General features: G+C 33.0%; 11 protein-coding genes, 2 long non-coding RNA genes and 1 other non-coding gene across 33 annotated transcripts; 8 read left to right on the forward strand and 6 right to left on the reverse strand.

Moving 5' to 3' along the window:
- Nucleotides 1–316: 316 nt before the first annotated feature.
- Nucleotides 317–97,201, reverse strand: Oatp74D (Organic anion transporting polypeptide 74D). 2 transcript variants are annotated; one of them, XM_029312107.2, is made up of 14 exons: nt 95,491–97,201; nt 94,766–95,081; nt 94,267–94,539; nt 19,874–20,303; nt 19,096–19,472; nt 17,235–17,455; nt 16,704–16,844; nt 14,359–14,481; nt 7,901–8,065; nt 6,016–6,211; nt 4,990–5,140; nt 4,119–4,359; nt 3,331–3,459; nt 317–2,855 (listed from the first exon to the last, which is right to left on the reverse strand). In XM_029312107.2, exons 4-14 carry the CDS (start codon nt 20,189–20,191, stop codon nt 2,686–2,688), a joined length of 2,232 nt encoding a protein of 743 aa, XP_029167940.1. In that variant the 5' UTR covers nt 20,192–20,303; nt 94,267–94,539; nt 94,766–95,081; nt 95,491–97,201; the 3' UTR covers nt 317–2,685. The 2 variants fall into 2 exon arrangements, with proteins under 2 accessions (XP_029167940.1, XP_029167939.1); XM_029312106.2 differs by lacking the exons at nt 94,267–94,539; nt 94,766–95,081; nt 95,491–97,201 and adding an exon at nt 66,230–68,038.
- Nucleotides 95,794–97,961, forward strand: LOC114938249 (uncharacterized). Of its 2 annotated transcripts, XR_014924366.1 has the most exons (5): nt 95,794–95,921; nt 95,992–96,141; nt 96,312–96,537; nt 96,707–97,271; nt 97,635–97,961. It is a non-coding gene; the product is annotated as an uncharacterized LOC114938249 (long non-coding RNA). The 2 variants fall into 2 exon arrangements; XR_003821038.2 differs by lacking the exon at nt 96,312–96,537 and having other exon boundaries at nt 97,635–97,956.
- Sf3b6 (splicing factor 3B subunit 6) lies at nt 97,929–98,988 on the reverse strand. The gene is made up of 3 exons (XM_029312169.2): nt 98,830–98,988; nt 98,496–98,614; nt 97,929–98,402 (listed from the first exon to the last, which is right to left on the reverse strand). Exons 1-3 carry the CDS (start codon nt 98,860–98,862, stop codon nt 98,177–98,179), a joined length of 378 nt encoding a protein of 125 aa, XP_029168002.1. The 5' UTR covers nt 98,863–98,988; the 3' UTR covers nt 97,929–98,176.
- Nucleotides 98,989–99,047: 59 nt separating this feature from the next.
- LOC114938205 (S-methyl-5'-thioadenosine phosphorylase) lies at nt 99,048–101,402 on the forward strand. The gene is made up of 6 exons (XM_029312050.2): nt 99,048–99,275; nt 99,731–99,891; nt 100,148–100,368; nt 100,453–100,655; nt 100,754–100,963; nt 101,076–101,402. The coding sequence occupies exons 1-6, from the start codon at nt 99,258–99,260 to the stop codon at nt 101,112–101,114; spliced, it is 852 nt and encodes a 283-aa protein (XP_029167883.2). The 5' UTR covers nt 99,048–99,257; the 3' UTR covers nt 101,115–101,402.
- A 324-nt stretch (nt 101,403–101,726) lies between these two features.
- On the reverse strand, nt 101,727–103,953 carry LOC114938211 (golgin-45). Its single transcript, XM_029312057.2, has 6 exons — nt 103,725–103,953; nt 102,957–103,501; nt 102,664–102,863; nt 102,384–102,512; nt 102,076–102,298; nt 101,727–101,996 (listed from the first exon to the last, which is right to left on the reverse strand). Exons 1-6 carry the CDS (start codon nt 103,771–103,773, stop codon nt 101,832–101,834), a joined length of 1,311 nt encoding a protein of 436 aa, XP_029167890.2. The 5' UTR covers nt 103,774–103,953; the 3' UTR covers nt 101,727–101,831.
- On the forward strand, nt 103,952–106,467 carry LOC146723749 (uncharacterized). Of its 5 annotated transcripts, none has more exons than XR_014924369.1 (4): nt 103,952–104,072; nt 104,230–104,359; nt 105,007–105,381; nt 106,398–106,467. XR_014924369.1 is itself a non-coding variant. In XM_085481094.1 (4 exons), the coding sequence occupies exons 1-4, from the start codon at nt 104,064–104,066 to the stop codon at nt 106,426–106,428; spliced, it is 414 nt and encodes a 137-aa protein (XP_085337220.1). In that variant the 5' UTR covers nt 103,952–104,063; the 3' UTR covers nt 106,429–106,467. The 5 variants fall into 5 exon arrangements, 1 of the variants encoding a protein (XP_085337220.1); XM_085481094.1 differs by having other exon boundaries at nt 104,230–104,306; nt 105,007–105,303; XR_014924368.1 differs by lacking the exon at nt 106,398–106,467 and having other exon boundaries at nt 105,007–105,574.
- A 299-nt stretch (nt 106,468–106,766) lies between these two features.
- LOC114938212 (uncharacterized) lies at nt 106,767–122,746 on the forward strand. Of its 3 annotated transcripts, XR_014924367.1 has the most exons (10): nt 106,767–106,831; nt 109,118–109,293; nt 111,088–111,490; nt 112,373–112,550; nt 114,009–114,265; nt 115,308–115,515; nt 115,706–116,426; nt 117,967–118,303; nt 119,017–119,366; nt 121,830–122,746. XR_014924367.1 is itself a non-coding variant. In XM_029312062.2 (9 exons), the coding sequence occupies exons 7-9, from the start codon at nt 116,063–116,065 to the stop codon at nt 119,285–119,287; spliced, it is 972 nt and encodes a 323-aa protein (XP_029167895.1). In that variant the 5' UTR covers nt 106,767–106,831; nt 109,118–109,293; nt 111,088–111,490; nt 112,373–112,550; nt 114,009–114,265; nt 115,308–115,515; nt 115,706–116,062; the 3' UTR covers nt 119,288–120,891. The 3 variants fall into 3 exon arrangements, 2 of the variants coding, with proteins under 2 accessions (XP_029167895.1, XP_029167897.1); XM_029312062.2 differs by lacking the exon at nt 121,830–122,746 and having other exon boundaries at nt 119,017–120,891; XM_029312064.2 differs by lacking the exon at nt 121,830–122,746 and having other exon boundaries at nt 116,301–116,426; nt 119,017–120,891.
- Nucleotides 122,747–123,632: 886 nt separating this feature from the next.
- TRNAM-CAU (transfer RNA methionine (anticodon CAU)) lies at nt 123,633–123,705 on the reverse strand. The gene has a single exon. It is a non-coding gene; the product is annotated as a tRNA-Met (tRNA).
- Nucleotides 123,706–123,924: 219 nt separating this feature from the next.
- Nucleotides 123,925–127,093, forward strand: LOC114938231 (zinc finger CCCH-type with G patch domain-containing protein). 3 transcript variants are annotated; one of them, XM_085481098.1, is made up of 10 exons: nt 123,925–124,120; nt 124,252–124,464; nt 124,774–124,854; nt 124,922–125,062; nt 125,179–125,321; nt 125,398–125,576; nt 125,663–125,947; nt 126,029–126,208; nt 126,326–126,487; nt 127,012–127,093. In XM_085481098.1, exons 1-10 carry the CDS (start codon nt 124,070–124,072, stop codon nt 127,083–127,085), a joined length of 1,509 nt encoding a protein of 502 aa, XP_085337224.1. In that variant the 5' UTR covers nt 123,925–124,069; the 3' UTR covers nt 127,086–127,093. The 3 variants fall into 3 exon arrangements, with proteins under 3 accessions (XP_085337224.1, XP_085337223.1, XP_085337225.1); XM_085481097.1 differs by lacking the exon at nt 127,012–127,093 and having other exon boundaries at nt 126,326–126,705; XM_085481099.1 differs by lacking the exons at nt 123,925–124,120; nt 127,012–127,093 and having other exon boundaries at nt 124,338–124,464; nt 124,774–124,843; nt 126,326–126,705.
- Nucleotides 127,094–127,101: 8 nt separating this feature from the next.
- Tap42 (immunoglobulin binding protein Tap42) lies at nt 127,102–129,435 on the forward strand. Of its 3 annotated transcripts, XM_029312080.2 has the most exons (6): nt 127,102–127,187; nt 127,363–127,538; nt 127,732–128,076; nt 128,225–128,622; nt 128,709–128,958; nt 129,098–129,435. In XM_029312080.2, the coding sequence occupies exons 2-5, from the start codon at nt 127,380–127,382 to the stop codon at nt 128,914–128,916; spliced, it is 1,110 nt and encodes a 369-aa protein (XP_029167913.2). In that variant the 5' UTR covers nt 127,102–127,187; nt 127,363–127,379; the 3' UTR covers nt 128,917–128,958; nt 129,098–129,435. The 3 variants fall into 3 exon arrangements, with proteins under 3 accessions (XP_029167913.2, XP_029167912.2, XP_029167914.2); XM_029312079.2 differs by having other exon boundaries at nt 128,709–129,435; XM_029312081.2 differs by lacking the exon at nt 127,102–127,187 and having other exon boundaries at nt 127,473–127,538; nt 127,736–128,076; nt 128,709–129,435.
- Nucleotides 129,436–130,665: 1,230 nt separating this feature from the next.
- Nucleotides 130,666–136,585, forward strand: conu (Rho GTPase-activating protein conundrum). Of its 6 annotated transcripts, none has more exons than XM_029312114.2 (10): nt 130,666–131,167; nt 132,230–132,472; nt 132,649–132,890; nt 133,022–133,152; nt 133,234–133,427; nt 133,512–133,668; nt 133,758–134,098; nt 134,210–134,376; nt 134,457–134,634; nt 134,732–136,585. In XM_029312114.2, the coding sequence occupies exons 2-10, from the start codon at nt 132,331–132,333 to the stop codon at nt 135,106–135,108; spliced, it is 1,929 nt and encodes a 642-aa protein (XP_029167947.1). In that variant the 5' UTR covers nt 130,666–131,167; nt 132,230–132,330; the 3' UTR covers nt 135,109–136,585. The 6 variants fall into 6 exon arrangements, with proteins under 6 accessions (XP_029167947.1, XP_029167949.1, XP_085337221.1 ...); XM_029312116.2 differs by having other exon boundaries at nt 132,278–132,472; XM_085481095.1 differs by lacking the exon at nt 130,666–131,167 and adding an exon at nt 131,268–131,497 and having other exon boundaries at nt 132,278–132,472.
- Nucleotides 136,586–139,142: 2,557 nt separating this feature from the next.
- On the reverse strand, nt 139,143–144,163 carry Hr83 (nuclear hormone receptor 83). The gene is made up of 5 exons (XM_029312066.2): nt 144,004–144,163; nt 143,553–143,648; nt 140,314–140,577; nt 139,784–140,092; nt 139,143–139,388 (listed from the first exon to the last, which is right to left on the reverse strand). The coding sequence occupies exons 1-5, from the start codon at nt 144,161–144,163 to the stop codon at nt 139,156–139,158; spliced, it is 1,062 nt and encodes a 353-aa protein (XP_029167899.2). The 3' UTR covers nt 139,143–139,155.
- Nucleotides 144,164–144,377: 214 nt separating this feature from the next.
- On the forward strand, nt 144,378–189,975 carry LOC146723750 (uncharacterized). Its single transcript, XR_014924372.1, has 6 exons — nt 144,378–144,582; nt 147,999–148,338; nt 151,492–151,730; nt 189,049–189,136; nt 189,455–189,638; nt 189,918–189,975. It is a non-coding gene; the product is annotated as an uncharacterized LOC146723750 (long non-coding RNA).
- On the reverse strand, nt 145,005–200,409 carry LOC114938204 (uncharacterized). 3 transcript variants are annotated; one of them, XM_029312047.2, is made up of 7 exons: nt 199,214–200,409; nt 171,670–171,687; nt 151,485–151,705; nt 150,611–150,864; nt 148,659–148,831; nt 148,020–148,299; nt 145,005–147,511 (listed from the first exon to the last, which is right to left on the reverse strand). In XM_029312047.2, the coding sequence occupies exons 3-7, from the start codon at nt 151,673–151,675 to the stop codon at nt 147,192–147,194; spliced, it is 1,218 nt and encodes a 405-aa protein (XP_029167880.1). In that variant the 5' UTR covers nt 151,676–151,705; nt 171,670–171,687; nt 199,214–200,409; the 3' UTR covers nt 145,005–147,191. The 3 variants fall into 3 exon arrangements, with proteins under 3 accessions (XP_029167880.1, XP_029167882.1, XP_029167879.1); XM_029312049.2 differs by lacking the exon at nt 171,670–171,687 and having other exon boundaries at nt 148,020–148,284; XM_029312046.2 differs by lacking the exon at nt 171,670–171,687.
- Nucleotides 200,410–216,072: the final 15,663 nt, after the last annotated feature.

The raw sequence follows: 216,072 nt of genomic DNA on the forward strand, positions 1-216,072 counted from the left end.
AATATACATCAAATTTAAATCATTATGTGTCTATAGTTAAAATGTATTTTTAGATAAAAATATATTTGATATCAAAGTATGAATCAATATGTTATTTTACAGTAAAATCATTTGTACAAAAATTATATTCAATAAATAAAAGTGCGTCCTCAAATTTGTTTATAAAATAATTAATAAAATAATCTACGTTATACTGTATCAACAAAAACTATTTTTTTCACGTCCATTGTTCAATGCCAATTCTATTTTTAAAAAATGAATTATTAAACCTTCTAACTCTTTATTGCAACATTGAATTATGATGTCAGAATTAAAAAATTATATAAGTTTGTTTTCTCATACTATATGTCAAAATAAATTAAATTTTTCTTATATTATTCGTATTCGATAATAGAGATTAATAAAACACATAACAAATTTTTCTCCTATTATCCTGCATTAACTTAATCTGTATATATTTAATAATAATTAAACTCTATATTTCATATTTTATATATCAATATTCTATGTAATAAATATAGTTAATCGAGATTAATATATAAACCAAAAAGTGTTGCTACAGACATCATAATTAAATATAGCTGCAACAAGTGATTAGGAGTCTTAATTAACACTATATCTATTGAATTTCAGAGTAGTGAAATCCAACAATTGGATTCTCACTAGCAATTTTTTTTATATTTATAATTTATATATATATATATATATATATGTGTGTGTCGCAGGCAAATGATCACTTTAAGCAAATAGCTTTTGACTAGTCAAATGCCGTCTGACTTGCCGCAACCATCCCGTCTATCAAGGGTGACTACGAAAGGGCACACAAGTAACCATTTGCCTACGACATATATACATACACATTATACGTTAATATTTAAGAATTTGAATATATCCCAATATATTCAAAATTTTATATTTTATTATCAAAAATTTTTAATTGAAATTTTATAATAATCAAAATTTATTGAAAAATTGTATAGTTGCTTTGCACAATCAATAAATGTTTTATTATTGCCGTTGCAGTTTCGAAATATTAAAAAATTTTGAGCTGTCGTTTCATTCGATTCCTTTGTAACAACATCTATATGAAATTAAAAAATCTTGCATTTATACAGAACTGTCAGATTTTAACAACTGGGACGAGAAACTGTTATTTTGTAAATAAAACTAAAAAAAAATGGTAAAAACGATATTGCATTACTAACTTCCTATAACATCACTTTTGCTGCAGATGCACTAATGCCCCTGCACTTATTTAATGCAGCAATATACTTTGTTGCTTAAATTAATTTTTTTTCATTATTTTGTAAATATAAAAGTATTCGAAAGGTCAATTTTTTTCAAGATATTCGACGTCTTTTCGTAATTACTTGAAAGAGTTTGAATGATTCGAAAGAGCGAATCCATATGCATCGTTCAAAAATAAATTGCAATCAGCTTCAAAATATTATGAAAAATGAAAATGTATAAAGTGTAATGGTAAAACATTAGAACATGATGTAAGAATAACATTAAAACAAATATTGAGAAATGCTGAAATAAAATGTCGAATATCTCGGAAAAAAAAAATTGACTTTACTTAATACCTTTATCCGCAGAATAATAAAAAAAAATTCATGCAAAAAATATTTCACAATTTTTTTTATCTTCATTTACAAAACCCAACACTATCCCGTTTGTCAGAATCAGTCCTGTATTAAGGCAAGTGTCCCGCGTTTCCTTTCGCGTTTCCTTTCATAGTAAACGTTACCGTTAGATAACGTGAGAAGCGACGAGAACGCCGTCGTATATATAATCAACTAATCAACACCGGTGCGCAAACTCACGATGCAATCCCTCACTGTCGCGAATCGTGTTCGTCCGCGAGGCCGCCCGTGTGGTTTGATTCGATTCGATTCTCTGGATTCCGTCGAAGCGGATTCCCCACGTACTCGCCGCAAGCACCGTTTCATTTCGTAGGCACGGAAGTATTACTTTTTTTTATATTGCGTGTACTTACTAACAGCCTCCCTGAGAGAGAAACCTTACTATAACTTCTTTTTCTCCGAGGTGCTCTCGGGAGAGACTTATCATAGACAGAGAGAGATTCCTCTCTTCTCCGTACGGTTCTCCTGCGTTCTTAATAAGAATATCCTCGCGACGCAATAGTCAGCATCTCATCGTCTTCATGTAATGCGCTCGCTCCGCGAAAGTCATCCTTCTTCCTGCACGTCGTAATTGAGTCGTAATGATCTTCCGAGAGCCTAACTCTTCTGACTTAACAATCGTATCTGCTTCTTCCTTGTTCAACGATCGCGATTCTCTCGTAACTCGAGAAAGAGAGCCAGTCTTCTTATGATCTTCAGCCAGTCTTCTTATGATCTTCGCGTCCGCGCGCGAAACATTGAAGATAATTCGCATCACACGACCAACGTTGATTGTTCTGAGAGGCGTCTCCTACCGGAGGAGAGAAAAGAGAAAGAGACTAGACTTTCCGAGTCGACACGAGCTCATTCGAGAGAGGATCCCTCTCGCGACCGTCAGGTCGTTTTCGGGAAGACAGAGCGGTCTATGCCGATGTACCTTTCGCGAAGAAGAACGACACCGTTCCCGAGTATCCTACGACACTGCACTTGCGTCCTTAGACGATGATGACGACGACACATCGGCCGCGACCCGTTCACCGCAAAGAGTAATACGAAACCTTCACAAATAGTCATTCTCAACTGTCTGAGCGTCCTGCGACTGTAACGTCGCCATTTCCTCTGCGGTACCTTCCTCGCCCTCTTGCTCCTCCACGAAGCTTATGCTCCCGGCCTTGTACCAGACGACTATATCCATCATGAAGGCCAACACGAGGATACCGCCAGTTGTACCTGAGAATATTTCGTGGAGTCATTATCATGCGAAACTTTGTGCTTTCGTACGCAATCTGATATGTGTGACACTATTTTTTGCGTTTTGAGTGCTTCACGTCCCAGGTAGCAAGCTGACGTCATTAAACGTCAAAATGACGTCATTCGACATCAAAATAATGCCACTTTTATTAAACGTCATTAAACGTCAAAGTGCCACTTTGACGTCGAATGACGTCATTTTGACGTTTAATGACGTCGGCTTGCTACCTGGGGTATTACAAGTATACACTCTTCGTTCCCTAATCTCTATTGAATTTATTTCTTATTAATTTTTCAGGTCATAAATAAAATAGATCGAAAATGTATCATTGCGTGTATTAATTAAAGTTTGACTCAAGAATTGCGTTTCAATGAACTAATGCAACTATTGGAATTTCTTTTTTGGTCTATATTTTTTTCAGTAAATAGAGAATTCTTTTATACATGCACTTACCATGATAGAACATTCTAAATACATTCGAATCGTAAAGCCAGCAGGCGCCTCGCTCACCGCAAGAGTATTCCCATACAAGACAAGCGGAATCCACCACAGCACCATAAACGATAGGACACGGGACATTACCTGAAGATAAGAAATGAATATATTAAGCTTACCATATTGTGTTAAAAAGACAATTTTAGAATATTTTTTTAACATTTGAAAACTCTAGATTTTTCAAATTTATTATTTTTTAATTTTACTGATATCCAGAATCAATTTATGATTTATTTTATTCTACCTCAAAAAAGATCTATCGATATAAACATAATAAACTTCTGAAACTCTCTTCAGAAATTAGATCACTGATCCAAAATCAATTCATTGTAGTTTACGTCAAAAAAAATCCATCTATACAAACAATATTATAAACTTCTGAAACTCTCTTCAAAAACTAGATTTTATCATTTCACTGACCCAAAATCAATTTGTGATTCACTACATTTTACGTCAAAATAGATCCATCTGTTACAAACATTATAAACTTTTGAAACTCTCTTGGAAAACGAGATTTCATCATTTCACTGACCTAAAAATCAATTTGTGATTCACTGTATTTTATATCAAAAAGGATACATCTATAGAAACATTATTACAAACTTGTGAAACTCTCTTTGAAAATGAGATTTCATCAACCGGGCTTTGCCCGTTCACTTTCTCGTTTTATTCGGACCGAAAAAGTTCTTGTGTAAAGACACGCCGCGATGTCTACCTCGTTGAAAAGATATGTCTCAAGTAATTACCGAACAAACCGATGGCGAACTGTATCAGGCCGAGCGCCATGGCCTTGTCCCTGGGATCCACGCATCGCAGAATGAGCAACATGGACCCTACCTCGCTAGTCGAGTGAATAAAAACGAAGACCGAGAACAGGATCATATAAACCCAAAAGTTGCTGCACTCCAACTTGCAGTAACCGATCGTCGCCGTGCTCATTGCTTCCGGTATCGTGACGTTTTGTTCGACGCATTGACAGTTATGGTACTGCGAAAGACCAAATGCAATATCATCAGAGGAGGAAAGAAAAATATATATGTATTTTATATATAATATAAATAATTTTGCAATTATTCGCATCAAAAACATAATTGCTAAATATTGTTCTGCCTCGAATAAAAATTGCCCGTAGTGACGTTTTAGAAAAATTAATATACGATACTCAGAATATTCAATATTCAGAAATTCATTCGATATTGAAAAAATTAATCTCAACAATAATACCTGATAATAATATAAATAGATAATAAACAAAAGTACAATATGTTGCTACATTTTATTTTATTTTATTCGAGAGCAAAAAGAACTCCTACATTTTGCATTATTTTCCGAAATAATTCGGTAACAGCTGAGCGTTTCAAAATTACTACTTAATTAAAAATGAAAAAAATTAATCTTGATAATAATATCTAATATAAATATGAATGACAAAAATATTTTATTTTATTCGAGAGCAAGAGACTAAATTCTGTATTGTTCTCCGAAATGACTCGGCAACAGCTGATGACCGTTTCAATTACCCATATTCGCGTAGCCCGCATAATTTCCGCTCGAATGGACGTGTCATCGCAGAGCATGTCCTGTCGAGTGTTGGTTTTACACGAGCTTAACACTTACCGATGCCACTTTCCCGTCGACAACCGTATAATTCGGGCAGCCTGCATGACACGCGGAGAAATAGGTTCTACCGTCCACACCGCAGATTGGACTGAATTTATTTCGGTCGCAGTCGCAGGCAACCTCGCAGGTCGGCTCGAAGCTGGAAAGTCTGCGGAAACGTCGATTTCGCTTTTTAAATTGAATACAACAGGCAAAATTTCTTCAGAAAGCGAATAAATAAGGCGCCAAATCGGGAGAGTACAAAATATATATGTATCTGGAGGAACCAGAAGATATCGTTGACTTGTAAATAAGACAGGAAACGAAGAGAGAGAAAAATAGAAAATTTCCACGCGTTTCCAATACATATATTTACGATGCGCATTTTAATGGAACACGCATTCGCACACATTATTTTATGTTAAACACCAATCATCAGTCTCGCCGTTTACATACATGAAGCGAGAGTTTTGTAACAATATTGCAAACAACCTGAGCCGAATGTTTTCGAAAATATCGTTAACGATACTGCATGAAAATGCAATATAGATTTGTGTCATTTAACGCGAAAGACTTAGCGAACTTTAATATTATTTCATCTAATAATACGAATTAACATTACAATTTATATTAAGATAACTTAATATAATATTAATAAAATGTCTTCCGTTGAGTTTTATTGATAATTAATTATCTTAATAAAATACTAGATTATAATTTTTATAATTTATGCGATATACTCGAATAGTTTTCGCTTTATTAATATTTGCTATAATATTTAATGATTGCTTTAATTTTTGCTATTACAAATTTTATAATTAATGTGATATATATATATATATATATATATATATATATTCTTTACTTTTACATTATAATATTTATAATTGCTTTAATATTTGCTATTTGTGACTGATGACACTTCTTTCAACTAATTTATAATTTAAAGCGCTTGAATATTTTCTTCTTTAAGAGATTTCACATCAAGTTTAATATTTATCGACATTTTAAAAGTTTTATTAGATATGATAAAATTTTGCTTACCCGTCCGGATGTGACACGAGTCCTGCGAAATCATCCATCGGACAACCAATAAACATCAATACACCCATGCCGATCGCGTAAACGATCGCGGTGAAGGCGATCCAAGCCGCGACGAACCTCGCGTTAGGCTTCGCTCTCAAGATAAATACTCCACTAATTATTATACCCAATCCCATAACTAGGATGCCGCCAACACCTGCGCAAAAAAAAGTCACGCTCATTATACGATCGTTCAAAGCCATTCACCTGGTAATTCATGATATGCGTCATAATCTAGCCGTGAGAATCCAAGGATGAGATCACTATCACTTTATTCGAGCAGATTTCATTAATTAAAAATACTTGTTAGATAAAAATATTGTTCTCTAATTAGGTATAATTCAAGAAATATGCTTTTACGTACAGATATTTATATAAAAATAAAGGAAGATATTTTACGTAATAATAATTCCATTTTATTTAATTTTGTTCGTTCTATCTTAAACGCACAATAACAAAATATTTATCTTTAATATTTAATATAAATTATGAAGTACACAAACATCAAATTGGATGTAATATATATATATATATATATATATACTATAAGCTCATCACGTAAAATGGTTTCGAGCGATCATTGATTTTGCTTATACTTTCATTATAGCTTTGCGTAACTCGATCAACTATGAAATAATTCAAAATCAATACGACATTGCATAACAATACGGCGTACAGCTGCGTACTTCCACCAAATTATTCGTTGAATAATACGGCTATAGATTAATATTCGGGTGCAGAATGACGAGGAGTATAGAATAGAGAAGCAAGGCGCAGCCTTGTTCTACGACCGGCGCCAATTCTCGACGAACAATCATTATAAATTAGCGCGTGCGCGCGTACACACGCACGTGGAATAAGGCACAATTAATACCGAGCTACACACGCGAATTCCTTCTATCGGATTATATCGAATTAAATACATTAACTTGCATGCGTTTTAAATTACTTATTAATTATAAATAAGTGACGTTGTTAAATATATGAAAGAAAAAAGAAAACTAGGAATATATATGTGTGAAATGTTTACGGAAATTATTATAATATATAAAATAATCTCGGGTTGTTGAAACGAAATGTTAATAGTAATTAAGTTAGTAAAAGTAAGGTAGAGGCAATTCAGTAAATTTAGCGTCGCAATTTTCTGCATACAAAAAACAAAGTGAGAGAACAATTCTTTTCGGAGAATGGAATAACACACCCATTCTGTCATTTACGTCAAATTATCCACTTTACATCGTAATCGCGACGGAAATCCGGCGGCAAAATCTTGCGACGTTGCCCGGTACATATATATCATTAGTAACAACACAATTTAATAAAAAAAGAACTTTTCCTAAACTCAAACAAAAATTATTTAATACCAAATACAATTTTAACTTTTAAAATGTTCATATTTTTGAGAAATTTGATTTTAAAATTGTGACAAAAGAGAGATGATTTGAAAGAGAGATTATTTTAACGTTACTTTTTTATTATACTACAGCTATGGTATGTGGCATATTGATAAAACTTTATTCATTCAAAATCAAGTGCATTGTTAAAATTTTCAATTCTCAAATGAAATATGTTACAAATATTACAATTAATAAATATTGCAAATTTTTAAATCAAGTTATTGGAAATCACATGAATATTTTTCGACACACTATTCAAATTTGAAAATTTAATTTATCAATAAATTTAATTTATTTTTCAAATAAAGCATTTCTAAGACGAAAATCGTATAGAAAAACTGTAAAGGAATAATTCTTTTTTTCTTGAATTCCTTGCTGAAACTGTGTAATAGAGTATACGTTCGAGATCCAAGCGGGCCCCCGCTTGCATGTTCATTCGCGATAATTACCTGAGATCAAGTTTGCATCATGAGCCGGCAGACGAAATTGGCTCTCGAGGTACTTCGGCAAAAAGGTGTAAAGACCGGCGATCGGCAAGATGTGCAGCACGCTACTTGCTGTCCTGAACATCAGGATGTCATTCTTCAGAAGGCGTTTCACTGCAGCCGGAAAATCTGTAACAACGACCGAAGTGTTACAGCATCAAACACGCGTGTAAACGTGCACATTAATATAATTATCACGTCAATCCATATAATTTCTCGTGTATTCAATACATTTGCCATTATTAATTTTATATAGATAAAGAATAAAAAAAATAGCGAGAAATGTCAAGTGACAATTATCATTAAACAAAAAAATGAATAAACAAAAAAATTTGATCATTATATAAATTATTATGTACTATTATACTTTATATATAAATTATTCGATATTGTTATATAGAATGATCGATAATAGATGCGTTTGGTGAATATGTTTCTTCCACCCTGTAATTTTCGCCACATCCTTCCTTTGAAATTTTGACGTCAAGTATCTTGATGTAACCATATATGCCTCTTTAATTGTAATCATCTTATTTAAATAAATGAGTCTCGTATTATATGTGCAACAAATATACGAGTCATCGACTCAAGATATTACATGTTTCATAGGCAAAGATTACTTAGCGATACTCTAATCCAGACTCAGCATCACGGTTATCTCTTATTAGTCTCGGTCTTGCCTGATCTCTCTGTCTCTACTCGAGCCTTGCATATACTTATTCCCTACGAATCTCTGACGGAGTCTACCGCAATTCTCTATATATTTACGAGCTCGATTACGAGGAACGAGCTAATTAGCTTCGGCAATCTTTTCTCTCTCTTCTCGCATTATCCTTCTTCAAACATGCGAGAGGATCCTTCAACAGCGAGGCTGAAGAGGAGAAAAGAGTCGCAAAAGGAAAAAAAGAAAAAAACTCGTGTGCAATTCTGTTCTAGAGTGCCTTTTGCTCAAATCATTCGGTTGACACGAACGATTTTCTAAACGATTGCAATGACGGTACAGGACATTTACAGGCAGTTTTGCCTGACGTATCGCTGGAAATCGATTCGCATAGACTTTTATAGGAGCCCCTGCCAGACGAAGGTATACCTCTGGAAAGCTGACCGTAGTATTGACCCATTGAAACTATATGTAGACCTGGCATCGAGAGACCCCCGTCTGTTTATAGTCCGCCAACAGTCCAGGTTCGACGATTAAAGAAACATTCGAAATTATTATCAAGAGACTCGCGCTAAACATTTGCCATCTTATAGCAATTTACGGTCCAACTAAACGAGAGAGCATTCACGACTGTCTCTCTTTCTTTCATTCACTTTCGATGAGCTGGATAAATAGTAAAGGTTATTCAGATAAGAAACTCGGGTCCATTTAAATATCTGATAGAATGCAAATGTATTGATAGAAATAGCGCTTTGAAATTAACTCCAGATTGATTTAATTCTAATTTGAAAAAGACTTCGAATAAAAAATTCAGATTATTAAAATTTTCATATATCATGCATTTTTATTCCGCCGAATCGGATTTATTGATGTAATTGAAGAAAGTTTATCTACTCCAAATTCATTTATTCATTTTTACAATTTACTCATTTAAAAGAAAAGCTGAAGCAATATTCTCACCATTCCTTTGTTGAAGATTATTTTAATCTATCAGTTAACCGTTCAGGTGATTCGATCGTCTTTTTAATAATTAATCTAAAATCTTGAAAAATGTATTGCGCTTCGAAATAAAATTGAAAGAAAAACAAGTTCAAATAAAAAAATAAATATACTTAATAATTGATTCGGCCAAAAAGGAGCTAAATAAATGAATTTTCGATTTCTCTTTCTGTTGAACGCTATGTTAATTTATCTACTCGCGGACCAGTCGAGCACCTTTTTCGCATGATACTATAGCGAGTGTACAGTATATGCGTAACCTTGTGCGTGCAAACGAAGCTACATGCCTAGGACTGCCTAGAAGTCTTCTTCTAGGCATTCAAGCCCAGCTAGAAGCTGTGGCAACCCCGCATATAGGGACGTCCCACAGACCATGAGTAGACAAACGTGACTAACATTGCGCTTCGAGTATTATCGTATAGAATGCCCTTTAAAGGTCCGAACGCGTATGTTGTGCCGATCACATGTGGCATACATCGTTTATTTCAGACAGATGTGTTTCGGCCTATCGATTTTGCAATTTGTCTCGCAAACTTCATAATTAATTAATATGAAAGATATATATGCATAAATTGGCACACTCAATATGCAAGTACATGTATGTTTACGTATTGGAATGTACATACACGTTGTACACACATATTATTAATTGCGTTCATCAAATTTCATAATTGTATAATACTGTCGCGCAGCATTAAATCTGTCTACGATCATATAGACTCAATCAGTAAATATATTATTATATATACATACGTATTATATATTACAATAATATTACATGTTATGTTTAATATTTATATTTATATTATGTGTTATATATCATGTATTAAAATGTACAAGATGATATCTTTTAAACTTTGGCCGTTGTATAAATTCGAGATATATTTTTTTTTGTTTATCAGACATCCCTAGAAACCAATTAATCACTTATTTCGAGTACTTAATATACTGATACACAATTTAAGTACTCGAAATAAGTGATAAATTGGCGTTACTAGCGATAAATTTCTATATTATAGGGATGAACGCGATAATTATAATTTAGCACTGTGTGATTTATTTGAAAACTATGCCTATGTGCGAAATATTCGGATTCGCGAAAATACGCCGCTGTCCTTTTAAAACGCGACATTCAAATATTCGTCATAAATATGCAAATGAAAAACCTCGCTTGAAACAAGATATAATAATATGTCCGATAATAAATAAAAGAGGGACTAGATGCGGGTTAAAAAAGGCTTTTGCGTAGGCGATTCGCCAAATTAAGCGCGACAGTATGTAAATAATACGGCTCGTAGCAAACGCATATATATATGTATATAAGATACATAGAGACAAAAAGAGAGAAAGGAAATAAATAGAGAAAGAAAAGAGAGAAGGGGTCGACGGAACTGAAAAAACTGAAAAAAAGGAGCAGAATGAGAGACACGCACGTTAGTCCGTGTACACGCGCAAAACTTACGCGCGTGCGTGTCCACCACCGCCTCTATGCACGACGCGTGACCGTGAACTTGCCCCACCTTGGTGCACGAGTCGGTCAGTCATTATTATTAACGCACACACGCGAGAGAGCGGCGGCGTGCGCGCTCACGCGCGTACACACGCACGCGATGCACACGCGCGTGCAACGCACACGGGTGAACGCGCCATCCCTCCCGTGAGCGAAGGGTCCGTTTAAAGGAGCATCCGATGATTTCAGAGGCTTTCGGAACGAGCCGGCAAGTTGTTGCGAGTTGCACGCTGATTTCTGCGACTGATGAGGAATTTCACAAATTTCGCGAAAGAGAAGAGAGTTATTTTTATATAGAAAAATATAAATCATCCTTTTGTTTCTTTATTAATAATAAAGTAGTCAAAATTGTCATATATGCCTGCGCTTCTATCTTTTTTTTCTCTCTCTGCCTTTTATATTAAAATATCGTATGGAATTTTGAAATATTTTTGATCAATTTTGTACAGATAAAAAATATGTAAACAAATTCTTCTGTGCGCAGAGGGTCCGTTTAAAGGAACATCCGATGATTTCAGAGGCTTTCGGAACGAGCCGGCAAGTTGTTGCGAGTTGCACGCTGATTTCTGCGACTGATGAGGAATTTCACAAATTTCGCGAAAGAGGAGAGAGTTATTTTTATATAGAAAAATATAAATCACCCTTTTGTTTCTTTATTAATAATAAAGTAGTCAAAATTGTCATATATGCCTGCGCTTCTATTTTTTTTTCTCTCTGCCTTTTATTATAAAATATCGTATGGAATTTTAAAATATTTGATCAATTTTGTAAAAAATGTGTAAATATAGAGTTAGGAAAATTACTGCGGCTGTGCGTACACGTGTATGTATATTTTTATTCGCGAAAAATTTTGTATTTTAATATCAAAGTAACATTATCACAAAAAGTGTCTTTAAAAAATACCTTTGAGAGATTTTATTCAGTCTTTGAATATTATATTCTTTAAATTATATATATTAAATTTGAATTACGTTCAAGATAAATAGCTTTAAATTACCTTTCAAGGAATAAAAAAATTAAGTCGACACATTAATAAAAAAATCATATATGTTTTTCCTTTCAGGATATAGTGTTTCAGGATTAATTGGTAATATTTCTAAATCAATACAGCACTTTAATATAAACGCGCGTTTTTTGACTCCCGTTAACTCACCTTGAGCAGTTTAGGAGAAATCAGAGGGTAAACAGGTCAAGGTGATTGGATCACAAACGAGGCATGAAGAACCGTCTTCAAAAAGCCATTTCTGACCGCGGAAATTTAGCAGCGCTGAAAACTGCGCAGCGAAATAAAAAAAAAAAAAAAAAAAGAAAAACGTCAAGCACGCGTAAAAATCTAATCGGGGACGAGGTCGATTATTCACGGTCGCCGAATTCTGCAAGAGATTTGCTCGAGGTGGAGACGATTCTCCATCCGTAGAGAGGCTAATCGCGCGTGTCTAACTTTTTTTCCTTTTTACAGGTGTGCCGAAAGCTGTAAATCGCTCGGCTGTATTTTCCCGGTTGTGAATGGCGAGTATTATATTATATGGATAGGCAAAGGAGCGACATCGAGGCATCCTCCGCTCGCACCTAAATTCGCTATTAACCTTGGACCGAGTCGGGGACTCACGCTTGAGAGATCATCTCCGTTCGGGTTTATTCCTCCTTTTATGCGCACGTATGCGATAAAGCCGACCGAATCGCATTATGTGACAGAGATATCGCTGCAGCTGCAAATGTGGCATAATGATTCATCTTGTTGCGCGAATTAACAAACAAAGCGATTTGTTATCGCAGATCGAACATATGTGTGTTCTAATTCTCTAATAACGAAGATTTCTCGCGATGATTTTATGGGTACAATTTTCTGTCCGCAAACAGTGCGCTATAGAGATATTTCACATGATTAAAATTAAAAAAGTGATATTATAAATAAACTTATAATGATAAAAATGAAGGATGTTTGCTTATTGAAGAAATTTAGTTTCAAATAAAATTGACAAATAAAATTTAATTAAATAAAATTGAATTGAATAAAATTAAATCAAATTAAAAAATTATTAAATTGACGTAATTAAGCACTAATGAATTTAATGAGTCAACGGACGTATAAAAAAGAACGTTATATATATATATCATTGTTTTAGTGCACAATAGAAAAATGTGCAAGCAAAATCGCTCGTCGTGAATTCCCGATTAACTTACGAAGAGCACATTGTCTCCGGCTTTTATTTGCATTCTCGTTAACCTTCGATCTGCAACACTATGGCAAGTAGCAAGTGTGCAAAATTTCACCTTTCCATGCAAACCTTTCAGCAAAAATACTTGCTGTTAACGGCAATAATGTGCTCCGCGCCTGTTTTCTCCAACGTAATTATTTCTCAATATCCTTATATATAATTTAAAACGCATAATCATTTCCCTCTATAAAAATATACAGAGTGTCTCGGATTTCTATCAACGCGTCAAAAAGATTTTGGACTTACTTGACACCATAATTATATGTCTTAATAATTAAGCGTTTAAAAAATTATATTTATATAAAATTAGAAAAAAATTGAATTTTTCGTTCTCAAAGTACTTATGCACTTTTAAAGTAATTATTTCAATATCTTTTATATATAAGTGTCTTGGATCAAGCCATTATTTAAAAAATTTTGAGCTTCTTCGACAACGTAATTATATGTCTTAATAATTAAACATTAAAGATTATTATAAATACAATAATTAGAAAAAGAATACAATTTTTCGTTCTCTAAGTACTTGCGTATTTTTTCAAGCTTCATTCATAAAATTCTCTAATTTGTTAATATTCTTCTTATTCAGAAATCTTCTAATTCCATACAATTTATGCGATTTTTCGCGATGATGCAATATTATCGCGAGTGATACATCATAAATATTGGCGCGAGTATAAATTACCATCAAATATCAAGATATCGCAATCGAATCGTGAATCACGAGTTGCAATCGCAAAAAGATCAAAAAAGCAATGACGTATATGGGCCATATATTTACTGGAGCAACGAGAATAAATCCGATATCGTAGCCGAACTGCGACCCGTTATCCATTTTCTCGAGGACTTTTAGACGTTTTTCGCGCAGGAAATCGCGCGAACGATAGAGAGAAATGGAGAAAGAGAGACGAAACTTGTCACAAAACAGCTTACGGCGAGTCATAAAAACAGATTAAGCTAATGCCACACGGTCGAAACGACTAGTCGGACGAGAGAGCGATCGCGAACCCTTTAAGAAAGATATATCAGGACTTACCTCGGAGACTTGGCTTTTTAGAATCCGCTCGTCGAGACGGAGTCCTGCTCTTTGGCAAACGTGTCGGGAACGCGAACATTGCGATGCTTACTACCGCCAACATCGCGGAAATTATGACCAAACCTGAAACACGTAAGTTTAAAAAAAACAGTGTTCTCAATCATTCTTTCAAAAAGTAAAATAACATCGTCTCACGATGTAATTGCGGATTATAGCGAAACACCGATTATCCGGATAAATTAAACGACAGTAATGCACCCCCTTATAAAATTATTTGCAAAAAGTATTTTTTGAGAAACAAATATTAACTTTAAGAGATAAAACAAGATAAAAGTATTCGTACGATTAGACTGACTCAATTTGAAAAAAATACTATATAATCTTACTTATCATAATAATCATAATTTATTATAATTTAAATAATATACATATATGCAATATATATATATATATATATATATATATATATATTCTTAGACGTCCTTAGATAAGAAATTGGCATACGTTCTCTGTAGATTTTAATATTTAATATGAAATATTAAAAGAAAGGAAATATTACAGATTTTTATGCATAAAATGAGATAAATAAGTATTCGTATAATAATCTATTTGAAATCTGTTTTAACATACATATATGTATAACTTACATTAAAGATCATTTAAAAATGACTCGACTGTGTTCAATATTGCATTATATAAAAATGATATGCCATCTTGTAATGTACGAATGTCTCGTTCATATTTTTCGATCTCTACATCTAAGAGTATGGATATCTTCTCCAAATTTTTCTGTATCGCTTCTTGAATAATTGTTCTTATCTCATTCTCGTTGAGTGATGGTCTAGATACTTTAGTACGTTCTCGTAACGCTTTTTGCTTCTCGCATTTATAAATCATAATTCTAATTCTTGATACTGGTATACCAAATTTGTGAGATATTTTGTACAATGAGTTATCTTTCTCATAACAAGCATAAATGCGTTGTTTTTGTTCGGAGTAAAGGCGTCTGTCCATTTTTCTTATTTTTCTTATTTTTATTCTTAATAATTTTGTTATTTATACCTTTGAATTGTTATATTGTATGCGTTGTATCGCGTGTATGAATTTCGAAATCCACTTATATTAAGTTTCTTATTAAGAACTGCAATTTTATTCGCACTTATCCTGCAATATATAATTATTTTGCTTCGCTTTTCGAAATATATATAATTGATCATATAACAACGTATAATTATTGTTGATTTTTCGCATGCGGAATCAATTCCTTTTTGCACCGTATTGCATTCGTCAATTATATCTCCAATTGTCGTTCTTGATTTCTTTATAATACAAAAAATGTCGTACACTAATTTACATTTATTATGTCACGTAATAACTTCTTTTTCGTCATCCTCCAAAATCGTTAAACCGTTATATCTTTACTTATAACACTTGTTACTGTAATACTACCTTTGAAACGACTTGTTATTATCCATATTATACTGTGTGAAAAATTTTCGTGTTTATATACTTTCGTATTTTAACCAAATCTATCAAAAGGACATCTAGCCATTGAATATTATTAACAACATCGACAAATATACGTACACCGATAATAAATAAAATTTTATAAACAGAATTTTATGTAATATTTAAATTGTAGTTAATTATTATTGTATAAATAGGTAATTATTATTCGGATAATCGTTGTTCGGCTAAATTGGGTTTCTACTCTTTCTCAGCAAATATATATAATTATAATGATTGGCAATTGCTAGGGAACGATTCTGTTCCCTAATATTTGCCAATCAATATATAATGTAATAATAAAGAGACTTATGCTTATATAAATGTTATATTTCTATATAAAATTGATTTTCCTCGCAATAAATGAAAACATTTCAATGCAAAGTGCTTGACAATAATTCTATTCGACGACAAAAATAAAATATTTTCTGACTGTGAGATTAACTTGCTCGCGTTCGTTGTCACATTCCAAAAACTATTTTTTTACGTCAATGAACATCTCTTAATATGACAACAAGCAGACGAGAGACAACTAATGGTTGAACGCAGATAGATTTGTTGTGCAGTCTAGCTACGCAATTCAAACGACGAAGGCCGAGGGATTTTTAGCTCAAGTTTTTTTAAAACTCTCTACTTGATGAAATCCAAGGTTAAATATTTTATTAAAAATCATTAAAGATCAATTCCATGAGCTAAAATGAAAGTTTTTGCAAACAATATTTTTCCTCTCAATACAATCAATTTAGAAAAAGAAACATTATTGTTCCTTGAATTTTAAGTTAATCACTTCATCACTTTCGATCTTATTACGATACTATTACGATTTATCGTAAACTTACCAAGCCACCAAGCACCAACCCATCTTGGATCAGTCGGCGTGATTTGTGGAGTCCTCGACAAGTCCGCGTAAACCCTCGTGCAAAAGGAACCCAGAATAAAGCCTAATGCTGGACCGAGAATCCGCACTCCAATTGTGATCGCTATTGTACATAAGCAAATTATTTTTTTTTTATTTTAAATCTATATCCACATCACAAACAATATTTGAGCAAAAGATAAATGAATTTTAATATAGCGTGCATATTTAAAAAAAATAGATAATAATTTACATATTAAAAACTTACTAAGTGTTTTTCCATTAAAAATATTTTATATGTAAATATAATAAATAAATATTAATAGATAAATTTAATGAATAAATATAAATAAATATAATAATAAAATAAGTATTCGAAATAGCTTAAGCAGAAACTTGATTCTTATTAAAAAATTAAAATTAATGTTTGTATATACGATTTATTATAATAAAAAATATAGATAGAAAAAGGTGGATAAGAATGATAATTCTTGCAAATTGATGAGGTATTTACCGAAATACAAAGGGCTCTCTCTGCTAGCCACGTTATCGTCGATGTACGGTATACCGAGGGTGTACACCGCCGTTTGGCCCATTCCAACGCCGAGCAATGACACGAAAAATATCGCGAGCACCACCGTGTTTATCTTGCCCTGTATTCTCTGTTCCGTGAGAAAATCGCCCTTGCAATATTCCGCCGAATCGGTTTGCGAGAGGGGCGTCGAGATATTCCAGCTTTAAGAAAAAGTCGAACAAGAATATAATAAAAATCAATGATAAAACGTTATATTTTTTTTTAGTTTTTTCTTTATATAGATATCACTTCTATCGTGTCTCTTGATTAAGTATTATTAGTGTGTGATATGTAGACATCGTATATGTATGCATGTCAGAAGTATAAAAAAATAAAACTAATTACAAGAGAATTAAAAGAGGGAAAGCAAGAAGAAAAGATGAAAAATTGACACTTTAAAGAAATTTCTGGTCTTTGCAAATTCTATATAATTATCATATTTATATAAGAGTAGTAATTTTAAAATATCCGAATTTTTAGTGATCTTAAAAAAATCGATCTTCTCTCGGTCTGTAAATCTTTTTATATGTACACGTATATATATTATATGTGTATTATCTTATAATAGATATATAAATTAATATGCATAACGCATATTATATGCCATACCATTACCTAAATCTACCACTGATAACTATATCTTATTTCGTATTAAAATATGTAATCAACTATTTCCGGAAATTATATCAGAAAGCTAACACCCACGACTGAGACGACCCAAATTGCGCGGATACGCGATCATTTTTCTCTGTATGTCGATAAGTGCAGCTGCATTGATATCAAAAAAACGTAATCGACATTGTTCCATTATAGTAGCGCGTTATGATATAGATTAGTTTTCTCTTTTCTTATATATATGTATAAATAAATATTCTAATTTTCCGTTCTCGATCTCACTTTCAACGGCAGCATTTAAAAAATACCTTCGTGGTAATGCAAAATGTGCGATTCGTTTCATTAGTTGCCTTCGGGTCATAAACCATCGGCGCATCTCAGTCACGCAGAAATGCAACACAAACCGGTTTTTGTACAATACGATTTTAAGGTAAAACTACGTATCTATTACTTCGGCGTATTCCACCTTATATCGCGTGTTTACAGCAAACGTACATATACCTTTACTTAAGACGATAACACAACTGACCGTTTACACGCCGCCTTATTCTTCCGTAGGATACATTGTAATCGACGACGATCGTAAATTTTCTTCAATCGTGTCATAAACGTTTCTCCATTGACTAATAAACGAATATAAATAAATGGACAAGTTCTTTCATGGTTTGTTAAACAAAGAATATAAATATAGTTATAAGGATTATATAATGAGAGAATAGACATTTCACAGATAGATATATTAAAGTGATTTATGACTTGAAACTCGCTTGTTTATATTTTCTATGATTTAAAATTTAAAAAAATGGTCTATCCAACTTCAAATTAATATATAACAATAAATCGGTTAGAAATAACTTATAAACTCACCGATAAACAAATTATCATCATTTTTAAAAATGTCATTTTAATAGCAATTAATGTAACAATTGTTGATAATGCTGTAAAATTTAATTTTTAGATAACTACGATTAATAAAAGTTTGATTTCTCCATTTCTTGACAATTTACTACTGTGAAGTTAGCTACTATTTAATCACAAAGGTCAAAGCTAATGAAGACATCTTTCTTCATTGTGATGAATCACCGGTCTTTGTCAAATTTAGCCGGGAGGCGTGTGCGGTCGCTCATTAAGAATCTAGGAATAGAAGAAGCTATATCCCGAAAAGAAGAATTATAATAACACTCACCCGTCCAGTGTGCTGTTCCTTTCCGGGAACTTGCAGAGATTTGCCGGTACGGGGTCAGTATTGTTGAGACCTCGGCCGTTACCGCCGGGCTCGACGCCGCTCAGCAGCATCTCGTTCTGAAGGATCAGCTGTTCACCGAAGATAAAGTGAGGTATCGAACAGGTGAACGAGCTCAGGGAGAAGAGGATCATGCCCCAGGCTATCCACTTGGGCCTGTGACCTTGGCCGCCGTAGTACGTCAGTAACAGGGACGATCCGATCTGACCGATCTCCGTGGCCGACATGATGATGCCTGTCGTCTTCGACTGGATCTGGAAGAGCTTTTCTATTGTCGTGATGACGGAGACGAAGTACGTGTAGTACATGCCTTGAAGCACCTGCACATTGATAGAAAAAAAAAGGAGAATAAAATAGATAGGTACGTCAAAGAAGTTTAACAAATATTATTAATTTGTTTTCTTGCTGTAAAAAAATACAATTAACTTCTTAGAGAATATAATGTTTTAAAATTTATATGCACACACACACACACACATACAGATATTACTTATTTATTTTTCATTTAATCTGTTTAATCTAAATCTATGCATCAGGATTTTGAGGCATTTATAATAATTTGGCAAAAACATGAACAGAAATTTAATAATAAAAATGATCAAAGTAATTGATATAATCAAAATGATGAAATGATAATAATGATGAAAATAATCAGAACGATCAATTTGATCGAAATAATCAATATGATCAAAATAATCAAGTGGTTGTTTAACATACTGACCCAGGTGAGGCAGAAAAACACGAGGAAGGTTTGCTTCGTAGCGAAGTATTGCAGCCAGTGTGGTCTGAAAGGACCCCATCCGCAGGAAATATCGGCGTCATCAAACTCCGTATGAAGGCTGCTCGATCTCTCATCGGGCACGATCAGTTTGCCATTTTCCGCGGCTCCGATCCCACCATGCAACTTCCCGTTGGGTATCGAACCGTTGTTGTTGTGCTGCTTGCATATCAGCCCGTTTCCGTTCGCCATCGTCGGCGGAATGATCGTCAGGGCCTCCACGTTACCGTTCGACAAGATCTGTGTATCTTCGCCCGCCATTTTTATTCTCTTCTCTGCGCGATATGTGATGATCTCGTTCCTTTTAACTCTAACGGAGATTCTTCTTCGAAATCTTTGGGCCGCTCAAAAGGCTGGTATTCGAATGGTCAATCTGTAACCAGAAGAGAAAAATTCGTCAGACATATATGGTAGACGTTAGATGAATTTTATTTTCTATACATATTATGTATAATATATCTGCAATTTTTTCACAGATATACTTTTAAAACACTTATATAAACATAATTTAAAACGTTACTTAAAAAAATTACTTTTCTTCAATTTTATTTATCATGAACAAAATTACATTTACTCTGAACACTACTAAATTTCATTCAGGTCTATCATTACGTCTTTTTCATCAATTGGTCTGACTAGTCGCACCATTAAGTTGCATTACAAATGAACATAGAATTTTTTAAAAATAATTTTGTGCACAAATGAGTAAAATAATGTTTTTCAATAATGATTAGTTATACGACACTTTTTTTGCTGATATTTTGCTTTAGAGGTGAACCCCTTTCTCTCGCGATCGACTGCGGAATAATCCGCCTGAGAGACACCCTGTAGCCGGCGTCCTCTCACTTTCATCGGTGCCCGACTTTCCTCATTTCCCTCGCGTTCCATTCTACGGGCTATCGCATCGGTGCGGTTTTCACTGACAGCAGCGTGAGTAGGAGTTTGTGCGCTAGAACGTCGCGCTACAGCTGGATACGTATGACGGCGAAGACGCGTTCTCACTTTCGCTTCGGGATTTCTTCGTAGTTACACGCCAACTTACGCATTCGAAAACATGTATGCTCGCGACGCGCAAATCCGCTCCCCAAATTATCAAATATATATGCAAGTGCGAGTGTAATTGATATACGCTACACAAATCTCGAAAGAAATTTTCTTGTATATATTCTATCCTTTTAAAAATACGAAAAGACTGCCTATGAACGTAATTCTATCCGCAATTTCTATAAAAATAATTGTTTATTTTTCTCAAGCAACACGCCATGATTACCGCCTTCCATGAAGGTAAATTTGATGCTTCTTTCAGCTGTTCTGATAATCTTCTCTAGTATCCTCGCAATCACCACAAGATCCTTTTGCTCCAAGTGCATGTGTCTTTCAATCTTCGTGCTAAGCCGGCGATCCTGGCTAATCAGTCATCTTTTTTTCCTCATTCATCCTAGAGTTAATGAACCTATCTAACAATACTTGCACAGATTGATCTCTTCTCTGCTTGCACTGCCCACATCTGCGCCGAGGTTGTGCAGTCTGTCGTATACAATATTTTAGTTGCTCCAATTCGAGACCTCACATTAAAACGGCTTGTGCCGCGTGATCTTTTTCTAACCAGGTCTCAGGATTTGTTACCAGACATGCTATCTAACCGAGAATGACATGAGCTTATTATTTGCTATGCATATCTCCATCTGTCTCTTCCTAGTTTATAGTTGATAATTTTGTCCATTAAATTTGTGAATACTAAACGCCTTGAGATCTGTCATTTCACAAAACTTTTATCACAGAGTATACAAAAGAAATTTCAACACGCGATCAAATAAATTTCGCTTAACACGTGCTTTGAGTCCATACCTGTTGAGATTGGCCGTATGAATTAATAAAGACGTTCAAAACCGTGAATGGAAATCAACGAGTTTTATTTACTGTAATGCGTTTTAATAAAAAATAGACATCACCTGAGTATCGAAAGCGCAAGAAAGAAAATATATTTTTGTAGACGTGTTCACCACGAGGTCTCGCGGCAGAAGAGAAAGAAATTTTTGTTTTGTTCGCTGCTGGACAAAATGCCAACCCTGATCTGATTACTAACATAGTCAACATTGACTCATTAAAAGCGACAACTCGCTCTCGATGCCATAAGACGCCAAAATTTAAACTCGATATAAACTCAACACTATCTATCTATAAAAATAATTTTTATCCTAAGTATTTAATATTTCTATAAAAATAATTTCTATAGATAATTTTGAATTTGAAGAACCTCAGACTTTTTTATTATTTTGAATAGTTTTAAAACTGAATTTGTTTGAAATAGACTTTTCGTTAAATGAAAGTTTCATATATGTATGTATATTATCTGCATTGTGTAATCTTAAATTTTTAATTTACACAATCTTGCATTTTCGAATAATTATACCTATTTATGTCAAAAGAATTAAAACAGACTTTATGATCAGACATAAAGTAGCTCTTTCTATATAATGTGACTTTAATTGCTTTCCAATAATAACATGTTTTCGCATATATTACAGGAAATTACTTTTCATTATCAATCATTTATTATCATAAATTATCATAAATATAATTTTACAAAATATAATTCTAAAATAGTAATATTATACATTATCTTAAATTCGAGATAACATATTTTTGGAAAGTATTATTTATCTATATTTATCCTCTCGAGGGTTTAATAAAAACTTAATAAACATAATATATACTTTCAAAAGCACTAAAAAATAGGAAAAACTAGAACTTAGTTAAAGTCACATTGTTACAAGTAGAAAAAAACATTTGATATCCATAACATCTCTCTTTGCCATCGAATATTCCGTCGCCTCAATTTTAAGTTATTAATTTCCCAATAATAACGAGAGAACAACGAATCGAACGAAATGGAAATGCTCGCGAAATTAATCGCTATTTTCCATCGCAGATTCTTCCTCAAAGCAGATACTCGCCGTTTGATCAAGCAGAAATGCTAAATAAGCAGCATGGAAATTGCGGAACATCATCGCGTGCGTTAGCGAGCGGATTTTATATCATCGTTAATGGCTTAACGACGTATGGTGGCTGACCCCTAAAATCCTGTCTAAGAATACAAATCTCTTTCTCTCTTTCTCTCTCTCTCTATCTCTCTCCCTCTGTTTACGGTGCTACGGCGCCGTTTCTACGCGCCATTGACCCTATAACATTCGCCATTCACTAGCAGGCACCGTGTGAGCATGAAAATTAGGATGAAGTTCGCGGCCGTCTTGAAAACAGATATAGATCTAACGCCTGCGAGTTAATCAACGAGCATATCTTATCATCTTACGTAACGTTAGAAAATTCACGATCTCCCGTTTCCATATATCTTTGAATTTCAATTAGATTTTATTTAATCGTTCAACCCTATATTAAGTGCAATTGCAATTAATTGCGAGTCGTGAAAGAAGCTTTGGTAAATCATTTGACACATCTTGAATCTGAAAAAAAAAAAAAAAAAATTATATCGCCGTTGAATTGATTTCTCTCTCGGAACGCAGAGACTTAGGCACTTTCTTTTTTCGACGGCCAAGGAGGTCATCGAAAATTGTTATTTTTATCTTCGTGCACCGTGTGCTTTTCTCACACAGCGAGAGCCGGGAGCATCGAGAGAGAGAGAGAGAAGTTGTAATCTCTCGCAACGAGAACGAAATCGAAAGGACCCGACTCTCTCGTCGCTCGGCTGGTCGCGATGGCGAAATTCTGCGAGAACGCGTTTTTGTCGATCGTAAATCCTTTTCGGACAAGTCGCAGACTCTCGCCCTCTCACCGCCTCCGCGTCCAGAGTGAAAATCTCTTCTGTGCACAGACAGAACCAGCTCCGACCCACAAATATCTCGCGAGTGAATCAGTCGCAGAAATCAGGCGCGGAGTCGCGCATATCAGCCATTCTGTTCGCTTAAAACGATCCTCAATTTTTTGCAGTTTAATTAAAAATACAAAAAAATTTATTTAATCAATAAAAAATAATTAATTTAATTAATAATTAATTTAATTAATTGTTTCGAACTTTCAAATCGCTACATTAAAATTTATTACGCAAAATACTATACGTATATGTAAAAAGGAAGACAGAATCGAATAAAATTCAGGTTCAAACATAATGATATACACACATGATGTTATTTTTTTACTTTCCAATAACTGGTTAATTTCAAATACGAACGCATGTGTCCTCCGGAACATCGTCGACGGTCACTACCAATATGTATTTACATAGTACACATAGCCTTTCATATGAAAACGTGACTTCGTCTACCACCTATATTCCTGCGTGCGGCGTATAACCAGGTGCGATGACGCAACTACAGGGAAGAAATTTCCGGTAATAAATTATCCCTGGTATGTCGCCTGTAGGCTTGAATGGAGAGACTCTAACATTTTGTAATCTTTTCCCAGGAAAACCCACGTATACCCGCACGCGGCCGGGAAAGATAAAAAGAAATTTCGCGGACGATATATCGGTGGATCAATCTTGGGGAAACCAACATGCATCGTGGAATGCGATGCATTCTTATTCATAGCCGCGAAAAAAATCGAGATGAATGAAATAATTAATTAAAAGATGAAGGAAAAGGGAGACAAATTAATGAATTAATTAATAAATCACGAGAGAACGGACAACGCCCGCTCGAGTTATTTAACACGCTGATGGAAATAAGGTCTCCGCTCTCGCGGTCGTGAAAGGTCTGTAGAATAATTTAACGTTAAAATCGTAAATCGACTTAAGCTTTAAACTCTCCTACTTCCGACAGCAGGGCGAGATTTAAAATATCCCCGTGAGAGAGCGAAAACCTCGGCCGACTCCCGCTGCAACTCTATTTTTCTCTACGCAGCAAAAGCGAGGGATGCACCATGTGCATGAGATGCTGACACGCGCCGCACACACGCTGCTAAACACACGCGCGCAGGACACGTGCGTCTGTTTCTCTGTCTCCCTTTATCTTTTCTCTCTCTCTCTTTGTATCTCTTTATCTTTTTCTCTCTTTCTCTTTCTCTCTCTCTCTCTCTCTCTCTGGTAAGTTTCAGCGTTGTGTTGCGAGCGGCTGGAGAGATACTTGGTCTAGGTCGCCTTTCACTGTCCTACTGATGTAGTATCGTGGTTAGTTGGTTAGCCTATTCTGCTTAGGTTACACCTCAATGCCAGCGTGTAACACGTTGTCATACAGAGCGATTCAAAAGAGATTCCCTCCTGTCAGCCACGTGACCGAGTGTCTCTTGACAATTCGATCGTGACAATATCGTTGGATCGCTTTTAGATTAACGTTGAAAAATGAATCCGACTTCGAAACTCAAGAAGCTCGCTTGATGTTGTGTCTAAAGGACATATTACGAGCCTTAACTGAATTTTATAAACGCTAAATTAGACATTTAATATTTTTTATTACATACTATAATGGATTAAATAATAAAATTTCCATTTTTTTCTAGACAATTATCAATTTTATTATTAATTAATTTTTATTAAAATTTTAGAAGTGTGTTGTGCAATTTGAAACATGATGATGAGATCATGCACGTGGCGAAAAATTATCATCAGAGATAATTTGGATGAGTCAATATTTTAAAGCGAATCAACGTCAAGGTTTATGTGTGTGTGATTTCCGTCTTTAGTATAATCTCACTTTCAGAACTATGTAGTATATCTTTGCTGGAAAGAGAAGTATAATCGCTATTAATGACCAATAATGATAAACTCGACATTCTCTATCGAAGATAAAAATTGCTGTTTTAAAACGTCAATGCGCAGTTACGTGGCACCGTTCTCTTCCAGCTGCCAGCCATAATCGTTTATTGAAAGAAAAACCATTTAAACGTTCTCATATTCATACGTTATTCATTTCGTAATTTTGTTAATCGCGCTTTCAGTTCGCGTACGATCAAATAAGCCGTACATGGTAATGTCGGTAATTGAATTTGTCGAACAATTTAATTCGAAACAGAAATTGAGATCCATCTGCGTCGAATCAAATTAGTATTTTATCACTTACAACGCGCGAATGATAATCAATCTCTCATTAAAACATGTTGGAGAAAGATTTTCAGAGATCACGTAATATTTTGACTTAATCGTTAATTTCTAATTTTTGCTATTTTTATTTATTGAAAAGCTCTCATTATATCTGTGAATTTTCGCTCTCGATAAAAAATAATTTGTTCCGTTTTAATCGCTGATTTACAGATTTTTGTCAAAAATTCTCTTTTTATTTATATTCTTATTTTACAGTCCATAAATTTCTCTAATCAAAACTTTTATTTAAATTTTTTTAAATAAAATTTAGATTTATAATATCGCTCTTCCTTTGTTAATAGCCATAATTTATTGTTTGAATGTATCTTAAATTTTGTTATCAAGTAAAAGTGGAAGAATCACCTGCTGGCACCGCGCTCTGTCTTTCTCTCTCAAATGAGTTATGCATAAACGCGCAATGATGCGTTATATTGATAAACTTGTACATAAACAGACCCCTACATCATGCGCCTCCGCGATAAGAAGTGAAGAACCATCTGTCAAGTTCACTCCTGATGCACTCGCGTAGATGTCTGCGTAAATTTTCAAAAAATGTACACTGTTCCCTAGACTATACCATATATTTTATTGTTACACACGCTGTTACAAACGCAAAAAAAAGAACAATTTATTTCTTTTATTTATTTTTTAATAAAAAATTTCGATATAATAGAATAATAGGATAGTACTGGATATATGGCTACACAGTGAAGTTTCTAAATTATAAATTATTTTACAATAAATATACAAAACATTAATATATAAAAGCAGTACATATATTATAAAAAATTTTTTTTAAGTAATCCATTATTTAATAAAGGCTATACATATATACTCTACGATATTCTGATAAAATGTCATCTACACGTAAATTATCTACATATATAATAGTAATATGCATATCTACTATTATATACATCAATAATAATTGATATAATAGTATATATGTACATATATGTATATACTATTTTGTATGTATATAATTTAAAAATATTGAAACGTGATTTTTTGTATTTAAATTTAAAAAAGCAAGAGAGAGAGAGAGATTATCCTTCATTAAACTTCATTTAATTTCAGATACGAATCTTAATTTGCAAGTTAAGTGTGGCAACATTTAAAAAATTAATATGCATTAAAAAATACTGTAATGAGATTACGCAAATAATTATTAAATTGTTAACGATTTAATTAATATATAATAATAATTTAAATAAGTATTAATTTAATAATTATTAAATAATAATTAAATATAAATTGAATCGTTACCAAAAATCGTGTAAAATTAATGCGCAGAATTATTTCTTCCAACTTTTGACACATTTACATGTTTTTTGCTATGTTTTATTTCACGTTTTTTTTTTTTAATTCCGTGCACCGTGCGATACCTCTTTCGCAAATTATAATGCATCCACTCATTATCCGCATGTATTTTCGCTTTATTTCCACGGATAAACTTTTCGTCTGATACAGCATTAATTGTGGCACCGGATTTCAACATCGCGCGCAGATGTTTGCAACCTAGATGAATTCAACGTCCGCGACATTAATCATGAGCAAACGACGAATCTGCCCGCAACACTCCGAAGTTTAGGGGCTAGAAATCGAAAATCCCGCTTTTCACTAATGTCCATAAAAGAACACGCACAAAACATGCATTAACTCGCGATTTTTCCTCACCGATAAACAAAGTTTTATACGAGTATTCGCGAGAAAAAAGGCGAATTTTTGTGACACGTAGTATGAATAAATTTTGACTTCTTTTTTTCTAAAGCGACCAAGACGAGATATGTGTGTGAACAGACAAAGTTCGGCACAAAGGACGGACAGGAATAACACCTAAATATCTCAATATTGCGTTTTAGTCGCCGTCATTATCGCGTAAATGTACGGCTCGTTGAAATTTTGACAGACAGACTGAAAGATGCGCCGCGTCGAACAAGACGAAAATAGCACAGCATCGCGAAAATCATCTTCACACGTGTATTCGATCGGTTCATATGCGAAAATTCCGCGGAGAGACATCACATGATCAACGTGAACTCTCTCTAATTTCTAAATAATTTTATTTTATATAAATTTAACTACTTATATTCTAATTGAAAATTCTAATTTAAACATTACATATCATCGATTTCTAGAATTATATATTATTAACTTGTAAACTACAAAGTCATTCATTGAAATCGATTATTAATAAAATCGTCACCAAAAAAAATGTATTTTGCATATTATCACAATTTTGGAAAATTATGATAAAATTTAATATGACATAATATTAAATATTATTACATATAATATTCAATATTACTTTTTATAATATGCTCATGATTATTATAATATATTAATGATTCCTTCATGAGCACAATTGACTCGCAGAAAATTAAACATTTATTTATTATATCTGTTGCGTTATTATATGTACAGAAAACGACTTATATCCTAATTAAAAATTCTAATTTAAACATTACGTATCATCGATTTCTAGAATTACCATATATATTATTAACTTGTAAACTACAAAGTCATTCATTGAAATTGATTATTAATAAAATCGTCACCAAAAAAAAATGTAAATTGCATATTATCGCAATTTTGGAAAATTATGATAAAATTTAATATGACATAATATTAAATATTATTACATATAATATTCAATATTTTTATAATATGCTGATGATTATTATAATATATTAATGATTCCTTCATGAGCACAATTGACTCGCAGAAAATTAAACATTTATTTATTATATGTACAGAAAACGAACGATGACAAGAAAAGTCGTAATCGAGCGAAGAAAGATGAAAGTAGCTCGCGCTCGCGCGAGCGTGCCCACAATCTCTATTAAATCACGGCATTGTTGGGAGAGCTGAAAGTAGCGAAAGTAATTCCCGCGGAGCAAACAGCGGAGAATCTCCAGCCCCGGTCTATTGTAGAAAGCGACGCGAAAGAAAGGGAACGCGTATTTTCCTCTCGCATCTCGTGCCGCATCGTGAATATCGTTCGCTCGCTTCTTCCCGGGAGCTGTAGAATGCGGAGAATATTAATCATTCAATATCTCCGTCCAACGCGAACGCTGCAACGTAGAATTTTCAGATTCTCTTGAATTTAGGACGACAATTTATTTCGAAGAAATAATATTTTTCAAAAAGATATTTACTACTGATATCACACGATATTTTTATCGTGTTATTTGAGGAATCCTACGCGAGAGCTACAGTGAATCTATGTATTATTTTAGATTATAAACACGTATATTATTTAGATTAAATGAATATTCTTACGCATTAGTATTATTTACAATCTTCTTTTCTTATATACATACATATATACAAATATTTAGCACTTTATATAATTTTTTTAAATTTTATCCTTTTATACATTCTATAGAGATTAGAAACGGCATTTTTTAAATTAATATTTTTCTTTAGCTTTTCTATATTTTTTACTTGTTTTATTACTTATTATTTATTTTTATAATATACATCTATTATCTTGATTCTCATGAAATATGCACCGCACATACATAGTTCTTCAAGAACGTAATATTAAAATTATTGTGAAACCCATTCTCACATTACTCTGCCTGTAATAAATAATATATTCACTCTAATCATTTGATTATAAATAAATAATAAAGACATCGAAAATATAAAAAAAATACTTTAAATCAAAACACACACATAGCGTGCGCTATAAAAAATTATTAACATAAAAAATTAATTAACACGATATATTCTCGAAGAAAATAATTACACGGGCAAAAAATATTTTCGATATCCCCCATTAAAAAGGTTTGCATGCAAAATCTGCGGACGCGAAATGCGTCTACTGCTCTCGTTTATTGCATAAAGTAGAAACGTGCGAACGTGTATCACAATGGCCGACACGCCGCGTTCGTTGCTCTCCCACGAGCGATAAAACTACGAGAAATTGACGACGTTAGTTACACGTGCATTACGCAAGGCGTTGCCCGAGGTACATCGCGTTGTTCCTCGCATAATACGCATTTTGCTGATGTTTTACGAGTTTTACACAGCAGGAGAGTTTTTTCAGAGTTCTTCCCTCCCGTTCTGTTTCATCGATGTCAAAAGACGCAAACTTGGCTGTTTCCATGATATATTTGTCTGACGAAGTCACTGCACTCTCTCGTGCATTGCATATTACGGTTGCATCAAGATAGAAAGATGCCCATTGATATAATTTATGTCATTAAGCAACGCGTTATTTTCTATTGTTATTTTATACAACTAATAACTCCTTTATCAATTATCTGTGTATCTTTTGCATGCTTATGTCAAAATAATATAAGTCTGTATAATTTTGTAATCTGGACAAGACAAGTAACAAGTAGTTTCCTATAATCTTATTTGTGCGTTAAATCCAAATTCGCGCGCAAGCGAAAATGCTCCAGAGATTTTTGAGAAAAATGGGATTGAAACAATTTGACTTGCGACTTTGAATTTAATATATAGAAAAAATATTTTAGAAAACTATTCTTCTTCTCCAGACCGCAAAATGTAAAATTATGCATATCTGTGTAATCAATGCATTCTGCAATATATAATTTAGATATTACAAAAGACAGCATTAATTAAAATTTTGTCGTTGATTACGTTAATAATCTGTTTTAACTAATTTCGTGCTGGAACACGATAATAATACCAGATAAATTGCATTTAGAGTATATATATGTATATGGTATACATAATCCTGCCGCTCCAGATGCGATATTTCCATAATAATAAATGATTACGCTTCGAAATACGAAACATTTGGGTCGCTCTCTCATTATTCAACTAACGATGGAAGGTGGATAGAACAATATAGAAAACGTATGAATGAAACACGGGGAACCGGAAAAGTTCTATGAAGCCCGCAAGGATCATTGAGGGTTGAAACAAATGGGCGCGGAAGAAGCGTCAGGGGTTGGCGTAAAAGTTGGCTGGCAACGGAGCAGTGACATGAAACATAATGCGCAAGCTCGCAATAAACGATCTCGCGTGCGTATGGAAAGAAAGCACAAAGGATTAAAGGAACGGGAAATGTATGAAATATTACTCCGCGCCTCTCCAAAAAAAGGGAGCATTTTGTCAGTGGAAAATATATCGCGAAAGTAGGACGATGTGCTCGACCTACTTCCTTACAAACAATGCAATCTTACTCGGAAGTCTCTCCGTCAATCGAGTTTCGCATTAAATGTCTAAAATTTAACATACCTATTCAAAGCTCAGGGGACAATGGAAATTTTTAATCAATTATTTGAATTTCATAAAGTTTCTCCGTAATGATATTTATGATCATAAATTAGAAATTTCTTGATACTGATATATTATACATTATATACACATATTTTCTTTTCCTTTTCTAATAATCTCACTCGTTCTTAGGAATTTTTACTTTTTAAATTTTTTATGATGGTATTTATAAAATATTATTATAAATTAACAAAAAATTAAATTGTATCTTTAAAATTAAATTCTTCAAAAAAATTAATCATGGAAAATGTAGACATTTTTTCTGATACTGATATATTATACATATACACATATTTTCTTTTCCTTTTCTAATAATCTCACTCGTTCTTAAGAATTTTTACTTTTTAAATTATAATGGTATTTATAAAATATTATTATAAATTAACAAAAAATTAAATTGTATCTTTAAAATTAAATTCTTCAAAAAAATTAATCATGGAAAATGTAGACATTTTTTCTGATACTGATATATTATACATATACACATATTTTCTTTTCCTTTTCTAATAATCTCACTCGTTCTTAGGAATTTTTACTTTTTAAATTTTTTATGATAATATTTATAAAATATTATTATAAATTAACAAAAAATTAAATTGTATCTTTAAAATTAAATTCTTCAAAAAAATTAATCATGGAAAATGTAGACATTTTTTCCGATATTCGAATGGCGAGCGAGAACTTTGCGTATCGCATATATTGCAATAATAATCTCTCTTTCTTTTCTCTTTCATTGATGCATCAAGCCCCCCAATAATTTCGCACTTACCTCGCAATCGCGGCACAAAGACATCTCGAGTTCGCCCGCCGGCCATCTGCTCAATTCGAGCGCGTACGTAAGCTTAATAAGGGTTTGTAAATCAATTGCGCGACGGGAGAGTGAGGGAGAACGAACAAGGATGGAGAATTGCGTGTGGTCAGGTCGTAGGTGTCCGTGAGCTGTGGACTGTACGGTGTAATAAAGAATAGTCCCTTCCTCGATACTTCGATACCACGCTAGTCACGACGAAGGGCTTTTACAGGGTGGTCAGATTGGAATGGACGCGTTTCGAACTTTATCATAATTTTTTCAAGGAATATAGATACATAAATATTTAAAGAAATTATGCGACAACGGATTATTAAATGCGAATCCGATATTAAAATTGACGAGTGCAATATAAATATGAAATATTTAATTTTTCGAAGATATAATAAACCCAATATCTGATAATGCTAATTTGATTAAGTTTCATATTCACGATATATCCTTTTTAAAAGTCAAATGTTTTAATAATATATTCAATTTTGGATGGGAATAAATAAACTTCTTTAATGTTCCACGTATTCGAACTGTAGCACAGTCAAATATGTTAAAATTATCTTATTTTATGACGTTAAACTTCTCAAAATTGCAATGTAATAAAGGAATTTAAAATACATCATACTGAGATTACTCCTTTTCTGGACTGTTTTGTTGAATTGTTATAAATATGTATAATCTGACAAGCACATTTCTGTTTCTGTCTCTCTCAAGTATAATTTCATCATTTTGATTTACTATCCGATTTTGACCAAAATAGATAAAAATTCTTTTGATTACAAGAAGATGATTTTCCAACTTTATTCAACTTTATCGAAAATGAATCTTGAAATGTGCATTTAATATCAGTTTATATCCGAGACTCACAAAGCAAATCCGCATCGTTCGTCTATGAACGCCCTGTAGATACGCGCAGCGTGTTATTTGCCGAAAAAAGGATGATACGGATAGCGCGCGCGGCAGGGATGATTGTTCGTAATTTGCGGTGGGAGCCGCGTGCACCGCAGCATATACTAGAGGGTGTAGTGAAAAAAGGGAACCGTGAATACAATCTATTATTACATCGCCTATGCGCCCGCGTGCTCCATAATGTGTATTAGTTTGTGGCAGTAATACCCTAGCATGGGTACATATTGTGAGTTTTCTGAGGGTGAATGTGTGCATGTGTGCGTATTTGTGTGTGTGTGTCGGGTTTATTGTGATGCGCGCAACAATGTGCACTTTTGCAACAAAAGTCGCGGGAATTAGACGTGGCCGAGCACGATAGCCAGTTATCTACTCTCAATTTGAAGCCAGTCCACGAACTGGACGTGGACCTGGATGAACACGCGAGATGACTAGCACATATATATATATATATATATATATATATATATATATGTACACACACACACAATCTCTTTTACGACCGAACCTATGCTGTATAGCAGTCGCCTTTTCTCCCGAGATCTGCGCTATAGTCGTCTTCTCCAGAGCTAGTCTTTCTTCTTATTTCTTTGCCATCAATGAAGGTCGCGCCTGTTCGATTCGTCGTGCTTCGTTGTAACCAGCTCGGGAATCTACGCCCCGATCAACGAACAATAATAGTTCTTTATCACTGATCAAGAAACAATTTATACCACTTAAATTAAATTCTTAAAAAAAGAACAAAAGAATAAAGTTTTTAGAAAATGCATGAGTGATAAAAATAAAAGCTTTAAGGAACCAGAAAAATTATTTTTCCGAAAATGAATTATTAATTTGGATATTTGTCATATCGGAAAACATTAAAAATCTCCAGTGAAATAATTCCGATACGTTCGTTAAGATGTGTCATGACGCTCTCATTAATTTATAGCGATATAGATCTCGCGGATTCATTACAAAGTAATTTTAAGAGAACTTGTACGGTATAATGTACTAGTTTACGGGGTACTAAAACCTATACTGCTATCGTCGCTGTTCATATGCATATATACTGCATCCTACGTTCTAGAATTGCACCAAGAGGATCCTCGCGAGAATAATTTGCAGATGCATCAGCATCAAGGTCTCTGTTGATTCAGTTTCCTACGATTTCATAGCTCGCACGGCAATAATCATCCGCGTGCTTTGCAATCTGATCACATAAATGCGCACACATATACACACAACTATTCGACTTTTACGTGAAAAAGCCGATTCATTGAATGAAAAATTTAATTTATTAATCTATTATACTTTTCAACTTAATTTTGCGGTTTATTTTTCAATTTTACTCATGGTATTGTTAATGCACACGCCTGTATTAAAAAATAAAAATATTTTTTGAATTATATATAAAACGCAAAAAAATACATTTTTTAATTTTAATAAATTTTTGACAGAATTTGTGTTTCATATTTTAAATAATCAAACGTGGATTTTAAAGCAACTGCATACAAATCAGAAAATATTAAAAAGGAAAGAACAAAAGCAAAATATTAAATATTGACTCAAGTTTCATTCTGATTACATCAGCCTCTATTCGAGAGTGGACAGAATGTATCTCTGCACACACATAATTGCTGCTCACATTGCTTCATACTAGATAGAATTCCTTCTTATAATAAGTTTTAAAGTCTCATTTCTCTTTCAATTTAAATAAACTTAAATGTAGAATTAATATGCAGTAAACAAAAACTCAAAATATGTATGTAAATAGTTACGAAATTCAAGATATCGATTTTTCCCTTTCTCTTCCCTATATTTAATTATATATTATTGGAAATTTAAATTATATATACATATAAAAATTAATAAACATGTAAATAGATATAAAATGTAATTAATAAGTATATTTTTTCGGTCGTTTTGTTAATATGATGTTCGTAAAGCAATGGCGACTAGGGTGATTGTCTAGTTCATAATCCGAAACCCGTTCGTTGTCATCGTCTTGACGCGTGCATGCGTGCACTCACGTGCGTACACGTGTAAATCGCCCGACTCGAGCTCATGCACCATGCATTTATTTCAAGCGTTCAGCAACTATGTGGCTGCACCCCATGGGAGTTTACACCGTACGCCAGTCTTAATGAATTCGCGGAAACGACATTCGCGCGCCGCGGATTCTTCGTTATGTTGTTAAGGGGGCACTCGAAATGAATCGTTTGAGAAGTCGTAATGGATGGGAGAGAATGTTCCTGGAAGAGATGGAAACTCACGGACGAAGCTGTAAACTGGAGAAGCCCTTTCTGAGCGACCTCGACCTTTATTGCCGCTTTTGCGCATTATTTCGCGTTTATTACACTACTTTAGCCTCATGCAGAATCTTCTAATCTATTTCATTTTTTTTATATACATCTTTAAAAAATTACAAAAAAGATATCTTTAAAAAATTACAAAAAAGATATTCTCAGTAACCTTAAAAAGTATGTAATTAGCATGTATCACAAAGTGCAATAAATCTTTATTGTTAGATATCACACTCTTTTCTACATACAAATTATATATACATACATGCATATCTGGAAATCGATTTATTAATTTTTAATTGTTTTATATACTTCTCAGATTTATTATGTTATTAGTTAATTTATTAATATTAGAGATAGTGTATATATTAAATATAATATTTAAAACATCATATATATATATATATATATATATAATTTCTAATCATATATAATATAATATTTTACTTACTAATTTACATACTTTATATAATTTAACTTTCATAATTAAAAAAAATTGATATTTTCTAATTTTAGAATACATGATTCTCAAGTTGCATACGATTAATGAAAAATAGACTGCTCGTAGTGGACAATAAAGAAATAAATATTTTCAATTAAGATTGCATTCTAAAATTCCACGAAGTTTGTGTGTCAGAGACTCTCTTTTCATGCATATTCATAAACCGCAATTTTGACTTGAATACAGCTTTAATTTAGACTTCTCCGAAGGATCAACTAAGCCACTTCGAAAACCGCGAACGAAGGGACAGAAAAGACCGAGAGAGCTGCTGAAACTCGCGATCGGTCGATGACGATGCGACGACGAGTAAAAGAGAGGAGTAAAAGAAAGTGAAAAAGCCGACACGATTATGCGGAACGACTAGACGGTTCGAGCGGGAAAAACAAGGATGATAAGAAACAGAGGCGTTTGAATGGATGAAAGACCTCGGTCACGGTGCGGCCCAGGTATATAAGTATGCAGAGACCGCAACCGGTCCACCCGACTCGCTCCGTGCGACCGTAGTTGTAGGTTTCGCCGACCCGGTGACATGCGCGCGATATGTGTGCACATGTCTTCGTTTTCGTTTGACGAAAAAATTCGCGCTTGCAGTTGGCGTGTGCGAATTGGCTCGAATGGGCGAAAATCCAAAGGTGAGAGAGCGTATTCGAAAATACAAGCGGCGTTAATATTCCGAATGAAGGCTTCGCTTCCATATACCTCTGAAATCAAAAGCTTGAAAGGCTTTAAATTAATCATGTATGACGAATGTACATCTCTAACATAAAATTGGGCTATTTCATCTATGTATGCTATCTGCGCGGAAAGAGAATCTCTGATATACACATAAATTTCAGGAAATTTTAAAATGCAGTCTTGTTAATTAAAAATATGTATCTACATTCATTATCCATTATGTGTAAGTAATATCTTCCATAATTTGTATGTAACTTGAGAATTAAATCATATAAAATAAATATTTATATATACAATGTTAGAAATAAATATATATATATATATATATATAAAATTTTAAATATTACGTTATAATAAACCATCTGTAATAATAATAAATTAATTAATAATATGAGATGAATCTAACAAATCTGTAAAACATTCTTTTGTTAAAAAGAAAATGAATAAATCAATGATGAAAATCGTTTTATATGTGCTGCGTATAGGTTTATATTTATCTTCACATTCATGTGAGAAAGCGAGAGCTTCGTATCAGTTGAAAATGTGTTATATAGTTGCGCGCCCGCATTAAATTGAGCAAAAGTAGCGTCATATATAATAAGTGTTCTCGTCGTAGCCGCATAGTCGTCAGTCTCGCAAAGTACGATAAATTAAATAATAATCCGTCGCGCGCATTATACAAGTGCCGAGCACTTGCGGCGCAGCAGGTACACAGCTGCGACCTGCTCCACATCATAAGTCTCTCGCGTAGGTGTAAGTGCGAGAGAGGTTGGCTGTATCACCTCGTAACCAAATGACACGTACGTGTGATGCATTGCACACGCTCCGCTTAATGAAACAAATTGATTTGACCCGGACTAGTGCCTATCGCGACAATAATTTCACGAAATAAGTCCACTGACCAGAGTTGCGGCACGTGCAACGCTTAGAGAATGCTCCAAGATGCATCTATCGTAAACAACATGGCAGTTCACAAGTGGCGATTCACATGGTAGCAAAATTTTCCACGAGCTTTTATTTTTTTTATTTTTTTTTCTACAAGATCAGAACTATATTATATTTTTATCCTTTTGAAAGTAATAAGAATTTTTTATTGAATAGATTCAATATGAAATAAATATTCTTTAAATGTTTTGTATTTTATATTAAAATATTTTTTTAAATATAATAAATAAATGAATCTAAAATAGAAATTAATATCTCTCTAAATAATAAATATAATAAATATAAATATATATATATATATATATATATATATATATATCCCTACATAATAAAGAATTGAACAAGCACGCACACAAATGCATGGTATTTATACATTTTGTTTTAAATGAAAGACTATTTAGCTACAAGTCAATGTTCCAAAGCGAGATAATAAAGAAACAAAAGACTCTTTTCTCTGTCGAGAAGAAACGCGATGATCAGCATCAATGATCTATAATCGCAACTTGTGCATCGTATTTTTCTTTCACGAAATGAGACTCGACAACGTCGGAGCAGTAGTCCGGGTCAGTCCAATTGTTTCATTAAGCAAAGTGTACGTAATGCGTAACACGTACGTACACACACAGAGGCTGCAAGCCGGTTCACTCGCCTCTCTGTACCTACGTCACGTCTCGATATCTCGGTTATCGAGCGTCCGAGCTCTCTATGAGAATATGGGACAGGCTGCAGTTGCGTACCTGCAGCTCCTCCGAAGCTCACTGCAACTCTGAGGTCATCCGGGCATGATTCTCGCTTTCTTTCAAACGCGCTCAGATCAATTAAAAACCGGCTTTTATACCTTAAGCGCTCGAAAATTCATCATACGAAGAATTTTTATAGTCTGCTGCTATAATAAAAATAAAATTTACTTGATTATCACTCTGGAAAAATGCAATTAAATTAATCTCGATAGTATCAAGATTTTATTTTGTCAGTGCAATAAGCAATAATCATTTTATCGATTTATATAAAAATTTTATTTAAAGATTAATATATAAACACGATTAAATTAAGCTGGAACGTAGGATACATATATATCTATATGTCTGTAATTATTACATGTATATATTATATTTATATTATAATATTACATAATGTAGAATATTTTATATTATTAGAACACTCCATTGTGCAAGATTGAATTCCAAACTTCTCTTTATCAAGCCATAGACTCGGTATCCTAGTTTCACTTTCCTAGATATTATCGACGCACTACAAAATAGAATTTCCTACGTATCTCCACCCTTCCGTTTAATTCTCTATGTTCTCGATATCGATGACCCAGTTTGATACAATAGAAAATCAGAACACCTTTCAACGTGTATATTGGGCCATTCTATAATCAGTCCATTACTTATAAGACACATTATATATGCGGACCATAATCGACTCGATCACAATTAATAATCAATAGTAAAATCAGAGAAAAAATAATAATAAATCTACCTGTAATTAAATCTAATTAAATAATGACGTTCGATCGAAAGAGCTGTCATCGATCGGTCAGTAAATCCCGAAGAAACCTAGATCCGCCAAACTGGACGGAACTCGACGATGCATCGGCACCTTGGGTCCGTCTAAGTCGAAGAAGACGGGGGTTGAGCGCCGGAAAAACGAGGAAAGAGAAAGGGAGAAGAATCTTGACGGAGTTTCTCGCGGGAAGTTTCTCAGCGCGAACGTAGCGTGTTTCAAAGCAGAAGTGTGCACCGAGCGAGCGGCTGCATGTGCATACACATGCGCGCGCTCGTCTCTCCTCGCTGGAACGCTCCATTGAGATCTGACCTAGTTCGTCAAGCACACGGTTCGCCGACACCGGCGTGCTTTGCCCGTGCAAAAGCGCCGACCGAGATGCACCGATCGACATACGGGGTGCATCGTCGGGCGCAGGCGCGCTCGCCTCAGCCGGGGATGGCCGCTTTACGGGGCACGCGATGCACCAGTTTTCGGTGCACCCGTAATATATCGGGCGGGGATTTGGAGCGCATCGGCCTAAATATCCGTTAAGGGATTGACGTCGGTTTTAACGTAGACGGGAGGGCGAATTTCGCGCGGTCACGATTAATCCTACCCCTGTTACTAATTATAACTTTATTTCTTATTCACAGTATATCTGTCTTCGATAGGGAGAGAGAAGGATAATCGCTGAAATATTCATTAATGAATCAAATTTTTTATTTTAAATCAATAAATTTTTATTTTTTTCTAAACCCAGTCGGTCATGATTAATTCTTCCTGCACTAATTATAAGTTTATTTCGTATTTTCTGCCCGAAAAAAATTATAGTATTTAAATGTTTTATAACAAAATCAAATGTTTCTTTAATAAGAAGAGTTCTCTTAAATAAAAGACATTTTCTTTAGAGAATTTAATTTTGATTTACGAATATCCTGAGCGAAATAAATCTCAATAATAAATAAGTGGAGCGAAATGTAAATTGAGTCAACAGCATTCCAAAATGTGTCATGGCGCGTATTTTTATATTTTTCGGTTGCATATGTGTTACAAGTACAAATACAGGTTACAGTAATGCAAATTGCAAATACGTGTTCCAGATTTTGTATGAGATATTTATTTCCAGCTTTATTTCAAGCGTCGCGAAATACGACGAGAGAAATAGGTGGAAAAAATGCATGATTCAAAAGAAAGCGATCGAAGACAAAATGCATTACGAAGTAGAAGAGTAATCTCTGTATTTATAAATAAATAAAAAATTTTGAAATATTTATTATTGACTTGTAAAAAGAAACACTTTTCTCGTACAATATTCTCATATTTTCATTATTTTTAAAAAATGCCTTCACTCTTGACGTCTCTTTTTATAGATGAATCTAAATGCGCGTGTTTTAACGATCGTATAATTCTTTCGACGAATAAAATATTTAAATTTCGTCGCTTTATAGAGCCCAAAAGTAAAAAGAGAAATCAAGAGAGAGAAAGTCGCGAGAATCTTATGACTCGCGTTTTGTATCTTTTCAAGCGCGTTCGAATTATACGATCTCTATCAATTTTGTCGTCGAGTTTCGCGCAAAATTTCGGCAACAACTCTCTGCTCGAAAAATTCGAGATGCATTACAAAGAGGTCACCGTTCACTGTTAATGCATTCGACGCAATTCTGAGCCGAAGAGAGCACACTCGATGTATCCTTGCGCTAAATATAGAAATCTTGACGCGTATCATGAAAATAAATTTCTACGCTTGTCGTGCGATGTACAATTTTTTATGGAATTCTAATTTAATTGCGCGAAAGAGCGTAATGCAATAATTGTATAAATCGCTAAAATTAATTTTTAAATTAATTTTCACAGCCGTTGTAAAATGTTCCTAAATTAAATTTATTATTACTAATTATATAACAGTTATTAATTAGAATACCTTGACCTGTAATTATCTTTCAATTAAGATTACATTATAGGACATTTATATTTGATAGTTATTAAGGTTGTAACATATATTCATGCGCGTAGAATAATTATTTTTTTTAATATTATTATTTATATCGATATGTCAACGTTTTCTCGAATTTCCACCAGGCAGTAAGTCGTTTTTTGCGAGTAATTTTGTGAAACCCAACGAATCCACACAAAATTAATGCGATTATTTTTATCGTACGCCGACTTTCCATCCTTGGAAGTCGTTAGATGCGACGAAGTCGCACTCGATCTGGTCGAGAATACTTGAACAAGTCGGTCTGGAATTGAGTGCCGTCTGGTCATCCAACTTACTCGAGACTCGAGGGTTTACATTGCACGAGGTGTCCGCGACGCGTTATTGGCCGTAATATCATGTGCGTAAACGCATAATACGCATGCCACGCAGCAAGGTGACGTGACACAATGCGTCTATTCGCAATCGGCTATCGAGATATATCGAGAATGAACACGAGTATCTCTTATCTGCGAATGTGCATGCGAGAGAACAAAAGGGGTTTGCCAATCAAATTTTCCCGTAACGCAAAATTCTCGAGCATGTTAACGTTAGATTTCTTGGTCGGTTCCGATAACAGTGATCTATGAGAAAAATAGCTAATTATAATCAAATAAATAGATAAAATAATTTTATAAACAATCAAAATTATTTTACGTTGCTATACATATTTATATTACGTTTCTTTTTTTTTTTTGCAATACCTATAGTGCAAAAGTTCTTCATAAACAAACTATATATATGAATCGATATCAAAAGTGTTAAGAGATTAATGATGATAAAGTAATGTATAGGTACACAAAATTCTCGACACTGATAAAACCGAGGTATTTATAATCAGATTAACCTATTGCAATTAAGATAAAAGAAATCGAATCCAACTTCTTACAAACTTAAATATCTTACAAATGAAAGAAAGTATTAATCATCGAGAGACTGATACAGAAGATATGCGGCGTCATAATTGAATGATAATACAGGCAAACAATCTGAAATATTCATCAGGATAATTTCGCGTTAGTTCTCACGGAATATCATGAATAATTATTAGAAGAACGAACAAAGTCCTTCGAAAATCCAAAGAGAATTTCCCGACACGCGCACATCACATTTCGCGTCTGAAACTCAAACAGAAATTTATACGCGACCTCCATCAGAGAATCCGCAAATAATCCGCGCGGCCGTACTTCTATAAATTTACCTTGAAGCAAACGGCCGGCCTTCTGCGAGCCTTCGCTGAATTGCGCGCGAATAAGTGCACTGGAAGTGCATCGGGTCATTTGCGTATATTCTTAGCGGCGCTTATTGATTTTCAAATAATTCGGAACACGAACGCAAACGCAAGCGCGAAAATGTAATGCATTCCCGGCCACCTGTAATTCAGGGGTATATTCGCGAGTCTGTAAGATTATATCCCGAAGATCTCTTATATTTCTTCATCTCATTCTTATATGCATTTGCGCGAACATATTTTTTTCGTACGAGATTAAGCCAGTGATTGGCGAAAGATAATGTGAAAAATTTCATCTCTTGCGTACGATAAATCATCTAAAAATACGATTAAAGCATCAATTTTGCATGTACTCTTTTATATGTTTATATTATTCAATAAGGAATATTTGATAAAATCGATAAATAATTAATGAAATCAATCTACTATATAATCTAATTAATAGATTATAGATTATATATTAGAATTTATAATATATTATAATATATATATATATATATATATATATATATATATAATATATTGTATAATTATGACAATATAATATTATATGAGAAATATTACAATATATAATAGCACATAATATATTACAATATATAATAAAAGACTTAATTAGCGAAATAATTGAACATGCGTAAGTCATTTTTTAAATCACAATAAAAAAGATGACGTCCGAGCGTTTTTCCGTAAGATAAGAAAGAGATTTATACTGGAATTAAAAATAGAATGGGAAGAGAATGATATATATCTCTTGGAAATAATCAGATGATAGTCGCTTACATAGATATTCGAGTTATCAGGGCGAGTTCCGGACGCGATAGGGATTTTCTTGACGCACGTGCATTCGCACATGCAAGCACGAAGCTGGACGATGGATGGCGGGCGTTGCTCGCAGCTTGCAGCGGAATCGTCAAACTAGGTCAACGAGAGACACCGTCGCTCCTGACGCACGTTCGAACACACACACATACACATGTTGCATCGTTGCGCGCGTATGCGCAAATGTCCTATATGCGCGACGAGAGTGTCGCCTGAATCCCTATTCTCTCCGGCAAATACTGGACGTATTGACATTTTACTTTAAGGCGAGCCGCAAGTTTTCCCCGACGCGATTGCACTCGGTTATTTTTGCATCCGATTTAATTCCGGCGGATTTATCAATATTCGACGGCTGTGACGCTTATCGACCCTATCTGTCATCCGCGTTGCCTTTATCGGACACGTTTTCACGCGTAATATTACTTGAATTGTGAAACAATATTTCCACATATTTCTTATTCATTCGTCGGTGACCGCGTTAGTGCGCAACTACTAACTCGCTGTGTACTAGCTAACAAGCGACTGTATAGTCACTCATTAAAATTCTTATGCATATAGACGCATCTGAACATTTTTGCAGAAATTATCTCATCATTTCCACAACACAAATTATTTAATTATTATGATTTTAGTTTAATAGGGAATTAGTTAAAGATATTAGTTATAGAACTAAAATTTAGACATAGTAATTAAATTTCAGGTGTATAGGGACACATTTAGCTATGACAGCTAATATTTTATTCCGTGTATTAACGTTTTATTAATATAGCATGAATGCTTTTTGCTTAGACGTTATATCGTAGTGACGGAGGATTAAATTAGTCACATATAAATATAAGTATATTGCAAAATTATGCAATCACCGCATACTGCATACATACTGCTTTTATGAAATATTAATTATTTTCATAATGCGCCTGAATTAAAATAATTTCCTATTAATATTATTTTTCTCTCGCCTCATCGGCAAAGAGATCGCAGAGAGATCGATGTTGCACTCGCTTATTTAAAATGTCGACAGAATTTTGTCGATTCTCGAAGGAAAGCGAACAAAGTGAAAGTATGGCCCGTCTCGAATTCGTGATTAGAGGGGCCTCACTTCCAGGGAACTTCCAGGCCCCCGAAAGGCGCCGAAAAAGGCGAATCACCTCGACGAAAGCCGCTCCTCGACGAACGAGAATCGCGGAGGAAAGACGGGAAAAAAAGCCGAGAAGAAACAGAGAGAGGATGTACGAAATAAGAGGTGGTTGTTCGAGCAATATAAGAATGTTTGCCAAATGACGTCAAGCATCATGGAGGCCAGGCTCTTTTCGAACCGACCGGTTAATACTCGCGTACGACGTTGATTAATCTCGAGTCAAAAATCTTTTTCACGAAATATAATCTGATTTTACATAGAAAAAAGACTGGAGAATTTACATAGTAAAATCTAACACAACGAGCGATGAAAAGACATAACATACGTACGTGGGATATAAATATTCAAATATAACAAATGATGAAAGAACCGAATAGATTAACGCGTTTATGGAAATTTTTCTTTCAACCCAGGTAATTTGTTTCTCGACTCCTCGATCAACGCTTAATTTCAAACTTATGAGAAAAGAGATAGACCAACAATATCAGTTTACAGGAAGCCTGCACAAGAAATGATGCTCGCTTATACTCGAACACATTATAGTAATTTTAATCCCGAGGCAATGATGCCATCAACGAGAATCAGCATTCTTCGGAACGTAAAACGCTCCGACAACGGACGTATGCACGCATTTCTGTTTACATCGCAGCTTCCTATGATGCGCCACGCAACGTTCGCATGCCGAGGAAACGAAAACCAAAAAAAAAAAACGAAGGGAAAAAGGATTCGAGCACGCAAGACAGAAAGAGAAGAAGAAAAAGAAGAGGCAAAAAAAAAAAGGGAGGAGAGATGAATCTCTCTCGAGTGCATAATAGCCGCGCTGAAGGCGCTTCGTACTCGTGTCTCGAGACCGAGAAAGAGAGGGACCTTCCATGCGTGCAGTCTTAAACACGAGCGCGTCTCATTATGTAATAAACGTGCGCGAGCTGCACGAACGATATGTGTCATGTATGCGCACAATGCAATAATAACGAGCGACGAGAGGGAAAAAAAGGAGACGAAGGAACGGAAGGAGAAAGGAACAGGCGTTCAATACGTAAGGATGTCCGATGTGCGTGCGCTCAATGCATATGCAGGTATGTATGCTGTTGTTGTTTGCCACGTTTGCGAATATCAAATGTATGTATAATAAGTAAAAGCGAATTTTTCATTTCGAAAATTACAGCGAGTTAAAATGATTAAAATAGATATAAATAAATTAATAAACTGCGAAAGTATATTCTCTCCTTTACGCAGTTTTAATATGTCTATGTGTGCATTGAATAGAAAATACAATAATAATAATAATAATAATGCGGCATACCTCATATCAAGACAAGTTAGAAATATTACAAAATTTTAAAATATAAAATAAAGTACATTATTTATAAATTATTTCAATAACTTTATTAAATATACTAAAATATTTATTGTGTATTAAAAAATAGTTTAGCCTATTTAATAAATTTATACAAAAAGAAGTCATACTTTTATTTAATATTTTTAAACTTCGTTGTATAATATTATTTATAAATTCATGAAATATGCTAAAGTGTTTAAATTCACAGAATACACAGACGTATACGGAATGTTTCGTTAACAAAGGTGTTAAAATTGGACCTGGAATTATAATGGTATCTCATGTACGTGTGAATATACGGAGTGCGGAACGTAAAAAAAGCAAATAGGAAGCTGCGATGGGCGGAAAAGCTCAACAATAGGCGCATGTATGTAGATGCGAGACGTCTGTCTACGCACGCGCGCGCGCGTATGCACATGCAGCGAGATGCATTTTCTATCCCTTGTATTCATCCGCGTACGGCGACTCCGTGACCCACTTTCATCTCTGGGAATAACAGGCACACGAGTGCACACCTTCTCGTCCACCCACGTGCGGAATCCCTCCCGTTGGTCGTCGTCCCATTGCCATCGCCCGTTTACGGTGCGCTATGCACCTGCACGTGCACGCCACACGCGTTGCAATCTGCGTGCTGGCAGCTCCGTATTACCAATGAGTCCGACGAGTCCGTCGTTTCCTTCTCGTTTCGTTTTCACGTGTAATTATACGCGCGTCGAGATATATTTATGCTGCCCGCGTAGAGCTTATTGTGAGTATTCGCGAGCGAGCGAAATTGTGTGCAAGTTTATATGCAATATATAAAGTATCCGTTCGTCACGTGTGTGCGAGAAGCGGATTGAATAGTATCTCTGTTCGAAAACTGAAATGTCTTTTACATAAAACTGTAATATATTTAAATGGGACAGAAGCACAATTTTATTATATTCTAACTTTTCTTCATATAAGATATACGAATGTTGCATTTTATCATTATTATTTTTATATTTCCCTTGTTCGATGCACAAAAATATTAAAGGTGCGCTAGGGAGAAAATATACTCGCAATGAGGTTTTCCCAAATTATTTACTATATTACATGCACAGAAATTTGTATTATATGATAAATTCGGAATTTAACAGACACTTGCTTTTTGAATAGAGATTACGATTTTGAAAATGAAAATACACATTCTGGGATTCCTCAGCAAAGATTTGTTCACCAGAGCACTGGTCTTATTCTAATCGAGAGTTCAGATGCCAGGCTCGTCTCCCGCATCGACATGCACGCGTGGAAGTCGTTTACCTCACGGAGTTATTTGGCCTCTTCGTAGTTATTTGGTTCATCAACACGCACGCTTCATCCACCATACATGCAGGCGAGAAAAATAAAAAGGCTGCCGCAGATAAAGAGATACAGAGAAAAGAGAGAAGGAACCAAAAATTTAGTACAAAGGAATTGAAAAAAAATATTGTATCAAAAAAAAAGAGAAAGATAAAAATACACAGAGGGACATAAAATTATTCATTCACTGGTACTTAACCAAATATGTGCCACACAAATGCACATATATATATATATATATATGCGTACGAAAGGGAAGTTAAAGTAAGTAGAGATGAGCAGAAAAGAGAAGGAGAGTGAAACGTAAATGGTCAGACACACGTGCCAAGAAAACGCACACGTGAACGTTTGCTTGCTTGTGTTTGAAGTAAGCATCGACAGCTGATTCCTGGCAAATCTTGGCTACTCTTGTTCTATATGCGACTATGACGGTTCAATGCACTTGCATAAAATATTAGTCTCTTTGATATCACGCTAACTATGTAAATGTATCAAGCTTATTGCATTCGTTTCTGTACTTTTGTTTTTGCAAGTATAATTCTGCATTATAATGCAACCTATAAATTATATTGAGCTCACAGATTTCACGTACACAGATATTATTTAAAATTGTCTCTGTAAGTGCAGTTTCAATTTTTGATTGTCAATAAACTTGCTTCTAGCAAGGGTTTAAAAATAGATTAATAAAATGTAAAGATCTATTGATAACGACTCACAAACGACATCCGATAATAATGGAATATTATATAATAAAGTCTTATAATGTAACTGTAATAAAATAACAATAGCACTCTAATTATGCCCTTAATTTATTGCGCGATCAAGATCGCGCGTCGTATATAAGTTTCATATGATATATTTTTTCTGTCATAATGAGAAATGACCGACTTTGGCGGATGTGTGATACTCTATGACATCTATCTCCACAGACGCATCGTCCATTGGATATTTACGATCTTTTAATATACTATTCTCAGATACTGCCACCGCAAGAAGCTCACAGCACGATATCTACGCCAACGACCGCGTTCAATTACTACGAAGTAATAAAACGAAGCAACATTGTCACGCAAAACGTGCCTTTACGACGCAAAGGGTCAATAAACGGTGTCTATTGTGCCAACACTTAAATTCACGTCATACGGTATTTCTAATAAAACCGCGGTGTCGATAGGACGCAGCTATTGGCGCAATGAAGATTACGGCAAATTTTTCTAAAGTCTGACAACCGCGTAACAGAATCAAGTACGCGAATTTTACGATAGTGGTTCAAAACGCTTAAGACTATGCAAATGTTATAGCTCCCTGTCATTTTATTTACTTCATATCACTTTCTGAAAACTCATTCACAATTATTTACAAAATTTGAAAAAAACTTTATCACTCAATAAATTTATTTCATAAAAAACTCTTGTAAAGTACGTAAAAAAATTCTTGTTAAAGATATTGTTATCATAGTTTAATTATAACATTGTTATATATAACAATGTAGTTATAAGTAGTATATCTAGAGTATACATATTTATTTGATTTTTTTAATTATTTGTATATATATTCTATTTTTTATCTTCTATTTTTATAATCATTCTTCCGTTTTATAATAGATATTATTTAATTAATCGATGTGTAAATATTCAAATTCCTGCCTCGAAATACTAAAAAAAGACCGTGAAAAATTAGCTCAATATCGACGACGAGAAACGCACACGCGTTTTATTTATCTTTTGAAGCCGCTGCACCCAAGAGTGTCTTTCTCTTTCTTTTCTTGTAAGTCTCATCGTTTCTTTTTCTCTCTCTCTCTCTCTCTCTTTTGCATATGCGTTAGCAAGAGCATGTTTTACGAGTGTGCACAAGTGTACGCTTTTAGGCGTCACGTTCTCCCTTTTCCCCACTATCCTTTCGTATATACATTGAAACGAACATCGCGGAGGCCTCCGTATGGCAACTCACCGTGCTCGGCAGAAAACGCATCCCGCATACGAAAACGCACGCGTCTCCCTCGCATCGACGAATCTCGTCGCGTGTCACGAAATTTCGGGAAGCCGCCGAACCCTTAGACATGATACGTGCTCCGAAAGGATTTGACGTTTCTTCGAAAGAGATCGTAGCTTTTTTGTCCGCTCTTTGTGAAAACATAAATAAATGTTAATTAATTAAATTATTGTTTGAGTAATATTAATTAAAATGCGTGTTGCAAACGGTGAGTTTGAAAATATTGGAAAATTTAAATATCAGTTCATTACAAAAAATTATTTAACATTAATTAATAAATTAATTACTTGCTTGGTACAAAATTAAGTTTTTTTTTAATTTATTAAAAATAAAATAAAGATTGAAAATGAAATTAATTAATAAATTAATTATTAATTAAAATAAAAGAAAATATAGTAATAATTTAATTTCATATATTAAAAATTTTAATTTAATCACACAGTTTGCGCGTTATCAATATATGTATTATATAGACGTTTGTTAATACAAAAAAAATTTGTTTTTTCTAATTCGTATAAGTAAAATTGTTGCATGAATTTATTACACAAGTCTTAAAATGAACATTCTAAGAATAATCTATGTTAAAAATAAAATGAATAAAAGAATAAAATTCTGGAATATTAATAATAACGTGACGGCTATTGTTTGATGATTGGCAAACAGACGGTTTCGCGTTGCAAACAGGCAGGAACTTTGTAACCGAAGGCGCGCGCACGCGGTACGATAAGCGCCTAGATCAGAGCCAAGTATTTAACTTGTTCGCATCCACGCCAGCAGGCAACTCTGATGACCATGGCCTTAATCACAACGAGCGTACACCGATATGAGCGACGCGCATCGCCTTTTACTGCGCTCGCCCTGCACGCTCGTCTACAAAAACGAACCTCTAACTCTGGAAAACTCGTTACTAGCTGCATCAAGAATTAAAGCCTACCGTAAACGTCGCGTTAATTCGAAGGAAATTATTATTATACATTTATTTGTGTCATATTTAGAGTTAAAAAGAAAATAATACAATTTTTTTTCATATATTATAATACGCTTAACTCGTTAAATTTTATTATCGCACATTTCTATATTTTGTTATACTTCCCAGGTAGCAAGCTGACGTCAAAATGACGTCATTCGGCGTGAAAATGACGTCGTTTGACGTCAAAATAACGTCGTTTTGACGTTTAATGACGTCAGCTTGCTACCTGGGAAGTATAACAAAATATAGAAATGTGCGATAATAAAATTTAACGAGTTAAGCGTATTATAATATATGGAAAAGAATTGTATTATTTTCTTTTATTATTTTTTTTATATATGACATACTGCAAAACATTTTTGTATTTATTCTTTATGCTAAAACGAGGCATTACTATTGAAAGTATGACTTATATTGAACATATGTAAATAATTTCTAACTATGTTCGTTTTGAAGAAGAAACCTTATTAATAGTTCAGGCTCAGCACATGTTATTCTCTGTTATATTTGTTTGTTGTGTAAAATTCCTATCTCATTTTGAAGATAAGTATATTTATATATTTATTATTTATTTATATATTTATTACTCTCTTTGTGAGATATATTTATTTTTAGATTGACCTTAACCCTATCGCGGGCTTGTTGTATCTTCGAAACACAGATAATTAGTGATAAAGTTTCCTGTGCGCGAAACTAACGAAGGAGTGCACAAATATGCGCTTGACCTTAGGTAATCATCCCTCCGCGGGGTCGACGGATAAAGTCATCGACATAAAAAACAAGAAACGACGTACTACGTTTTCGCTTCGAATTGCGTTTAAATAATTTATTGACATATTATTTCGAATTGAAAAATATATAACTTTCTTCTATAAAATTGGTATTAAATGGTAATTCGAATCGATAAATTGACGATATAAATAATCATTAAATCATTCCATGAATCATATAATTTTTGCATACCTGACACGTTTAAATTTTTAGATAAAAAATAAAACAAAAATACAAGACATCTTATACTGTATCTACAATTAGTTATATATTTTTGTCGCGAAATATAATTCTCTGCACACATATCTATTTTTATTTATATTTGTCCTACAATTTACGGTGTTTGTGGCTGCAAAAAGGTATCGCCTAAAGTTTGTCACGTCTTTTTTTATCCCGGCTCGTTCCGCCGAAATATCGATTCGGGCTGTTCCCGATATAAAGACTCTCTGAAATAAAACGCTTTTGCATTTTGCACAAAGTCCATCGTTAAGGAAAAAAATTGTAAGCGCGTTCAATGGTGCACTCTAGGCTCAATAAATTTATCACGAGGAAAAGCGCTATCTTATCGAGGCCGGCATATGGCGACACCTGATTGGAAAATACGCGACAGGTGCACTTTTTTATGCACGAATCCGCGAATCCGTAATATTCAGCGCTAAAGTATTGACCTCAATCAAATCACCTGACGACCGCGATATCGTTATCTTGTATCGCGCGCATTGCACTTGCACAGCATCGCGCAGTCTGGGAGATAATCAACACGGTAATATATATATACATATCAACACGATAACGCTACGAAAATGCATTCCTACTTACGACTCAACTTCCAAATCAACTTTCTCGATAAGATAAAAAAAGAATGTGTATATTTTTTTGCATATAAAAGTGTCTTGCATATGAATTTCTGTGTACATTTTTTTCTTGTGTTCTTATACAAAAAGATCTTTATAAGATATAAATTTACAATATTTATATACAATATATAATTTATATAATATATATAACATAATAACATATAATATTATATAATTATCAATATATATATATATATATTTTTTTTTGCATGATATTCTTCTTAAGCTGTTAATAGCAAATCTTAATGTGCTTTATATAAGTCACTGATAAATATGACCATTATATATCTTAAAATATAATTATGCTATAAAAGCAAATAATACCGTTCACTGTTATTTATGTCTTATAAAAATAAATGACATTACTGCAACTAAAAATCGAGCAGTCATATTTAGTGTTATATCTTCAAAAATGTTGATTGTCACAAATGGATATAATTGAAAATTTTAAACCACAAGAAACGTCAATGCCGAATAATCATTACAAAGTAGGTCATTGCCCTTATTTCGGTCGGATGGTGGATCACGTGGATATATATGTACAATCTCAGAGATAACCACGATAAAACATGACAAGTATCTGGAGTACCGTGTACTGGCAGCACGTGTTATGTATTCGTTTAGATACAAATAGACTAAGAGCCCGCGGGAGAGACCGGATACGAGATGACGAACAACTATGATGGTTTTACGACTAAAGGACACGACGGACGGCACCACCGTGTATAAATGTGGATGTAACGTTGCCTGTCGGAGTACTTTCATTGGTGTTATACAACCACGAGTCGACCGACCGCTGAAAAGAGAAATGGGAACACAGCGACTCTCATGCGAACCTTGCCGATCGCTACTGATTTGTAATTTAATGGTATCTAATCGATAAATCTAAAAAATAAGTGAGAACAATTAAGTTAATTGTAAACATTAGATTACTTTGTAATAATAAATTCTATATTATATATATATATATATATATATATATATATATAAAATTAATGCTCAATTCATTAGATTCATTATTATTACAAAGATTTACACATAAAAGATCTTTTAATATTATTAAATTTATTATTAAATAATTAAATTTTTAATATAAAAATAAAAACCTTTATATAATTTATATTATATATATATAATTATATATTATATTTTCTATTACATATTATATAAATTGTATTTTATAGTTTTTTTGTATAAGAACGCAAGGAAAAAATGTTTGTACATAAAAATTTCAACTTAATTTTAATTTTTATATGCAAGAAAGATAATGTGCAGTGTACATATGTTACTTAATGCTTGAAATTTAACAATAGCGAATAATAATGAGATTATTTGTATGCCAATCTTGACTTTGATCATTCAGAGTTTTAGAACGAGCTTTTCGCAATTTTATTCAACTACAATTTTCTGGAGTGAATAATGCGATTAAATGTATGTGTTGTGTCACGAAATAATGGAAGATGGCATAAACATGTGAAAGCACCGACCAGATCAACAACTTCGATGATATGTTGACAGATTTGCGACGCAACTCGCGTTGGTGCATAACGTCATGTTGGCCGACGACCAATATCTCGACAATTATTCGCGTTATCGTGATTTTTGTTATCGGACATAAAATTATTGACAGTACCTTAACTTTAACTATCAAGAATGATTCATTGAGAAATCCAATTACTGTCATCATTCAATATTATGGCACACTTTTAATATATTGTCATTTTTTTCAATACTTTTGATCTTGCTTTTTTACAAGCAAAAATTAATTCTATAGTTTAATCTTTTTAACCAACGTAATTATATTTGCGGTTTATTTGCAATAAATCAATAATAATGTATATGTATTAAAATCATCGTTAATTGAATAATTAGTTAGATTTATATTAACATATTTACATGATTGACTTTTACACGAGAAAAAAATCTGAAAGTCTATGACAGAAAGGGCTTTTGAACAACAAATACAAATAATTACAAATAAATTACAAAATATGAGATATAATAAAAATCAAAAAGAAGAAAAACAATTAATTAGCAATTTTAAAACCTTGATATATTTTAGCACCATGTATAAGCAGAACGAAGGAGAGTTTCGTCTCGTTAAATGCACAAGGTTCGTGCAATCTCGGTCGCGGAGAAAGTGCAAAAGTGTATCACTCACTTTATGTATCATTCACTCTACATACCGGGTGATGCCAAATATAGTAATTTAACAACATGTATGTAAGGTTTTCGAAATCTGTTGTAATATAAGAAACGTTAACTTTAACCGGCCAATTAATAAATAATTCCTAATTACAATTAAAGATTTTATAATTTTGTATAACAATAAGAAAGAAAGTAAAAGAGAAAACGTTTATCGACATTATACATAAGTTTTTGTAATATAATATCGCTAAACTAAATCTATTATAACTGAGTATAAGAAGTATTAGAGATGAACGTTTTAAGTAGATATTGAAACAATTTACGATTCAAAATACTTATTTCTTTCCTATGATTTATTTAAAGAAAATATTTATCCCTCCCCAAATTTCTTATGTAGTAAGAAAATTATTGTATATATATATATAATGGTTTCTTTAACAAACAATACCCACATTTCATCGTTTCTGCGTAAAGATCTTCACATGTGTTGCTCCAATTTTAAAAAAGGGCCGCCTCTGCGGTTTACTTTTCTCGATCTTTCGATGAAGGACGTAGTAAAATGTTCTTTTAAAAAATTGAAACTTGATCGCATGCAGTTTTCAATTTTTGAGACCAAAGCGAATTTTAAGATAAAAGAACATTTTGTTACGTTCTTCACTGAAAGATCGAGAAAAGTAAACCGCAGAGGGCTCTTTTTTGAAATTGGAGCAACACGTGTGAAGATTGTTACGCAGAAACGATGAAATGCGGGTATATTGTGTGTTAAAGAAACCATTATAACTATTAAAATCATCGAATATTGTTATTTTGGCAATAATAACGATGCTGATCGTAAACACGTTTATTCGCTGATAGATCTATTCATTTACGTTAAGTTTGAAATAATGATGTAGCTACATGACAACCATTTACGATTAATGCAACATCGTGATAATGTCACTGCTTATACTTTAAGCGCGATGGATTATTGCATATTAATAAGTACAAATGTGAAATTAGAGTGAAAAAAATTTACTCGAATAATTTAATACAAATTTAATATATTCTAGTTTATACATCTTTTGTGTTTCTTTAATATTATAATCCTATTCAAATTTATTATTTCTATAAAGCTAAGAATATTATAATTATAATAAAATTTTGAGTTTCCTATAAAAAGTACTAGAGCTTTTGATATGTTTCAAAAACAACCTTGCTAAAATTTAAGTGTAAAATATAAAGGTCCGGAAATATACATATAGAGTGCTGACTTTACATTTTATAAGATAAATTAATAATAATTTTGCCAATTAATTTATATATATGTAACAATATTTGGTGAGATATAAAATAATTACCAATAACGGTGAATTACATCTGAACACAAGTCTGGACCGACTCTGGATTTGAGCTCGCATAAACGAAACGAACTATCCGAATAAAGACAGAACCGAAATGATTTAGTGCTAATAATAGATCTTGATCGCTCTAGCTTCTTATATACCAGAGGGTTTTCTTCCTCTTTTGGTAGGATGAACGTTAGGGAAGATATGAAGACGATAGGTTGCTTCCGGAAACATCTCCCGAGTGCATTCTCTCTTTTTCTAGGAAGAGATGTTTCCAAATACAGCCTTATTCGAATTATCTCGTCTACGTGAATAAACAAATCGAAATATAGCAAACGCGATTGAAAAAGCTAGAATGAAAAGAGAGAAGGCGACTTTTTGGTATCTTGCCCTGGCGCCATAATTCTTTAATGTTGATCACGTATTGATACGTAGCTCATTGTTGACATTTTTCAATATTAAAGCTTCTAAAAGTTTTCACTGCTCTAATCACAATTTAAACTTTTATCTCTATTTTTTTAATGGAGCAAAAAACAGATTATCGCAAACTATATTGCAGTAAATATAACAGTAAATTATATTATTATAAATATTAAATAAATATTAAATTATAAGTATTATAGTATTAAATTATATAATTTAATAATTAATTAATAATCGACTGTAATATTTAATATAATATATATATTATAGTAAATATTACAGTCGATTATTGCAAATATGACACATTTTGAAGCAAAATTTAGATTTCGTGAAAGAATTCTGCGGTGCGGAAAGAGAAAGAGACAGAGAAAAATGAAGGATTAAGAGAATGGCAGTAAGGGTAACAATGTTGGCGTCAATTTGTCATTCCAGTCTTGGCGTTCGCCTTGTTAATCCAGCATATCGCTTCGCACGAGGGCGCGAGGCCTTTAATTCTCATTCATGGGTATCACGCGCCATACCATGTGGCATCGCGTATAGTGCAATATCATTCGGCTAGATTGCACTCTCGCGAGCCAACGATGGCGATGCAACGGCACGACGCGAAGGAAACGCGTGCTGGAAAATAAATTACGCACGTTAACTCCCGAAGGTGAGGTTGATTTCGTAAAATGACGCCGTAAATATTTTCCACTGCAATACGTTATTTCGCAATGTGTGACAGCGGGAAAATTTATTTATTCCATTTCGATTTATTACGTATTATTGTGCAGAGAGAATGTACTATTTTAAATGCAGGGAAATATAAGATATATAATCGTATATTTATGAGTAAAAAAAAAAAAAAATATTTGTTCAGGGAATCCAAAATGGAAGATAATAATTAATTATATAATAATAAATGTTTAACATTACGTGTCAATATTGGTATTATTATCTAAATCTAAACATAAAATGTATGCAATATGATTAGATATTTCTTTTTCTGACTTAGATATCTCTCGATCAAATAGAGATTATTCTATATTAAACATTTCTTAACCAAATAGAGCATCTAGTCCCTCTTAAATATATGTTTATCAGATAAAATACTTTTTTATCGTAATAAATATGATATATTTTCTTTTCCTCATACGAGATATTTTTGTATTTTTCCATCTTGTGTATTTTCTTCTTGAGATCCTTAAATCGGAGCGCCATGTGTAAACTAGAGGTGATAACAAAAAACTCTTATCTACTGCACGCAAACTTTGGCATCGCGAAGTTAACGAACCGCCGGATGTAGATTAATTGTTTAAGCGCCGTTCTGTAACAGGGCGTTTATGGTAAAGATAACGAACCGAGTTTTACAATGTTTGTTGAAAAAAACTTAACAATGGTAACAAATGAGTCTACAACCTCGGATCTTCAAGATTATTAAAAAAAAGCACGATTTTTCAAGATTATTTAAAGAAACAGTGTTGTTTCATTTGTCTAATACTTTTTATATTCGCACGCACACACATTAAATTTCAATATTATATATATATTTCAATTAAAAAATACTAAATACATTTAATACTTTAAAATAGATTTATTTGTAATGGGTCATGCATTTTTTCGATATAATCTTTTTCTTCAATTTCTTGGAATTTTCGGAATAGCTTTCCAAATTGGTATCGATTTTCAAAATGTGACCAATAATAGATTAATATACTCTATATTGGTATCTGTATTTTTTTAGGATCATAGTTCGCCATAAAATTATCGAGATCTCTGAAATATAACTTTGCGATTGTAACAGTTTCCTTTGAAGAAAAATAAACTATTAATATAAATACGTAGTTCATGTTGACAATCGTACGAAATACACTACTTGTCACATGATATCAATACTTTTATTTATATAAGCATTATATAAATGAAAGTACTGATATCGCGATATCGTTCCGAAAATAGACAGATCACAACAAAATCGTATATCAGAGAAGTGTTATTTTAAGAAGAAAAAAATCATATTCTTTGCCTATGCAAGAGAAAATCTATGTGCGTATTCTATATGTTTGAACTTTAAATTTATCTCTTCGTATATGTACATGTATAATCTATAATTTATCTTTTAATATATATAGTCTTATATAGACTTATAATTTACCAAAGGCATCACATTTTTCATAAGAAAGCTTTCTCATCGTCCCATTCTTACGCCTTCAATTAGCCATAATAGCGACGATTACCACCTGTATATAAGTAAAATGTTGCTCTTTAGAGGCGCGACGTTTGTCGTCCAAGAAGAGTTATTCCGATGTTGGAAGCTGAGAAAAAAGACAGAATAAGGGGTCTGTTAACGGGCGCGAAGGGTGCCGTAAATGCACTTCTCCGTCAAGTACGCCCTCGAAGAGTGTAGCCCTTTTAAACCTGTTTTCATTGCGATCCTTGTAACACCAGCCTACGCCTTCCTACTTGTACATACAACGATGGAGAGCGTCCCTTTTCCACGGTGCATTCTTAGTTAGTTTCCTTCTTATCGTAATGGACCGGCTCTCTCGACCTCTTTATTCCACCTCTCTTCTCGCTTTTCTACGAACCTCATCGGAAGCATACTTACTTATTTGCCTATTCTCTCCCAGCAGTTCGAAACCGATCGGAATAAGTACGATCAGTTTAAGAAAATTGAGTAAATATTTGCGCGCAAATTACCTGCCGCAAACCTGATGTGAATATCAAAATTACAGGAAGAAAGAAGATAATTATAATTAAATGAAAAAAAAGAGACAAAATTTTTTAAATGAAAACCATGAAATCTATGTACTAATTTTGAAAAAAGTTTTGCCTTACAACTTATATATTCGATCAAAATTACAGGAAGAAAGAAGATAATTATAATTAAATGAAAAAAAGAGACAAAATTTTTTAAATAAAAACCATGAAATCTATGTACTAAATTTTAAAAAAGTTTTGTCTTACAACTTACTAGTATATATTCGATCAAAATTACAGGAAGAAAGAAGATAATTATAATTAAATGAAAAAAAGAGACAAAATTTTTTAAATGAAAACCATGAAATCTATGTACTAATTTTGAAAAAAGTTTTGCCTTACAACTTATATATTCGATCAAAATTACAGGAAGAAAGAAGATAATTATAATTAAATGAAAAAAAGAGACAAAATTTTTTAAATAAAAACCATGAAATCTATATACTGATTTTGAAAAAAGTTTTGCCTTACAACTTATATATTCGATCAAAATTACAGGAAGAAAGAAGATAATTATAATTAAATGAAAAAAGAGACAAAATTTTTTAAATAAAAACCATGAAATCTATATACTAAATTTGAAAAAAGTTTTGCCTTACAACTTATATATTCGATCAAAATTACAGGAAGAAAGAAGATAATTATAATTAAATGAAAAAAAGAGACAAAATTTTTTAAATAAAAACCATGAAATCTATGTACTAAATTTTAAAAAAGTTTTGCCTTACAACTTATATATTCGATCAAAATTACAGGAAGAAAGAAGATAATTATAATTAAATGAAAAAAAGAGACAAAATTTTTTAAATAAAAACTATGAAATCTATATACTAATTTTGAAAAAAGTTTTGCCTTACAACTTATATATTCGATCAAAATTACAGGAAGAAAGAAGATAATTATAATTAAATGAAAAAAAGAGACAAAATTTTTTAAATAAAAACTATGAAATCTATATACTAATTTTGAAAAAAGTTTTGCCTTACAACTTATATATTCGATCAAAATTACAGGAAGAAAGAAGATAATTATAATTAAATGAAAAAAAGAGACAAAATTTTTTAAATAAAAACTATGAAATCTATATACTAATTTTGAAAAAAGTTTTGCCTTACAACTTATATATTCGATCAAAATTACAGGAAGAAAGAAGATAATTATAATTAAATGAAAAAAAGAGACAAAATTTTTTAAATAAAAACCATGAAATCTATGTATTAAATTTTAAAAAAGTTTTGCCTTACAACTTATATATTCGTTCAGAAGAAAAAAATTAAACTGCTGGAAAAGTCATTTTAAATCGTATAATTGAAAAATCCATAATCTACATCAACGCAATTTATTTAAACCTGATTTATGTATATCATGAAATATATACATCGTTTCAAGTACTGATAACGAAATAGAAACGACTAAATATGTTACTGAGATATGAATACTAATCAGATATAATTTATAGGCCAGATACGTCATATTAAAGCAAATCACGACGCAAATAGTTTTCATAACAGCAGAATGTTTGATAATAGTGAAGAAAATATACATTGAAAAATTCTATTTTTCCGAAAAAAATGCTTTTATATAAATATTAATATCGTTATACTCTTACACTGACTTATTCACTCGAATTCCTTTCTCTTTCTCTTTCCCTCCCTTCTTTCTGTCTTCTCCTCTTTTTCTACCCCCATCTCTATCTCTTCTCTTTCTTCTCTTCCTCTTTTCGTTCCCTTTTCGTTTTTTTTTCTCCTTCTCTTCTTTCCTTTCTCTTCCTCTTCTGCTTTTCTCTCCTTTCCCTTTCCTTCTTTCCTTTTTGCACTCACCCTCCTATTTCTCTTTCCGTCTTCCTCTTTCCTTCTCTTTCTTTCTCCGTCTACTTCTCCTCCTTCCTTTCTCTTTTTCTCTTCTTTTCTCCTACTCTTACTCTTTCTTTCATTTCTCGGCGTGCAATATCATCACTGCGTGCTCCACCACATACCATCTCAAAGACGTTATAAATAACCGCGTTCAACCCCGCGTGCATCCGTGATTACGATCGCGGAAGATAGCAGAATGCACGGCGGTCATGTTGTTGCACTCCACGTCCGGACCCTTCGGGACCATGCACGAGAACTTTTCCTTAGCCATGTCATTATGGGACTCGTTCCGTTCTACCACGACACCGTCGCGTAGATCTGCGTTCCACGCCTTCCTTCTTTTTCGAATCACAAGCATAAAATCTCTTGTACGTGTTTTCTATATTAATAACCAAAAATTGGAAAAATAATCTTACGAAGAGATGCTCTACTATAATATTTTCGAAACAAATTAGATATATATGATACAAATTATAATGTTTTTTTTTTTTTCAATAAAATTTATTTATGAGCATATATATTTATATAAATGATTAAAATTGAGATTGAGATTTGTTATTCACTCATTACATCTAAAAATGAAATCGTCCTTCTTGTAGCTTCGAGTATACTTTGTGCAAATTAATTCATTCGTGATAATCTACGTCTCATTGTATCATTTAATCAATTTTTATTTAATTACAATCTTTAAATAAATGATTTCAAATTAAATATAATTCGCGGTAAAATCGGAAGACGAAGTGAGGTTGCATATATGATTGATGGAATCCTCTATAAGGCGTATCGATTCTCAGGATTGTTCTGTTACTCGTCTAATTTTAAACATGAGACTGCGACTGTCCCCCTCATAGAAGCACTTAGTGTATCACACGCAAATCAATCACAGAATCGCGCTTGATGACAATCTCGGGTCAAAGTTCGTTCTCAAGTCATCAATGTTCATCATAGACTACATGACGCGCCCTACCAATGTAATAAGCACATGCGGAAATGGAGGGATCGAGATAATAAGTTTTAATCCACATCCATCATAGCACGCGCTAATTAACCTATTAGATAAATTATCAAGTCTTTTCTTAAAATAAACAGCGGTTAAGTCATTAGATATGAAGCACATATATAATCACTTTGTCATCATTGTAATGAATAGTTTTTGAATGCAAATATATATTCTCAATTCTTCAATATAAAATTTTATTTATGTAGGATATACTATAAAAGATTATAGGATATACTATAAAAGATTTCTTCAGAACTGACTCAGAGTTAGTTGTTCGAATTTTAAATTGAAATCTGATTTTTATTACATTTATGATTTGTACGAAATAAAAAATATCACAAAAATTAAATAAAATATGACAAAACAAATACTGTCTGTATCAATAAAGTATTATTGCCTTAAAAATATGAGAAATGAATATTTGTGTCATTCTTTTCTCGTCTTGGCAACGAGTCAATTTAGTTTTGTGGCAGTCTGGTTTAGAACTATAGATTATCTCGACACCGAATATATCGAGAAATTCGCGCAAAGGATGCTCCGTCTAACAAATAAAAAGTATTTATCGATTCGCAATTATTATACGCTGAAAATTGACAGCTATTGACAATTGATCGTTCCTTTGTTCAATAATGTTTTTTTCACTGACACCGACAGTAAAATTACGGAACTAAACGGATACGACACTGATATGTCACGGATATGTGTAAAGATAGATCTTAAATGTGATAAAGGAAATTTGACTAGCTTAAAAGCAGAAATAAGAGGACGATAAGGGACTTAATAAGACATGACTCATTCGAATTATTTCATTTGATGATAATTTTGATAATGAAGTAACAGGTTGTGCACGGCTCGAATCCATCAATCGATAAACGAGCGGGCATCAAAGCAAAATCACCGCCCATCAGCTGTTCTTATACCATATGAAGAGCTGGATGGCGAATTCGGCTTCGATATTGGCAACTCGTTATTTTATCGCGATCGATGGATCGTGTAATGGGCGCGAGGCGTGTCGCTCGGACTCTCCTCTGCGACTGCAGATCGTGACCGTATGTCTTCCTGTGTGTGCCGGCCCGTATAGAGGATATTAAACCTTCTGCTCTGTGAATCCGCTTGTATTATCACTTCCTCTTGTGTAACCATTTCAACCGATCCTTTCATTATTTATTTGATAATCATCTGATTATTCTTGTACAGTTAACTCATTTACGCCATATTTTATATAAAGTATATACTTATAAGATGTAACATTCTCTTATATTTTTTTTTTTCTATATTTTTTATGCCTCTTTTTTATTTTTCAATATGGAATTTTTGAAGAAGAAAAGAGATTAAATTTTTAATGACATTTTATAACATCATTTCCAAATATTTGATAGATACGATTTATCCCTGCTCTTTAACGATAGTAAAAGTATCAGCTTGACTCTCTGACGTCTCTTTCTGCTCGGGCGGAATCGGAACGCGATAGATAACCTTCGTGTTCAGATTAAAGCTTCGCAGTAGAGAGAAAACATACTTATACGTTGTATGTCTATACGAAAATGTACTCGGGAATTGAGTATGGACGTAATCGCGCGCGTGTTCTCGGAATTAGAGTTATTCAAAGGTTGCTCGGATACCGGGACGCGAATGATAATAAACGCAGCGTGCACCGATATCGATAACCGGTTTAATGAGAGTATTTATAAAATTACAACGTTAATTTAACGAAAGCGAAAGTGTGCAGTCACGTCAATTTTTTTCGATGGAATTCGCACCACCGACGAATCGAAACGACAGATGGATTTTCACGGCAGAAATCGCACTCGCGGAATGCATCGCATTTTACTGCAGAAACTTATTCTATATCAGTATCCCCGATAAGACAAAATTATATACAATTTAAATCAAAGTCAACTTACGTCACTCGGATGATTACCGATATTTTAATGTAATTAATTATTTATTTATCATGACCCTATTATCAAAGTGTCGCAACGGTAATCAAAGACCCAGTCATGATGTAATGTATTGCACAATTCTTCAACTCTTAAAAAAAAAAGAAAATAACAAAATTAAAGAGGATAAAAAATATAATACAGCATTTTTATCGTTATTGTAAATATATGAAAAAATATCAGCATAAAAATATAATGACGTAAAACGCCGTTTTTTTTTTCTTTTTATGATTTTGACAGAGTTATTTGCTACTCTAAGAAACCCGTTTTAGAACTGTATTTTATCCACGAAACGTGGAGGCATAATTAGCGACGCATTTTCGCGGGCACATTGATCCGTTAGTATAATGTAGTTAATATCTACTTGTTTCTACAACTAATATTTGCTCAACTAACGCTCGGACTCTAACACACTGCTCAAGCACGATATTACGAGTAAGATAAGCAAAGAGGCACGTACGTAGAGGATGGTGTTTCGTAGGCTTCTCGGGTACGATAAAAATTTGCGAGGGAGGTCAAGGTTATTACTCCAATGAGAGGATATTCTAGAATACAATAGAAGAATACAGCACCGGTATGTTTTATACGCGAGTGCGTCTAAAACAAATATATGCGTACGAATAAAATCTATCCCGTCAAAATGAATTTCTGGATATAGAGAATAAAAATTAGAATAAAAATCTACATGTAACATTCTCACATATAACTTATATACACGCATAATATCAAAAACGTGCTCGTATTATGACCATAAGCGTTACATGTGAGAGGAGTTTGAAAACTCAAGTACTTATATGAATATTTATGAGATTTACATATACATATATAATACTCTGGTTGTACTTTAATTAACAAACTACATAAACGTAATATATTTATGATAAATATAATTTTTATAATATTTTTGAAAAATCCAAATCAAACTTATGCGAGAAGCGAGCAAATTAAACATCTAAATTTATAATCAGGGATACAGAACTATTTGAGCGTTAATCTACTAATGGTTAAAAGCAATCACGAAATTTGTCGGTCATTGAAATGTTCGCGTTTCTATGTCGCGTGACTATGCAAATATAGTATATAGTATACCTATACAAGTGACAGCGTAATGATGCGAGTTATTACTTTGCCGCATGACTATGATTATGTATATCCATCAATCATACTCGATACTTGAACCAGAACAAAAAAAATTCATCAATCTATTCACCATAATAGTCGTGTTCACTAACTTTTGCAAATGTCGAAATATTCGATATTTTCATTATTTTCATTATTAAAAAATTTAAATATTATATTATCATACATGTATTTTTAAATGTATTTAAATTTTTTCTTTTTTTATGATAATGTGTTCACATTATATTCATACTAAAAATTGAATTTCATATTAGAGTTTATACATAATTTAAAATAACTATAACGTAAATATATATGAATAAATTTTAAAAATATATTAACTTTAATGAAACTATAAATTTAATAAAAATATAATAGTAATTAAAAATGTAATGAATAAATAATAGAATGTTTATAATTTAACAGATGCTTAAGTTGTCTCAGAAAACATAAAAGAACAAACGTAAAGTTAATTACCTGAAAAAAAGATTCTAAACTGTTTTGATATATATCCTCTTATAGATGGATTTCTTTCATCAAAATCATTGAGTGGAGAAAACCAAGGAGGAAACTGAAAAGTGAATGTTTCTCCTTCACGATCAGTGCCAATTATATACAAAGTCGAAGCCAACTTTTTGTTGCTTCTCACCGCGAGACTCGTGGAATATCATTAGTCGGCTCTTCCTCGTTTAAAGTGGTCACAATCGAGATCTAAATTATAATCTTTCGAGGAAAAAAAATCCTTGTATCATATTTTAACTTTTCTTCCGCTCCTATAATTCGATTACAAATTCGCCAAAGCAATTTCCCTTGCCGGATCTTTGCAAATAGCAAAGGTATTTCGCGCAAATGAATTCGAGTGAGGGACTCTCTTCTCTCTCGTATTTATTCAATCGATCAGGTAGACATACCTATAACTTTATTCGCTAATCGGCGCTCATCAATGTGACGGCTCACGTTCCTAAGAATTTTCGAAGGTCCTTCCCAAGCGAGGCTGTCGCGTCGCGTCGCGCAGTCTCGAATTTTATCCCCCTCGTGTATAATTCAGCCCAAGTGGGAGATATGGCAAGCGACGTCCGGTCCATGCGCCATGACAATGCGCGAGAGAAAACACGAATTTCTGCGGACTGAGCTTGACTAACCGATGAAAAAAAATCACGGATATGCTATCGTATCGTTATATCAATAGAGAAGAGATTTCGCTTTATTCATATCGAAGATAAAAAATATTTTAAAACTGAAATTAGTGAGTCAAAGTTGACAAATTAAAAAGCTTTAGTAAATTTTTACAATATTTTATCAATCATATTTTTTTTTGTAAATATTTATTGCATATATTCTTATATAATCAGTTTTTCCATTTTCTTTTTTATACTTTATTCCCCAGCACTGTCAATTATTCACTTTCTTAATATAATAGAATCATTTGCAGTGTTTTAACACAATTTATTAGAGATGTTGCATACTTTTCAGACCAGGTGTTACTAATTTTCAAAAAATATTAAATATTAAAACGATAAAATAAAGAATTTTTAAACGAAAATGAAGCGCAAAAGCTGGAATGTTGAAATGCAATTCATGCTACGCATTTCATGATAAATTAGTAATATTGCACGACGTTGACCCACTGACGTTATTATTAAAGATAGTCGATATTACTGAAAATATTATGCTTCAATGCATCATTGCGATAGAATGACGTATCTGTCACGAACGCAGATATCAATGATTGATGAGAAACTTTCAACATACAAGACATTGCTTTTTCAATTGTTTTTTGAAGTAACAATAATGCAGCATTTTTCATCTAATTATAACAAATAATAATTTCTGACATAAATATGCTTCTCTCGCTGCACAAAAAATTTAATATATGAGATAGAATTCACGATGTTATGCTGAAAAGCACCAATGACGCAGGATGCAAAACACGTGTAAAAATATCTCGATATACGTCGAAATTAGCATGCGAACTCGAAGTTTGCTCCGAAACGCACGCGGTATCAGACATGTTACTTTCAGCGATTGATTGAGTTACAAAAAATTGAGAAGAAAAAGTTAGTTTTACGGAATTACATCCCTACAACTATTATAAATATAACACACTATAAAAAGAGATAAATATGTAGAACCACAATTCTTTTCATAATAACTTTTTGAAAGTTTTTAGGAGCAAAATATAATGAGATTATTGATTATCAAATATAATTATTATTAATTAAAAATATGGAATCAAGTTACATTGTTTTCATGTTTTCATGCGGAATGTTTTAGTTTCTCACGATCAAGTCTCGATCAACCCCTCAAAAGACCGACGCATCCCCAATTCGCAATAACCCTCGTTGCTGTGGAGCCTCATGAGTCACTGCTCTTAGGGTCACCACGCGATCAAGGTCGCGAGAGGAAAAAAAAAAAATAAAACTGAAAAAAAGAAATGTGACTCCTACCTGTCACAGGTCACACTTTTGGCTGATGTTATGCGTCATCCGTGCAGAATCGGTCGCTCGTCCATGAGGGAGAATCAGCCGGGGAAGAGAGACGAGAGAGAGAAAGAGGAGAACACTCGTGGGAAGCACGAAAGAGATGGCAGGATGGGAGAAGAAAAGGACCGAGAGAACACATATACAGTCAACGCAGTACCACCAGCGGCAAGATATTTGGCGGGCTCTAAAATAGCAATAGCTCCGCGTCCTCCGTCGACGTTTTGCTGCTTCCTCGACGCAGTGACGACGCACACGCACATAGATACACACACATACACATTGCGTGCTATTCGTCCTATTCGTTTCTTCCCTCTCGTTGTCGTCGTCGTCGTCTCCTTGGTCTGCCTCGCTTTATAAAGAATATAGAAACCAACTTTGTTTCTGCTCTTCTCACTCGGTCATCAATCGTGCGTATCTCAAGATGCACTGCTTCGCGCTCTGCAAAATTAATGTCGTCGTCGTATAGCCGAGAAAGATAGATAGAGAGAGCTTGCCCAGACGTTTCTCTCAAACAGATAATCTCGAAAAATACTCATTCGTTCTCCATCCCACTCCGGACCCGGTCTCCGTCGAGGACCTCTCTTTCGCCTCCTCCGTCGTCTGCGACCCGATCTGCGATATCTGGGTATCCGTGTCGATCGCACTTTGCACACATTACAGATCCATTGATTCTTTGTCCCCTCGCCACCCTTGTCCTCCCACACCCGACACCCCTCGCAACCGCCACCGTCGTCGTCTTCGTCTTCGTCGTCGCCACCACGTCGATGCCAGCCTCTCCGTTTCGCGCGGACCGTCTTATCTCGGAGTGCACGGCACTCGACGCATCATGGTGGGATTATCGTGGCTCTCCGGAATCACACGTTCCAATTGGAGAATCGATGTCGAGCAACATAGACCGGGCGATTTTCACGAGATGTTTATTATCAGGGTGCTTCGCGTATCTTGAAAACCTTGAGCGCCAAGCTGTCAGCGAGAACCGAATGTCAGACCGACGACCGGGAAGCTGAGTCTGACACAATTGGAAGAATTGATCTTGGTGAATTAAATCGAAACTTAATGATAAGAGAAAATCAAGGTAAATGCTATCTGATGAATCTTGCTGATACTCTAGGGCGAAAGATTACGATTACTACAGAACTTGACGTGCTATCTTCCACATCGAATAAAGGAGAGATGACAACTCATTTTTCCTGAAGCCGATCAATAAATATCGAAAGTTTTCGCATCGAATTGTGTTTGCGCGATATATATTACCTCTCTCTCTCTCTGTGTCTTCTTAACACGAACAATTCTCTCGAGCAATCTCACAACGAATAATCATCCCACTGCGACCTGCTCCCCTCGCATTGATTGATAGCTTTCAGAGCAAGCTTCTCCCACGTGCCAATTCGTCAATCCTCGTGATGACCAGCTGAACGATTGCGACCGATTGCGAGCTCTTTGCCTAACAATTTTTCGACACGAATATTATTTCCTAGAGCGTCTTTGCAAACTGCTGCTATTTTCACTTGCTATTTCGTTCGGGTGAGAATTTCGTGAGTTCTACTTCAGAGCGAAGCTTTTCCCAAGCGAAAAGCTTAAAAGATTATCAAGAACCACCCTTTCGGACTGATTAAACACCCCTGCCGTACCGAATCACCCTCACTTTTTTCCTCTTCGTCCCGTTGCACGTGCCGGTTTAGCCCAGACATGCGGTTGATGGGCCGAAGCAAGCGCAGCAAACACTGAAGTCTCCCTTGGCAAAGCAAGAGAGACGAAGAGATGCTCGCGATTCCGCGGTACGCGCGCGACTGACCGAGGGCGACAGCGGAGCGCCTCAAGTCTATCCTTCTCTCTCTCTCCCTCTTTTTCTCTTTCTGTTGCACTCTCTCGCCGTCTCTATCTTACTCCGTCTCCCTCACGCCTGTTCTATCACATTCTCGCGTTGCTCTCTCTCTCTCTCTCTCTCTTTCTCTCTCTGCTCGCATACGAAAAATCATTCTCTCTCCCTCCCTCCATCACACCCTCATTCCTACCCTCCATCCCTCCTCCCCTTTCTCCCTCTCTTCTGCATCTCTCCCTCTCTCCCTTCCACTCTCCCTCTCTCTGTCACTTTCTCTCTCTCTTTCCCTCCCCGTTTTGCTATGCTCTTTACTCTTATGAAGAAACCTATCACTCTCTGTTGTTCCCACCGCTGATGCACTCGTGGCTGGGTATCGTCGATCTTTGTCATTCCTATTCTCGTTCCATCTCTTTCCACCTACCGTCTCATCTCTCGTCACTGAACAGGTTCACTCGTCGGCTCCCGTTCAACGTGGAGCAAGCGCGAACGAAACCGAAACTCAAACTCGGCGACCGCCTCCACCAGCGTTTCATCCTCGTTTTCTTCTTATTCTTCCTCTTGATGCTGTTCGTCTTCTTCGGCACGAAGCTGTTCTTTTTCCTCCTCAGCTACGTCAAGGTGGTTCCTTTTTGGTGTCTCCTCCATTTCTCGCTTCCATCTTTATCTTGGTCACCACAGATTTTCTACCTCGGTCACTTACATTTTCTTCTCGAGTCAACTTCTACTTCGTTTTACATCTTCTTCTTGTATGATTCGCGAAAAAAGAGATAGGACATGTCACAAATTTGTATATTTTGTTCTTTGATTCTTATATATCTTGATTTGATCATTTTTCTCCTTATGCTTTATTTTTTTCCATTTTTCTTGACTCTTTTCATCATTTTCCGTTTACATTTGTCCACATTATCTTCGCTTTCAGACTTTTCCTTTTATATGTATAATCATGTTTCTCTCTTATTTTCTTTCCTCTGACAATCCTCTTCAATTGTGCTGTTTTCCTCAACTTTCGCTTTCTCAGTTTCGTATAGACATACTTCCCTCATGATTCTGTCAAAACTCTCCATCCTTGTCTTTATAGCTACAAGCGAAGACACTGTCCAAAACTGGTTGGAAGACGTTCCAGCGCTCGTTTCGGCACCATAATCGACTGGCCAGACTGCCATGCCGAGAGACAGTCACCCGTCTTACTGCCCTCTCTTTATTTCATGATGATCATTTTTACTTTCCTTAAACATTTTTGCTCTTCTTCCGATTGCGTAAAAATAAAATTGAGGCGAAAAAAAGAAGAAAAAAAACTAATGACTAGAAAAGGATGTATCAAGTCGTCGACAAAATATAATCCTTCGAATACAAGTCTCTAATTTAATAGAAATTGATTTGTGGACTGAACACAATAATTCTACTTTCCCTCTAGTGCCTTCCTTTATAACTTTCTTTCTTTCTCTCTCAGTAGAAAAATCGATGATATCTTCCTCCGCCAATTCTTTAATCGCGCTTTATTTAATAATGTAACATTTAATAATATTTGTTGCTTGTTATATTTGCTTTTTTACTTATAAATATTATTTCTAAAACTTCATACTTTCACTATTACATTTTCGTTAGAGATTTAAAGTTTAAAAATTTAGTATTACAATCTCTACCTATTCCTCGCAAATCTTTGTCCTTGCTATGGTAAACATTGGATTTCTATCTAACATTGTTTAACAAAATCTAAACGTGACTGTTAAAACTCGAATCGACGAACCGAGATATAATAATGTGAATGTCATGGGACGCCGAAAGCATCAGCTCCGATTTGGCGATTAGGGACTAACAAGATTTAATCCTTCGTATCCTGTTTGGACTATGGTACGTGATTCGCTACACGTTTGCCAGTTGACAAAAATTTGCGTACCGATGAAATTAGCAAATCAAATGTTGAAAATGTTATTCTGCTTAACAACTCTGCTAAGAGAATATAAAAACTTCAGATTGCGCATAATAATTATTTTTGAATATACAAAGAGTTGTGTGTTAAAAACATTAATTATTGTTATTTATTGTCAGTTAATTATCAAAGCTTTTTGTGATTTTAAGTTGCTTAAAAACCTTACTTATCTTCATCTCATTATTATTTGAATAATTTAAATAGTACTCTTCCTTTTTATTGTTTAAAACTTTGGACGTTGAATATTTTTAAATTGATATTTTGTTGGCAGTACTTTTGTTTTTACTAAAAATAATTATAATTTGCTATAATATATTTATTTAAAAATTAAAACGAATTAAAAAAACTTTTTTAAGTATAATTTATTCATTGTTATCACAAATAGTCTAACTTTATTATATATTTGTAAGGGATAAAATGACTTACTTATACTTTAAAAATTTTTACTAAACATGACTGATTGGATTATTTGAAGAAATTGAGAGTGTTCATAGATATACTAATTGTAAGTGTAAACTACGCATATCTTCTTCCCCCAAATTAAAAAATTATTTTCGATAAAACAATGTAAAATTCAATTTTATTTTCCTTCTTAATCGGCCGCATAATTGTCATCTGATATTATGATAAATATCCTTTGCGATATTTCTCTTGGCTCACCGCAAAAAGTGCTCTCGCTATTTAAAGATCAAATTTTCATTTTACAGTCGAGAAATTTGATTAGAAACTCCAATATAAAGTAAATATGAAAAATTTAAAAACCTAATTAAATTAAACACTATTATAAATTATTGAACACGCTTTCAAACAAACATAATTATTTTTTTAGTTTGAATATATAATAATTAAAACTCTAATTATACTAACGAGAGAGAAGAAAGAGATCAAATTTGTACTATATTCCTCCCAACAAAAATATTGTTTATATTATATTTTTAATAATTAAAAATAGACCTCTATCTATATGTGTTACTCTTGTTTCTATTTAATTGTAATGAGTACTTATAATTATAATATACTCAGATTAAATATGAGAAGTAGCATGTATATAAAATACAATATAAATTTTATATATTTAAATATTTTCCAACAACAAATGGTGTACTCTTCATTGATACATTTTACAAATGCAATTTATGTTAACAAGTTTTGCAAGTAATTATAAAAGCTACACGAAGAGCGCGCAGTAATTAACTTCACGAACAAAGGTAGATGGTTCTACATCTTCAGTCGGCCCTTTATATCCGGCGGCCCCTAAAAAACTAGAAGATTTAAAAAAAAGTCACCGACGATTGGACATTTAAGAGGGATGGAAGTCAGGTCTGAACTCTTCGCAGCAACTTTGAAAGAATGGACACGCCCAAATTTAAGGATGCATCGAATTATAAAGGCTCAACATCACATCATTCTCAATGAAATCAAAAAGTTTTGCAAACTTTTCAATCAGCAAATATAAATATAATTTCAAATACAATTTTTGAAATAAAACAGCATGTTCTTTACGTCAAAGACAGAGAGAGAGCAAAAATTCTTTACTCAAAAATTATATTTGAACTATTTACATTTGATTTTGCTATTAACATAAAATGAAGTCTTTCCTATACTTTCTCCAGATTTTCCGCATCGACACAATTTTAAAAATTTATACCTTTTTTTTCATTTTCACCAATTATGTTCTCTCATCGGGACAAACGCGGAAGCCAGCTCGCAAATTCTTCGAGGCACCGTCAGGAAACGAAGACGGTCATCTGAGATGTCCCTTTTCGATTCCCACCCGTCAACGATCGATGCCCGACGTAGCGGGAAGAAATTCGCGCACATAATCCGCGCGTATCGAACCGTTTCGCGCGACGATTGACATTCAGCTCGCATCGCCGCGCGTCGAGATAGGTACATACAGGAACACACGGTGCATGTAATGCCCCGGCTACATCAATACGCCGACGTAACACACAGCCTACGTATCATCGTCACGTACGGCCGTCGATTGAATACGCGGAGGTACTCCGCGTGTATCCGCGAGTACCGGGCGAGGCGTCGCGACGCGATTGCGACAAGTCGGCTCGCCACGAGACCGCCCGTTATATACCGTTATGCGAACATCGCGGACGGGATTTTCTATTTACCGAACAACGGCACCCATGATGGATTAGAACGGACCAAGTTTTTCGGGTGCGGCCGCTGGATCATCGCGTCGAAAATTTCACGATGCTTCTTTACCGAGAGTTTCGTTTGCGAATTTTGACATATGACGCGAAATAGAATAATTGACAATGTCGAACGTTAGGATGACTCTTTGCCGCGATTATAACAAAATGAATACGTTTACGCTGATATCTATATATAAAGTGCGAAGATTAAGCGAGAGATTTTATTAGACTCGAAAGAAGTTTATTAGATTCCGACGAATGTAGATTGACTTTCGTCGGGACGTCGCGATCTTTTTCCAAGATCGCAAAATGGTAATAAGGGTGACTAAGTTCTCTCATAAATGAAAGGGTAACGAGGTTCTTTTTACATAGACGGCGTGATTCTTGCGACACTGTCTCGATAGCAGAGATTGATCGCCGCATGGATGACGTTACGTTCGAGCAATAGAATCTACTTGTCGACGAGCGATTGATCGATACCACTTATCAATAATCGAGATTTAGCATCGAGAAATCCTTGGCACCAAAAAGAATTTTTTGCTCAATGAAATTCTGAGTGAGATAATCAAAGGTGCATCGATGACGATAATTTTATAGTAATAATGTAGATCTGCTTTCAAGTTCTAATATAATATTCCTAATTAATATTTTCACATAAAAATTACAGGTGAAATATTGAAGTATTTTATTTTTCTAATAAAATCAATTTCTTTTTTAAATTTAATTTGAATGTTAATCTATATTTAAATAATATAACCGAAAAGATTAACCGTTCTATAAAGCTGAGATGTGTTTTATTTTTTCAGTAAAATCAATTTTGGTTTTTAAATTTAATCTGAATGTTAATTTCAGGAAAATAATATCTAAATAATGCATAACAAAAAAAAGATTAATTTGTCTCAAAGCTGAGATATTTGTTTCATTTTTCCTATAAAATTAATTTTTTTCAATTTAATTTGAATGTTAAATTAATAAAAATGAACATATTTGCATATTGTTATAAATAATATTGCTTTGTTCTAATGAGATGAATGACTTCAATTGTAAATGAAACGCAGAGCAAGAACTTCTGGGGATACTCTTACACGAAAGTACACCCGAATAAGTATGAGTACGCGGAGTCCTTGCTAAAGATAGCACGATGACAACGTCTGAATTAGCGGCGGCTTCTCTCTATCAATTAGATGGGGGTATAATATATACCAGGAAATGCTGAACAATTATTGTTGTCTGGCCCACATATTGCACCGGGCTAACTGCCGCGTCGCTTTCCTCATCCCGTCTTCCATTTGCTTTCATTGCATTCACTGACGGGATAATTTCTTTTTTTCCCTCCCTTTCTTTCTTTGTCTGTCACGCATCGTTCCACAAACAAAATGCACACTACAATCACGCGATAAAAAGTTTTGGGAAATTTATGCAATCGGAAAAATGCAAATCGTGCTAACAAAAGGTCAATCGATTGTGCAGCGTTTGGCAAAAAAAAATGCATTGATTGATTCGGCATCGACATCGATACTGCGAAAACAATTACTTTTCTTTAGTCTTAAAACACAAATTATTATGTGCAGAAAAATTAATTTTACACAATTAGATATTTACCGAAACATGTATTGTATACATGTAGTATTTTAAAAGTAAATTTATTGTGTGATGAGAGAGTTAAAATTTAAAATAAAGTGTAATATATAATATCCCCTTAACGTGAACCATATCAATATGTCAAGTACAGCTTACATGTACAGATGCTTTAAACTGGTATGCGCATCTAAGCTAGTTAAGTGTGGCATTACGAGTAATTAATTTGTTTATCGCTGCAACGACATGGTAGATCTAGTTAAATAGTATCGTATATTGACGTTCGTTCGTCAGCGTTGATCAAATAGCTTCGCAACAATAGAGTGTTGTATTATAGATGTTAACGTAATGAAGTTCGTGGACACATAACCGACTCTCTGTCCGGTATATATTAGTTCTACGATCACAAAATACTTAAGATATTATAAAATATTTATATTTTTATAATATTCTTATTTTTAATATATAATATCTCATTTATTTTTATCATATTTTTTAATATCATTTCGATTTACGATATTTAATTATTACTATAAGTGCATTTTGTATTGTGTATTGATTTTACAATTGTAAAAGTTGAATAACATGTAACGAACAAAGAGTCGATTGTGTGTCCATAAATTATTTTATTATGCTACTAGAATCTTATAAAACTTTTACAAAATATTAGAATCTATAAAATATTATAATTTATAAAATCACTTGTACTTATGTCATCTCACAGTATATTTAATTTAATTCTTTTTTTAATTATATTTCTGTATAATTATTTTATAATTCTATTTATAAAGATATAGAATGCTTCATAGACATATTATATATGTGCAGAGACAAGCTTTTAAACAGCCTAATAAACAATGTCTTCTACTTTGCTCGATTATTATTATTATTCGACGCGCTGCAACTCTAAATGAACGGCCGGCCGCGATAATATGGCTCAGATTCTTATCTACGATAGCCACAGCAGCAGAACGCAATGCGCATTCAATTCGGCACGCTTACGTCACCGAATAGAAGAAAGGAATTCAAACGAATTCAAACATTTGTCGTTCCCGGCACGTAATTCTTCTTTATAAATACGATTTATGCAACACTCGAATATAGAATCGCAAAAAGACTTTCGGATGCAAGATTACGCAATTCATTTTGTGTAATCCCTTATCGCTAATCACTTTATCGAACAATATTCTAAAAATTACAAGAGGTAAATAAAATACTTTAAGGAGGAAGAGAGACACATCTGTCTTTAAAAATAAAATTTTAAACTCAAGATTTCAATCAGATTATCAATGATTGCATATCACATTATCAATAATAATAATTAATGTCTACAAATTCTGACAAGTTGTATAGAACAAGAAAGAAAAATTCCTTACGTAAAAAAATTAATAATTACATGTAGTAAATATCTAATATTTATCTAATATTTTTTAGATTTAATAAGAAATTAATATGTTGCTAAATAATATTTTCTGCAAAATGATAATTATTGCATAATTGCATACTGTATCGAAAACGTGCGATAAACAAACGTTGTGACTGAAGATACAATTTTAATCGGCTCGCAATTTTGTCTCTCGTCAGAATAACTATACGCGTCTTAAATATCTTTTAATTCGTTACGAGATATTTTCTTATTAATAAAATAGCGGAAAGCCTGGATCGCGACAAGAACACCGTCGTCATTCTCGATTATTTGCGCGACCGAGAATCGGAGTGCAAGTGCATTGAACCAAACAGTCTGTGACGACGATTGTCATTAGGCGGATCGACTGGACTTCATTGAGAAATGAGACGCTGTAGCCCAGATATCGATGCAAATGCGTTTCACGCCTCTATTGGAACGTCGAGCCGCCGCCATCGCTTCGATATCAATCCGACGTGCATAAAGAGTTACATTGCATCAACACATTGGCAAAATAGAATTTTTTAAATTGAACGAAATAATTAGGAAAATTATATAATTTTACAAAAAAATAAGTGCATGTAATATACTACATAGATCTCTTTCTATTCTAGCACATCTCGTAAAATATATAAATGTAAAAAATAAAAAAAAGTTTAATCGAATTTAATTAAATTTAAAGAAAAAGAATTAAGCATGCATAAAACAAAATTGTAAAAAGTAGAAGTATAAACATATAAATTTTAAATAGATAAATAATTTGTATCTTGTATACGATATCTTGTACGATATGCTTATCTATTTCATAAGTACATTCTCCGTATTATTTGAGAAGCGAAATGGTTCAAACCTACGCGCCTAATAGGAAGATTAAGAATTTGGCGAATAAGCTAAGAGCGAAAGAGAGAGAGAGGGAGAATCTAAGTGTCGACGGTTTGCGAAGGAAAAAAAAATGTGAACGAGCGTGTTAGCCTCCATTGGAAAATTAGATTCAATCTAACGCGAGGCGGTAGTCTCTCACGCTTGCACGCGGCCAGACAGAAATTACGAAACCGACGATGACCGCGGATAATGTCGTAATGTTACAATGAGCGCGCACGCACATTCCACGCGTCGTACGACCACCGAGAAAGAACATTGACCACCGTACACACGCGGAAGTGATTAAGCCATTTTAAAGTTTAATGAAGCACATATGGATTAACCTGATTAACTTATTCATCAGGGAGAACATCAGGGAGATATTGATTGCCTGTCTAAACAACCGTTGCCGACAAACGTCGCCGATCGATTTTTTTCATAAGAGATCATACTTGCATGAACTAACAATAATAATCTTTATGTTCATTTTTCTTGCTTTAATTTTATTGTATCATCATATATCATCGGCGTAGAAACGAGAAATTATTAAGACAATATTTATTTATAACGAGAGAAGTATCATATGAATTTTTTTTTATTTGAAAGTCTAGAATAAGTTGAATTTTTATAGAGAATAAATAACAATTTAAGAAAATAATTTTATATGTAAAATATTATATAATATGTTACATATAAAATTAAATGTTATATTAAATGTTATATGTATATATAAAAATTAAATATATATTTACATAAATATATTTAATATATATTAATTTAAATAATTAATATAAAATTAATATAATTATTTATATAAATATATATATATATATATATAATGTAGAATTTTATATATAAAATATTATATCATATACGCGATCAGTGTTTAAAGAAAGTGTTAATGTATGTATATAGTGTCCAAAAATGTATACTTGGCATCTCGAATTAAATTTATAAATTGTGTCATAGATTTATAACTACAGCAAGTTATTCCTGTCAAGCAAAGTTATTTATTTTTATCGAATAAAATTATTTTTCTATCTTCATAATGCATACAAATGAATGATTCTAATGAATGAGAATAAATTGAAAAATATCAAGCTGCACTGCACATACATTTGTTCTTCGTGTGTTTTAATGTAACAACCACATGCTATTGCATATGTATTATTACGATGAAACTTTTCGCGAGGTAATTTGATGATGCACTTCAGGGATGTCCCCAAATTGTCCCGTAATTGTTACAATCTTTACATCTCTCTAATGCAGTACCGTTGACCCTGACTCGATATATATTTCGTCTGTCCCTTCCAAGAAGGCAATTATGCTTCAATTAGTAAATTAGTGCTGGTCTGCACTCCGCATTGTCAAAACTCAAATTGGAATCTCTACCTTCCACTCGTCTCGTTCCGCAGCTATAATGTCAGTTGTCTGCCTATCCACACACAACCATCGCAGTTATATACAGTAGCAACTCAAGCCATTTTGACCTTGAATATACGGCACGTGTCTTATTATATTGTATATGTAACAATTTATTTTTTATTACTAATTCACTCGTCGCGACTGTTTTAAATTGACGACGTTTCTCGACGTATCACAATTGATTTGTATGAAAATCTTTCAATGATAATGTATAAATACATTTTTTACATTATGTACCTATTTTTAAATTCTTTTATTCATCGATCAGTTATTTTTGTTGCTACTATATTAAACGTTTTTATACTTATCGATTCTACGCATCTTAAATAATTTTTTGTATAGAAATCAGTTTTCACACACAAATGAAGATCTTATTTTGAGACATTCAAATCCGTTTCTTTATAAAATATATAAGTTATGTGTAATTAAAGAAGCTATAAAAAACTTTTATAACGATCTTATATAAGCAAAATTTATTTAAAAAGATAATTTTTTAATAATTTTAAAAAATATAGACATTTATTCTTATTAGAAAAATTAATTGTTGCTGCAAAAATGTACAAATTAATTTTATCGCGAATTTTATTATTTTTCATCCATTTTTATCGATCTTTATTAGCAAAATCGTTGAATAAATTTCATTTTTAGATTTTCTAATACTGTTTCTACAAACGTTTCAATTTTGAAGTTCCTTGTTATTTTTGCGCTAGCGTATTCATTGAGACGAGTGTTATTGCTATCTCTCGAAAAATCGGAATTTAAATTATGCCGATATCTCTTACATAGATAATGCGTCTGCCACGGATGTATGGTAAAGGTATGACGCGATCGTTTCTGTTGTCGAATAAGAGCGTCGGCTCTCTTTTCGCCTTGTTTTCGAGTTTCTCGCTCGTGGACTCGCTGAATTATTGATGAGTATGCGATCGGCTACGCCAGGACGGCATGAATTCAGATATTATTCGTCTCGCGAACAGTCAAAAGCGTCGCGATAGCGATCAGGTGATCGATGGTCGGCCGTCTTGGCAGCCAGTGTTAGAGGTTAGCGATTTATGACAAAATAAAGAATAATACAATGTCCTAAAAACTGAAATTGCGCGGAGATCGATATGTATCGCGTATTCAATCGTATCTATATTTAGAAATAAATGTATTGTATGTATGTGTATACAGGTCACTGAAGACGCGAAGCATCGAAATCGCGACAAGCGAATGAATTAAAATTGACATCATTGACACAGTCTAACCAGACATGTGTCATTGAGATAATATATTTTAAATACCTTATGCACGCACACCTCTAATATGTATATGTATATATAAAATGAAAATATATTTCTTTAATCTCTCTTCAAAAACTACTTGCGCACTTGGCTCACACATATATTTACGCGCAATTAATTTAAACGTAACGAATATTGAAATCGATAGCACGATATGTCAAAATTGCGATTAGCTATAATTGTAGATTTCACTAGTAAGGGAGCATCTCTAGAAGAAAAAGACCGGCGGGATAGTATTTGATTTTATTCCTGGCTCGCACCGATTTTACGTAATCTCCTTTCCTTAGACGCATCCCTTCTCGCATCCCTAACATCCGCTATGGGTCCATTATAGTTCTCGACTGCGCTCGCCTTGTTTTATCGGAGCTGGTGAAACTTGTGCGGGACAGAGGAAGACCGGGCAAAATAGCCCGACTTATCGAGGGTGGTTTGACAGTTTCCATCCCTTCTTATGAAGGACGTGAGTTTTTTTGCCGGATATTTTGCGAGCCAAGAAGAAACTAACGGAAGATGAGGGAATGAAGGAGATCCCAGACTATAGAGAAAAAGAGAGAAAAAGGCGAGAGAAGAAAGAGAGTGACAGAAAAGGAAAGAAAGATGCCACGAGGGCGCATGTGTGTGCCACCATGAGCAGACGCAGACAACGGCCGACCTTGTGACGTCACCGGCCCGTCTAGACGGAATCCACCTCTTTGTACGTTCCCTGCTTGCCCCATTCGTGGATGAAATTCGAGAACGAGAAAGATAAAAAGAAAACAGCTGGGTGAACAAGCTATTGACACACAACCCAATACCCAATCCATACTGTCCGCTCTGTGGATTCCTATTAATTTCGGATATCTAGCTTGCCCTGACTAGCAGGAAAACGTAAAGAGTACCCTCTCTATCAGCGTTGCAGCGATTCAGTTTGATGCTGAGTGAAACTAATGATTCGATATCGTGTCATGTAAAAAAAAATCTCGCGTGAATAGCTTATTGAGAGCAGATGCTCGAGATTTGACCTTAGAAAGGGAAATCGATTTTCCAACCGGCACTTTAAGCTAATAAGATAGTTTCGATGGCTTATCGTCAATGCAAATGATAATAGAAGAGCTTAAGACAAAATTTATGTATTCTCATAAAGGAATATTATGTTATTTATTATTTATATGCAGAGTGTGTCTGTAAATATGTCGGTAAATTAAATATTTCAACATGACAAAACATCTAAAACCACAGTCATCTTATCTATCTATGCATGATCTCAATGAAAAAATATAAAATAAATATTTTGTTTGTTTAAATTTTAAAATAATTAAAATAACTATAAAAATGTTTAAAAACTATTTAAAATAACTGTAAAAATGTTAAACTACTGCTCGTTAGTTGGATAGATAAAAGATATTTTGTATAATATTTTTATAATCGAGCGTTATATTTTCTATGTTGAACATATTTATATTAAATTTATTTCAAATTTGCCCTAGCACTGTCTACTGCACGGAAGGGTGTGCTATCGCCGAGGCTAAAGTGCCGATCGATGTACACACTCCTCGACCACACCCGTCGATGTTCCCTCTTTTAGGTACTGTGCCGAACTTCGAGGAATCGATATTCATGTCGGATGTTCTAAGCTCTATGGGTATCTGACAAAAGATTTCTTATAATGTAATCTAATCTAATCTAATATATCTATACATAAATATAAATAGATATAATAATAAATATAAGCATTGAAAGAGAGAGAGAGAGATTTAGTGTATTATAAAAATAAAAAATAATTAAATACTTATGTTCTTCTATAAAATATTTTATTTATAATTTTCTCTTCATTATATTTTTCATGTCGGTGTTTTATCAATTTTTCCACATAAATATCGGGATTGTAATCTTTGATAAGCTGCTTTCTGAAGTTGATTCGATCGCATCGTATAAAAAATTCTTTTTGTGTATGACTTTTAATGCTTATGGATATTTTATTTTTCACTTAAAATTTGACGTGTGCGTGAACATGTCTCCCTAACTGTTTCCCTTCGGGAGGACTGACTTAATTAGACTTCTCTTGAAGGTTGTTCAATTGATGTATGTACATTCTTTTACACATGCATTCCGTTTTATTTATACTCTCTTTTTACCTTTCCTTCTTCGTCTACAAACAAATTCATGTTTCTAATTCTAAAATTATTATTCCTGTGTCGTATCGCAAATCGTATAGAAAATAATATACTGTTAATATAGAAAAATTAAAATTCCGTCTTATTTGTAAAGTTCCCTTTAAAGATCGTCAATATTGCCTCTTTTCAACGCATGTTACACCAATATTTGCTAAACCGGAAACCGCAAAGTGCAAACTACTTCATATTATTTAATTAAATCTCTTTTCCTTTCACTTTAAAGTTCTCTTCATTTTCGTGTTGTAATTAAATGCAATTGATACTATATGTACTATGTAAATCTAGTTAAATCAAAACTCGCGTACCCCTTACATCGCGTGTCTATATCTACTATAACTTTTAATTTATTATTTACTTTATCTATGTAATTATTTTCTTCGTTTATTTATTTTTGTTCTTTATCTATGTTATGAGAATGCGTCTGGCTCGGGCCTCCGGTGCATCAACCGCACCAGATTGGAGCGACGTGCAATCGATTCAACGAAGCGGAATCACGAGGCCCAGCCCCAGGGCCAAGGGCAAATCTCTTAAGAGACTGATTCACCTGCTTTGGTCGGACCATGGGTCGAACATTGACGACGTTGTTGTTGTAGGTCAAAGCCGGAGACATATCGAGCTCAGTGGGAAAGAGCTAGGAGTCGAAAGTCAATTATGTCGATTGATTGATATAAACGGTTTAACAATTTGGCCTCGACAAAGTCGCCACCCGACGAGTGAACAATCGATCGAGAGGTATCGGCAAACAAATTGCTAATTTTTTTTTGCCAAAAATTTGTTATTTTTCAATAGTATAAATTGCCTTACTTTTAGATGCATTTATTTCTATTTTTTATTATAATATTCAATATATATTTTAATTATAATATTTCATATGCGTTAATGTATTCATATATATTTATTTTCGCATACTTTATAGTATAGCGATATAAAGTATGCGTTTAAACATATAATTTAATCAATGATAAGAATATTAGATCTTTATTGCGAAATTAAGTAAGAAAATTGAGGAATCTGGAAATTTCGTATCCTGTGGTTGGGATCTTAAAAACTCTCCTTGTTCCTCTTTTAATTTCCTCTGTAAGAAATAGGCGAGAAAAATATTGGTCCGAAATTCCCAGATTCCTCAATTTTCTTACTTAATTTCGCAATAACATCGCGTTTGGCTCTATGGCCGAGAAGAAGGAGGTGTATATCGTGTTATATAATTTAATTTTGAATTATTTTCACAAAAATTGACAAAATATTATAAATTTTTGATATTAATTATATCATATTATTATATCAAAATTGTATCGAAATATTATATTCGCTATAAATTGTAATATTCAAAGAATATTCGAAAAATATTTAATTACAATATTTGAAATATTGAGATAATTAAATTTCTTAGATTAGTGACAAAATAATTTGTCAATTTTGGTGAAAATAATTCAAAATTACATTATGTATTTAAACGCATATTTTACATTGCTATACTATAAAGTAGTATAAAATATGCGAAAATAAATATATAAATACGTTAACGCGTATAATAAAGAATGTTAAAGTTCGCGAGTTAAAAAAGACAGCAGTGATCTAAGCCTGGAGCGGATGCGGCGGCCAAAATGTCAATCGACGTGAACATAACGTCGTTATTGTTTTTTTCACGTTTAGTTGCGGTTGGTGTATTTTTTCAGAATTCCAATTTTTTACCGTACAAAATATGTTCAACAGGAAAAAGACGGAGAAATGAGTATAAGCGATAAAGAAGCACTTGTCGGCAGTCGAAATTTATCTTTTATCCAATTAAATCGTTTCTCGTTAATATGAAGAATTTTTAGTGTTTCGATAAATAACGCCTACTAAGAACTCGAGTTTCTCTCGTGTTTTCCTCTTTTACATCAATTATACTGTACAAAAATGTCATATAAGCTGCAAATTAATTCATACCTTCATGAAATTAACAATATTTTGCAATAAATATGATCATTATAAGACAAAATCAATTATCGTTAATTTTCCTTTTATGCAAACATTATTATTATTAATAAATAATAATGTATTGATCACCATATATGAGTTGAGTGTGTGGTCATTAGTTGGTACAGTGTACATTAATATAAGACAATATAACTGTCAGATTAGAACCGCATTAAATATGTATTTATTCGCGATTTACTTTTTTTTGTTTTTTTTACATAAATACCGATGATGAAAACATCTAAATGAGTATACGAAATAGAAAAATCGACGTGTCATGATAAAATGTAAAAAGCCTTACAAAGTTGCCAATAAGTTGCACGATCAAAAAATCGCCGATACAGCGCCATATATTATCAAATTGATTAATATCGCGATAGTGTACACAAGTGTTAAATTATTCTTATCGTTTTGTATTAATCATGAATAAATGAGAAAAGTTTGTGACAAATAATCAAAATACATGTTACCTAAATATTCGTACAATAAAAAATAAGCAAACTGTAACTATTCATTTTAAAAAAATTATCAGCATTTTTGGAGCAGAATATATAGAAATTTAATAATATATTAACAAAAAATTGTATATTAATTAATATTAATATAAATAATATTAAAATAAATACATACGACTCGAAGTTTCTATTGTGGCAAATTTGCAATTGTATTTAAAAATTAAATTATTAATTAATATAATTAAATAAAAATAAATATCTCATGTCCACATATTCTCAAATATATATCTCAATAATACTGCTACAAATTTATTAACTCGATACAGGATAGAGTCAGTGTCATATTATTAATTGTTTTGAAAATCATTTACCTAATTAATCCCCCAAAATTCAGAACAATGCACTCAGAAGCTGATGCTTGTTCATTCACTCACGCAAACAGTTCACGACAACAGGAAAGCGTAAAGGCGTTCAGGACGGAAATACAATCCCTGGAAGCTCCATCTCGTGTTCGAGCTATGAGCCTGGAATACGCGAAGTAACCAACAATCAACTAGTAACCCAGACTTTAGTATTCCTACGATGTCGTCTCGTACGAGACTTCCTCATTCCAGAGTTGAGCTATTATAAAGCTCTCCCGTCTCTACGTTCCTTCGCCTCTTTCTACTCGTCGTCGCCATCGCTGTCGCTGGCATCGTCCACAAGCCTAATCGTATTACTTCAAGAGCGATTATGTACACTGTTCGTTAATTATGTATTCTCTCTATCATATTTAATATGCAAATTTCATCTTAGCCCTCTCCGTTTCTCTTTCTCTTTCTCATATACACATACTCATTAACTCATTATTTTTCTCTTATCTCCCTCACTCGAGTTTCTTTTATGATATCACCCCCGACAACTCCGCCTACTATTTTCTATTCATTTTTTATCTCATAATACTGCACAGTCATAAAGATTATTAAAAAAAAAAAAGGCTTGGAAAACTTGTTATCGTACATCCCAACAATAGAGATGTATTCGGAAGATTGAAAAAATCGTATGCCATTAACTGGGTGCCAAGCTACATCCAGGAAAAACCATCGAGAGACAATGGTAATGGTAGGTGTGCCATCAGGAGTTCCATGAAAATGCGTGATAACGTGCTGAGCACAGCTAATCGATTCTGTCCAGAGCGCCTTTGCCTCGACGAGCATCCCGGAAGAGTTTAAAAGGGAAAAGTTCGCCATATAACAGAGAAAGAAATGTATTTAAAAAAATTTGTTTTATTCAAATTTACAATCAAAATATTTTCTTCACAAAAATTTCATAATATTGTTATTAATATCATTATATTTATGCGTAATTACTTAAAAAATTATATTTAATTAAATTTTTGTTAGCATTAATTTTCTTATTATGACTATTCAGGCACTTCGAAATTATTTTTCTTTAATCAAGAATTATTTAATATGAAAATACCATTTACTTTCTCTGATAATGGCGTAAGAAAGATAAGATTTAAATAATTTCATCGGAGCATAAAGAAAGCTCCTAATGTATAAAATCCGCGAAACAATGTATATAAATCTTTTCACTCATTTAAAAAAACATTAAACTCTTAATCTATCTAATACGTTATCTCGATCAAGCCGAACAGAGCTCGAATATATATTTCGACGGAATCAAAGTTTCAAGTTACGCATTAATAAATTTACGCTAATTATCATGATTTAATTTACTAAGCAAGAACCTGATTGCAGCGCAAACTAGTTTGACAAATAGCACCAATAATCATCGGTGAAAGCGATATTAATTTAATCGTGAAAAGTTGACGAATTGCATTAATCCTTACATATCTTGTGTTGCCTACTATTATTACGTTATCAGCAAAAATAAACCGATTGTGATTAAAAAAATATATTTGAAAAAATTTCATTATTTTTTTTCTTTTTTTTTTTTACTTATAGATAAAATCAATTTTTTCATCAGATACTTTTAAAATATCTCTAAAACAATTTAAATTATCATATAAATAATATCCTCCAATTTTTTAAAAATATTTCCAACTGTCTCATTCTAATTTTTAAAAATAAGATAACATATTTAATTTTATTATTCTATAATTCTATATTTCATAGAAGATATTTGATTTTATATATCCTTGCTTTTCGCGAGATTCAGAAAGTCTATTGTTAACAATCCACAACACACACAATGTGATGATATTACAAGGTATTAAGCAGCAGATTTCCACTGCACAGTGTAAAAACAGTGCTATTTAATCTGCTTAATGCACCATTTAAATCATCATTCATGTGACCGCATACTTATCACGTGGCCTACAAGAGCAACGACTAAACATAAATATATATGAGAAACTCTTTTTCAATTAATTTTCTTGCCTACGTAATATTAATAAATGTATATTTAATTAATCATAATTTATTATTTTATTTTTCCTTCCCAAAAAACCGTTTGTCTGACATAACACGGATAATTCTCCTTGTTTACAACATTAAATCTGTACAAAATTTTGTATACAATTTTTAAACTTATTTTATTCTTGCGTTATTTCATATATAAAATGACAAATTAAGTGCTAAAAGAAATATATCATATATAATAATTAATGCAAGATTATACTGACTATATACATGTATGTAATATTAAATGCAAGCATAAAATTAATTTTAGATTTAATGTCATAAATTTATAATAAATTGAATAGATATATAATATGATTATTATATATAAAATATTATAATTAATATTATATATATATTTATACATGTATATACATTTAAAAAATTGTTAACTTTATTAAATCATTCGATTAAATTAAATTACTATTTTGTTAATTGAACTTATATTAGTATTTAAGTCAAATATACGTTTTGTTAGGTTCAATGTTATATTTAATTTAAATATTTTTGTATGTTCAATTAACAAAATAATATTTAGTTGAAAGATTTAGTAAAATTAATAATTTTTTCAGTGTATACATATATGTATATATTATATATAAAATTACAAGAGAGAAGTTACGAGTAAGATGTAGCAACACGTAAATAAATATTTGCATGATTAATTATTTTAATGCATAAAAGATGCATAAATTTTTAAACATAATTTGCAAAAGGCAATTGCACATTCGACAAAAATGTTGCATTGGCTAAATTGGCTAGATTCCATTTTCGATAGAGGAGATATAGATTATTCTGGCAGGATGCCTTAAAAAATAGTTTCTCTTTCTTTTTCTCATGCCAACACCCACGACATTTCATATTACGTCATTCGTGCATAACAGTTTCCTCTTAGCATCGCGAAACAGATTTCTCCGATCGAAACGTAACTTCATTGGATATCGCGCCAAGTTCAGCTTCCGTTTCAGTTTAACGCGACGTGACGAGAAAAAGGAAGCAACATGCTCGACATAGAAGTTATTTACGGAATGCTATACTGCTGTCAAAGAAAATATATGAGAAACTTTTCCTATTTGCGCTTGATGAAACAGTTAATCCAGACAAAGATATAAATTATGTTTTATTACGTTCTATTTTATCGCATATGGTATTCTTTTTTAATCATGTGTAATATATTCTATAGAATATATATTAAAAAAATAAAAATTGTATATTAAATTAAACAATATTTTCCATTTAATCTTCTGTAATTAAAATTATATATCATATATTTTAATTTCAAATTCTCTCTTAAATAAAAAGAGAACTTTTTCTTTAATTCTACCTCATAAATCTTACAATAAAATATCTACTACTATAATCAAAATTTTATTCTACGTGACTTTGTAGCTACGTTTAATGCTTTATTAATATAATTTATATAATTTATCTTGTTAAAGTTTAGTAGCAAAGAATGCAGAAAAACTATATAACGCGTTGATAAAACTTTACCGAGAGGAATAGTCCTCTGAAATAGCATCCACCTAGGCCATAAAAAATATTTTGTAAACAAACATATCAAATTTTAGATTGTCTGCAATGAGAGAGATGCGCAGTAATAAAATTTCAAACTCCAGGCAACATAAGATGCCTTAGCTATAGTTTACAAGGTAGAAATCTGCATGGAAATCGCATAGGCGCAATTAATGTAATTTTCTCGATTCCGCCGCTAATCCTTTTCTCACTAACTCATGCAAACTCTGCCAAGTTACAAAGGAGCCTGACACAGGAATTCTCATTATTAACAAGAGAGGAAAATATAAGTTGCCTTATAATTCTCTAATATTGCAAATATAATTCGTACACCGGCAAAAAGGCATAAAAATATTAAAAAATTTAATTACATTGTGACATTACAAATTCACTACACATTAAATGGGTTAATTTTTCATTGATTACTCTTTGTTGAATTATATGATTATCAATCAGATAATATATATTTAAGTTAATACTTGCTAATTTCACAGATAAATTAAAATCACAGATATCGATTGAGAATGGAAATTTTCATTTTTTATGAACTGTTTGAGTATCAAATTAATAATAGCAAACTTTACTTGAGCATAAGTGTATTAATTATGTACTTTTCTCGGGATAATTTGACGCGATTCTTTATAATGTGTACAAGAGTACAAAGCGACCGGCGCTTGAAGCTCCTCATATAAGCTCGTAATTAAGATTAAATTCAAGATTCTTTTTATCAATCATGTGCGCATCGGCACGTCTGAGCGTATTGCACTCACCAAGGTCACATATGCCGTACAGGACTGGTCTTTCGGGCGATAATAGAGATACATTATCATTGCTGGTTTATATCTCACAGCGTATATGTATATAAATGTTTGAGTACTGACAATAACAAATCCTCAGTCAATTAGCTGAATTATAAAAGTATTAGCGCACAGTTGTGCCGTATCAAATTTCTTTACATATCTATGTCGACAAGTCGTAAATGCTGTTCATGCCAATGAACTTGTAAAAGTAACATAACATCTACTTATGTATATGTTATATATTTGTTTATAAGAAATAGCAATGTGCGTCTGTGTCTTGGGGGATGCAGATACACCGATTCGACGATGTGCACGATGCGTTTGTTATTATTCCGTTCATTAATAACGTTCCTTATCTATATAATCTTTGAGCATAATTTTCGATCATTTTAATCCTCACGTCCAATTAAAATACTTTCACGTGTTATTATATACTATAGCTATATTCTATATTGATGCATTGTATGCTATGTATTTTGTATTGCATTTGAAGTAGCTTGCGAAATTATTATTATTAATCGCATGTAAAGTTATAGATATTTCTTCATAGTTTTCACATAACATCAGAAAACATTAAATGAATATATAGTATAAATTTTGCAAACACGTTAGCAGCGTATATTTTCAGCTAAAAAACTATTCATCTAAAAAATTTTTAATATGTGTACACATATACATAATATGTACGTTTTTTAGATGAATAAGTTTTTTAGATGAAAATGTACATTGAAAATATGTTTATAAAGTTTATATTATATTTACTTGAATATAATATAAGACTATATTATATTTATATTAGACAAAAATTATGAAGAAATATGCTTTACACGTGATTAATAATAATTTGTCAACTACTTTAATGCGTCAAATGCATACATCATATAATGCATCGATATAGTATAATAGTAACAGATAATACAGTAGATAGTAGACATATAAGTCGAATAAGGCATAAAAATATATTAATTGGACATGAGGACTTATATATATAGTTATATTTTTAATTTTTCTTAATTTTTCTTCGATAGATAACTACTTTCCTAAATGTCCTACGATGACCGATGACAAAGATGGAGTGGCGCCAAAAGCCGCGAATGCAATCCAAAGAGAGTCGAGTGAATAACAAGTAAATTAAGTATACATATAATTGAAATTCAATTCGCACAGTGGCACAGATACACAGTATTAGGATTCTGTTAGCAAGCTTCGCATTATACATGTGCGTGTAACGAACGAATGCATGTGCGTGCAAAGTTATCGAAATCACAGAAAAGTTGCACTACTCCCTTATTTCTTTTTCTTTAATTGTTCAGCATTTGAAAAGTCAGTGCAAAACTAACGTCAAAAATAAAAAAGTATTAATTATTTTCATTAATTAATCACAAAAAATATTATAACAAACATTGAATTAATGATTTTATTAATTGTTTTATTAATGATTTAATTGATGATGATGATGATGATAATGATGAAAAAGAGAATAACATTCCAATATTGCTTTTTTCAAATATTTTTAGATTTACAGTTTTTAAATTTAAAGTCAAATATATATATTATACGTTAAATGTGAACATTTTCTGTTACAAATAAATGAACTTCTAAATTAATCAAATTTATTGATAGAAAAAAATATAAATTTGAGATAACATATACTATCTTTGTCTTGTTGTGAATAATTTATTATACATATATTATTTATAGCTAAACAAATGCATCGTAATGTGAATAACGGAAGCAGAATAAAAAAAATGTGTTAATTTTATCATGTTGTTTGTAAATTAGTTCGTGAGTAAGAGTAAGAATGCGAGAGTGCCTCAATCGTAAATTACAATAAAATTACGAAACACTTAAACATTTAAACACAAAATGCATTCGCTTAATCGTGATAACATGAATATAGAAATGAAAACGAAAGTAGCGACTATACCAGGACTACGTCCAGTTTAATTAGTCGCATTTAAGATCTTTCATTTTAGATACTCGCCTTGTTACGTTTCATGCTACTATATTGTTTTCGATTAATATCACAAACTCGTTTTTTCAAGAACAGCATATTCATTTTCTGTTTTCACCAGATCAAAATCTCGAAAAAAATAATTCAATGTAAAAATATGAATTTAATGTATTGTTATTGAATAATAATGTTCCTTTACAAGACACCATTTATTTATACAAAATATATTGTATTAAGAAAAATATATAGACACTATTAAAAAAAAATAGAATAAATATAAATTAATTTTAATCAAAGCTAAATCTTATAAATATTTTTTTGTATTTATAAAAATATAGAATTGCACTGCTATATTATAATGATATTTTGTAAATCAGAATCATAGATTAATATTTTATTTAGCAAATTAGTTTTAATGAACCACTATTTCATCATCACTGGCACTTAAATCTTTTTAATACTCAATTTTAAATAAAAACAAAACATTTGAAATTTGTAATAAATTACTTTTATACGATTGTATATATGTATATAGTATTTATCTCTATATGTATATATATATGTATTTCAAGAACAATTGAGAATCTCTTAGATTCAATCGACAATATTTCCCAATTTATCTCAGCATTTTTCCTACCTATCAGAGAAATCGAAATTTCATCTCAAGAATCATTGTTGAGATAAGATAAAAAAACGCGAGGAACCTCTGCAAAACGCTGCGTAAGCCATGTGAAGATGTCGTCGCTCTCATTCAGAGGCAAGGGGGTTGAAGTAAAACGGAAGGGAGCCAGCCGCTAGAATCTAGAAGGTTAACAAAATCAATACCGAGATGGGTGGCATAGCAGCGAGAAGAGAGAAAGGGAAAGAGAGAGAAAGAAAGAGGGAGAACTGGTGGTGATCAACCCGCTCGCGCTGGGAGGGCTAGATCGGCTACCGACCTTTATTCAGGCCAACTGCATCATCCCCATTCCCGCACGCACATGCATTGCGCGGCTTTAGAGGGAGAAATGAGCATGGAAGGGGAAAATGAGAGGAGGAGGTCGTCTATTTTCATGAAGGGCCGTTTTCGTCGGATGAAAACAATCCTGGCATACATAATCCCGGCAAGAACGAGGTATGCATTATTGTCATTTCGATTAAACTTGTAATAACTATAAATCGTAAATGATTTATAAAGAAAGTATAATTGCTAATCACGAAAATTACCCATATTCTTAGGAAACTATTTTATAAGAATTATTCAATTTTAATTGTAAAAGTTGTTTCGATAATTCGAATACCTTTGGAATGCTTTTACCATACAAAGCAGTTTTTCTATACACAAAGTAATTTTTACATTTCCGATAATTTTCTATATAATTCTTTAAACATATTTGAAATGAATTGTTATAGTTAACAGATATACATTTTTACAGTCTTCAAAAGATTTCTTCATAAAGTTTCAAAAATAACAGAAATTAATTATTATTTTATATAAAATTAAAAATTGTTTAATGTTAAATAAATTTAAATTACAAAAGATCAAGAAAAGGAAAAAAGAAAAGGATATAATATCAAATTCTTTCGCCAAAAAATACTTGGAAAACAATGTACGTTTTTCTATTGTATTCATTATATAAAACATTATTTTATGTATAACTTTATTTTTTAAAATAATGCCACTTTCAAAAATTGTAAAGACTGCCTCGTTTAACATAATTTTGCATAAAAAATCGCTCTTTTAATTTCATAGCAGACTTATCTTTCAACTTTCTTGTACATTCGTGCAAATGAATCACGTATTACAAACATTTATACACGATAGATTTGACACGCTATACTATTTGAAATATCGACAGTAATCAACTCTATATATCACATTTATGTATTACATAAGTATTACATAAGTATTTTGTATTTCTTTAATAGTCATATTTGAAAATTATATATAATGGTTATTTTTTCTAAATGCTCACACACTGAAAGGCATTTAGAAAAAAATTACTGTTATTAAATTTCTAAATACAACAATTTAAAAAATGCAAAATATCGCGTGTGTGTAATGCTCGAGTCAAATAACATACGAATTTCATATTTTTTCAGTTTAATTCTATGATTAATTTTTGTTTATAAATCAGCAGAGAATAAATTAAAGAAATAAAGTGTATATGTGTCTTGTATGTTAAATAAAATTTTAACAAAAGCAAGTTATTAAATTATCCAATATTATTAATATCAGATAAAATATATCTTTAAGAAAACCTTTACGCGTTATTACAGTTTAAGAAATGCATTTTTAAATAAAATGTAGCGTAAAGATTTAAAACAGCATAATAAAAAATCAATTTAAAACAAGTATTCTCACACCTCAGTCAGAGCTTTTTAAAGTCTCTAAAGCTTTAATGTGTTAAGTGCTTTTAAATTTTAAAGATGTATTTTTTTTAATTAATGATACCAATATTAGATCGGTGGCGATAAAATAATAAGTTAGCTGTCACAGGCTTTTCAGTTTTGATACTATTTGACTTTTAATTATAAAATCACGTTAAATCTGTTATATAATGGTAATTAATAATGGCATAATTTCAATAATTTGAGCGAGACGATTTAAATAAAAGCTTTTCAACTATTTTCTTTTACATCGAAATGCTAAAAATTCTAAAGCTTTTCATTTTCAAGTTATCTCAGTATTATTATTTATAAATCCCATAAGAAATACAAAATTTTCGTATGAAAATATTTGTATTAACAGAATATAATTGTAACAAAAAATAAGATTTATCTTTTCAAAGATATTTCAATAAATACTAATTAAAATTATTTAAATTCAGTCTGTTTATCTCTAATTTTATTTAAAAAAAAACTTGAACTTTAAAAGAATTAATCTTTAATTAATTTTGACTAAGAGAAACATTTGTAATAAAAGTATTAAAAATGCCTCCAAATTAAAAATTAATTTCAATCTTTCTAAAGCGCATTTCACGATTTATATCAAGATCTGAAAACAAAGTTTCCGCGTCGCGAGAATATACATCTCACTAAAAAGTCTCTCTCCCCGGTCGTCGTTTCCTCCTGTGTCTATTTTCGTTGCACGCTTGCATAGGAATAGAGAAGTCGCATGGGGACACGTGATATTCCATCGCGGTTTCCGTCTTTCTGCCTTCTCTTCGACATGCATTCGCCACCGATCTATTTGGCACGTTTATTTCTGTGTTTACTTCGAAGTCGACACAAGACGTACTACGGAGCTTTGAAGCGCGCTCCATAACGTGATGGCATTAAAATATTTATAATATTAAAGATTACCTGTATTTCAGATGACTGCATTGAGTTGTCGCCAAACAATTACTTACCTCTAACAGGAGATACAAAAAGATTTTCAAACTTTCATATAATTTTTTCATCTCAATTAATAAGATTAAGATTTTAAATTGGTTTTAAATTCAATATAAACATATCAATAATACATGTACAACAATAAATATCAATAATATATTGTACATAAAAAATATTTTTTTTTTGAGAAAATAAATTAGTAAAATATAATTTTGTTTAATATTTAATTCTAAAATATTTTTATTCTAAAATCTTTCATTATTTAAAAATAATAATCTAAATATAATTATATTTCTTTACAATATAAAATTGTGAAGTTCTTTCTCCCCTTCTTTTTTGTTTCTCTCTCTTTTAAAAAATATGATAAGTATATTTTAAGGATAATAAAAAATAATAGAATGAGATGTTAAATAAAATTATATGTGTAATAATCTTTTTTCTAAATCATTTAAACACTAAATAAATTATTTAGTGCTGAATCAAAGTTATAATTTTCATCTGTTTTTAGCACAAAATAACTTTTTAACATATTATTACAGAAACAAAAATATGAATTTTCAAATTTAATTTTTTAGATGAAACAAAAGATCTCAATCCTAATTATTTTTATATAATAAAAATTTATAAATGATAAAATTTATAAATAATATATATGTATAAAGAAATGTAAAATCAAATTTCTGTATATAATAAAAATATTATTAGAAAAATATTACTAGCTCAGATAATATGTAATAAAAGATTACTTTTACTTTATGAATAATAATTTCAATATATAATAAATCAATATTCAAGTATATAAAAATTCACTAGAGCATTAGAATCTATATATAAATTGAATAGCAACAGATATAAAGACAGGGGAATATTTATTTATTTATTTATTTAAGAAATCAAACTCAAACTCTTGCACGAAGAACAGCTTGATAACCTAACAATGGTTACACAAGCAAAGTGCATATGTACATACCTCGAGACGAACTCTATGCGAACGTACCTTTTTTGCATCTGCCTTCCCCATTTTCCTGAACGTGTCCTGGCGTATCCTGAACGTGTCCTCGACGTTGATGATAATGGAGACAACGATTATGTAAAAGGAATCACTATTTCTCACACTCGCGTTTTTTAGCGCCAAATCACAACCGCGCGCGTTCCGACTGAATTGGCGCGGTCACGTGACGTCGTTGATTATCACTGCGCATGCGGCAGCGCGCCAAACGAAAGACTGCAAAGCCAGTATCCGCCGCTACTCATTCGCCATCTTGTGCTCCTGTGGAAATTGAGGCGACGTTCGAATCGTTGCTTGGATATTTAGCCAAAAAAAGATGCCTTGCACGCGCTTTCTTCTATATTTACTATTACAATACTTTCAGAAGGATCAAAATATAACATTGAAGATATCAGGGAAAATGTATTTAATGGTGTTTTGTCACCTAAAATTGTTGCACAAAAAATAATGCGAGAATTATAGCTCCACGAGTAAAGCGCATACTAACCTCGAGACGAAGCTGCGGGCGCAACGGCGAACTTTCCTGCATCTGCCCTTCTCTCCTTTTCCTGGACGTATCCTAGCGCATCCGGACGTGTCCACGACGTCGTTGACGAAAACGGAGCCGACGGTGATATGAAAAGAATCACTCCTCCTCGCACCCGTGTTTCAACGCTGAACCACAACCGCGCGCGTTCGGACTGAATTGGCGCGGTCACGTGATATCGGTCACGTGACTCGCGGTTACCAACTGTGCATGCGCGACAACGAAAGGCGGCAAAAGCAGTGTCCACCGCGCGCTACTCATCTGCCATCTTGTATTCCTGTGGAAATCGAAGGCGACATTAGAATTGTTGCTTGGATATTTAGTAAAAAAATTATGCTATGCTTGCACGCGCATTTATAAGCGACACTTTTATATAAAACAATATGTGCATATATATAACAAATCTTTTAACGAAAATTTTAATGAATATACACGCATATAATATCTCGAATTTAATATACTATACATATAACAATTAAAAAATATTTTAATAGACATTAAATAGATAAATGTACTGGTACTGTCAGAATTATATTAAAAAATGACATTGAACAAAATACCTGGAAAAATCTATTTCATATTTATTATCTATTTCGTGGCATTTTCTCATTTCTAAAACTGTTGGACTATGGCTAACGCGACAACAAAAGGTTACATTAGGTTACATAAACAAAGTGCGCACATACCTCGATATGAATTTACAACGGCATATTTTCCGCAACTGCCTTTTCCTCATATCCAGGAGTATCCTGGACGTGTCCACGTCGTCGATAACGTTGACGATAACGGAGACGATGACGATGTAAAAAGAGTCTCACTACCTCTCGCACTCGCGTTTTGGCGCCAAATCACAGCCGCGTGCGCGTTCCGACTGAATTGGCGCGGTAACGTCACGTGACGTCGCCCACCGCGCATGCGTCAGCGCGGCATCCTGGTGTCCGTAGAACGCTACTCAACTGACATCTCGCGTTGCTGCGGGTTGGCGGCGACGTTTGAATCGTCGTTGTTTGGATATTTAGCCGAAGGGAGATGCCATGCTTGCACGCGCGTCTCTAAGCAACGCGCCATAAAGCCTGCGCAGGACACGAGTGGACGAGTGAAATAAATCGTTACGATCGTATGTATATACTTTGTGACGATTATAAAAAATATATATCTCGATGAAAATTTGACATTTTTATTTTTAGGGGAAAGAAATCAGATTTTTGACAAACAGGAAAATTTCTTCTACGAAATTCGCTCGTAAATTTTTAGGCTATGAGGAGCATATATTTGATTTTGTTTCTATTCTGAGGAACTCATCATCCTTTAATAAAGATATTTATAAACGAATTATAGTGAGTATAAAAAATGATAAGAAAAATATATTTGTAAATTATAATTATATATGAGTTTTTCATACGCGTTTATATGTTTGCAAAGCGTTTAAAGAACGTTCAGCGAACGACAAAAGTATCATGAGATCGAATATAAAATATATAATGCAATTACACGACTTTTTTTACAGACGTTTATTTATAAGAGGAAAAGAATATAGTTATTCGCGCCACTGCAAAAAAAACGGCAATTTATCGCGTATCGTCGAACTTGTCGCCTTGTCGCGATACGCTCCAGCGATTTTATAGAACGAAACGTAAATCCGTCTCCGACTAATCCGCCGATAGAGTCCTTGAATATCCTGCATTCCGCAAAGATCTGGGTCTCGTGGCACTTATATATTTTTATTATCCGAGGTTTGATAAAAGGCTTTGATAGAAAAAATAATTATCACAACTCTTGTGGTTCGCGTACTTTATCCGCTGACAATTTGATGAATTGGCTGGCAATTTTTTTGACGCGTGTCATATTTATCATCATCATCATCGCTTGACTTTTGTACTGATTTTTGCCTCTATATTCTAGTGACTTTCGGCACTGGTTGACCGGAGTAATCTTCTACGAACGAACAACCCAACGACGGAGCAACAGCAGACTAATAACGGCGATGACAGATAAGAGTATCCAGGAGCGGTGTCTGGAGTCCTTAAGGTCTTCCTGTACGAAACGCAACGCGTTACGCAAACCGGCATGGAACGAGTCGCCAGCTGTGCGACTGTCACCGCAGCAATCGTACGTCATGTCACGCCGCGTTGCCTTGTGTCTGGCATCAAAATACAAATGTTAAACGCGACGCGAGGCCGGATGTCCTGCAAGGATATCGCGAAGCTCCGAATGTCGTCGTGAAGGACGTTGATGCATGCGAGAATCGCGATCGCGCGCCGTCGAGAGAGAGATCAGGAGACTCCGAAGATCCCCCGCAAGTTCCCCCGCAAACAAGCGAGCAGACAGTGCAGTGAACGTCAAGCTAGAGTTTTCACTTTCGACTGAAATCGAATGGTCGGATCGCACACCCGCCCGCGCGGGATGAGCGCGTATGGGTGCGTCGCACGCGTGCGTACTCGACGCATTCAACCTCGTGGAATACGATGTATGTACTATATATACTGCGATTACGCTATTAATGCAATCTTTGATACGAATCGCGAATTTTTTAATTGTATATCTGTGAAGCTATACGTTTTTTGTAAATTAATGACATTTCGGAATATATTCTTTTAATTTTATGAGAAACAATTTTTATCGACTAAAAAATGCATGTATTTTAATTGTATGAAAACTTTATGAGCAATTTTATTGCCTAAAATAGTTACATATATTTTTTTCTACTCTTTCTTTCAATTCTTTAAACATTATAACATGTATTATAATGAATTAATAACATAATAATAATTTAATAATTACTGTTTAATAATTTAATGATAAGCTTTATAATAAAACAATTGTTTTTCAGTTGGCTGCTAATATTCAATGATGACATTTAAATGCAAACAAAAAGAAGCGTCGCTAACATGTAGACGGATCAGGCTCGACTTACAAAATACGGATATCAAAACGAGATGGCTGATTAAGTTACACAGATATCACTTATCAATGACAGATTACAGGTGAGCATATATACACAAGTCACGTGGTAATGAAATAAACACATGATGAAAAGTAAATAAAAAAGCAAAAGTATGTAAATAATTTACGTAACATAAATCTAAAAATTCAGGAGAAAAATATAAAATTTACTTTTTAAAACTATCAGAAAATTTTATACAAATTTATTTCATATATAACATAAAGTTTAAATTATTTATATTGTTCTTACAGTTAACATTTATATTATACATTCATTCATCTATTCAATTAATAGGTTACATATAAAATATAATGTAAACTATTTCAATAAATAGACATTACATATGCAACACATGTACACACACACACACACACACAAACATCTTTTAGATTTTAAAAAAATCATATATTGTACAAATATTCAATCAATTATTTTTTCTCATCATTTAGATTATACTTTGTTTTTAATTTATCTAAATCTTCCATCTTTTTATCAACGTCAATTCGCTTAAATGCTTTGTTACTCTGATAATATAGAACTACTAAGTAACGATTACATACATTGAACCCACTCAAGTGATCACATGCATTCTTTGCATCAAATATATCTTCGTAAACAACAAATGCTGTTCCTCTTGTCTCAGCTGTGTTACCTCTGGAAATAGAAGAGAAACAAATGTAATTTTAATCAATTTGTCAGAGTAGATTTTACTCTATTGAAATACACTATCCATGACACATTACTTACACTCTAATTTGTCTGATAGCCCCATATTTTCCAAATATATCATACATTTCTTCAGCTGTAATCTTATATGGTAGATTCCTGATATACAATACTCTGTTCACTTCGGGTGGTAACCGTACCTAAGCAACACAAAATCTACATTTAATAGCAATATGACACTTCTTTTATGTAAGGATATTTAAAAAAAAAAAAAATATATATATATATATATATATATATATATATATATATATATTATTTACAAATACATAATGCATACGAAAAGTTAGGTTAGAGTTAGTGTAGGTCAAGTCACGATTTGTCATATATCACGCAAAAATTATTATATACTTACGTTAGCACGGCGTTGCAACATTGCCATAGTCATTTTTGCGAGTTAATTTTTTTCTAAAATTCTTGCAAAATAAAATAAATTTGAGATTTTTGTCAAATAACACGATGAATGATTCCAATCAACAACTTCAAGTTGATTTCAGAGACCTCAAGCGGTAAAAAAGTGAAGTTATTTTAAAGACTGCCAACGTTCGAAAAATAAATTCTCTGTTCTGATAAAAACGATTGTGCAGCTCAAGATGTGAGATATCTCCTCTTTTGCTTATATAATTTAAGTTTGATCTTGAACTCAGTTGATCTCTTCTATCTTCTATCGTATCTAATCAGCCGGGTGTCTGTCGAAATCGAAGAAGAGTTATATAATAAGCATTACACATTATTTTTAAATAGTTATATTGCAAATTCAAACAACGAATCAAATATCTTAATATGGCGAATCAAATTAAGGTAAAAATCTTTTATTCTCTCTCTATCCACAACATTATTAATATAAAAATTCAATATCTGAAATCTAATTCTGGAGGATAAGGATAATAGATTTAACATATGTGTACACACACATTAATTTAACGTATTTTATATTTTTATAATTGAAATATATTAGCCATTTTAAGGTAATCAAAGAAAGATGATAAATATAAAAGAAATAACATGAATTTATATATACTTTTTTTTCTCTTATTTAACATTTTTAAAGCAATTAAGAATAATAATATTTATAAAAATAGATACATAATTGATATATAATTGAAAAGAACGATTTTGAGTTAAAAAATGTATATGTGAACATGGAGAAATATTTTAACATATTGCTATGGTTTGCAATATATCTAAAACTTTTTTAATGTAAAATAATATAGAATTGTTGCTATTATTAATATATTTATATTTTTTAATCTTAGGTAGGAGTAATAGGTGGCTCAGGTCTGGGTGATTGTCTTCACAGATCATTCAATTGTACCAATACCATAAGTCGTGAGAATGCAAAAAATGATTTTGGATATCCCTCTAGTGATCTTTACTATGGATCCATTGATGGAATAAATGTAGTGTTATTATCCAGGTAAAACTAATAACTAAAATTTTTAACAAGTTTTTTGATTCATGATTTGTACATTTATTCCTAAAAAAATTATGTCGAGTTATACATTAATATTAGTGTTTTAGTTTTTACTTATATAGGCCTTTTGACTATCCTAATTTCATATCAAATACTTTTTTTGTTTTCTTTATCCATTTATCACATTTGATATGTTTAATTTATTTATCAAATTTATATTATAATTGATAACATTCTTCTCTATTTTATCATGATATAGACATGGCGCAGGACATAAGATAAATCCTACTGGAGTTAATTATCGTGCTAACATAGAAGCATTGCGACTTGCTGGATGTACCCATATATTGGCATCTACTGCATGTGGATCATTGACAGAATCCATCAGTAGAGGACAATTAGTTGTGCCTGACAGCTTTATAGACAGAACTTTTGCCAGAAAAAATACATTTTATGATGGAACATCTGTTAAATATAGCGGTAAGTATATTTTGCATTTATTATTTTTGTATTTTATATATTTTTCACAGACAAATAAAAAATATATTGCTTGTAAAATTATAGGAGTATGCCATATACCAATGGAGCCTGCATTTGATCCACGAACATCAGAAATTTTGATACAATCAGCAAAAAAGTTAGGATATAATATAAGAAAGGGTGGGACCATAGTAACCATTGAAGGACCACGTTTTTCCTCTAAAGCAGAAAGTAATGCTTTTCGTCTCTGGGGTGGACATTTAGTTAACATGACTATATGTCCAGAGGTATATATATCACAATAATCTTACATATAAATTAATACTTATGTACACTTCAGAATAAGACTGTTATAACATTTATATTTTATAATATTACAAATTAGGTATTCCTGGCAAAAGAAGCAGGTATCTTGTACGCAGCTGTAGCAATGGCAACTGATTACGATTGTTGGAGAGATTGTGAAGATAATGTTCATGCAGCTGATGTCGTTATTGTATTCAAACAAAATGTTGATAAAATAACAAACGTATTACTAGAATCAGTAAAAAGTATTGGTTCTGGAGAATGGAAGCAGGATATGCTTAAATTGAAGGTAATTTTTATTTTACTGGATATTATTTATTATAAGATAATAAAATATGTAGATACATTTCTAAATAATACATATTTATAGAACATAATGATAAAAGAGAAATAATTTCTAGGATCTAATCGAAAGCAGCAATGTGTCTTCAAAAAATTAAAATTCCTTTTACAAACGGGAATATAAAAATAATATACGTGTGTCTATGTGTATATATACATATATACATACACATAATCATAAATGATAATCATTAAAGGCTATAAAATGTACAAAATTTTATTATATGCACATTCCATGCGCACAAATTCTTATATGTTTGTATGATCTTTTATGAAGAAAGTTTTATACATATTACAATAATTTTTATATACTATAAATATACATACATACATATATATCTTTGATTGTATGTCGATTAAAATAAAATATTTTATATATATCTGCATATTCACATAGTTCTCCAAAATTAACAAATCAACATTTTATAATAAGATAATTGCATTAAACAACTAAATGATAAAAAAAAACTTTGAGACTTAATTCCAAGCAGCAATTTTTAACATTTAAGAACTTAAAACTGACCAAAAGGCTGTTTAAATCATCTGTTTATAGATATGACTATATCTTAGACTTTTACCTGTGTATTATTTTTATTAATATATATTATTTTCCAGTTAAAATAATTTATGGATATAATTACAGATTAAATATTAGTAAATATTAAATATTTTGCACAAATATTATCAAAAAAATAATTGTTAATTTCAAATTAAATAATTACAACTACATTTAATCAGAAATCAAATAGAACAAAAATATTTGATATATTTAATAAAAAGTGTCACAGATGGAAGATGTAAAAGTGGAATTGTTTTTAAATCTGTTTAATCTCGCCACTGCAATGCGGACAACATGTCATATTATTTGTGTCACATCGTGGAAGAAACATTTGTCCCCCTACTGCAACTGCCGCCCCCATCACCGCGGAACAAGCAATATCCTCTCTTCCGGTCATTGGTAGTTTTTGATTCATTAACAACTACAATATTTAAATATGAATTTTTTTAATCAATATTGATATATCTTTTTATAAATATTACATATTCGAGCAGTTTTACCTTTTCTGCATTGTTTTCAGCGAGTGTTTTCATATCTAAACCAATTATATTAATTTCCTTCTGTAATTCTGAATCTGGAATACCACTGAGAAGACTGACTTTCAGGATTTCTGTGACTTGACAACATCCCTGTGCCACATCTATAATATTAGTACTTGCTAATTCGTGTTTCTTGCTGGATGTCCCTATAGGATCAAATTTCTCTCGTAGGATCGTGAGCATTCTAAGGGAATAAAACTTACATAGAATTACAGAAACAAATTAATTTGATAAAATTTATGTAATATGCATATAAAACATATATGTACCTATATGTTTTAAGGGAAGTGTCACGAATAATATTATGTTCTTCTAACAATCGTTTTATGGTTTCTTGCAGTTCTGTTGTTCTCTGACAAAGTGCAGCTTTCCATCTTGCCAAATCTTCCACCATTAAGCTGTAATAAGTTTTGTTTTAACGACATCACTATTGTTTTATTAAAATTTGAATTTTTTTAGTTTCATGAAATACTGTTAGAAATTTTAGAAGAAAAATTAGAATAGAAATTATACCAATTTCATATAATAGTAGCAATAATTTTCAATTACCTACTAGCTAGAAATTTACTTCTCCAAACTTCACATTGGCCTGCCAGCCATTCTGTTTGTTCTTGATGTGTAGATAAATGTTGGGCCGAATTTAGTAAGGCTCTGGCAAGTTGCAATTTGTCCTCAGTTAATAAATGAACTCTTGTTTCCAGATCCTCTCCTACTGCAGCGACCAATAAGTTCTTTAATTCACCATTGACCTATATATGTGAGAATATACATTTTTATATTATTTTATAAATTATAAATATTAAATATGAAATTTTTTGTTGAAGCAGATAACTATTTTATACCTGTGCTTGAAACTTCAACTGAGTTTCAAGTTGACTGTTTTCTTCTTTCAACTTGCGGATTTCAGCCTCATAAGCTCGTTTCTCACTGTCCCACTCATTTTCCAATACTTTCTCTCTATCTTCTTTTGCACTTTCTTTTAATCTCATATCATTATCTTGGATTTTCAATGCAGCAACCTGTGCAATGGTAGCGTTCATGCGCGACTCATTCTTAGATAATTTCTTGTTCTTTTTTTCAAGCGGTACTATTGGATTAACAGCTGCCTTGTAAGGCTCATATGGTACAACTTTTGGTTCTTTGGACTTTAAGGAATGCAAGATACGTCTCTCCTGTTTTGTATTATCAATATTCTTTGGCACTAATTTTACTATTGTACCAGTAGGAGTGACTGGAGGCGTCGATCTTAATTGTTTTAGATTTGTAGGATGATAAATGAGAGTGTCCCCTAGACGACTTCGACTTTGCTTATTCTCAGCCTTATCCGCTATCACATTTTCCATGCCATCTCCTTGCGTTCGTTCGACGCAACCCATTATGTGAACATCTTGAAAAAAAAAAGAGAGAAATATAATAATTGTGTTAATTGAAATATTACAATTCCTTTTCTCTTTCTGCATCCATATAGCATTTTAATATATAATCGAAACAGTTTATTAATTCTAATAATACATTTTTATCTTCATTAATTTTAATTATCAATTTATCAATTATCACTTTGCGCTATCTTTATATATAAAAATGAGTAATAAATTAATAATAGGACTAACCTGGTTGACAGTGAGTACTGTGTTTCTTAAAATTTGCAGGATTACTCATGTTTGGCAGTGAATAATTATTGCAGAAATATACACAAATCTGTTATAATATCATGTATTTAATATTTACATTTTACAAATATAATACAAATGGGTTTTTAAATAGAAATTCCATATGTATGTATTTATGTATATATGTTACACAGAAAGGGAGAAAGTGTCAGATTGCGCCACAATGTTGGACGGTGCCCCCTGTCGGAGAATGTCTATACTAAATGTTTCCTCCATATATGACAGACTTCACTCTACTTGCGATGCAAAGGAAAGTATACGCACGCATAAATAAATTTCATGAGGAAGGTAATATCTTTTTATATAAAAAAATATGTTTTTAATATTCATCTCTCAAAAGATCTATCTCCAAAATATTTATCTTTTTTGTATATTATCAAAAAATGATTATATTTAGATATATACATATGTGTATATATATATGCGATTTTTGTTATTGAAAAAGGACGCGAAGACAACTTCAAGAGATATAACTTCAACGGTCCATCTCCGAGAAATCTCGCGATCTTCTACTTCCCAAAAGTAATATCCTAAAGAAATTGTATCCTTATCCACCCTGTTATAATTCTTATTAAGTGAGTATATGTCAGAAGTATGATTATATAATACAGAGATGAAACAATAATATATATTTGTTCGGAGGAATTCGTAGAAGGTAGAAGCAACCTACTCGAATAGAGTGAGATATATAAAGACATCAAAATTATTTATTTATGAGCATAATACAATTTAATTTTCTCAGTCTACAATATAATAGTAATTTTGAACATGTTCCTTTGTCAACCAATTATTCTAAAAAAAAAGATCACAATTTTATCATAGTTGTATATCAGTTTTGTCGACAATCTAACCTTAAATATACTTAATTATTAATTTATATATTAATGATATATATATATATATATATATATATATATATATATATATATATAATTATATATCATAAATATGATCACAAATAAATATTAAAATTTGCGACAGTAAATCAAATTGAGAGAGAAAGAGAGCTAGTATCTCTACTATAGGAATTCATCTCTCTCTCTCTCTCTCTCTCTCTTGATAGCTCGAGCGTTTGAAGAATTTTGATTAGGCATTATTCCGTCAAACAAACTTCGATCGCAGTCGCAAAAGTTTCGCGACGACGAATCGGCACGCGGTCGTTTCTCGCAAATATTCTCAGCATCAGGATAGCATGTGAGGAAAGATTTTTTTTCACCCCCAGCTTCCACCCCCGCGGCGTATGCGCTTTCGAACGGCAAGCATCCCCCGGAACAGGGCCGCATGCGAGCACCGAATTTTCGCCGGCGACGACGAAAGCGTCAGCGAGAGCCTTGATCCTCCCGACATCGCTCGTCAACGTCCTGTCATTCGTCAAGAGAGTGGCGCCAGAAGCATTCGCACCACCAGGAAGCTATAACTCAGGAACGCTCACGATCTCTCTCTCCTCCGGCTTCCGGACGAATACGATTCTCTGGAGTAGGAGGGTGTTCCAGGAGCGCCAGGATAGCAGGACGCCGTGGTGTGATTTTCGTTGCAAATTATCTATGTAAATTATATTAAGCCAGGGGCCTCGTCGACCTGGAAGAATAGGCGAAAGGTGAGCGTTTAAGGCGCTCTTAGACGATGTAATAGATTTTTTTTTCTATAAACTTAATCCCGCTTTCGCGATCGGGACGTCTCGGGACGAGAACAGGGTGGAGAATCACGTGTAAAAATTATGCGAGACGGGGTTGAGAAAAGGATGAGTCAAGACGAAGAAATAAGATGAATAGATAGATTATTGTACTGTACTTTTTTTATTATCGACCGCAATTCGTCTTCCGTACGTCTTAATTTCAGGCGCCGATCACAGGCGATCATGAAACGGTACGCAGCCAAGCCCGAAAAAATATCCAAATATTCGAGCATATTTCCAATAACGCTACAACATACGACTCTGTATCGGTGACGCATGCACCAACACATTCGATCGCGGTGCAACACAACCGTACTGTTTACTCCATCCTGATAAACGGATTCGCACAATCATGTACGCGCGAGTGGCCTCTCCCCTGACAGAGTTGTCTATGATTTTACATTAAATGTAATATTGAACATTAATATATTTTTTTATATAATATTTTCTAAACATTAGTAATTAGAAATATTCTAAATATATTAATAATTACATTATAATATTTTATTTTTTATAAATATTATATAATATACAATATATTATATCATATATATACATATATGATATTATAATGTACAATAATATAATATAATACACATGATTGAAACTTTGAGAAATAACAGAAGTATAGAAAAATTTCTATTTATTCTAATGTAATGTATAGAAAATAGAATATAACACAAAAATATATTATAGAAAAAAGTTTACATATATAATAAAAAGAGATTTACGCGCTTTTCTACATTTAAGATAATGCAAGCGACATTATTTTGAAAGGAATAGCTACAAACATTTACTCGGGAAATTAACCATCCGCGAATGTTTCGCTTTACTTTAAATAACGACGAGGTGTTTGATTGCGGTGAATACTAATTGCAACCCAGTAACAGGATTTATCCCAATTTGTGCTTCAAAGCACGGTCTTGTTTTTCCACTAGGGCATCATACGCGGGACGGAGTTTCTCCTAGACACTTTCTTGTTGTTCCATCCCTGGGGACTCCATGTCTGGACGAGGGTGAATGACCGCAGACCGATACTTCGAATATCCTGATAACTCGCCTCGTGCGCAGGTATGATAAGTAATAGATAGGTGAGGTGTGAAAAATATTTACAACATTGATCAATAATTCGTTTTCCCCGGTGCAGGTTCGAGTCAAACGAGAGGCATCCTTTCGCTGGATTATTCCGTTGGAAATTACTGCAATGGCCGAAAGATAACAGTGGTTCCGAGATAGGAACGGCAACGCGACAGGATAACAGAAGGAGAAAATTACTGTGTCGGCGGGGAGTAACGCCTGCGCACAGAAACCTATGATACTTCCTTTATATTATACGGGTATCCGCCTAATAAGGAACATCTTTCACAATTAGGTATGAACAAGACACAAGTACTGAGATAACTAAATTGCCAGCATATTTTAAACGTTTATATTAATATAATAATATATTGATTATATAATATAGGTATATTATTAAATTACAATATTATTATATAGTATAAACAATTCGAATGTATAATTGTATTAATGCAAACGTAATATTACGGTAGATATTTGAAAAATTATATATGATTAAATGTCATATGTTGAGAATTTCCCATAGCTCTGAGAAATTTAATTTTTTTCGTTCAAATGAATTAATTATTAAGGCCCGATTCCACAACTCTTTTCTTTAACCGAAGTTTAACTTGTTATGAACCAATCCTGATTAGTGATTAGGTTTAACGAGTTAAACTTCGGTTAAAGCGAGTTGTGGAACCGGGCCTAAGAATTTATTAATTTAAGCGAGCGGTTAAATACTTATATGACATTTAAATATAATAATGTAAATTTTGCGCTCGAAACAATTTATCTTCTTCGTAAAACTGGCATATAATCAATAACGCGCGCTGGCGCGATTAAGAGAATCTGCTCGCGGTAAAACAATGTTTTGAAACCCGGTGTCAGCGTCTCATCTTTGCCTCTCTTAAACCAGCAGCAGCCTCTGGGCGTTTAAGTCCTCAAACTGTTCTAATTGAGCTTCTTCCTTGTTACTGCGAAAGAGTTACCGGAAACAATGTCTGGAACAAAGAGAGAACAATTGAATGCTAACAAAGGCACGTCCTCACTTTGCGTCAGCGCGCGATCTAACTTTTTCTGGCTTTCTCGCTATTGTTCCATTAGTACTACACAGCGATTGTGTCACGATAACGAATAACGAAGTGTCCGAAGGGCGTTTCGAGATATTGACACAATCACTGGGTGGAAACGATGCGCGACTAACAGAAAACGCTGGAGCTGGCAAACGGAAGAGATAGATATATGTTGATATACATATATCTCTCTATTTTTTATAAAAAAGTTAATTAAAAATTAATCAATATTATTTTATATTTTCAAATAAATATATACGTTATTGTATATCTGTTTTAAAATATAAAATAAAATTAGTTAATTATTATATTAATTATTATAATACTATAAAGTATATTAGTTAATTATTAATTATTAATTATTTTTAGTTAATTTTTCTTTGAATCAAGAAAATCAAATTTTAACGTCATTGTGAGGAAACAATTCGGATAATGCATTTCTATATCAAATTTTATGCTAAAATAATTATAAGAAAGAAGCATGTCTAGAAAGCTAAACAATTGCTATTTAATTACACTTTTGTTTCTCGTATTCTTCTCCTTTGTTAATTGAGAAATTAACCGAGTCTAAAATCTATTAACATGCTCTTATATCTTTATCAATGTGATTATTCCGTATTTCTACGAATATACTTCATAGAATTAATTTAATGAATCTTTTGCCGAAACTTAGATCAATTAAGCTTCCATAGGAATTAATTAACCGGGAATTTGCTCCGCGAGAAGAGTGTTTCTCCTACCTATATAATTTCTCACGCTTACAATCACCTAGAACGCGAAAAGAAAGAAATTTCTGCCGCGTAAAGCGAGATATTCCTTTTCGTTGGAGGAAAAAGCAACAGAGCCTTATTCGCCGCATCTCATTTTAGTCGAGCACTCTTCGCGTATACGACAAAACATTCCAATTAATTATTCCGTAATTAAGATATGAGAAAGTAGTCATTACCCGCGTATTTCCGCGTCGGTTATCCGGAAACTTTCTTCCTTTCGTCGCCCTCTTTCATTTTCATCGATCTATTCAAAAACATCATATCTCTTTTGCTTCCGATGAATTTTCCGAGATTTTCTTTTTTTACATTTTAACATATACAAATGAACACATATAAAATATATAAAGAAATTATACGCTTTCTATTGATTATTATAGATAGCTCAAAACTTTATACTCTTTCTGTAATTAAAATCTGATAAATAATTATCATTTTATTACAACTTCTTAAATTTTTTATTAAATTTTATTTTATTATATTATAATTATTTACTTATATAATTAAAGCTCTGTTGAAAGAAATCCGTTTGAAATTAATTGTATATTACATTTGTGCGTGATTTTATTCGGGCAATTTTTTCTTCCTATTTATTTATAATATTTCTACACTGTATTTTTGCGACCGACCTCGCGAATATTTACGCCGGCCCGAATCGCGGGTATTAATTATCCACGTGTCAGAGAATCCCAAAGTGCTTACTAAGCTAGGTAAGCAACGCAGACATCACGGCGTTATACAGAAGTAAATATCTTTCAGGTGCACGGTCGACTTGGCTTGGTTGCAACTTTTTGCTGCGATTTTATCTCAATTAAGGAGACTGCGACATTCAGCGTTGAAAATAAAGAACTCGCAAAAAAAGGAATGATGACGTTTGTCAAGGAAAAGAGTTGTCATAATAAAATATTCGTCATTAAAATTCAATTCGAAATGAGGTGAGATACATTTTATCTATAATTTTCCGTATAATTTCAGTCATGAAAAAGAGTTAGTAAGAGCTTGACACAGACATTATAGATAATAAAATTAATATTTTTAAATTTCTCTATTTTACTAACTCTTCATGACTGAATTATCTCCGTATAATGTTAAATAAATGTGAAATAATGAATGGCAAAATAGCTAATTTCAAAACTTGATTATTAAATATAAAATGAGAGTTTTTCTCACATTGCACTTCTGACAATTTGCAAATTTTGTAGAAATTCAGCTCTGCCATTTTTCATGTATAACTGGCGGGATATATGTATATACAAAGGGGCGGCGGGGTGAATAGGCCACGAACTAGCCCAGCGCTAACTTTTCAATCTCGGTCGAATAATCCGGCGGAAAGCATCCCCGTGGGATTTACTCTGCGGCGACGCGATCCGGCCTTTTATTGGCTCGCGGGCTTTCGCGCAAACCGCTTCTCTCTACCTCCGTTTCCTCTTCACCTCTCCACCCTCTCTCTCCCTCCCTACCTTACCCACGGGGATGCTTTCGCCCTCCAACCCCCTACCGATCCTCTCCAACCCTCGCCTCCGCCTCCGCCGTCATCCCCGCGCGCACTTAGCCCCGTGGTTAACTTCAATGAGCGGATAACAAGCCGCCCCTCGACTGCGCTCCTGTAATATTCGCTCGTATAAATGGACCCGCGGCTTTGTCAAATCAACTGTCGCTAGTAAACAAGTCACCCTCCTAACTTCGGCGCGCTGATACACTGAGACTCCACGGGACATCATCCTCCTCGCACGCCACTGCTTCCCCCTGGGATTTCAGCCGCGAGATCTCTCTCCTCGATAGCGCGTTGATCTTAATTCATAAGGCCGATTGTTAGACAGTGATGATGATATGGGGGAAGGGTGTAAGATCACGATAAAGTAAAAACGTTCTCGAAATATTATGATACGTATACGATCTAGTCGGTGTGATACCTGATTTTATAAATTTTTTGACAGATGACAGTTGTATTATTTGCATTGATAAAATATGTATAAATATATTTCTAGTTTGATAAAAACAAATATTATATATTTTAATACGAACATATAAATATAATTGACATGTTTTGAGATTATTGTGTAATTTATATTGTGTTATTTAAAATACTTTTTTTAAAATTTTACAACTTGTTAATGAAATTTGATCGAGGCACCTGTGTTTAATGCTGCCTATACACGCGCGATTTCATGAAACCTCGTTGAAAGGAGGGTGAGATACTTGTATCTCCGCAGGGTTCTATGTGTCATCCGGTATTACCGTAGCATAAACGAGCCAATCAAGCACCTTTGTGACGACAATCGTTCCTTTGATTACTCGGCACTTTGCACGAAAGCAGGAACGCGGTTACGTCGGGTAATCGGTACGTTTCAGCACCGCCCTGTTTTCTGACATCGTGAAAGTGCATTATGGAAATGTAATGCGCTGAATCTAACGAATCCAGAAGACCTCCCCATTTGATTTTCTTATTTCAGTCAGTATGCATTCTCAAGAGTACATAAATATATACTATTATATGATATAAAAGGATGTAGAATGTCATGATAATTCTGACAATTTATTTTCATCCTTTATCTATATTTAATTTATTTATTTTTATCTATATTTTTTATATATCTTATTATATACTATATATTTCTTTTTTATTCTTTATCTTTATTATTATCTGCATTTTTCATATTAAATAATATTAAAGAGATTATTGATAGGATTTAAAATGTATATCTGACGACTAAAACTTTTTTTTACAGGATGAAGATTTGTCTAATCAGAGTTTACAACATTTATTCAACCTCCTCTTGGCGAAGATCGCGCGTTAATTGTCTCCACATGCCGGAATATATAGAGTCTTTCTCGCGAAAGAAGCCGCGACGAAAATCGCATATTTGCTATGGAAACGCGTTCATCGAGCTCGAAAGTGGCCACGGGACCTAGAGTACGGTTCTACGAGGCTCTGAAGAGCCTCCGCAGTTATAGAAGGCGAACAAACAGGAGCGCCTTTCAATCGTAATTGGAACCGCAGGGGCCTGACCAACGTTCGTGTTCAAGCACTCCTTTTCCCATAACCATCATTCTTCGAGAGTGTCTTCACCTCTCTATAAGGGAAATACAATAGCCCGTATATGCGGCGACAGAATAACACATCGAGTTACGGTACGTATAAAGTGATTTCTACAGAGAACGCATTCCAAGACGATGCGTTACTGTTTCCGAGGCAATATTTCATCATCTTGTAATCTTATAAATTTACTTATGCTTAAAATCTTGAAAATTTTATCATATTTATTAACGTCACATTAAATTCCAAGTTTTGTAAGTTAGCGTAAAATATATAATAGGAAAGAGATCAGAGATCATACTCTAATATATTTAATATGTATTACTCTAATATTTATTAGTTTTTAAATTACCTTTTTTATTCTGATCAATGCTAATGATAAGTAATTAATAAAAACATTGTGTCAAAAAGAGCATTGAAAGAAAAAGCAATGGCTTTTTTCGGGTAAAGTTGCAGGGCTTTGGTCGCTTTGTAAAAGCTTCAGTATACGAGCTGGACGATGCCGCTTCATACGGAAACTTCACTTCGGCAGTTATATTCACACGCGCGGTCGCACATCAATGGATCCTGCTTACGCTTGCCGCGATTGTTAACGATTTTCGAGGTTCTTCGCATTGCATCTCGTTGGAGCTGTACTCGTTATCGCTTCTGTTTTAAATCGCTCCGGCATGATTCCCTTCGTTGTCCTTTATCTTTCATCTGTATTTAGTTATTCGCGCTAGGATGATTTGTGCTGTCAATACGCTATAGACAGAATTTTCAGCCCATTGAGTTTCAGCGACCGGTTTTTTCGATCTACGATTCCATAAAAAAAAGAAATTGAGATAGCTAGACAAATTCTGCAATTATATATTATTTCGGTATATAACCGCATATATCGATCGGTGGAATTTTATTAATTACAATGTATATGTGTATTAAAACGATATTTCATGTTAATATACTGCGTTAAAATTGATGCGTAATTTATTTTCCAGGTCAATTCTCGTCGCGAAGAGATGATTTCTCGCTAACAAAATCCCATTTGTACAACACAAACGCGTAGTGATGCGAAACAGACAGAAGAGGAGCGCCCTGAGATGAGATCTCGGATATCCCACGAGGGTGGAGCAAACGTCGCAAATTGCCGATAACGATCAGCCAGCGGGAGTTATGGTTTGTAGCTAATTCTACGCGAACCGCCCCTTCGCTCTCATTATCATTAATTTGTCTTCATCCAGGACACGATAAATGCGATAAACTGTTTCCGCTATTAATATTTCTCTTGTGCACATGGTCACGTAAAGACTCTTTTTTGTATAAAGAAGCTCCCTAAATTACTATAATTGAAATTTGAAAATTACACGATTATTTAGAACATTGTTCCAAAGACGCAGCTATTTTGTTTTCGATTAATCTTACAATAATTATGTCAACATGAGTGTTATATTACACATAATTGTATATTTTATTATATTTTATTTTTATAACTGCAATTCTTAATTATTTTATTTTCTATGTGTAATGAATTGATTGAAAGTTATATTAATTATTTAAAATGAATGAATGATACAAAGAGTGTACTTTACCTTTCTGCATACTTTTTCTTAAATAAATTTAAATTCTACATTTATTTTAAATAATATAACATTTATCAATTCATTATATATAGAAAATAATTAAGAATTACAGAAAATAATATAAACAAAGAATATTATTTAGAAAAAACGTAGCTCGCGTCCTCGAATTTTCATTTTTGACGCTTAGTCTTTTTTCTGTCTCCGGTTCAGTGATCACTTGAATCTTTGGTAGACCCTTGTTTCTCGCGTTTCTCGACGATTTTCAATTTAGTTCGTATCCCGGCATGCATTTATTCCGATCCTTCTCGCCGCCCTTTTTTCCACGCCCATAATAAAGGAGACGCCTGGCCGCTTTGCTGCCCCTTGAATTAATCTGCCGCATACATTAAACCTAATGAATTCCGAAACGCGCGCGCGTCAATCTTGACGAAGGGCGTCTCGTACGTAGAGTCAGTTTCTACATCGGTGATAGAGCTTACGTTTAAGATCGATGACTTTATGCGACGCCACGCGGTTGAAAATTTGGATAGGACAAACATCCACTCTATTCCGTCGCTGACTTTACTTGCATCGAGGTGAGTTCGCGTGAACGATCAGAATTAATTGGAGCCTTAATTAATGCTATGCGCTGGGGTATTTTTGCGGAATTTGAGAATCGTTGAATGCGATAAAACTATCGAAAAACGATCGCAGATTTTTGATTGATATAGATAAATTATTAATATTTTCTCTTCTCATTTTTCCCTCTTCGCACGCGTTTTATGCAAAACTCAGAAATAAATAAGATTCCTAGGAAGAAATTTTATTTATTTTTCTTGTTATAACTTTTTATATTAAAATTATAAAAAATTATTATTATAACGTATCTAAATGTTATGTTATAATGTAATAAAATATATAAATTATAAATAATATATTATAAGTATAATATATTAATAATAATTCAATCATCATAATAAATCAGTCTCTCATAACGTGTCTAAGAGTCTTGACGTGTTGTCAAACCGACACTATGTTCGTTCTTGACAGTAAAATAAGTTTATTTTTCTTTCAGCTCCTCTCGACTCGTATCGCATATATCTTGATTGAATGGTCGTTGCTCTGAGATCGCTGATTTCAATCATGTCATCTGATTCGTGTATTCTGCCAAGAGATATCCGATAAAGAGAATACGGCTTTTCTTACACACAAGCTTTACTCAACGACGCGGCGCGCATCTCGCTGAATTCAACCCTGGATAATTTCTCACGACGCAGCATCCAAACGTATACAAGTTTATGCGGCCGCATGTCAGTAGGTGCTTAAAAAGGGGTAAGTGGTAGTGCAGTGAATAGACTAACAGTATGCACGACGGGAGAGATATAGCGAGAAAAGGGGAGGAGGAGAGTCGGCTCTCGCGGAGATACGCGAGTGATGCAAGAGGAACGAGAGATATAGGAGACACGGAACTCTCTCAGAATGATTGCATACACGCATCATGCATATTTACACTCGCAAACTACTTCTGGCAAGCCGGGGTGGTTTGCCATGAGAAGAGGGATCTGCGAAGGATGTATTTATGCAAATGTCGATGCGCATCCGCGTTGCACCTTGCGTTATTCCGAGTTATTCACGAATTGATCTTATTATCAGAGAAAGAGAGAGAGAGAGAGAGAGAGAGAGAGAGAAATTTTTGACAGCTTCGATTTTTCGCTTTCTGCCGATAACATTTATAGGATTTATAAATGAAAATATCTTACAATTTCATATTAAGAAAAGTAAAAATATATGTATATTTTTTTTAAATTTATATATTTATGTATTTACATATATTTTTTTTAATTTATATATGTATATATTTTCATGTAATATTTCGGGCATTTTGTTACCAGTAATGATGTAACAAATTCTAGAGTTGTAAAGATATAATCGAGTCGAGAGAGAAGAAAAAAAGCAAATATGTATATCAATTCTGGAGAATCCAAGTTTTTTTTAGACATTTTTCACCAAATTTTTCAAATATATTTATATTTTATATCCAGTTTTATGATTCAGCTTTTTACATTTCTATATATTACACACAAATATGTAGATAATAAATAATGCACAGTAACGCACATATGAATAATAATTAATCTATAATTATTATTTTATATACATAGATATGTTTTTTGTCATAATTTGTTATGATACAAAAATTATATTTTTTATAATGCAATACACAACATAATTTTTAACTTAAATTATAAAATGATTTTATATAATTTATAAAATATTTTAATATATTATTTATATATTAATATAATAATAAAATGCCCCAAAATTGCATACTAAAATAGAAATATTTTTTTAATATTCATGTCTTATGTTACAGATTGCACAATTTGTATGCGCATTGGATATATATATATACAATAGTTTGGAGTAATATATTAAAAATATAAATACACCCCAGAGATGTGGTTTCTCTCAGAGATTTATTATGCTTGACTGTTGCCGCGTCAGGCTCCTCTTGGAGTTCCATAACGAGAAGCCAACAAGAGAAAACCGACGAGACTGATAACAGCAGTAACTCGGCAAGAGTGAGTATCCCTCTTTCAAGCACCGAAATCATAGAAAGCCAGCTATATCGGTGCGCCCGCAAGAAAAGTTTCACATTCAATTTGTTCCTCCCCACGTTTCGCAGTAATCGCTCGCCAATGACTTCCCTCTCTTCTCTTACCCCCGTATCTGCTTTCTCTCCCTCCTATAACTTCTATCCTCGTTTTTCAGTGCACCATCACCATCCCTCCGCATCCCTTATCCGGATCCACTTAAATCGAAACGGGCACCGAGATACCGAGACTCACAGGTGTAGGAAGAGGGACTGGCTCCATGGAGTCTTCCGACCAATGACGACCTCGGGCTTTCGTCTCTTTGCCTCCACGTCCTAGTCTCGGTGAACCAATAAGAGAGACGCTACTGGTATTTACAGTGGGGCGAGCATGGCGCATTCCACCTCCAAAATGGCTGCGAAATCGCGCGGGCATTAGGCAGCCCGTTCAAAATAAACGGGCGGATTAATTTGAGGGGTGTCGCGGGGAAAAATACGAAGGGTTACGCGAGCAAGTACACCTTCTCCCCTCTTCCATGTCGACCGCATACCAACTTTTGTGCGAGCTGTCCTCTGTGTATGTCTTCATCCCCCGCGTGTTTCATCTCACTGAGAGAACGATAAGAACGAAGTTCGCGAACGCTTCTGGTCAGCCTCGACGCAGAAGGACGCCGAGCGTCTGCACGGTAGTATATGAAAATCGGGTCTCCTTGTCGCGGTGTCGATGTATCTCCTGCAAACTCGTCGCGATTGATTGTTGCTTCGTACGTATAGGTGCAATCTCGATTAAGGATTGTGAGAGTCGTGAGTGCGTTACCTCGCCCATGGCGATGATGCAGGAGCACAAGTCCTTCCTAATCAGGGATCTTCTGGGGGACGTGTTGGCCGACCGTGTCCAAGGTATTTAAAACGCAGTGGAATAGTTAACAATAGCGATATAATAGCGGAAATCCTAAATAAATTATTACACGAACAAAATGAACAATCAACAATTAACAATTGAACAATTTGTTATAATTTACTTAAGATCTACAGTTGTTTTCGTTTTTTATTTTTATAAAAAGATTACATTATTATATATCATTTTTATATATGTAGAAAGAAACTTAATTGCAATGAGGAGGGTCTAATATTATTTTTATGTATGGAAGAAATATATGTGAATTAATCTTTGATGATATAAATAATTCATTTCAATTGCATTCTCTTTGATAAAGTCTTAAAATGGAGTGTGTTTTAATATAAGTTAGAATAATTCAATCACACTATCTTTTTAAATGCCTGAAATTATTATGTCATACGTTAATTTCATATACATTCATAAATTTTATTCAATAGTTTCTCAAGAGAAATTAATTGCATTCGTAATATTTCGATTTGAAAGTGAATATTTAAACAGGCCTAATTAAAAAAATAGATAAACATTATCATTAATATTATCACATATAGAATTGTCGTGTAAATTTTACTTTAATCGATTTCAGACTCTGTTTATTAATTTGAGACGAGAATTTTTTTTCACGCAAACATTTCTAGACACGTGGCGGATCGTCAAAATTCTCGTTAGAAAATGGACCCCGTGGTGTGTTCCTATTATTTAAATCACCGACATAGAGCCACCAGGGGTGACTAACCCCCTCGGAGGTGGTGCCCCATTAAGAACGATTCTACAGATGGTTCGAGGTGCCGAAAGATTCGTTAGAGCTCGTTAGTTCGTGGACTTTCATCGAAGATTATTACCCCCCGGCGCGTCATCGCGAGTCTATTGGCTAATCCAGAGGGGGATGCAAGCAGGTCTTGCTAATTCAGATGGTTTGCTCTAACCGAAATCGATCACGATCGGTCGGGGGTTCGTTGGATTATTGTTTCGATAATAGATTTTGCTCGACCGATCGAATTCGGCGATTGGATCAGTCAGAAAATAGCTGTTAGTACAAAGTAATGAAGGAGACACGCGTGTTGTTTCACGTGTATTCTCTCGAATACATATATTTCTCTCTAAACTCTAAGAAAACAATAAGTATTAATAATATAGATATACAATGAAATTATATTATAAAAGATTTGGAAATTTGAAACTGTGTTTATGTTACATGAACTAAATCGTGGAATAAATAAAGATAAAATGAATCTTTCAAAGAAGTCAAATTAATTGACTTGATTTTTGGAAAATTTTTTATTTTTTTTTTAAATATTGAAGCATAGATTAGTTAATTAAAATTGACTAAAATTAAAAAATGTGCGCGAAAAGTTTTGATTAGTTTCTGAATTTAAAGATTCTTATAATAAAACTATGCTTTATTATACGCAATAATTTTATTACAGAAAACTAATACTTTTATCATCGCGCTTAATGTTTAATAATTATTATTAAAAGTACTTTCAAGGAAAATTATTTTGAAAAAAGTAGAAAAATATATTTTACAAAAATATGTTGCAGAAGATTCAGAAGATGATTCAGCCGTCCATTCAGATTCCGAGGATACTATCGATCCTGGCAGCAGTCCTTGCACGCATTTAGGAAGTCCGCCATCGGTACATTCGCCGTCGCCAGGTCCAGCAAGCACATCTGCAAAGTCTTGCGGAGTGGCTAATAATGCACCACCGACTAATAGAAAACCACGAAGACGACGAACCGCCTTTACTCATGCTCAACTGGCTTATCTTGAGAGGAAATTTCGTTGTCAGAAATATCTCAGCGTAGCGGACCGTAGCGATGTCGCTGACGCTTTATCGCTCTCAGAAACACAAGTGAAGACCTGGTATCAAAACAGAAGGTAAAGCTAGAAATTTACCATGAAGACAATATAATTTTTCATTGTAACTTTAAGTACTTTAATATTTATGAGAATAATAATATATGAGTTCTTCACAGAGATAGTATAATAGTATAATACAATATCTTTGCTCATCATTTTCTTGCTGATTATAGTATTAAGTTTTTTTATTTATATTAGCATAATATATACATATATTATATATGATATACATTATACATTTACATATATGCATTATACATTCTAATACATATATATTATATACATTATAATGTGTATAATTACATATATTATACACATTATATATGTATATTTCATACATGTTATGTACACGATAGAATATTATAGTATACTGTGTACTAAAAATAATATTCTAAAAAGATATTCTAGCCGCAGTTAACAAAAAAATTATGAATTATTCGAATATTTTTCATAATTTGAAATCAATTTTTCTTTAATGCAAACGTTTTGATCGAAATATTATCATCGTTGATCGCAAATAATTATTTTTTAATATTTTAATAATCTTAAAACATTCATAGCTGCTAACTTGTTCACTTTTCTAAAACTGAAAACCGGAAAAACTTAATAATAAACTTTTATATCTACAGTTGATTATCACATTGATGTTTGTAATAGATTCTTAATTCTCTTAATCGTGTTATAAACCTATATCTTTAATCTTTAAACTAAAGTAGGAAAATGTTTTACAGGACAAAGTGGAAGCGACAGAATCAGCTGCGATTGGAGCAGCTACGTCATCAGGCCACCGTTGAAAAGGATCTTTTGGTGCGGAGCATCGGTCTTCATCACGGCAGCATAGATGCTTATTGCTCGCCATATAACACACAATCGCAAACCAGCCATCCGCCGCCACCGCCGCCGCCGCCGCCGGCACCGTCCACCGCCTCCACGACGGCATTTCTGTCAACGGCAGCCGCACTCTTCCGGAATGTCACCTACGTCCACGGTTGCCCACTTTAATCTCCAAGATCTCCAGATGATTTCTGGATCTGAGAAGCGAGCTTGAAGAAACAATTCGACAAACTACTTATCTTGTATCGTGAGTGTTAATAAGTTATAATTTCAAGTGTTTCAAAATATCTTTAATTATCTTCGGAGTTAATTGCTCGTGCATTAATTGGAGGTTTGGATTTTTCAACAATTTTTACTTTACACAGTAATTTACACAACAAAAGGTGCTCGCGCGTATTTCTTTAGGCGATGTATTATATAGTTTTACGTGTTGTGTTTAAAACTTGTTCTTGTGTAAAAATTGTCTAAGATAAGAATAAGGGGAGGGAGAGAGGGAGTCAATCGGTTATAAACATTTCTGCCCTTGGAAAGTTTTTTGTTTTACGATCGTTTTCCCTCTTGCACATGTCAGGCATATTAAATGATGATTGAACGTAAAAATGTAAATATGTAATTATGAAGTTGATCGATAGTCATAGCCGCTTATTCTCTTTGCAAATAAAAATCAATAAAACGTTTAATGTACTAACATTTTACGAAAGTTTGCATCTTCTCTTTAATGAATGACAGAATTTCTATATAATCGATATCATTACAATACTACAGCAACATAATAACGTAATACTTGATTTGTCACCGTAGATGCAATATAATATTGCATTTAGAAGATAGAACGAGAAAGATAGTTATTTTGTCAAAAAAGAAGCATCTTTTGCACAACTTCGTCCATATAAATTGGAATCAGAAGTTTACGTGTTTAATTGATAATTAACGATTTACGCAGCTTAATAAGAGATTTAATTCGTAGTTACTTTAGTATTCTAGTCACAAGTGTAATCTCGACTCTGTATACAGGTGAAAGTATATTGTAATATTATCGAATGTGTGCAATGTTGGAGCTTATAATGCTAATTATCCTTCGTAATTTAGTTAATTATTGTTACTCGCTGTCAATAATCTATCGATCACTTTTTGCGAAACAGGAAGTTATTGTAGATAAATAAATTATTATCGAAATCAATGCGATATCTTTCAATCAATCCGATATTTTTTCATTTAAATACGTTTAAGCAAAATTTACTTCCTGTTGATTACAAAATTCTAGACAATCTCTGAAGGGGAACACAAAGCGCTCATACATTTATATACATTTCGTTTTTATTTTTATCCATCTATTGTAAGTGAAATATACACGTGGCGATAGACACGTGACCAAGTAACGAGTAATTGGTTGAAACCGATACATATGTCGAAAGTGGTTCGATGATACTCTCGAGCGTGGCTTGGAATTGGCGGATCTAATTGCACGGAAACGAGAGAATACGCGACAACTGTTGCGATTATCGCGACAATTTTGTGCGAATTTGCGTTAATTAAACCGAGAGAAAAGGAAGCTCTACAACGAGGCGTATGATCGGTATTTCCGTATGAATGATTTATTAGACGAGTGTGTACTATTAACTACTACTTTGTGTAACACAGTCGAGAAAAACAATCAAGAGGAGAGGAGCAATCAATAAGATCAAGCGTATGAAGAAATGATTATCGTTAACTTCCATTTGTCTTTACACAAAAAAAACTGTAAATATATAAATGAAAGGAAAGAATGTTTTTAACAAAAAAAATGTGATCTATAAATAATTAAAAGAAAGATTATTCTTCTCTTCTATACGAAAGACTGTAGAAATTGAGTAATTTTCTCATGATTTCATCCTGCTTTTTTTTCTCTCTTAATTTTTTTCAAAGCAATGAAGGAAAAAATATAAAAATGAAAATTCCGCGAATATATTTAGAATAAAATAAACTTCGGACCGAACTCTCATATTCGAAGTTTAGAGTGTAAGAAATTCAGAGTAGGAATGTGAAATCGTTTGGACGAAGAAAAACATCTTGCAGTTCTCGTTTTTTTCTTCGATGCGCTATTCACGTTCAGTACGCCATGCTTTTTTTATTAAGAGAAAAAAAGAAACAGATATCTTTCTTAATGCATAATTACTTCGGCATAATGATAAACCACCGACGTTCCGTAGCAGGCGAATCTCGACTTATTTAATATAAATCATATCTTTATATATTTATATGTATAATTATATTTACATTTGTCTATATAGTAATGAAAAATTTCTCACAATCTTGCGCGCGTTTGTTAATTTTTTTTTTTTTTTATCTATCTCTATAATAATTTTTTGATATATATGCACACCGTCATCAAGAACTGAAAAGGGAGAGGGTTTCCGAGATACCTAAGATAAGTGGCGTCGCACGCGTGTTCAGCCACGTGCGTATTGTATTGTGACGAATAGCCGCGCGCACACGCGTGTGCATACATGCGTAAGTCATGTTGGCACTTGGGCACGCGCTTCTTATTCCTCTCTTCGGCTCACTTCTTGTCTCCATAGTGCGGCATCGTTAAATACTTCACGGGGGGGGAGGGAACAAAACTCTTTCTTCTCATACGCGAAAAAGAAATTTTTCGCTCCTTTTTCACACGATTTTTTTTTACATCCTGTATCGAGAGCATCGGTGGTTAATTTTTCTTTCTTCTTCACAGTGTAAGTGCAAGGGCTTGGTTAGCTGGAAAAGGAAATACCTGGTATCAGAATGGACGGAAAGATTTGCGCTATCTTCATAGATTAAACGCTATAAACGAGCATCCTCTATTTTCGCTAACCAGGGCATAATCTTACAATAGAATTAAATGCATGTGATTATTAAATTGAACTGACAAATTATGCCTGTTGTAATTATGCTATAATATATTTCTTCTCGTTTAAATTTTGACTTATGTACTTGTAAACGAACTGAATCAGAGACCGGAAGAGAAAAGAAGAACCGATGTATACAAAAAAGCGGTTTTAATTTTTTAGAAAAGCGATGGAGTAATTGCTGGAGAAAAATTCCAGATATACAGCGATTTCTCTTTCCTTCCTTCTTCCTTTCTTCTCTTAACGAAAGGCAAAAGCCAGAAGTAAAAGGGAGGTCGGCGGCTTCAAGGAAGACAAGAAGAGAGGTAGCGCAGGGTGAGAAGGAAGGAAGGGCGGAAAAGGGGAAAGAGGGAGATAGAACTGAGTGTAACGAAGCTCTGACTTTTTAATTGGAACACACTCAAAAGCTCTACGTCTTTTCATCGCGAGATGCGATGCGATGCGATGTGATGCGCCGTGAATGCGACTTGAATCAACGCGGAATCAACCGGCGGATTCACGGGGTCAATCCAGGATTTTCGAGGATTTTGCATGAAATCACATCTCATTCGTCCTTCCTTTTTTTTGTGACATTCAAGACGATTTAATGACACGTCTCAATGACGCTGGAAATATGTTTAAAAAACCAGACAGAAAGCGTAATTTACAAATAATATTTTTGTTGCGTTATTTTTATTGTGAAAACATTTGCGCAGGATACAATTTTTTGTCTTCGACGAAAATACGATTTTATGAAATGTCAGAATTATACGATTGTAAGAAACATCAGTGCGAACAATAACTATATGTATATTCTCCTTCGAGAAACAGAGAGCCTACGGCGAATTCAATTTAATGGGCTGTTTGCTTGCAAATTGCGCTACCGCTAAAGGGCAGCGAACAATTCACAACTCGTTTTAACTTCCACATTTCAATCCCGAGAGTCGACTCGGGCCCTTCTCACAGGCGTCGTGTATTTGCATAATTGTCTCTTATGCTCTCGGTTTCTCTCCTCGAAGCAAAAGCGCTTTTCTTTCACTGTTCGTCGGTCCAAATCCTTTAGCTAAACTTGCCATTTGTTAGCCAATCGTGAATTTTAAAAATCAAGAGAAAAACATTTGTAGTATTAATTAACAAATTTTTTCAATAATTATCTTTTTCTATATTGTATAATCATTATATTTTTTATAGACGCAGTTAATGATTTTGCATCTAGTAGTGTAATGTAGCAATTATTATTTATTATTTATTTAATATTAATTCTTGATTTGCATCTTGTTGGGATAGCTTCCAGGTTACATTTCTTTACATTCTCACATTTTAAATTATTAATCTTTTTACCTTATTATATATTATATTAATTATATCATTTTACATTATAACATTTTTACACGTTGTAATAAAATCAGATCAGATTAAATTGAAATAAAAACTAAAAATTTAATTAAAATTAAATAAAATAAGTTAAATTTAATAAAATAAAATTGAAATTAAATAAAACACAATAATAAAAATAAGCGTCTAATATGCATAATTGTGCAAGAATTAATTCTTAGATTTCTTAAATATTTTGTTAGATTGTAAATATATAAACTTTTCAAAATTCCTGTGTTTTTTAAATTTATTAGCATTGATGTAATTAAAAAAATTTATTTCGGTTGCAAAAAAAATGCCCCGGGTGAGGATCGAACTCACGACCTTAAGATTATGAGACTTACGCGCTGCCTACTGCGCTACCGAGGCAGCTATCCCTCAGGGTATATTTTGTCTAAGATAACCTAGATGCAATTGATAAAAAATAGAAATATATTATCAACAATTTTATAATATTATAAAAATAATTCTTGTAATTGAATATATAAGATCTCATATAAAATAATATTATTTAGTACGCTACTATTGTCTAATAAATATTTTTGGATAAGTTTAGGAATATTTTTGTAATAGGGAAATATAGAGTGAAAAGGAAATAGATTGGCAAGATTGTCTAGAATTGATTGAAAGAGCTCTGCTTTATGCCAATTTTGCGAGTTGTCAATAATTGTAAAAAGTGTTTTTTATGATTTAATTAGACGTAATTATTTTTCACTCTCTTACTGACAGCAATATGACAGACGCAAAGAGTTTGAAAGAAGCTATAGAGCAGTATGAGACTCAGGTATTATTGATAGTTTATATGGAAAAAAATTATTTCGACATAAGTTAAATTTATTGTAATACTTTTTTTTTTCCTCATTTTTCATTTTTATTTATCATACTCTTTGTTTATTTACGTTTACACATTTGTAGCTGTCACAAGTAGATACAACACTGTCTGCAACACCAATAGGACCTGACAGAGACAACCTGCTCAGCTTAAAGTCTGACATCGAGGAACTTATCTCTTTGACAAAAGAGAGTTTGCAAAGTCTTGAAGAAAATAGTACAACAGACAGACATAGAGATGAAGATTCTGATGATGAGGCAGAAAATTTATTGGAAAAAGAATATGCCTTATTCAAGGTCTGTCTTAAAGTATCATTTCTAATTATTAACAAGATTGATATATTTTATTATTTCTTTCCTATGACAATACAATTGTAAATCAGCTAATAGAAAAAAATATTATCGAACATGATTTATTATATGAGAGTTTATTGCAGCATACTTTCATAATTTTCAAGTATTATTTTATATTTGGTATGTAAATATAAATTATAAAGCAAATATAGACAAAAAAAAAGAAAAGAGGGAGAGAATGAAATAAAGAGAGTGCTGTGATATATAATGAAAAATGTATTGCTTAAATTATAAATTGCTTAAATCCATTAGGCGGAACTGGAAAACTTTTCGGATGATGATGAAAATACAAAACTGGATAGTGCAACTAACACAGCTTCTGGTAGTATTGAAGTCAGTATACAACTATTCTCTATGTCATAACAATGACACAATTATACGGTGCAAGTTGATCTTGTAGGATGAATTGAAGGAGCTAGAGGGTATGAAGTGCAAGGCCCCTTATGGTGGTACTTGGGGTGGTACTGGTTATCATAATGCTATGGTATGTTCTGCTTATAGAAGCAATGATGAGGCAATTAAAGATATCCATGATATTAAGGTAAATTTGTTATTAATACTATAAATAATAATAATTTAGATTGTGTAACATGTTTTTTTCTTTTTTTTTTTTTTTTTTTTTTTTTTTAATTTTTAAACTTGATTATTATTAATTAGGTTCGAGTTTTTTTTCTCAATCCAACGCATAAAGAAATGATTCCATGCCCATATTTTCTTGATGGAAGTTGCAAGTTTTCTGATGAAAATTGCCATTACTCTCATGGTGAAATTGTGCCATTTTCAAGTCTAAAGGAATACAAGTACTTTCTTTTAATTTACAAAATTGATTATTACTCAATATTTAATTAGTACAAAATAACTTAATAATTCATATAGAGAACCTGATTTTAAAAATATTAAAATGGGAAGCAGGGTATTAACTAAACAGAAAAACAATATATGGCATAGATCTGTAATTTTAAAATTACCTGAAAAAGATGAGGACGAGTATAGAATAAAGTTTGAAGCAAGTGGCAAAATCATGGAATCTAGTTTACAAAATCTTTTACCTCTTGGTAAGAGTGTCATAAAGACTAATTATATAATGTAATCACACTTTCTAATATAATCTTCTAATAAAATATTTTTATTATGTTTACAGATGATACAGACTTAGAAATGTCAGATACATCTGATGATAGCGATCATGATGATGATGAGTCTGTCTGTAATTCATCATCATACTCAAATGAACAATTAATTCATAAATCTCTTTTATCATTACAATCGACTGAATCTTTAGGAAATTGGGAAAAGCATACACGTGGTATTGGCAGCAAAATAATGGCGCAAATGGGTTATGTAACTGGTACTGGTCTTGGAAAACGGAGTGACGGTAGACTAGAACCTGTTGAAGCTACAGTCTTGCCACCAGGAAAATCGTTAGGTTCGTTCAAGCAGTCAGTTTCTCATAACTGTCCAGTGCAATGTCTAATACAACATATTATTGATTTATTTAATTTTTCAGATCATTGTATGGAATTACGTGAATTTGCCGGTGGTGACAAAGATTTATTCTCTGCAGAACGTAAAATGCGCAAGCAGCAACACAAATTAGAGCAGCAAAGAGAAAGACAATATCAAAGAGAGAAACAAAAACAGGACAGAAATGTATTTAATTTTATCAATAAAACATTAGGTGATAAATGTAAGTTGAAAAATAAGAACTGATGCATTTAAAAAATATAGCATAACGTATATTCATTGAATATAATTATTATTTATTATATATAATTATTTTAAATATTATTAATATCTTTTACAGCCAAAGACGACAACGCAGCTAGTAGTTCACAAAATAAAGATAAACTTAAAGCAGAATCGAATAGAAACCTGAATGTAGCCAGTTTTCTAGTTGCAGAAACTATAAATCGTTTAGAGAAGGAGTCGTCAAAGCTCAAAGAATCTTTAGCAAGACATGCTAAAGGTAGCGTACTTTATAATAATATTGTGATGAAGTATGATGAGAAACAAAAAGAGCTTAGTAATTTAAAAGCTTCCGAGAAAAGTATTGTTGCTGAGCAAAATCAAAGGAAGAATAAAGCTAAATTAACTATATTTTGATATTTAGACGGTAGCATGAATGAAACACACGTCAGACATGTCTGTATATAAAATGAATCTAAATACAATGTTTTATTAATATTTTTCCATCGTGTTACCATCTCATTACTATTGACATGGCCAAGAATTTTAAAATTGTTTGAGATATTAAAGAGGTTTGATTGCACTTTCATGAAATTGTCAAAGTGTTATCTATAAATACTTAAATATGTATAAATTATATGTATAAAAAATGTGTATATTTATATATGCACACACATTTTTTATACATATAAATTAATATATATATATAGAATATGTGATATAATATATTTATTTATTTATAACATATATATAATATTTAGAGATATTTATATTTTCTTATACATTTTCTGTGATTTATATTAGGAAAATTATATGAAACTGAAATAGTCATTCAAATTTCGCGCCATTTTAAAAGATGCGAAAAAAGACAAAAGTAAACTGCTAATTTAAATTTCGAGAGCTGGGCTTAGGGCTTAGCTGGGAAACAGTGGAAAGTTTTGAGCTCTGATAAACCACACGAAAACATCTCGATATAAAAGGTAAAACAGAAAAATTAATTACAAAATAATAATTCGAAAGTAGAAGTTTTGATATTTGTGGTTTAGTTGACTAACGTTAACTTCGTTTTATTTATTTCTAACCTCAACGCTGCGAAAACTGCGGTGATTTAACGACGCAAAACACTGACGATATTATACATATCTACGTTAACAGATAACAGAACGATAATAATGTCAGAAGAAATCTTGTCGAAAGACTTAAGGGCTGGCTTGAGCCTTGAAAAAGATGAAAAAGATCCTACAACATTATCGCAATTATTTGACAACGCTTTCGAGCTCTTTAATAATATTAATAAAACTCAGGAACCGACAAATAGCACAAAAGTACAGGTATTTATGACGATTTTAAAACTTCTTACAATATCTTTTTTGTTCTAAACAATGCATATATATATAACATTACAATACATATATATTTATATGTAATTTATATTTTTAAATCAAGTCAAGCTCTATGTGAATTTTTTTATTACGATAAAAATTATAATAACATTTTGTTTCTTTCTTTTGCTGTTTGTCATAGTCAGATATAAGGCAGACAATGCATATGTTTGAGGAAGCAACAAAACTGGTATCCATAGTGGATATGTTCAGCGACAATGAAACTTTCGAGGAAGTTGCTACAGAAAATATCAAATATTTCTTACTACCAGCTCTACTGGGCAAGCTTACCACCAAAATATGTAACAGTGACGACAGGATGCATCTTGTTAAAGTAGGAGAAATTTATTTTGTGGATTTCCTGAAACGGCTGAAAGCATACAATCTGACAGATGTTGAAATACCAAAGATTAGTGATGAAAAGAAAGAAGCAGGAGATAATCAAAGTAAATTGCAGAGCGATTCTCCTAGCATGTTGGAAGACATGGTTGGTTTCTTATTGCACAACATTGTTACATTACAGATAATATGCAATTATAATCATTATCATTGATTATATTTTATTTTATTATATTTTTATAATTATAATTTAAATATTATATTAATTATAATCTAATAATACTGTTCATTTTCAGGTACTTCGTAGAAATGCAAAATTACAAAGATATAAGCAAGAGAAAGATTTGGAGTCTCGTTTGGATACTCTGAAGAAAAATTTAGACAATCCAAACGTAGATGATGAAATAAAAAGAGAATATTTCGTTACTCTTTTAAAATTGTATGCAGTTCAGATAGTAGAAGAGTTGAATTTCTTGGAAACTGAGAAAACAATTTTGAAAAACACAATGGAAATGGGTTCAACACGTTCTGCTTCCAAATCACAGATGGCTCAAAAACGAAAACCAGCTCCCAAATTACAACCTATTATCATTACGCGTGACGAGGTGCAGAAGAAAGTTTTTGGAGCAGGCTATCCAAGTTTACCAGTCTTAACAGTTGAAGAGTTTTACGAACAGAGAGTCAGAGATGGAGAGTAAGCAAATATTATATCTAATAAACGTTCTTTTTAATTACTTTACGAATTTGACAGAAAAAATAATTTATGCGATGCTTTTCTAGCTGGCCTGATCCATCGCAGCATAATGGAACAAATTCTCGATGTTTGCAAGACATGGCGAATAAAAGTACAAATGAAGACAACGAAGCCATCTTGAAGGAGGAGAGGGAAGAGAAAGACGATCCCGAACATCTCGAACAAACGCGCGCAATGGATGAATATAAAGACACGCATCGTCGCGGATGGGGTAATCGTGCTAACAGAAGTTAAATTCAGGATAGATTTAACATTGTTACAACGTTCTATATTATGGTATGTTTTTTTACGTTTTCGTGTTTTTATAGCCCTTTAATATCTATAATTTTGTATGAATCATATTTTTGATTTATACAAAATTACAAATCTATCTTAAGATCTTGTGGCTAATCTATCTGTTCTATTTTATGAGCAGGAGAAGGTGGATGCTAATTTTTAAAATGAATAGCGTAAACATATACATATGTACGTATACCTTGTTTATTAGTATAAACGTGAACAAATCTACATTTTTCTAATAAAATGAATGGGAATTTAATCATCTCCGCACGGTTAAAGTAATTTTCGACAATATAAAAATATATAGTTTTGCAAAACTACATATGTATTTGTATTCCACTTCGTGTATATATATATATATAATTAAGAAATTGTAGATTTTGTGTGAAACAGAAACAGGAATGTTCTTTATCAGTTCGATGTTCCAACATACTACTCATCGAAAGATGGGAATAAAAAGCGTTAAGTAATTTATTATGTGAATATAACATAAATCCAAAGGGAGAGGTTCTCCGTCCACAGCCACGTCCTAGATTCCTCAAGTGTTCGGAAAATTACGTCGCAGCGACTTGCTCGCCTCGAGAGGAATCTCGCATCTTGATTTCGACGTTAATGATTCATGAAGCTGCTGTAATATATGCGCGCGCGTGCAGCCAGGCCGCAGTTAAGCATCTGTGAATGGCCGTCCCGATATAAACACAGTATCTTACCGCACAAGGCTATTGCCTTTCTATGTATGCGTTACGTAAACACGCAAAGAAATCCTTCTCTGTGTTTTCATGCTTAGAATGTGTGCGTACGACAGTACCGTAAGCTTATATATATTACGAACGATATTGGTGCTGGATCAAGGAATGCTCGATAAAGATAAAATCAATAAACGTGAATGTAATTTTTTTCTATAATTATTAGCATTTTTTTTGTGTAATTATAGTTATGGATCGGTTTTTTCGCGTCAAAGAGACTGACTAATCGAGTTACATTCCTCACACATATTTTTCCTCATCCATATTCAGATTGATTATGTTTCATACTTTTTTATTTTATTCATTGCGAATTTTTTAAAATCATAATTGTTTATTCCATTTGATTCTCGGATTAAAAACAAAATGTAACGCAATGTAAGACGAAATAACGATAAACGTAATATATAAAATTGTCAAAATAAGTAAGAGAAATGATACATTTAATGATAGATATGTATATATTTATGTTTATCTAATAATTGAGAATTAGTATTTCAATATATATAAGTATATATATTGAATTTTATTAAATTCCAATATATGTATTTTAATATTAATTTTTATGATTAATTAATAAAATAATATATAAATTATATATAAATACACATATATATATAATTATTAATTCAAAAAAATTAATATTAAAATATTCTACATCTTCATTTATTCTATAAACGAGTACAATGTTATTTCGTCAGAAAAATATTTTCTTATCAATAATCTGTAAAACGTCAATTCATCGATTTATTATTAACTGGAAAAATCAAATTTCGGGCACCGAAAAATTCATCCACACCGCTGCTCTAGCGATGCGGAAGATGGCGTCAACCCTGAAGTTGCGCAGGTGTCACTCGGGAGCGAGTAAAAATGGCGTACGCACACACAGACGCAACGCATGCGCATAATTGTATGCGTGTGCGCGTGCGCCCAGCAGGTTGTCGGAGCAGCGCGCTCGTATAATCTTTTTTTTTTTTTTCTTATCGTTGCTATGTGTTCGTGCGCGCTCGGAGAGGAAACATGCAGCGGATTAGAGGCGCGTGAGCGTGTCTCGTGAACGAGTGCACGCACGTAAGATTCGCGTCATACATTCCCGCCCCCGCCCACCGACGTGATGCGTGGTCGCGCGCGGAATACATTATTAGGACTTCTCGGAAGCGGCTAGCCTCGAAAAATCGCACTCGAGTCTCGCGTCAACAGGCGCGATCGGCGGATCTCTCTCTTTCGGAACAGTTGTGGATTACAAAAGCGTCATCGTTAAGTCGTTCGCGCGACGAAACCGTTCATCATCATCATTATCATCATCATCTGTCCCAACTTCAGGTATCATCTTTCTCTCTCGCTCGCCGTTTAAATCTCGGAATTACGACGATGAGCCTGCACACGTGATTGAGGGTCCTCTGTCGAGGAATTCCGCACGAGTCCCATTCATGAAGAAAGGCGTCAGCAGTAACTTGACAGCAGTAAGTCGACGAATTGGGTTATGTTTCGTGACGATGATAAAAGATGCGCTCGTAAACAGCGTTGTTTTGCCGCGTTAGGTATATTTTATTACATATATATTATGTGTGTATGTGCGTGTGTCGCGAGAATGTAGTTGTGGGAGCTGCGTGTTTACATGCGTGTGCAAAGTATTCCTCTTGTTCGAAAGAGAGAGAGAGGAGAGAAGGGAGTGCGTTAACGAATAAATTATTGACGACTTCGCACTTATCGCATTTTTTACTCGTATATTCGATTATACGTTGAAGAGAAACTGTTCGCTGTTTACGAACGCGTTGGAAATTCACACCTGTGTGAGAAAGATATATATGTATATATGTGTGTGCGTATGTGCGACTTTATTCAAGTTTGCTTAGTTAGTTTCTCTGTTTTGTGGAATGTGATGAGAAACGACGTTCGACTTATTATTCGAGAAAAATTCCCTGTCGTGAATGATTATTTGTATTCTTTAACTTTCGAAAAGTGAATGTTCGATAGTGGTTCTCCGATGTAAATTTGTTATTTCATATTCCTGTTGTTTTCAAAACTTTCAATTTTCACGGTAAAAGTAACAGGAATATTATTCTTCTCTATCCTAAAAAGTGAAATTATGCGCATAATAAAGCTAAAATTATTCATTGAATCAACAGGAAATAAATAATGAAAATATAACAAATGAGAGATATTTATCTTAATATATGTTTCTTTGCTGACAGAATATTGTTTAAAATTTAAATTTATCAAAATTTATCAAAATTACAGCATCTATTTTATTAAAAAAAATTGATTAATAATAACTAATGCACACATACATATATATGACAAAAACACAATCACATATATATGTACAATTGTTTTGTCTTTTACATTTAGTATTACTCATAATAGAGATAATTTCATATTTGTAATATCTATCCTTTATTACCATTTATGTTGAGCTTAATGTTATCTCTCTGATTCATTCAAGATTAGGGCTAATAATAAGAAAGAAAAGAGTGAGATATAAATACAGTAAACCTTTGATATGATTAATACAATCTTTTTAGGTATCAAAGTGGTAATACATTGTCAGGAGTTGTTAAATGATTTTAAAGGTACTTCGGAGTTGAATATACATAAAAAATATCAGAGAAAGAGAAACGGAAACATGGATAGAGGACATGGTGCCACCTACACAGGAGGTGATAATCACTTACTCGAATACTGGGAGGAATATCAGAAAATGATAGAAGAGACAAAAATGCTGGATGATTATTTAGATGAAGAATGCGGTCCACGTAGTTATGATGGTTTGTATTATTAACAATATTTAAGTTATTCAACAATATTAAAAATTTCAATAGACAAACAGTTTTTATAACTCTTAATTTATTCAATTCAAAAAGTTTTTATAATTTAAAAAGAAATTGAATTCTATAATGTTACATTATAATATTTAGAATAAATATCTATATTTTCCTTATAGAAGGGGAAGAAGAAGCTGAATGGTTACGCGCAGCAGGTTTAGGACAGTTAACAGAAGCGTGGAAAGCAGGCAGAGAGGTACAGCCTGAAGAATTAGGAGCAGCCTTACGTCCTCTGTCACGAGTTCAGGCAGAAGCTGTGAAACGTCGTGTAAGATCGCTTAATCATACGGTTAAACAGCGTTTCAATCAACGTCAACGTGTTCGCAAACCTGATATTAGAGATGTCTTCAAAGATGTAGAGGTACATTGATAAATCGATAAAAAATAAATTGTTAAATACATCAAATTATATTTTTATTTTTTAAAATATGTATATTTTTTATTAATATCACGTATATAAATATTTTATCTGTCGAATATATTTATTTAAAGGTATCCAGTACAGGTACACGATCACGTAGCGCTACTCCTGATTCCTTGGATTCAATTCCAGGCGCTACACCAGAAAATGCGTCACCTCCTTCGCCTCCAACAGTCAACGTAATTGAAGATGCACACCAAAAGTATATTTATACAATGTTTGACATAATTAATTCTTTTTATATTTTGCTTGTGATACATTATTTATTTTTAATTGTTTACAGCGCTAGCGTCCCAAGTTTCGTATCCATATTCCACCGAACATCAAATGAGGGAAAAGCAACAGTTCGTAGAACACCAAGTGCTCCGCAAACAGTTCTCAACTCTGTACCAGGATCCACTCCGAATCCTGCACCTCTACAAGAGATTTTCCGAAGAACTGGCAACTGGTCGCGGGGAGATGTCGCAAATGATTCTGGTATTATTGCCTTTAATATTTGCATTTAATCATTTATAATAATCAGTAGTTTTATTCTGACATTCAAAATATTGTATTACACAGAAGGAATACAGCTGACCGGCTACCATAGATTGGGAACGATACATATCAGTAGACCAGTTCAGAGACATAATGATGATCTCAGCGATATAGGAAATGCAGCGCACATAGATACCAAGTCGGTTAGAAAATTGGCCGTACCAAAGGAATCGACTCTTCGGTAATTTTAAAATAATTAAAAATAATTGCTTACCTAATTATTCTCCAAATTAATCTCTTCGAATTGTGATCAATAATATATTATTTTAGACGAAGTGCGGGTAGTCATGCAACAGTAACCCGAAGTCACAGCAGTTTATATGGCTTGACTAGACCGGCGAATGAGAATCTCATCGCTCGTCCATTAAGTCGCACATCATCGCACGGTCATCTTAGTTTCGAGGAAATGTGCAGAACCAACGAAGCCAAATCTCAATGGTCTTCCGATAATCTTGTAGCTGATGACGATTATGCTCGGCAGGATGTTGAATTATTATCGCAACGAGATCTTACAAGATTGCAACCTCTTTTGTGGCTTGAGCTCACGGCAATTTTCGATAAATATAATATCCCGCTTACGAGACGAAAACCTAACAAACGGCGGAGAAAAAGTGAGTAATATTTCGAACGATTATTGTCTTTTTTATCATAATTGTTTTGTATTACATATATATATATATATATATATATATATATATATATATAATTGTAAAAATTTGTAGCTGGAAATTTGTTTGGCGTTTCCTTATCAACGCTGCTGCTTAGGGACAGTCAATTAACAAGCGAAGAGAATAACATACCATTAGTATTTCAAAAGATTCTTAGTGAACTGACAAAACGTGGAGTGAAAGAAGAAGGTATTCTTCGTGTCGGAGGCCACAAACAGAAAGTAAGAAGAGAAAATTAATAATAATAATAATAAAAGTATATAATAATATAATTATTTACACATAATTATTAATTATTCAGGTAGAGATTATTTGTACGGAGCTGGAAACAGACTTTTATTGTAAGCCAAAAGAGATGGACAAATTGTTTAAGTGTACTCCATGTCACGATTTATCAGCCGTTTTGAAAAGATTGTTACGCGACTTGCCGCAACCTCTTCTCACTGTCGAGCTGATTGACGCTTTCTATCAAAGTCATGGTTAGTGCAAATTATTTATATGATATCTTGTGTACTCACTATAGAAAGATTTAAAAAAATAATTTCTTACATCTCTTTTTTACAATTTTATATACAGGTGTGAAGAATCCCAATGACTTAGTGTACTCTCTTAATCTTCTGGTGCTATTGCTACCTGTTGAACATCGGTGTACTTTGGAGGCATTGTTGAATTTTTTGAAACTGGTCATCGAAAATCAGGCATCGAACAAAATGTCAATACACAACGTGGCAATGATAGTTGCACCATCGCTATTTCCACCTCGCTACGTTCATCCTCGGGACCGTACCGATCTGACCGCTCAAGTAAACATGGCTGCCATATGTTGTCAGGTAACAGAAGCTCTACTTAATAATGTTGACAAATTGTGGTATGTACCGACGGAACTTTTAAATCAATTACGGAGACAATCTGAGGTGGAGAGATATCGTAAGTACAAAAAGAAATACTACTGATTGGGATCAGATAACTTAAAATTATTATTGTGTAATTTCAAATTTTGTTGTACTTTTACAATAAGTAAGTTGTATAATATATTAACAATTTGAATTTATAAGAATTACTAAGTGATTCTTCAAGGCATTGATATAGCGCATTGCATACTTAATATTCTAATGATGGTGCCTGTCTGCATATTACGAGATCTGCAGCATTTTGTCTTTACTATATTAATTATAAGATATTTAGGTTAATTAATGTTACTTTTTAGTGATTTTTTTTATAAAAATCTGCTCTTGTTAGTCAAGTATATGATATCATATTTCATCTTTGAGGATAACAATTACTTACTATCATATATTACGAACGTTTATTAGAATTTGTACACGTGTATGTGCAAATCTATATGTTTCAAGGTGCAATAATTTAATAAGAGATTTTTTCATTCTTTTGTTTGATAAAAATTACATATAATTTATATGTGAAAATTTTCTATACAATGCTGAGAAATTTTATTTTTGGCAAGATTTTATATTACGACAAATTATTTAATGATTACTATATAAAATATAAACTCGAATATGTCTATATTTTTGAGTGCTACATATGATATATCTACATTTTTCTACTAATAATATTTATTTATATAATTGATGATACAAGGTAAGATATACAATAGTTATTCAGTTATATTATGTATATTTTTGTGTATTATAATACAGGAAATTGCAATGTCTCAGATTCTATATTACAGTTTATATAAAGTTTTTTAATTTATTATATTGTTAATTATAATCTATGGAACCTCATTAGAATGATTATAATTTTGTCGATTGTTTGTTTTTCATTCAAACGATATCTCTTTAATTCTATGAAGTTTAAAGTCTATACGAAAGTATAACAGAAACTATCAGGTAATGTCTTAATTTATTATTATTAAATTTATTTATATTTTCATAAAAGATATAGAATGGTATTTATTATTCTAATTTTGTACCACTGTGTCTTACTCAATGATGTCAATAATGTATGTGCCTATAAATCTTATTACCCAATTGGGAAAGACGGAAATCCATTATATTATAAGGCGACGTTTATGTAAGATTTCTAATGATGTGTCTAATATTGTGACATATCATTTTCACAAGAATAATTACATTTACCATTTCGATATGCCATATTATCATAAGACTCTGTATATACCATTTCGTAAATTGTTATATATTTGCGTTAATAAAGTGCCAAAGAAAACAAAAGCTGGGTGAATGTTTTCCAATATGTGTTACACAATCTGTAAGTCTGATTGTGAGTGCGTGGAATACAGACGAAACAGTATAGTGCAGATATATATTTGTATATTATTAGGGGATGCATCTTTGAAGAATTGTTGCTCATGTCTTAAGAGTTTTCAAGAGCTTCATCCCTTGCAGTGGTGGTATCGAGTGTATTGGTATCGAATCTGCAAAATAAAAATGTTAAAATGTTATGAAATTATTTCAGAGTTATATAATTTAGGATGGAGTGAGCGCAAAAGAGAATCTACATTTATTATTATTATCCTTCGACGACGACTGTCCTTTCAACTTTAAACCTTGATTCTTTGAATCTTCATTTTCAGATGATACCTGCATATAATTAAGAGAATTAGCAGTTATAAAGTATGTCAATATAATTATTTAAAAAATGCATATGACATTCTTTCTCATTTGTCTATATATTGATACCTATTGTTTTTGTAAATTTGTATTATTTTGATCAAATTCTGTTGAAGAAATATTCTGTTGTATTGCAGTGCTATTATTTGTATTCTTTTCAGAAATCACATTGATAAGATCAGTGTTTTCTTTGGAATTAAAATCGCAAGATAGCAACACTAGAAAACAACAAATTATTCTGAAACTTAATATGCCATTAATGTTATAAATTGTAAATTTTCTTACATTTTAGTGCTTTCTTATAGTCTGGAAAGGATAAATATAATTATTTCTATTCGAATAGAAATTGTCGATTAAAATTTCATGTATAACAGTGTTGTGATTAATTGTAAAATGTGTAACATGTTTAATTAATTTAAAAGCGAATAGTCTTCTAAGTTCTCAGTATTCTTCATACTATCAAGAATTTCTAAGTAGCGGGATATGTGCTTCACATCTATAATAATGTCGAGGTAAATATAAAAAAATAAGTAAAATATATTATATTAGATAAATTAATCTAGGAAGATATATCATTTTTCTTTACATCGTTTTTCTCACCATTTGATTTATTCATATATTATGTGCATATTACGATATTTTATGTATTATACATATATGTATATCACGATTCTTCATGCATCGACAATTGCTTATGCAAAATATTAAAATCTGTTTAGTGACAGTCGCTAAATATCAGTTTGATTGAACGGCAATTAAACTGGTGGATTCGCACATTTTATTCCCAATTTGCGAGATTATAATTTATTCTAAAATATGATTTTAATTAAATTTAACATTAGAATATAAATAATAATTATATAAAATATATAAATATTAATATAATATAATAAGTATATTAATATTTACATATATTAATTAAATCTTTTTATCTGGCCGTACCTTCATGGTATTGGCGAGAATTTCAATGACATCGGAATTGCTCAGGATCGCTAATTTGGCGCCTAATAAACGGCAATAAACGGTCTCTTCCCAGGTAAATTTTACATGACAGAAAGTATATACATGATATATTTTTTTGACAGGAAATAATTTTGCACTAAATATAAAATTGCATCCTAGTAAAATCAGCTGATTTTAATGACATTCAATTTTTTATATAGAATTAATGAGATTCTTTTCACATATTTCCGTTTGGATAATAGAATGTTTTGTATGTAACAGAATATCACACTTATGTGAGTCCGTTATCGATTCGATAACTCTTGTGGCTTTCTCCATAGTGTCTAAAATGGCAAGATTTACATTGTAATAGCTACAGAACACTTGTGCTTCGTCCCAAGTCACTTGTTGAGAAAAGAAAAGATATTGCGTTTTGTTTAAATCGTAATATTCTACCATCGGTTGAAGCTCGCCTTTACTTTCGAAATAATTGTTTGTTTAAAAAGACAATTTACAAGCAGTTAACTGGATTATATTATATAGACAAATAAGAATGTTGAAAAATCAATTTTTTTATGTCTTTATTGCAATAGTATATGTTTATCGAATATTGTCAACCGGAATCTGTAAATATATAACATATCTTGTGAAATATTATTTGAGAAAGGAGAAAGATCAAAAACTTTAATTTCTTACTTGTTTCTTGTACCTGATATTGTTGGTATTGCATTTTCATTGGATGTGACTAGAATTCACCGTACATTTATTTTACATTTTACATCCTATATTAAAAATAATTGAATCGCAGGAAGTTAATTTATACATGTTTTAATGTTAAATTGAATGTCTGAATATTTTTTGTATACCTTGACATAAAATTTTGTAGCAATATTTTCTCACATTTATCGCTATCGTTACAGCAGCGGTGATGAAAAAAGTGAACATTTTTGAAGTTCTCAAATTATTACGTTACGTATTTTTATTATCTACTCGAGAAACAAATTATCCATCACCTGACTGCGATAGTCGAATTTTGATCCAGGCAGAAACTTTAATTTCTTCTTTTTAATCTGTACAACGCGTGCATTTCTAACTTTACTTTCGCCTTTGCATTCCAAAGACGGTTGTGTAAAACTTTTACGTTAGAGAATGCGTGTACTTAGCATTTGTTTACAAAGCAACAATGATTCATAGCGATTTAAAATCGTTCCGAAGAAATTAAGTATCGCGTTGGAATCCAATCATTGTTACGCAATTAAGAAAAAGTATTTTTTTGCTATAATATTTTTATATATGTATTTGATATATTTTACTGGTTGTAATACACATTTATTAATTGGATATGCATTCTTAAAATTATATCGTATAAATTAATATCCATTTTTTGCATTTCTGTTTCTCTAATGAAGTATATAATTGCTGATTACATATTTTATAGATATTTTATTGTTGCAGATTGCAGAGAATTTATCGCACAGACGCGATGACCCTTTCGAGATCTGCATCGCCGATAATCGGCGCAAATAATTCTCCAGCCAATTCTCGAGGACAGCATCCGGTAAGAACAGGTAGGACGAATAGAATCCTGGCCAATTTGTTGTCTCGATCGTCGCGATGTCGAAGATGTCGTATTAAGGCCTCTACGGCGTTATCTCTCGCTTGTGACATTACGTGGAAACCATTGGTAGTATTGGCAATCTCTGCAATTTTAACACGACATATATTTTAAAACCTGAAATTTTGTTGCTATTTTTAATCTCAATTTTCTCACCCTTCTAAATTCCAGAGTATTTTAATATAGAATACTTTTTCGATGTATACGTATATTGTATAAAATATCATTGATGTATACAATAAGAAGAGTCTACTTTTTTGTATATCAAATAGATAATAAAATAGCTTTCTACTTATAAAGTTCAAAACAGCTTTTAGGAAAACTGTAGATTAAATTAATTTCAAAAGAGAGTGATCTGGTAGTGAAGTATCAAGTTAGATATCAGATTGAAAATTGAGATGGAAAATATATAGCAGAAAAATTTCAATTCGGAACAGTATGTACAATACATAATACTGCTTTTTTTGGTTCTTTATTTACCGGGACGACACAGCGCGAATGTGTCCAGGATGCACAACTCGACGTTGTCGAGCTGCAGTTTTGCGATCGCGGTTCGCGCCGCGGTCAGATAAGCTGTTGCACCGTCGTTGTTCGTTATGTTTTGTCCTCGTATATTCATTAAATCAACCGGCCATGTGGCCGCACGTAAAACGAAAAGAGCGGACCATCCACGACGGAGAATCTTATTTTGCTCCTCCACGTTTAGCATCGAGAAGTCTCGGTGACGACGTGCACTTCTCACGGCCGCCAGGAATATTTGCGCGGATATCTCGTACTGTATAGCCGTACCTGATAAATTTCATTTGAATTATTGTCGAAAAAATCATGCATCATCAAAAATTAAAATTTTTGTTCGAATCTATCAAATTCGAGTCAAATTTGATGAGAGAAAAAAAACTTGATTTATCTTTTATATTTCATTAATAATTTTTTCAACGAACGGTTGAAAGATTCCATAGAGTTTCCTCTGTGACAAATTAAATAATTTATATATTTAATGAAAAAATTACCAGGCGATATAATTCTTGTCGGCTGTATATGACGCGACATGACAGGTAAAAATGTATTCTCCCCAGTTTCGGACTCGTGTAATGTCTTCATCATCAAAGTGTTGTTCGGTGTGAGATTTTTAAAGGGCAAATATATCTCGGAATTAGTAAAACGCGTACAAAGAGCCGTTGATGAATCGACTGCAGGCTTCCAGGTGAGACTAGAATTATGCGGATTTGACAGCGTGTTATTTCGAACACGTGGTCCTCGCTCTTCCTGCACAGCTGTGGAAAAATATATGCTTTAAAGTTTAACATTATCTTTTGTAAAGTATTTTTGGTCATAATTTTTATAATTGCTTTCGAAATTACTCTTATAAAGACAATTTTTACAGATGAATAGATATAAATATATCAGTGTTTTATGAAAGCACTGAAATTTATTTTTACCAGTTGAATAATTATATTTACAATTGACTTTTATTTTTATTAAATTATTGCTCGTATTACATTCATGCAGTTACATTATCGAAAAAAATATAGCATGTTATTTTCACTTATGTATGTATAATTGAATAAGTAGAGAAAAGAATATTTATTTTTTTATATATAACAAATTCGAGATTTAAATATGATTAGATTATTCCTTAATTATCCTTTCTTTGAAAAAGGCATGTTAATTGAGCGAATTTAATTTTAATCGAAATATTGAGACTTTTTTCTTTCTGTGATGCTGGTTGGTTATCTCGAAGTTTGCTTCACGGCTTGAATCTTGAATCACAACCAAGTCGTTTGACAAGGTTTGCAGTTTGTAATTAAACTTAATATTATTTTAATTTGCTGAGTTCCTATTATGTACATAATTTTATGTTTATGTCATCGAATTTCTATTATATGTATATAATTTTAATTCACCGAATTACTATTATGTGCATAATTTTAATTTGAATTTCTATTATGCACATAATTTTAATTTGCCGTATTTCTTTTATGTAAATAATTTTAATTCGCTGAATTTCTATTACGTACATAATTTTATTGTATACATATTTTATTTTTATTGTGTACATAATTTAAATTCGCTGACTTTCTATTATGCATATAATTTTAATTTTTAATTTTTCATTGTATATACATAATTTTAGTTCTTGAATTTCTATTATGCACATTATTTTAATTTGCCGTATTTCTATTATATAAATAATATTGAAATTGTACATAATAGAAATTCGGTCAATTAATATTATTTATTAATATTAAAATTTAATCTATATTTACAGAATAAATTATATATCAAATTCGAGAGAAATTGAAAAAAGGCAAATTAAAAAAGTTTTGAATTTGATCCTATTTCAATTTTCTGCAATCGCGATTGTCTTGCAATCGCAGACTAAACCTTCAGTATAAAATATCTTATTTGAATACAATATTGTATAATAACACTTTTGAATAAATATTAAGCTGAATATATACTATATAAATTATTTAATTTATATAATATATAATTATTTAAATGCTTAAATGCAGAGCACAAAACTTTTTTTAATTTTTTGAAAGGGAATTACTGCAATAATTTCTCTTTTTCTCAATTACCTAATATTAAAAACTAATATTAGGAAAAATAAAACTAATATTAGGAAAAATAAAATTAATATTATGAAAAATGAAACTAATATTAGGAAAAATAATAATATTTGAAATATAAAAAGGAATACTAATATTAGGAAAAATGTATTTTTGGCAAATTCTAAAGTATTAGAAGTTAATATAAAATCGAGAAATGATTTGCGTAGCGCGCGCTTTTGTTCTAGTCTTTTATAAAATAACAAAGATTCGTGAAACACGCATTTATTTATTTTTTTGTTTCGTGACTGTCTTAACTTGTACGCCTTATAATCAATACGAAAGCACACGTAATAATGATGTAGTCGAACAATTTCAGCAGTGAGTTGTTTTAATTCTTCGATACAGCGTATAGGCTTTGTGTACTTAAGAGCTGACCACCGGAGTTGACACTCGATGTCGTTTCACGTGACACGTTATCGCAATGGCTATCCACTATATTATTTATAAGACTATCCAGAAAGTTGACTGAGAAAAATAACTATCGCGCAGAGCTTGTATTTGATTTACTTATAAACTGATTTAGTTCTTTTCCTCAAAACTATTAAATATTTTCTTTAAAAGAAACATTATTTCGAATGCACAAAATACACACAAAATAATTCACAGAATGTATACACGAAAGAAGCATTAGATTGACATCGATTGTCTTGGTTGCAAGCCCGCTGTCAATTAACTTTTTCCGGTTAAGGGTGAAGGCACGTGTCTAGCATGCGCCTATGTTTGCATCTCGTTGAGTTCATTAGCACCTGCTCGACCTTACTGTGCTTACTTGTCTCCGGTGATTTTATGTTCAATCTGAGATTTTGTATGTACACAGGATATCTCATATCGATTTAATCTTATTTGACACAAAAAAAACGATATAAAGATCGGTCAAAAAGAAATGCGTATAAGTGACAATTATAAAATGATAAAATTATAAATATACACTGAAAAAAATATTTATGTAAAATTACATGATTAAGCTAGGTTTTTTCCGACCCAGCATAATCATGCAATATTGATATTTACATGGAAGATTACATTATATATGTAATTTCATACGAAATATATTCTTAAATATTTTCAAGATTAAAAATATTACACTGAACATGTAATTACACATAAGAAATGTTAGGAATGTATAAATGCTATAAAATAATGTTATAAATAAAATAGATAAATACTTATAAAATAAAATTTTAATAAAGTAAAAGTAGTAAATTTAAAATTACATATGATTTTTGCATAATAATAATAATTTTACCTATATTTTACATGTTTTTTTACATTAATATGTATTTTTATTTTAAAACAAATGGAAAAAAAATTACAGTGATAAGCAAGTAACTTTTCCAGTTCTGATCTAGTAATTTCTATGTAAAAGTACATGGATTTTTTCAGTGTAATTTTGTTATTTTATAATATTTTATAAGTAATAATTATATGTAGAAAAAATATTTTGATTAAATGTTTTGTTTTGCAGAATAAATGATATGTATACCTATTGATCTTTAAATGGTTAATACAAAATATATATATATATAATGTAATGTGTATAATGATTATTATTGTGGCATGTTAATTTTAAAACGGAAAAACTTGATTTTGTAGCTATGTATACCAGAGTATATTTAATTATTTTTTTTTCTTACCTGCTGTATTCATGCCAACGGAGAAACATTTTTTTAGACGGCAATGCGGACACCAATTTCGTCTGGCTTTGTCGACGGTGCAAGAGCCATCGCTATCTAAATAATTAGAGATTTAATTATGACATGATTATGATATCTGTATATACAGGATACAATCTTCAAATATACAGGATATAACAAAATTGTGGAGCCAAAAATTCATTACATGGTTTATTTTTACAAAAATTATATAAGCACCTGTCCTGGCAGGACGAAAGAGCCGATTAAAAAACATTTTTGCATATGAACTTTCTTGAATTTTTTATTTTATTTTAATGAGAATACACTTTTGAAGTAATGGCTCACATTTTTGTTACATCCTATGTTCTTTTAATACTATAGGATGAGAGTACTGGGACATCCTGCATTATTTTAAATTATTTTAAATTGTTTTTGTTAAAAATATACAGACTTGTACAGGTGAACAAAGCGCCGCGACGCACGGATCTCTTGAAGAAACACGAGCAACCATCGCAGCAATAAACACCGTAATGTTTACCATATGATCGATCACCGCACACTTTACAGGACACCGGCGTGGGCAGAGTTCTTCCTGTCACGAGAAATGTCATTGTTCGTCAGATAAAAAAATTTTAAAAGTACCAAGACTTTATCTTGCATATTGCGCACAGAATGTTTTACGATTTTTCCTTTTATTGTATATAAAAACTTCGTAAAAAATCAACTACCTATGCTTTCGAAATACAAAATATTATCTGCGATTGAAACATGAAAAAGATATTAAAAAAAGATTTACCCATTTTTTATATTTTACTGCTACAGGTTCGAAGACGTCGGAATCGCAAAAATCTGGCCTGATTTCGACAGAAGGTGACGAGTAGTAAAATCACGTACTAAGCTGATCTAAGCGATCGTGGCCGATCAGATTCGCGAGCGAAGACAAACTCTTGTGAGACCGACGTGTAGAAGACACATCCCTTGTCCGAGGGAGGTTTAACTCGCCGCGATGGTGGTGGAAGCAGAACCGAGGGTGAGTTGAATTTGTCCGATGTGTCACTTCGAACGTCAGAACGCGGAAAGATAATATTTGCGGTAGACTGGTCGAGCGTAACCGATTATTGTTCGATCGTGAAATTATTATTCCAAGATAGACGCGAGGAGAGAGAGACGACTTTGTTCAGTTCATCGACGTCACATACGATGGAAAAGAAAAGATTCGCTTTTAATTATCGGAATTTAATTGAAAAAAAAACGTCGCGACAGTCTGAATCTCTACGTAACAGAGATTACACGTAATCTTTTTATTGAGAAATAAATTTTTTTTTCTCAATTTATAATATTTTCGCGTTTGATCCTGAGGATGTATAAAAATATGTAAAATAAAAAATTGATAATCCAATCTTCCATTTCTCTGGCATTATCATGATTTGAATTTTAATCAACAAGGAGGTATAATTTTATATTTTCTTTTATTTATCAGCAATACAATTAAAAAGGTATGTCAGAAACGCATCGGATTTTACAAATAATATTACGTGCGTTATTGTACAAAGTAGTTTAAAGTTATTCTTCTAACTTTTGGATACGTACAAATAATTGAGTGTCCTCGTTTGTCCTTCGAAGAAATATCACCATCAATTGCATATTATATAATTATAGTACTCTGTCATATTGCTTCAATAATTTATTTGTCCATATAAAGTGCAGGAAATGGACGAGATTTGCGGAAAAATTATAACTAAAGAAATAATTATTACACAACAATGTGTGATTAATTTATGACTTTTCATTAACTCTTCGTGAGTTTATTCCGAATGGATTTTCTCTTGCTCTAGTTTGAAAAAAACGCAGCTTCTCTCGTCTTAAGTAGAATAAAATTATTTATTGCGCATTGCAAAAGTAAGTTATAGAGGAACTATACACAAAGATTCGCGTTTTCTTGATTAACTAAACGTATGCTTGAGGAAATCGTTGGCAGCCCTTCGGGCTACGAGTCAATAAATTATAAGAATGGCTCATCAGGCTTCTTCCTTTTTATTCTTCAAAGTGAATCGTTATTTGTAATTGTGCAAGGATTATCATTATGAGTCCCATAACATTATTGTGCCTCGAAAAATTGATTTTGCCTATGTTTCGCTTATTTCTTATGACTTTATAAATTCAATGTTTATCATGCGATAGTTGAGATAAATAATAATTTTTTGAATATTGAAAAAAAAAATAATTTAAATATATGTTGGTCAAAAATGGAAAGATGCTACGTAAGAGCACAACTTATTCTGATTTAGATTTACTTTAGTATCAAATATAAAATGGTGAAGAATTGCCGAGACCAAAAAAGATCTATTTCTAACATTGCGATAGAGTTTACCATGGAAATTATTTACAATTAAGTATTCTCTTGGATAGAGTGCGTGCAGCGCGCATTTGTCGTGTAATGAAAAAAAGACTGTGCTGGATAATCGGCGTAAGTAAGTTGAAAATACTATTTCGACATTTAAACAATGAAGCGGCATCTTCATCTGTAATCGTCAATATAAATCGAGATATACTGAGTAGAAAACTGAACTATATATGTATGAAAAACACACGATGTCTCATTCTTTAAATGCAGAAATTTCATATCCTCTATTCACATTGCACATGAGCATTTACCGATAATCCGCCGTTTTTTATCAAGTATGTATTTGCGCTTTTTCTTCAAATCAGGAAGCACTCTCCCGCACTAATTATATTATTTTTATTATTACTCAGCTATTTACACATGTGTCAGATATTGCGAACGAACGCTAGAAGCGCGTAGTTAAATATGGAAATCTGCTGCGTCTTGTATTAGCGGGTTTTTATGGTTAAATTAGCGTAGAGTGAAGTTTAAAATGTATTGTCCTCGCATAATTTTTTTATAATCCCTGTCATTGACTAGAGATCCAATTCTCCTTCTGATTAAGACATCACACGTCTGTTAATGACACGCTTAAAATCGAAATCTTTGAGGCGCATCGATGATATTTCAGCTCTCCTCGAATTGTTCCATCGGACATCAAAGCATCCGCGTAGATTTCTGTATAATAATGTAATGACTCTCTCGAAAAGTTATATATATACAATGTGTCTCATTTTTTAAAAGTGACAGTCAATCTCAAAATGACAGGGTTTCTAGAAAATAAACACAATAAGAAAAATCAATTGTAAAGAAAACATATACAGTTGTTTAAAAAAAATATGTAGCTATGCTAATCGCAAATTACACATACTTTTTCTACAACATATATATTTTTACACTTATATATGTATACTTTTTCGAGAAATATCCTTCTGCGTTCATAATGTTTAAAATTCTATCACTGATTTTTCTAATTTCAAAACAACTTGCACGTCCGTCACTGACTGACTAGTCCTGCGTAAAAGAATCCTTCCAGTTAACTTTGTCATTCTCTCTTCCAATAGATTAGTTCAAGTCAGATCAATCTTCAATTCTTAGATTCACTGTCACAAACTTCGTGATTCGTGACGTAAGTTTCTCAGTGAATACTTGGCTAGTTCGTGTTGCGGAAAAGTCTTCTTCTTTTCAGTCGCTCAATACGTTCGAAATTGATTTGCCGAGGCGATTCTAGCGAACGGACTTCGATCGTTAAACAATTACGAGGACGCGAGTAATTTCGCCGCATTGGTGACGTGATGCTGATGATGATAGGGCGTCTCCTGGGTGGCGTAGTAGCTCTGCTGCTGATGCTCGCTCGTGGCGGCGAGTTGATGCGGATGCTGATAGTAAGATGAATACGGCTGGCCGACGACGCCGTCGCAGCTTCGCGGTTCCGTTTTCACAGCAGGTACACTTCCGGTGGCGAGAAGAGAGGTATGACCAAGGTAAACGGGTCTGTCGGTCGATGTCGACGAGCCCGACGACTTTGACGCCTCGATCTGATGTTGTTGCTGCTGTTGCTGATTGCTCTTTAAGTCTGTAGAGAAATGGTCGCAACGTTGCGTAAATAAATTGTGATAAATGTTAAGGCGAATCAAATTGATAACGACCATATTATTTATAACATCCAATAAATATAACAATAATTAATTTAATTAATACTTTTAGTTATGTAATTCACTTTATTTTCAGAAACTTGCCTGCTAATATTAAAATTATTATCCATCAATAAAATTAATACAATTAACTATTAACAAATGTAAGAATTAATTTTATTAATTATTCTTATATTTATTAATAATTAATTTTATTGGCGTGCAATAATTTTAATTTAATATTAGTAGGCAAGTTTCTGAAAATGAGTTATGTGAATTATATATAATAAAAACTATTCTTATTTAAAAAATATATAAAATACATATATATTAAATAAATGTTAATATATATTAATATATTTAAAAAATTAGATATATTTATTTCTATATTTTGAAATTTTTAATATTTTATATATCTTTCTGTTACAGAGAAAAAAATGCAACATCTACCTGTGGAAGGAGAGGATGTGGTCGAAGTGGCGGTTTCGTGGTCCCCCGTAGACGATCTGGTATTCGACTCCGGGGTCTTCTTCGGCTTCCTCTTCCTCGTCTGGATACCGTCCTTTCGCATGGCCAGCGGCCTATTGACCCCGTGTAATTTGAAGTACAGGCCGCAGGCATTACACACCGGCTCGCCCTCGTTGTTGCGCCTCCACAACGTGGTGGTGCGAGTGCCGCAGTTTGTGCAGCACAGCCCGAGTCGCCTCGTCGCAGTCTGAAATTCCGACATCTGTCCCATTTTGTAACGCACTTGCCGATGCTGCCCAAGGTATGTTCGTTATTTATTAAACAAAGTATCCTTAAGAAGAATTTGACCTAGATCTTTGTTTTTCAATTGCATCCTATTAATACATAAGAGAGGATGCGCCAATATATATAATTGTTTCAATATTACATAATTAACCGTATAAACAATTATATAATTTTAATTTAATATATTTAAAAAATTTGGTTGGGTTCTTCGCGGACATTCTATATATATATATATAATGCTACATCATTTTTTCGGCGTAAAAAATAGCTCTCTCGACAAAAGTAGGCATATTTATTGATGAAATTTCATATGATCATTTATATGGATGAACTTACCAGGCGTTTTGAAGGCTTGATGAGCGGCCTGTTCATGCCGTTCATCTTATGATAAAGTCCACATGCGTTGCAAAGATAATGACCAGTGCCATCCCTTCGCCAGAGCGGCGTCGATATCGCCCCGCAATTCACGCATTCGCGACCCTCGCCGAATTGAAAATCCATTGCGGTGTCTGTAATCATTTTCAATCGATTACACAAGCCTGCATAATTTTATTTTTTTATTGCGATTTGGAAAAAAATTATTTCCTACAGTTTTTTGTGCAATCACAGTTTTCTGGAAAATCTAACATGATATAGGCCATTTTGACTTGCAAATTTTTAATCAACGCACAAAAATTATATGAAATTAAATTCTTCTTTTCTAGACTGTAAAATCATGCAGATCTATGTTAAATGATAGCACCATTAATCGACTTTACACCCCCATTTAATTATTGTACAATTTAAAATCTTAACTGCAGTCAAGTCTGATTGATCTGGTTTTCTTTTTATATCAAGCTCCGACTCTGAAAACTTTATTCGAAATTAAAAGCTTTTATACATTAAAAGAAGTTTAAGAGCATCAAAATTGCGAAAAAAAAATTTAATGGGATGACGTTAACTCTCTCTCTCTCTCTACCACTTTACTTTTTATTCTAATATCGTAAATCGGAGGGATCGTCTTTGCGGCGCGTCGAGCTGACAGGATAAGACGGCTCTCTTGCGTCTTTTATCTGGTCTCGAGGATGTGGGATTTAAAGTTAGACGGAGCAGAGAGTGCGACGGACCGCGATTCTCGTACTTCTCTTCAGAGAAAGCATCCGCGCGCTCTCTGAACCGATTTCCCTATCCTCTCCTCTCTATCCGTCACTACTGTAAAACACTTGACCGCGGGATCGACCCGACTTAGTTCAAAGACGCCGCTATCACTTATCCATCCCACATGGCCCGGCGTGGTGGCGAGAGCAGCAGCATCCGCGAGAAAAGTAGTTTCTTTCTCTCCAGCGCTCTCTCCTCACTACGTTTCGTAAAACGGTGCTATCACGAAGTCGGTGTTATAATCGCACACAGCATCTCTTTATACGCGCACGCGTTAATTTGATTTATTTCAGTATTTAAATATATCTCACGCAATTAAAATGAGATTTATAATTAGAATGGGAATTTATCTCGTAAATAGGAAAAAATAATTCGGTCAGAGAGAAAGAGAAAGGGATATTTTAATTCAAATCGCGCCAGATATATATATACATATATAATAGAAATAGTTCCTTTGCAAATTCCACAGAAAATACCATCTCGCGCGTGTTCACGATATCGTATGTGTTGCGGTTTTCGATAAACTAATCGTCGTCGTGCCATAGGAAATTGCATGCCTATGTATATCTTATCGCCACGGCATACGGGCAGTTCGCATAACTTTTTGTTTATCATCGAGGACTTTACGCGTGATGCACGCCAACGAAGAGCGATATATACGTTTTCACACGGCGGAAGGGTTCATGTAATTCAGTCGCATCAGCAATATTCTTTTACATTACATAAATATTTTCAAGAAGCACGGTTAAATAGTATATTTAATTCAACCATATCAGAGAGAGAGCAGTATATCACATATATATATTTTCAGTCAGAATGTTATTTTATAGAATTTTTTTTCTATAAAATACTATAATGATATTATATTGTTATTATATTATGTCTTATTTGAATTATATATTATTATAATATATGATAATAAAAATATATAATTATATAGTATATAAAATATTAACTTTGCTTCTTGAAAATATGATTGCCATATCTTATATATCGAAGGCCAAGTGACATTCCTCTTTTATGTCACGATTTTACAGTAATTTGCGATGTAAAGTGACAAGTGAAAATATGCGTTTGCGTAGAAGAGTTTGCGTAAGAATATATTTATAATATCTCGACAACTTTTGCAAACTGGGATACTGCGTACGAACCGTAAGGCGAGGCGCGCTGGAAGCCGGCGCCGTCGTAGGCGCGCCACGAGGACATCATCGCGACGTTCTGCGCGTAGAAGGGCGCGGCCGCGGCGAGGGTTGAATGCGGATGCGCTGCATGCGGGTGACCCGCGTGCGGATGACCCGGACCGGCGTGCGGGCCCATCGTCGCCGCGGTTCCGCTCGCGTGGCCGGCGAGCGCGTGATGCGCCGCGTATGTCTCCACTCCGTGCTGCCAGGACGCCGTCTTCTCCCTTCGGGAAAATTTGTTTCATTCATTTAATTCTCTTGCCCTTAAACTTCCGCGTTTTTATATTTTACATTTTTTTACCTTATTACATTTTATTATACAATATATAGCACGTGAAGAGAATTTTCTCTTGAAATTTATCCTGAAAATATCATGGCAATCGTGGGACAATATATGGTATTGGAAGAATTTTATAATATAAATATTAATATGTACATAGTAAAATTAATCGAACATATTTTTTATCTTATATTGTGGTAGATATTACCTAATATTTTTTGATAAGTATACTGGTAAATATTAATCAGAGAAACTCATAAAACTCTTCCAATACCATGTGATTTTCAGGGTAAATTCTAAGAGAAAATTCTCTCTGTGCACTTTTATTATATATTACAATAAATTCAGATCAATTAAATTAAAATTAAAAATAAAATAAAAATAGATTAAATCAAATGAAGCAAAATAAAATACAATACGTTGCAACAACATTACATTAGAACACCAGCAACTCTAACTAAGCTAGAACATGTATAATCCTTATTCTAATCGAAATGTTATAATTATTATTGGTTTTAGAGATTTGAGATTTTTTTACGATAAAAAATCGATGTGTATTTTTACCATGCAGGCGAGGGTGAAGTGGAGAAGGAATGATATTGCGCCGCCGTGGCTGCGGACGGAAGTGCCGGCCTCGACGAGGGAACGTAGACCGGCGCCTGGAGTTGTTGACCGTGCTGTTGTTGCTGTTGCTGCTGGGACTGCTGGTAATCGGAACTTGCGCCGTACCCGCTACTTCCGCCCCCGTGGAACATCCTCTTTCCCACCGAGAGCTACCGCAACATCTGTCAAGATCGAAAACGTCGAAAGGTAAGTGAAAAAGTGAAGTTATATTAAAAGTTTTTCCTCAAATCGCACAATTAAGAGTGACGTCCAAAATAATCTTGAAAAATCCTTTTTTCAGCAAGAAAATTTTGAATTAAATAAGGTGTTATTTTTGAAAGTTTTTTTTAAAAGCATATTATTATTTGCAAATAAATTTATTGCGTTAACGGCGTCTAATTTTCGAGATATCGTGGATCAAAATTCCAGTTAAGCATAATTTGAAAATAATAAAGATTTCTTTTTGAATAAAATGAAACATTACAGTCATTGTTTGAAGACTGCAGTTTATATACAAATAATAATATTATTTTTGTAATGTTTTTTCACATTTTTTATTTTTGCTCAAAGAGAGGATTTTCTTCACTCTTCATATACAAATTACGTACAATTGAAAATGCAATGCAAGACATTGTCCTTGATTTTAAGTTATTATTTTCTCAGTCGGCGACGATGCGACATGAAAATGAACGCTGTAAAGGGTTACAATCTTATTTCGCTACCGCGGAAAGATATATCGTTACAAAAACGGGGATAATAATATGGAAACAGTAATAATACATTCCGCGCGGCAGATAATGTTAATGGTCCCTTTGGCCGATAAACACATTCAGATCTCGTCGGAGTGTCATGTCCGACGAGCCAACTTGGGTCGCCCATGAGACCAAGGATGCTCGTGAAAAAATCGAATCTCGTCATGGTCGCCGACGGAGACTCTTTCTCTTGTCTTGCCTGAACGATTTCGTGGCCGCGGAAAAAGAACTAGAAGTCCTTCGGCTTATTCGAGTAAGAGTTTTTCAAACTTCAAAGTATGCAGCTTTTATGTTGCGATGTCAACGAGAGTGTTGACCGAAAATATATTAAGCTCCGTCTATATGCGACGTGCGAAATATCTTTCGCTATATTTATACGTCGATATCGACGCATGTGTTTTGATATATAAATTAATTATTTTGACAGATACATTCTTTGTTCTGAATGATTTCAATAAGGATCTTTAAAATTGCAACAGTTTTGAAATTTAAACAAGTATATACTCATATTTCCTATTTGCTCATAAGAAAGAAAAATATTTACATTAAATTAAATTAATTAAAATTTTTTAAAAATATATAATAATATAAAAAAATAGAAAATATGTGTGATAAAATTAATAAATAGAAAAAATATATATTATAAAAGTTAAATTGAATTATAGACATATAAAGGTAAGTTTTTGTCTCAATTCTCATATTATTGCAAATAACATCGAGATGATTAAGCGAGTATATATACGGTAAGTGCATTGCTTGCGATAATTGACAATTACAGCTGAGAGATAATTTCCATCCACGCGCGCCTGTTAAGCTCGCGCGATTTTATGACGCAATATGGATTTAACGATGATATTTTACTATTAGTGCTATTCAAGCGGGGCGAGTCAAGAATTTACCTCGCGATATTGTTAGAAACGAAAATGGCACCCGATACATATCGTTATCTCCCTTCGCACACCGAGACCATTTCGGTGCACGAGTCTTGTGCCGCCCACGAGTCTCATTGTCAGGACACGCGTCCTTTCTTTAAGAATATCCGCATCGTATCTATGCATTCCATTTGGTGTACGATGCATGGAACGTACTTGCGTCGCGAAACTTAAAGAAAGCGGATGCACATTACCGCTTAACATAAAATACGAGACAAACGCGTTCACAATTTTATTGTTTTTCTTTCACTTCCGTCTTTTTTCACTGACGTGAAAAAATAGACATTGAGAGTACACTGTAAAAAAATATGTAATATATTACACAAAAATATGTAAAATTACATAAATAATAAATGTAAAATTACATGATAAATAATGAAAAGGTAAAGATTTCTATTATTTATTGTGTAATTTTACACTTATTATTTTTTATGTAATTTTACATATTTTTGTGTAATATATTACATATTTTTTTACAGTGTATAGGAGCAAAATTTTGACTCGTAAACGCTTACATATCAATTATCTTACGTTTTTCGACAAAGTCATGAATTATTTAATCTTTTTTTCGGAAAGAAATACATCATTTTTTTATCTGAATAATAACAATTATTATGCAATAATACTTAATATAAATTATAATTGATACATAATAACGATACTCATTTTAATATCGAATGAATAAACTCTCTTTTTGTTTTCAACATTTTTTATTAATTTTTCATTGGTCTCACGTTTTAATTAGACATGATTTATTGATACGTTCTTCGAAAGTGATTTTTCTATCTCAATAATAACAATTATTATTCATAATAATTATATTTAATATTTCGTATAAATTATATCGATACATAACTTTGATACTCGTGACGTTTTGATATCGAATGAGTGAGAATATCGATACCTGAAATATAAGCATCCCTAGGTGTGAGATAACGATAGGATAATAGATATCAAATTTTCATACGCCTTGCCACCCACGGTCGGTCCATTGTCTCGCGTTCTCCAAGGAAAGGATTAAAGTACCGCCGTACTTTCACGAGTTGCGACCCTTCGCAATAAATTTGACAAAGCAACTCCAAAGGGAACGGAGGATAAGTAATTTATGATCGCTCGTACGAGAAAAGTGCACCGAGAGATGCATTTGCATGCGCGAAAGAAGGAAGGGAAAAAGATCTTACGATTTCCGCAGGAAACATACTTTCTCATTAGTTCCAATCTATTGTTATCAAACAATTCTTTCTAATTTTCGCAAATTTTATTGACAAATTTCTAAATTATTTATACATTTAATTTATAAATTATGTGTAGAAAAATATTAAAAGTTTATATAAATTCAAAACATATTTATAGAAAGTCTCTCGCATTTTTAAAATATTTTTTATCACGATATAATATCTAGAGTCAATTTCTCTCTATTAATTAAAATTAGGACACATAATTAAACCGTACGTGGGGGTGGGGAGAAAAAGAAAACCGACAAGAGAGAGAGACGAAAGAGAACAAAGAAGAGCGCAGGTCTGAAAAGAGAGAGGGAATGAGAAACATGCCGTGAGGTGGGGATCGAATGATAGTTTACATGTCGGAGTGAGAGAGAGAGTCGCGGAATAAAGTCCGGCGAATAAAGGCACCGCCGCAGGAAGAGAGAGGAACACGAAGACGCGCAGACGCGTCTCCACCTTCGGCTCTTGGTTCCGAGCGTGGAATCAAAGATACCGACAGCGGCCATCGCGGTCACAAACGAACCCCGTGTAGGCGGGTCCAAAGCTCTCGTGTGTATGTGTGCGTACATTTGCATATGCGGATCGACGCGTGGCATGCGTGCGATCGCGTTAAATTGCTGCGGTTCACTGTAAAAAAATATGTAAAATTACCTAAATAATAAGTGTAAAATTACATGATAAATAATAGAAATGTTGGCCTTTTCATTATTTATCATGTAATTTTACATTTATTATTTATGTAATTTTACATATTTTTAATGTAATTTTACATATTTTTTTTACAGTGTGACGAAGTGGGTAATGATCGATCGAATCGAACTCGAGATTAATCGAAAAAAGGTGATTGTACTGTTTATTGTTAATTTTCGATTCTATTGATTTTTATTTTTTTCACTGAAAGAAGATAGATTTGATCCGAATCTGAAATGTTCTCGTTTCGAAATAAGGTGTTTGAAATTTGAATTAATATTCTTAATTAATTATAAAATAAAATTATAAAATTAATTATAATCTGTTATATTTTATCGTATATCTACGTATAAAATTATGTTACAAGATTTAAAAAAGGGAAAGAAAAAGAAGCTACGCCTCCATCTCTTTTTTCAACAAATAAATGTAAATATAATTTTTAACTTGGAATTTAGTTCATTAAACTCGTAATGGTATCTACAAAAAAAAGAAGAAAAACAGATATCATCGTATATCGTTGCACATGTGATGTTTGATCGATATGGCAAAATTGAAAAAAATCGCGAGAGCATTAAATTATATTATTAGCGATAAAACCAGTTGGAATTACTACATAGTATCGTGACGGCATAGTAATTCAAGTTCACTGCTATAAAATCAGTATCTGATACTGACTACTGAAGTTTTGTAGCATACTAATTTATCGAGGGTAAGGAAAACCCGTATGAAAATTCCAGTACAGGAATAACTACCAATATATAGTCATATTTAATTAGATAATGACGTGTAGACTCTCGTGCTTCTTGCAACTTTGTTTACAAATTCCTAATGTCATATAAAATTCCACACGTACATATAATTCCATACATATATATTTGTAGAATTTCTCAAATTTGTGACAAGGATCGATTTTTCAATATTAATTCTATTTCTTTCATAATTCTTTAACGAAATCATTTATTGGAGAGGGATATTTTAGAGAGAGAAAGAACTCAGAAATCATAATTTATAATCGCGTTTATCAAATGAAGGAACACATTAAATTTTTTCATTTATTTTCAATAGAAATTACACATTTTTTGATAAATATAAATGTAGATTAAAATAAATAAAAATTAAAAAAATTAATTAAAATATAGATAATAAATGTAGATAAGATATATAAATGCATATTTACTTAGATACATTGTAGAGCAACGCGTTGAACGGATTAATCTTTTATCAAATGCAACCGACCGGTCACCAGCAAATATGCGATTCTTTTCGCGGCCGCACGATAAATATTAATTTTTCTAATTGGCATTAATTACGTTACATTGCTTGACGGAGCGTAACAAGTGGTAACGTAGCTTATCTCAATTTGCGATAGAAAAACACGTATATATCACACACGTACTCTGTAACGTTAGTAATAAAATTAGCATAACTTATCGATATCCGAGTCATTTTGATATCGCTTGACAACGTGGTGGGAAAGCGCGCAACCTTGTAAACATGAATCAAAATTTATTCTCGTACGAGATCACAAGCAAAGCAGGAATTCCGTTATCAATTTGATGCGACGATATAAAATATCGGAGTATGCGCTCATTATAAAGTAATTTAGCACTAAAATCATATAACGATATATTTTAAATATAAAATATCTACGATTGAAATTATTCCTATAATTTATAGAAAAAAAAAAATGTAAACTGTAGGAAGAATTTTATTCGCTGATATAAATTTGTTTAAAACATCGTCGTGATTTTTTCATGCGATAGAAAAATTAAAACTTTCGAGAGATATCGCGTCGAGGCATTTTATTATTCATTAAACTCCATCAGCGTAATCGGTGTGAAAGGTGTCACGCGATCCTGGATGAGAGCTAATTTATTATCCACGCATTGCGTGATCCTTCTGCGAGTGTTTTTGCTCGCATTCTGAGTAACATAGCTATATTTGACTATCGTTAAAAAATACCAGTTTAATCGGCATAATAATTGCGATAATTATGAGATAAAACGACGCATATAACATAAATTTTCCATTTTCATCAACATAGCTATCCTGTTTTCGCAAGAAACAGAAATGTATTTTTGGGGAGGGAGAAAAGAGATCAACAAGGACGAGTAAAGAATTTCTAAAATTTATGTATATTTGTTCTTCAAAAGTTTAAAGTAAAAAATCGAAGAATTCTTTATTTAAAACTATATTTGCCATCTCACTCGCTAATAAGGCAAAATAAAACGCCTCTCTAATTCCAGTTGTTTAATGGATACACATTTAAAGGATACGCTTAAATCTCTCGCAGATACGATTATATTTGTTACATACGAGCTCGTTACACGCGACGGATGATGGCGTTTGTAATTATATTGGCCGCAGGATGTTCTTTTTTTTCACAATTATATTAAAGCGCGATTATGATTTACGAGACGTTAGCTCAACGAGAGAGTAATAATCCTGTTCGCACGATTTAATAATTACACGCGCGCTTGCCGCCGCTCTAATTTACAGTTGATAAAAAATAAACTCCCTTCATTAACGTGATTGATATATTTATACAACGATTCATTTATGTGGCCAATCATTGTGTCTCGGCTCATCTGTCATTTCTCGACGCCTATTTGAAATTTTTATATATCGTCGGATATTTACATATTCGCGAGAAATCGTTCTGTGAGAAATCACGAGTATAATTTATAAAAAAAAAATGTATGCGCAGATCATAAATTAATATATATTCATATTAATCTAGTAATAAATCACCGAATAGCTTTAATGATACAATATCTTAATGTGTTGCAAATATAAAGTGACGCGAAAATGAATTTAAACACACACTAAATATGAACGAAAGTTCATATAAATGCAATTATAATACATGCATATATGTATATATTAATTTCGCGAGAAAAATTAATGCCGCGTCGAATAAGATATAGATGCATTTAATATGGAGATATTAATATGCACATAAATACTTTTATAAGTGTCATTCAGATATGTCGTCGTCATTCGTCTTTTTGCAGGATAGAAAAAAATTATTTTCGCGCTTTACATTTTATTATGATTACGAGAAGAAAAATTCGCTCGTGCGCAACTAATAAAGGCGATTATAAATTCTTCGGAGCGCGATTGACACATTCTATAGTAATAAATCGGATTTTTTTCTCTTTCTTTCTCTCGTTATCTTTTTTTTAGCAGAGAGGAAAATATCGAATCTTCTAATGGAGACCGGTTGAGAAAATAATCGCGTTTCGATGTTAGGCGGCGACGGCGCCACATCAACGCGGCGCCGTACTTTTCACGGTCCTCGGGGACGGGATCACACGGAATTTAGATGAGAGTCTGCGACGAGAGTTAGAAGGGTCCGACGCCACCATGTCGATAGCACCAGGTATATATCGGTAATGGACACCGGTTAAAAGAACCAAATGGAACGAGAGAGGAACACGAGATGCTTCTTTCTCTCTTTACGTGCGTAGAAGACAGCTGCTGTGCTTAAAATTGCGGCCAGTTCAGTATTCTCTTCACATGTATGAATATAATAAAAGGAACTAAGGGGGAGGAAATTTTAAATAAAATAAAATATATTTATTTTATAATTTAATTTGAAGAATAAAATAAAATAAAATATATTTATTTTATAATTTAATTTAAAGAATAAAATAAAATAAAATATATTTATTTTATAATTTAATTTGAAGAATAATTAATTTTGAAATTTTTACGACCGTAAAGAACACACAGGAATGAAATTATGTTCTTTACGGTCGTAAAAATTTCAAAATTAATTATTCTTCAAATTAAATTTAGTTTATATCATTAAACTGAGCCGCAGTTGACATTATGTTATTATAATATATTATTGATATATATAGATTATAATACTTGGAGAGAATTTTCTCTTAGAATTTACCTTGAAATCACGGTAATCGTGAGTCATGGCATTGGAAGAATTTTATAAGTTTCTTCGATTAATGTTTACTGCAATAAAAAATATTAATATGTAGTAAATTACTATGTACATAGTAAAATTAATCGAACATTTTTTATATCTTATTGTGGGAGATATTAATATTTTTCAGAATAAATTCTAAGAGAAATTCCCTTAGTGTATACAATAATTATTACATGTATTATATAGTATGTTATAATAATATATGTATGAAAGATTAATGCAAATGAAAAACACGAGCGCGAGATCATTTACCTTATACGAGGAAACTTTTCAAGAACAAATATGCTCTTAGAAATTTTTTTATATACTCGCCCTTATTGATTCTTAGAATAAAGCGACGCGTTATTTGTGTACCGCCGATCAGACGCGATCGCGAGGAGCTTTAATCCGGCGGCTTTAATTCGTGGAAGGGACGAGCCTCTGACGATTACGACGAAGTACTCTGGTACACCGTCCGGAGGAGGGAATGTGTTCTCTCTCATCTCGAGGAGGACCGGCTGGTGCCGAAGGCGCCACGGCGCCGACCCGCGTAGAAGGGTTTCCTTGTAAATTCTACGCATACATTCTCGTATGCTCACACAGTCACGCGAATCACGCACGTTGCTCTATACGCGATGCTTTTTTTTATTTTTTTATTTTTTTTTCTTATAATTTCAGTGAGGTGACACAGAGAGGGCCCGGAGCTTATCTTGCCTCCGTGATATCGTCGAATTATTTGTTACGTTGTGTTACACGTAAACGAATATCGCCGTCAACAATGGCGCACGCAACTCAATCTATTCTATTTATTTGTTTAATTTTTTTTTTTTTTAAGAGTCCAAGCTTCTTTTTTTCTCTCTCGTCCAATAAGTTACAAAATAATTAGTCGGAGGTTTTATCTGCGCAGCAATCGTGCACGAAATGTAAATATAAATTGTTAACCGGGAGTCTTTGTTGACGATAACTCCTTTTATCTTCTTGGTAAATTGCGATTAAGACCAAAGTATTTAGAGCACCGCATTTGTTGTCAACAATATCTGATACTTGCGCGAATCCTATTTCTGTACGAATATGCGTGACGAATATAAAAAGATGCGAGAATTGCGTGACGCGGTTCCGTAAATTTGACGCGCAATAAATAAAACCTGGTCTCTTTTTTTCTGAAAAGAGACTCCAGTCACGATCTATCGATCGTCGAACTGGCACAAATCCTGCGTGTCTTGGATGAGAAAAAAAATATAGGCCGGAACTTTTCGGGAAATGGCTCTTTAATTCCCGCGCAAGTGTCAGCGATAACAAAGATGAGATGTGAGAGAGCGTTTTATCTCCTTTCTGTGTACGATGTGTATGCAAATTTGTGCTATGTGACAACAGTACATTTATGGAAATACAATTGGGGGGAAAAAAAGATTATTCACCGACGCGATCGAATCTGGCAGAATTTTTCTACGATTAGCGAACCGTCGAAGAGACGAAGACGAAGATCTTTCGACATTACATACACTGTAAAAAAATTTTGTAAAATTACATTAAAAATATGTAAAATTACATAAATAATAAATGTAAAATTACATGATAAATAATGAAAAGGTAATTATTTCTATTATTTATCGTGTAATTTTACACTTATTATTTATGTAATTTTACATATTTTTGTGTAATATATTACATATTTTTTTACAGTGTATGCGAGTTTCTTTTCGAAAACCACAGTCAAGGTGATCTTGTCGCGTGTTTTCTTGACTTCTTTCTTTTAGGCTTTCGAGAGAAAGAAGAAAATCGAGTCGATAAATTAATTTGACAGGCGATTCATTCTGTATAAAAATTTTTGCTAATACGATGTTATTCGAAAAATAAATCCGACATTACAGCTATTTGAAATTAATCTTCTTTCGTTTTTTAAAGAGATATATTTAATTAAAAACAATATTAGAGAATTGTAGAACATTATATTCGAATTAAATAGAATCGAGAGTAAATAGAATTTTATTCTAAGAAAATTCTTTTAAAGATTAGGAAGTATTAAAAAAAAAATATTGACAATACGGAAATTACGAGAAAGAAGATATCCATCTTATCCTCTTTTCTTTGTCTCTCTGGTTAATTATGAAAAATTATGTGCAATGAGATTTATAGCTAATTGAAATTAACACACATTAAATATTGCAGCTAATTGAAATTCACTCATAAAAAAATTTTCTAGAGTTATTGATGCAAAAATATTTAAAATAAAATTAGTTCAAGAAACATAAAGTTCTTTTTTCGCTTTTTAAAGATATATATTTCATTAAGAAACAGTATTAGAGAAAATTCAAAAATAATATTCTAATAAAAAATTCTTTATAAGATGAGATAATTAAAGAGCCTTTTAAAGAGATGTTTCATTAAGAAAAACAGTATTAGAGAATTGTAGAAAATTCAAAATAATGAAATCGGAAAAATAAATAGAATTTCATGAATAGAATTATAATAATTCTAATAAAAAATTCTTTATAAGATGAGATAGTTATTAAAAAATGTCGGTAGTATGGAAATTACGAGGAAGTAGATATTTATCTTATCCTTTCTCTTTCTATCTCTGGTCAATTAACAGAATTCTTAAGAAATTATGTACGAGACGGTGAGAGGTATCCGAGATTATCCCGGGATGCCTCGGGGATCTGCCTTTCAGTAACCCGAGACTGTAGATGCAAACACCAGATAAGATCTCGAGGGTTTGTGGTCCAGTTTCGGCACGCGCCTCTGCCCTCTCGAAATCGTGCGAGAAACCCGCGATGACGCAGGTGCTTATATGAAGATCCTAGTATACACAAACATACACTCATTCGTGCGTATGTAAAATTAAAAGTGTGTAGTATATAATCTTATTTTTTTTCATTAATATTAAATCAATATTTATGCTTTGAACGCTTCTGTCATCGACGACTCTAAATTTACGGAGAATACATGACGCGTAAAATTAATGATTTTATTAAGTATAAATGCATCATCCTGTATATATGAAATATATATATATATATATAAAGGATACACGCGTGCCTGCGTCTCTGAGGCGGATCTACGTGCACTTATAGTTTTAATGTCAATGTCCATTCGACTTAAATGCCTCGACGAGCTACTCTCTCGCCATTAATATAAATCCTGTGAAGTAAATTATTTATTTGCGTTTATATTCGCGCCACATGATCACGCACACACGAAGAGAGAAAGATAGAGAAGTAAAGGAGAATGACGGGAAAGGAAAGGAACGCCGAGTCCTCGCGCGACGAGATTTTCTGCTCGATCCTCTCGAAAAAATGCGTGATATTTCTTCGTGCGCGTGTGTGCACGCGTGAATTAATCGACCTGAGTAATAAAGACGCGAGTGTGTTTCAAGTATTAAGTGTGCATCTAATTCTAAGGGATTCGCGACAATCAGGACTCGATGCGGAAACTTCAAGATGTCGGATATCGGAATGTCGGTGAGTCTATGAAAAAATATTATCGCACGAAAAATATTTGAATAAAAGAAAGAAAGACACAATGCTTTCATTATCATTTATGTGCCGCGAATATATCGCAATCGCCGTAAAATTCTTGTCTGATCTGACCTGAAACATATATAATAATCTTTTGTCGCGCGTGATAAACGCAATCTAAGTGGATCTAAAATCTTTTTCGCGCATTATTCCTCGAATCTTTCCTCCGAGATGACGTTTCGACGTGTCGTCCTCGTTTAACAATTCCCAGGGTGACTTATCTGCGTGCACCCTTCGCAAAACAATTAAAGTGTCGTTCGCGAACCGGTTGTGAAACCGCCTCGAATCTTTCGCTCTCTGATTTATCATCGTTTATATTTCGCTGAAAATACCCGCCGAGTAATAACGATCTCTTTTTATCGCTATTTTTATTGTCCGAGACACCGGCCGAATCTAGCAGTAAATCTGGAATACGCGTACTGTGTACACATAAGCTATATATGGCTGCTCGGCTCCGGGAAAACCTATAGATATCTATGTCCGATACGACCATAAGCGCTTAAACCATTAACCGAAGTATTGCAAAAGAAAAAAAAACTTGTATCGTTCTACCTCTTATCGCGCGCCTTATTATCTTCGCCGAACTTATCCGTGACATCGATTTTTTTCGAGCTCATTATTGGTTAACTTCGTCTTCGCACAAGTGCATAGAAGAAACAATAGAATATGTTATGCATTGCAATATTTGTATTAGAAATTACAACAGAACAAATATTGAGTTATTCATATTAATGTATAATTAAAAGTACGATTATATACATTTTGATATTTAATCTAAATGTAATATTATTACATTTATTATTTCGAAACTTTTTCTTTATATTTAATATTACTATTTTATACGATATATTATGTGTAATAATAGATAAAAACGTTAATAAGAGTTTATCACACTCTATACGCATAAAGTCGTACTGCGGTATATAATGATTTTTTGGCAATCAGCTGATTCCGCCGTCATGAAAAAAAAATTAATCTGTCTAAAAAAATTACCTTTTCTGGAGAAAAATTAAATTATAACAATTACATATTTCGAATTAAATATACAACGATTACTCATTTGATTTATTTAATCTAATATAATATTGTTATAAATTAATTATTTTTAAACTTTTTCTTGAACATTTAATATTACTATTTTATACGATATTATGTGTAATAATACAATAGATAAAAACGTTAATAAGGATTTATTAAATTCTATACGAATAAAGTACTGCGGTACCTACAATAATTTTTTGCAGGCAATCAGCTGATTCCATCGTCGCGAAAAAAAATTAACTTGCCTAAAATTTTTTTTTGTGAAAAAAAATATCAAAAGTATAACGATTTTACATTTCAAATTAAAGATATAACAATTACACATTCAATTTATTTAATTTAATGTGATATTGTTAAATTAATTATTTCTAAACTTTTTTTAAAGTATTTAATATTTAATACGGCAACATAATACAAGTAATAATAGATAAGTATGTTAATAAGGATTTATCAAACTCTATACGAATAAAGTTGTACTGCGATATACAATGATTGTCTGGCAATCAGCTGATTGATTTTGCCGTCATGAAAAAAGAGATTATAATCTGTCTGAAAAATTTATCTTTTCTGGAGAAAAATTAAAAGTATAACGATTACTCATTCAATTTATTTAATCTAATGTAATATTGTTAAATTAATTATTTCTAATTTTTTCTTTAAGTATTTTATATTCCCATTTAATATTAGTCTATTATTCTTCGATCGCAAGGAGAATAATAGATTGTGTTTGTCAATTTCTTACGACTGCGACTAAAGTAGAAAGACCTTTATGTGTAATACTAGATAAAAACGGTAATAAGAATTTATCATATTGTACGTACGAAGTCATAGTATCTTTTCACCGTCGCGAAAAAAAGAGAGATTAACCTGCCTAAAAAATGTACCCTCTCTGGAGAAAAATGTTTTACCTCCTGCGCGTTAACGATGTCAAGAAGTAATAAAATTGAAATCGCTTTCGGCGACGACGACAACTCGAAGGGTAGGTCGTAGATACTGAGATTGGCGCCAGGACTGAGGTCGGGCTTCGTTAAGTAATTTGTCGGTCGCGACATTACATGGGAAAAGAACGGAGAGAGGGATCACATCTCTACCTAAGAAGTTCTGCCGAAAAGAGCGGCAATATAAAAAAAAGCTACGCGCGTTGAGTCATTCGCCCGTAGTATAAAGTTTCACCTTTCTTATACATGGAAGGTCGTGATAATATCGTTTCGTTAACATTTTTCTTCGTGAATCAGTCAGCGAGAATCTGCGGAAATTGATTGTCAAAGGAAATATCGAACATTGCTAATAATGATAATGTGTAATAAAAAATATTAAGAAAGATTTATAAATATATATATTTTTTTTTTCCAAGGAGGATACATTTTTTAAGCAGGTAAATCTCTTTTTTTGCAGTGGCAAAATCGGCTGAGAAAACCTCTGTATGATTTCGTACATAAAGTGTGATAAATCCTTATTACCGTTTTATCTATCATCTATCATTACACATGTCGCCATATTAAATAACAATTAAATGCTCAAGAAAACATTTAGATACAATTTAATAATGTTAAATTAAATAAATCAAAATGTATAATTATTATATTTTTAATTATTAATTCGAATAATTTCATATCTGTTCTGCTGCAATATACATATATTACGTGTATATATAGTATATTACAGTAATACAAATATTGAATTATTCGAATTAATAAATATGATTATACATTTTGATTTAATCTAACTAATTGTAAGCATTTAATATTATTATTTAATACAACGACATATGTAATAAATAAATAAATAAATAAATAAATATATATATATATATATATATATATATGTATGAAAGCAACGAATTAATTAATGCGGTTAGTCGAAGAAAAATAAATGAATAAATTATTCAAGGAATTATAAAGTATCTTTCCAGAAATTCCAGGTTGACATTTGAGTAATTTTCATGATGTATATAATTTATACACATGTCACACGAATAATATTAAACGCTTAATTTTCTCAGGACCGTAGAGGATATCCTCGCGCGATATTCCGGGTTGAACAACTAGTGCCGACGATATAATTCGCGATGGAAAATAGCGTGCGTGGTGGAAGTAACGCGCCCTTATTTATACGTCCGCAACGAGACTGCAGGTCGAGTGTATTATTCGCGATGTCTATTCGATGGCCGGTACATGTTATTGCCCAATTATTATTCGATGATACGACGATCCTCGGCTGCCGCCGAGGCTGGTGCATTTCACCGTATTTTTTCCCGCCTTTTTTTTCTTTCGTAAAATCAACCAACTGAGCGGTTGATAAAATTTCGCGGTAACTATAAAGCGAACGAGAGAGTGTATAAAAGCTAGCAAGCTAGTATAAGCAAACTGGCATACACTAGGTATATATTCTCTCTCTTTCTCGGTTCTTCTACCATTCTCGCTCGCTCGCTCGCTCGTTGTTAGTTACGCCGACTTTTCGCGCGTCCGGAATAAACGAGATCTCAATCGCGCATACGGAATAACGACGCGGGCTCGTAAGCACGGCAACTGGACGAGCAACATGTGCGTACGTATACATATGCGTGCGTGAGTGCGTGCGTTCGTTCGTTCTCTCACGCGCGATGGAAATCGAGTGCCTCGTATGTCTCTCCCCGTTTATATTCGATCTAGGTATCCGCAGCTATCGTCTCTTCTCTCTCTCTCTCTCCTATCTCGCTCTTTTCTCACGGTAGCGCGTTTTCGCGACTCCGAATGGCCTTGCGGGTTTGCCTAGGGTATACAGTGATCGCATTTGATATTCCGTGGATGTGTTTCTGCTAAAGTGTGTGTTTACTGTTCTTGAGGTATATTTTAGCGCTTTATATGGAAATTGTCTCGACCAACTCGGAAACGGACGGTCAGTTTCTTTTTTTTAATTCGAAATTTAATCATCTTTTAGATAAAGTATCAAACTTATTTATTGGATATTTTTTAAATAAAGATTTATCGAATAAGTTTTTTTTTTTTTTTTTTTTTCCGTAGTAGTCGAAGATGGAATATCGTGAAAAAAGGATTTCGCGCGATGGACGGTTCGGAAATCGGAGCGTTTCGAATTTTTTGACGAGTTCAGGATTCACGTAACTTTCTTACAGAGAGAAAGAATAAAAGGAAAGCGTTCGGGACACCCGGTTTGCCTACTTACGCCTACTTTACACGAAACGTACGATCGATTCAGCTCGTGAACATTCTCCGAGCGGGTGGCGAGACTCGATTGCGAAAAAGAAGAAAAAAAAGAGATCGAGAAAGCGAGAAGACTCTTTCGAGAGAGGACTCGCTCGAATCGTGCCGGATGCAGGAATCTTCGCAATCGCGGTCGCCTCGAGCTCGATCGCGAATCAAGCTTTAATAGAATCGTCGAGACGAAACTCCCGATACTTTTCAATCTGAAAGGAATGCGCGTTTGCATCTTCGTATGACTAGTTGTCAAGTTTTATATATTATATTTATATTTATATATATATATATACATATAAAACTTGACAGTTTTATACATGTAAACTCTTCGCGAATTCATCGAGATCTGTATTAATTTAACGATTCATTATTCCGAGTAATTATTGCATTTAAAAAAATTTGGTGCACATTGTGAGAGAGATTTATTGAAAAAACTGTGAGTCTTAATTAATAACGTTGAAAGAAATTGAGAGGAAAGGCTAGTTGACAATTAAATTGTTTGTCCAGGACGCCTTTGTATTATATGTGCATTTGTGCACATACTAAATGTCGATGAGTTTTGATAAATCTGAACCACCGGTGATTATCCAGCGTATCTATATATTAATACGTTTTAAACTAGATCGTGAATTACATCGTTCAGTCCCTTTTGCATATCGGTCTCGCAATTACAAACACGTTCGGCGACTTCGTTATCGTAATTTCGAGAGTTTTCCCACGTGTGATTATCGATATATATATATTTCCTACCTCACATTTATCACGTCCCGCGATACCGTTCTGTATATTAATTCTGAAACTTGTAGAACGTTAAATTGATTCCATACGACGACAGAATCGCAAAATATCATGGAGATATTGATTTAAGCTAAACAAATGTATGAAGACTCTAGGAATTCAATATTAATAAAAAACATTAATATATTATCTATTATATACATATTATTTACACATGTATGTGTAATATATATTTAGTAATTTTAATATTTTATATTAATTATTTAATATTATACACATATATTATATGTATACATATAACATGTAATAAATAATATAAAAAATATTAATATTACTAAATAATAATACGAGATACCTGTTGAATGTCGAGAAATTTTCGTATAAAACAGTTTTAGAAATCTGCATCCTATAACGCATCTTTATAAATAAGACGGTATCGTCGTTATATACTTTCTCTCTCTCTCTTTCTCTCTATTTTTTTTTCTTGTTTGAGAGATACACAACGTCAAATATATTAGAGAATCCGAGGAAATAAAACGCGCGCGTGCTGGATAGATACCTTGATATAACACGCGAGTGAAAGAGCGCGCAGAATTCTCTCTCTATAATACACATACCGCTTAAATTATTTATGAATTACATCGTGAATCGTTCTATAGATTTCTCATTTTTGCGCGACCGGAAGCCCCACGAACCAGGAAGCGCGACCTCTCTCCTCTTCTCCTCTCTCACCTTCTGTCTATTCATTCGCAAATGCTTGCGAGGGAGATTTATGCATCCAGCCGACATTCGCACACACGCAGGTGCGGTTTTACTTCTCGGAGAGGCACAGCTCGTTACTAGAAATCTAATAATCTATTCGCCATTTGTGTTGTTGGATTTTGCCCGTGTAACGGGTCAATCTTTAAAGGGCGAGCTCGGAATTAAAACAGCTGATCGTGCCCCGAACACATACACACATATATATATATATACGTATATACAATAGGTAAGATGCATTTAATCGTGCATTTAATTTCTCCGGCCACCGTTCGCAGAGTTTCTTCGAATAAGAATATCGCGACGATTCCGGATCCACGTCATCGTCATCCTTGTCGTTCTCGATTAGTAGGCGTCGCCTGCGCACGTGTCATTGTCGTCGAGATACGCGTGACAGTTGTTCCTCTTATATTCGGATTATCGCGTGCGCTCTCGCGATTCGTGGGCGGAAGACTTGAATCGACATCCGGGGATGCTGGGGACCCTAAACTTGGCAAAGACCTCGAAGAGGCAAAACTAAAATTGTTACATCAAAGAGATATGGACATATATTTTTATTTTATTTTATACATTTTTATTTTTATTTTAATCTATTGGCAAATGCGTTGAGGAAAGATACAAATATGATTGAACTGTCGCGTGGAAAAATAACGTTATAATGAATAATCTCGTCAAAAGTGTGACGTCACGTCAAAGCGACCGATCGGATCAATGTGCACCTAAAACAGCGACTCTATCGTGATGGGGGAAGCGGTTCTTGTTGAAACTTCCGGTTTTGGCGCCGAACATGACTTTCCAATAAGGTCGATGGTGCAGCAGACGGCTGTCCCTGGCATCTGCGACGATTTTATATATATATATATATATGGTATACCTTCGAGACGCCGACTCTCTCGAAGCGAAACGCACAGGCTGCCAGGTACGAGCGGAGTCAGACCTTGTGACGCATCGCGCTTATCTACACGCAATATCTCGAACGTCCATCCATGCGGCACCATCCGACACCGATAAAACGACAGGGAGATTCGTCGTAGGACTGATCTCGAGTCCGATTAGGACGCGCGACCGGAAGTACACTAAAGCGAACTCGATGTCGATTGATGGACTGGAGTAATGTTGAAGACGTGAAGTGTGAATTATAAAGGTTAATAATAATATGAATAATTATGAACCGTAAGGGAAAAAAAACCTTGTATAGATAAAAGAGAAAGATTCTATTTCAACTTTAAATTAATTTTTTTTCCAGAAATTAAAGAATATTAAGAATTTTAACTAGAAAATTTATAAATATATTTTTAAAAAATTCTATTTAGAGAAATTTTAATTTATTTATTCTAGAATATAAATTTAAGGGAAAATTTGAGATTTTGATTGTTTTTTTCAATTTGTATTAACTGAATATATGTATATATCCAAATGTGCGAATGATAAAGCAGCTATACCGTCATTTTAATGATGTATCATAGGCGTGCCATTTCATCTTTCAAGGAAGGCAGGGTTCTATTATGTCAGCGTAACCGGCTATTACAGGGGCCGACCTGTCATTAGTCTCCCATTGACGTCATGCACCCTTGATATAGAAGGGGATATTTAGTTATGGCGTTTTAGATGCCATAAGCACAACAGCCATTATGATTCCAGAGTACACAATTTTATTTATTAGAATTTTATTTATATGCATTATATTTTTTTATTTCGAACAAAGTATATTATTATATTTTTAAATATCAAATTAATATATTAAAAAAATATAAGCTTAGATTTTCAAAGACGATTTTTTCCGAAATATTAAAAAAAAAGAATTGGTGAAATTTAAAGATAAAATGATTTCAAGTCCACACTTTTTACTGACAGTCATCTTGATAAATCTTACTAGATTCTTTCGTGTGATTATTTGCACTAATGAACATTAGTACAGAGGTTTCATTGTATCTTATTATTATTGACTCGTGTTACGCTGGTTCGAACTTTACGCTGGTTGGTACTTTTTATAAGAAATTTTATAATTCAGAACTTTATTAAGCTATCTGATTTGATTTCTTAATTAACTTAAGATTTAATTGCCAAGATATTTAATGATGTAAATGAAAAGTTTGCGCGATTCCCCATCCAGAACAATTCTGTCAAGGGAAGAATTAATTTTTTTCTCATTTATATATGCATATAAATAATTTATTGGCAAGGAAAGAAAATGACTCTCATTGCAGAATATATATATATGTATGTGTGTGTGTGTGTGTATGTATATATACACATTGTCAATGACACTTCAGTCATCATTCAGATAAAATATTTCACAGTAATTATATCCTTTTTTTAATGATGTTGCATTCGACGTACGCAAAAACGAGAAACGGAAGTTACATTGACTTTGGAATTTACACAAACGAGCACAATATATTAGGCTAATAACATCACGTATATCTTATCGTAGCTTAATTCGCTTGCGTTAATAATTTTGAAGCGTGTACATTATGCGAATTTTAATAAATGCGACTATAATCTGAGCGGCGGTCTTTCGCCATCGCCGCACGAAACGCACCTGTGCGTACAGAGCGTGGGTTATGTCGGCTGCCGTATATACTTACTTTATCGCGATAACCGGGATTTTATTATATGTAGGTTAATGCAAGCTGACTCTTGATTGAATGCATCGTGCGAGGTCTCGATCGAGCTCGCCAACAGTTTTAAATTATTAAGACTAGATTACATTTGTCAGTATATATATATATATTTACATAAATAAATATATATAATAATTTAAAAATGAAATAAAATATATAATTAGAAAAAATTAAAAAAAAGTACAAATAAATTAAATTATATATTGCATATATAAAAAGAATAAACTTGACGTGCAATTTAAATTGCGATGTTAACGTTTATAAAGAAAAATGACGATTAATTGAGAAAAATATAATATATTTACATAAATAAATATATATAATAATTTAAAAATGAAATAAAATGATTAGAAAAAATTAAAAAAAAGTACAAATAAATTAAATTATATATTGCATATATAAAAAGAATAAACTTGACGTGCAATTTAAATTGCGATGTTAACGTTTATAAAGAAAAATGACGATTAATTGAGAAAAATTGAATCGACGCAGTAATCATTGATTTATGATATATGACACAGTTGTTCGCGTTAAATTGTTTGAATACCACGTTTCAAAATGCGAGTGAAGAATACGATTAATGAGAGGGACTAAAAATAAGCATTACTGTCACCAAGGGGATAGGTAATTATAATATAAAACTCGCCGCACGTCGTGTCGCCTTCTGTGTCTCATCGCGATTCCCTGTCCACTTCCTTCGGGAACACATCGCCGGCAGCCGCCGTGCAGATGTTCTCAATTTCATCTTACCTCTTTCGTCCGTAGAATCTGTCAGTGATAAGCAATATTCGACATTATTTATCAACTGCGAATAAGTTGAAAAAGGATTAATAAGATTAGTGATGAACTGATGCGAAAAAGTCTTCGGATTTGTCTTAAACTGATATTAAAATCGAGTATTTTACTTAAGTATTTATATCTTATATAATATATATTAATTTAATATAATATATTATATTAAATATTATATTAATACGTATATTATTAATTTATGTATATTAGATTAAATTAATACATATACATATATTATATGAAGACTTTTCTAACTTCTTGGTTTTATCCAACAGATAGGATATTTTCGTGTTTTTTTTAAATAAGTTCTGAAAAAAGAGACGAAGATATGCTATCTGTCGGGTATAAAACTTACCAAGAAGTCGGAACAACCGGCCCTAAAAAATTCTATGAGCACACTGAAAAAAAAAATCATCGCATTTAACAGAATCTGCGGTCGAATACGTGCAAATAAATATCAATGTAATAAGAACTAAATATTTTGTTTTCCTGTGCATTATATTTTTATTGTATAAAAATTATACAATTTGTTAAAAAAGGAAATACTTTTTCCCCACTTCACTCGAATCTCTTCGAAGTCTCTCGCGGGCCATTTGAGAACCGCTGTCAACTCATTGGCAGGTCGTGTCTCTATACCTTTCGACCGATCCGATGGCAACACAACAGGCTCTGAGAGCCGAAAGAGGATGTGTGTGTGTGTACGCGCACGGTGTTAGAACGGTCCACATTAGCTAAAAAGCCCCGAAAAAGTCGACTCCTTCGCGCGCTGTCGCCGCGAAATCTTGTTCGCCGGCTTGATGAAATATTATTTGCGCCTCGTGTTATATTGGCCGCGCCACATGCTTGTTGCGACCGGCCGAAAAACAGGGCGACGACGCGAGTGGAGAAGAGGCTTTTGACGGTGACACACGCACACGCGAGTGTCACCGTCCGCGAGCCGTGGAGACACATGGGAACCGAGGGTCCTGATCCTCGTAAAAATTCACTTAGCTCTCTCTTTCTCTCTCTACATCGAATTATCTGCCCGACATCGCATTCATTAAGTTCCATTTGCGTCGAGGGACGACGGTGTCTCCGCTCTCTATATCTGCGCTCGTGCAGCGTATTTTTAATGCACAGATGTATACGTTGTATATGGAGTACGAGATGACCGATGTGTTTGTGAGAAGTGTTACGAATAATATTATTCGGGAATTTTTTTTCACTTCCATTCGATTAAATTATATCGCGATATAAAAGGAGCTTCAAAAGTGATGTCGGAAAATTGCGATAATTGGGAAGAAAAATTATCGTCATATTTATGGATATTTATTTGTTAGTTTTGAGAAATTTTTTATCAGAAAATTTATTTTTTAGGTTCGACAGCTATGTATTTTAATTATATTAATATATATATTAATTTAATATTCTATTGGTATATATTGCACTTTATTGGATGAAATAATTTTTACGAAATTATCTATATAGTGTACATATATTCTTTTTATTCTCAATTTTCTAATATATCATCACTTTTGTGGAAGAAACAATATTACATACAAGTGTTTAGCTTTTTTACTCCTATACTGTTTCTCGAATGGAATAGTCGGAGGAATTTCTCAGATTCAAAAATTCAAATCCAGATTCAGGATTGAATAAGTGTATATAATACTTTTCCGAAGCGACATTTCAGGAAACTTTAGTATGTTTCGAGATAGCAGCAACGAATAAATATAAAGTGCAGTATATACGTCGCGCATAGAACACTTTCGCGCTTTCGCGGGCGTGTGATTATATATACGTGAGAAGGAAAAAATCCGAGGCGCATCGATTCATTCATATTATTGTCTTAATCCGCCGGTGTAGAGTATCTTAATTATTGAATTTATTAAAGCGCGACGCGTAATCCTCCTTGCAAGAGCTATATAATATAATCTCTCGGCGCACATTGCAGTAATACGGTCACGTCCGCTCTCGCCGAGAAGTTAATTAGAAAACAAACAGAAAATTAACGCGAACCCGGCAGCGCGAATTCCCCACGGGCAGCCGTTACTCGCGATTTATCGTAACCCGTCTTGATATCAGGTCTTCTCTCGACCGGTGACCGGTTTTGCTTACGTCGTCGGTCGCCTACGTTGATCGACGATCGAAAATCGCCGATGAATCCGTTTCTCGTATGCGACCGATCCTTAGCTAGGAAAAAGCTCCAGGAATGTATCCTGAATCTTCGAAGATATTATTATAAGATACCATTTCATGTGCCGCAGCAGTTTGTTGCTGCATTGGTGCAATGAAGTTCAATTGAACGAACAGCGAAGCAGAAGAACACGCAACTGGTTGATTCTAATTATTATTATTATTTTATTTTAGTTAAATAATGGATTTTAAGAATAAAATAGATTATTATGAGAATATATAAGCAAAAATTATAATTTTAATTTTGAAATAATATATAAGAGAACAAAGAAATATGCTTTAATAAATTTCGACCACGTGACTGATTTGCTGCTGCGTATGAAATGCACCTATAGATTTTCTTTTCATCGGATATCTCCAGCTTCTTCTCGCGTTTATTGTTGCATCTTCACTCTAAGTGCTTATCAGAATAAAAAAAAGTATTGTAATAGTGTCTTGTGTCAAACACTTGTCTCGATCTGTTATAAAAATTATTATGTAATATATTGTTTTTCCTACAAAAGTGATGATATTGGAATTAAGAATAAAAAAATATGCACGCACGATAGAATTTAATTTCTTTGTATTATTATTTGAATATTAAAATAATTTTCAATAAAGTGCGATATAATTGAGTATTTTATTTAAATATATATATGTATACATTATATTATAATATGTATATATATAATTAATATAGGTGAAGTCTGACAAGTCTAGAGTGAAGATGCCATTTTCTCTCGTCGAAGAATCATATTATAATTGAACTGAATTAAATAATTAAGCAACAAATTATTTTCTCAGATGAAGATGTTATTTTCTCTCGTTGGAGAATCGTAATTGAACTTGATTCAATTGTAATAAAAAAAAATCGTTAGATTATAATAGGCTTTAAATATTTGTTGGAATAAGAAGTATTTTATACTTGAATTATTTTGACAGTTCTCTTTAAATTACAAGAAAACCCTAAGCTTTCCGTATATGGATCCGCTCCTGGAAGGAGCCAGCTTCTCTTCCGCGACGAGGGACAAACCAGTTTGGTTGTCGACAGAAAGAGGTGCGAGAAGGGGAACGATCGCGGAAAAGCACGAAGAAATCATGAAATATCGCTCGATCTCGCGCGGACGTTTAACCCGTTAACACGCGTAAGGAGGGATAAAGAGACGAGAGGTATTAATCGATCATCGCCTTCCTGGGATTTCTTTTCTTTCATTTGGAGCGATATTCGCGTTAACAGCGTATGTATACTATGTGCAGTTATATATATATATATGCGTATTACACGAGTTTTTCGAAAAAAAAAATAAATAAGTAAAAAAATCACACGGACTGTGAAAATCTTTGCGACCGTTAATCTTGATTTATGATAAACGCGATATCTGGTCTTTCTCTCTCTCTTTCTCGGCGACCGATCGCGCCGGCTATAATTGGATTGTATGTGTACTTCATCTGCAGGATGCGAGACCGGTAGATCTCTTCGAGTCCTTTTGGTCCTGGACACGGAGAAAATAGCAATTACGCGATTCAAAAGAGCGGAGAAATGGATTTACGATATTATTATATGTCTATCGACAATTTTTTACCTCTCTATATTCGCGCCTTTTTCGGCTTTTCGCAGCGAAAAGTGCCTTTTCATGCATTTACGCAGCATGCTGCAGCAGCAAATCAGTCACGCGATCAAAATTTATCGGAGCATATTTCTTCGTTTTTTTATTATTTCAAAGGTTAAATTACGATTTTTGCTTTTATATTCTCGTATTAATCGATGTTTAAAATCCATTTACTAATATAATAATAATTAGAATTCTAAAATAATATTGATTAGCCGGATAAATTATTTTAATTTGATTTTTGCATTTAATTGGGACTGTTCGTGTTGAACTATTTTTAATAATTTAAATTTATTGTTAGCGTATTTCGCCTTTTAATTTTGACATAATTATTTAATTTATTTTGACATTGTATTGCGACTTTTTATTAGAATTTTTATTTATATCTATTTATTTATTATAATGTTTATTGCGCACTGAAGAAGACTGAGTACAGTTCGAAACGTTTGTAATTGATTTTTTTAAATTAAAGTTTTTCCAAGATTTATAATAATTTGTTATTTGCTCGTTACACATGGCCTCGTAATATTTATTAAGTTATAATAATAATTAGAATCCTTTGCTGTTCGTTCAATTGAACTTCACCAATAGCAACAAACTACTGCGGCGCAGCATGCTGCACATGAAATGATACCTGAACGCGGGATGACGATTTATTTTTTATTGAAATTTCGACCTAACTGGCCAGTGAAATTTAATTAGAAACACTGCGATGCTGTCGAATCAACATCTTGAAAGTTACACTTGAAAAGGACCCGTACCTAAGGGTCGAAACGTAGTGTTTCTAATTAAATTGTACTGGCCAGTTAGGTCGAGATTTCAATAAATTTGTATGGTTTTACTCATCACTTCATTAATTTTATCGTGATTTATTTTTTGTTTATGTGTTTCGAATCAATTTTTTATCTCGAAGAAAAATTACTCTCTCTCGCGAAGAGCATCCGTTATATTCGTATCATCAGTATTTAGCAGAGTCGAGAGTGTATATATTTATCTGCACAATTTTGCGATACTTAATTCGATAAGCGCTCTACCGCCTTTACTTATCAATCACTGATATATATATATATCGTTAATTATGTTACATTTGTGTCGTTTATATATACGCAGAATTCATAAACAGATAACATTAGCGTGATAAATTGCGAGTATAACATCGTATTTCGATAAAATGAATTAATCGCACGGAACTCACGACATATAATAATTAATATCTCGCATTATACTTGTGTACACGTCACAATAATGTGTTTATTTCGACCATTAACCATATATTTATCAAACGATATATAAAATTTCGCATTTACGAGACCGCATGGCGAAACAAAAAATTGTTCGAAACATTCTTCGTCACGTATTTCTGCATATATCATAAACGCTACCAATGTAATATCTCGCTCTAACACGTTATCGCACACTCTGTCCCATAAATATTAAAACGAAGGCCGTTTGACGTTTGAAAAGCCACGCGGAAATCGTTCCCAGCGATTTTCTCTCTTTCCTTTTTCCCGCATTATCACCATAAAATATACATAGATACTGTATATAAAATCGAGTCCACCCACGTCTCTTTCCTACTCTCCCGTCGCACATTTAATTCCACGGTTCGTTATCGTCATTAATAGATCGCACACCCGTTCGCGAGTATATAGGAGCGAGTAAATCTTAATTAGGTGTCAGCCTGCGCTGCCGCGACAAAGAGAGCAAATTAAGAACGCGGATCCGTTAGCCTCGGATCGCTGCATAATATTATATATGCATATGACGCGTAATTTGAGAGAGATAGAGAGACCGGTTGGAAGACGCGCCGAACCGATATCGGCTACGATTCGATCGTTTTGGCAAGGCTCGTCTCTTGTGACGAGCTATGAGATTCCGTCTGTACTTAAGCAACTATGCTTAGAAAACTTGACTTCGACGTAACTAGCAAATTTTATTTAATTATTTCACGACGTTTCGACTATTTGGTTGTGGTCCTTTTCAAGTGAAATTTCTACAACATAATATTACACAATAGTTTTTAACATACGAGAACTCATTTAAGTGTTAAATTAATAAAATAAATATAAATTTTGTAAACATACCCATCAATTAAACCGAGGTTAACGTAACAACACACTGGTGTTATTTAAAATCGAAAGTTAAAAGTTAAAAGAGGAACACGTCCCATCGTTATGATGTTGAAAGTTAAAAGTTAAAAGAGGAACACGTCCCATCGTTATGATGTTTCGTCAACGACTAAATTTGAAACGCGCCACTAAACAATCTTAAGCAACTATACTTGGCAAGCCGCAGTTGCACCCACCGGATGTTTACTGAATAATCAGATCGCGAAATGCGCACACGCCGGCATCTCGTGAAAACCGGTCCTGAGATACGTGTGTATGTGTGTGTATATATATTATTGGGAAAATAATCGTTTCGCTTAATTAGAACGATCGATTTGTGCGATCTCCAGAGGTGATTTCCGCGGTATATAGAGAGAATTTCTCCGAGGAATAAGGACGAAAAATGTCGGCGCAAAATTGCAGACTTAAATTGCGCGAAATAGGAGCGTACATATGTTATATTTTATTAAAATAAGCGAATAAATAAAAATGTTTGGTGGGCGCAGAAAATTTGTGGAACACTGTACCGTTTGCTTTTGATATATAAATAATACTTTTTATATCACGTTGATCAAAAATCCAAGTCGAATTCAAGTTATGATAATATTTAGAATAGTTATATATTCGAATTTTAGATTGAGTACCTATTTCGAAATAATTTAGTATTTCTAAGTACTCGTCAAGTACTTAATCCCACCCCTAATATGGACTTATACATTCGCAAAAAAGAAATCTACAAATTATTAGCACCCTCATATAAGTATGGTACATATACCGGTTAGTTAACTAGATCGGCGCGAATCCGCGAAAACGTAAAACGATTAAGCTTATAAGAGCGGGTGCGCAAAAGTAATCTTTTATTCTAAATAACGGCGGGAGATTTCGCGGCGAGATTTTTTTCAAATTCTTTCATGACATTTTTCGCCGAGAGAGTAACGACTCGTTACTCGCGGTATTTATACTTTGCCGGGACGTATTTATAATGCGCGACCGCGATAAGCGTTTCTCTCTCTCTCTCTCCATCTTGTTTCTTTCTTCTTCCTCTTCTAAACCGGTCAAGCGCCAGATCGGCATAAATCGCGGATATGGCGAGTAAGAAGATCCGCGGACGGCGCGCGCGACGATACTTTTCCCTTTATCATCCAATTAACGATAAGGCTCCATTACGTTTATTCGCCTCGGCGGCGGACGATTTTATTATTGTGTGGATGCAGCCGCGATTTTATCGGCCGGTTCGTACGATATCCGTGCAGCTAATCTGCAAAGTAGTTAAACCGTCCGATGCGCGACTTTGATAAGTCCGTTCCCTTCTTTTCTTCATCCTTTTTCATTATCGCGCGATAACTTCATCCTGGACACGTGTTGCTCTCGTAAGTACGTAACAGTACGCGGGAAAATAAGCTCGCACTTGTTTAAGTTAGATATATGAAGTTGCACGTTAAGAGGACGAGAAAAGGGGCTAAAATTGCTCGATTAGAATGGAAGAAATGAGAGTTAACATAGTTTTCATATACTTTTCTCATTTATTTATATTATTATTTTATATCGTCATTATTTATTATTTATTTTAGCGTGAGAAAGATATGAGTATAGTTAAAATTTATGCGTCGGAGGAGATTAGATGCATTCTTGGTTAACATCTCGAGATTCTCGACTATGTAATGACTCTCCTTGCGACTGACACGATTGACAAAGTATATGTATATATTTGCCACACGGCAGAAATAATTGCGGTCACTCTCGGAAGCGATCGATCTGTAATATAAGCGGTTGGCCGATTTACGTCGCGAATAAAGATTTATTACGTTGAGAGAGAAAGGAAGAGAGAGAGAAAGAACGACGGCTGATATATTGAAACAAATTGACATAATCGTGCGACCGCGTGATAATTACGTAATTCGCCGTAATTACAGTTTATATATATACTTACAAAATGCGTCGCTGCGCGAAAGATCAACAAACTTAAAAGGCGCACATTTATATTTTTAATTGAAAGTTTTGCTCTTTACATCGAGTACAATTTTTTTCCAGACGACAACCAATCTATTTCGATCGTCACTGCGAAGAAGTGAGGGTTTTTTTGCCGCATTCTTTTTTTCCCTCCTCACATCATTCACAATTCTCGCATACTAATGATTAATAAGTGCCCTTGCGCCGCAAGAAAACAAAATTAATTTTCTCATAACAACTTGCAAGTTCGCGCAATCGGCAATAGTGCTGTAATGTTTCCGGGATTATCCTGCAGCTACCGAAGGATCTACCGGATCGCGTCTCGCTCGAGTGCATCCGATCTGCGAGATGCAGCGGCGTTGCATCGCGTGTCGATTTTTTTAGCGAATCGCAAAGCGATTTTACCGTTAATCGGCTTACGCAATCGCGCGATATATCGAAGCCGTGCACGCGAACACGCGTGCCTCGCCTCGAAATCGTGTTTTCGAATTTGCCGCGAAGAAAGGGAGAGAAAGATAGAGAGAGAGATATCGCGCGAGAACTATTAACGTAAGAAATTAGAAATATTAGAAATTAGGAAATCTTTGCGAGAATAATATACGCGAAGATTATAACACCGACAAGAGATAAACACGAGATAATAACAATTATCTCTTGAATGCTGATTATATCCGTAACTTTAGATGGAGCGTCTCAAGAGCCAGATTGTAAAAGCGCTTGCTTGCTCTTCTCGTAATTTTTTTTAAACAAACAGAAATATCGGCCGCATAGCGCGCGATCCGAGGAAAACAAGAACAACATGCAGATCGAGGAAAGTCTTCTTTCGAATCCTTCGAGATGCGATCCTTCGCAGCGACATTCCCGCCGGCGAAGACGCATTAAGGCGAGATGGGAATCCAACGTGGAGTTTTATTAAGATTTAATGGAGTTATCGGGTTCTCTCCGCGTTGTCTCTCTCTCTCTTTCTCTCTGCCGAGACGAGGCTGTGTTGCGATCCGTGCGAATTTATGGCCCGCGCTGATGACTTACCCTCGGCCTGTGAGAATCCGCCTGAGGGTGAGCCGGACACGACCAGTAACTATCGCGTAGCTAATATACCGCGTGTGGCGATACAATTTAACTCCTTGGCGCCATAATATTTATTTTCATTGTAATTTGTAAGAAAAAAATCGTATGATTTCCCTTTTGATACCATAATTCTTTATGACGTCAACAAGAGACCAGGAACCTTAATTGAGAAGTATTTATATATATAATTTATATATTTGTATACCGAAGAATTAATATGAGAATATAGGAGACATTTTATAATTAATTAAATTTATATAACTCTAAGACATTTGACACTTTAAAAGAAAGATATATATATATTATATATTGTATATATAAAAATACTTAAAGGTATAAATATTGATAGGATGCAAAATATTGTCAGATTGTCTTTTGACAGTTCTCGAGTGTCAAAAGTTAAATATAAACTGTTTTTCTTCTATATACAAATGTATAATTTAAAGCTTGTTTCCCGAGTAATTTTTAGTGGATCTTATTTTAATTTATTCTCATATATAGATGCACGATATTTTTTTTTATATATATATAAATGGTAGGGGACGCGTCAAACTTTTATTCTCAATTCTTCGGAAAAATTTGTGACGTTGCATCTCCTGAAAGAAAATTTTTATCCGATTTATAAATGCAATCATAGCCTCGGATTCGAAATTGCGCCGTCGACGCAAAAATAGAATTAATTAACGTCCGCGTGATCGATTGCGAATTAATGCGAGTCGACGGAAGACGAGATAACGCGATAAGAGTTTTTTCTAAATGCATATCTTCGACTTTGTTACGCACAGAGAATAATTATAGTCGATAAGAAACATTTATTTCCTTTGATAATTTTGCGTGCTCTAAGTGATAAAAGAGGAAAATTATTTAATGGTGTCGCATTATATTCAAAAACCCTTAAGATGGGAGTACTTTTATATTCTTTTTTAATTTTCAAAATCACCTACAATTTTTTTATAATCTATAATTTTTTTACGCCGATTTATGCTTTATATAATATTTGAAAATTGAATAATTTATGGAAGATATTTTATATTTTGATTTAACATAAATCATAATTTTAATTTTACATAAATTATAAAATATCTCGTAAAATATTCATTTTCGATTATCTTACTTGAATAACTTTTATACATGAAATAATGCTGTGAAGAAAACTCATAATGTTTTGAAGAAAAATAATGCATAATTTGTAATTAGCAGCTATATACTTTTTTCTACTCGCATGACACGCAACGCTTCGTGAATGAAGGCGCTTGAATAATCGCGGACGATGAATGATGGCGAGTTCTCTCTTTGTCTCGACTTCCATCAGGAACTTTGATACCCTCGACAGTCGCAAGAACTGCCGGATTAAACGTCGACGTATCGCCGATATAACGAATGTCGGCATTACGAGGCGAGTGCGTATCGCGCTCATCTGCGTGCCCGCGATATCGCTGGAATGCGCGGCCTCTGATACGCATTGCACTCTCCGTCGTATCGCAATTCCTATCGGGGTCGGTTCTCTGCCGGAGCTGCCCTAAGACTCGGTACGCTCAGGCCTTTTATATCTCCACTTTCCCGGTGGAAAACTTTTGTACGATGATGCGCTACGAGGGTGTCGACTTCTCGCCGATTGCGCGAATAATCCGATAACACGCTTTAATCTTCAAGTATCTTAATCCCGCGATCGTCGTCAGAGTCGGTCAATTTTCTCGGAAAAATGTTCCATAAAAAAAATCTTGTAATATTTTCGAGATATTTTTATTTGAAATGTCGTCCACTTCTCGATCGTATATCATAAATGAAACACGTGGTTCACTCTTCTTCCGGGGCACGCGAATAGGAATATTATTTATTCTAATAAAAGATTTATATTCTAATGGTCATCGCAGATGCTTCTATCGGGAGAAACGCCGCGGCTCGTGCAATTAGCGGTCCGCAATAAATAATTTAAGCGGGTTTAATTAATGTACGCCGCTGTGCATCGCGTTAAACAGAGAAAGAGAGACTCCTTTAAACGCTCTCTTCCTTCGGGCGTTAATTAACACTGCGATGTAGTTGTATCGTTTGTCAGTTTGTTAAAGCGATGGATTTTTTTTAAATCTCCGATCATCTCTTATTTGCAGTCTCCTTATATAGAGAATTTTGTGAAGTTTTGGTTCGCAGAATTGGTCAGGTGGTCGAACTATTTCAGGAACCAGGGCATCGCGAACGATATGAGACTCGAGAAGAAACCTCTGCTTTTGCAAATTATATGTATATAAGATTACAAAAAAGTGTAAATACGCAAATATATAAGATTAGTAAAAGTATATGTATCCAACACGAGAATCGCGCAATTGCACGTTTAATCTCATCGAAATAATGATAATGGTCGACGCTCACGTTACATATCTTATCCTCGCGATGTGGAAAACAGTTATATTCTCACGAGACGCGAACGACGGCTCCTGCGGATTTATGGAAGGTAGATGACGCGAGTTAAAATTGTAAGCGCGCCGCTGCACATATATGTATATATATATGTATATACATATGATGCATATATATTTTTTTAAATTTATTTATATGCATTGCATCGTGCATGTTCAGCTCGCCTTCTCGGCGAGGTGTTTGCGTTGGCCTAGTGCCGAGACACGTTTGCAAAGCGAAATTAATTACCTCGTTCTCGACGTAACGGGTCTTCGGCCGATACCGAGAGAGAAAGAGAGAGAGAGAGAGAAGGAGCCCGGCCGATACGATTTTATCGGATTTTATTGCGGATTTACAGTTGCCGCGGGAAAGCTGCGCTTTCGAGACACTGTCAGGATTAGCCGCGTTAATCGGCCGTAAATCTGACGTATGTATGACATTCGAGACGCGCGTGTGAGTCGAATCGAGATCGAGACGCAAGGGAAGAACGTCGCGTCGTAAACGCGCTCGTAATACCCGCTCCTTCGTCAAGGACTTACACCTTGACTTGGGATCCTGTAATGTTCTGTAATGTTGATTGATATGGTCGATTAGATTTTAGTCGAGATCTCTCTATATTATTTTCTCTGTCGTACATATTTTTTAATCACGTAACGCGTATAATGATTTTTCCGAACGTTTGACAGAAATCAGCTGATCGTGACAGGCGAAGTAAATTTTCTCACTCGCGCTTACCAATACTTTTTGCTCTTCTCTTTTTCTTGTTCTTAAACTAAAATCTCGTATTCATAAAATGTGTGGAAAAATTAACCCGCGAATACTCCGGATGTTTGTCTGTCCTGCTAATGACGTCATTGCCATCGAGATGGATGGAAGGTGGAGGCGTGTAAAAAGGTCTGATCCTCTTCGAGTCGCATCTTTAAAGTGATAATTAATCTCGCGAGTTAATGGCGATGCATATATCGCTTGTCCTTTGAAATTTTTAGTGGATTTTATTTTGGGGGTTTATGGAGAAATTGGCAGACCGAATCAATGTCCTGTCTGTCGAGAACGTTAAATTTTAATGGATCTCTCTCTGGAGATCGAGAACGATAGATCGACGTGCGAGCAGTCGAAGTTAAGCTTAATACATTTATTTATGATATTCGAATCGTAAAATGCTCTGAAAGAGAAATTTATCGACATGTACTGCCTTTAATTTTTAATCTATGAATTGGCAACGGTTGTCAGTTAAATTAATAAATTAATAAATTTTTTTCATAATTTTATCACTGATATATTAATAAAAAATTTATAAAATTATTTAAAATAAATTAAAGTGAGTATAATCGATAGAAATATGTAGAATCTGTCAAAGTGACAAAATATATTTAAAATTTGAAAGTTTTTAATATAAAACTTTAATTAGTGTTTTGTCGTATTTTGAACTTCATTATTCATTTTATTGCTTTCAAAATAAATGATCGTATATTAGAGATCGCAAGTACCATTAGCAATGACAAGTTGGGCGATAGACTGGTACGGCATGAATGGAAATAAATGGGTATCATTAAGATCTGGAAAGAGATAGATATTAGACAGATCTCTCAGACACACGCCACGGCGATTAAAACGTTAAATTAGACATTACTTTCAGGAATCGGATTGAACGATATATATAATCGACATTTTTTAAATAAAATCATATAAAATATATACTTTTTATATTTAAAGGAAAAATGAAATTAAAATATTTTTATGCCCCGTCATTGGACGACAATTATCCATTTACAGGATCGTTTAAACGGGGCTCCTTAAGAAACGATTATAGATCCGTAACTAAATAAGTAAGATGTAAAAGAGCAGGAGACATGGATAAATATAAGTTTATCCCGAAGATTTCTCTTTTTCTCTTCTTCACTTAGATAGACATAGACATCCATAATTATGGGGAAGGCGTATATTATTATATGTTTATACATACTTGAAATGTGCGATTAATACATATTATAGGATATTTGTATGTCTGATAAATGTTAAAATACTCTAGAACGGATGAGGAAATAGGCATTGCATATATGAAGTTTAATTCAACTCACACAAACTAATCGTTATAGAACTTTAAAGCAGCGATATTATTATCAATATAAGAAAATGTGAAAAAATCCACACACAATATAGAACTAATAAAAAAGTGCAAAATATACCTACAGATAATATTTTACTACAGAATTATAAGCAAGAAAGAGAGTAAAGAAAGACAAATCGCGTAATTACACAACAAATTATTTATTTATTTTATATTTAATGTTATTTCATTAACATTCAATTTCGTTTTGAAGTCTCGTGTTTGTAACGGAGTATTCGTGTCAGAAACGCTAACGAGAATCAATTTCCGATCGACGTGGCGGAAAAGCATCTTGCGAGAGATTCGTTGTGAAAAAAAAATCCACCAAGTAAAAAACAAGTTTTTCGGTGAATATCCAATCCCGATGGAGGAGAGCTCGGCGAGCAAACGCGAGTTCTCGCTCGTAACTCTTAATCCTTACATGCGTGCAGCTACAACTCACGCGTCTCTCGCAGTTTACGTATATAATCACGCTTATACAGAAGAGCAATCTTGTCCGTATAGGCATACCGGGTGTCACCGGGCGAGACCGAACAAGATGGGTGCGGCCGAGAGCTTTGAGAGCGTTTAGAGAACGTCCGGTCATTGCCCAGCGAACTCACGTTAAATTAATATCCCTCTCCCATCGCGACTCCGAGTTTTAATTTATCCGAGCAAAGAGCGCGAGAGGATGAATTATATCCACCATTCCTTCGGGAATACTAGCTAGAGAGCGTGTTAATTTTTCTAGGTACATTATCCACCTGCGATGGAGGTTTAAATCCAAAATTTAATTCTATTACGATACTTGAACTCAAACCATTACAGTGTATTTTCTTTATTAGTGAACACTTGGTTTTCTTGAATTTTTACTATCCGATTCAAGAATTAATTTATATAATATGTTATATAATAATAATTCTTATAATCTTAATATATAATATATATATATTTTTTAAATATATATTTATATATTAAATGTATAAGAAATTAATATATGCATACATATAAATATATATTTTTATTTAAATATATATTTATATTAAATGTATAAGAAATTAATATATGCATACATATAAATATATATTTTTATTTAAATATATATTTATATTAAATGTATAAGAAACATACACAACGAATTTCTTTCAGAATAAATTCGAGAAGTTTATGCATTCTGATTAATTTTCAAATAGGGGAAACGAAGTTTGCGAGCAATTTTTTAGTCTGAATGATGGCAAAATTGCTCTCACAAAAATTACCGGGTCTCTCTCTCTCTCTCTCTCTCGTGTTCATTGAGTGACCCGCTCGGTTGATTCGATCGTCGAGAACCTCTCACGAATTTTATGTCGCTAATACGGTACGTACAGGGCGAAACCAGTTTGTCGGCGCTTTCGAAGGCGACGACGTCGGATGTCGAGGACGCCGGACAAGATCCCGGAAAGCGTCCCTCGGACCGGATCAAAGGGAACGTAAGGACGGGAAGGGGATGGGAGGGCGAAAGGGGACGAGTCGGGTGAAAAAAGGAGAAGAGAGGATTAACGGACAGCTCCCTGAAAATTACATCGCCAGCTAATGAGACGCCTTTGGGACCCGATCGGGCAGTCGAAGAATCGAGAAAGATCGACGCAATGAAATCGAGGAGAGAAAAAGAGAGAGAGAGAGAGAGAGAGCTCGACTTCCCTTCGGGATGAACGAAGAATCGTTCACTTTGCTCGTGAAGTGCAGGTGTGCGTTTAATCCTCTCATCGACAGGATCCTCTTTTCTGCTTTTGCTCTGTTTGTTAAGTAGCGATCGCGAGCCGAATTGCCGCGATACCGGTTTTAACACGTCAGTCGCGAAATTTACTCCGATTATTGTCCCCTTCGAGAGAGAGAGATCGCATTATTTCATAATGAAAAGATACTTATCAATATTATTATATAGTTCCATCGTTATGTCATAGAACTATTTTCTTTGGATTACAACGAATGATATATAACAAGCTAAAATAGTGTTTTAAAATACTGATTCGATTATTTTCTTCGGATTAAAAAATTGTGCGCATTTTTTGCAAATTTAATTAAAAAATTTAATTTAATAAAAGTGATTTTTATCGTCGAAATTTATTCCGATTATTGTCTTCTCCGAGAGAGATGGATTATTTCATTATGAAAAGAAGATATTTTATCGCGTTTTTTTCTCTATTATTTAGGTATATTATTTTATCACAGAACTACTCTATACTGTTTTACACAGTTATTTTCTCGATTGAAAAACATCGCACGTTCGTCGTAAATTTAATAAAAAGTGAATGTTATTAGCGTAACAAATTACGCGCTGATTATCGCGCTATTATGCATGCGCGATCTTAAATACAAGATGATCTTATCGATCACTGTGTTTGGCAGATAACTCGGCAGTATTATTACGATATTATTATTATGGAAAGTCATCGTGATCTTTATCGATTCATAAGACGATTAACGATCATTTTATGATCTCACGGTAAATGTAAACGTGATATAAATGGCATGGCGTCGAAAGTGAATGTGGTCCAACGTTTCATTTTCACATAATCCGCGCGTAATTGCATTTATAATATTCCATCGTGTTAAAATTAACTCGGAATTAAATATTAATATATCATATACATTTTTTTAATTTGGAAGAGGTGATTATAATCCCAAAATTCTTTCTATAAGCATAAAGTATCGATGTAAAAATACATGCGGATATAATTGCAACAAAGAAAAAAATTAAAATTGAATCAAGCAAGATTTTTTTTCAAATATGATTATGTTGAAATTAAAAAATTAAATACTTATATGCAATATTAAAAAAGATAAAAACAATAAAATTTAAGCTTAGAAAACTTGACTTCGACGTAACTAGCAAATTTTATTTAATTATTTCACGACGTTTCGACCATTTGGTTGTGGTCCTTTTCAAGTGAAATTTCTACAACATAATATTACACCATAGTTTTCAACATACGAGAACTCATTGATTGACTAATTGATGGGTATGTTTATAAAATTTATATTTATTTTATTAATTTAACACTTAAATGAGTTCTCGTATGTTAAAAACTATGGTGTAATATTATGTTGTAGAAATTTCACTTGAAAAGGACCACAATCAAATGGTCGAAACGTCGTGAAATAATTAAATAAAATTTGCTAGTTACGTCGAAATCAAGTTTTCTAAGCTTATTTTCACCACTAGCGACCAATATTAATTTTGATTAATATTAATTTTAATTGATCGTAATAAAATTTAATGTAAGCCATACGTATGCATCTGTGGAATCGTCTAGAGAGAAGGAGAGCGAGATTTTGCCGTCTTCTGTTTCCTCATCGAGGACCAACGATCCAGTTCTTCAATTTACTCGACGACTTCCAGCCACCCCTATCGCGCTACGCGAGCAGAAGATCGCCGGTTTAAATTCCCTCGCCTTTTCCTTCGGAATTTCACACGCGTGCACGCGTAACACGATCCGTTATCTCGCGCGCGTCCGCGACTTTATTCGCGACTCTCGGGTTTCGGGAACGAACGATCGCGGATCGGGTTCGGATCGACGATGTCCTCCGAAGAGATCCCGTCCGATACATAACTTCTTCCGCTACCGGATTGCCTCTGGTCCTCGGTGTGAGAAAACCGGGTAATATAATCCAGATCGTATCTAGGCCGAACGACGTGGGCGAAGTAATGTGGATGTTTTGTAGCGTTTTTTTTGGCAGGGGCCAAGTACGTGGGCGTGGTCCACGATCTCAGTAAAATTAACATCCTTTTTTCAAATTTATATATCTATATTATAAGACAGGAGTAATCTCAGAAACTACTGAATTTATTTATGAAAATATTTTGCTAGTGGATAGCTTAAATCTTTTTGAGTAGGCTATAAAATTCGACGCGTCTCATAATAATTTTTTTGAAAGCACGATTTAAACGTTGCTATAATTTAGATTATATATTTGTATATTATAGGCAACGCGTAAAATTTGGGAGATCCTGACAATCTGAGAGAAGGAGGAGGCCTAGGAAAGGCATCGGGCACTGATGGAGCAATCCAAAGGTGAATATTTATATCGTTATTTGTATATTAATTATTTTAAATTATATTAATTCAATTAATTTATTTGAACAATTTAAATAATGGAAACTTCGAGTTATTATATACATTTTTAAGAGATATATAAATATTTATATGAATTCTATAAAAGTTTTTACCTAAAAAAATTCTTTTTTTATAAATAAAATTATTTGATTATATATTTATATGTATATAGTTTTTTATCGTTAAATGCATTAAATATAAAGTTCGGCGCGTCCAATAATTTTTTGAAATAGCAATTCAAACGCTGCTATAATTTTTTATATTTGTATGTTACAGACAATGTAAAATTCGGGAGTGTCGTTAAAAGTGTCGCGCGTACAAATGCGGGAGTGCCGTTAAAAGTGTATCGCGCGTACGAGTGCGGGAGTGCCGTTAAAAGTATCGTGTCTTTTAATCTACATAACCTGAGAGGAGGAGGAGGCCTGGGGAAGGCATTGGGCACCGGCAGAGCAACCTTAAGGTGAATATATAATTAATTATTATAAGTCACATTAATTCAGTTCATTTGAACAATTTGAACAAGGGAAACTTAGTTATTATATCAATTTTTAAGAAATATGTAAATTATATAAATCCTATAGTGTCTACTTAAAATAACTTTTTTTTTAATTTATAAAATTATTGTTATGCACTAACAATAAATATAAAGTTTGACGCATCCAATAATAATTTTTTGAAATACAATTAGTCATTAATGTGAGCACTGTTATAATTTAGATTTTTTATTTATATGTTACAGACAACGTGGCTTTAACTCCAGCTTGAATTATTTCGCTGTTGCGCATCAGTGTTGGTGAGTGAAATAAACTTTTATTTAAATTTGAGGCAACGGATTTATAGATTCTAGTTGTAGATTGATAGATTGTAGATTATAGGAAGATTCGTTGCTGTAGAAATAGATGCATGAATGGATTAGAAAATCAAACTTAGTATGGATTTTTGATAGATGCTTTAAATATACCTACATAATTAAAAACCTATTACACATACAAGTGTAATTTAAAATATAATAATATATATGACTGAAATGGTATAATCACGCCATGAGATAATCTGTTAAAACATATACTTACGAGCTGTCGTTCAAAAGTCGATCGGTATCGCGACACAAAAATGGGTCGTCGACTTTATCGAAACGATGCTCGCTCGCAATATTTCATCTTCATGCTGAGGGAAAAAAGAACGATAAGATGAACCAAGGAAAATAAGATATGGGAAAAAATGTATATTCTCGCGTTCCAAGATATTTTTAGTTTTCCATAATTTGATAGAGTTCTGTCCGACTCTTCCTTCTCTTGCAAAATTTTTTATATAATAATATAAAAACATATTATAAATATAATTTAATATAAAATTATAATATTAAAATATATATTTTATTTACAATAATAATATATTTTCCCAAGAAAAGCTTACTTCAGTAATTTTGACTTTATTGATAATAATTTTTAACTTCAATCATTCATAATATACCGAGTTGAAATTTTTATTGAAAAATATCTATTTCTTTATCTTTGCATCGAAAACGCGATTTATGTGTGTTTGCCCACATCGATATTATTACAAATTCCTATCGAAAACTGGTCACGAATTCGTTGTTTTACTTTTACCTCTCTCAAACTGCGAATATTTTTGACATTTTATATTTCGTAACTTGTTTGCGAAAAGAATCAATATAAAATGTGTTACGCTATTGAAATTTGAAATTGAAATGAAATGGTGGAAATAAGAAAGAAACAAATAATGCAAGACGATATACTAAATTCATATAATTATTATCAAATAATTATCGTCATACATCAATATATATTTGTGTAGATGTATAGTAAAAGTAACAACTTATTCTTTCAAACAGATGATTATAAGTGATATCTAAATTTTCTTATTACTTCATTTAAGTAGGACATATTAAAAAAAATACTGCGTTAGAAAAAATTGATGCAATAATTATTGCATTATATATAGACATAATATATATATATAATAGTCTGACGGAAAAAGTTTATTCCGATACTTGCTTAATATTCACGCATAATAAAAAAAACTTAAGCAATATCGATGAAAGATATTCTCGAAAGTGGAAAATGTCACTATTCCGTTGACATTGCCCCTAATAGCTTATACTAAAAAGGTGAGTAACTTTCACCGAAAAATCTCCGAAAATTCGCATCTCGATCTTATATAACGATATCGAAGCAATTCAGCACACCTACCTAAATTCAGAAGAACCAGAAGCGACGTAGTTCTCTCTCATAACGGTTTCGTACATATTCTCCTCGTCTCTCTCTCTCTTTCTTTCTCTCGGAAAGAAGCTCGAGATCCATGCACGCGAAGATTTAAGGAGCAGCACTCTTTGAAATCCTTTATTGAATTGCCGCTCGATCCAAATTTTTTATTATCTCGCAATAACCGATTGTATGTTCGCTGGCAGCGAATTTCGATCGTTTATTTCCCGAGTAGCATACCGAATCTTTTGGAATGCAATTCAATGTGTGATCGAAAGCGCATCCGAGATCGCGAAGGACAACCATGGGCGGCGAAATTTTTTTATAGCGAAATATATATTTTTTTACACAACCTTTGAAAATGAATATATTTCACCTTAGAAATAGATATTCAATTATTTCTCAATTATAATCACATAGCAATTATTGATGATAGGATGATACAAAGGATATATAGCTTCATCATCGTTTCTTATGCAAATATTTTCAATAAATTAATGAATAATGTAAAATAAATTAAGTATATTTATATTAAAATTAAATACCTTAATATAAATAATTCATATGTAAAATAATATAAATTATTATATTTTTGCCCGATATTTTTCAATGAATTGACTTTCACAAATAATGTTGTTATTACTTGGAAAAAAAGTACGCGTTTCCACCTTATTTCGACGCCCGTGTGCGAGATACATACTAAAGTCAGTATTCATGTGTCCGTGGGTTAATATAAAGTTGCACGGCGCATCGTAATGTAACACGTCGGTTTTACGGACACGCACTTCTGCCGTGGAAAGGCGGCCCGATGTGGCAATGACGTTTATTTAAGGCTCCGCAGCACGTGGGTAAGGGAGCATCGAAAGTACTCGCTGTCGAGTATCTAAGTGGTTTATGGATCTGCGGCGACGTCGCGTCGTCGAGGATAAATGCAAGCGTGCAGATGCGTATATGATTATCCTTAAAGGTTACGCGATTGCGCGATCGTCGCCGTTATGGTTGTTCCTCTTCCACGGGACGACAGCGAATAGTCCCTCGGAGCTATCATCGATTCTATATTACTGAAAAAAAAAATCCATTCCGTATTCTGTATCGCGGAGAGAAAAGTTATATTTATTTTTCTCTTTATAAAATTATTATCCTGTCTCGGACAATAATACACTAGTCGATACATAGTTCGAACGATGATGACCGAATATTTTTTCGGACGTTGTAAAAATTTGCTCAAATAAAAATCGAAGCATTATTAAACATCGATTCCTTATACTGACAAAAAAAAATTTATTTCGCGTATTTCGTATTCTATATCGCGGAGAGAAAAAAGTACACTCTTTCTTGTTACAAATTATTATCCTGTCTCTTCACAACACGATGCAGTTATCCTAAATAAAATATTAAATAATAAAATATTTTTTTGAAGTTTGTAAAAATTTTCTGAAATAAAAATCGAATAAAAAGAAGCGAAAAGGATGCGTTAAGCCAAGAATCGCGTATGAAAAGGTTGTGATGGAGGAAGAAAGAGAGACGAAAGATTGGGAACCTCGAGACCATTGCGCGACGACGTCGTTTCCGATCCTTGATCCAGGTTTAGGAACAAGACGAGACGCCGGGCGACAACTAATTAGGCCTGAAAAGCCAACGATCGCTTTCACGGTGCGCCGCCTTGCTTGTGTATCCACCTACACGCGCGTTATTTCTCTGTATACGCATCCCCGAAGACGTGTAAAGGATCTGGTGCCACTTGAGATCGGCGGATCAAGTGGTTCCCTTCTTCTCCTGAGAAGACCGGCACTCCGTGTCGGAGCATTTTTTTATTCACCGAAGCGATTTATGGAAAACTAGGGATGTTTGTAGGGATGTAACATCTCGGCGCAATCTTTTTTCAGGATTGCGTCTGGTGTAGCAGTGAAGTATCGTTATAATTCTCAAAGACTAAAATATATGTATGATTACCACACATCTTTTTTTAGCATTTTAAAATTCGCAATTTAAAAGTGGGCAAGCGTCGTGTTAAATATTATAATTTAGAATACATATTGCCTTATTGAACGAATGAATTATAAATATGTATCGAAATTAATTCTACCAGAGTTGAAAAAAGTAGAAGAATTTTGTTTCAAAAAATTTTAAATTCAAAAGCAAAGCACAGAATTATTTTGTGACTACGCGAGTGTTTAAAATTACCTGTAAAAGTTGAAAAAAAAATGAAATACAGACGGAAGGTGGCCGATTAGAAAGACACTGATTACAGACGACTGTAATCAGTGGTTGAAGCGGATATGAAATAATCGCCAAAGAGCACCCGGTAGTGTGATAACCTATCGTGAAGTGGCTGATAATAAGTATGTCCTGACGGTCTAAACTCTTTCGTGGCAAGCTCGGCCGAATAATTTTCATGCGAATGACGTTATTTGCAAACTAAATTATGATACGCATAATTCTCATCGGAGACAAGTTAACTCGCGTTTGCAATGTTTGCCGATGTTTAACCTATTCTGCTACTAATTTTGTTTGACATTGATAGAGATAAAGAAACATTGAAACTTTTTATCGCATTGTAACAACGTGTTTAGAAAAAAAAATTTCTTGATAAACGTTAACACATGAACTCTCATTATCCGATGACGTAATTGACGAACAATTGTCGTGTCATTTTCGTTTTATCAGCATTAAACGCAATGTAATTTTTACTTTGGTCACACTATATTTATGTGATAAATATTTTACATTTTATTTCAACATTCTCTAACATTTTAAAAGGAGAGAGAAATAATATATAACACTAAGTGTATATATATATATATATATATATATATATATATATATATACAATTAAATCTGTTTGACACTTGTCAAGTGCAGAGCTACTATTAATGTCTCAAATAGAAAAATGCTAAATTAAGAAAAATTTAGAGAATGTAATTATAATATGTATATCTTTTTTTCTTTTTAATATTATATACATATTATAATCACATTCTCTAAATTTTTCTTAATTTAGCATTTTTCTATTTGAGACATTGATAGTAGCTCTTGACAAGTGTCAAACAAATTTAATTGTATTTCGGTCGAGAGAAAATTTTTACCTTTTTTAATTGTATTTATTATCGTTTAGTTCGATACTGGACAAGAGGGTCAAAAGTGACGTTTTACCCGCATGTTGGGATAAAAAAGGCAAAGCCGATACCGAAAACTAGTGGTGCATATTGCGATACCACTGATAACTATTGTTCCATGGTAAGAGCTTTATGAGCATTTGATAGTCGTATGCATGTCCTCGTAAAGCATTTTTTTTATACAGAGGAGAGACAAAAACATTTCTTAGACGTGACATCTGATTTCTAACGTGTCATTTTTAGGCGAGAGAAATGTTGGTTTGACAAACAAATAGTGTCATCGAATATTCGATTATAAACCATTTTTAGAATTGAAATTTCTACGCTTTTACATTAATTATTTTATTAATTATGTCAGTCAATTATTTATATATTTTTATGTAATCTGTTTTATGCACTTGAAACGCTTTCCCTCCAAAAAAATTCGATAAATTCTCCTATTTTTTTTTTATTATCGTATAATTATTTGGTATGCAATTATAATTTATTCATTCAAAAAGAATTATTCGAAAGAGAGATATTCGATTATAAAAGTATAAAAATCTAAGATCAGAAAAGTATTCTGGAAAAGTAGTCTATTTGTGGAAAAATATGATGGATGAAATTTCGAAAGTGAATAACGCATAGATATCGTTTATCGTTAATATCCCGCTGGAGAAAAGATAGCACGTCCTGCATAGACAGGACAATGTTAAAGGAGTTGACGATAACTTCATGAATACTTATCGTGGTACATCGAAATATGCCGGCACCGTCATTCTTCCATCGCACAAGTTTTATCTAAACAGCTATTTCCCGCACCGCGATACGGTCTGCCCGTGTTGTTAAAACCTGCAACAATAGTTTCGCCGACTAATTATCTATCTTGACGCGTAATTTTTACGAGCCTCTTGTCTCTCGGGGTCCGAGACTCGGGAATCAATTTTACGCCTACTCGTTAAACGAAGTCACTTTACCCGTGTTAACATTTTACCTCTTCATGAATACGAGAATACGCCTAGATTTCGCACGTTATTCATTAATTGCACAGTGAACCTGTAAAGAATAATTAACCTCGCTCTCTCTCTCTCTGTTTTTATGTGGACGATAAAATTAATTTTAAAGTTTTCTTGAAATCCAAGTTTCAGAAATCCTGAAACTCTTTGAAAAAGAATAAAAATTTCCTTAATTATATTAAAATTTACAAAGTGAAGCTAAATTCACAAAACAGCTGATCATAACTGATAGAACGATTTTAATTTATTTAATTATCACGCGTAAAATAAGAAAGGCTAGAGGGTAAATTGTAGATTGAATGGAAAAAAAAGAAGATGAAAAATATTCAGGTAACGGGATGATTCCAGACATCGCAATGGCGACGCTGGAGAGTATCTCGTGCAGCAGATGCTGGATTATTGACGATGTCTGGCACAGCATCTCTGTAGATAAATCGATATTTATGGATGCTATGATTCCGCCAGCTGTACGGATCTGTTCGCTAATGATATCGATGAGAAATGTGTTTATTTGTGTCTATAATGTATGATTATTATTATTATATGTATATTTATTTAATGTCGTATTGATTTAAAGTTAATCGCGCGGTCGAAGACAGATCAATTATATGATGCAGGAATTCTCGCCAAATTTAATAATATTATAACTTTAACATAATATTTATTCACGCAAAACGGTAAAATTCAACTCAACTGATATATTTGTATTATTAATTTTAAAAGATTTGGAAATACCTCCGATAATCTATATAAACGATAAATTTTTATTGTATGTCAAGGAATATTTCTTTCATAATTGTGAATAAATATATACTTATGTATATTTATTCAAATTATATTTATTTTATAAATTTTGATTGTGAATGTATAGTTTTGAATAAATACTCAAAATTATGAAAATATTCTTTGATTTTACCATAAAAATTTGTGTACATATGCATCTATATATTTTACACGATTAGCTTGCATTTTTCATTAACTATAATTTGTACGCGTATTTCAATTTTATATAGTTACATACTTACAGTTTTATTTCTAATTCGTTTTTCACATGCAAAGTGTTAAGAGTCGACGAGCGAAAAAATCGTGTTCATAGACGGAGGCATTGTTTCCTATTTCGCGTTTCAGATAACAACGGACACTAGATAACGAATTGTGACGGTTGTAGCTCGTGACTGTATCGCTTACACCAGATGCGGCGGTAATGTCATGCCATGCAGTAAAATATTTCATATTCTCGATCGTAATAACCGTTAACCGATATTGCGGCGTCGAGCAATTCTTGATTTATCGACGACCGTCGTGTTCCTCCGAAGAATGTATTAAACTATTTCCTTGTCTAGAATCTACACACACACACACATAATGCAACTGCAACTGCAACGAGAATGTGTGTGAGTGGAGCGATAAACTTTTATATTCGTCATTTTATTCGCTACAGCGTTATGGTATTTCAATTTTTTCTCTTTACTTAAATTATTTGAAACGTGTATTAATTTTTTGAGAAAAATTTGTGAAGCCGTTTATTTTTTCCGATGCAATTCGGCCTACACTGCTTTAAAAATCGGATCGATTTGTATACCTATATATAATTTATTTATTCTATTTTTATATCGCGGTACTTTTTTGCGTGCATCTAATATTCATCGCTATTACAGCAAAACACATATTATTACACTTGAGAAAAAGATTTGCGCGATTGTTCATTTTATTCTCAAAAGTTATAGTCTTTGCACAAATTAAGATACAAATAAAATAAAAGAGAAATATAAAATATAATAAAAAGAATATAAAATATAATAAAAAAAGAAAAGATATATAATCTTTAAATTTAATTATTTATATCTATATATCGAACCAAAAGACATCTGTTTTTTTAGCTTTTTTTTACATAATTAATTATAATAAATGAGATTTTAATTGATAATTAATCTTATCGGTAGCTAACATTAGATCGCTCTTACTGTTTCAAGAGTCGCAAATAAACTGTTGATCACATTTTTCTGGATTATCTGATAATTTTGTCACGCGAATCCCAATACTCGTGTCATAAAATAGCAAGTTTTCAGCGAATGAGAACCGCGACACCGTATGAGCAATATATTTCAATACGCAAAGCAGTATTGATAATTATCGAGAATAATAATTATCGACGTTCCGCACCTACCTACACACATACATATATACACAGATACACACAAAAGTCTCATCAATGTCGCGAAAATTATCAGCGTTGCATAATAATATGATATATATAATCCGAGTAAAGATACACACCCAATTAGTCTCTTTGATCGAGGACGTGTAAAAAAGCACAACCGAACAAGAAAATCTTCTGTTATATATTATTAATAATATAATCGCTGGCGGAAAGATGTGCCTGAGGAAAATCAAAACGCAAAAAAATCTACGCATTGTTCTCGATCTGATTAATATTAATTCGCATCATCAATTCAATATTGATATCGAATGTGACGAAAAGAGCCTTAAAATGGCCCTTAAAAATATTCTTGAAAAAAATGTTTAATCGAGTAATATATTATTTTTAAAAGTAGGGTCATTTGTAAATAAACTTGTTACTTTGCGACGTATAATTGCCGACATATAATATCGCGAATTCAAAGTTCATTTAAGTGTTGTTTAAATATAATTGTAAATAATGAACGTGCTTTTTTGAGTAAAATAAAACATTGCAATCATTGTTTTACTGCAATATATTTAATATACAAATAACATAATATTTTTGTAATGCAATTATTATTTTGAACCTAATATACGAATATTTTCTTGATTATTATTACGCAAATGATGTAAATTGTTTTAATGCAATAATCAACCATAGCGATAATATAAATTCTACCAAAAAATTATATTTTATTAGTGAAAATGGCATAAGAAAGATAGTGCCAATTTCCTTATTTGTCATTTACAATTGACTTCAATGAATTTTAATTATGAAATAATCAATTTTTATTATTTTATCGATCCAAACACAGTTCATGATAACAATAAATATATATATATATATTTGCAATCAATCAGAAATGAGCTTTAAGATACTTCTTTAAATATTTTTTTACTTTTTTACTTTTATTTAAATGAGAAATTTTACAGATGTACAGTAATACTGTTTCTGTACGTGAGTTATCGCGATTGTTATTATCACTAATGAACGTCAATATGCGGAAACGGTGACAAAGATAAGAAAAATAGTCTTACACATATTTATATACTAAATACATTATAATCGCGATGTAACTCGCATCCTGATAAACGCAACGGTCATCCTTATCACGGACTTGGTCTCTTGAATATAATAATCGCAATTCGCCGAAATCACCGCCGCATTTCCGGCCACACTAATTTTATGTCTCGCGTTTCTCTCTTCGATGATTTATTATTTAATTTAATATTATTTAAATACGAATTTAATATTGATTAAATTTACGATCGCGACTCGACTTTATTTATCGTATGTAAATAACAATGAAGAGTGATTAAATAGGCGAAAAGGAGAAGACTTATTGGTTCGCGATGTATTATCTCTCTTTCCTTTCTTTTTAATAAATAATTTATAAATTTATAATATGCTGTTTTTTGTTGATAACATATAATAGATATTCTTTTCCGGAACAAAAAAAAAATAGAAATTATTTTCAAAACTTTCGTTATCGTCAAAAATATGATTATAGTACTCACGTATTCAGTCAACGCTTGACATTTTCGTCCTATGGGAATTTATTTGGCTCGGAAATCTCTCTCTTCGTAGCAGGATAAACATATGATATTTATAGTCTTCTATAATTTAATAGAGTACGACACCGTGTCACTTTACACTCTTTCGCTAATGAAATAATTAATTTCTTCTTTCGTAAAAAAATATATTCGCCGGCTTTACATTAATTGATGAATTCGGAAACACTCGACGATTTAATAATTAGTTTGTTTCATATCGAAACTTTGTCGGAATGAACACTTGCGAAGTATTTTATCAGTTATGATCAGCAATTATTTCACAATTATCCGCAGCTTATTTCTGAGTCAACAAAACAAAAACATCAGTCTTCAAAGAAGATTCGTTGGCATACCATATGCACTGACAATGAGTCACCATAAAGGTCTTATTTGTAAGATTTTAAGATCATTATCAGTTCTAGAGAAATTTTTGTTATTTTTGAAAAAGGACATTCATTCTCTTCCGCATAGCTTTTATTTTAGACCCCGTCACATTATCAACAAAAAATTTTTCATAATCTTGATCTATCTTCGATATTTATCAGATAAGATTTAAAAGTTTATACAAATATTATTTCTCGATATACGATCAGATATAAACTGAATTTTTATTCGCAAATGATCTTTTTCTCTCTCCCTTACTTTTAAAGCAATGCATTAATATCCGGATTTGAAAAATCCATCAAACTTTATGAGACTCTTCTATCTTTTAAACAATAATTCAATTCTACCGGAACGTTATATATTTTAGGTCCGTCCATTTAATCCACTTGCATAGTCTCCGAGACAATGTTTATATTAAATTCGAGTGCACTGTCGAGATTCTAAAGGGATCTCTTCATCGCATCAACACGCTCGTCACAAAACTTGGAAATGACACCTTCGTAATATCAGAACATACACTTCCATTTACCCCCAACTCATCAGTAGTCCGAACGCTCGAAGGTTGAAGTTCGACAATTCCAGTTCAACTTGATTCAGTTTTGGTCCATCGCGATTGATTCCTTCGATCTCCCGAGGTCCATGAACGACCCGCGGAATCTAAAACGCGTGCACATTCGCGTCAGTATTCGTGTATATGAAGCAACACACAGGACTGCGCCTCCAAGACGTGGTGCAGCCGATGACTGCGTCTCTGAAACTGTCCTGGACAGTCACCTCTCGAGGTTGGTGCCGCGAGAGACGAGGAACGGGAGGGTTACCGCAACATGGAAAGGCGATACCGACGAGGGTAGGGTCGAGAATCCAGGAAGGGATGGGATCGCGATCGACGAGGAGGAGTGAGAATCGGGTATGCAAACCCGGAGAGGGATCGTCCAGGGAACCGCGTCGGCGACCGGACTAGGCGGATCGAATCGCGGTGACTTTCAAAGGCGGAGCGAATGACGCCCACGTATGGAAACCCCGTTCAAGGAGGCGGCGACCACGTTCGAGAGATCGATTTTTATACCAATTTTTTTCCAAACCCTTTCCTTCTTTCTCTTCTTGGGTGCTCCGTCTCTCTTTCTCTCTTAGCCTCCGGCTCCTTTCCACCTTGTCGCGACTATAATGTCCGACCAGATCGGACGTGGATAAGAAGGCGCGCCAGGTCGTTCCTCACGGATATCTTCGGGTATCCCGCCGCCTTGAGTCTGACTTATGGACTGACTGCCTCTGTGTACAGGGTCCCGGAGGCTTTTTGGCTCGCTCGACCTCGCGAGATCCGTGCGTGCCTCAATCAGCCATACTTGGATATAATTCTTGTTATTAATGACAAATATTTTCTCTACTCTAATCGGTGTATTTTATATGCAGTATATTGTTGGAGCAGATTTGCTTTGTGTTCAAATTTCATCATTTGAAAGAATTTAGTATAGGTATACCTTTCCTAGAAATTTTCTCTTTTCCTGCAATGTGAATAAATTGTTAAAAATTATATTCAATTCTAATATGATAAAGTTTTAAATTTTATTTATTGTTTTTTTTATTTTTTATTTTTTTATTTACTCTACGTCTTTAAAAGTCGGTTGTTTCAACTTCTCGATAAATTTTGACAGATATGTTAGCATATATCTTGATCTTTTTCAGATAAATTAAAAAAAGACGAATGTATGTTATCCGTCGGATAAACTTTACCAAGAAGTTTGAACAATCGGCTCTAAGTTTGAATTTTGCGGTCGTGTGAAATAAGTATGGTGAAAATTAATGTCAAGATTTGAAATCGTATAGTTCTCGCGAAATAAAAAAGAGATATACCAAGAAAAAACCTGTGCAACTCATACACTTACCGTTGGAAACTGTAAAATCAGATTATCCTCTTAAATTGTTTTCAATAATTAAACAAAATATCATTTATTAAAATATTATTCTTCATATTATCATGTATTTTCATTATTTTCATTATTTCAAGATTTTAAATATAAAAGTCAGTAGGATAATAATTCCAATTTTTTCGTCAGCTGCCATCTGATATTAACATAATATATCGTTTAATATTGATATAATGTAACGTGAAGTGCAAGTATAGTGACTGTATCGGGCACGTTGATATTCGCAGAGATCGCAACGAAAAATACAAAATTGTGGCTTACTTCGTTAATTGGAAACGCGAAGTTAATTGCCGGTCGATTAGGGCGCGATTACTCCCGTCGTTACTTATAATAAATCAGCTGTCTGCGCTTCTTTCCACTCCCCAGATAAACGCGTCGCGGTTTTTAGTAGCCGTTGCTTAATCGCGCCGACTACATACTGGCTTTTCTCTTTGTCTTAGTTAATTGCAATAGCAATTGCGGGTGAGATTTCTTAAAATTCACACAGACTCGCGAAGAAGAAATCTGTCGAATACGGGAGATAAACGTGAGAAGATTTTGATGATATGACAAAATGCAATATTATTAAAGATTGTTAACAATAAGCTTAATAAACAATTAAAGGCACATCATTCTCTTCGAGAAAAAAAAAGACGAATTGTGCACACATTTTTGCGTTTAATTTTTAATTTACGCACGTATGTATTGGGTTGATTCATAAATAAGTTTCGTTTTAACTGACATTTAAATTAAATGATTTATAATAAGTTTTAATCTTATTATATTATATATTTTCCATTATTAAGTACAATTGTTAACTTATTTATATGGTAATTTGTAAATTCTTTCTTTCAAGAATTTTGAAAGTTCTGATGCAAAAAGTCTTTTTTACAAATTCGTTGAGCATTATTGAGAAAATTGTTTCCATTTAATAAATTTTAAAGTGATCTGTGATGCAAATTTGAATAACGAGGATAAGATAGAATTGACCACAAAATCTCTTCTGGCTTATTTATTTTATAACCGTACATGATTTTATAACAAAATCACATTTTTGCAATTGATAAGGACTGGTCGTTATTTTTTGGAAATTTTTCTTGTACTCTTGTTACACGATTACATTTGCTGCGAATGTTTCATTTTGATTAGGAACACAGTTTCTCAGACGAAGTAATTACTTTATCTGAGTATTTATCTATAATGGAACTTATTTATGAGTCAACCCAATATTTTTGAAAAATATATTTCCTCAAAACCAAGCATTAAAATTAGATTTCTTCTGATAAGATGACATGAAAGGAAGTCTTACGATATATGTATGTAATATGCATAAAAGTCATCTCTTACATATATTCTCGTGATATACTGCTTAATAATGCAGCATGTATTTTTTACACTTTGAATTACAAAATCGCAAATTATAATCTTTAATATGTAATTCGCAAACAGAAAGTGCGTTCATAGTCGGGGACATATGTTATTTATTTTATAGCTCGGAGAGCTGGTTTTGCAATGAAGTGAAATTCCCCCATCTTGTGTATATATTTGTATATACATAATATTCCTTCGTAAATTGTTACTTAAAGTTACATTATCTATGAGTAATCAACGATCGCATTACAGTTCTTTGATTATTTAACAGCAGATGTTTTTTTATCTGTAATCGTTGTGTTGTAGAAGATTACGTCGGTTAAGAATTTTAAGTAATTAAACAAAAGATAATTATTCCAGGTATAAAATTAATTCTTCCTTATATTATTATATTTTTAATTTTTTTTATGAAGAACTTATTATATATTTCAAGATTTTAGATACAAAGACAGAATATATTACTAAGAATAATTTTGATCCATATATTTTTGTTGACACTAATGTTTTAATTAACTTTATATGTATATGTCAAAATAAAATTCAACATCAAATATGTTTGTGCGGGTAACAGACAAAAATACGATCAAAGAACTGACAATAATCAAGAAGCGTTACATGACATCATAAATGTGTACCGTAACGTGGAAACACGTAGAAACACGTGGAAAGCGAAAACTACAGAATAAATTAATCTACTTAGAGATATCTTGTCGCGCATTAATCGCGCGATTGAAAATTCAAGAGGCACGTTTATGCACCGCGTCATTATCGTAGGCAAGTCTCATCAAGATGCATGCACGGCGAGCAAAACAAGAAGCTCGAGAGAGAGAGAGAGAGATGTGACGACGAAAGGCTAGCTATCTAGCTCGCATTAATCAACCGTACGTGGCGGTAGGCTCTTTATGCAATTATATTGACCGTCGCAATGTGCATAACATCATGAGCGAGAAAGAGAGTGATCTACACCGAGTGTAAAAAATTTGAACAGCTTATATAAATATAGATCCTATTTCAATTATTAGTCATAAAATTACAAGAGATCAAAGTTATATTAATGTAGTGAAATAAATAATAATTTTGAAAAATATCTAGTTATAATTTTCAAAAAGTAAAATATATATTCTGTTTATAAATTATTTTCCAATAATGACTGTATGCTCATAAAATTATACAAGAGATCAAAGTTATATTAATGTAGTGAAATAAATAATAATTAAAAAAAATATCTAGTTATAATTCTCAAAAAGTAAAATATATATTCTATTTATAAATTATTTTCCAATAATGACTGTATGCTCATAAAATTATACAAGAGATCAAAGTTATATTAATGTAGTGAAATAAATAATAATTAAAAAAAAATATCTAGTTATAATTCTCAAAAAGTAAAATATATATTCTAATTATAAATTATTTTTTAATAATGACTGTATGCTTACAAATAGAATGTTTAGTTTTTTTTAATTTAACTACATATTAAATCTACTATTCATTACCGCACTTTAATAAGACTTTAATCTCTTGTAGTTTTATCATTAATTGAAATGCAATTTATTTATTTATATAACATTTTTTTGTTTAAAATCACCTTCCGAACAAATTATCAAAGTTTTTTTTACTCTTGTTGTAGATCACCCTGTAATTTTAACTAATTATTTTTCGCAATCAATTAAAAGACAGCGTATACTGCATATCAATCTACACAAAGAATTCTGTTCTTATTACGGGAGAAATGCTGCAAGGCACGCGATTAATCTTTATCGCAATAATTTTAACAATTTTTATAAGACAGTATAGTCTTTTTTGTGTCACGTTTTCTAAACTCGCACTGTAAAAAAATATGTAATATATTACACAAAAATATGTAAAATTACATAAATAATAAGTGTAAAATTACACGATAAATAATAAAAATGTTTACTTTTTCATTATTTATCGTGTAATTTTACATTTATTATTTATGTAATTTTACATATTTTTAATGTAATTTTACAAAATTTTTTTACAGTGCGTATATACATATACGACGCGGCTTAATAAAAGCATCCGGCGGATGAAACACTCCCTAGGGGATTCGCCGCCCCCTAATAGAGGTGTGTCTAATTGTTCGTTACATCATTTGGAAAAAAATGAGACAGAAGCACGGGATCTCTGCGAAAAAACCCGGAAATGACGAGCCTTGCAAGAGCTAAAATCGATTCTTTTTCTTTCTCTCTTCCTCTTTCTTTTTTTTTCCTTTCACTATTCTCAAGTCTTTGAAAAATCAGAATTTTCCATTTTTTTAGATTAAAATATCTGAATCTAATGTTTGGGAAAAAAATGCTACAAGTATCAATTAGGTACGATTAGGAGCAAATTGTGCGTACAGGTTTTTTAAAATCGGTCTCCCATCGGGATATAATTCGAGAGAATACATCTTCGGTTTTACTGATTCTTATACTTAATTATTCAATTCTAAAGAGATCCTCTAAAGATTTGTATATAATACTCTATAAACGTTAATAGCTTTAAATATCACGCGCAGAAGAAAAGGACTGACTATAATTCCTTTATTGTTCTGTAAGAGTATATCCTTTCGTGTCCTTTCGAATCCTCAAAAGTAAGTTAAGTTTAAATGTATATTAAAAAAAAGGATTTAGGGCCCATAGAGCACCCTGAGAATTAACGTTATCTTCATCTCGTTTCACGAGGAGCGTCAATACGTAACTTATTATTGGTCAAAGAGGTTTTTTTTTTTTTTTAAATATACAAAGATATACGTAACCAAAATAGATATATCTTCAGAAATTTGGCACCATCAGACTTTTCCTCTTCTTTCGTAAGATAAGTGTTTAAAAATATCTTGCAGGAGCTATCTTCTGCTGTTAGCGCACAGCTTGTAATAAAGCTGTTGTCTAATGGTCTTTCGAGATTTGTCTGACATGGATCTCGGCTACCGATCTTCTTCTATCTCTCCTGAGAAGGGTAGTCAAAAATGCTTCGGAGAATAAAATACCAGTGACTATCGATAATACAATATTAACAGATACAGGCTGCAGGAGATCGAGATCGATCAAAGTGCATTTCTCAAAACTGCACTTATCGATGAATGCAAATGATGAAATTAAAGAATGTTTTTCTCCTTCAGAAAAAATAGACGAGAGAAATAGAAAGAAACATATAACAAGCGCGACAAGTTTGACCTGAGACGCGTGGAATGTTTTTTTTTAGCCATCAATTTATTTTCTAATGGGAAAATTATTCAACGTTTGTAAATGTATCTAAAAATAGCAATTCAATTTTTATTCAAGAGTATGAAATTGTATCTATATTATTCAAATATCACTGATTAAATTATTAAATTGACGTTTTAATTAGTAATCTCGCATTCCTATTTTAAAAATTATGTATTTGATTCATTCTTGAATGAACGACGTAACCGTGCAAAAAATAATTTTTTAAAATCTTGTAAATTAAATCGTTTTTAGGTAAAATACAATTTATTTGTTCCTATTATTTTATATGACATATTTAATTTTCGACTTTTTATTGAATACCCGATGATGATCTCTTTAACGACAAAGTAACATCTAATGGAGCTGTTTTCTCTCTATCGTTTCTTTCAGCTTTCTTTTTTATCTGAACATGATCTTGGCTACCAATTGTCGGGAAGATACGATCTATACGAAATCCCTGCGATTCCGTGGTCTCGTGATCTTCGTTCAAAAGAAACGCCTACGAAAGCATGTTGTCGATTCCTTTTATTCGTCACACGAATTTTGCGACTCGAATTTGCATTTTTTCGTCTCTCCCGGCTAATTCAGCATCTGTATTCTGGAAGACATTATTTATTCAAATTAGTAATAGAACTGAGTCTGTGTTATAAATACTTTAGATATATCAAAATTTATAATATGAGAACGAGAGAAACGTCAGACAAAATAATAACACGCGGTATAAATAATATGTAAATTATTCAATACTTCAAATATTTCATAAATATGGATATATGTAATTATAAAATTCAAATACTTCGAAAAGGAAATGTTTTAATTTAATTACATATAAACAATATTAATAATATTTAATATAGAAAATGCAGTGCATGCATACAACATGTGATTACGAGATATTATTTTTTTCGATTTATCGAAATCGTTTGCCATGTTTCTTAAAATAATTAACGCACAGTTAATTTAAGCGATCTTCTCGTATTCTGTGTAAGTACTTTCTCGACACTCGCTTTAGCGTAAACATCGTGATTTGCGAATGCATTTTGGTCTCGTAAAAAAATTTATCGGATATTATAAATTCCACGTTTGACTACCGAAAAATATTTGTATCGGGGTTCTCTCAATAATATTGAGCATTATAATTAATGACGCCGTTTTTAGTAAATGACGCGAAATAAGCGAAAGTATTTCATGATTTTATGTATATGCGGAGTGCATTATTCTGTGTAATGTGCAATATTTTGCACACAAAGTGCATTATATGGCTATCGATATTGTACACATTCACTTTCTAACTTGGTTCTCATAAAGCATATGTAAACTTTCTATGAATTCTTGAGAGTTTTGTGGGAACGGGACGAAAATAATTCATATTACTTTTATGCAAAATATTTCGTAATCGCGAAATTTTTTTTTGGAAGCATATAAACTGAAAAAAATCCATGTATTTTTACATGGGAATGACTTGTTCAGAATTGGAAAATTACTTGCTTATTACTGTAATTTATTTGTCCATCTTTTAAAGTGAAAAAACATATTAATGTAAAAATATATGTAAAATATAGATCAAATTACTATGCAAAAGTCAAGTGTAATTTAAAATTTATTTTATTAAGTATTTATCCATTTTATTTATAACATTATTTTATAGTATTTTCTAGGTGTGTAATTCCATGTTCAGTGAAATATTCTTGAAAATATTTAAGAATATATTTCATATGAAATTACATGTAATCTGTAATCTTTCATAGAAGTAGCAGCAATATTGCATGATTATTTTGGATCGGAGAAATATACCTAGCATAATCATATAATTTTACATAAATATTTTTTTCAGTGATATGCTTCTCTAAAATACTGTTTAATCTAAAATAGAAGAACGAAATATTTTGCCATACCGAAAACATTGTTGAGTTAAAAAAAAATAAAAATAAAATTCTCTCTGGGCGAAGTTATAGTATTCTTTCTCACAATAAGAGCCAACGACGTTGTCCATAGCATCGTCAAAAATTCCTGCGCGCGGCACAGCGAGTAAAAAAAGAAATTCATAAAATATCACTAATTTACGTCCCGGACGGAATGCGCAGGAGCGTGGTCCGGACGATGGTTCCATCATGGCGGCATCGTAAACGGGGCTGAGGTATGTACCGAGACCGGGGTGTCCTTTCGGGGAGAAACGCGCGCGTTGATATCTTTCCTGTCGTGAGTAGTCGAGATGGGGAAGGGGAGAATGGCCAGACGGGAAGGGCGAGAGTGCACGGAAAGTGCACTCTCACACCCCTTCGACCATTCGCCATCCATTAGCGGCCACAACGTGGAATGCAATTCCCCGACGAGGCAAATGGTGGAAGGAGAAAGAGGATAAGGTCCCGGGAATTGAAGCTGGAGAAGCATGGGAGGAGGAATAAAGAGAGATAGAAGAGAGAAAGAGAGAGGGTTGATAGGAAAAATTTAGGGGAAAGAGACGCCGATCACATGTCCAAAAAAGGGAGGAGGGAGTAGACAATTTATGTCACGACCTAGGATGAGGAGATAAATGTTCAAAGTCGACTAAAAATTCTCTAGAAAATGCATAGATGAATTTACTGGTTTTTTTGAGGCTCAAAAATGATGAATAAATGATTGAGATACGATATATAAACACGTTTAAGGAAATGAAAGAAAAAAGGTCTGCGAGGAAAATGTTCAAAAATTTATAATTTTCTGTTTGCCGATAATATTGGTGTTTCGCGATTCCGATCTCGGGTCGAGAAATTCCACCAGGCAAATTCGCCTCGGGCTACTGTGAAGCAACACAATGCTGTCGATTTCGGAGAGGACTCCGACGAAGGAGTCAAGGAACGGGGCTTGTTAATTGGCGCCGACAATCCGACGAGGATGTTAAGGAGAGAGAAAGAGAAGAGATTCGGAGAGGAATAAAACCTGGAAAAACAAAACCGGCCGGACGACGACGCTAATGCGTGCCGCGAGATGACCAACACACCATCAGGGATCGCCGTTTTCCTGGAAGCGGTTGCTCGCTCTTGTCGGGGAAGATAATTTTCATCCCACCGCGCCGGGATTCTCCTCGCAGGAGGAGAAGCAGCCTCCCATCTTCGAAATGGTCCACCTTCCGATCGTTCTCCAAACCTTCCTCTACGCAATTCTCCTTCTCTTTCTCTCTCTCTTTTTTTTTCTTTTTTTCATCGAGATCCTTATTGTACAAATTTTTCGGTCACGCGATTTTTCGCGTGTTTTCATTCTATTTTCAGCTCTTATAATATATATTTATACATATGTATATTATTTTTTTTTTTTTTTATAAAATTTGCACGCAGTTTATAAATTATAAACAGCAAGTAATCAAGCTTAATGCACGAAAATTTACAGTAACGGCTGATCGTACTTGTATATTTTTGTTACGCACACAACGCAACATCCGTCAACGTTAATTAGAGTCGATCGATTAGTCGAAAGCGCTGTAATACCCGCATTATCTCGTAGGGACGTTAGGATAAAATACGACTGATGCAGCTCATCGTTAAAGTAACGGTGGAGATAGGCGTGGCGCCGATCAGAAAATTGAAGGGTGCAGCTTTGGGGTGACCCAGGGGTGGCCGCCCTCTTCTGCACCGTTTCGCTCTTGTTTTTTATGTTGCGTTCCGAGTCATTAAGAGTCATCGTCTCGCAGCATTACCAATTGTCACGCATTTTTTCTCAATAATTCACTTGTTATTGAACATATGTATATAAAGCAATTATATTAATTAATTTTAATGTTAATTAAATATTTTGAAAAAATAATTTAATTATTTTTATTATTTAATTAATTTTAATAATAATTAATTAATATTTTATTTAATTAAATATTTATTTATTTTGATTAAATTTATTTAAGCAAATTAACATTAAATATTTTGAAAAAATAATTTAATTATTTTCATTATTTAATTAATTTTAATATTAATTAATTAATATTTTATTATTCTATTCTGAATTATGCCGAAAAGCTAGCTGTGTTTCCTTGGATTATGTATTTTTTCGGAAGATTGTTGAGAAATTATTTAGGAACTCGATGAAATTGTGATTTAAATATTCCAGCAGTTATACTGAATAAATAAATGAATGAACATGCAGATGCATACGCACAAACAAGAGCATATGAAAAAGATTAGTCATCCGTTTTCGGGGTAATAAATAATCGTCATAAATATACTTTGCACTCTCAGTTGCATGTTTTCAACGAGATCCGACTTTTATCGATTTATGCATGATTTATGTTTCTCAAATCTGCAGATTACGCGCGTCTCCGATACTAGGCCTTTCACCTCCGCCTTTGCGAACTGGCTGCACAACGACAAATCAACCCACATACATTAAACATTACTGCAATTTACATATCGAGATCCGTGCGCCATGCATATAATAACGAATAAAAAAAATACGCGCCTTGCGTATGACATAGCGTAAATATCTCGATGCATATAGTTTAGTGTTCATATTATTTATTTCGTATATACGATGGATTTCATTTATATTTAAATCAAATCTTTCTCTCCCTCATATATCTATAGGTCCTTGTATTTTTTAAGTTCTTAAATAATCGAATTTCCTCATTCTCAAAATTTTTTAATTTCGATATCTCAAATTAAAATTTTATAAAATTCTGAAATTGTGCCGATTAGTATCGTGCTTTTTTATAATTATTATTTTTCGCAAAAGCTCGAAAAACTTAATTTTCACACTTGATATCGTCTTTTCTCCTGCCAATCGAGATTAGACAGTAAATTAGAGGAACGCTTTCGCGGCAGCTGCACTCTCGAGATCCCTCTGGCTCCTCATCTCGTTGCTTCTCGCGAATCCATTCCGGAATTAGTGGAGTCCCTCCGTTGCAATCTAATCGTCAACGAGCGTCGTCGGCGTTCCTCTTCCTGGAAATCGGATCCCGCGCATGTGTTGGCGGCCGTAGAGAGACGTGGGTGCATCAGGATCGACCGTAGGTCCTGGTAATAGCCCTGTGGGCGAACGAGTCGCCACGAGAGTCGCCAAAAAGAAAGAACATTGGCGATCCGGAGTGATGGAAGAAGGCGAGGGAAATAAAGCGCGGAGTAAAGCTGCGCAAAATGTGGAGGAAATCAAGGTGGAAGTTTTGCGAATGATAAGAAACATGACAGCGAGACTAGCAGGATGATGATCCGTTAGGGATCCCTAGAAGGATTTCTAGAGCGTTCTTGTAGAAGCTTAAAGACCTATTAGGATTTAAAATCTTTCTGTTGATAAACGGGTTGCAGATGCCCAAAGCAATTTTAAATGTTGAAAAGGTAGTACTTTTTCACCCCAAATAAAATACTTAGATCCTTTCTATTCGAAAATTCCTAAAATACAGGATTATATATACAATGAATAAAAGAAGTTTTGACAGTTTGTTTGGGAAATTATTTTAAGTAAAAAATATTATGTGAATATCTTAATTTTGTGAGGTATTCGAGCTCAAGGAACAAATTTTGAACATTTGTTATAATTTATACATTAGATTGTTATTTTTTAATAATAATTATTAATTTATAAATAAAACATGTTTTGTTTTTTAATTTAAATTTTGTAGTTTCACAAAACTACATATTAAATCTACTATTTATTACCGTATTTAACAACTAATTGAAATAAGTCTCAAAATCAATCTTCTGAACAAGTCAAAATTTTTTTATACTTGAAGATCAATCCTGTATAACGAGAAATAAACGTTCGATGTAACTGATATAAATAATTGTCACAATGTGTAAAAGAAAACCACATAGTTGGGTATCCGGATACTCATTGATGGAAAGATAAAAAAATTATTCATTGACAAAAAGATAAATATATCGAGAATTTGTGTAAAAATATTGAATCTTTATTGAGTTAGATAAAAAATATTATTTTATTCTTTAAGAAGCAAAGGAGAAAAAGGCAATTAAAATCGCAAAGTGGCAAAATGTCTTTGATATTTGATTGCATCGCGGAATTAATTAAATATTTATTAAATATATTTATTATAATTTAACTATTTATTATGCGATCATCTATCTCTCTCTCTCTCTCTTCCTCATTTGTCATTCTTTACTATCTATTATATCAACATTAATAAAGGGACGTGTTGTTTCGTCGGGAAATGTTTCCGCTTTTTTCACAAAATCCGCGATGCCTACAACAAATGGCCGCGTCTTTGTCATCGCTTTGTTATCGTGGATGCGCGTACTGTTATCGGGAACCATGTTTGGATGAGAACCTGGCCTTATCACGGGCGCCGCTCGTTGGAAGTTAATGAATGCATCATCAAGTTTATCGAGAAATGTGCGTATACAACGCGATAGTAGCGACTTTAATTTACAAAAAAGCGCGGTACGAGCGACTCTTACAAACGATAAACATGTGCGGATTGCTTTTTGGCGATCGAACGGCGCAAGCTCGATTGTAAGAAGCCATTTTTCACGGCGACAGTTGCGCTACTTCGGTTCACTTTGGTTCTTTATGGACCAATTGAAGTGCGATTGATTTTTATAAATTTTTATACACGTTTTATTTTATAAATCCGAATGAAATTAAATAATTTCAAGAATTATTTTATTGATAAATTTTTTTTTCAATTTTTTTTAGAAAAAGTAAACTTAACTTTATTTAAAATACAAGTTAATGATGCATTTTTTTGTAATTTAATAGATTCTTGTTCTAAAATTTTCCAATCAACGCTACGAGAGGATTATAAGGAGATTGAAATAAGAATAATAGAAAGTGTTTTGCCACCACATGCAACTTTTCTCGTGGAATTTCTTAAATTATCTCAACACCATTAAAAGATAGCGCGAATACAGCTTATATTTATAATTATATGCGTTTTTGATACCTTAAGCGATAGTTTGCCATTAAAATTGCATAACATAGAATCGCAAACAGTCAAATGTTCAAGTGTTGTTATCATCTTTGTATAAATATAATGTACGCAAAATGCGCGATATTATACTATGTGCGACTAATATATTATGGCAAAAATATATGAGTCGAGATTATTTTTGCGCGGAACGCTCATATGTATTACATATCGTTACAGTTGATCGAAGTGTAAGAGTTCGGAATTATATACAACCATCGTCACTCATATAATAATGCATTTTATTCTCTTAACATCATTGTATATTTCGATGAAATATACCCACGTTATTTCGCAAAATAATTACACCTTTCGCTCGATAACAGCTGATATATAGTATCGGCTGCGAATGTTAATGCAATTTACACATTATTTTGAACATTCAACATTTATTAGTACTCAATAAAAATCTAAAAATACTAAAATATTGGAAACTATAACGCTTCCTCATTGTTAATTTGCGCCGACACAAGCAGATACAATGATCGGTATTCCTAGTCCGACCTTAACAATTAAGATCGTTTTTTACTCCTTAAGTAAACTCGAGACAATTATTAGAGGCAGCCATTCGAATTGTCTGAATTCACCGCCGACTTGTAAGCGAACTCGTTGATCTGCGATAATGATCGGTATTAGTAGTTTGATCTTATGTTTAAGATCGTCTTAAGTACGGTCTTGAGATGTTGTGCGACTATTTGATTGGTTAAATGGAAGCTTAAAACAACCCAAGACCACTTGAAACGATATTCTAAATATAAGAATAGACCATGAATACCATCCAACTGCTATCTTGTTCTACATTGAACTATCTGCGTGTTCTTGATCCCTAAGATATACTTGAGGTGATTATTATAGAGGCAGCCATTCGAGTCGGCTAAGTTCACCGACGGAATGGCGGCTTGTGCAGCCGATTTGACATAAGCAAACTCGCGTTTTACTTCTAAAATAATTTAATAAATACACGTCATATATAGATTTTTTAATGCAGAAACGCAAAATATTGTGCCTTATCATAAAATTGTGTAACAAAAATTATATTTGCATCTCTAATTGCAATTAAAGACCTTAAGCCTTAATGGCCTAAATGGCCTTAAAAATCCCTCTTTTAAGTGAAAAAATATTGAATAAAATACCAAAGGAAAGATTTTTAAAAGTAGCTTATTATTTGCAAATAAATTATTACGTTACTATTTCGAGATATGGAGCACAGTTCTAGCTAAGTTGCCTAATGTGTAAATATGTTTCTTTGAGCAAAATCAAACATTATACATATATGTATTTGTACTTAATAAAAAATTAGCTTTTAATCTAATATTATTTAAATATTGTTTTTTATTTCTGGGCATTACTCGTTAAAGTAAATATTATTTTATTTTAGAAAAGAGAAAAACCAGCTTGATGATAACACTATATTGTATTATTTCTTAAAATTAAATTATCAAGTTTTAAAATTTCTCTAAACGCTTGTTATTCGTGGACTATTGATGCTTCGAAATTCTGTCAGTTTCCATTTCGTTTTTAATTAATTTTGTAGGATTTGTGTAGATAAATTAAAGATCTAATTTTAATGTAATAATTTTGATTAAATACTTTATTTGGCACTAAATTTATTCGGTATATAGTTTTTTAAATATTTTATCTTAACTTAATTGAAGCTAGCTTATCACATTATCTCCCAGAAATAAAAATATTAATTTTCTTTGCAAGAACATCGATTTGATGATAACTTATTATATCTCCATATTTCATTTTTTGAGCATAAAGTATTCTATAGAATCAAGTTTACCCTATATTAATCGGGGCATTGACCGAAGGCGGGTTAGGAAGTTTTATTGATATTAGCCTTTAGTTTAAACAATCGGTCGGAATTAAAGTTGCCATTGCAACGGACGATCTGTCAGTTTGACGACCCAAAAGAAATTTCTATGACGATGCAGCACGAATAAGGGTAGACACGAAAATGGCCAAGCGACACGAATACCAAAGATGAAGATATCCCTTCGCCCTTGAAGTCGCAAAATGGTCGACGTTTGGCAATTATCGCACACGCCGCGATGGTGCTGATCGTATATATTTTATAAGAATGAGAGAAAAAAAAACACAAACTGCCATTTTTTTAACAATGGATTGCGTGTCTGAATGCGCCGCTTAACAATCGCGCCGATAACATGGTAATTATAACAAAGCTCGGGCTGAATAAATTAAAACAATAATAGCGCGATAAATGGAACGGAATGAAAAGACGGGCCTCGTATAAGAAACTTATCGTTATTTATTGTCAAACCGCGTGGTTGCTCGATTCGAGATTACAAACATGATTTACGCAAAATAATTTACGTAGCTGAGAATGTGCAACATTTGTAATATGTTTGTAATGAAAATGTGACGATAGAGTAATATTTTTCTTGTTTAGATAAAAATAGTTAAAAAGATTTAACATTTATATCTAAAACCGTGACAAATTATAAAGAGATTATTTTTCACATTTTTTTTTAACTTACAATTAGTTTTCCTTTCTATACTCGCTTTCGAGCAACCATCTTGTCGGAAGATATAAAAGTACGAAAGAGCTGTAGAATATATATAAAGGAAAATATAATGCGAGTACGTACAAAATATAATTTATCAATCATGCTTCATGCAGAATAAATATTAACAAACAATTATACATTTTTATTACAAAGGATTCTTGGGCAGAATCTCTTGAAATAATATAAAGAAACTTTTAGAAGAATCGTAATGTTCCTATTACGTATTTTCAGATAAAGGTGCCATGTAAATTAATAAGACTTTTGTTTTTTCCTCTATATATAAATTTCTTTAAATTCATTAAATGGAATAATAATAAGATTACTAAGAATTTTGAGGGGAAAAATTACCTGTTATAAATAATAAATTATATTTGTATGTGTATAAGTTAATGATTTTTTAAATAATCTCCTTAATAATGCTGAAAAAACATTTCGTGGTCCATGACACATCTGTCGCCGCGGCACGTAATTTTACGCTGATTTATATGTAAGGGTGATAATGAAACAAATCATTTTCAAAATGAAAATTTATCCC

The sequence above is a fragment of the Nylanderia fulva genome, unplaced genomic scaffold (assembly GCF_048542155.1).
Source record: "Nylanderia fulva isolate GAGA-0341 unplaced genomic scaffold, ASM4854215v1 Scaffold17, whole genome shotgun sequence".
NCBI classification, from domain to species: Eukaryota; Metazoa; Arthropoda; class Insecta; order Hymenoptera; family Formicidae; genus Nylanderia; species Nylanderia fulva.

Coding starts and splice junctions, on each gene's coding strand:
- LOC114938231 (XM_085481097.1), top strand. CDS start 124,070: ATGACAGACGCAAAGAGTTTGAAAGAAGCTATAGAGCAGTATGAGACT. Junction 124,465..124,773: donor AAGAATATGCCTTATTCAAG/GTCTGTCTTAAA, acceptor TAAATCCATTAG/GCGGAACTGGAAAACTTTTC. Junction 124,855..124,921: donor CAGCTTCTGGTAGTATTGAA/GTCAGTATACAA, acceptor TTGATCTTGTAG/GATGAATTGAAGGAGCTAGA.
- LOC114938205 (XM_029312050.2), top strand. Junction 99,892..100,147: donor AATGTAGTGTTATTATCCAG/GTAAAACTAATA, acceptor ATCATGATATAG/ACATGGCGCAGGACATAAGA. Junction 100,656..100,753: donor ACATGACTATATGTCCAGAG/GTATATATATCA, acceptor ATTACAAATTAG/GTATTCCTGGCAAAAGAAGC.
- LOC114938211 (XM_029312057.2), bottom strand. CDS start 103,773: ATGAGTAATCCTGCAAATTTTAAGAAACACAGTACTCACTGTCAACCA. Junction 102,513..102,663: donor AGTAAATTTCTAGCTAGTAG/GTAATTGAAAAT, acceptor AACTTATTACAG/CTTAATGGTGGAAGATTTGG. Junction 102,299..102,383: donor ACTTCCCTTAAAACATATAG/GTACATATATGT, acceptor TTATTCCCTTAG/AATGCTCACGATCCTACGAG.
- Tap42 (XM_029312079.2), top strand. CDS start 127,380: ATGTCAGAAGAAATCTTGTCGAAAGACTTAAGGGCTGGCTTGAGCCTT. Junction 128,077..128,224: donor CTAGCATGTTGGAAGACATG/GTTGGTTTCTTA, acceptor GTTCATTTTCAG/GTACTTCGTAGAAATGCAAA. Junction 128,623..128,708: donor CAGAGAGTCAGAGATGGAGA/GTAAGCAAATAT, acceptor ATGCTTTTCTAG/CTGGCCTGATCCATCGCAGC.
- Hr83 (XM_029312066.2), bottom strand. CDS start 144,163: ATGACATTTCTCGTGACAGGAAGAACTCTGCCCACGCCGGTGTCCTGT. Junction 140,578..143,552: donor CGTTGGCATGAATACAGCAG/GTAAGAAAAAAA, acceptor ATTTTTCCACAG/CTGTGCAGGAAGAGCGAGGA. Junction 139,389..139,783: donor ATTCGCGCTGTGTCGTCCCG/GTAAATAAAGAA, acceptor TTAAAATTGCAG/AGATTGCCAATACTACCAAT.
- LOC114938212 (XM_029312062.2), top strand. CDS start 116,063: ATGTCGACCGCATACCAACTTTTGTGCGAGCTGTCCTCTGTGTATGTC. Junction 116,427..117,966: donor GTTGGCCGACCGTGTCCAAG/GTATTTAAAACG, acceptor AATATGTTGCAG/AAGATTCAGAAGATGATTCA. Junction 118,304..119,016: donor ACCTGGTATCAAAACAGAAG/GTAAAGCTAGAA, acceptor AATGTTTTACAG/GACAAAGTGGAAGCGACAGA.
- Sf3b6 (XM_029312169.2), bottom strand. CDS start 98,862: ATGACTATGGCAATGTTGCAACGCCGTGCTAAC. Junction 98,615..98,829: donor TGTTGCAACGCCGTGCTAAC/GTAAGTATATAA, acceptor TGTGTTGCTTAG/GTACGGTTACCACCCGAAGT. Junction 98,403..98,495: donor GCTATCAGACAAATTAGAGT/GTAAGTAATGTG, acceptor TTCTATTTCCAG/AGGTAACACAGCTGAGACAA.
- conu (XM_029312112.2), top strand. CDS start 132,208: ATGATTAATACAATCTTTTTAGGTATCAAAGTGGTAATACATTGTCAG. Junction 133,153..133,233: donor ATTGAAGATGCACACCAAAA/GTATATTTATAC, acceptor AATTGTTTACAG/CGCTAGCGTCCCAAGTTTCG. Junction 134,377..134,456: donor TCGGAGGCCACAAACAGAAA/GTAAGAAGAGAA, acceptor TTAATTATTCAG/GTAGAGATTATTTGTACGGA.
- LOC146723749 (XM_085481094.1), top strand. Junction 104,307..105,006: donor CGATCTTCTACTTCCCAAAA/GTAATATCCTAA, acceptor TTTCACCCCCAG/CTTCCACCCCCGCGGCGTAT. Junction 105,304..106,397: donor CAGGATAGCAGGACGCCGTG/GTGTGATTTTCG, acceptor TTTTTCCACTAG/GGCATCATACGCGGGACGGA.
- Oatp74D (XM_029312107.2), bottom strand. CDS start 20,191: ATGGCGGGCGAAGATACACAGATCTTGTCGAACGGTAACGTGGAGGCC. Junction 17,456..19,095: donor AGGAACAGCACACTGGACGG/GTGAGTGTTATT, acceptor TTTTTCTTAAAG/CTGGAATATCTCGACGCCCC. Junction 5,141..6,015: donor CTCGTGTCACATCCGGACGG/GTAAGCAAAATT, acceptor ACGTTTCCGCAG/ACTTTCCAGCTTCGAGCCGA.
- LOC114938204 (XM_029312046.2), bottom strand. CDS start 151,675: ATGTTCCACGGGGGCGGAAGTAGCGGGTACGGCGCAAGTTCCGATTAC. Junction 148,832..150,610: donor CCAGCGCGCCTCGCCTTACG/GTTCGTACGCAG, acceptor AAATGATTACAG/ACACCGCAATGGATTTTCAA. Junction 148,300..148,658: donor TCAAGCCTTCAAAACGCCTG/GTAAGTTCATCC, acceptor AAAATGGGACAG/ATGTCGGAATTTCAGACTGC.